Here is a 240,335-nt window from a genome sequence, read left to right on the forward strand (position 1 = left end):
GGGGGCTATGGTCTGTTCACTGAGACCTTTGCTTTAAATATTTCAGAAGTTTACTTCTAGAGCACATGGACGTGGAAGGGAAAGGGCCTCACTTTATACTGCAGGGAAGGCTAGAGACCCAGGCTCCACGTTCTCCTGACAAACAGCAAATTTAAAAAAAATCATTAATGGGATAGAGTAGCAAGGCCATGCTAAATCTGACATATGAAATACAGGTTGATCGGCAGCACTGTGTCAGCGTAGCTATGGCTGAAAGCGTAAAACAAGAACAGACCCAAACTGCATATTAATTTACATGCTTGCATCTGCACATACTGCAGTGTGGGCTCACACAAGGGTAATGATAGTTATCCTGTAGTACAGTTGAATCAGGAAACTGGTATTAGCTGTACTAATGAAATAGCACTTTTGATAATTTAAGCTGCATCTTTACTAATCTTGCCCAGAGAAGCTAAGGGCTTTTGTTCTCAAAGAAATAATACTGTGGTTTTAGAAAAAAAAAGCCTAAGGAAAGGGTGTTGTTAAGAAGAAAAATATTTGGAGTAGAGATACTGCTGATGAAAGGGGGGAACAATTCAGACAAGGGATCAGAGATAGAAAGGAGCAGCGTTCTTACGTTCTTTTAGCAACCTCTTCTGAGGTGTCCAGACCCTCGTTTGGGAAAGCGTTTGTGCTCACTTAGATATCCCTGCTCCTTCATCCTCTATCAAACTGCAGCACAGTACTTCATGGATCTCTCAGGCGTGCTCTCCTGGCTCAGCTTTGATGGGATAAATGGGCCACAGTGTCCAAGGAGGAAACGTGATCCTGCTATGGTTGAATGTGTTTATTGGGGATTGAGAGCACAGAGAGGAGAGCCTGCTTATTCCTAGGGTGACAACTGTCATTATAAACCTTCAACTTGTTATTAAAAACTCTGTAAACAAAGAAAAGGCAGCTAGAATGGATAATCTGAAGTATTTACTAGCACTTTCATTTGAACAAAATCTCATAATTTCTTCCAAGTTGCAAAGAATATTAAAACCTCCTTTGGCATGGCCTTTAGGGTGGTTAATGATGGGAACAAGCATTCCTTTGGGCTACATAAGGAAGAAAAGCGTAAAAAATATCTAGGGCTCCACTGCTGTACCTAACATGCAATTGTTTCCATGAATTAAAAACAGACCCAGAGGGACAGAATTTTTAGCTTTGTTTTCACCAGAGGACAGATTTGATCCAAGGGACAAGGGGTTTGGTGAGGAAGGAGAACACCAGGAACAACAGAAGGTGGGGGAAGAGGCAAGACAGGAGCTCAGGTCTTAAATTTCAGATTGTCCTGGCGGACTGGGCCAAAGCCCCCCTTCAACTCAGCCACCTCGGGGCCCCTGGGATGGTGGGTTTCCTCACATCCTAGAGGAAACTGGTGAGCGAAGTAGCTGGCTCCTGCCCCCGTTGAGTGGCTTTACAGCCCTCTTCATTCAGCCAGGCCTGTTCCACTGCCCCAGCCAGCAGCACGGTGCTGGGGGGCACCAGGGCAGCCCCAGCCCTGAGCTTCAGGCACCTCCCTGGTGATGGGGAGAGGCTGGGACATGGGCATAGTTTGGTGGGGCCCACGGCTGGGCAGGGCAGGGCTGTGGGGAGCTGGAGGCTGGCCCTGCTGCAGTGTCGCTGGGGCAGCGGCTGATGGTCCCTGGGAGCCGACATGGGGGCCTGGGGCCTGGGCAGGTGGGGGCAGCCTAGGGGGCCTGGCAGGGCCAGGCAGGGCTGCGGGTGCCCTCAGGGCCTCGACACTTCTTTCCCTTCATCTTCTCTGGGATTTTAATTTGCTGTTTTTCTTGCAGCTTCTTCACTCCTTTTTTACAGTCCTGACAAGCGCATGATAGGTCGGCTGGTGGTTCCTGCCCGTCCCACCTGGGCCACAGTGGGGCTGGAGGCAGCAGGTCCTGCCCGCGCTTTTTTTCTAGGTCCCTGCTCTGGCCACCCCCAAGGCAGTGCAGGGCAAGCAGACCTTTGGTGCAGGTGCTGCGCAGCCCCCCAAGGCGTTGGAGGTCCCTCAAAAGCAGGGTGTGAGGGTTAGCAGGAGGCAAGACAACATGAAGGGAGGGCAGATGATGGAGGAGGTATTGATTCATGGAGTTGCAGCAGTAGTGGTGTCAGAGCTGTAGCAATATGGAAATGTAATAGGGGCAATATTTGGGGGTAGAGGGGTTATTCTGAAGCACAGATTATTCTTCCAGTTATTTCAAATGCTGTAATAGAAGCAATTACTTTGTACAAACCTTTGCCAGGTCTAAGGTGAAAGAAGAGTAAACACGGAACTGGAGCAACATTGGCTGCAGCCTGGTGCGTGCACTCCCTCCCCGCGCCCCCCCCCCCCCTTCCCCTTATACCTGCCTGTTTAATTTACTGATGTATTTGAACTTGCCACATTTCCCCCTCCTTTCTCTCTGCTGCCCTCTCTCCCTGCAGGGCTCTCCTTCCTCCCTCCTGCCCGGTGCCCCGCGCTGCCTGTGGCAGGGCTGGGATGGGGTGCCAAGGCTCCCCAGCCCCACCGCCCCCGCTCCTGGGGCTGGGGGAAAGCTTGGTAGTCGGCTCTGGAAATTTTACTTTGTGATAATTTTCATGGGAAGGGTGGGTTAATTAGCTCACTAAATACTTTCTTATCTCTGGCAGGCAAAATTAGGGAGTCACCTTTACTGGAAGTATTTCAAAGCAAAAGAACTTCAGTTCTGTTTTCTCCTTGTTTCTCTTTCACACAAAGCCCAGCACTTTAAAGAGATGATTGTTTCGAGCTTTAAAGTAGCTTGTGTTACTTTTTGGTATATCTTGTGGTTGATTGTACCAATTCTGCCTTAGCATTTTGGAACATAACAAAATAATTTCCTTCTTCCTTCCTCTGCTACTGCATGTATTATCAGGAGTGCATAATCATCCTTTTTGTTTCTTTTACCTATTTTACAAAACAAAATGTCTTACCCATGCAACACAAACAATTTAATTTGAACAATTAAAGAACCCACTGCCATAATTTTAAGACTTTTTCGCCAGTAAGCTTTGGGGAAATGATGGCAACCAGAGCCAGCGATGACTTGGTTTATTTTTTCCAAAAAGGGCTGAGCCCTGCTGAGTCAGTAGTGTGCAGGATTTAACAGCTGAAACTGTTAAAAAGACTTTCGAAACAAGCCTTGATGAAAAAGCTTAGAATATTGTTCTCTAAAAAAGGAAAATACTGTTCCCTATAATGGCAGAGCTATTGAGTTTTTATTGCTTCTGAAAATCATTCAGTACTTAGAAATACATATGGCAAGAGTTATATCATTGACTCTGTAACACACATTTAAATTGTAAGTTTTCCTTCATTATTTCATGAAACGTGCTTCTTATTTTTATTATTTTGAATAGGTTCCTCTGTTGGAAAAGTGTAAAGTCATTCTCAAACACAATCGGTAAATACTTTAGTTTTAAGTTCAAATAAACTATGGCTGAACCCCCAAACCCATTACTCTCAAAACCAGCACATAAATTTTGAGGGATAAAAGGAGATCTTTGGTCTTTATCTGACTATAGAATTTAAAATTTTTAACTCTAGTGTCTGAGATTTCCCATTTTCAGGCTTTCTCAAATGTGAAGGAGAATTTTCTCCAAAATCTTATTGTAAAGTGAAGGTTTAAATTCCTCACACCCAAATAATTCCTGAAAGCTGAGCTTTAAAGAAAGCACTAGACCTTGGAACACATTCAAAAGAATTTCAAAAATGCAAAACAAATCTTGTTGGCTTGAAAGAGTTACTTAAAGGAAAAAAACCCTATATCTACATCTGTTCTTCTAAAAAAAAAAAAAAAAAAATTGTGGACCTGGAAATATCCCAGCCTTCTCAGACAACACTGATATTCTTCTCATGCAGCTATTGATCTGGGGGTATTTCAAAGACCAGGGGTTTGTGCGGTGGGCTGCATCAGATCCTTTGAAGTTTCTCCCCTGCTGCATTTCGGTTATAAATTTTAACTTCTCAGTGTGGTATTGCTAACCTCAGAATATTGATTATTCTTTGCTCTGCTATTTTGATGCTTTATACATAAACTTCACCTCAAAATTAGGTTAAAAAGTAGTCTTTCATATAAAGATAGCCTTCTGAAGAGCTCTTTTATTTACTTGTTTGTTTGCTCGAGGGGGGCGGTCTTTAGCCAGAGTTGCCAAGCCCTCTTCTGTTGTAATTAAACGATACATTGGCAGCAAAAGGAAAATATGTAGTGGTTTGTTTATTCAGGAGGAAATGTTTGATTTAATTTAACAGATTATATTCTTGAAAAAGAACAGGACCAAAACCAGATCCTGAGCCAAATTCTGCCTTTAGCTACATCTTGCAATCTTCAGCACTGCCAGAGCCGTGTGAGGGATCAGGTCCTCGAGAAACCACGGAGGCTGTGGTGGGGCTGTGTTACAGCTCTGCAGGACTGGGAGGGGAGTTAATAACCTTCCTCTGACAGCTAGAAAAACTGGCCTTTGGTCTGCTTGTCTGCCAGCTCCAACCTCTGCCCATGCCGAGGGGAGAGGCTGAGGAATGTACTCTCTACATGGCGGGGAGACTCCCCGGGCCCATCACAAACCAGCTGTGAACAACTGCGAACAGGGAGAGCAACTGCATCTGTGGCAACTGAGACATACCAGCTGAAATCACCAGTCTGATAAAATACACCATGGTTTTTGCACAGTCACCTTGAACTGAGTGTGGAAAGTTCATGCATCTCTTCCCCAGTGCAGGCTCCCATAAGCGGTTTGAATTCTGCCCTTGGAGATACCTGCATGAACCAAGGGCCCGAAACAATTGGCCACCAGTTCTCTTGTAATTTAATCTTTGAATCAAGATTTTGTACAAAAAGGGGGCCCATTCTTGCTTGATCTTGGGGTACCTCTGCAACGCAGATGCATGTTATTGAGCTGCACTGCAATGAGGAACACACTACCTTCCTGCTCCCAGGCGGCGTTGCGCTATTCTGCCAAACAAACAAGGACTAGTCTCGGAAAGGGAATAAGGTTAGTAAAGGGTAGTAAAATCTTAAAGATTTTAATTGCACTTAGAGTAATTCTTCCCCTATTTTTAAAGAGACAGAAGAAATGTCCTGTATGTATTGCAATGAAAACATTCCACTCCTACTTACCTTCCTTCTCAACTCCAAGTCTCAGTGAACACAGAAGCAAGGGAGAGGTGGGGGGTGGGCAAGTGTGCAGACCATTACTGCGAACCTTTTTCTCTCTTCCAGAAAAGCCAAACCACAAGAAAAGAATTTAAATTACTGGGAGTCATAGCTGCATCTTTTGGGAAATTGGGAAATTTCAGTCAATTAGGAAATAAAAAGGAGAAGGGAAATAGAAGAATTCCCAGTGTTTGTCATCTACTATGCATTGCCAGCTTTTCCCATTTTTTGGGTGGATTGAGATGAGGAGAAAACATTTAATGTTGTTAGGGCTGGGCATCCTAAAAGGGGAAACTGATAGCAGTGGCCCATACACCAGCAAGTAGTTCTCACCAGCTCACTGACAGGGAGCAACAGCTACTGGTCAGGATGCTTGTATTCAAGCTCTGCAATTCTATCATTTTAAAGGTTTGATCTTTCGAGCATCATCTGCATTCTTTCTTTACAAAAAGCAAAACATTGAACAGTAGCAGAGACCAGAGGAAGAATATAAAACTAGGAAAAATAGAGAGACACTATATAAAATATTTTCCTGGTCTGCAGCCATTTGCAGCTTGGAACTACCTTAGATGGAAAGGGTGATTTGCGTTAAACAGCATTTGATGGCTTTTTCTTCCTTTGTGTCCAATTGTTCCTTGAATTTATAGGAACCTCCTGTCCTGTGACAAGGAGCTTCACAACCTAATGCTATATGGTGCTAAGAAGTATTTTCCATTGTTTTAACTGTTTTGTTTCACACCTCCTGATTTTTTTCTGTTGTAAGAGAAAGTTGTTCTCTGCTTTTATTTTCTGCATCAACCATGATTTTCTCAGCCTCTGATGTAAGTCCCCTGCCCCCTTAACTTCTTTTCCCTGAGGAACAGATGACCTGGAAAATAGAAGCGTATGAAATCCTTGCAGGTATATTTAACAGAACATGCAGTGTCTCCTCGTAAAAGCAAAAGCAACAGCCTTAGTCTGTGCTACAGAGTCTTCTTGCCTGAAGAAACGTCTTTGTGCAGGATAATACTCAAATTTGAGTCCTAAAAGCAAGACCTTGACCTTCTGCCAGTCTAGTTAAACCAGCTTTACAAGCATTATAAATCCTGGGCTGGTACAAAGATTTTGAACAACTACAAATTGTTTTGAATCACAAGCAGCAACAAAACCTTTGTGTTATATTCCCATGACTACTTAGTGACAATTTTAAACTTTGGAGAAATAAAGTATTACTTTCAAGGCTTTTAGATAAAGGATCTATTTCAGGAGACTATTTTGAATATTTGCAGCTTGTCTTTCTCCTCTTTGGCTCTTCTTTCTGTAGTATTAGTTGTACCGTATTTCCTAACAAACTGCAGCTGCCCTTCAGGTTTGGTTTTTGTGGGTTTGTTTTTTTTTTTTTTTTTTTGGGGGGGGGGAGGCTCTATTTTGCAGCTCTATTTAACGATATGCAGGAATTTGAAGGTGTTAGGAGGGTTTGATGCTATTGTGCAATGACTCTACTGCTCCACCTGCAGGCCTGGGGTTTATCTTTAAACGCACTTTGTGCTCGTCCAAAGGCTTTTGCCTTTTAGAGGCGGAGAGGCATGTTCAAACAGCGTTATGTGTCCTGACATCAGTGGAATTGAGGACCTGGCAAGAGATTTTATTTCTATTCGATTTGGGAGTAATTTTACGTTGGAGAAACATTTATCTGGCGCCTATAAACCACACCGCTTGGTTTGACTACAAGCGTTTTCCTACATCGCTTTGCGCTCGCAGGCTATTCTGGTTACATCCGCAAGTGCCCAGGACGATTCTGGAAAACGGCTGGCCGGTGCGTTGCAAGGCAAAGGCAGCCCTCGCTGCCCTGCAACAGGACCTTGGCGTGAGACCCCCCAGTGAAATCCCACTTTATCTCAGGCGTAGCTGAGAAGCTCAAGGACAAGAGGGTGGGACCAGCTGGGAAACACTAAAGAAATCAGCCTGAACACCCACACCTCTTTCTACTCAAATGGCCTTGAAATGTGTTTACAGACAAAAGAGCTGTGAATTGTGCTGTTTGACTGTGCTGGGAATTACTGTAGGAAATCAGTGTAGGAAGCCCGGGTTTGTTTATTACCTTCACAGATCTTAGGAAGTCATTTTGCTTTCTGTTAAAATATTATTGTGCTAAGAAGCTTTTGATAGCAGAGCCTTTCCTATGTAGCATTACATTTACTTTTGCAAAGTATAAGGAAGGAGCACATTGCAAAGCAAAGCCACAAACCCCTCTGACTCTGGAACTGCTTGCAAAACAGGACTGAGGACTGGACAAGGAATCTGATCATGGCCACAGGGGACATAAAACCGTATTTCAGATTCAGAGAGGGCTCTAGCAAGGTGCTCTCATTGCTAGTCTGATCTTCTTCCTTTTTCCTAGGTCAGGAGAGATGCACGCCTGGTTCTGATGACTGTTCATAAGTGTACTTTCTTTGCTGTTTGTTATGCAGTTTGGAATATGGTGTCTAACAGGCAAGAAATCTGGCAGAGTATAAACGCATAACACCCATTTGCCTGCCTTCATGAGCAGTTCTCACCCAGATGATCTCTTAGACCTCCCTTGCTTATGCTGCTAATTAGACTTCTAGTCCTATAGCCGCAGAACCAATGCAGTGTCTGCCAAGAATCAATAAAATGTGAAGCAGCAGGCAGCCAGTACGCAGCCCATTAGATACCAGATGCTCATGCCAGGGTGCTTTCCTCTATCAGCATACCAAGCAACCTGAGAGGAATATCTGAAAAGGAGTCCCTGCCTCTAGGGTCTTGCATATGTGTGCAGTGTCCTTGGGACATGGCTCTCTAGAATTGGATGTGACGTGATTTTTAGCATTGTTACCACGGAAACTAAGCAACCTGGAATGAGCCAGCTCTTGTTATCCCTCAGACCTATGCTGCTCCAGGCACAAGAGATCTCTGCACAGTCTCAGCAAGAAAAAGTGCCCACTGTGGCTATGAGCCCTCTCCCAAACTTCCATCATCTCAGCGTAAATCACTTTTATCCATTAATTTAAACCTCTCTGTTTCCACAGTGTACGTTATCGGTGTTTGTGCACTTACTGCTGTTTGCTCTGAAGTTGTGTTTTGTTTAAATATGGGAATATTTCTATGAACACTTTAGGTTTCCCATGCAGGATTCACAAAGCATTTGCAGGACAGCCTTTGTATGGATTATGAACCTACCTTGGCCTTGTACCTCAGTGTTTAATATTCATGGGGCACCCAAAGCACAGCAGGCCCCACTGATGGTTCATAACACAGCGAAATCTGATGCACCATGGCATGTATGTATCCCATATCATGTGTCCCACATGGTCAGGTTTTCACAAGGCACATCAAAACCTCTGGAAAGTCGCTAAGCCTTCGTGTCCCAGCCATGGCAAAGCTCTCTCCTTTGCTTTCCCAGGTGCTGTGCAGGTTGCAGTGCACAGTTATGATTTGAAACAGGTATTGCACTGTTGCCTTAATCTTCCTATTAACAGTTACCATGTACGGCTCCTTTTTCTCAGCTTGAGAGAAGAGAAACAAGTTTTGCTCTGTGAGGCAGCAGAAGGCTTCACTGTTTGCTGCAGGAGAGGATGGGGTGCTTCAGGATAAGAGCAGAAAGCCTGATTCTGTTAACATGCATCAGACAGGAGAAGAGGTTACAGTGCTTTAGGATCTCATTCAATGAGGACTAGCCCATGGGTCGGAGGTTCACATGACCCTGTGCTCATGTAGCTACATCTGCTTGCTGTGTGTGGCGTTCATTCTCCCTTCTCCCTTGGAGGAAACACCTGAGAGATCTTGAGACACAAGCAATGGCATTTACTGCCCTAACACCATCACAGCATGAAGAGCTGCCGTGCCCATAGCCATCTGCTGGCAGTTCGGAAATGTCACAGCCTACCTGAGCAGTTGGATGGGATGGGGAGGGAAGTGCCCTTCAATTTGTCCCAAAGACTGGAGTGCAGTTACCTGTGCCACGTATCCCACCAAGACTCACTGAGCGATCCTGTGGCACGCAGGGCCCAGCACCAACACAGTGAGCACTGCTGTGCTGAGCACATACATGGTGGAAAATTGCTGGTGCATTCCCAGGGAAGCAGTGAGAAGCTCTTCTGTAGAAGACTGCTGTTTGTGGAGATGCTCCATTTCATGTCAGATAGTATGAACCTGAAGGAAGTAATTTTGAAAGCACATCCATGCTGGCATGTGAGGAAGACTGGAATCTAAACAACATACCTGCCCTCTGGGCGAGCTGTCCCCACATATGCTCCACAATATATTTATGGGGAGGCATAAACAGCAGGAAGGATGGTGAGGGAGAATTCCTCTCTCCAGCACTTTAGGCAAACATGGTTCTGCATGAGATCTGAAAAATTTCTGCTGTTAAAAAAGGGAGAAGGAAAAGAAAGTGAGACAGCCCTTGCAGCTGGTTCCCCTCTACCTTGGCTAATGTTTGCACGGGAGCAGGGAGACATCAGTGGGGCTCAGCGAATCATTAACTGCCCCTGCCAAGATTTGTGGCCTCAAGGTCACAGAGCAATGGTGCACTGGAAGACTACAGGAGTGCGGCAAAACAAGTCTGGTGGTGCTGGGGGCACCAGAGCACTTCGTCCGTGAAAGGCAGAGCTCTGCACACACCCTGCACTCTGCTGCAGCCAGGTTTGCTCCTGGGATTCTTCATCCCTGATGCTGACACAGCACAAGGATGTGAACGTTGGATCTCCTCAAAGTTGTTTCTTTAATTTTTTTAATTATTTTTATTTTTCTCCTTTATTGCAGTTCCAGGGAAAAATTAGCCCTAGATATCTAATTGCAGTTACCACCTGCTAAATTTCTGACATCCCAATCTTAGTCACCTTGTCTTCAAGGTCTTGTTTTCCTGACTGGACAATATGGTCCTTGCTCTGGTTAGTTCCTGTGTCGCTGGGAAGATTAAACCCAGCTCTCAAACCCCCACAAACACCTGGCAGCTCCCTCACTTGCAGTGCGATTAATGAAACCTCTTTTCCTGGATAACAGCAGAAAGTCACCTCCCTTCCTCATGTCCTTGAGCACGTGCAGAGCCTTTATCTGATGTCAATTGTTTCTTGTAGTCCACAAAGCGCAACCAAGGATTGTCCTCTCAGTGTGGGACTCGTATTTTGCCCCTATTTGCCCCTATTTCTCACTTCACGCCCAGGTGAAGATAAAGATCATTTGGGGAGGAGGAACGCAGATGGCCTCCCAAACTGTGTGCCCTCACCAGTGAACAGATAGGTGTCTGCTTCCTCTAAGGACAACCCCTCTCCTACCTCCCTGACTATAAAAGTCAAACTCCATCTATGCCCCCCCTGCAGTGCTGGCATCCTATTTCCAGGACAGAGCTATAGCTTCTGTGCTGCCTGAGGTCTGTGAGCGGGATGAGTCACAGCACTGCAGCACAGCTGCTCTGCAGTGTCCTGTGCTGAGGACCAAACCTGTGCTCAACCTCACGTGAGGTTCATCCCCAGACGTCAGCCCAAGGCCACAGCGCCTTCCTCCTGTCCCTCTTTCCTTATAACATCACCTGGTGCATGGCATCCCTGTGCACTGACATCCAACCACCCACAAAGGTCTCAGCCTTTGTATTTACAAACTTAAAGGTCAGTACATCTCACTTGGCAGGAGCAGGAAAAACACACCAACCTTGCAGGAAGACTGATGTGTTACCGCGTGTAAGTTTACTTTTGTGCAATGTAAGCACAATCCTGAGTTTTCAAGGCTTGCTCTCACCTGCCTTTTTATTGCAAGGAAGATGCACTTGTAAAATGCTGCCGGCATGCAGTGCCCTCATATAATGTAATTAACATTTTGACCACTGGATGTTACTGTTGCTCCAAACATCTGCAGGGGAATGCAGGGCAATGCAATCTTCTGATTTTTTTAGCCTAGAAGCTAGCTAAATCAGACAGTGACCTGTGCATAGGTGGATCACCTATTTATTGCCTGCCCATCAACCAAAGATAAATAGTTAGAAAGTTGTTATTCAGATATAAGGGAATGTCTGCATCCAGCAACATGCAAGCAAATGATTAAACTAATGGTACTGGACTGAGCTTTTAGTAATGAAGAAGCAAGTGATTTTTTAAACCATTAGGCTTGGAAATTTTAGCACATTGGTCAAGACAGTCAAATGTTTTTGTATGTATTGTACTAGTGGTACACGAAGCCCAGAAATAAACCACATTTTTTAGGTATCATCAACCACTTATGCTGCACTCATTAATGCACCTCCCCTAGCACACTTAGTAAGCCTTATGTATAAGCAATCTCTTTTAAAAATTTGTAGGTTTACTATTATTATTCTAATCATATGCAAACATTTTTTAACACTTCCCAGACCTCTAATTATTTTTGCTCTCTACTACATCCTCCCCCTTCCCAGCCTTTCTGTATGGATCCCACACATTTTGTGCACGCAGCTTTCACTGATGGATCCTAAAGCAGTCTTCCTATCAGATGAGCACAGTTGTTACGGTTGAGATGTGCGCAGAGCAATTAATCATTTATTGATTGGCACCTCTGTGGAGTACTTCCTTTGTGCCTACAGTGTTGCAGGAGGTCCCCTTTTCATATTCCCCAAACAAGGAGAAGAGTCTTTTAAATATGCATGATAATTCGTCCATCCATAGGTGGACACCATATGGGTGGACGATATGTCCACCTCTAGGTGGGGACAACCATTACTACACTCTACTGAAGCTGACAGAAATTCAGTACGTGGCTGCACACCAGTTGTCCACAAAGATGGTTCTGTGGTTTTTGGTGTTTCCTTTTGATTCCTCCCATATTGCAGGAAACATCCAGAAACTGTTCCCCCAGGAAGGTGGTGTTTTCTTAAAGTATCATTTTATCTGTAGACCCAGTGACTTGTTTATGCATTACCTTATCATTCCACAGTTTCAGTATCTCCGAGTAGGCATCTTGAAGAACAGGTTTTGCACACTTTTCTGAAATCTCCATGTGATTTCTAAGCCTGTTTGTCATGTCTGAAGATACACCTGTCTTGAAATCAGAGGCGAGAGTCCTGCTTGAGATGTGAAAGGTATGAATGCTCACAGGCAGTACTCAAACAGGGAACTACTCGTGGGGAATTCAGATTGCCTATTTTAGCTGCTTAATGTAAATGATTAATGCTCTAACGTGTCCCATTGAGGTTTAGACAGCACCAAGTTTGATGTCTTGGTCATAAGTAGGTCATCTGGGCTCTTTTAGTCAGTCAGCAGGAAGAAAGAGACACCTCCGAAGGGGTGAGCCAATCGATCTAAGGACAAAACCTGATCCAGAAAGATACGACACTCATTTGTGTGTTGAATGGCAAAGGGAAGGCCTAACATGGAGTTATTAAAAAGGAAAAAAGCTTTCTCTTTGGACTCAATGTTATCGCTTAAAAAGTGGTTATCCAAAATTTTTCTTTAATTCTGAACTACTTTCTTTACCTCATCCTGAGAAATTCTTAGAGATTTGATACTGAAAATAGTTTCTTTATCAAAATTTCCCTCTCTCCATTTTGTAGGCAGCAGTTTCTGCACTGGAAAACTGCTAGTGGGCTGATGGGATATTTTAACATAGAAAATATGGAAGCTTTTTAAGCTGACATGTGAAGGTTTCTTCATATCTGAACATTCTAATCTAACTCTGCTTGCTTGCTACAGCAGAGCAGTCTACACCTTTTGCTGCATGCTTGCCTGTTGTCATGATTTACATGCCAGATTAACATGAGGGATAATAAATTAACAAAGTGCAGCTCCATAGCGCATAATCCTCAGTGCTTTAAATTAAAACTGCCTGCTGTGGGCAGGAGAGTGATCAGAGCAGAACTTTGCCCTGCGGGCACATTTTTCACCACCCCATCTGTTGCCCCAGATACTAGGGATGGAAATGCCCATTTTGCTCATTTTTCTTTTAGGGGATCTTTTTTTTTTATTTTTTCCTTTAAAATTTTTTCCTTATATTTTCTTTCTTGAGACTGTTGCAAATGACATATGAATTACAACATTCAAACCAGGACACAGAAGCAGAATGCATGCTACAAGCCAGAGCAGTATAAAATATTCAAAGAATGAATACATGCATATTTAGGTCAAGTAAAATGAGGATCCCTGCAGTCACTTCCTTTCCATGACTTGAACACATGGTTACTCCTTAGTAATTACTCGCCTGGGATGTCTTCTTCTTTTAGTTCTTTTCAGCTGAAGAGTTGATGGCCTGCCATTTGGTCCCTGGAATCTTCTCCATATGATCAGCCTCCATCCCATGTCACGATATGTCCAATCCTCTTTCCAACAGCTTGAGGAAGCAACCTTAACCTGTTGTAACCTGGCATAAGACATGCAGGATACCCAGAGTGGAACAGATCAAGTTTAAAGGATCAGATTGCCCAATCCCCCTGAATTTAATCAGGAACTGGTTTCTCGATTTCTTTGGAATTCCCCATGAGTTAATCAAAGTGAACTCTTGGCCAGATTAGCTCTGAAAGTTTTGGGGAGGTGAGTCCAAATGCAGGACAGAGCAGCATCTACAACAGCTTTATCTAGAAGAGCTTTGCTTTCCCCTCTCCCTTCCTCCTCGCTTCAGGACCATTATTTCCTGCTATGGGCTGGAAAAGCATCTGTTCTGAGAGAAGATGGAAACATAGGACACAAAGTATTGTGAATTATTTACCTTTTATTAAACTGATCTGATCCTCCATTCTGGCATATGCAGGGCCAATACAGTCTCTTTCAAGAGTACCTAATTGTGCAAAATTCCCTCCAGCCACACTTTTGTCTCTTTTTTCTTCACATAGTCTCTATGTGAGATTGCAGCAGTGACAAGCCTCCTTGCTATACCTGAAACTTGCTCAGAGCAACCAATATATGAGAGTTTGGATGAGAAAAGTTCAAAATCCTCATTTCCCACAGCAATTTACCAACTCATGGAATGAAAACTGCTAGATCAATAAATATACATAGTCAGGTTTGTAAGCTTTGCAGAATTACAGGTCTAACTCAGTGAATGCTTGAAAGCTGAACGATTGGACACTCTCACATTGACCATTTCGTGTAACTTTTCAGATACGTATTGCTGAAATATTTCTGAGCTGTATTACTTTACAGCTAAAAAAATTGCAGTTGCCTCCTACCTCATGTTAAAAAGCCAGCATGGACCAAATGTCTTTCTCGACAGATGTAGAATCCTTGTAGGATCTGAACATCAAATGGTGGTGTCCAGGCTTCAGGTGGTACCAGATGGTGCTGGGAAAGAGCTGTTTGTGGGTGTCTGTTGTTAGATCTTAGCAACATGTGGAATGAGGATGGGGGGAAATGTCCCTAGTTTTCCTGATGTCCCATTCCATCACAAACCACATGTCTACTGCCACATCTAGAAAAGAAGAGCCCTGGGTATTCCGTCACGTCAGGTCCAAATGCTATGACAGTGATTGCTTCAAACACTCCCTTGCGCAGTCTGCTTCATCCACCCCCAGGGCCCTGCCTGCTGTCCCTTGCAGAAGTCCCTGAAGCTCTTCAGGGCACCGTGGCTGACAAACTGCTCACTAAGGTTCAAAAATGTCTCTCGGGCAGATAAGCGATATCAGATTCCTTCTGGCTCAGGAGGGAATCACTGGGCTCCACAACCAGGCAGGTTGTTCCCTTTCCCCAAGGCCGTCGCTGGGAAGCAGTAGGTGGTGGCTCCGCTAGTGAGGAATCCTGTGAAACATCAAAATTAACCTCTGGGTCAGGATTTTCCTGTCTGATTCTGCACACTCTCTAATTCCTCCTTTCTTCAGACCTAACCTAGGCTCCGTCTCATTTACAACATATGACTGCTCACCTCAAAATTGCTGATATTTAAATAATATGATAAGAACTTAAAAATTATTATATTTAATACTCTAATTGGGCCATATGTCCCCTCTCTGTCTCTCAATGTGCCCGCTGTCTTCTCCATTACTATGTCTTACCACCGCACACATTTATGCCAGCACATAGCATAAAATGAATAAAATGAAAGCAACTGCTTTAATTGGAGTTTTTCTGCCTCTTTCCACAGGCGCTGCCCTTTGCATAGAAGAATGGGGAAGGAGAGCTTGCTCTGTGTGCATTTCTGTACAGCGCTGCTGGATCTAGTCCCAGCACTGTTGTGCAGAGCCATTCCTTGGCGTCTCAGCGCAGGGAACTTCCAAGCGGCGAGGGAAGCTGCCAGGCTGCCCATCCACTTCAACCCTACCTGAGATACCTGTCCTCACTCGGCATTAAAGCCACATTAACAGCACGGCCCCTCCACGCAGTCCAGATAAGGTGGCAGACGTGTTTAGTAGTGGGAGCAATAGTAGCAATAACGTATTTTGTGGGGTTGTTTTTGCCAAGGACGGACCAGCTTCTCTAAATGGATTACTTTAATCTACAAGGATAACCCCCTGGGTTTTCAAACTCCCTGCAAAGAAGAGTGAGCAGTATGTTAAAAAGCTCTTCCCGGTAGCTTATCTAAACCTGTCTTCTCCTAATCCTTCAGTTTTAGTCTTGAAATTAAAATGTGCTCTCTTTCTCCTTTTATCATGCAGTCACTCAGCAATTAGCCTGCTGAAGATTTGGGAAAATTTTAATTCACACTAATGAGATACAGTTCTCCTCTGACTGCTATCTGTCCAAGGAGATTAGGAGAGGGTGGAGAAAATGATGTTTCTAAACAGGGATGGAAAAAACAAACCTCCTTGCCAGGGCACTGGGCACATTCCCTTCTGGAACATAGCTGGCTGCATCCAAGGTCGGCTCCTTCACTGATAAAGGCTGTTGTGAAGAAACACAGAAGCAAGGACCTGCTCCTACCTCATGGGAGCTGCTTTTTAGCTGAGGCTTTACCCCGGCCCCTGCCTGTGCTACATCGCTGCTGTGCCGCAATGATGCCTGTGCCCCGGCTCCTGCTGCCACAATTCTGGCCCTGACCCAGCTCCATGGGCTCAGCTTCCCAGCTCGCCCTTGGACATGTCTGGCCACTGCAGACTTGCTAGATGACCACCAGGCTATGTCTGACCCCGATCACTGCCCTGGACCTGATCCTGCCCCGGACTGGCTTCTCAGCATCCTGACTCCTTGTCGGTGAGCGCTCTGCCGTGCTGCCACGGAGCAGCACCAAGGTCCTCACAGCACCCTGACTTGCTTTTGGCTTTCCAGAGAAAGATTTAACTCCATTCATTAATATTCCCTCCATTTAAAAACCCAAGTGAGACTGAATTGGCCTTGTGTGGCCATGTGATGAAGCCATTTCTGCTCAGCTCAGTATTTCCAATGAGTAACAGCAGATTTGTCAATATTTGTCCTGCATCCTCAGTAAAAGTCAGCTTGTTTAAGCTGCGGTCAATATAAGCTATACTGATTCATGCTGGCTGAAAAAATCTGCCCACATTTTCTAAACACTTCAGTCAAGTTAAAATTCCTGTACCTTTAGAACAAGAAGTATCTTGTGTTAATATCTCTGTGTTAATATGTTCCATTATGTGGATCAGAGACTTGGGGAAATGACACTAGCACTTTCCTTCAACGCCATTTATAGCTTTTGACAGCTTCCTGACATTGATAAAGTGTGTTATGAAAAGTAGAGTTAGCAAGCTGAAGACACTGACTGAGTTATGTTTTTATTAAAAGTATTATTCAGCTGTCACGCAATGTCACATGCAAATATCCTCACAAGCTTCTAGTGAAGCAATGTCATATATGCAAACCGTCTCTGTTTCCACTGTTGCCTTCACAGTGGCCTTAAGGACACCACGCCAGTGGAGAGAGAAGGGAATGGGGACCATGAAGCTCAAATCCACCCCTCCTGCTTTGTGGGTGACGCCAGGCAAAGGCACAGCACATATGAATTCCCAAGCTGTATGAAGGCAGTGTTACCTTCCAGATGGATATATCACGTACTAAACAAATATTTAGAGCCACCATTTTCACTCCATTTCTCATCTGAAGCTCTCAGATTGACCTCCTTTATGAAACTCAATTCTGAGCTCAGTTGTGATGTATTATGTGGAGATTACTTGGACGTCTCCCATTGCAGTGTGTACTTCACAAAAAGCAAAGACACCTCTTTGCATACCGGACTCACCACCAAAACTGTGTCTCATGGAGGCACACCCTGACTAGTTCAGGGACTGGCTACGTGTAGCTGTGCAGGCCTTGGACTCACGCTGCACTCCGTATTTATGCTGCTCCTTGGGTAGATTTTACAACCTGCATTCAATTCCTTGCTCTACAGCTACATTACTGAAAATCCCATAGCTAGATGCTGCAGAGCTGACCTGGAGTCATCACAGTGATGTGGCACAGCAGGTCCTTCAGCCTGCCATGACACAGCAGGGTGACGGACAACAAGAGGGACAGCAATAGAGGACCATGATTGACTGGGCCTGCGAAATGGGTTTCCATTTGAATCTGGCACTGTTTTGCTAGTGAAGATAATAGCAATAAGCTTGTAGGAGTGATCTAAAAATGGTAACTAATGGGCTTGGAAAATGAGTTCCAAGCACAAGGCATCAGATCTGTAGTGAGCAGGTCTTGCAGCTCACTTGCAATGTGAGCCATGGTATTTGGTGTTTTTTCTCTAAGTCCCACTGTCTCCCTGTTCTTGATTATGTATGGCATTCACTTTGATTTTTCTTCTTCTTTTCTTTATGGAGTAGAGTTATTGAAGCTGTTTTGACTCTAATGTGCACGTGACCTAGATGAGGACAGCACTGTGTCATTAAAACTTCCCAGGAGGCAGAAAGATGAGTCTGAGGACATGATCACAGTGCTCCCTCAAGCTTCTGGATCGGAAAAGAGAGTGAAAAGAATCAGAATGACATCGAACACCTTTTTTTTTTTTTGAGATTCTATCCTGTCTTCATCAGTGGTAATAAAAAAGGCAGCTATTTAGGAAGAGCACATGAGCCTGGCAACTTGCAGTGCTCACTTCTCCAGCACACGCAAGTACATTAAGGCTGCGAAAGGGTACCTTCTTGCCAATTCCGTTTAGTATTTATAGTCCTATTCTCCATGAAGAAGCAAAGACAAGTTAAATAAAGAAAAGCCATGTAAGAAGCCTTGCGAAAAAGGAAGACTTGGAGCTTTGCCTTTTTTTCTCTTGCACCAGAGCCACATTGGGGTGCCTTCCCAGACCCGGCTGCTGGTCTCGTGGGTTGTTTCTGCTCTCCAGTCTGCTGTCCTCCCCTTTCCTCCTGCTCTGCCCTGGGTGAGGGATCCATATGGTTTGCAGGTTGGGAGGCTGCAAGCAATGCATAATGAGCAGCGAGAAGGGAATTCACTGTCAGCACACCAGGCTGCTGAACTACTGCCCCTGTAAACATTCATGGCACAGCGCCTGGAGGTGCTCGCGGGGGAAACCCATAAACATCACATGGAAAGTACCAGCATTTTCCCCAGCTTTGATAAATGTGCACGTGCACTTTCCAAAGGGTACCCGATGACTGCGAGACAGCGTAACTGCAGAGTGAGGTGGCAGTTGTTACAGAAACGGGTCGCTGGAAGAGCCAAGTGATTAGGCAAGTAAAACCCAAGGAAACCATCCATGTGTAAACTGACTTCCTAATCATCCACATCTCCTCTTATTGTATACACTTGTGTGCAGATACATGGAGTGTGTAAATAGGTGGAGTATTTATCATCAGCCAGTTTGAGATGTTATTTTTTTAATTTTTTTTTTTGGGGGGAGTGTACATCCTCTTTAAAAATGAAAGAAATGACCACTTAGAGACAGAGGAAGCTTTGCTAAAAGGTCTGCCTTTCCCTGGCCTTATTTATTATTTAGTTCTTCAGCTGATATATTTAATACTGCAAGGCACTTGGAGTCTCTAGCTTGAAAGAAATATGCTGCACAAAATCAAGCTTCCTCACAGGAGCAGGAAACATCTTCCAGAGTTAATTGCTTTTTCACAATTAAATAAACCTCTTTATTACTGCTCTGTTCAATAAGCAAAAGGAATGTGCAGCACGTCTTTCATTTCTTCAAGATGCATGTTATATGCGTAGCCCGATTCCCCTCTCAGTTTCTGTTTTGATAGCAGTGAATACTTCACACCAATGAGTTGACTTTGTTATCTCAGTACACACAAGAAGAGAATTAGGCATGTTATTTGTGATATTTTCTCTTAATGCTGAAATTGATTGGAGGCACGCAGCCACATACTGATTTACTTCATAAACCCCAAGGATAAAGCATAGAAGAGCTAGGAGTTTGTCCTAGGCTGTTTTCAGTTGAAAGCAGTAGATAATACATTAAGTGGAAAGCACACTGGAGACACCATTGTGTACTGTCATCACAAGAAAAATAAAAATCCAGAGTTCAGTGTTCAGAGAGAACAGCTGCAAATATTTGTTCTTCACCCAGGTAAGCAGGCACTGGCTCCAGGCTGAACAACAAACCCATTCGCATGCTCCTTCACAGCAAACCAAAAATTGCTCATAAAGCTACTGTGAAGACCTTGATTAAATGATTAATTATCACGGATGTGTTAGGGGGTGAATTGCAGGACATACTGCTTTATAGCTTTTGAACTCACACACTCTTGCATACCCTCAAACTACGGCACCTTAAGATCTGCGTGTGTGTAGGGGGCTGTCATGCATTGGCTTCTCCTGGTTGTGTGGAAGGGGGTACCTACAAAGCCTTTCAGTGGAAGAGAAAGAACAGGCAACTGGCTGTCTTCTGAGACCTCCTTACTGGTGCTGAGGATATTATTATTTATTGTGTTTTGCATGCTCCCAGGGCTTTACAGAACGGATTAAAAGTTTCCCCTTGATAGTAATCCCTTACCGCAGTGCAAAGTGAGTGGCATTAAGTGTAACGTGTCACTGCTCCAAGCCAGGAGCCCAACATACCCAACTGGTAGAGGTTTAAAAGGACAAGGCTGTGACTAAATTTCTGGCTTGCATTGTGGGGTCCTGCCCCTGAAACCTGACCAAGATCGCACAGCTGCTGCCTTTGACTCGGAGGATGCGGGAAATAAGAGTAACTGTGAGTCAGAGTGACCACGTGTGCTCATGGCGGTGTGAGGGAGAAAGAGAGCAGCTGGGACTTGATGCATATGCAAAAGAGGGTGAATAAGTGTGCACATGAAGGGCTGGACGGATGTGTGAACAGCTACATTACAGAGGGAGACATGGAGGTTAAACAAATCCAGATTTTAGCTCCGTCCCTTGCTGTAGGGCATACCAGGAGTTCTGGAAAGAGCTTTACGTTATTTATCTTCTGGCCACTTCCAGTTAGCACTGAGAGGCAGCCACCCTGCAGTGCGATATGTCGACAAGCCTGCAATGACTTTCCTCCAAAACTGCAAAGGAAAGCCACCTTGCTAACAGCACATGAGAAATGCTCAACAGTCTCTGCTGCCACGAAAGGAGCAGAATCTCTACTGAAACCAAGCCTGGCTTTTAATCAGATTCATACCAGAAACTCAGACTGTTTATTTAGTGAAGTATTGGAAATGAAAAATGTGTCATGCAAAAGTACAGTTTCAGGAGAGTAGGGGCATTTTTCAGGCACAGAGGTTTCACAGCTTCTTGTGGTTTTGTCCCAGCCAGCGGCTAAGCACCACTGCTCCCTCACTCCTCGGTTGGGATGGGGGACAGAATCGAAAGAGTAAAAGTGAGAAAACTCACGGGTTGCGATAAAGACAGTTTAATAAGTAAAGCAAAAGCTGTGCACGCAAGCAAAGCAAACCAAGAAATTCATTCCCCACTTCCCATTGGCATGTTCAGCCATCTCCAGGAAAGCAGGGCTCCATCATGGGTAACAGTTACTTGGGAAGACAAACGCCATCACTCTGGACATCCCCCCCCCCGCTTCTTCTTCCCCCAGCTTTATAAGAACGTGAAGCAGGCAGGGGCATGACATCATGCTCCAGGACACAGCTATTCACCCAGTTTGCATTTATTTATCCAGCTGGAGAACTGCTGCTATGGTGAGGACTGAGACTGAAGCTCTCAAAGCATCAACCGGGCACATTTTGAGCTGAAAGAGCGAGCTGAGACATGCAAATTCACATTGGGGGTGTAAACATCTATATGCGGCCCAGCCAGTGCTGTAGGAGGGCAGGGTACTACTCTAAAAGGAGGCATAAGTTCCCCTTTAGGTTACTGGTTAGATAACTGCATGTACACTGCTTGCTATCAGCCAGCGGTGTTGCTTTATCACAGCTTACACACACGCAGCCTCAGCGATTGCATGGGCAAATAAGAACACCCTCATGCTTGTATTTAGCACAGGCACCGATGTATAATTCAGGTGCAAAATGTACAGGCTTTTGCAAATGAAGCAAGTACCAGGATTTTCTTTCTGATGGGACAAAAAGTAAAACTGAAACCTGCTCTGGCCGGGGACAGCAGGTGGTTGACTTTGCAGAGCCACATCTGCGCCTCCGTGCTGCTGCTGAGCAGGGAGGTGGCTGCCCCATTTTTTGAGATCTTCTGGTGAAAGTTTAGGTTCACTGAGCAATCAGATAAACTCTGTGCTGCTTCTAAACAAATAGATATATGAATGGAAGAGAACTGAGAAGACCTGCTTTATCTGTTTTGTTGTGGCTGAAATTGGAAGTACAGCCTGTCTGCTTTGGGGAAATTTCAAGGCAGATTTTGCAAGGAGTTTCAAAATAAGCTTTGTAAGATCAGGTAGGAACTATGTAAAGAGATGTAGTGTAGTTGGCTTCACAACAGCGTGAAGGAAAAAACAACTTACACAGTTCTATCTGATTTGTGCATCTCGTGTGGGAAACATATTCCTAAGTGAGATTGTGATGGAACTGCCTACAGGCTGGGTAACGGCAGCAGGGAGTAGACAGAGTTACTAGTAAAAGATTAATGAGATGAATGAATCTTTAATCTCAGTGTTTATAGTCTAATTTGTTGCTCTTATTTTTACTTTACATTGGCTAGCTCAGTGAGATGCCGTATCAATGAAAACGGCAATATGCCTAGAAGCTTGAAACAAAGATGATCTCTCTTCAAAAGGCTAGATGCTACATTGTTGGGGAACGACAAGGCGTGATGTTTTGTTCGAAAAATAGGGAAGGAAAAAATGTCTACTGAGGGAATGTAAAGGCTGGAGTACTATGGCTTGCATTATGCAAGTGAACAGGCTTTCACAATAGTCTCTTTCTGTTTCTAAAATCCATAAACAATTTGCAGCAGTTTTAGTCAAGTGGGCCCCCACTTTTTTTCTCTTTTGTAACCTTCTCATTGGACTCCTATATATTTCCTCTGGCTCTGGTTCTGCTTTTTGTTGTCTGCTTCTAGCAAATGATTTATAATCTTTGTGTTTTGGTTTACCAATAATAAAGTGGACCTGGTAGTACCTAGTCATCTCACAAGAGTATACTGAAAGTTAACCACAATTTGAAAAGCAATCCTAGATCCTCTGGTTCTTAATTACCATGTAGTAACTGTACAGCACTGCAGCCTTAAAAATAATTTAGTAATGAGTTACTGAAGACATGACCTCATTTTATTCCTAGTATCAATTTTTAGAATGTGAAAATGTTCCATTTAGTCCATTTTCTGGAACAGAGTATTTGTGACTGACTAATTAGCAGCAGTTAGTTGGCATGGATGTAGTTTAGCTAAAGCTTTATCTACAGTATATTTACTACAGCAGTAAAGGTCCTTGCTGTAGATGGTAATGCATTGACAAAGAAAGGACTGAGCTCCCCAATCAATATATTTATGTTTTAACGGAAACAGCTCGGAGGCTTGAGAACACTTTATCACATCATTCCTGGAGCTGTAATTGAGCACACGCTATCAAAGGAAGCTGTGGTACAAAAATAAGTAATGAGAAGTTAGAAACATTGCTTCTCACAAGAGAAAGTAAAGAGTGGGAGTGGGGAAGGGGGGAGAAGGAGAAATACAAAGTATTCCTAGATATACATGGGTTTTAGTACCTTGCAAAGGGAAACAAACCCTTGACATTAACATCAAATTAATAGTTGCATTATATCATTGTCTTTCATGTGATGAACCTTACAGCATTTGTGGATCCGTGTGCACATCCATGCTGTATTTCTTGGATCTCATGCAAAATAAGCCTTGTAACAAGTTTTGGGGTCTTAATTAAAATAAGCACATAGGTACTCTTCCTTCACCAAGAAATGATGGAATAACCAGGAGACAGACAAAATCCAAACCCATGGGATGCTCTAGCTCTCCCTCTAGTGCCTCTGCAGCAGATTTAACACTGGTTTGATTTTTTTTTTAATTATTATTTTTTATTTTTAAACACCCCCCCCCCCCAGTCTATTTATGCCACACTTGCTAGCAGCTGTACAGAGCGGGTGTTAAATGCTGCTACGGACGAGAGACATGAACTCCCAGCTACCAGGCTTTTGCACACACCCAGTCAGATTAGTTACAGGAAACGAGCTTCATGCAGGCGGGTGTCATGAAGTGTTGTCCTTTGATGAGAGGTTTTGGTCCTGTAGGGATTTTGGGATTTGGCCCAGGACAAATAACTGTCTTACAGCTAGATGACCACTGTGAAATGCTCAGGGAAGCTTCACAACGGTGGACCTCCAGCTGAAGACCTCCAGGTTCTTTTGGAGGCATCTTCAACAGCCCTGCCCTAAACCGATCGACACTCAAATAATTAGAACCACAGGGTAATTCTCTGCTAAAGCATTTAACCAACTCAGAGTTTAACTCCAACTTGCAAAAATGACCTTGGACTTGGAGACGCTCAGGCATTTAAAGAGATAGAAAGGCATCCGCAGATATTTTCAGCAACGTGGTGAGGTGGGAGCCTTTGGGATTTTAGACTCCTACTAGGCATCTGCTTATCTATCCCAGTGTGTACACTGAGTACAATCTTGACCTGTAGACACTAAGAGGTGCAGAGGATTTATTTTCCACAAAAGGCTTTTAGCAGGCAATACATGAGTCAAAACTATAGACTGACTTGCTAGTGAGCTGCTACCCAGCCTTGAAGAGGCACTTAGATGTTCAGTGTCTCTTTTGACAGTACAGTTAATTGGGCACAGGCAATTCTGCTTTTAGGTTCTAATGCTGCCTCAGGTGGGACATATTGCATAGGATTTCTGACCCAATTTCTTTGGCTGCCAGGACTTTGATCCAGTAAGTTCTTTCAAGGTATGCCTGGTGCATCAGGCAGTAACACAGAGGGAGGGAGTGTGCTTGCTTGTCTGTTTTCCTTCCCCTCATTTCCCACTGATATTCACCTAGGATATGGCAAATATAGGTTCATTGAGTAGCTACAGTTTTCACTTACCTGTGATACTGTGTCACAGGTTCAGTGTGTACTTGTCTCCCCTTCTGAAGTGGTTTTGAATTTGCACTTTGCAGGAGAGCGCCCAAGCCAGCAGGTTTTGAGGAAGGGGCTACCAGGTGAGCCAGAGAGTGGTGTGAATACTGCTCTGCCATCGAGGCTGTTGTGAGAAGAGGAAAAAAACCCCTCTGTGTTTAGGTATGTCACACTGAATATTTAATAATGTCCTTAGTGAAATGCAGCTGAATGACTAGGCTTTTCTCTCGCTAAAATTTAATGTCAGACCCTTTTGATCCTGTGAACTTTTTTTCATGTGCAGTGGAATTGTTTCCACTAGAGGAACTGAACTTTTTCCTACCCCACGGTGGGGTGCTTCCCGCTGAACTTGGGACAGGTTTATGGGAGATAAGAGCTTAATTCCCCACCTAGATGAGGGAGTTGAACTCAGATTTAGGTTAACAAAATCCTTCTAGGCACTTATAAAGGAGCCAAGCTGACGGTGCTCTTTTACTGCATTTTGAAATAAAACTTTGGACATGTTCCTTAGGAAGGATATCTCCCAGAAGATGACTCAAGGCTGTGAATGAATGGAGGACATTTTTGTGCCAAGTAAAGTACTAGAACTCTGGCAAGGCAAAGGATTCGGGACAGATTTCTTTAGCACTTTCTAGTGCTGAGGTTATGTGACCTACATGATGCAGGTCTAAAATGCTTCGGGACTTGGCTTTCTCAGTAGACACAGCCCACTCCACACACTTACAGTTGTACAGTCTTGTTTGTGTTTGCTGTTAGATTCAGCATAACAGCTACCTTGAATTAGTATAACCTATCATCATCTGATTCAGGTCTGTGTACATGGGAAGGTTATCTGTTTGGAGGTAATTGTATCTGTGACTATGGCAGGAAAGCTAAAGGGCAGCAAGGTTCTTTGAAAAATAATTAGTTGTCTTAAATCTGGATTCTTCAATGACCTTTGCACTATTAATTCTTTGAAACCTTGGCCTTTATTCACTTCTGACTGCCTAGCCTGTTATTTGCAATAAACAGCTGATCTAGGGGGAATATATTTTAAAAATGGGCTCCTGCACTATGTGGCAGGATAATCTGGCCTATCTGTAGAGCAGAGCACTGGGAAGGCTCAAATGCTGAGTGTGAAATGAAACGTGACGTACAGGTATAACATGAGCCGTTTCTGCATTTGCCACTTTACTCATAATCCCATACAATAGATGACACTTGCGTGGAACAGGCCCAGTCCCACTCCGGATACAGTATTTAGCTAGGTAGTCTCAAGTTCGAGTAGGCTTGCCTTCTATACATGTATATGTTTGTTTTTATTTTTATAACTGACTGGAGGAAACAAGAAGTCACAGACACAAAGCTCAGTAGCTCAGTACACCCCTAGTCCCATTATCCTTCACTTTTGTTCTTTTTCATAAAGACAAGATGACCTTCAGGACAGATTCAGTCTTTTCTTCTCAGTTCATGTATTTATGCTCTGCAATCATAACTGGAGCCTGTAGGCAATATTCATACTACTTTTAATAGGCATCAGTTTAAGTAACAGACGCTCATTACAACGATTCCGTCTCCTCGCTAGTCAGGGCTATGTGTAAAAATGGAATACTTCATCGTATTTGGACACAGTGGGCTCTGAGCATCTTTGCATCTAAAATCTTTCTGGACAGGACAGTTGGGGACCTGGTTGGGCTCCGATCCCACAGATCGCACTGTCATCACTTGAGTGGGCCACAGCTGCTGGGGAAATCGAACTTCAGTGTGCCTAAGGGAACTGGGAATGGGGCATTTCTAAACTTAGACGCCTAGTTCAGCAAAATGGGTGTAAAGCCATCTACATTAAAGCTACACCTACATTGAACAGGGCATTCCTCAGCCGGGTGGGTGGTGAGCAAGTCAGCAGTGGTCCATTCCTCTCAGACTCAGGTGGGCTGGTGGGAGTTTCGCTGGCAGAGGGTACTGATCCTTTTCTGAATGGTTAGCTCTTGCTTTTTGGGATGTACTGGAGAAATATCCCTGCCCCTAAAAGAAGCAGTGCGATGCTGACAGCTTTAGTGCTCTGCAGGTTGGTTCCCGACAGGCGTTTCAGTGCTGCCAAGGCTGCTGGTAGTGGAAAGGGGGGCAAATTTTAGTGCTGTTGATATACTTCCGTTGTGATTACGGATCATGTATCACATATTGGTGATTGGTGACAGCCAACACGGCTTCACTAAGGGCAAATTGTGCCTGACAAATGTGGTGGCCTTCTATGATGGGGTTACAGTGTCCATGGATAAGGGAAGGGCAAGTGATGTCATCTACCTGGACTTGTGCAAGGCATTTGACACTGTCCCACATGACATCCTTGTCTCTAAATTGGAGAGACATGGATTCGATGGATGGACCACACAGTGGATAAGGAATTGGCTGGATGGTCGCACTCAAAGAATTGTGGTCAACAACTCGATGCCCAAGTGGAGACCAGTGACGAATGGCGTTCCTCAGGGGTTGGTACTGGGACCAGCACTGTTCAACATCTTTGTCGGCGACATGGACAGTGGGATCAAGTGCACCCTCAGCAAGTTTGCCGACGACACCAAGCAGTGTGGTACCATGGACACGCTGGAGGGAAGGGATGCCATCCAGAGGGACCTTGACAGGCTGGAGAGGTGGGCCCGTGCAAAGCTCATGAAGTTCAACAAGGCCAAGTGCAAGGTCCTACACATGGGTCGGCACAATCCCAAGCACGACTACAGGCTGGGCGAGGAATGGATTGAAAGCAGCCCCGAGGAGAAGGACTTGGGGGTACTGACTGATTGATGAGAAGCTCAACATGAGCCAGTAGTGTGCGCTTGCAGCTCAGAAAGCCAACCGTGTCCTGGGCTGCATCAAAAGAGGTGTGAGCAGCAGATCGAGGGAGGTGATCCTGCCCCTCTACTCTGTTCTCATGAGACCCCACCTGGAGTACTGCGTCCAGCTCTGGGGGCCCCAGTACAGGAGAGACATCGAGCTGTTGGAGAGAGTCCAGAGGAGGGCCACGAAGCTGATCAGAGGGATGGAGCACCTCTCCTATGAGGCCAGGCTGAGAGAGTTGGGATTGTTCAGCCTGGAGAAAAGGCGGCTCCGGGGAGATCTAATTGCGGCCTTCCAGTACCTGAAGGGTCCTACAGGAAAGATGGTGAGGGACTGTTTATCAGGGAGTGTAGTGACAGGACAAGGGGGAATGGGTTTAAGCTGAAGGAGGGTCGATTTAGATTAGATGTTAGAAAGAAATTCTTTACTGTTAAGAGTGGTGAGGCACTGGAACAGGTTGCCCAGAGAGGCTGTGGATGCCCCCTCCCTGGCAGTGTTTAAGACCAGGTTGGATGAGGCTTTGGGCAACGTGGTCTAGTGGAGGATGTCCCTGCCCACAGCAGGGGGGTTGGAACTGGATGATCTTTGAGGTGCCTTCCAACCCAAACCATTCTATGATTCTATGATATCAGCTGCTCAGTGGGAAAGCTTGGGACTTCAAGTGGAGTACTGTAGGAAAAAATCTATTCTTTTTTCCTTTAAAGAAAAAAATGCAGATGTACCTTCTCAAATATCTATTTATGTTTTTAAACAGTCATAAAACATAACCGAAACATGTGGGATGAGCTAGTGGTGAGAATCATATATTTGAGCAAATTAATTTCTGTTCTATGAGATGAAACAAGGTGTAAATATGCAGGGATATATTCTGATCTACTTGCTATTTTTATGGCACCATTTTAACAACCTCCTGCTGCAGCTATGCAAATCCTAGAATATAAGGAAGTGTTCCTTTACCCTAACAAAAGCTCACATTCCTCAGCTGCTTCATACATTGAAAAATACCTGGATTTGCTGCTGCTGCTTGTTATCCAAAGCAAGGACATCCTGAGTTGGCACCTCCTGACTCTCTATTGTGCTCTGCTTTAGCATGTGACCGTGCATGCTGAACGCTGGTGACAATTTGGCTATTCACACAGCCCCATGCCGTGGAGGCCTTGCCGCTTGTTCTGCGCAAACATTGATCTTTTCGAACAAACAAATCCATAGATGTCAAGGCCAGGGATTTGAAAAGGGTGGAGTGAAAGATCTATTTGGTAGTTTAATATTCTTGGCAGTTTTGTAAGGCAGCTTGCTGGGCGAACTACGTAATAAAAACTTCTCTGCACTTATTGATATTTTAATAGAAAGAGTTCAGATTGCAGCTACGGTAGTTGGTGGTGGTTTTCTGTTTGATTGTTAGTCTCTTTAATGCAGCCACAATGCATCGGTTTGCCTGGCGTGAGTGCTAGCGAGTCTCGCAGGGGAATCTCCGAAGCGAAAATAAAATCACAGTTTAATTTCCGTAACGCGGTGCGATTTGTGAGGGTGCATAACAAATAGAGGGGAGAACCGCTGACACCGGCGGCTTCCACAACAGCACAACTGGATCTCTTCAGTTATCGTGCTTACGCAGCCTCCTCCCGCGGGCAGGATTAATTACAGACAGCAGGTTGTCCTTGTCCCTCCTCACCCAGCCAGGCCGAAGTTGCGTTAACAAACACAAAGGCCAGCGCTGCACTAGTTGCTCCCTGCCCGGGGTGCAGCAGCACTGCGCGGAGAGCCAGACGCTGCCCTGCAGTGAAAATTCCAGGACGAGGGCTTGACAGCGGGGAAAACGCTGCGGCTGGAGAATCGGGGGCTGCGGTGGGACCAGCCCCTAGGTCCGGCTTTAGGATTCCTAGCACCGGATTAAAAGCGCTGCGGTCACGTAACGCGAAGACCCGGTGCACGATGAATTCGTTCGGCCGGTTCTGAGCTCTTTAACATTCCAGCACGCAAAACCCGCCGGGTCGCAGCGGCTGTCGAGCCCGGGCCGGCAGGGACCCCGCCCCGCACCCCCCCGCCCCGCCGGGGGCGGGCCGCGCTCCCCTGCCGCCCTCACCTGGGCGGGGCGGGCCGGGCCGCTGACTGACGTGTGGCGGCCCCGCCCCCGCGGGCGTGGGCGGTGCCTTCGCTGCCAACCAGCAGCGGCGGGGGGAGGTGGCGGTTGACGAGCCGAGCGGACTGGAGCTGGGACCGGTGTTGGGGCCGCCATGGAGCCCCCGAGGGATCAAGGTAGGGTGGCGGGGGCTGTCGCTGTGCCGTGTCTTGCATCGCCTCGGGCGGCCCCGCGCGGCCGGTGGCGGTGCCTGGCGCTGCCGTGCGGAGGGAGGACGGCGGTTCCTCTCGCAGCTCTTCCGCCGCCGGCATGCCCGGCCCGGACTCTGCTCTGCCCAGCCCTACCAGCCCGTGGCGGGCCCGGCTTGGCGCACCCCGTGTCCCTCTCTGCATCCCCGGGGCTGGGTTGGGTGTGTGTGGGGAAATCCCCACACGAAGTAACTCCCGTGGCGGGCGTGAGGGGGCCCATTCCGAGAGCTGAGCGCGCCCGGCTGTGGTAGCTCCGCTGGAGCCCGGGGCGGGAGACGGTCCACCCAGCCGGTCGCCAGGCTGCGCCTCCCGTCGCGCCGTCAGCTCAGTAAATGCGGAACCAGGAGGTGAGTGCCGGCGTCGCGGCGGGGCGGACGGCGTCGCCCGGGGCGGCCCCCCGCCTTGCCCGCAGTGGGTGCCGCCACTCCCCGGGGCGGCGGGCACAGGCAGTAAATCCTGGCTTTCCCGCCGGCGTTACGGGGCACAACAAACTTTCTGGTTTCACCCAGCAGTAAAAGTAGAGCGCTTCCATTTTACGAGTGCGTAACTTTTGGTTAACCAGCACTGTTTGTACTCTTTATTCCCTCTAAATTCTCTCCATCCCAGGGCTGCTCAGCAGCTGGCAGCTCCATTTTGGCAGCCGCTCCTCGGCTCCTGAGCGGTAGCAGAGGTGGCACCTTCGGGTGGTCGCCTGCCAGGCTCTGTCGGCTGCGGAAGGCGATGGCACTTCACCAGCGTATGTTTTGCCTGGGGAAGGCTGTTTTTCTAGGTGCTGCGATTGCAATGCTCTCCCTAAAACTTCGTGGTTTATTTAAAACAAAAAAAACCCAACCTTGGAACTGCTGCCCAAGAGAGTAGTTGGTGTCTTGATGAGGGCTGACCTGAATGCAGGCAAAGCAGGATCTCTTGCTATAAAAGCTTCTCCCACAAAGGTGTATTATGTGTATCATACTGATCCATGCATCCGTTGGAGCCTTTTATATGGTGTAGTACTGAACCAGTTGCTTTCTGCTGGTTGAAGTAAGGCAGGCCAGGGTCAGCAAGATACTTTGAGTAAGCTGGTAGGGCTGCTTGGCCCAGCTCAGTGTCTGTGCCCTTGGGCTGATTTCATTCAGCGTTTTCCTGCTGAGCATGCTTGGGATGGTAGAAAGTGTTCACTTGTGTTGGAGGCACTTGAGGTGCTGGGACTGTAACCCCTGACTCTGTGCGGTCAAGCTCTGCTTTGCCTAGTGAGCTGGTTCAGGCACCAACCTTGATCTGTCAGTGCTCTCGGTTGTTTCGAGGCTGCTGTAGTATGCTTGTACAATTAGCAGTGACTTCTGAGTTTCTCAGTATATAGAGAAAAGGATAAGTTATCTTTGCTGGAGCAGAAGATAATCTGGTGAGGGGCCGAACCTCCTCAGGAAGGTTCCTTCAACCATTTTGAAGTCCTGTGTCTATCTGCAATATATATCAATTAACACCCCACCCCCGCAAACAAACAAAAAACCAAACTACCAAACCCTGTTCTTGGGGACTGACAAACAGAACTATTCAGCCAGAAAACAGCACAATTGTCAGTTCGATCAGGATTTTAATTCCAGTTGCAGGAACATTAACACAGATTTTCAGTATTTGTCCTGAAGTTTTTTCTTTGTGTTTGAGCCTATTAAAAGGCAAACACCTTTATTGCAACTGCAGGGTCTTGAACAACTTCTGATGGAGAAGGAGAGTAAAATACTGTGATCTTTTGAAAAGCTTTAGTGACAATGCTCATGCTTTCTAGACGCTTGTTTTGCAGTTGAACTCATTTTTGTATAAATACTGCTTTGTATGAAAAGGGTACCATGCCTCAGGTTGTATATCAGAATAATGTATCTAGTGTGACGAAAGTGACTGTTACAGAGCAAACATGGTGCAACACCTTCCTCTGCCTTCTTTTTGGAGGTGATTAGGCTATTTTCTCTTTTGGGTGAGGTGAAGACCTGCAGGTATAGTGGGAAAATCTGGAATAGCCAACATGCTTGTGCCTGTTCAATTAATGGTTTCTAATACCCTACTAGTTAGCCTTCAAAGACCCATTTCCCATGCAAAGTGGAGTGCTTGCATTGGAAATAGTGCTTGATGATATGGTATTACTCACCACTCACCAAAGCCACCTACTTGGCTAAAATCCAGGCTGCCAGGTCCTGTTCTGGGGCTGGCTTAAACATCCTGGATTGCTTCCTCTAACCAGAAATTAATTTGTTTAAAAGTGTGAGTCAGAGGTTGCACTTTTTGTTGTTATGATGACAGCTTTCTCAGCTAGCGAAAGTTATGAGGTGGGAAGAAAATCTAGATTATAGTTAAGACTCCAGCCAAACTAGACAAGGTTAATACTCCAGGTGTATAACATGTTTAAGTCTTCCCTCTCTTGAGGGGTCAGGTATGGCTGCAGCCCTTAAACAGCCTATCATAAGCAGCATCAGAAACATAGAGCAATTTTTCACTTGGAATGTCCTTGTTTTCAGCAAAGGCATGTTTGGCCTGGCTATATGCCTCTATGTGGTGCTCAGTGTACTCCAACCACTCTGGAGAGCTTGAGCTGCAAGCGCTTGGGGTCTCTTCCTCTGTGATGACAAGCACCAAAGCAGTCTTGTCTGCTCAAGCCAAATGGATTTAATATTCTCCTGAGATGAGGAGTCCCTTGTTCTATTGCTTTGCGTTAAGTTGCTATGAACAAATATCTGGTCTTTCACTGTGTAGACTAATAACTGCAGTTGTGTTTTCACAAAGATTCTGATGCTTTGCCCTCTCCCTCCCCCAAAAAATCGTGTACCTGGTTTTAATTGCAAAAAGAGTCTCTCTGTGGCTTGCTGCTGTTACTGTTAGTGCTGGTACGGTTCACCACTGGAAAAATAAGGATGAAGCTGCCCCAACAGTAGAAGCAATGTGCTGATGTGCCCTGAGCGAGGAGGCCATGCCACTGAGCTATCTTGTGAAGATGTGCAGCATGGCACAAACAGTTATCTAGAAATACTGCATCACTGGTGTTGTGTTTAGAGGCTTCCTCTTATGCTTCAGCAGCTCTTCACTTACATAACCTGGTGTCTTTCAAAGTCTTCTGTCTCTGTGGGACTTAGGAGTCCCAAAACACTATACGTGATTTCTTGAGAGAATATATGAGCCTTCATTTTCTTAGAGCCTTGACTTGCATTTCTGGGGCTGACAAAATGGACTTTAATGTTCATTTTGTGCAGAAAGAACTTGTTGCTGGCAGTAGGACAAGACTTCCCCCATTGTCCTAATGGTCGAAGCTGCACCTTTTTCTGCTGCTTTATTTGTTTTCTTTATCACTATGTACTTGCAGTACTATAGGTAGGAATTATTTTTTTCCTTAATGTGCAATTGTGAAATCAAACACTTGTAAGTAAATAAGAGTGGACAGCTGTTGTCGGAACTGCAAAGGAAGAATGATTTCACTAGAACTGTCTGCAGCAGTGACTTAAGATGAAAAGAGGGAAAAAAATAGCAGAATGGTTACATAGTAGGTCCCTTGGACAGCAGCAAGTCTTCCTTTCTCTTGCATGAAAAACTCGGAGGGGGGAATCTAATTGTTCTGACTCAGGCTGAGGGCCCTGGCTTGACAGGGTGTCGTCATGCAAGTTATTTAATGGCGTTGCTATCTTCCCCCTTCAGCTGGTGCACGAATGAGGTACTGAAATGTAGGGGATCAGTGCACTGTATTGGGGGGATGCTGGAGCAGCTGATGCACAAGCAGCTGCCCATACGTTGGGATGGGGTGCGTGGCCGGAGGCTGGAGCAGCGTCAGCTGTTCCTGCCCTCTCCAACACTTGGGCATTGAAGGGTAACTTGAACTCTTTATTCATGCTTGCATCCGCTTCAGGAAGAGGTGGAGGAAGGAGCCTCTCCAACAGTGGAAAGAGTCTGTTGCTTGTGGTATGTGTGTATTTTATGTCCCTGTTCCCTATAACCAGCGTTGTCACATGCAGTCAAGACAATCCTTCACCCAGCCAGAGTAAAGCCTTTTGGGGTAGGGAAAGCTTAGCTAAGGATCTGCTTCCTTTGATCCTCCAACAAGGCCAAGCTGTAACTGCTCAGGGCTTTTAAAATCCCAATGACATGGAATTGATGCAAGTCCTGTTTGTTCCAGTTTCCCATGCTTCGAAGCCCTGTGAAACAGTCCGTGGGTTCCCCTTTCTCCCACTGCAAACGTCCATCTAAGCAATGGAGACCTCAGAGCCTCGGTCTGACCTTGCTGGCTCAAAGCAAAGCACTGCAACTTGGCTCCGGTTTAGGAACTGCGCTGGCACAGTCTGGGCAGGTGCCTTGCTCTGCTTGATATGGGTGCTTTGTGGGTGAAGTGGGAACAGCTGATTTTTATGGCTGAAGTTGGCTGCCATATGTTAACACCTCTCCTAAAGCTGGCCTGGGCATGAGTGCTATTGAGCTGCTTTCAGCTGTGCCTGGAGACTTCTGAGTGTGCCCCTTCCATCTGCAGGGGCTGGCAATCATGTACTGCACTAGTCTGCCTCGGGAATTTTATTTGTATTCATTATCTTGTACATGCGTTTTTTTTTCCTTGTCTTTTACAGCTGCTAAATACAGTAGCCCTTGACTAACAGCCTCTGCTTTGTGAGCCAGATCTCAGCACGGTCCTGGGAGGAGCTGGGTGGGAGGGAAACAGGTGTTGGGGCTTCTGATGCTTTCTGTCATGCACTGACCCTGCTGGGAAAAGCTGCTTTGGCTGCCCTGAGTGTTATAAATGCTAGGGTGCTCGGTAGGCTTTGTGGTCTTCCTTCACAACTGTTAGCTCTGTTAACAGGAAGGAGTCCAGACAATTTTCATGTGGAGGGAGCCCCTCAGCCAGTACAGAGAAGTCTTGTGTGAAGTCGAGGGACTAGATTTGCCACATAAAATCAGTGAGTTGTTTGTGGGTTGCTGTTTCCTGAGAGTGCTGGACATTGCTGCAGGTAAGGGAGGATATCAGCTGTATCTCTTCAAAAAGTGATGTTTCCATGGCAGCAGATACAGTGCAGGGAATCTTCTTGAAAGCTAATGTTTTCTTGACCAGCTTTCAAAAGAAAAATACCCAAACAATTCCATTCTTTGTTTAATAGGAAAGAACAACAGTGTTGGTTGCTGAACCCTGTGCAGCAGACATCTCATGGGCATGGGGGTTTTAATTTTTTTTTTTTTTAAGAGAAAAACAGGTAGGATGATGATGACCCTGCTGTTGCCTCCACCAGAATCTTTGTAATATCATAGAACACCAGGTTGAAAGGGACCTCAAGGATCATCATCTGGTCCAACCTTTCTTGGCAAAAACTCTGTCTAGACAAAAGCATCAACTAGACAAGATGGTCCAGCACCCTGTTCAGCTGAATCTTGAAAGTGTCCAATGTTGGGGAATCCACCACTTCACTGGGGAGATTATTCCAATGGCTGATTGTTCTCATTGTGAAAAGCTTTCCTCTAGAGTCTAATCGGAATCTCCTCAGGAGTGTCTTGCACCCGTTACCCCTTGTCTTTTCCGTATGCCTCTTGGTAATATGGGCACTTCTGATTTAAGATTTGCTATATGGGGGAAAGGAGGTGTTTACGCTTGTCCTTTTAATATCCTGCAGTGAGTAAGCAGAAAAATGTCAAACAAAGGGTGACTGAAAGGGAAAGTAAGCATTAAGCACTAAATTGCAATGCTCTTGTTCAGCCAAAACTGTCAGTCTGTGTCAGCTTCAATTTAAGACTCCAGAGGGACAGCTTTCTCTCCTGTTAAAGGTAGCAAGCATCTTCAAAGTCCCTCATATTTAGGTGTGTATTAGCCAGAGAGATTGGGAGCCTTCCCTCAGAAACCTTGTATTGGAGGGTAGGCTTTCAATCACAAGCCTTCCTTTTTGAAAAGGGCTGCAGTAACAAACCAGCTACCTGTACCTTTCTAATCTGGATCTTTCCTGAAGGTTCAGTGTCACTCCTGCCATTTCCTCTTGCTCTTCTTCCTACTTCTCCTCTGCCCCTGTTTAAGGGAGCTGAAAGAACACGTAGCTGTGTGTTGGCTTTCACAGTTTGGCAGAGTTACACCATGAGCTAGTGTAACATGTTGAATATAGTTGCCCTGCTATGAAAACACTTATCTCTGGCAGAGGTGTAGACAGCTGTATGGATTTTTCCATATTGCAGCTACAAGTGGTGGTAATCGTCTGCATGAGTCCGTGGCCAGTTGCCCCTGGGGGGGGTGGGCAGTGCAGCGGAGAGTACACTGGCTGCCATCAAATGCTGGTGTGCTGAAAAATGCTCATTGTGCTGTTAGCTGCTACTGAACAGAAAGGGGTGGATTGATGCTATCTAGCGAGAAACCAGCGCTACTATTGTGGTGTGAATGCTGTCACTGAAAGAGGCAGCTTTCCTGTTTTGCAAGCTGACTTCTCTATTGCAGAGTGTGACAGCAGAGCAGTTAAGTGTCCTCGGACTGTAGGAACGTGCTGTGCCACACGGTTCAGAGTGACAGGCTTATGAACTGCCCCTCTCCTGCTTGTGGCCTACCAGCAGCACAATGAAGGTGTGCTATGCTTAAAAACCTCATAGGCAAAGAGGAAGCATGTGCTTTGTGTGTGTCTATATACATATATATAAAATAATGTTAGTGTAATTGAATATATATATAAAAAATAAGGTTAGTGTAAGTGAATTCAAGAATGATTATTAGTTTAGATCTTACTAAAGACAAAGACTATTTATGCAGGTGAAGTCTTAGTAATAATAAAGGTAAAACACGAACTTAGTTTCTGTACCTTTTCCTGGTGTTATTCTCATCCTTCCCCTGGCTTCTGAGGCTGATAGTGTCATTTTGGTGGTGGCAGGGGTATTACAGCAAGTTGTCAGTATTGTGACCCCTTTGCTGGGAGGAATAGGATGTTGATGGCTGCTTTTTCCTCACTGTAAGATCCACTGCGGTCCTTCTGTTATGTTTGCTTTTTACACATTTGCTCTTTCTTTCATTGTTCTGCAAGCTCCATGTTACACAAAAGGCACTTTTATATAATAGATTTGGCTGTATGTTAGATACTACTTCTTTGCTGTCTTTGTTACCTCTAAAGTAGTTTTGTCCAGCTGCAGATCTCTATTGGTGATTGATGACTTTCTAACAGCCATGGGGTCTCCAGCGTCAACCCTGTGCCCTATTACTTACTATACCGTGCCTGTACTGTCACATCCCATGTCTCTACTTTCTGAGATACGCCAAGTAAAACAAAGCTGCAGGCAAATCAAGAAGAGTTCAGACACAACAAGCCTGACAAGTCTCTAGTCCTGAGGCCTTGCAAACACAATTCAAAGCTTATGGCCTGTTACTAGCGATGGCAATATGATGGTGTCATTGGGTAACAGAGACTAGTGAACAGCTGCAGCTTGCTGGGGGTGGCAGGAGAGGCTAGGAGAGGCAGAACAGCAGGTTTTTTCCTGTTTTGCTTTCCCTTCTCTAGCAGCTAGAGGGAAGTGGAGTTTCATCAGAGCCCCCTAAGCCCAGGATATAAATGAGAAGATGTGTTAAGGGAGGCAACCTGGGCCGGAGTTGGTGTTTTCAGTCGGGTGCTTCCTCTGTGTGTATTGCTAGGATCAGAGCCGACACTAGGCAGTGATCTCGGTTCATGAGAAAAACCTCAAAAATATTGAAAAAGAAGCTTTGTAAATAATGCTTCTTACCTGCTCTTTAGCATGGCAAAACTGCGTGTTTCAGCTGTGACCATTGGGGATGTTGCTCATGTCTGTTTTGCTTTGTTTACTTTTTTCTAAAGTACTTTAATTAAACCACTAGCTGGATTCCTAAGATGAACAAAAAGCAATACTACTCATCCCTCTCTCTTTAACTGTTTTCTGCCTAAACGTGTATCACATCATGGCATTAGAAAGTCTTGATAAACTTGATCAGGATAGCAGAATTTAAAAGAACCCCCTCAATGCTTCCACTAGAGTCATCACTGTCTGATGTTCATTGCAGTGCTCTACAGCAGTCTGGTCCCTGGGAACACTCGTATAATAGTGGACATCTGCAGCCTCTGGCCCGAAGGGCTGCCTTTGAAGAAGGCTGTTTCTCTAAGCTTGCATCTTCTGGTCCCCTGTAGGCCCTGCAGAGTAGGCTAGGGTCCTGGTATGTCCTCTGCTTTTCCTCACGCAAGCTCCCAGGAGTGGAGCTGTACAAGGACTTGCCTGTAAGCATCTTTAAAGAAGCTGTCATGTAAGTAGGAACCAGTACTTCGAACCCAAGAGAAGAGTTGGGGGTATGAAATGGGCATAGCTCACACTGGCTGAAGTGCATCTTGCTCTCTAGTTGCTGTGTTCTGTAGAAGACAAATCCCTTCAGCACAGCTCAAAAGTGTTTTCCCTACATCTGAGGAGTCTCGAGAAGCAGACCAAAGGCAGAGCAGAAGCCCCCAAACCAATCACTATTTTTAAGTAACCTGCTGAGTCTTCTGTGCGCTTTGAGTACTGTTTGCAAAGCTTAGTTTTATGCCTGAACATAGGCTTCAGTCCGCATGAGTGGATCACACGCTCCTGCATGCTGTTTCCATAGCACCACTCACATCTGTGCTAGGCAGTTCCTGAAGAGGCTTGCTGAGCAGCTGAGGTGCATTCAGGGGTGAGGAGCATCAGGAGTAGTACCAGCCTACTGCTTGTGGTGGGGAAGGAGCCTTATTTAAATAATGACTTCCCTGTTGCCTGATGTCACTGTCTTGTTAGAAGGAAAACAGGCCTTTTTACTGCAGTGTGCTTTACTTTTACACGTTGCCCAAAGCCTCATCCAACCTGGTCTTAAACACTTCCAGGGATGGGGCCTCCACAGCCTCTCTGGGCAACCTGTTCCAGTACCTTACCACTCTTAACAGTAAAGAATTTCTTTCTAACATCTAATCTAAATCGACCCTCCTTCAGCTTAAACCCATTCCCCCTTGTCCTGTCATTATGCTCCCTCATAAACAGTCCCTCACCATCTTTCCCGTAGGCCCCTTCAGGTACTGGAAGGCTGCTATAAGGTCTCCCCGGAGCCTTCTTTTCTCCAGGCTGAACAATCCCAACTCTCTCAGCCTGGCCTCATAGGAGAGGTGCTCCATCCCTCTGATCAGCTTCGTGGCCCTCCTCTGGACTCTCTCCAACAGCTCGATGTCTCTCCTGTACTGGGGCCCCCAGAGCTGGACGCAGTACTCCAGGTGGGGTCTCACAAGAGCAGAGTAGAGGGGCAGGATCACCTCCCTCGATCTGCTGCTCACACCTCTTTTGATGCAGCCCAGGACACGGTTGGCTTTCTGGGCTGCAAGTGCACACTACTGGCTCATGTTGAGCTTCTCATCAATCAATCAGTCAGTACCCCCAAGTCCTTCTCCTTGGGGCTGCTTTCAATCCATTCCTCGCCCAGCCTGTAGTCGTGCTTGGGATTGTGCTGACCCACGTGCAGGACCTTGCACTTGGCCTTGTTGAACTTCATGAGGTTTGCACGGGCCCACCTCTCCAGCCTGTCAAGGTCCCTCTGGATGGCATCCCTTCCCTCCAGCGTGTCCATGGTACCACACAGCTTGGTGTCGTCGGCAAACTTGCTGAGGGTGCACTTGATCCCACTGTCCATGTCGCCGACAAAGATGTTGAACAGTACCGGTCCCAGTACCGACTCCTGAGGAACGCTACTCGTCACCGTCCTCCACTTGGACATTGAGCCGTTGACCACAACTCTTTGAGTGCGACCATCCAGCCAATTCCTTATCCACTGAGTGGTCCATGCATCGAATCCATGTCTCTCCAGTTTAGAGACAAGGATGTCATGTGGGACAGTGTCAAATGCCTTGCACAAGTCCAGGTAGATGACGTCACTTGCCCTTCCCTTATCCATGGACACTGTAACCCCATCATAGAAGGCCACCACATTTGTCAGGCACCATTTGCCCTTAGTGAATCCGTGTTGGCTGTCACCAGTCACCTCCTTATTTTCCACGTGCCTGAGCGTAGTCTCCAGGAGGATCTGCTCCATAATCTTGCCAGGCATGGAGGTGAGACTGACAGGCCTGTAGTTCTCTGTGTCTTCCTATTTTCCCTTCTTAAAGGTGGGGGTTATGTTCCCCCTCTTCCAGTCGGTGGGAACTTCGCCAGGCTGCCAGGACTTCTCAAATATGATGGCGAGTGGCCTGGCCACTTCATCCGCCAGTTCCCTCAGGACCCACAGATGCAACTCATGGACTTGTGCACCTTCAGGTTCCTTAGATATTCTCAAACCTGATCTTCTCCTACAGTGGGCGGTTCTGCATTCTCCCAGTCCCTGCCTTCTGTGACCTGGGCGGTGTGGCTCAAGGATTTGCCTGTGAAGACTGAGGCAAAGAAGTTGTTGAGTACCTCAGCCTTCTCCATATCCGGGGTAACCAGGTCACCCATTTCATTCTGGAGGGGACCCACATTTTCCCTCATCCTTCTTTTATCACTGACATACCTATAGAAGCTCTTCTTGTTGTCCTTGACATCCCTGGCCAGACTAATTTCTATCAGGGCTTTGGCTTTCCTGACCTGCTCCCTGGCTGCTCGGACAGTTTCTCTGTATTCTTCCCAGGCTACCTGCCCTTGCTTCCACCCTCTGCAGGCTTCCTTTTTTTGTTTGACTTTGTCCAGGAGCTCCTTGTTCATCCACAAGGGCCTCTTGGTGGTTTTGCTTGACTTCCTCTTGGTTGGGATGCATCGCTCCTGAGCTTGGAGGAGGTGACCCTTGAATATTAGCCAGCTGTCCTGGGCCCCTCTTCCTTCCAGGGCTTTGTCCCATGGTATTCTACCAAGCAGATCTCTGAAGAGGCCAAAGTCTGCTCTGCTGAAGTCCAGGGTAGTGAGCTTGGTGCGTGCCCTCCTCGCTGCCCTGAGGATCCTAAATTCCACCATTTTGTGGTCACTGCAGCCAAGGCTGCCCTTGAACTTGACATCCCCTACCAGGCCCTCCTTATTGGTGAGAATAAGGTCCAGCATGGCACCTCTCCTCGTGGGCTCCTCTATCACTTGGAGGAGAAAGTTATCATCGACACATTCCAGGAACTTCCTGGATTGCTTGTGCTCTGCTGTGTTGTCCCTCCAGCAGATGTCGGGGTGGTTGAAGTCCCCCATAAGGACCAGGGCTTGTGAGCGTGAGGCTGCTCCTATCTGCCTATAGAGGGCTTCATCTGCTCAGTCCCCCTGGTCAGGTGGCCTGTAGCAGACCCCTGCTTTTCTTCAAAGGGGATTTGATCTTGAGTAAAAGGATAGACCTGCAGTGAATTCTTATCTTTCATTTCTCCCAGGTTGGCTCTGGTGTCTGCATGGCGGGTATTTGTTTTACCTTCTTGTCCTGTGGGTTGTGACAGCCCTTTGTGTCCACTTGCCTAGGCAGACTCCTCAGGTGCCACACAGCTGTAGTGCCCCGAGTAGGTAGCGTATGGACCCTGGAGCACGTGATGCGTCCTGGATGCACCCGCTTGCTGTATCCAGAGCATTGCCATGTGGTCCGTCACCACCTCTGGAGTCACTTGAAGCAGCAGGGAGCAGAAGTTACTGCAGAGCATCCCAAAGAGATAACTGTCTGGACATCTGAAGAAGGCCAGGTGATGTGTCTGAAATGGCAAGCTGGGGTTGTGCTGCTGCCTGCCAAGCAATTGCTCATCCCTGATCTTCTTACTGAGCAAGACTGAGCACAGCGTGGGTCTGGCTCCCTACTTCTCTGGGGTCTCAGGCCATATTTGGACACCTGCACGTTATCCTCCCTACCAGCTCTTGCTCCAGGGTGCATGGGGACCTCAGCCCCAAGCTTAGGCTGGGGATACACACCCCAAACCTAAGTTAAAGATGGTGGGGGGGGAGGGGGGATATCCTGTGCTGCATAGAGGTTGGCCTTTAATTTATGTAGCTTAACTGCTAAAAACTCTACTGCAGCATCTAGCTGGCTACTACTGTTGCATGATTTAAGTGCCATAATTTGGAAGGAGGGGAAAACTTTAAAGCTTTACTGTTGTTTTCTCCAATAAATGAATACTTAACCTGAAACTCCCTTTAAACCTCCTCATCTGAAGACTGAGGAAGGAATAAGCAGTTGCTGCTACCATTTAAATAACTGCTTCTAGGAATCAGTCTTAAATACTAGCCTTTTTTAAAATGTATTTGCATTTCTTAATGCATTTCTAGCAAATGCTGAGGCACAGCGGTGAGACTTGTCTGTATCTTGTGAACTGCCACTTGAGCTTTGTGTACTGAACTTGATGCTCTGCCAGGACTGCAGATCAGTCTAGATAATGGTCCTTTCTGGGTTCAGTGCCTTGCTTTACTCAGTCTAGCAGAATGAGTGTAGACAATAAGTAGGTAGTAGTAAACTTTGGAAAAGTAAAATGCAGTGGCTGAATGTTTCTTTTTGAATAAGATGTTGATTTCTAGATGCGAACAAGTCCTGCTTTCCTGCCCTTCAAGATAATCTTTAAATACTCAGTCAACTATGTTTTTTCTTTTCTGGAGGAATCTTTGCTATTGTTAGGGTCAGAATTCAGTTTTGGATTGCATTGTCTCCAACAGTTAATTTCTTCAGAGGAGAATGTCTACAAGTGCATCCTTTACTACTCAGTTCCAGCAACCAGTGCTGCCATTCAATATAAATTTGTTTAGTTGTGTTTCACATCAAGGGAGGAAAAAACCAGAAGCTCACTAGGCGTGTAACAACTGCCAGAGAGATGCCGCACACATTGCAGGACACTGCTGCTGTGCACAGCGCCGCACAAACTGTCTGCTGCTTAGGCAGTACAGAGCGCTTCTGTAAAGGAGCAAGAGTTTAATGGCTTTGTTGGAGTATGTGTGGGGGTACTTGTTCAGTATGCTTCCCCATGAATCATGGTTGTGAAGACTTGGTTTTAACAGTCCAGCAGTCCTGCAGGAAAGGCAGTTGGTGCTCTGAGAGCACGGCTGGGACAGTAGGTGAGCCTTTTGCATAATGCACCTCTCTGGATACATTGCCCAGAATACAAGCTTCTGAGCTACAGGTTGTTTACACTGTTAAGTGTGTAATTTGTTCCTGCAAATTGTTCTGGGTTGGGGCAGCCCCTGGTATCAGTACAGGCTGGGGGATGAAGGGATTGAGAGCAGCCCTGAGGAGAAGGACTTTGGGGGGGTACTGGTTGATGAAAAGCTCAGCATGACCCGGCAATGTGCACTCACAGCCCAGAAAGCCAGCCGTATCCTGGGCTGCATCAAAAGCAGCATGATCAGTGGGTCCAGGCAGGTGATGCTGCCCCTCTGCTCTCGTGAGACCCCACCTGGAGTACTGCATCCAGCTCTGGGGGCCTCAGTACAAGAAAGACATGGAGCTGCTGGAGCAAGTCCAGAGGAGGGCCACAAAGCTGATCAGAGGGCTGGAGCACCTCTCCTATGAGGACAGGCTGAGAGCGTTGGGGTTGTTAAGCCTGGAGAAGAGAAGGCTCTAGGGAGACCTTATTGCAGCCTTTCAATACTTAAAGAGGGCTTGTAAGAAAGATGGGGAGAGACTTTTTAATAGGACTTGTTGTGATAGGACAAAGGGTAATGGTTTTAAACTAAAAGAGAGCAGATTCAGACTAGATCTAAGGAAGACATTTTTTACAATGAGGTTGATGAAACACTGGAACAGGTTGCTCAGAGAGGGGGTAGATGCCTCATCCCTGGAAACATTCAAGGTCAGGTTGGATGGGGTTCTGAGCAACCTGATCTAGTTGAAGATGTCCCTGCCCATGGCAGGGGGGGTTGGACTAGATGACCTTCAAAGGTCACTTTCAACCCAAACCATTCTATGATAAATCGCAGACACTGTCTGAATCTTTAATTGGGAAACTTATGCCACCCTTCAGGAGTATTTGGGGCATTCTGCTTTGATACCTTTCTGTGTGGACTGCAGATGAGTGCTGTGGTTGACAAGACCAGCAGAGAGAATTAGTTTCTGCATATTTCTAAACAGTAGCAAGTGAAAACTGTTGCAATTAATGTTCTGAAGCTGAATTATTTTGGTTGGCTTGCATGCTTGTCATTGAGCAGTTTTTTTGGTATGAAAGATTTTTGGAGATTGTATAAGAAGGAAAGCAACTCGAGTGTCAGTGGAATCTGCAGAGCAACCTCTTGAGTGATTCCTGCAGTGGTGAGGGAGTGTTTTTGCAGTAAATGTCAAAAGCGAGATCTCTACTGGAATAAATTTACAGTCATCTTTAATTCTGTTCTAGCACACTGGTATGTGAAGTCTTTAATATGCTTCTGTTTCTTATTTACAATTGGAGAGCAAACTTCACCTTGGTGAATTACAGAAACGTACTTCTGTCCCATTCCCAATGAAAAGTACTTTGCTATTCAAGAAGCATCTTTTGAGACAGTGAAAATATGGAAGAAGGATACAGAAGTCAAAGGTAGACCTCTGTGTGTCATCAAGAGGAGCTGAGAAGACTTTTTAAGCTTTTTCGGAGGGAGAACTGTTAAGTCAAGGACAAAGCAAGCAAAGTTTGGTAGTATGCCTATTCCAAGGCAATGTCATGGAGAGGTCTTGTTTCCCCTTCATGCAAGGTGGTGGCAGCAGCATTTCTGAGGGGTGTGGTGGTTCCTTAATAATAATGCCATGTCACAGCTCCCTAGCTCAAGTGCACACTTGGGGACTGACAGCTAGGAACAAGCAGTATGCAAGTCAGTGCTTGGACTTTCCCCTCTTCAGTATCCTGATCCAGTTTTTATCTGGCAATGCAGAATGAAAAAATGTGGATTACATTATTAATAGCTATTTAAGCTCTGAATTATTCTGAGGGGTTTCTGTGCTGATGGCTGAGCTATGATGTGCCAAACCTGATGTAACAGTAACCTGCTGGGTATCAGCCAGACCAGTCCTTAAGCACAAAGTTTGAAAAGTTTACCAGGCTAATCCATTGAACAGAACTGATCCATTAAACTTGGACTGGAGCATGACCAGTACTTAGAGCGGCTATGAAAATATGTATATGTTTTGTTTGATGTTTACAGTTGTGAAATGGGGTGCGTGATGGGTTAGCTTGTGCAATAGGGAATGATCCTAAACTTAGACTTCGCTTAGCAGTGCAAAGCTTTATTCTTACGGTTTGCAGTGATGTTTGGTTTCGGGTCAAATACTGTGAGAAAGCAACTTGTAGAAACTGCGGTGTAGTTCTGGACCAGCTGCTCACTAAAAGCAGTGGAGATGTGCTTTCTTTAAAAAAACAAAACCCAGAACAATCAAACTCACATAAAACCAAACAAAAAAACCCCTAACAAAACCCCCTTCCCTTCTTTCCTCCCCCCCAACTTTTAGTGCAGATGTTCAATTCCTTCAAGACACATCCTTCAAACCTACTGCATTTCCTCCCTCCCCTGTAGTTGCCATCACGTCAGCTGTACTAGAATCAGGAAAAATGTCTGCCTGACTTTGTGTTCATCTAGATATGTCTTTCCAGTTTTGTCTGCTCTCATAAACCATTTATTTTACTGAAGTATAACTTGCTCTACTTCCTTTGCAGTGAAATACAAGTGAGGAACCTGCAGATCAGCTTATCTGAGCATGCTGATGTTTAGGAAAACTTACCTTTGTGTGGAATGGACCGCGACACAACTAGATGATGCATGGATGGAAATCTTGAGAGATTAGTACTTTTATGAGCTGAACTGGTGTAGGTTGTAAAAAAGCAAATATAGATTGCTTATAGTGTAACCCAGAGGTGAAAAGTGATGTCTTGTGTCTGAAGTCGGATCTGATGAAAGGAGATATGCTCACATTCTTCTAGGACCTGGAAATCCTTGAAAGCTTTATCTCTTTGTGGGGAATCATCTCTGAACAAACTTTCTTGACTCTTATTTACCTTCCTCCACTTTTGGAGTGATTAGTGTTTTATGACTGTCTGTTGATTTGTGTGACAGCAGTATCTCTGTAGGTTAACAGTTTCATTTAATTTACTGGCCTAGTCTGACTTGGAGTAGGAGCAAATGTCTCTTAACAGGATTTGTTCAGCTCAAGCAGCATTAAAAGTCATTCAAGGACACATCAGTCAGGTAAAATCTCAGAGTACTTATTAATATAATGGGAACTTCAGTGGTCGTAATACTTTAAAGGTAGATGCATTATCTGCATTATATTAGAAAAAAAAAAAGCCAATCAGTGCAGTTGGTTTGTTGGTGAATTGCTCCTGGTTCATTGCATGCACAGTTGCAGGATTCTCCCTCTTATCTTTTAAATGAGATTAAGAGCAGTGCAGAAATATTCAAGCCCCGCATCTTGAGTTTGACTAATTTGCAGCCCTGGCAGAATGTGGTTCAAGGTCCCTTTGATAGTGACAGCTGTTGCTCCAAATCAGCATGGGAGCGCTGCAGGAATTGGTGCTGCCTAGCTGGATATGCCGTCTAACAGTCAAATTCTTTCTGGAGTAGGACGCCTCAAGCACTACACGGTCACACGAGTGACTGGTGAAATGCTGGACTGTAAAGGAATAGGTAATGTATCTTGTTTGATGCTGTAGAGAAAATAATGCAGCTTATTCTGTGTTTTCGAATGAGAGATACCCAGTAACAGTGAACTGCTGCATCAGTGTGCAGGAGTACTTTATACCAGCAATCTGTTGGTGTGCCACTAGCACTCCTGTGTTAGGTCTCATTTTGTTAAGTTTACTTGGGCTCACCAAAATCCTGCAGTGGGTAAGAGATGTAGATGAATGATAGGGGCTTGGCTTTGTTCTGTGCTCATCTGCTTGGATAAGCTATGTAACTGGCTTAATGCCTGTTGTCAGCTTTTAAGTACCTCAGGGACAGGCTGGTTCTCTGAAGGGTTTGTGGTAAAAAGCATTACTAGTCTAAAGGTGTGATTTGACCAGTTGGGGAAGGGGGATCAGGAGCATGCTCTTATGATCTGAGAGATGTCTGGGGCATATATGATTGCATATTTATTGTACCAGTGCACTTCTGCTGGCTAGGCAGGGTTTTATAATTTCATGGACATTTCACATTATCTTCTCAGATAAGCCAAGAGCAAAAATGTTAATAGGATTTCTGTGCAGCTTGCTACTTGCAGTTGCTTGTGCTGGAGAAATCATACTTTAAGTGTTACGCAATTACACTTGTTTGACAGCACCAGTCTAAATCTTCAACTTGGTTAGTCAGGGCCTGAGAAGGGAAGAGATGGCAACCCAGTGGTTGCCATCATGTTGCAAAATGCTTGTCTTTGTCATGGATAACTGAACAAGGAGCCAGACTGCAGCTTAATCATGCAACCAGTAACTTGTGTGTGGAAGTTCTGGCAAAAAATGTATGTTTTTACAGCTTTGCAGTTTCGAGAACATGATGTGACTGCAAGGAGCTGTGAGACTCGGAATTAGAAAGGTTTGTGCTTCTCAGGAGGGACCACCTAAAAGTAACTGGTGTGCCAGGAACTTGTGCGTAGCCGCCTCTGGTAAAAACGTGTACAATAAGGGCTAGATCCAGTTGTAAGTTTTCAAATTAATTTCCACATTTTCATATGCATTTATTGGAAGGGCATAATTCTCTCCCAAGTTGCAGTAAGCTTAAAGTTGGGTTTGAGGACAAAAAGGATAAGTTAGAAGCCTGGGTTCTTGTTCACTCTTGTAGCTTACTGAAATGGCTCCAGGCTAGCACTAAGTGCCTTCAATTGACTTCTCATATATTGTTTGTATCTGTTTTAAGCCAGCTGATGCTGTGAGCCTAGAAGAGGACAGGGTAGCCCAATGAGGGGATTATATAGAAAACAAAAAAATTAAAGTATTCAAACAACCTGGCAAAGGGTTGGCTGCCAGGCTTCCATATGAAGGCTGCCACTGAGCAGTGTGTGTATGTGTAACAACAGAAGTCAAAGTGATGCTTCCACTAAGCAGTGGAAAAATCTGCAGTGAGGTTGCCAGGGGTGAAGGTATCTGAACGCTGCCTGCATTTAGAAAGTTGAGTAGGATCTCAGGAGAGCGCAGCCAGCTAGCTGTTTCCTTCATTAGTGTTAGGGATGTTTGGAGTGGAATTATGTCAACAGGAGGAGGCTGTTTTGACAAGGTGGAGCTTTCCATACTTTGTTGTCTTCTGATGGTAAACTTAGCAGTGCTTCTAACAAATTTCACTGTAGTTGGTCTTAGGTGTGCATCTTTTGTAGGAGCCCACCTGCAGATTACTGTGCTCTGACTATTTCTGGGTGACTTGTATGACAGTGCTAAAATTACTATGTCCCAAGCACAGAAGTGACTCTCCTAGTGCTTTTGAAGGGCAAAGCTAACACCTCTAGCTGAAGTGACACATTTGGAAGCTGTTGTGCCAGCTTTTGTCTGGACTGAGGAGCTTTGCGTGGAGAATCTGACAGCAAGCACTAGGGAAAGTTGCTGGAGGAATAAAGGAAGCTACACTGGAGTGGGTGAAGAGTAAATTGAGGAGTCCGAGAAGGGAATTTGAAGACTTAACTTCATCCTAGTTTCCCTGGGCTCTGTTTAATCAATAGGTTAAAGGGTAAGAGGAGGAGTGGTTCCTGCTATAAGGTAGCTTTAGCATAGTGATACTGATAGCTGGTTCAAGCTTTTCCTTGTATACAAGAGTAAACTCATCCTGCTGCAGGGACATACATTTACTTCCCTCCTGGGGAAAAGGGGGTCAGAAAAGTGGATGGCTTTCTGAAACATATTTGCCAAGAGCTTCATCTGTGTTAAATGTCTGGATTCACGTGTCGGACCCAAGAAGTTGCTCAACTGTGATCTAGCTGCAGCTCAGTACTATTTCTCCAGCATTTTTGACAGGTTCAGTTTCTTAACAGGGATCAGAGTCCTGAGAGAATGGCAGCATAACTGAGATAAGCAGCTGAAGTCAAATAACTAAATACGTTCCTCTAAAAATCTACCTGACAGAGTTTTGACTCTGTTCATCTCACTCGAAAGTGTGTCTCTGTATTTGCAGAGTTTGGCCCGACTTCTCCAAAGCTGATGCAATGCCCTACCTGATCACTGGTTCTGGGGTGCCGGCTACTGCAGCCTTTGCCCTGGACTCGTCTCATAGGTCGGAAACGCTTTTCACCTGTTATTGCTGGAGGTGACAAACGTGACTGCTTTGACCACTGTTTGAGACACAAAACTTTGCCATGGGTCGGGGATTTCTGCCTAAGGAAAATCTTACAAGTGCTGGAGTAGATGTCTTCTAAAGGTAGCAGAGAATGTGTGCAGATACAGAGACTTCTGTCTGATACGAATGGGTTAAGAGTCTTACTGTGGTATCAGCTTGTCTAGCGGTAAAATATGCCAGAGCGTGGATCTACTCCCTCACAAGATCTCAGGAAATTAGTCTGAGTTTATAATTGGATTGGGAGGAGGAGAGAACTGCTGCCTTTGCTAAGACATGCATCAGCTGTCTGAAATGCTGTGGGCTGAGACTTTGGTTTAAAAGCAATACTAGCAACCCCTAATCCTTAACTGTAACACTCAGAAGTGTTTGTGTTGCAGAGTGATACATCTTCCTTCTAAGAGGGTTTTGTTTGTTTGGGTTTTTGTTGGAGTTTTTTTATTTTTGTTTTTTTTTTTTTAATATGAGTAAGTGAAGGCAGCATTGAGTCTTAAGAAAGTGCTGGAGAAGATATTTCTATAGAGAGTACCATACTGGACAATGCTGCTGCATCAAGGAGAGCTAGTCTAGAGAAAGCATGTGGGGGAGAGGCTGAAATAATGAGATTAATGTGGCGGTGTTGAGTTGGACCCTGCTAGAAGACAGCAAATGTCTAAACCCTTAAGCCACAGTCTGCTGACCATTACTAACAGGGCTGCAGGAGCCTGTACTCGTACTGTTCAGCAGCTGCGGTAGCTGTGCAGCTTCATTCATGTCATGCACAAATCTTGGGGACTGAAAGAGGTATCTGGTGTTCAAGGGAGGGGAGAGAGCACAATGTGGAAATAGGAGCAGGAACGGACAAATTTAAAGTTTGCTTAGTGTTTGGGCTTCTGTCCTATTGCTTCATGGCATCTTTCTCTCTTAATGCTGTTTTAAGGCCTTGGATCAGGTGCTGAAAGGCTTTACTCATCTGTAAAGTGGTAAGGCTTTGAAGATCAAATTGATGCTACAGAACCTAGATTGGCTTAAGATGCTTAAGTAGCTTTATAGGTCTTAAAATGGCTTATGCCCTATAAAACTCAGTTGGAGTGGGGAGAGGAGCCTGACTGTTGCCGCTTGATTGGGATCTACCAGGGAAAGATGGGGGTGGGGGAAGACCTGGCTGGAAGTCTTTACCCCAGCCGCAGTTACTGGAAAGCCTCCAGTCAGTCTTGCCTGTTAGCAGACTGCAGAAGATGCGAATTCAAACCAGGTATAGGCTGAGCAGGCAGTTGAATCCTAACAATCAACCTTGAAATAAGAGACTGAATCTTTTTGCTATGCCCCCAGAACAGCAAGCGCCTCTTCCCCCTCTTTGGGAACAAACTCTTCCTCTTGTCTTCTCCCATCCTCTTTTGTTTGCTGAATTAAGTGCTGGAGTCATGGTAGGCTTGCCAAAAGTATGGGCTGTGGTGTACATGTTTGGCATCTCTGTGCTTAAACAGGACACAGATGCAGGACATCCAAGATGGTCAAGGTGCCTACGTAGCCAGAGAACTCTAATTTGATTAGGCGCAGGTTATGCGGGTTGGTTGTTTAGGTAGCTTTATTCAAAGTATTGTTTGGATCTTGTCCTAGGGTAGCTTCTGCATTCCTCCAACCCTGAGACATTAGTGATAGCCTTTCCATTTTGAATTTAGTTCTTTGTATGAAACACCACTGAATGCATATCTTAGTTTCTTCAAAGCCCAGAGATGGTATTCAGTCATACTTGAGCTGGGTTTGGCAGTTTTAGGGAAAGAGGGATATAACTTTTTCGTGTATAAACAAACTATTGTTCTGCCAGACCTAATTGTGGGAGAAACAGCTTCTCTGCAAGGCTACCATAACATCTTATCCTTGCTTAGCTACCAACAAGGTAGAAGTGCTTAAATACTATATTGCCTTACTTAAATTGCTGCTAGAGCCTTGGGCTAAGGTGGAAGCTGCAGACCTACGTAGCAGGTGGTATCTGAAGAAAGAACGATGTCTGAGTCTAGGCAGGCAAGTATCTGGTTAACCGTGTTTTCTCAAACTTAACACCTTTTCTAGCTGTGCAGGAAGTTCCCTCCCATATGATTCATGATGTGCACAATCTGTGCTGACTGTTGATTCTAAATAGTTACCTGGGAAAGCTTTAAGCACACTCTCTAACCTTAACAGAGGAGATTGCAACATGATTAATGGTAGGAGTTGTGATGGTAACTCTTTGCTGAGGTTTGCCAAGCCCTCCTGAGCCACTTGATGGCATTCAGTTGAGCTTACCAGTCATTGGTTCGAGTTTCCTTGTCAGAAGTTATCTGCCTTCATGCCAGTGTCTTAAACACCAGCTTCTAAAATGTCATAGATGACTTAAGTACCAACCTCTTAGTTGTCCTGAGTTGTTAAGGGCAAATGAGTACTTGTTCTGGAACAGCAAAATCTTCAGTTTTAATCTCTTGCATAGTGAGCAAAACCCCACTGCTACTTGTCTCTGGAGCAGGTGCATCCTTAGGCTTCATGATCTCTTCAGGTACTAGCTTGCGGCTGATACAGGCAGTAACAACCAAGGTATGCCTGTAACAATTGAGTTTGCTATTGCAGGGCAAAGAACAAGGATACTCAAGCATGCACGATAACTACTGTAAGCCATAACAGAAGTCTAAACTTCAGCTCTAAAATGTATGTCTTGCACGGGGCAGGCAGGGTACAGCTCAACAGTCTCAGTTCCACCTTGAGCCAACTGTAGGTACTCTGAATTACTGTGAAGAGTGAGGAGGAGGAAGGCCATGCAGCGGTATATTTTGGTCATGGGAGGGCCCTTTCAGAAAGGCCTCATAATGAGCCTGTGTTCACAGTGTAGAGAAATCTTGATTCCTGCCCTTGCTTTCCTAGCTATGTTCAGACTAAGAGCTGCTGAACTCGTCAAAAAGCTTCATGCTGCAGAGCAAACCCTTTCTTTTTGGTTCCATGTGGCTGCTGTCTGTCATCCCCATCCTGCTTCATTTCCTTGGGGCCATCACTTTAGTTTGGAAAGTCCCTTGGAGAGAAATTCGTTCCTCCTCCAAATGCACCACACTAACAGCTAGCAGGGTCTATCTTCAGTTTGCTTTTAGGCAGTATGGGGAGAGCGCTGCCTTGCTCTGCCCTGAATCCCTGGGTGTGCTAAGGAGCTACCGGGGAAGAAGTAGATAAACTGACTGTTATGGCTGGCAGGGGAGTATTGGTCTTCCCTGAAGTCGATGAGTTAGGGATAACATGTAGCCTAAAAGTTATCCTACAGCAGGTTTGAAAGGGAGGACTGCAGTCCTTTTTCTTTACAGGTGGATTGGCTTGTACTTCACGGTGAAGACCATCAAACTTCCCTAGGTGATGAAGAAGCAGCTTGTTCAGCAAGACAGCTCCTTCATCACCAGGTAGGATTTGTGGGTGAGAACACAGGAGCATCGCTCCTTGCTCAAACTCCTGCATGTAAGAGAGCAGGAGCCTGGTGTGTTTAAGCGGCTTGTTTGGGAGGTGCTATGGCAACCCAGCTGTATGGCCGCTATAAGCTAGATTAGTCTGAGCAAAGAGGGTAGTTTGAAGTAAGGAGTGCTTGCATGGTCCCTCTCTTGGCAGTGGTTTTAGGACAGTAATATTTCTAAAAACTAGAGAATTGTCTTGGGTGACTTCTGGGCTTGTGCTTGGGCTATGCATAAGCCAGAGCAAAAGCAGAATTCAGCCTCTCATGTGGAGGCTCAGATTTGTAACTCTGCAAACCTTCCCTGTAAGCCAAAGGTATGTTCTAGTGGTAGGCTAGAACAGCGTAATTGTCTCTCTGACTACACTGAAGATGTGTTGGAAAGTTCGGCCCGTACACACTTCTGTCTGTAGTGGTGACACGCCAGGTCAGTGGTCTTAGACTGGAAATCCAGATGTCTCTAGGGTAGTGAAACAACTTTTGCACAATAAAGATGCAGGAAGAGTACCAAATTTTTTTTTTGAATGGATGATATGGGGTAAAACTCACTGCAGGGAGTTTCCGGTAAATGACGAGAATGTAAGTGTTGACTCCAGGAAATGGTATTCCTGATCATTAGCAGGGATGAACAGATCATCAGAAGGGGTTCTTTTTCCTATAATTACTCCTTTCAGTTGTTCTAGCATGCTAGCATTGTCTAGTGTTACACTGAATGATTATCTGGGGTGGGAAAAAGTCCTGGGGGTAACCTCACCTTCACTCTGTCTTTTTGTGTTGGAAGAGCAATGGTAGAAAACACCCAGCTTTTCCAGTATGCCACTTGTCATTTTGCCTGATCCAGTTAGTACAACTACTGCCTGAGCCTTTTGTGCAGAAGGCAGTCCCTGTCTGCTGAGATACATGAGGGAAGGCTGAAAAGCAGAATCGGTAGCTATTTGTATTAGTATGCTTGGTTAATAGAGAGCATATTATACTGTAGCTGTGTTACAGTTCTCTTCTAGCTCTGGATGCTTTAACTAGAATCTGCGACCAAAGCTTTGACTTCTGCAAAGTTCACTTGACAATATTTCTGGCAGATGCTGCAGCCATGTGTCAGAAATGCAGAGGGCCATTATATTTTCTTCTTTTCAGTAGGTTCGGAAAATAGCGGAGACCTGTGTTCCAGGCTCCGGCACTCTCATTGTTACAAGCCTGCAGGTAGTCTGCACCAGAAGCCAATGTAGGTCTGCAGTCTGAAAGAACTGCTCTTTAATTAGCTGGAAGGTCTGTTTCTGCACCCGCTGACTGCAGTGGAAATGGGAAGATAAAACTTCAGAAGTGGTACACTTCTCATATCCTCAGGGAATACATTGCCCAGGCTTGACTTGGGTGTGCTGCAAGGCTCCTTCACTTCTGCGGCTTTGAGCAGAGGCTGGTGTAATGTCTCCGATCAGCTTTGTCTTAAAAGATCACTCTTACGGCAGAGGAAAAGATTAACTTCCATTTGTTTATGCTCCTCTGTGTGCAGGCTGCAGTGAGGAGCCCAGGCGAAGGTGTGGGGTTGGGAGAAAGTCATTGCTCAGCTGTAAAGGTGATCTATACTGCTAGTAAGCTTGTTTTTTCAGTGAAAGAAGCTGACCTTGGAAGAAGAAAAAAAAAAATGTAGTGAAGCACTGCAAAACTGTGCTGAGTGCCTCTTTTAGGTAAGAAGCACTTCTGCTTCCCAGGGCTAAATCTTAAACCCCCAGCATGAAGTCAGATGGCTTATGTAAGTTGATCTTTATGGTATACGTGTCAAAACATAAATACATTTCATCAGGAAGATGCATTCCAGTGTAACCGGTTCCTGGCATAACTGGCTGCTCTAAATGACACTAGCTGAAGCACCAAAGACATAGGGCAGTGCACGTCAATAATCTTTAAAAAAAAAAACAAAACACCCAACAAAACAAATAAAAAAACCCCCGCAAAACCACCTCATACCTAGGTATGTTCAGCCTTTCATAAAAAACCTAGGTGGTGTTTATAGCTTAGCCCTCATAGATGAGTGCTGCTTTCTCCTATTGTGAGCTTGCACTACAGTGTGATACCTGGGCAGCAGAGACTGAGTTTTGGCTACTGGTTATTACGCTGGTGGAAACAGCTGAGGAAATAGTTACGCATGCAGAATTTTCCATTAATCAGAGGAAAAAGTCCTACACAGATGGTATATAGGGTAGATTACGGCTAGTAATCCTTTTGTGTCCTAGAAGATTAAGGCTATCCTGGTGTAGCTGCAGTCAGCTGACCTTTTTTTATTTAAATGATTGAAAATTCTTGATGCAATTCTGCAGAGGACCAACGCTCTTCCAGAAGCCACAAACGGTGCGCTGTGAATGTTTGTTAAAGGAACGGTCTGTTTAAGTCCAGCCCCAGTTATAAATTTACAGGAACTTAACTTTGTGCCATGTAAACAGCAGCAGCTACAAGGTGGCTAAGAAGTCACTTGCTAGAAGGATCTATCATATCTAACAGAGGCATAGAGCGCTGAATTTTCTGAGGAGGTATAGTGAGTGTCATGTGAAGAAACAGAGGGTTTCTGAATTCTCTCTGGGTTGCCCCAGAAAACGAAGATGAAAGCTTCGGTGGAAGAGGACGGCTGCACGCTCTGAATTTTCTGGCATGGATCTGTATGAGGATTACAAATCACCCTTTGATTTCAATGCTGGGGTGAACCGAAACTATCTTTACCTGTCGCCTAGCATAAACCTTTCTCCACCTGGATCACCTACACTGGCAAAGTCTGGTAACTTCCTGCTCTTTCTTTTTCAAAACCTCTGCATGGAAAGCTTAGTGATTAATATCTGTAAAAAGGAACTTCTCAAATTAAGAATCCATAAAATTTGGCTGAAGTGCAGGTGTAAATGAAGGGTAGAAGTTGACCTGCTGTTAACTGGTTATTAGCTTCAGTGTGTCACGTAGGTAATATTTTGTGCTATGAATTTACCAGCTTTACCTTATTCGCTATTTCTTAATTCAGTAAAAAGGCAGTTTGAGGGAAAACAAAGTGAGCAATAAAATTAGGAACAAAAGGGCAACTTCTGCAAGATTGGCATAATTGGCCTAGTTTGACTATTAGCTTTTTTTTGGGGAAGGTAGGAACTGCTTCCTTAGTATGACTTGAGAGCTCTGGATAGTCTAACATTTGCTTTTGCCTTAGTACTGAAAATATCACTGATTAACAGAAATGCCCTCTAAAACCTTTACTCCGTTCCACCTAGCATTTAAAATGCTGTAAATATTACACCTGTGGACACTTAATGTACTTGCACTCCCCTGAGGAAGTGGCTGTTGTGTGATGTGCTGTAGCAGCACTTGTCTAGTGCTTAACCCTACTAGTTTCTAGCTACCAGCTAGAAACAACCTGTTGTACAGAACACCTACAGCCGTGCCTCCCAACACCTCCTAGTCTGGTTTTACCATGTTTCCTTTCCATTCCATGCTGCTGGACATGATCTTCCAGAGTAATTAAAAATGTAGAAAGCTTAGCCCCACTTCAGGTGTGACAAAGCAAAGTTACAAAGGTGTTGACTTTTTATTTTAATGGATTTGTTCTTTAAAATCTTAAAGAAACATGCATCCCTTGGGGAACATCTGTGTGAATTAAAACCCCTCTGTGAACTAGATGTGCTAGGGGCCTCTGGGGAACAGTGGTCAGCTTTCACTTCTGCAATTACTGCATCTCCCACCTCTTCTAAAGGGGGGGAGCAGGGCTGCGTATCTGGCGGTGATACATCACCATAAGCACCAGCCTTTGGGCTTTTTTTTTTTTCGGTCACTTTGAATGCATATATGATTAGTGTTTGGGAGAAGCCCAAGAACTTTCTCTCCTGAGTTGAAGTAGTATGTTTTGCTTTGGCTTTTTCACTGAGATAAATGGGAAGAACTTACATTTGATCTTTCTTATATATTGCGAACTAAATATCCTCTGTAGCACTGTACATTACTCAAATGTTGGAGTGAATTTATTATCTTGTAACAGCTTGTTCTGAACTCTAACAAGCACCTTTTTTCTTTAGCTTTGCCAACTGTATGGTGATTACCAAATACGCTCATTCTGAGTGTCTGACACAGAAGACGTCTGTCTAAAGATAAAGCTTTGTGAAGGTTAATCTTCCCCCACCCCACAGTCTGCTCACTGAAGTGTCCAGCACTTCCTTAAACAGCTAGTGTTTACTGCTGATCTCTGAATTCAGGCCAGAAAGTGGTAGGAACTTTGGGGCATGAACTTGGGTTGAAACCAAACAAGGCAAACCCCAAACCAGAAAACCGAGTGTTAAGTTGAATGACTAATGCTTTGCCTGCACTGGCAGAATAATGGGGGCTTAAGTGCAGTGTCCCTGAATGGTGATCTGTGGAGTCCTAATCAACTAAGTAGTTCATTCATGTCTTTATTTGGTTCATTTAAGTAGATCTAATAAACTGCTGGGATAAGTTGTTAATCTTAGTTTTAAGGTGTCTGTATTTCTAGGTAAGTATTCCCATTTTTTTTTTCCCAACAGAGTTTTTACTCTGTGTAAGAGACTTGAAATGCTCAGCTAAGCTTGGTTGTATCAGTTGGAGTACCAGACAACTGAATTTGAAGTCCCTTGTAACTCTAAAGATGCAAGGGAATTAATGAAAGGTAACAAATTGGGACCCAATGACAGCATTTCTGCTGGTGAACAGAGAAGAGTGCAAGTGAGAAACGCTCTTTTAATCATGGCTGAGCTGAAGTATTTCCATCTATTGGCTGACTGCTGTTTCCTGGTTTCTTGCCCTGCATCCCACAGAAATACCTGAGGTGGGCTGTGCACCTTTCTGTACAAAGCTGGCTCAAAGCCAGGATCTTATTGTCTGCCAACCCTAGCTCATGGGCTGTGCATTTGGGTTGTAGCCACGCTGTTGCGGAGGTCTGTGGGTTGTTATCTGTGTAGACAAGTGCTTCTTGGTCGGGCTGTCTAGCACGGCCTTCTCATAGCACAGATGAACCCGATGTCCTGCAAGTGTTGAAGTGAACTGAGGAATGGGAGCAAAGCAAGCAGAGAGTGAACAGTAACGGGATGAGAGGGGAGTGCCAAAATAAAGACCGATGGAAAGGTGTTTGCATACTTCAAATGGAGCTAAAGGAAAAGTAATAAATGGGAGGGAGGCAGGAGAGGAAGGCATGGTTAGATGTACAAGGTGAGGTATGGAAGACTCTGAGTAGCAGTGATTTCCTGTCTTCCTAAAAGATCCAGGAATGGGAAGGGGAGGGGAGATCATTCCCTTACTTCTTAGCGTTGAGTCTTACATTCAATGTAGGCAACGAGCAACAGAAACTTTCTTCAAACACCAGTTTTCCAAAGCGAAGGTATATTCCCAAAACAGAAGCTGTTGCTGCAGGAGACAATCTGGCATGTTTTCCTAGTGCTGGATTCACTTGGTCTATTTTTGGTGGAGATAATCCGGATGACTCTTCATAACCAGATTGAACAGACTTTCAGCTGGATGTGCTAATGCTCTGGAGCCAGCATGGTCTTTGGGACTTGCAAACTTTCTGAAATGGCTTTTGCAACAGCAAGCTCTGTAGTCCCTGAAGGGGCTGCAGATGGAGAACAAGGTCAGGAGTCAGAGGCCAATGTATGGGGGTCATAGAACATCAGAGGAAAACACAGTTTAAATTGTTTTCCTTCAGTTAGGCTTATGTAATTAATAGCATAAATAGCAATTTGACAAAAAGGGCTGGTATTATTAGCTGCTTGATGTTAAGAAAAGGAAATGTGTTGATGTATAAAAAAAAAAATTACCTGATTGTGAGACATGAGCCATAATCTTGTTTGGTGCTGTAGTACTGTGCTTTGGTTTGGGCATTACACTCGAACTTTTTTTTTCCATGCTAGATTCCTGCCAGAAAATAGTGTATTAGGAGACCAGTAAGAACTAGATTATGTTTGTGTAGAAGACAGATGTAAATCTCTGGGAAAACGTGGTATAGATTTCATAAATGCAGAATGGGGTTTCAGTTGCTTTCTGTATGCTTCCTTCTCAGTGTACTCCATGGTAACTTACCATTTACAAATCTGCCCATGTAGCAGTGTGCTTTCGGAGGACAAGTGGTCTGGACACAAATACAGGCAGAAAACATACTGTTTCGGAAAGAATTTGTACAATTGAGCACTACCTGAGTTCATTAACTTGATCAAGGACAAGGCCTTTTCTTAGGCTTGACAGCTGCTGTAGGAGCGTATTTGATAGAATACCTACAACTAATTACAGACTTGCAGAATCTTTTTTTCCCCTGACTTCTCAGTTGATTGCAATATTGCTATTTGATATCAAGCCTCACAGTGACATCATAGTGGTGGTCTCATTGCACATTAATGAGGTTTCTGATTCCCAGACCAAATGGTGTTGTGCAATGCCATCAGAAACTGCTGAAATGAGGATGAAATTTTATCTGGTTAATTACTATAGTGACTAGTAAGGGAATGTTATTTAATATGTCCTCTACTTGTCTGAATTATATATTTATATACAAATATATACGCATACACACACACTCATCCTCTCTTCTTACAAACAAACAATCCTGGGGGTTTTTCATCTACTTGAAGATTTTTATTTAATTTCTTTTTTTACTATCTATAAAGCTCTTTTTACCTCTTGAATAGAAAATTAGTTTTGGGAATCCACAGCCATTCCAACATGCAGTCTCTCTGCAAACTGGTCTCTCTGCAAATTAGAACAGGATTCCTTAATTCTGGCAAACTATGTTTAAGTGTCAGCTACCAAGATGCAGAATGGGAAATGTTTTGCTGGAAAATCTGTTTGTTACATTAAAAGGTGTTTAAAGGGATCTTACTGCAAGCACTAAGGACTAAGAATAAATGAATCTTTAAAGTGAGTGCATCATAGTAATACAAATAATATTGTTCTCCTTCCTTTCCTTTTAGCTGTGAAGACAAAAGTTGAGGAAGACCACAGGGGTGTTTGGGATTCATATAGAGGAATTTGGTAGAGTTTCGTTTTCTGGATTTGGAAGGGGAGGAGGCAGCAGTGTGAGTGGACGCACATCCTCATCAGTCCCTTCTCAGCACTCCACTGCTTTGTCTGAAGTGACGGCCTTTTATTCCCAACCTCCTTCTGCAGGCTTCTCATTTGTCTTAATGTCAAGGCACAAAACAGTAGCTTACTTCTAGTTTCATGACACCTGCAACTTTGTAGCCACAGTGGTCCCAGTTACTGGGGTCAGAGAGGTTGAGCAGGGTATAGGGGAAGAGTTTCTATTTGCAGTGCAACCCTTTCCTCTGCTGTTGCTGAGCTTGCTTGTTGCCCTGACTGCTCCCACTGTGCAGAGAATGGGCATTTTTTAATCTGATCCAGGGAGCAGGGAGGGAGCCTCTGCAGTGGTCTTGAGTACCTCCAGCGCTTCCAGAGTTTCTGTGCCTCATGAGCGAGAGAGCAGAGAGCCTGTGGACTCCTGGGCAGAAGTTGTGTAGGAACGACTGGTTGGGATGTACCATTCTGTGCCTTGTTTTCTGTCAGAGGGATGTGTTGCTCTCAACATGTTTTCAGTCTGCTATTATAGCAGCAGTTGCGATTATATTGAGCTTTAAAACAACTTGATAGAATGAAACGGCCAGTAAAATGCTTCTGGTTCCCTGTATGCTGTAGTACTCGGGGAGTGTGACTTTGGTGTCCTCTCATTGGTTTTCTTTGTGCACTGGCACAAAAGGGCTGTATATTAACATTAGTTGCTATCTGGCTGACATGTGATGATCTGACTTTTAATGATTTATTCACATCAAGGGCTGCTGAGAAGCGACTCTATACCCGAGGTTGGAGAGGATGCTGCTGCTACAGTTGGTATGGCAGAAACACTCTCAGAAGAAGAACAGGATGAGCTAAGAAAAGAGCTTGCTAAGGTAAATCTCTTGCAAATAGCTCTTAAACTGGTTTTGAGAATGAATATCTGGGATAATGCTGTCTTTGAACGTACAGTTAATGCTTTGTATATTTATTCTGTGAGTGTCTAAAGCCGGGTATGGCACTCCTGTGTATTGCGGGGAGGGAAAGGGAAGGTGTCAAGGAGAAAAGAACATCTAGTTCTAACTATGGTGAATTAAGGTAGAAGTGCTGAGTGCACAGATCATAAACCAAGATGTGTAAATGCCTAATACTTTCTTTCCTCAAGTGAGAAGCTGTCAAAGAGAACATAGTTGGAAGCCAAAACCAAGTACGGTCTCAACTGGTGTGGAATAACTAAAGCTGTTGTTTTCGTGAAGGATGCTTTGTAGTAATATCTGTGTAGACGCTGTTTTGCTAATGTATAACCATGTAACTATTCTTGTCTATCGTTCATACAGCAGAATTTTTTTTTAAGAGCAAGTTAAAGTAGCACTCTTTGAAGGACAGTCAAATATTCAAGCCTGATACGTGCATTGCAAAAGTTGTCAAAGTTGGGCTTTGAGTCCCCAGTCTTTTTTCTTTTGTAGCTCTGTGTGACTTCAGGACTCTAACAAAAGACAGTAACTTAAGCCTAAGGTTGGCAGGTGAAGGTTAGCTGTGAAATAAGCGCATTTAATGCAGTCTTGGTTTTGGTAGTCCAGGGTATTATTTCATGCCAAACCAATCAGCCGAAGATGGTTCGGCAAGGATATGTCATGCTGGACAGGTATCCAAAACATGGAAGGTATTGGTATTTTCTCAAAGGAGCTTAAATGGGTGGGCAGCCTGATACTCTCTAAAGTAGGGTGGTCCAGTCAGGATGAGGAACTAGGGTTGGATGTATGCTTTCAGCTTTGTACATACGGTCTTAGTGCCTCTGTCACATCTATATAGCCCACAGAATGGGGCTATAAAACTGCTTTTACATCTCTGATCATGGTCTGGTCATGCTTCTGTGAGAGGCTTAAGTGACCATCTGTGTAAAGAAGGAAGTATACAAACAATGCAGTTTTCTAGTTGCTGAACAGGTGCTGTGTATTTGTTGCTGTGGTGTTTGGTTTGGTTTGGTTTTTTTAAACTGCTCAGTCTGCCACCACTTCACCCCCGCTCTGGGGACAGCACTCCTGTGGCTGGATCCAGCCTGCAGTTGCTGGCTTATGCCACAAAAGAACCTTTCTGTTCAAGCAAGGAGAGAAAACTTGTGTATGGATCAGACATGCTCTCAGCTTCCTGATACTGTTCATATGTTGGTATCCCTTTTGACGTGGAAGGAGAATGCAGGCTTGGTGATTATCCCAGGTTTGACTAATCTTCAAGCTTCACATACGCTAATGTTGTCTAAAGGTAACGATTTTTAACTGTACAGTCTTTTAGTTACCAACTTCCTTGTGCATATTCCAGTAACAGAGCTAGCTGCAGGTAGATCACTTTCTCACTAACTGGCTCTTGTAGATTCTGTTGGATTTCCCTTTTAGTATTTAGAAACAACTGTGAGGCAATGTTAAAACTGTGTTATCCCTCCCATTACTGATGCCTAGTAGATGTTTTAATAAATATATGGCTGAATGGCTTGTGTATTGCTTGTTAACTTACCTCTCATCAACTCTGCTGCCACAGGTGGAGGAGGAAATCCAGACGCTCTCACAAGTGCTAGCTGCCAAAGAGAAGCATCTAGCAGAAATCAAGAGAAAGCTGGGAATTAACTCATTACAGGAACTAAGGCAGAACATTACCAAAAGCTGGCAAGATGTTACATCAACCACAGCGTACGTACCAGTTCACGATGATTGTCTCAGCTGTTGAAGTGAAAACTATGTAGTTCTTGTCATGTCTAAACCCTCTGTTCTAGTGAAATGAGATGAGTGTAGATAAAACAAAGTTGCACTAAAACCTACCTGGATAAATCATCATAGATTTCTTTCAAGAAGGCTGCTATTAGCCATATCATCTCATGCAAAATAAGAATGGTTGACCATAATATGGGCAATTCTAATACATGTTTTTTCTGACAGACCTGACATACCATTACTGATACCAAGGTGCCCTAATTCCAACAGAATACCCTTCTTTTCCAGCCTGAAAAATTGTTGTAAACTGAACTCATGCAGGAAGAGTGCAATCACAGTTAATGTTCTTGCCAAACACAACTGTTAGCTTAAGATATAGAGTGAACTGCCTTCTGCACTTAATGACTACATGGAATGTAAGAGAATGCACCTCAAACTTTTTATGGTGAAGTTTATTGACAAAATAAGATTTTAGACACTTGACACATAAAATAGACCTCTGTTCTTTTATCAGTGTGTATGCATGGTGGTGTTTTTCTCAGGGTGTTTTGGTTTTGTTTTGGTTGGTTTTTTTTGTTGTTGTTGTTTGTTTTGGGTTTTTTTTTGTGGTTTTTTTTTGTTTGTTTTTTGAAGTCCTACAGTAGCAGATAGCATCTATTCTGGGACTGGGGTAGTAGGTCCATGTTGGTGAACCTGATCTGAAATCTGAGGCGGCAGAGATTCTGTAGCCAGAAGGGACTGCAGTGGCTCAAAACAGTCTCTTAAGTAGCTTGTCCATTTGACTCCAACGTTGAAGTATACCTCTGGGTTTGATACAAATTTACATACACTAAAAGGTTCCTTATGTGTTCTATTAAAATAACTACAGACTTAATTTTGTTTGAACACAGATACAAGAAAACATCAGAAACCCTGTCTCAGGCTGGTCAGAAGGCTTCTGCTGCTTTTTCATCTGTTGGTTCAGTCATAACCAAGAAGTTTGAAGATGTCAGGTAGGTTTCTTTAGTTCTTCCTGAGAAGTTGCATTTTTGATATAAGTAGGTGATCACTGAAATAAATTTATGCTGTTAACATACCTAGCACTTCTAACAGTTAATCTATCAAGAACCCTCAGTATCTGTTTTAGGAGAGCTGAGCAACTTGCTGCAAAATTTGCTTGTATGTCCTCACTGATGCAGAAGAGTTTTTTGGTGTGTATGTTATATATGCAAGAGAAGCAATGTATGCTATTGCTGCCACTGCTACTCTTATTTTTCTGGTAGGATTGCTGGTGGCAGCATCTCTGCCTGCCTCTGCATCATGCACATAGCATTGTCATTTCTGTCCTCTGACTTGCTCAGCTTGTGGAATACTACGTTTAAACAACTAATGTCTTTAACTATTTGGGGTTTGGTTTTTTTTTGGTCTTGTGTGTGGATTCCTTTCAGGTGTGTTTTTATTTCTTTGTAAGCTGTTCTACCTCATAGCAGTGCTTGATTTTATTACATTTTTAATAGACTATTGGTACTTTTAAATTCTTAAATATTTGCATAATTGCCATACAACATATTTTGACTTTGTCAAATGACACAGCCCTTCATGCAAATTAGGTGAGTTTGGCCATTTTCAGCCCTATTGTGAGCTGCATGCAAAACTCTTCCTGGATGCAATCCAATCATATGCTTAGCTTACAATTCTTTGTTTGATTATATATTTTTTACTACTGGAACATACACAACAATTCATCTCTGCTTGTAACTTGTTGTGAATAGTGGATCAATCTTATTTTTCAATTATTGGACAAATAAAAATTCACACATTCTAAGAGAATATTGTGGCATTGGAAAGCAGTGTAATAAAATCAGCCCTCTGTTTTAAAGTGCTGCCATTAACCTCTTGCTTTTTGAAATCTAGTGAGAAAACACTTTGAGGTGCAGCTACTCAGTTACATATTTTTCTTCAGATTTATCAGAACTTCCTTTCTCTCTTTAATGCTTACTCTGGCATTGTGCAGACTACAGGCATTTTCACATTCCTTTAGGTAAGGTGGGCGCAAGAATTATTTCTGAAACTAAGCATGTAGTCAGACTGTCTCCATTAAAATCTTTAAATAATTTTTTCTGTAAAAGGTAATTTCTTTTTTTCCTCCAGTGTTAGTTAATGTAAAACTGAAGCTCTTTTAATGTCAGGGAAGATGTTTCTTCATGTTCACCTGGTAACTATCCCAGAACATGAAATCTTGAGAATACGTAATGATCAATTAGTCTATCTTCCTTGTAAGAAAGGAATCTGTTAAAATGATTCTGCACTTTTTTTTGTAGAGAGACAGAATACGGTTTTGAGGTCAATGGCATGCAGAATTCCTCCTTCTCTTTGTCTGTACATGTTTGTGCCTTGACAGAGTAGAAATTTTCCCTTTTTTGTCTTATTACAATGGTTGTTTAGCATTGTGACTCTAATCAAATCACTAGAGTCTACATGTAAAATAGTTTATGCATTCTCTGTTCATAGTTTATCCTGTGAAACAGTCCTTATCTTTGAGTTGACTACTGCAGACACTTGAGTATTTTAGTTACCTCGTCTGCATTGCCTTTTATCTGCCTAGTCTAAGTGAATACTCAATATTAAGTTTTCAGTGGTTAAAATTCCTGTGTAGCAACTTCAGTCCATTGCCTCTCATCTATGCACACCTCTGAATCTGGCTTCATCTTTTCTGTACTCTCCCACCAAGTAGCTAAAGACAGCAGTAGGATCTCTATAAAGACATAGGGATCTGGCTCCTAGAATACAAACTAGGAGCTATAGCCCCAGGGCAGTGCTTGGGAAGGAGATGGCCAGTGGTACAGGGCACTATCAGAACTTGGGCTCTAAAGTGAGTTCAGTTTGCTCAAGGATAAGGATAGTGGCCTGAAATCCCTCCACTTTAGCATCAGTAAGACAAAGGGAACCTAGAAAATGTTGCTACACCTTTTCTATGTGGAGCTTGGCTGCTCACTTAACAGGGTTCACCTTTCTTCCTTAAGGCTGTAGTATTCCCTACTAGTAATGGACTATTGCATTTGACAAGCACAGACTCATAGGTTCCTTCCGGCCTCAGGAATTTAATAACTCAAAAGAAGAGTGTCCTAATTTAATCAAGTTAGTGGCTAGGTGGGTGTTGAGTACTGTCTATCAGAAACTGGGCCACTGGGAGGGAATGGAACAGGGCTAGAGGAGTCCATGCTGTTGGTGTGCTTCTTGGAGAGAATAATGGCAATGGAAATTCAAGGTATGGTTATAAATTCTGGAGCAGCTAGGTTAAAAAAAAAAAAAAAGAGCGAGAAGAATTAGTGCTGTTCAACATCTTAGTTGCACTTAAACAGGAGATTAAAAACCACTGAGATTTTTGCTTTCATGAGTGCCGAGTTCATGTGGGATTCAACCAGTGAATTCAAGTCCCCGGGTTATGTGACTACTCAGGTGGTGTCTACTTCTAATACTGCACAAGTCTGAACTTTAGAAAGTTTTAGATGCCCAAATTCTTTCCTGGAAATGAGAATTGATGGGCCTGATACTTGAACAAATACTGAATATGCAGGTGCATTTTTATTCTTAAACTCTTATGTGGCTTCTTTGTCATGGCTTTGCTTTTCTTGTACTGTTTTAGCTTAGGGACTTTTCAGCTGTAATGGCATGATTTCTTCTGTGTTGGGCTATTTCCACATGTTCCATGCAGCAGACATCACACGCAGGTCTTCATTCTTGCACTGCAAAGTGATTTTGGAAGGAGCTGTGAACTGGGAAAGTACTGAAATAGAGAGGAAGAGAGAGGACTGGTAGTGCAAAGTCAGTGCATTATCACTTCCTTTTTTTGTTTGTTTCCTCTGCTTTTTGTTAAGCTGAAAATGAACTCTGTTCCTTCTTAGGTTTCTCTTAATACCTTTATTCTCCTTTATAAGAATGCCTTGAACTTTCGATGAACTAGCCATCCTTGTGTACGCAACATCAGTATTATGTGCAGAACAGCAGTAGTACCAAGATGTAGCTCTGGGCAAACGTCCTGAGCAATCATAGAATCATAGAATGGTTTGGGTTGGAAGGGACCTTAAAGATCATCTAGTTCCAACCCCCCTGCTATGGGCAGGGATACCCTCCTCTAGACCACATCGTGACTTTGCACTTAGTTCCTCTTGCACAACATCCGTATTATGGAGCAGAAATCCTTGTGTCTGCCCTGTTCTGAGATTGCAGAAGAACTTCCTTTGCTTGCTTTGGAAATCTGATATGATCGTGGATCATCATTTTTCAGCGTATCAGATGGAAACCTAACTATTAACAAAAGCAAATAACCAGTGCTTATGGACTCGTAAGCCCGTGTTTGCCCCGCAGGGACTCTGGCATACCTCCTTCTGCATTTTCAAAATACGAGGCAATGTAGTAGCTATACAAATAATTGTGTCAAGGATAAGAAAGCTTTTAATGCAATACAAAATACACGGAAGGCTGGAGAGCAACTTACTGTATTTTTTTTTTTTTTTTAAAGCTAGAGGTTTGCTTGTGAGCATTGTAAAAGGGCTTCTCTTCTTCAAACTGCCCAACTTGATGGCCTAGTTCAGTGAGTGCTTTGATGTGGCTTTCTGTCATTTGTGAAAAGAAAACCAAGTTCCCTTATTTGTAAAGCTTTTCAAAGCTTAATAGTGCTTCTTTGCACTACTTGAAGAACAGGTGATTTGATTTTAAAAAAGATCAACTGCCTTTATGTAATCCAGTTCTCTTGCAAACCAGATCATTCTGTGATTAAAACTATATACTATCTTACAGTGACATTTTACAAAATGGATATTGAGTGTATAAGTGTATTGTACAACAGCAAGTAAATCCTTCATGAATGTATGAATAGTTCTTCCATTAAATGATGTCTATGCAATTAAACTAAACTTCCCTAGACAACTGTTGAAAGATCTGCAATATGCCATGGGTTGTTGCTTTTCAGTGCGAGCAGGTCTACAGATTGTAAATATATATGGGGAAAAGAAGGTAACTTTCACCATCTTCAGCCTTAAACTTCTTGCAGGAGGCCATTCTTGCAGTGTGAGGGGAAGTGGCTGAGTGCGGCTGGAGAAAGAGAGCTAGTTAGTATCAGCCTAGTTCTGTGTTAAAACTTGGCACATAGCAAGAACAGAACTGGTAGTAATCCACATCACAGAGCAAGGAATATAAATTACAGTCCAGAAGACAATCTGCTTGTGGAAGCCAAACCATCTGTGAAGGTGAAATGCAGCAGAAATGGGGCTGGGGAAGGGGATGAAACATGGCCACACACTACTGATGTGTGTCAGGGCAACGTCTCACCTTCGCGTACCTGATTCCCAGCACGCTGTACCTACAAACCAACCTTCGGTTGTGCATCTGCCTTAAGGGATCCCAGCCTTAAGGGAACTTTTCACATGTGTATGGTTTTTTTCTACCACTCTATTCTACTGATGAGCTTTCCCAAAAAAATCTCTTAAAACTCGTTCTGCAATGAGCATGGAACCTTTGTCCTTCTGTTTATGTATCTTCCATTGTGCTGAAATACTAATTGGAGTTTTGGAGGTGCATCAAATGTGAGGTTTTTCCCCCTGGTCCCCCAGCAATTGCCTGGAAAATATTCTCTTGAAAGACGTAAAGCCCAGTCAAAATTTGACATTCCAAGTAAGTTTTTCTAACTTATGGTATTTGACAAGAAACATTTAAGACTAAATTGTATCAAGAGTAAACAGGGATTTTTCTAAAATACGGAACTAAATTACATTCCAGATGGTCTCAAAGTTATTTGGGAGCTCCTTAATCTATATCCATTCACCTTCTAGGAGTAGGTGTGTGTTATCACTAAACAAACAGTAACTATATAGCAACACTGCTGGTTACAGAAATCCTCCCTGAATTTCAGAACATGGTTTAGACTAGGATTTTCTCCCTACCCTCAGCATAAACCTGACCTTGAATATAGATTCATGTGACTGCACTTGCTAGATAATCTATATTGACAAGTAGATAATTTGTATTGATGAGTATGGAAATCTTACACTGACTTGAAATGGAAGCCTTCTGAATATAGGAATAATTCTTTCAGTAGGAAGATGAGTTGATTGGTAAGACTCTTGAGTGTTCACTTTCTACTTGATATTGTCAAAACTGTAATTGCAGCATGTGTCTCACTGCTTGAGAAACTTAATGAGCAGACAGACTGTTGCGAATAAGCAGAATGTGTACTAACAAGCATGGCACTTGAATCTTTCTGAAAAGGAAAAAAGTTGTTGCAGCTTTTGCTCTGTGGTGTGTGTGTGCATGGCTAAGCAATTTAAAAAAGCAAACCCAAGCAGTTACTATATAAGACTGTATAAGACTGGCTATTTACCAAAAATTGTATCCAGAAGTCAGCTTTCTAAGCCAATTTCTTCTCAGTCTATCACTGAAACTAACTTCTCGCTTTCTTTTTTCTTAATGCTGGCATTTAGTATACGCTCCATACAACATTCAATTAGCATGCCTATTATGAGGTAATGTATGCATAATCCAGCTGTTGAGTTTATTTATTTTCATGTGTGGAACCATGTCAGATTGAACTTAAGGTTTAAAACAAAACCAAAAAACCCACCCAACTTTGTAGTGGATTTCCTGTACTAACATATAGGATAAAATTCCTTTTATTGTGCTTAATGGTGGTGGTTATCACACATCTGGAATGTGATCAAGTGCACTTCCCTGCTGTTTGGAGAACTATAACAACTTTTTCCTGTCTGTAAGAAATGTAATGCTACTAAATGATTCCAAGTTTAAGAGGCAATAGCTTGGCATCTATTTTAGAATAATGAAAGTGAGTAAAAAAAAAAAAAATACTGTGGTTTCACAAGGTCTCTTGCTGACTTGGAGTGCTTGCCTTTTCTCTCCCCTTGCTTGGCACGGTGTCCCTCCATCTCCTGAGAGTCTGGTTTGAGATATATATATATATATATATGTCACTGTGTGCTTTCCCAAATGAAAGAGTGCTGCTAAGTGTGGGTGACCTACACAAATACCAAGCAAAGGGGGAAGGGAAGCTTAGGACCTCTTTCAAAAAAACCCTCCTGTCTTTCATCTTTATAAAATAATTTTTTTTGAGTCTGCTATGAATCCTTAGTCCTGGTCCACTCAAGGCAAGCATTTTCAATCCTTCATGAAGGCAGAAAAGGTATATGAACTATTGCATAAATTTGCAAATGTCAGTGATAACTAGTTGGGAGCATTAAGTCACTCTTCTTACCCTAATAAATAATGCACTGGCCCTCAGCATTGAAAATCCCAAGCTGTCCTGCTCTTCATCTGCAGAATTTACCATTTGTAGTCACAGCTGTCTCCAGCACTTAAAAGACAAGGAGGAGTCTCCCTTAAATTCAATGTGTTAGTAGAAAATGCCACTGCAAACCATGTTTTGTTAATTGAACACGTAGCCTATTAAATGAAACTAGTTTTCCTATAGCAAGTGAAAAAACTCTGATGGCAAGCTTTCTTCAGCAATAATGTTCTAGGCTAACCAGAAGTGATGACTAAGCTTTTCTGAACAAATCCTTTAAGCCACCTGTTTGAAATCACTGGGAATAATAAGCTAAACCTAAAATACTTGCTAGTTCTCCCTTCCATGTTGTGATGAAAGATCCTGTTGCTGAGCCTGGCAATGCTTAGCTGCCAGAGATACAAATGAGCTGCAACTTGAGTGTGTTGGAATTTTAGGTTTGTAGTACTTGTGGAGATTCAGATCTAAACTATTTTCAGGCTACCTTTAAAACAAGGAAAGAGCCCCAAACAAACAAAACTCATGCTGACAGTGGAAAAAGCAACAGCTTGTTTTCTGATATTTATAGAGTAACCAGATATGGTTTTAATTCTGTGGTTCCTTTTTTATTTTATTAGAAATTCTCCTACGTTCAAATCCTTTGAGGAAAAAGTTGAAAGCTTAAAGGTAAGCATTGCTAAAACACCTTGGTGACTGTGGAGCTGTGGATGTGGAGAAAAGACTAAGTGGACTCTGCGTAGCCAGTGTTTTAGTTATTGGTAAGCTGTTGAAGGTGCTTAGATGACATCTTTTTACTACTGTGGAAATGGTTTCTCTGCCTAATGATTTGAGAACAAACAATGGGCTTCCTGGACCTCTTACAGGAGGATGCCTTTAACTAGAAGGATGAACAGCTACCTAACCTGCACAAACAGCTAGTATAACTTACCTAGTATTATGTATCCAAAATGGCCTAGGCTTTTATTTACATGCCTTTCTAAGGATTAGTGTCCTACACAGGAGTATAGCTTGGGATGTTTCTCTTTGTGTTCCAGCATAAAATAAGTAAAGTCTTGGTACCTTAATTTAAAACTTCCCCACAAAAGCCTCAATTGCCGGAAACAACCATTGATAGCTTCTCCAGGTAAAAAATGACTCCAAAAATAACTAATACATGTAACTGGAACCAGGCTTGACTGTTCTTGTGGGCACGCTGGGTTGGATGAGAAGCATGCAAGCGATAGCACGGGGAACTAGGCATTCTCTTGCAAACTAAGTGGCATTGACACTCCTGCCATGCCAGAGAGTATGTACTGTAGAGGGAAGTGAAAAGGCAAACGCATTACCTGGAGAAAATAAAATAGTTGCTGTGCTCCACTGAAGATCTCAAGAATTGCAGTTGAGACTGAAAGCTGTTCAGCGTTCTTTCTTGAGCAATACAGAAATGAGTTTTAACTGCGAATCTTTTAAAGCCTAAATGGCTCGAAAGGCTGCAGACCTGTATCCATTTTTCATTGAGGGTGTGCCAGCCTTCAGGCTCTTTGGAATCAGGGCTGCTTCATGCTCTGTGTATCTCAACGTCAAAGGGAGACTGCTGCATTTGTTTATCTGTTGCTGGTGATTGTTTTCCGCATGATGCTTAAAGACCTCTCTTTAGAGCATTGTGGAGGTAGCCCAGTCCTGGAAAAGCTCCTCTGCTGAAAAGAGTTATTAAATTTATTCATGCAGAGATACTGGTTTTATACAGTTAACCATGTTTGGCATGCCAAGTAACTGCAATTTTACGTTGAGGTGCTCTCTGTGTTCTAGTCTAAAGTTGGAGGAAGCAAACCTGCTGGAGGAGACTTCGGAGAAGTTCTCAACTCTGCTGCCAATGCCAGTGCCACAGAAACTATTGCAGAACAGACACAGGAGGAGACCCACTGAGATTCCTGCTTCTGTCCTGCTACCCACTGCCAGATGCTGCAAGGAAAAACTAAGCACACTTGTAACATTCTCCGCGCTCTTTCCACCAGATGTGCTTTTATTTAGCACGTAGCTATTTTACCAGATTAACTGATACCAAGCTTGTTTGTGGGTTCAAGATATTTTTGAAACTAAAATACGTTGTTTGGGGTTTTGTGCGGGAAGGGGAATTTTTATGCCTTTCAAGCATTTAAAGGACTTATCTGTAATTTGAAGGCAACCTTTAAAATATAGCAATGAAAAAAAACTCTTTTGAGAAGTTAATTATACTGTACATATACTGTGGATACATAATTTCTTTTGAATCTGTAACTACTGCTCAACTTAATCATTATGAATCTACTGCTGCTGCCAAACCGAAGCTTGTTCCTTCACTCCCTTGTGATTATTTCAGTTCAGTGTTGCCTGCACGGGCCACTGGACTAAGAGGATCACTCCCAGCTAAAGAAAGGACTTGTGCTTCCGCAGGCTTTAAACAAGTTATTCATAGCAGGATGACACATGGGTAGGAGCATACTGTCTTGCAAGTGTGTTCCTCATACAACAGATGCAGATAGGGCAACACGTAACATCTAAAACTTACAGATTTGCCTGTGGATTATCCACCTAGGAAACTTCTGACCATTGCAAATGGAAGCAAGATGTCCAGTAGTGCTGGTTTGGTTCAGTTACAATAGTGTTTTCAGTCTTGTTTTTTGTATGTGATGTTAATGTGGTAAGATACTCTTGATCAGTTGTGAATAGATTCATCTTAATTCACACATGGTGGTGTCACATTTACACTAACACAGCATGGACTGTAAGAATAAGCCTGAGCACGAAAGTGCTTCTTTTCTAGGCATCAAGAGCATTGCTCCCAAATGCTAAGGTTGTTTCCTTTGTAGGCTGACCATCAAAAACATCTGCTACACTGTATTATTTCTTTACTTGTTAAAGGCCTGTACCACTAGCACCCCTATTCCTGTTTAAGACCCCAGAAATCTGTTTCGAGAGGTGTCATACCGCAGCATAGCTCTCTTATGAGATCTGCTCTCCTACATGTTGCTTTATCTGATGTACTCTTCGAACTTCTTGTATTTTATGTTTCTGGCACATGGTGTTGGTATGGTTCAAACTTTTGGCAAGTGTTTTATCACTGTGCTTAGAACTGGAAACAAGTTTTGAAACATTTGTGTGAAATCCATGAAACTTCAACCACCACAGATGTCTGGAGGAAGAAAAAAAAGCTGGTTCCAGACAACCTTGTTAGCATGTCAGATGTAGTATATATGCTTAATTAAATGTGAAAAGCTTAATAAAAACCTGTATGTGAGGAATGTATTGTCCTGTGAATATGGAAGATTATATAAATAAGAAATTTGCATTTCTAATTGAAAAAGTCCTTTAAGGTTGTTTTCAAAGTCGTGCTGATATATACTACTGCACTAGGGAGACTCTGCACAGATGCACTTGGCATTTCTAGAGAAGGCTAAGCCTAGGCTGACTTCTAGTGGCTTACGTAAAATTAAGCTGCCCTGATGACACCCGGAAGTTCAAGAAAGGGGCTGAGATGTACCCTCAGCCTCTGCCAGCTATGCATTAAGAAAGGAATGGAGGATTAAATGACAGTTAGAGTGGATCTCTTCCTCTATAGGGTCAATACCATGTAGGGCAGGTCTTTCTGGAACATGCTCCTTGTTGTATGTGTTCTTTTTTTATTTATCGAACTGCTGAGAACAGAACAGTTAGTCTAGTCCTGAGTTAGGCTCTCTCGGTTAGGAAAGAATTTGATTTTTTTTAAAGCCAAGTGGCTATATGGATGGGTCTGTAACACATTACCTCAGCTTCGCAGCTGCAGCCTCACATAAGCTTCAGCTGCATCTTCCTCTGCCTGCCCCCTCCCCTTGGAGTACAAGTAGCCTTAGGCTGCCTGTTACAATTTAGTTTCCACTTTCAGCGGTGTGCGTATAAACGTCGCAGCCGGCATCTATTGCCAGTTCCCGGAGGCAGGACGCCGCTAGCCTGGGCCTGCCACACCGGCTCCTCAGGCGTTGGGCTCGCTCCTTCCCCTCCCCCGCCTGCCCTGCGGATAGGATGGGCGCTCGCCCCTTGCTCGGGCACACGGCGGGTACGAGCCGCCCCGCCTGTCCGACGCTGCCCGGGGCAGAGTGGGCGGCCGGGCCCGGCCTTCCCTGCGCTGGCCCCATACCTCCTCGGGCTCGCCTCAGCCGCAGACCGGCGAAGGAAAGCAAGCGCCGCAGTCAGCTGGGTCGGCTCCTCCAGCAAGAGCTCCTGGGCCGTGTCTGGCTCCCCGGGGCGGTAGGACGGGCCCCCCTGGGCCGTGCCGGGCCACCCGGGGGCCGCAGGACGAGGCCGTCCCGCCGCCGCCTCCCGCCCACAGAGCGGAGCCCGGCATCCCTCAGCCAAGATGGCGACCGCCCCGCCTCAACCGAGCCCATTGCGCTTGCGCCCGCCGCGTGCCGGTGACCTGGACGTGGCGTGGGGTCAGAGTTCACGCTCCGTACTCCACGCGGACAGTGATGGCGGCGCCGGGCTGGAGTCTTGCGGCCGCCTGGGCAAGGGCTGGGCCGTGGCGGCTGCGGCTGCCGCTGCCGGCGGTGAGGCGGTGCAGTGGTGCCTCGCCGGCGGGAGCGCCGGATGCCGGGACCCTCCCGCAGAAGACGGAAGAGCGGCCGGGCACCGGTACCGCTGCTCCCGGCCCCCGGCAGGTGAGGGGGCGGCGGAGGGGCCGGGCCGGGGCGGTGTCCGGGGGCGGTTCTGGCCTGGCCGCCCCGCAGTGCCTCCTCGCGGGCCCGCTGCTGCTGTGCTCTGCCTCTTGGCCGGTGCAGCGGCGTGCTCCCCCACCGGCTTCGCTTTACTTTCTTGAAATGCTGACTCCGTCCGCAGCCTTCTGCCTGCCTTCCTGGCTGCTTTCGCCTGTTTATGTCTCCTCTCACTACTGCACCCTGTGTAGTAAATATCCTACAGATATGCGGATAGTTCTTACGCTTTTCTTTCCACATACTCCTACAAAAATGCAATATAGAAGGCATACAAGTAGTTTTGGGTGTGTGGAATGCAAGGTACAGCTCTGTGGGCAAAACTGTATTCTGGCTTTTACAGACGGGCAGGGAGGATGTGGAAAATCTGTAATTAAAACAATTTTAGCAGGTCAGATCAAAGACCTGTTTGGCCAGTGCTCTAGAGACTGGTAGTGAAAACATGAAGGCTGATATGAATGAAACACGTGTGGATATGCATGTGTGTGAAAGCGTCAAAAGAAACAGCAGGACAGAGGTTGAAAGAATTAGTGTGTATTAATGTGGAAAGCCACAGTTCTCTGGGAAGCCCTTCTCAGGAGAAAACAGGATCATGATGTTCTTGTCAAGGCCTGCACTCTGATAAGCCTGGAGCACAGATGATTCGTCAAGAGCAGACCCTGCTTCTGAACAACAACAGGAGGGCAGGGGGCTTGTATCATATCTTATGTGCCCTTTGTTTTCCTGTTACTCTACCATGAAAGCAAACACGGAGAGGTAGATAGTGAACAGCAGTCATCTTTTTGTTGAGGCTGCAGTGAGATTCTGGAGCAAAGGACCACCCTGTAAACAGCTGTTGACTCCTGAAGGGTAGAAAATATTTGTCTGAAACCTAGTTCATCATTGCCAAACAGCAAGTATCTCAGAGGTGTGGTGAGGCCGTGATTGCTGGTGTCCTTTGTCCTCGGTGTTGTACCCAAGTGGTGTTGCCCAGACCACTTTGGTTATACGCTTCTTGTGAGTCTGTGGGTATGAGAATGTGAGTGAATGAAACTTGGGAAAGAATGAGTGTGAGTGGTAAAATGAGTGTAGAGATTTTGTGAATAACCGTCACTTTCTCTGTTTGTTGCATTGTTTTTTGTCATGCTGATTTTCCCACAGTATCTGTTGTGACAGTGGCCATTAACAGATGTCTAGGGAAACAAAAGAAGCAGTATGTGTGTACTAATGTATGGCAGAATATCTCTTCCAGTCTGAAAAACCCTGACCTCTGATTTTTCCTCAGGCGGAAGTGATTCCGTGCTGCTCTTTGTCCTTGTCACTCTTCTTTTTCCAACTTTTCCAGTTCTGTTTGACCACATCAGGGGCTGAGATTACTTGGAGTGTGCCCGTTAGGATGTGGAGATTAATGCTGTGAATATCACGGGTCTGGTTTAGTGTTGGGAGTGTAGAGCCAGAGATGCCTCTGTCACTGAATCCAGGACCTGATATCCCAAATTACTGCATCATCTGTAATGTTCTGCTTTCCAGTGAATATCCACACTAGCGAGGCTGGCTGTGCAAAGATCTAAGATCTGCCTACCCCAGGGTGCCAGCTCGGTTGTTGTCCAAGGGGGATGTCCACAGAAGAGTTTAGGAAGGGATTCACTTGATCTAGCTGTAGAAGATACTGAATGCTACTTTGAGGATTTGGGGGGTTTATTTTTTTGTCTGTTTCTTTTTTTCTTTTTCTTTCTGTTGAAGTAAGAAGCTGGGAACATATTCTTTTCTAGCTATAAATAGTTATTAAGCCTTTAAAAGTTCTTGACTAACTCAAATATCACAGCATTCACAACATCATTTCCAAGTCGAATTACATCTATAAATAATGCAGTACAGAAATCAAACAAGGAATGTAAAATGAAGAGCTGGACTACAGCTCTGAATTTCTGTACACTCTGCTGAATTACTTTCTCACTCGAACAAGAGGAAGACCAGTAGCTTGCTTTGCAGTGTCATGGTGATGTTAAAAGCATAAGAATGAGATGAAGTAAGATCGTAACGAGTCTACTTTCATGCTGTTCTTAGCCCAGTTAGCAAAGCGCTTGGTGAGCCCAAGTGTGATTGATGATTAGTCACTGTTTGCTCTTTAGCAGTGTACAGAAGAGGGGGAGCGGGTTTTGGTGAGAATGGGTTAGCAGTGGAAGATGGTGTACTGAAATAAGAGGAAAGTGAAAGGGGGCTGACTTGCAGTGTAATCTGTTGATTCTGCGTAGTTTTCCTGAAATCACCTTTTCACCAATTTTAACTGATTTTTGATTGGTAGGAAGTGTGTTATTTGGTAAATAAACTTTCCACAGCTGGGAGCAACCCTTAGCTGGATAATACTCGTGGGAGGATGTACTGAATGCGGCTGGAAAAACTCAAAGCATTAGAAGACCTTTTGAGAAAATCCTTCTCAGGGGACCAACATGCTCTCCTCAGGAGAGGGTGTGGTGGCTCTAGCTGCAGCCCTTTTCTGGGGTGCCAGGCATCTGCAGGATCTGCTCTTTCAAGCAGGAGGAATGTGGCCTTGCTCATCCCTTACCTGAGCCGCAGCCAGAGGAAAGCATGTGTTCCTTATCTCTGCTGGCAAATAGACAAGTACAAAGCACTGTTGGGCTTCTGCTGTACTTCAGCCCTGTGAGATTAGAGATCTTACTTGCATCCTTAGTGTTTCTTTAGGAGAAAAAATACAGAGTTTTGATGATGTTTCTGCGCTGGTTTCCTGTGTCAGCTGGTTTTCCCTCATTTTCGAAACTGCGTGAATGCTATGATATTTGGTAGGCAGTGGCTTATTTTATACAAATGGCAGGAAACTTGATAAATGAGCATGTTGACATGCGTTCGTCTAAGGTGATTCAAAAAGCATGATGATTTTTTCCTAGGCAGCTTTTTAAGTTTTTTTTGGACACAACAGCAAATGCGTGCTGCTGGCCTTGCTTCATAGTTGCCTGTTGTTATTCTCTGCTATGTCAGTAATTTTTTAGGGGCTTATGTTTTATTTTTTGCCTTCAGTTCACAGTCCTGTTGTTAGTGCTTTGCAAATAGTGAAGCTTATAGAGCAGGCACTTAAATGTTGATTAAAATTGTTAAAAAGTTGGTAACATGGTAAGCAAAATATTCTGAGAAACCCATGTGATATTTAACCTTGTCTACAGCAGGCAGCTTATATCTTGATGCTTTTTCCTTCTGCGTTTTTGTAACTTTCCAATTTTGCATTCTTAGACTCAAGAAAAAAAGACAAGTTTTAAGTTCTGTTCTTCTCTGTGGAATTGCATAAAGAAATCTTTTAGAAGGACAGGAAATGCTTTAAGTGTTACTTTTATTTGCAGATTGAAGCTGCCTGCCCAGGAAAATAGGAAACCTTGCCTTTTAGGAAGGATGTGATGATTTTTGTTGATACGGGCAGAGAAGTGGTTGTTGAGCTACTTTACCAACATTTGAAGCAACTGTAAGAATGACGTAACTAATTAAGAATAAACTGAGTATTTTTATGCAGTGTGAACTACGTCTAAAAATGTTTTGAATCTTAAAATGTTTCAAAATGCAGTCTTTGTTCAGAAGCAGAGCTCTCCAGTGGCGGGTCCCGCTGAGGCGGCTGGGCAGGGATGCTCTGCTCAGGGTTAGGTGAACCTCCGCGCCCGGCACAGCAGAGGGCATTGCTTGTTTCTAGATGTCGCAGGAAAATCACCACGTTTGAGGAATTTCCTATTTAGTTCCTTCAATAATGTATTTTAAGGGAAAACTTTTATTAAGAAATGTAACTGACTTTCTCTAAACTTCAGGTGGAAGGGACTGGCTTGGTATCAGTACATCATCTTAAGTAATTTGTGAAATTAGATTAGAAATTGTTCTTCCAGAAATGTTTATGTTTTTAAATTTGCTTAGTCAGCCAGAGGTTCTTTCCTGAAAATATTCAGAAATTTAAGGAGGGTGTCTGTGTATTTTAAATTTCTTGTCACTATTTTAAAAAACAAAAACTATTTTAATGGGTGATATAAAGAGTTGCCTTATCTATTTATGTTTTAGGGGGGAGATTAAAAACTAAAATACAAAAGTGATAATTTTAAAGGAATGTATTACACTTCTGTTCTGAAAGCTACATGGATATTCTTTATAAAGGATGTGTATCTGTCTTGCTTATGCAGTATCTTGGTAACCTTAGTGTAAAATAATGTGTAACACTGGATGTTTTGAAATCAAGCATTAGAAAAAAAAAAAGCAGAATTATTTTAAATGTTATTATTGATGGGAAATATTTTTCTCAATCTGTCTTCCCAATTAAGTTAACATTTAGAAGAGAGTTTTACTGAAGTTACAATTATTTGAGAACAGAAATACTTACTTAATACAATTTTCACTTGTAATTTTCATAGTGTAGTATTTCTTAGGACACCTATAATCTTTGTGTGGATGGAGTGCGTTTCCAGTGTTAATAAATAACTTCAAAACATTTTTGGTTTGATTACAAATGTAACAGCATTTTGTAAAATCTATATGCCAAGTACAAAGGTTACTCTTTTAGGTGGATTACCTTCTGGCCAGCATTTAAGTACTGGAAATTACTGCACTGTGAACACATCCTGGTGCTGACAGGTTCATGCTCAATAAGGACTATATCGCAGGCTTCTCAGCATCCTCTCAGCTGGATCTGCTCGAAATGCTGGTTTCTATTTTAGTGGGAATGAGCTCATTTGTCCTTGAGCCCTCTGCAAAGGAGCAGCCTTAGCCTGTGAATACTCTGGCTGAGGTACCAAAACTTGGGTTTGTGCCAGCTGTGGGCACAGCTGGATCTGTTGGATAGCTGGCTTTGCATATGACAGAAGTGCTTGTATGACAGGATTTCATAAAACTCACGCCGTGTTGGAGCAACACTCTCTGAAATGAAGTAGACAGAACTGCTAATGTTGTTGGACAGCAGAGGAACGATGCATGCTGCCCCTTTGGAGGACGTAATTATGGTACATTAAAGTTATACATAGTTGTGATAGACAGAGGTGACTCAGGAACACAGATTCCTGTGGGAAGGCCCGGAGAACCTTGCACAGCTCTGGCCTTGGTTGGCATGAGGAAGACCACAGCACTGGAGGGACGGCGGGTTGCAGTTGTCTTCTGGAACTTGCTCCTTCAGATGGCTCTGGGTTGGTGTGTGATCGCTTTGGCGTTGCTGGAGGTCTGTGAGCAGTAGGCATATGTGATATGCCTTGGATGACTGGCTGTCAGAGTGGAATCCCAAAATTCCAACTGTCTTGGGACTGCCAGCATCATGGAGAAAAGCAAGTGCATGCCAGCTGCCTACTCTTGATCGGCTATGCGTGAGATATCTGGAAGAAGGTACATGGAACCATAATGTAAAGGTTAAACAGGAATTGAAATCCTTCCTAGTGGTTATTGTTATCAATGGGATATTTACATACACTGTTGCTGTGGGACATCCCAGTTACTCTCCTACTATGGGTGTTGAAACAGCATCCTGTCCTCCAGGAGCCTGGAAGGGCAGGGAGTTGGTAAATGGAGCAACTGTCAGACTGAAGATAAGGCGGTGCTGCTGTGTGTGACAGCCAATGTCCCATTTCAGCATGGCAGCCCCGTACAGCAACCTAAAATGCGTGGACACAGATGTATAATTACTCAGAGAAATGCTGCAGAGTTCTGTCTAAGCAATCTAGCTGCACAGGCAGATGCTGGGCTCAAAACACCATGGGCTGTTCTTAGAACTGTGTGTGCTCATCTGGTATGGTTTTCTTTTTGATGTAATCCGTGCAGTAGGTTCACTCACTTTCCCTAAGAGACTAGGCGATTTCTGTTCAGAACTACACCGGAGTGTTAGACACTTTGGGTGTTCTGCAAGCTGTGGGGTTCAGTATGCTCACACCAGCAGTGACCTGGTGTTTGTGTGCTCCTGGGGGTGGCTGGCAGCATGCTCGGTGGGTGGGAATGTCACTGAGATAGCTGATCCCAGCTTGTTTAGGAACTGATGCAGCCACAGGGGAGGAGTATGTATGAATTGGAGGTAGCTGGGAGGAACGTGAAAAGCCATGGACATACAGGTTCAGGGCATTGTAGGAATTACCTCTTGGTTCCTGGTTTTTTTTTTTTTATCTCTTTCCATATATCACATAAAGAAGTAAAAAATATTTAGATAACTATAAGTGATCTGAATTTGTTTCCTTTCCTGTCACTGATGAAGAAATCGCAATTAGACTTGGCTCTCCTTTTACTCCATCAATGAACTTTTGTCTGTACTGTTGTCTTCACCTCTTTGTTTTCATCCATTCTTTCTTTCCACCTCTCTGAAAACTTCATGTTTTGTTAATCTTGTATTGATACCATTGCAATGTTCTGTTTTTTTGGTATAAAATAATCCTTGAAAGAAAGATATGGATAAATACTTCATTTTAAATTATATATAGAAGTTATTTAAATTCAAGAAAAATAAGCAGCTTTATTGTGACTGAATTATGTACGATTTTATGTTATGAAATAAATTTAGCTCAACGTTGTTTACTAAATGATCCTTCTGGCTAGTCAAGAGCGTATTTTCAAAGCTGCATTTGAAATTCTTTATGGAAGTCTTGTTTTGCAGTTTCTGCACTGTGTAACCAATCAAAATGTGAAGATAACTGGAAACCCTTCCTTTCACTACAAACGCGAAGAAGTTGGTAGTGAGTCAACCAGTGCAGCAGATTGTACGTTTATAAGATTTGTTTGGTAAGCCTTGGTGGTTTGAGTAGCATTATGGTGTGTTAGCAATATGACTTTGCTGCTTTCTGGTATTTTAAATGGGCAATTGATTGATGAAGAAGTTTCAAAAAAGGGTATAGAAGCAGCTGTAGATGTTTAATTTTCTTGATACAGCTGTGATGCCCGTCCCCTCCCCAGATGTAGTCTATTGTTATATGCTATTCCTCCTGAGCACAGTTGTGTAAAGTCACAGGAGAAAGAAGTACAGTTTTAAGTTTTAGTCATGTGTGTCATTGTATATAATACAAAAAAATTCGGACTCAAACAAAATAGAGTATACTTTTGACTCTTGTGGTAAGGGGCAGGTATAGCTGTAATTGATTAAAAAAAAAAAATCACCTGTCTGGGTTTACTATGATAGCGCAGTATTTGTTGTAGGACATGTGAGGTTAGTCTGTTAATTGGAAAAAAATACATTTGTTTTGTGAACAGTATTGCTACATTTGATTTAGCAGCATTAATAAGACATTGGTAACGTCATTTTACAAAGTATTCTGAATAATTATGCTATTTCATGAATTTGAAGAACAGTTCATGTATTGCATCTTGATGATAATTCTAAGAAATATCCATCTTCAAATATAAAAAAGCTGCAGATAGCCTTAGCAACAATGTAAAGAGATTTCTAGACAACAAAGAAGTTTTGATATTAAAAGTGCAATTTAGGAAAACCTGTTGAATATAATGCACAGTGTACAAATCCTATTCCTGTGATCTTTTTTTTTTTTGAGATCTGCATGATCCTACTTGAAAAATGTAATTATGAGAGACAAAGATTGTTTTCACCATGGTATTTTATTGGTTAAGTGCTACATGTATTTGGTTAATTGTTATTTGCATCTCTTTTAAAAATGTGCTTAGTTCACAATATTACATTGTTCATTATTATGAGGACAATATATATACAAATATATACATACAAGCATATTGCGTATTCTCTACACATCTGAGATACTTTTAATTAGAAGTTATTCTGTATGCAAAAATAAAATTAGGTTTGGAATATGCTATATTCATCAGTCAGCATTGCAATGAGTACCAAAATATGGAGCTTGATGGAAGGATGTTGATGAATATAAACTGATACCAGATAGTGTATGATGAATCTTTCATTGTTTTTAAAATACAAATGTAATCCTTTCCTAATATCCAGTTAAAATATAATTTAAAATACTTTTTAAAAAAGTGTAATTTCAATATGTGAAGTTGGCTTAAAAATTGTCTCTGTAGCCAAGCAAAATCTTCAGTGCTCTTTGCCAAGTATGACAACTATTACCGTTATAACTTCCTATAACCGTGTTTGTTTCCCCTTGGATAATGCTATGGAATGTGAATAGTCCTATTCTTAATAAGAAGTTTAGTCCTTTTCGTATTTTTTCCTTTTGGGATGAGAAACAGTAAATAGGAACTGTAACTTGGACAAAATGAAGATATTCTTCAGTGAAAATCAATTATTCCTGCATTACATGCGTTTCAGAATAGCTTTCTAGACTTTTTTGTGTAGTAGCCCCTTTCTTAATTAGTCACAATTCTTTCTAGGTGGAAGTCAATGAAGCAATACAGCTCTTACAGATTTTCTTTAGGAGTTATGTACCAGTACATTTTATTGCTTCCATAGGATGTTGGAAAAATGGTATCTGTATTGTTGAAGGTAAAATCTGGTAATGACTTTGCTGCATGCAACATGCCAGAAGTCTCAGTGTCCCAGCATGACTTGGGAGCACATTTGAACTGAAGTCTCTGGAGAAGAGCATCTTCTCACCTGTGGAACATCTGAGATAGCGTGATCTACTTTGTAAGGCTTCTATGCAGCTTGGACAAAACAATCTGACAATATTTGAAACCTTAGTTGTAAACCAGAGAACTTAAAGCTGCTCTTGCCAATCCATTTGAAACCAGAAATCTACTTATGTAACTGCAGATTAAACAATTGATTTTTAGGCTGGAAAGGATCACTGTGGCCATCTAGACTGACTTTGACATAAGGCACTCTTGCACTTACCCCAGCAAGCTTGTCTTTCAAATAAATTTGTGGACTTACAAATAAATACCCTCTGCTCTGCTCTCATGAGACCCCACCTGGAGTACTCCATCCAGTTCTGGGGTGCCCAGTACAAGAAAGAGTGGGTCCAGAGGAGGGCCATGAAGATGCTCAGAGGGCTGGAGCACCTCTCCTGTGAAGACAGGCTGAGACAGCTGGGGCTGTTCAGCCTGGAGAAGAGAAGACTCCAGGGACATCTTATTGTGGCCTTTCAATACTTAGAGGGCCATGGAGGCTCTCTCTCCATCTTTCTTACCAGGACCTGTAGTGATGGGAAAAGGGGCAATGGTTTTAAACTGAGAGAGGATAGATTTAGGTTGGACATAAGGAAGAATGATGAGGGTGGTGAGGCACTGGCACAGGTTGCCCAGAGAAGTTGTGGATGCCCCATCCCTGGAAGTGTTTAAGACCAGGTTGGATGGGGCTTTAGGCAACCTGGTCTAGTAGAGGGTGTCCCTGCCTGCAGCAGGGGGGTTGGAACTAGATGATCTTGGAGGTCCCTTCCAGCCCAAAACATTCTGTGGAAAAGGTGTGAATTGTAATACGTGCGTGTAAGAAAGCAACATCAGAGTTTCTATTCCAGTATTACTTTTGGTGTTCTCTACCTTATGAGGGCAGCTTGGATATCCACTTAGTGTAACGATCTAAATGGGATTTCCTAGAGGCTTTTTTCAGTATTATTGTAGTTTACTTAAGACTAAATTGAAAAATAAAGTAAGATATTTTTCATTTTCCAGGGCTTACAGCTCAGCTGGTTTCAAATGGATTGGCAAGAGCAGCTTTAAGTTCTCTGGTTTACAACTAAGGTTTCAAATATTGTCAGATTGTTTTGTCCAAGCTGCATAGAAGCCTTACAAAGTAGATCACGCTATCTCAGATGTTCCACAGGTGAGAAGATGCTCTTCTCCAGAGACTTCAGTTCAAATGTGCTCCCAAGTCATGCTGGGACACTGAGACTTCTGGCATGTTGCATGCAGCAAAGTCATTACCAGATTTTGCCTTCAAGTTAGCAGTGAGTATGGAGATACCTTAGCTTCTGTACCTATGCTCCTTAAAGCCTAATCCTGCAGTATTTAAAGAGAAAATGAGTCAGAGTTTTAACAAAGAGGTCTTTACAAAATACTATTAGACTTGCACAGTAAATCAGTCGCCAAAAATCTTAATATCTATAGTGAAATTTAAATGACACTTTGCCAAAACATTTAGTCACTGCTTCTCACCAAGGGATGCTTAAATGACTAATTTCAGCTTTTTCTTCTAGCCTTTTTGGCTGAAGAGTTTTGTTTGTTTTGCTTCCTAAAATAAAACCATATTTCTTCACTGTGCTGAGGAGAATGTATGGATGTTCCTCTTTTGGTTGAAACAGCAGAAGTTTGCTTCACTTCCCAGTGGTTCTTTGAGGGTGCTTGTAGTTTTAAGCTTGTGATGGGAAATAACTCTGGACAATTAAAACCCTAAGTATGCAAGGTTTTTGAAAGTTAATAAAGATTTAAGAAAGGTAAGGATGAAAATATAGCAGTCAATTTCTCTCATCATCTTCTAGGCAAAAAGAACTGTTTTCCTTTCCTTTTTCAGATAATAAAATCTGAGTTTTTTCCCCTCCAAATTTTAAAGTTTTGGAGGAGAAGCTTTCAGTGCTCACTCTACTCTTCTTGAATATTGGTTTTGTAGTACCATATTGTATTAAAAGATGGTGCTGTTTTCTTCTTCCCTCTCCTGCTTTCTTCAAAACTTACCTTTAAAAAGATGGGTACAGACACTATTTATGTTTATTACCCCATAATTTGGGGTTTGCTGCTGTTGAGGCAAATCATTGGTCAGGTATGGGCAGAAATTAATGAATATGGTATCTGCTGGAATTTTTAGTTATACTGATATTTCTTCTACTGGACTGTAGATACTAAATAATTAATATTAGAATATATTAGAATCCTTATAAATAAAACAATTCCTTTGAAGAATTCACGTCTTAGAACCAGAGAATGGTTTAGGTTGAAAGGGACCCCAAAGACCATCTAATTCCAACCCCCCTGCCTCAAAGACCATCTGGTTCCAACCCCCTCCACTAGACCAGGTTGCCCAAAGCCCCATCCAACCTGGCCATCATAGTGTAAGCTGGTGTGCAAGTGCTGTCTTTACACAAATTGGGCCTTGTAACAATCTTTGCATAGGAAGTGACTCGTGAAGCTTTTTATAAATACCTTCTTGCTTACTAGCAGGGAAGCTTCCAGTTTTCTACTTAACTGCTTTTAGAGCTCTTCTTTGTGACTTTGCAGTCATTAATCTTAGATTTTTCCCCAAATCACTGCTTTTATTTCTGCTTTGAATCACGTATCCTCTTTTTATGCTTTCTCTTTGGACTGTTTTCCTTCAGTAGTTTTATTTAATAACACTAATCTTGCTTTTGTTTCAGCTTTATACAGTGGTTAATCTTCAAAACCCTTTGTTAGCAAGAAGTTTATGTTACTTCTTCACTTTTATCTGTTTGTATGGAATAAAATGGAAAATTCTCTTGTTTATAGGAAACTGAAGAGATCTTCCTTGTCTTTGTGGTTGCCCAATTTGGGTTGTAAGTTGAATCTGTTGGGAAACAGTGCGAACTTTAGTTGTTTGATTTTTTTTTTTTTTTTTAATAGGACAAAACCTCAGGCCATTAATCAGGGAGGAAAAAGAGCTATGTTATGGTGGGAAAAAATGCAGACTGGACAGTGGACTTCAAAAGAACAAATTCTGAGTTTGTGCTGTATTTGGTTATAACGATGTGCTGTAAGTGGGATGATGATGTGCTGTCACTTATGAGCCTTAGTAGGTGAATTTTGTGGCAGTTGTATTTAATTACTTGTATACTAGCTGAAACGTGTGTCCTAGTTTGCAGAGCTGTGTAAGAATAATCTCCCTATTTTCTACTATGTGCATAGTTTCACGTCTGCTTTATCCATAAACATTTTTTTTTTTTTAAGTAACAGCATTTTAATACTTGCCTTGGTACGTATTGCAGAATTAAACATGGGGCTTCAAAAAAAGGCTAAAATAGCCTTGTACATCTTTTTGTTACTGGAGCATCAAGCTGGTGTCTATGGTACGTATTCTCCGTATGTGAATAAAGTGTATTAGCTAGCAATTTGCAAATTGTCCTCTTCAATAGTACTTGAGATGAACGCTGTTTGCAACTAAGAGAGTAACAAGTAATTAGATATTTTTTGCAAATGTCTCCTTATCGAATGGTAGAACGGAGATGGAGAAGAGAAGGTATGTGTCATACTGAAGAGATGATTCCTGTCTTTGCAGTCATTACTGTTCACATGAAAGTCCAGGTGATGCTCTGGAGTCATATTTCATCTTAGGCTTCTGATTTCTCCCAGTACTACAGAATATAAGCAAGTCATGGACTGTATATGACAAGTACAACTATTTATCAGATTTTGTTTCTATTTATTGTTTACATGTCTATTGACTATAAACAAGTAGGTGAACCCCTGGCCTGCAGAGCTTGTGTTGTCTGAGAAAATAGTGTAGGCACAAGCCTGGGAAGGAGTAGGATGCCTAATACTGTAGTTAGTGCTATATATTGAGGTGATTACTGATGGTGTTTTCTGCATCTCAGGATGTATGTAAACTGTGGGACAGTATTTAAAAAAATTGAAGGAAGAAAAAGAACAATTCTGTGTCAGCCTGTCCTTTGAGCAGAGATGTGAGTGGTAGACACCCAAGGTGGGCAACGTGGGGCATTTTGCCCAGTGCAGAGCAACTTTAGAAGAGGAGACAAAAAGTCAGGGACTGCAGGAGGTGTTGAGGGCTCTGCAGGTTTAGTGGGAATGATGTCTTTTAGACAACAGCTGTACAGTGGAATGAGCCTGAAGATGCAAGACTGGGTTGTTTTTTAAGAAATCTACATTAGGCACTTACTAGAGGTTGACAGTATTTTAGAGCAAATAAGTAATAAACGTTAATGTCAGCTCTTAACTTTCAATATTTTTTTCTAAACTTTTCTTTCCTACTAATACAGGAAGCAGAGCTTCTGCTTTGAGAAGGCTCTGAAATCACTGATTACTGCTAGGCACAAAGTCATGAACATGTTCGAAGTTGGAGCTATAGAAGGTGCTTGAACTTGCTTAGTTGAGGGGAGACTGGGAGCTGTACATCTCTGTTTGAGATGAGTTACAGGCATGAGGCCTAAAATTGGAGTGATTATATTCTCAGACCAGAATAAAATATATGGAACTTCTCAATAAAGAGTCATCAACATTAGACCAAATAGTTTAATGGATAAAAAGAAGGTGGCACCCAGAGAAATTATTTTGAGTTGAAATTGCTTGTATGTTTGTATGTTGAAATTTCAGTCACTGTAGTTGTATGTCAGTCCTATCAGTGCTCCTCCTGAGTCCTCACCCTTGTTTCTTGGAAGAACTTAAGTGTGCAGGAAAACCATGGTGGTGAAAACAAAGCTCGATGCTGCTGCTTTGATAAATTTAGGAGAACTCTCGAGCTGGCAATGCTTGTTATGCTGCTTCTGGGTGGAGGCCATTAACTGTTGAATGTGAAGTTTTGTGGTATATTGTCTGAGTTGGTCCTGTTGCCTTTAAGGTGATATTCTTCTGCACAATGGAGTTTTGACTTAGACCTTGTTGCATTTATTTGAGTAAAAAATAGTAAAAGTATGCTACAGAGGAATTTGGTAAATGAACTGTGTGAATCACTATGACCCGTTACCCTAGTAATGCCTACAACAACTTTTAAAAAAATCCTGTGATTTTTTTAAAGCAACAGTGTACAGTTTTAGTAATTACAAGGTATAGGAAATTAAGGTCTAGTGGACTGGTAGATAGCAAATTTTTTTTAGGTTACTAGTTGAAATAAGCGTGTTAATATATATTGGTCAGAGAGTAGCTTAATGTATTGGGTTTTGTTTTAATATTCTTTATAGCAGGGTCCCAGTCTTCTCTCTCTTCTGAGTAAAATAATACGTGTTGAAAGTGATCTCACGAGGTCATCTGTTCAGACGCAAGCATATCAAACTTGGTTCACGTTGCTTAGGGCCTTTTCCAGTCAAGCGTTGAGTATCTCCAAGCTGCTGGGCCTTTAGCTATTGTACTAACCTGTTATTGCAAATCATTTTTCCCATTTTGTTGTTTTGTGTAACTAACATTGGACAGAGAAATCTTCCTAGCTGTGAATGACAGTGCTGAGGAAACCAAATTTGATCATCACAGCGGGTTGCATTCTTTGCTTGCTGCTTGATGTTAATGTGTCATTCACCCCTTAATTGTAGCAGTCAGATTACCAATCTCCCATCTCACTTGTTTCATCCGTATCTCTCGCATTCCAATGTGCATGCTACTTGCCTTTGCAAGCAAACATAAAACATGTAGCTGGAGTTTAAAGACAAACTGCTCAGTGGGTGGGATAGGACCACCCTGCTTGTACAGTCATAGACGTTGCTCCAGAAGTAGTATGTTGCCTTCCTCCGTTGGAGTTACTACTTTCGTTTGGATCTGACTGGGGTTTAAATCTATGACTTTTTCCACTCTCTGGTTAATATATATCATCTTGCAGAGTATTCTGATATTCTGTTTTTTATTGAACTATGTGCACAGAAAATGAAAGGCATACAAATATTTGTGAAAAACTTCAAAACCTAGAAATTAGAAGGAAAAATCAAACAGGTTAGGCATGTAAGAAGGAGGAATTCAAAAAGCCTATATACTTCAGGTACTTGAAAAGAATGTGCCCTTTGTGCTTCTGAATTTTGTAATATTTTCCAATTTTCACAACTTGACGTGTTATGCATTATCTATCACAGCTGCATAGCCAGCACTCCTTGAGAATCGGAAAAGTAGAGTGCTTAATAAAGTATGTTGCTCTGTTGTCTTACTGTCTTACTGTTTTTCTGTAGTGCTACTGTGGGGAATCCAGTTAAGGAGATTTAGAAGTTTTGGAGGAAAGTACTGAAAATGTCATTAAAGCTCTTTAAATGCTTGAGATAAATTTCTGTTTAATGAGATGTCCTTTAGGTGATGCAGAAAACTGGAGAAAATACTGTATTTTAGCTTACTCAATTTTCAGACTGTGCACAAAAGAATGCTTGATGGCAGTAACCAATGGAATCTCTTGAGGATTCTCGTATACATAAATTAGATATTTGTCCTCTTGAGAAGTTCCTTTCCAGGAAGCAGAATGGAGAACATGGCAGACTTGTAGACCTGTGATAGAATTCAGACAGATTCCCAGTGGCTTCTTGGAAAACTGTCTAAAATGAAGAATGGCTGAGGATTTCTTTGTACATTAGCATCTGTATCTCGGTGAGTTGAATCTCTGTTCTGGTAAGGATTGAGCACGTCTGTCAGTGTGTAAAGAGAGCACTTGTGTGTCATGTACAGAGATTATTTCACAGGCAGCTATGCACATGGGAGAATTTTGTATCTGTAGGTTTTTTTCTGCTAGGGACATAAAGGAGAGGAATGTTATTAACTAGAATGGACCATTTTTAGGTGATAAAACCAGGAAATCCATAGGATGTTAATGTAGTGATCTTCATGTGGATATAAACATTTCACAAGCAACAAATTGGGTTTTCTTAGGGTAGAGACCCTACTGTGTGCGCCATCTTATGAAGGCAACAAAAATGATGTGAATGCCATTTAATGAGCGTAATTGCCAAGAGATGAAGGAATTTACTGTGAATTGTATTATTGCTTAAAAAAAAAGCTCAGTGTTACTCAGTATGTTCAATGGCCATTACTAATGTCATCTTTCTAGGCAACTTAGGAAAATCTCCAAAGTTGTCTTGATCCTCTCTACTTGCTCAGACTTTTTCCACATGATCTACATATAAGAAAAGGCAGTTCAGTTGATGGTGATGGATCATCTAGTGTAATGTCTGAATCCACTAGTGTTCATTAAATTAATCCAAACCATAGGTGGACCTCCTCACATCCTGTTGAAATATGAAAACAAAGCTGCTCTCTCCCTGATACCTGAACTTAGCTGTGGAGTATATATATATTAGCCTGCAAACGATAATATTTGCCTTTCTTTGTGGGCTTTTTGGTTTGTGGTTTGTGTGTTGGGAGGTGCTTTTTGGTTTTGGTTTTGTTTTTTCCTAGACCAATTTTCTTATTAGTTTGCCTTGCTATGAAGGATAACTGAAAATATTTCAGGATGAAATGTAGTAGTCGTTATCATCCTGAGTTTATATATTGCTGCCATGTTCTTATCTTTACCCTTGTTTGTAGGAATTCTCACGCTGTCATTTGTTCATCCTGATACTCACTTGGTTCTTTGGTGATCTAGTTTGGAAACCAGACCAACAGAAAACTGTCCTTACAAGAAAGTAAATAGCTTTTGTTTGTTACATTCCTGACATGGGCTTACTCTAGGTTAGGACAAGTCTCAGTGGTGGCATAAGGGGAGAGAAGTTCTGTGTGGGAGGGAGTGGAGTGGGCAGGATGAGGCATGGCAGTGCCAGCTTGGTTGGTTAAACACTTACAGACTTGTGTCCTAAATTAAGAAGACTTAACAGAGTTTTTGGAGGACCCCAGGAAGATTTTTGTCACATGTTCGGTCTCATAGATGGAGCAGGTAAAGTATTTGGAAGGGTGATTATTCTAAAACACCAGTTTCTGAAGAGCCAGCATCTCTGCCAGTTGATGATGCTGTGCTTGTGTCTGTCTCTTCAGTATCGTAGATGCTGTCCTTCTGTATTTACACTATGTGCATGTCTTAATTCCCTGCAGGCATCCCTGCTTGTGATAATGTTAACTCTTACTTGGGAAAGTTGTTTTCCTATGTAGCACTCAGCTGCTCCATCTGAGAGACTGACTGTCTGCTGGAAATCCTGTGCTGTGAGTGTTCGTGCTGTCACTTTCTGAATGATTGGTTTCATTGGTATCATCTTCCTCAGACAAATCGAGTTAGGTTGGGAGTGAAGGATGGAGAAATGGGATAACGCTGGTTAGGGAAGTAGGGAATTGAAAGATCAACTCAATGGACAGAGTCATTTACCATGGAGTTGTGTTGTATTTCACTGCTGTAACTTGGTGTTGAATGCCAAGGTATAACTAAGAAGAGATGTATCATCTTTGAAAACAAATATTTATGAGCATACAGGATGATGGAAAAGTGTTTGTTACTTTACAGGAGCAAGCAATTGAATTCCAAGGCAGTCGGGTGATTCAGCAAACTCCAGTGAGTTCATAGTGAGAAAGTCAGTGGAAGATCACTGAATTTTGCACGTTGTCATACCTCAGTTTCCCTTAAAACACGTTTTGGCATTTCAGTATGAGGATCGATTTATAATCTCCTGCTCAGACACAGTAGTTTTGAGGGGATGTTAATTTTTAAATGTTTACTGTTAGCTTATGGCTTATACATTGATATAAAGTTGCATCTAAATTGCTTCTGCCCCTGCAATTCATATAATAAATCTCATTTAAATACTTCCTCTTATTGCTTCCACTATTTTTCATTTATTCTTGGAGCACTTACAAATGCATCCTGTACAATTAGTTTTCGTGTATTGGAATTTAAACTGCATTGTGAAATTCAAACAATCCTATGTTTGGAACCTTATCAGATATTAGCTTTCCTATATAAAATCCTACTGCTCTGTTTGTGATTTACCATCACCAGCCGCTTTCTTTTTGTGGGGTGCGTGCATGCGTGTGTGTATGTTGCATGTTGTTCAGCCCTTGTCCTTGGGATGCTACATTTAACAGTTCCTGTTTCTGAAGCTGCAAATTTACCAGGTGTCAGATCTCTAGCTTATAATTCCCGAGGCTACGTCACAGCAGAACAACCCACGCTGTTTGTGCCTTCCAGCAGGGCTGGAATTCAAAACTGGCTCTTGTTTTGACTTCCCTAAGAATAAAAGTTTCCGAATGTGCAAGTGGAAAATGATGGCATTATTCTCTGTTCATATGAAATGTAGATGGATTTTCAGGATCCACTTGAAGTAGTGAATGGAAAATTGTGTTGTTGAAGCCAACAGATCTCTCAAACTTTAATTGCTTGATTATTTTGTTCTGTTGGGTTCTTCTGCTGGCTTGAAAATAGTCTCAAATCTTGTGTGAAGTAATTGTTATATCAGTTTATTACTGCTAAACGCAGGGGAAAATTAATAGACTCTCTTCTTTTTGAATCTGTTTATCCTTCTATAAAATGTTTTCCTTAAATTCACTTTCAGATTTCTAGTACATATTGGTTCCAAAATGCCGCTGCCCTTTCATTTGTTACTGGCAAGAAGGCTTTTCTTACTAAATGTATTTCAAAGGCAGTAATCTTAAAAAGTGGTCAAATATAGTATATTGAGGAAAGCATATGTGTGAATAAGTCTCACTATGATATAGCTGGGTATTTTCACCTAGCGTATGATGGGAAGCCTGTGATAGTCAGCTTCTCAGATCACAGAACACAGATGTCTCCATGAGGAAGAGCAGGAGGATTTATGTTCTCCCATTTTCCCAAAGCTCTATGAGAAGGAACTGACATTTTGTTTATTTAGTTACTGAATTAAAATATTTACTTTGATAATGTAGAGAGAAGATGAAAGAACTGGTGGTTTGAATTTTTTTTATGTGTTAGATCAGTCCTGCGCATGCTTTCTACTTTTGCTGCTTTGGCAAAATGGTTTTGCTCTTTAAAATAAAGAGTTAAGTATTATTCATTGTTAAATAGTTGCATGAATAGCTGCAAGTTATTAATTCTGTTTTAGTTTTCACCAAGGAGATAACAAAGAGATAGGAGATAATGCTGGAAAGAACATCTCTCAATATTTGGAATGCATTTTTAAATCAACTTACCCTAGCAGTGTTTTCAGGAGATGCAAATTGTTATGTTTTTGTGTGACTGAATTAATGAAAGTTTTACTTTTAAAGTGTAAAATGTTGGACTTGGAGAAATGTACCAGATGCCTCCTTAGAAGTCTTGCTAAAAATGCACTAGACACATGAAGTCTTTACTTGCAATTTAATAAATAAAGCCTTTTTGTATGTTACAAGTCAAATTTAATTCCACCTTCAGATAGTATGTTTTGTGAAATGTTTTTATTTATTTATTTATCTGTAGGTTCCTTCAGAGAAATCGGAATCCTTTGCATCCATGTTGAGACGCTCGCCTTTAATTCAGATGGGACCTGCCAAAGATAAAATTGCCATTGGTCGAATATTCCATGTTGTAGAAGATGATCTTTATATAGATTTTGGTGGCAAGTTTCACTGTGTGTGCAAGAGACCAGAAGTAGATGGAAAGTAAGTAATAAACTTACAGTAAGCAATTAACACATGTGAATGACATACTCAAATGCTTAGCTGATGGGACTTGACCATCTTCTGGGCTGAGCTTGGATAATTTGTATGAATTTTATGGTTTAAACTATAGAAATTAACATAATAAGCAGATTGAAAATATGATTGCAAAAATATCTGTGTAGCTCAGACATCATTGTCTTGAATGCTGATTCCTTTGCAAGTTTGCATTACTGCTATCTATATTATTTCAACTTATGATGACCAAAGGAAGTTACTGGGTGTTTTCTCACTGAGGAAAGGAGAGATTGTTATCACCCAAGTTGTTAAAACAAGCAATGTTTGTTGAAATACTTGGGAGTTTTGTGAATGTGGAACTTTAATCCCCTGTAAATTGTAAGCTTCCTTGAGCAGGAACTATTTATGATATATATATATATATATATATAAAAAAAAAATATATAAAAAAGAGGTGATGTACTGGGGAGTTTACACATTATTCGTGATAATGCTGTTCTTAATAAATGATCAGTGCTAATGTGATCGAATATTCCATATTGTAGAAGATTTTATACAGATTTTGGTGGCAAGGTTCATTGTGTGCCCTAAACTAGAACTGTGGTGGAACTAGAACAGTTGTGCTGGGAAATGCAGTAGTTAGAGCTAAAAGATAAGGAAGCAATGAATTCTAGTGGAAACAGCATTTATAAGCTTTCTAAACTGTGTTTAGCAACTTATGATTATTTGAAGATATCTTGTGTATTTCATTTGTCTCCAGGTTGCTTTAACACTTAGTTTTTAATATGTAGACAAAATACCGTGTTTTTGAATTCATAACATCAGAATATTTTAGTCCATCTCTCTTCCCTCTTTTTTTTTTCCTTGAGAGAAGAGGAGCATCTTTATTAATCTGCAAGATCGGTGTGTCTAAAACATGAAATTTGATTCCTGTGATAAACAGTTCTGAAATAGTTGATTTTTTTTTTATAAAAGAAGATTTAACAAAAATAATCACATGTTTACGTGAAAGTTTGTGATAACATATTATCAGAGCATTTGTATACTCAACTTCGTTTTTTGACAGGTCTATGATTTTCAAAGCAAATGTGATGGATGGCCCAGGATGATCCAAGTCCTTTGTGCCCATCACCTTTGGCAGCAGGCGAGGATTTTCTTAGTCTTTTGCTGCTTCTGTAGTGGTAAAGCCCTTCTTACCCTTCTAGAGCATTCAGGAGTTTGTCCGTATAGATCAATGGCCTCTTCTGGGCACCTTTTCAGGTCAGGACAGCTTCTTGTCTACCCCAAATAAACCAAAGTCTACTGTCCTGAAGCCCAGATCTCTCTTCTGCCACTTGCCTTTATCACTTTCCTTCAGTGTTTAAGTTCTGTCATTGGTGGTCACTGCAGCTGAGGATGCCATCAGCTACCATATTCTCAGACAGTTCCTTCCTGCCCATAATGTGTCCAGCAGAGGACCAGCCTTAGCTGGGATGTCTGGTACCTCTGGCAAAAAAAATGTCACCAGGGCACTTCCTTTGGATTGCTTGTTGCCCTCTGTGTTTGTTTCTGCTTGAACAGAAATCAGGACATTTGAAGTCCCCTGTGAGGATCATGGCCTGCAATCATGAGGTGGCTTCTTGTTGTTTGAATGAGGCTTCATCCACTCCCTCTTCCTGATCAGACAGCCCAGAACAGACATCCACTGTGGCACTGTCTTTGCTGGTCTCCTCTCTGATTCTGACCCATAGCTCTCAACTGTCTCCTTGCACGGTTCATAGCAAGGCTCCATGCGCTCATGCCCTATCCTTGCTTCCAGTGCTTCCCCCTTTACCTTGTCCCATTTTTAGCTTGCATGCTTTCTCCCAGGTTTAGGGAGCAGACAACTTCATGTGTTGTCTTCAAATCCCTAACTACGATTCATTCACCTTGTGAATGCTGAGCCCACCGCTCACCGTTTCCTTGTGTGGTGTTAATGTCTCATTTTGTCATGGTGCTCTGGAATACTTGGGTGGCAAGACACATTGGGGGAAACTGATGAAATACAACTTAAAAAAGCTCACAGGCAGCCGAGTGTCCTGTCCTCTCCTTTCCTGCTCTCATCTTTCTCCTAATGCTGTATGTCTTTTCTTCTAGTGCACTTTGTGGTTGTACAGGGAGAAATGAGGTCCAAGGAAACTATCGTTGGAACAGATGCTTCAGGGTCAGTTGTCCATTGAATGCTGGGAGCATAAGCTTGGGGCTGAGAGGATCTAGTCCAGTTATATTTCTGACTGCCTGTTTTAATGATAAAACCAAGGAGATCCACATAAGGCTTGTTTATAATTCCCTGACACTGCTATTGAGTGGGAGTGGAAAGAGGGACATTAACAGCCTGGGCATTTTTAATGAAATAAAATTTGGAACAAAAGGCAGTAGTTCACAAAATGATACAGACAGCATTTACAACATTGAGAATATAGTGGCAGTGGAAGTAGTAGGGTTGATACTCTATATATAATGGATTTAGAGCATTCATTTGACATGTAGGTGACTGATTCAAATCCCCTTTCTCTTCAATTCAGTCCTGGAACCTCAATTTGTCTCCAACTTCTTAAGTGTTTCATTGCTATATGGACCTGATCATTTAAATAAAAATATTCATATAAGAAAATAATTTAAATTTTGCCACCTTTTTCCATTTGTGTTTCTGGAATTGGAATTTCTAAAACTTACCTGGATTTACAAAAAAATTGCAGTCACAGGCAAACTTTTGTTCTGTTGTTTAGCTCGTAGCTTGCCATAAGGTGCTGTGACATATAACATAGTTGTACCAGTTCATTTCTAGCTGGGATTTATGACATGAAATTTGCAAAGTACTTGTGAATCAAAAATAAACATGGAAAATGCTATCTTAACTAGCTGCGGATGTCATCAATAGCATTCGGGTACCGCTGAGTTTGAATCTCCCTGCTTATTAAAAAGTAGTGGGAAGACTTATGCCTTTGCTTGTACAATTGCTTTGATCTACTTACATAGTAAAGACAGCAGCTCATTGATTTACAGAATAAAGTTTGCCTTATCAAAACAAATATAATCTTTTCGTCTGCTGGCCTCTTATTAAGCGTGAAGGCTTAGAGTCTTTTGATGGATGCTGACTTCTCTTTGGATGGCAATTGATCACCAGAATAAAGGTCAAACTAGTGCTAGAGTATCTTCTACCAAAGCTTGAAAGTAACTGGGTAGAATTTCCAGTGTGTATTTAGATCTGTACCAGCTGACATTGGTGACTGCAGTAAAACTTTCTAACTGTTATTTCTGTTAATTCACTTGCTGACAAAGGTGACGTTATCACCATATTGTAAGTTCATGTAATCAGTAGAACTGTTTACTCTTTTGTTTGCAAAATGTTTATTGTTTGTGCCAAGGCGAAGAGTGGGCGTTTTAATTTACAGATAACAGATGATTTCTTGAAGGACATCAGGACAGAAGAACCAGATTTAATCTTCAAACATGGAAATTCGTGATACCGTTTTTATGAAGTCAGACTTGAGAGCATGGCTCTTCTAGTACCTGTATTCTGATGCTGATCTTTGAGTTTACTGTATTGTCTTTTCAGGTATTTGGCGACTCCTCCAAAATGTTAGTTTAGTATCTTTAAAGGAAAAAACCTTCTCTCTTGCCATTTATGTAAGGAAGTATGTGCATGAGGACGTGTGCTTTTGATATTTCCCTGGCCATTTGGCTTTTTTCTCATCAGAACTCAACTATTTTCATGATACTGTAATTTTCTTTTTTCTTATATAATGTCCTTTGCTCTTTGAAAATTCTAGAAAAGAAAGTGCTTGCTAGAAAAGAAACAAAAATCCTACAAGACGTTCTTGTCTGTAAAGCTTATTCTCTTAAACGACGTTGTCCTGATCCTAACAGTTGTGATTTCTTGGGATGTCCAAGTGAAGACCCTGTAGTGCTACCACCATGTGGCCATAAGAAAGGATTCCACCCTCAAGACTGTCTTGGGTAAAAGAGCAACTACACAGAAGGTGTCCTTCACTTGGAAAATTTGAAGTAGCTACATAAATACATTTTTTCCATCAGTTCTTCTAAAGTAAACTTCAACCTTAAAAAAAAAAACACAAACAAAACACACCAGAAACAAACACAACACCACAAACTATTAGGTAAAAGAAACCTTAGAACAGTAATGATGCAAAGTTTAAGTTGAATAAACATTTGAAGCCATTTTTTTACCCAGCGAAGCATATGCTTATCCAAGCCACGACCAGCCAGTTCCTCCAGGAGAATGCTGTGGGAAATGGTGTCAAAGGCTTAACAAAAGTCCGAGTAGGCAACATCCACAGCCTTTCCCTCATCCACTAATCGGGTCATCTTGTCATAGAAGGAGATCAAGTTAATTAAGCAGGACCTGCCTTTCACAAACCCATGCTGACTGAGCCTGATCACCTGGTTGTCCTGTACATGCCATGTGATAGCGCTCAAGATGATCTGCTCCATAACCTTCTCAATACACTTTGATTCAAATGCTGTATTAAATTTCTGGTTTATGCCAACAACATATAGCAATTCTGTTAAATATTGAGTTTATACAAATGAGAAAGGGTCTGTAGGAAAGTAAGGGTAAAGTAACTTTTCAGATATAGGAAGAAAGTGATGTATTTTTTTCCTTTCTTTTAACATGCAGAGGAAATTAAGTCCTAAAGAGGAAAGTGTCTGTCTTGGATCTCCAAATGAGCAACAACTTAATCCATGGCAAAAAGGTGCTGTTACAACCTGCTTCTGTCATTATCAGATGGAATTCCTAAGAAGCAGAAAATGTGGGAAGGGGTTGTGCTGACACTGCCTGTTGCATGGTCTGCACCTGTACTGTTAATGACCAATTCCCATCAAAAGCACAATGGCTTTCAGCAATTTTCTAAAATGTAGGATTGCAGGACCAGCTTCCAAAGAGGATTAAACTGCACCTCTCCATGCCAGTGTAATGAAGCTTTATTTTCAAAGACTGCCGTAACCCTCCAGCAACTCCAGTATTATCAGGCTGTAGGATCAGAAAGACACTTCCTTTATGTTTGAGTATGCAGCTGGTGCAGGGATTTCCAGTATATCCTGTGGCGATTTTACTTGACACCTTTTATACAGTGCATATTTGCCAAACTTAAATAGTAGAGAAGGGAAGAAATCATTTGATGCTGGTTGTGATTTGGAACATGACAGCTTAATGAGCATCATAAAACATTACCTAATGCTGTTTCTGTAAATTGTATCAAAATATTTATGCTGTTTGAATGGTTGCCAGGGTGAATTTTATTTGGGAAACATTTTAAATTCTTCTCTTTGTGTTCTATTTTTAAAATATTTTATAGATAAGGGCAGAATGGAATCCAATTAAATTTTTAGACTAGGTAATCTGAATAAGGCCGGCTGTTTTCTAGCACATTCATTTTATTAAGACAGTCTTAAATTTCAGTTAATTGTGATAGGTTAAACTATGTAAATTATCTTGTAAGATTAAAAAAATCAGTTTCTGGGGGAAAAAAAAGGTGCATGGAGAGAGATGCGCTGCAGGGGGGAGGATTTCAATAAGATGCCATTTGGTTTAGTTCCAATTTGTGTATTAAACAAAGTCACTGCATTTTGAGCTGGAGGGTGAGTTTGGTGTTAACTATTTCATTTTTATGCCATATAAATATGCTTCTTGAACAATTAGTGCATCTTTCAACGAGAATGAGCTACCTCACACTTTGCTGGTGTGCAGCGAAGATACTCGCACAAGGGAAGATGTCAATGTGTGGTAAATCCACCCGTTGCTTGCTGAACCTGAGTTTCCCTGACTGGTTGTGTGGTGTATGTAATGGTGCAGGATTACTGTGGAAAAGTTTAGAAAGAAGCTGTTAAAGACATAACCTTTCTAACTCTTTCCTTTAAAACTAAACAAAGACCAGACAGCTGGCAGAAGGCTGACCCAATAGAGGGACCCAGCACCCTGCTCCCTTCCCCAGGGTCTTTGCTCTTTCATTGCCAGAGGAATCACAAGCATCGAATTCACGCTTAACCTGGTGTCTGTGACTGACCGGGAGCAAAGTCTCTGAGTAGCAGCATGGGCTGCCCATAGGATACAGATCTGGTTGCAGTGGAGAGACTCAATGGCGTTTTCCTTAGAGCATGTATTTCTTCCCTGTCCTGTACTGCTGCTGACTGGAGTGGTGTGGTTCTGGCAGCCTGGCTTATCCTACAGCTTTCGGGTCAAACTTTGAATGCTGATGGAACTATTACTGAAGAGAAAAAAAAGGGTAATTAATGTGATATACAAAGGAAACGGTCCTTGTTGCAGTAATACTGATTTTAGTTTTACATGGTTCTTTTTACAGTGGTCTACTTCCTTTCCACTGTCTGTTGCCAGCAAAATAGCATCTATCTGTAATGTGTAATTCTCAAGGGGAAAGAGGGAAATTGCTAACCAGCAGTACAAGTGGTACAATAAACGATGCTTTTACAAGTACAATTCTCATACTCGTGCAGATGCAGAAAACAAAGGTCATATGAAAGGGACTGAAAACCTATAGAAACTTAGTAATTTTTTTTTAAATTATTAATGCATGTTGAAGGTACTGATAAAACGCACACTATGCTGGGTGGGTGTGCAAAATTGCTTTTGATTTTCATGGTGTAGACTTGCTTAGAAAAGGCTCAACGTCTGCTGAGGAGAATTTTTGTACCTCCTGCTTTGGGTGAGGAGAATGAACACGGTAACTATGCTAGCAGCATTTTCTCGTTCTATTTACGTATTCAAATTATTGCTGTTAGGTCATCGGCATTAAAATTGGTGGTTTCCTCCTTTGCTGCTTCCCTTCTTCTGTTGTAGTTTTCATTCCCAGCAGATCAGTCTTTTTCTCACAAGTCTTTCTAGTAGTAACCACACTGTAGAAAAAATCTGATAAGAAGATGGAGAAAATGTGTAACCGGTCTGTTACAGGGAATATTTTGTTTTCCTTCCCTCCATCATCTTTTGCTGCCATTGCCTTGTTCATATGCTTTGTTGTTAACTATTTGTACCCCTTCTGAGCTTGTTCTGTGTTCTTTTTTCCAGTACTGATTGCTAATATATATTTCAAATATAATGTAGTTGCATTTATAATTAATTACAGTTTTATATTATTGTATCTATTCAGTATTATATAAGTTAATAAGCCTTTTTAGCTTACATTTTGTTGATCACCTTTTTACCAATGTTTTCCCGTTGAACCGTTAGAATTTGCAGGTTTGTTGTGTATTTTTAATCATGTTTTAGAGGTGGCCGTATTGCAGCAGTATATATGTTATGTTCCTTCTAATAATGCTTTTGGAAAGTTTTATAAATAATTTTTGCTCATTAATGCAAAATTAAAGTAGAAATTGCATAACTCACTAAAATACTTATTAACATAATCTTATTTAGTCAGCTTGAACACTTACCTGGCCTTTCACACAAAATTTGCTCTATTCGTTTGTCATCAGCTCTGATTCTTTTTTGTTTTGTTTGGAAAGTATTTCTTGCCTATTAAAACAAAAAAGTAAGTAGTGGCATAAATAAGCAACCTGGGAGAATTTGGTAAGTTATATGGCAATGATTTCCTTTGTGCCGATAACTTCAAATGGTTTACATCCATTAGTGCCATGTTGCTGACTAATACGTTTGTAATACTAAATAGCTGTCTGAAATCAAAGCAATCTTCCTACTTCCCTGCTCCTTCCTCACTCTCCTTAGCTTCCAAGTTGTCCTTCCTATCAGGTAAGCACCTATTTATTCGAGGGCAAAATTCCTCTGCGTGTTGAAAGATGAATTTAGACCATATTATTTTTGAATTGTTGAATAATTGTGACCTGGTCAAATTTGCGGAAGTATAAAACAAAATGTGCATGCACACTCTCCTGAATCTCTTCCAGTTTGTATCTTTTATGGAAAACGTAACCAGACAGACGGTCTCCACACTGTGAAAACCAGTCTCTTTGTGTGATTAAAGTTATCAGAATGTCATGTTGAAATTCTCTGAGGACCAAGGTGGTTTGCACTAGTCATCAGCAAACTTGGGTTTTGGCATTCTGGTCAGCCTTTGGTCTCAAACTTTGCCCAAATTCCAGGGAGAAATGTTAAGCAGGACTGATCTTGCTGTCTTGTTCCCACATACCAACATTGCAACTTAAAAAGGAAGCCTTATTGTTTATACTGAAGAGGGCTAAATTCGAGGAGGTGGCATGAACTCCCTTTTCTACAAAGCTTCTGTATAGTGCAATTCGCCATTGCTCCGAGCCCAAACAATGCATGCGGTGCCACTCTGTCTGCTGTCAAACAATTTCAGCTCTTTATTTTTTTTTTTTTAAACAGGCACGCAGAATAGCTGTGTGATTGCAAACTTAATCTGTGTGCTTCAGCAAATAACCTCTAACTTATTTATAGCAGCACGCATTTTGGAAATTATAGCATTTTTATCCCCTATGGACATAGCTTATTATTTGCTTGGTTACTTTACAATTGTGACTGTTTTTGCCACCCACTGTATGTCGTTCTTCAGCGGTTATTTTCAACCACAAATGGAGGTGTTGGCTTTGTGTGGTTCTGTAATACACAAGACTGTGCTTCCAGAGTTCCTGGAGCCCAAAGTCCATCAACATTTTTTTGGACTATGTTGTAAATTTTTCATCCCAGATAGATACTTTAGAGTTCAGTTAATGAATAATACCATGGGACAGGTGTTGGTTATCAACAATTAATCCATATTAATGAGGCACCCTGTGCAGCATTTGGTACAGAGTATACAGCATGGACCTAGGATTACGGCCACAGCAGTGCATGTGAGCCTGCTAATCACTTTCTCATCTTTGTTTTCACTTCTGTCATTAGTTTAAAGTAGCAGAGAGTTAAGGGATTTGATGGCCTTTGGAAGAAAAACCCACAAAACTAGTAGCATTTAATGGTGAAAACTTTGTGCCAGCTCTGTCTTCCCAGGGCATCATGATAAATGGGAGTTGGAATATGCCGAATAAAACATTTTGGGAGAACAAAGCAGTGTATAGGTGGCCTGGAGCTTTTTTGACAGTATCAAAGTCCGCAAATACTCTTTAAGCCACACTTTTTCTCATATGTGGACGTGCACACATACACGGTAGAAAAAAAAGGCTTGGGAAACTTATTACTGCATTGGAAAGCTTGAGTGTTGTCTGTAGAAGATGAGTTAGGTTAACTCACTTCCCCTCTTCCAGGTATTTGCTGTCAAGGACTGTAGAAACTAGAATTATAAACTCATGACTTAGCAGAAGAATTAAATTCTTTCTAGTATTTTGTTTTGAAATTGTTGAGAATAAATTACTTGAATCTCTGTATGCAGCATATTTGGAAATTCTTTCCCCCCACAAACACACTTTGAGAAAGCCTTGCAGTTTGCATACAAGGAGAAGCTCTCTCACTTAAATACTTCTGGTAAAGTATAACTCATTACCTCAGTAGCTAGTCAAGGCTCAAGGAATCTCAGCTGTTCCAGATGTGGAAGATTATGAATTTTAGTGAAAACCCTAGTGGTCCCCAACATGTTTCACTGTCCAGTGACTCTGGGTGACAGCGGATGAGGTAGGGACATGCCAGTTATATAGATGTGTGGTACTTTTCAGGGGTACAGTAAACTGTACTTTACTAAACTGCAGAGCAAGGTGCAGATGTTTCTGGCTTAAAGTCTGGTCAGCTTGACCTGTTCCTGTACCAGAGGTAAGGGCTAGATGAAAAAGCAGTCCAGGTTACCGAAGCAGTATAACTGCTTTATTAGATTGGGCGTAACTGTGCGCTAAACTCTCTTCTTAGCATAATGAGTTGAGCTGCAGTGCTGCACTGATGTGGCCTTTGATTTCAGTTTGGGAGCTAGCGTGGTCTAAACTAGCTCATGGGCTCTGCATGGCAATCCACCAAGAGGTGTAGGCTTGCCCAAAGACAGAAGCTATTTAGTTTCTAGGTTGAGAAACTGAATTAATGATGGTTTGGACCAAATGTGAATTATAAGTCTTCATATACCATAGATCTTACTCAGGAAAATTAATGCTATCATATAACCATGGAGTGGTAATTACTCATCCCTCTGGAATAGTTTCAGTAAGCAAGTCTGAGAGGGAATTAACACAGCTAGGGAAACACTGCAGGTAATATATCAGCCTTGAGCTCTTCAGAAGGCATGAGTCAAGCCTCCCACAAGTCATGATATTAAAGTTGGGTTTATTTTTTGTTTTATTTCTTTTTGGGTTCTTTAGTCTTTGGGTTCACATCACCTTTTTTTTTTTTTTTTTAAATTTGGCAGAATAAGAATTTTTAATTAAACCAACTTTTTTAAAAAGGCAATTGAGCTTCTTGTGTAACAGTAGAACTGCAAGAACCAAGACTTTAAGATGCTAAATATCAGAAAGATATGATAAAATTGTTAATATTAGGAAAGATAGAGATGTTCTGCAGCCTTAGTTCACTGATAATTCTTCTTTGTCTGCTTTATAATATTAAGATTAGTAAAGCTGCAGGCTAGTAACTGGCACTGTACCCCAAGGGTCAAAACTGGGTCCAGTTTTGTTTAACATTTTCATTAATGACCTTAGTGATGGGACAGAGTGTACCCTCAGCAAGTCTGGGTAAGGTACAAAACTCAGAAGAGTCATTGTTTTACAGGGTAGTTGTGCTGCCACCCAGAGGGACCTCGACAGGAACCTCATGAAGTTCAACAAGGAGAATTGCAAAGTCCTTTCCCTGGGGAGATACAGCCCCAGGCACCAGTACTTGCTGGGGCCACCTGTCTGGAAAGCAGCTCAGCAGTAAAGGGCCTGGGGGTTCTGGTGGATATCAAATAGAACATGAGGCAGCAATGTGCCCTTGCAGCAAAGAAGACGAACAGTGCCCTGGGCTGCTTTGGGAGGAGGGTTGCTGGCAGGTGGAGGGTGATGATCCTTCGCCTCTCCTCAGCACTGGTGAGGCCACACCTGGAGTGCTGGGTCCAGTTCTGGGCTCCCCAGTACTGGAGAGACATGCACATACCAGAGGGAATCCAACAAAGGGCCACAAAGATGGTGTTAGAAACTGGAGCATCTCTCCTGTGAGGAAAAGCTGAGTGAGCTGGGACTGTTCAGCCTGGAGGAGAGAAGGCTCAAGGTGGGATCTCATCAATGTATATAAATACCTGAAGAGAGGCTGCAAAGAGGATGGAGCCAGGCTCTTTTCAGTGGTGCCCAGTGGCAGCACCAGAAGCAGTGGGCAAAAACTGAAACACAGGAGGTTCCCCCTGAACATCATAGAATGGTTTGGATTGGAAGGGACCTTTAAAGATCATGTAGTTCCAACCCCCTGCCACAGGCAGGGACATCTTTCACTAGATCAGGTTGCTCAAAGCCTCATCCAACTTGGCCTTGAACACTTCCAGGAATGGGGCATCTGCAGCTTCTTTGGGCAAGTCTCACCACCCTCATTGTAAAAATGTCTTCAGTAAATACTTTTTCACCGTGGGGGTGACTGAACACTGGCACAGGTTACCCAGAGGGGTTGTAGAGTTTCCATCCTTGGAGATATTCAAAAGCCACGTGGAAAAGATCCTGGGGACACAGCTTTGAGCAGGGGTTTGGATCAGGTGGTTTCCAGAGGTGTCTTGCAACCTCTGCTGTTGTGTGATTCTGTGATGATAACTTGATAGAAGATCTGCCTGCCTGACTGAAGGTGGTGGCCATTGACGATTTAGTCACGCAGTTGTGTTTGCATCAACTGTCTGTACAGAGGGATGGTTCATCAGAGGGAGGAGTGGGTGTTGACTGCCACTTGGAATAGGCCCAAAAGACTGATAAAATTAATTCTGTTACTCCTACACACCGAACCCCTGACAGATGCTTTTCTTCCCCTGACGCTTTCTGTAACTCCTTGTCAGCCTATTTAGATACCATTAGTCAACGAGCGCACAAAAGAAGGTAAATTCCTACAAAGCAAGGTAGGCCTTTTAAGGCTGAATGTTTCCGAGCTGTGTAGGGGATTCAGCTGCTTTGCTATTATTAGGCAGCTCAGCAAATGTGAATAAAAAGGAAAAAAAGGTGTTTAGAGATAAAAATAAATAACATTTTATTGCATGTCTGTTATTTAAGAGTAATTTCCTTTCCTTTTCTGCTCGCTAATATGTTAACAAAAACACCACGGTCCTTCCCACCTCTATTTTCACATGTGCTTGTGTGGAACTAGGATGGGAGTAGAAACTGAGTATAATTTCTAACAAATGTTTTGGAGGAAGAAGCAGAGGCAATAGAAGAACTAAAGCAACACTTAGGTTGTATGTAATTGCCCTTCCTGCATAAGGAGCATCTAACCATGCAGCCCCTGCTATTGTATTTGCTTGCCTGATTTTTCTTAATTTTTCAAGATTAAATTTAAAATCCTAGGCAGGTATTGCTGTTGTGCAGGAAGATATGCAGTGTAAGGTAGACTCGTATATTTAAAAAGAAAAAAAGTAAAAAAAAAAAAAAGGTAACTCTTGTGAGAGTATTCAGTAGCTGTTAAAACTTGCCTTAATAAATTTTGGAGTCTGTGGGTGGTCACTGCTGCCATGGCTCTTTCAGCATTTTAGGCATGATAGCAGCCAAGCAGGGATGCAGATGTCTGTTGCTTTGTGAACTTGTTGAACACAGCCATGGTTTATGGACACTAAAATATGAAGTATGATGATAACCAATCATTGAGCTTTTTTTTTTTTTTTAACAAAACCAAAGCTCTTTTTCCTTTTGTGATAGCTGTCAAGAGAGGCAAATTTTCTGTTTTCCTTAGTATTTTGCAACAATTTATTTTTTATCTAAAAACCTCAAAATCCAGCCACCCAGCTTGGTTGAGAAATAATACCAGTCCTCCAAATCCTGAAGGAATTGTTCTGAAAAATACTGGAGCTATATTTTGAATGAACTGCTTTGAGACTTGGCAGGCTCTGATCACATGGAAAAGTGCACATAATGTGGTCACGCTGTGTGAGCACGTACCCACTTAACCGAGAAATTGAGATATGACTCTCAAGGCAGGGAAATAACCATTGGATACAATGAAAAATGCCTATCACTTCCTAGTGTTTGGTGTCGTCGCATTAATAGGGTAAGAGGAAAAGGAGTTAAGCAATTTTTCTTTGATTAATAATTTTATTAGAAGGAATGAAAGATTGCTTGTTTGTGAAACCTCTTGTTCTTTATTTTCATAGTAGTCAGCAGGCTCTTCCAAAGGCAATGACATCTTAGGAACCAGTTTCACAGTTGGTATAAACCTCTATAAAGCATGTCTTTAAAGTGCTGTTAAACAGTGTGTGTTTAACACTTCTGAAATCTGGAAGTAATGGCACGTTAATTTTAAAAATTAAAATATTTAAAATATAATCCTCTACAACATGAAATCCCAATCAGACTTTTTAGGTCTTTTCCATACATCATCAGGAAATGTAAGTAGCATACGAGTTTCATTTATTTGCAATTTGTACTCATAAACTTCAAGTATTCAGGTAGAGATCTTAATCTGAGTGGTAATTATAGGCTGATTGCTAATCTGTTCTCCACTTAGGGAATTCACTATGACTTTATACATTTGAAGTTACCTAAAAGTGCTTTAATCTTTCAGATCGTATAGTGCCTGCTCCCCGTCACTCATCTTTGGGTGCCCGGTGCCAGACTGGTCTGCTTACCACCTAAGGACTAGATTTTGCTCTCTCCGAAGCCTTTCAAGACTGTTCTTGGCAGCTGGCTTGACAGGGCTACTGGAGACGAGACTGAAACGCGCTCGGCTTCCTCCAGACAGAGCTTGGTAAACAAACTGTGATCCTCTGCTTGGCAGGAGGCAGCGCTGCCGCTCCTGCCAGCCTGGGGGGGATGCAGAGCAGCAGTGATGCGTGGCAGCAAATAAAATATCCCTTTCTGGGTCTTTCGGTGACTTGAATCACACCTTGCTGTAATATGAAGGTTTGTGAACTGTTCCTCTGCTTCTGCAAGATGGATTAAGAGCGTGCTAAGCTTTGGCCTGGTGTACACACCAGTGGTGCATTTAGCTAAAACTAAATTGTAGTAAGCCAGTGGAAAGGAATAATTTATGGCTGGAGTAGGTTAGGCTAGGTTTAACTTGCTAAGCAGTGATTTGAGCTTAAAAAAAAAAAAAAGAAAAAAGGAGTTTTGCCGTTATTTAGAATCACTCTTTTGAAAGAATTGGTGGAGCAGAGTTTATTTCTCCATTTTCTTCTTCTCTCATCATAGAGCAAACGTGGAAGGTCCTTCTCTGCTGAGAATTTCCCATTCATTATTAAAAAAAAAGTAATTGTGCTAGTTGTTAATTCTTCCAGCTTTGTTGATCAGCATTTAGATCTATGAGTATTCCTGTGGCAGGATATGTAATAACGCTACTAGTAGTTGAAAGGCGAGGATTTTCCTCCTTTAAAGTGAATGAAAAATGGTCCTTTCAGGATTGTGATTGATCATATCCTTGGTAGGCTTGCAGGCATACTTTGGCGTTCGTACAAACACTTGCCCACTTTACATATGGGGTGTCAGTATACTCCAGTGCGGTCATATGTCTTAGAGCTAGCGTTCAGAGCAGGCAGGCCTGCTTTATTTCAATAAGGCCATACGCAGATATAAAAAGTAGAAATTCTTGTGCCGTTTTAAAATAAAGTATTTGAGAATAAGGTGATGGTCTTCACATATCTTTCAGGTTACTCGCTCACAACTTGTTTGCCAAGAATGAAAGTCATGGCCTCAGACTCCCAAAGTCTTTATGGCTAGCTCACACATAATGAAACTTTCAATTTGTGGGATTTTTTTTTTTTTCTGGCATTAGACATATTGATTTTTTTAATATTTTGGGGCTTTCTTCTGTAGCTTGTTAATAACAACATTCCAGTATTTTGAGCTTAAAAACTAAAATTGAAAGAGCAGTAGAAATAACTAACGCTATCTGGGCTATTAGTGATAAAATAAATGTTGTGTTCCATTCATGGAAATCCAGGGATTTGTTTAATTTAAAATGCAGTTTTCTTCTTCCCCTCTTTTTTTTTTTTAACCAGTTCACAATCTTAAGACATGTTAAACAGTTCTTTCACTCTGACTTTATCATGTATGACTTTATCTGTAGCACAGTCTGCATGAGTCAAAGAGCAGTTGCTAACTCCCGTATTAGCTTCATGCTAATCGTTCCAAAGTCTAAATACCTTTTGCAAACAAAGACTTCACTCCTTAGAATAAAGGAGGCATATTTGGGTTTATACTCTAGTATATGAAGCAGGTGAAGGTAACGGTTTCGACGTTGTGCTAGGGCGCTACTTCTGTTTCTTAAACATTCTTATAAGGATGGTAATGTAAATAATAGAAGTATGGCTTCCACAAAGGGAAAGTTGGTAAATATAATTATTTGAAGAGTAGCAGTAATCTATATGAAGTGGTTTTTTTCTCCGCTAATAAGTAACTAATATACAGGTGCATATGCAATATTATGTGTATGATAATTTTTCCCTGACCCTTTATCTGCACGATCTAAATATTTTGTGTGAAATACAGATGTATAGCTGTGGTTGTCTTTTACTCTTCTCACCTCCTTTAAAAGTCTTTGCAGTGGGGATTTAAAATGACGACCACGTTGTCACCTTTGATGTACCTTTTGAAGGGACGTATGGCTGTTGTAATTCCATATCCCACGCTCAGTTTTTCTTCTTGGTCGAAGTTGCAGCCGTGAATTGGGTCATGGTGGGAGGGAAGGGGTGGGGGGGGCAGGTTACTGTGGTTTTGAAGGAGATAAAATGCGTTATTTCAGACTACCACGCTGTCTCCGCAGCGGTGTCATCGCGCGCGGGCCTCGCCCGAGGTCAGAGGCGAGAAGCGCGCTGCCGTGCCGTGCCGTGGGGTGGTGGGAGCCGCGTGACCAGCGGCTGCAGGCTTCCCGCCGGAGCCGTCCTGCGCAGGGGGATCCGCCGCTGGCTGCCGGGGCGAGCGCGGAGCCATTCTTCCGCCTTCACTTCCTCGGCTCTTTAGCCCCCATTGAGCGGCGAACAGTGGCGGGGGACAAAAGCTGTATACACTGTACAAACAGAGCACCAAAGCGGCAGTACACTGACTCATTCTTCGCTCTGTGTGAGAACTGAGGGGGACTCTATTCACCGCCTTTGTGCCGGTGTCTGTCAACAGCGCTGTTTGAGGCCAGCCCCATTGTGCCGGCCAATGTTTCTTATTGACCCGAGTCTGTGCCCGCAATGTTCCCAGGGTCGAAGTTGCGAGCGAGAGAATGTTTGAAAAGGGGTAATCGTGGGCTAAATGCGTTTTGCTGCGTTGTCGTCTGACCTATTAAATCTAAACTGCGGTCTGCGTTCATGCAAACAGGTAATTATGTAGTCACAGCTGCGGCCATTGACATCTGGTTACCGCCCCGTGGAAAAAGGGGATGGGGCACTCGCCTCTCCCTCCAGGCTCTCAAGCACAGAACTTTAATGATATTAACTGAAAATAGAGGGTGGATTAGCGAGACTGACGGGTCAACAAGGTGGATACTTTATCCATGTAGGCAGAAATAAGTCCGAGCGCAGTTGCTTGGGTATTTCTGCTACCTTATGCATCAGATTTTTCCCATCGCCGTGGGCTTGGCTGGGCTCTACATCCAGTTATTATTTAGTGGTTTTAGATCAGGAGAGCCTGCAAAATACTTTTGTCATCCTGTCTTGCAGAATGTCTGTGCAGAACAGCTCTGCAAACAGCCACCACGTTAACTAATTTATTTTTTTTTTCCTAAACCAAGCAGCTTACAATGGCTCTCATCCCTAGAAGCCGGGTTGCCAGGATTTCCAGATAACAAACCTTCATTATCAGTAGGCCAGCGTTTCAAAACTTTGTGGAAAATGTACAAGGGTAATAAAACATTGCTGGCCATAAATTATTTTAGGGCAACTGCTTTTTCCTTTAATGTACTTTGGAACTGAGGCGTGGTATTTGCATGTAAATTAGTCTGACACATCCTCTCTCTCACCCCCCTCTGCTGGGAGGGAAGAGGTCTCTACATAACATACATAATGATTAAAACAGTGTGCTTTTCTGTCCCGTGCAACTTTCAGTGACAAGGTAGGCAACAACCGCTATGGAAATTAGGAGACAGGGTGACATGGCCCTGGGTGACTTTTGTGGCACATCAAAGCTGGGAGCACACTCCGTGCTGGGCAGCCCTGGCTGCCGGGCAGGAGGGGAGTGCAGCCAGCTGATAAATCCCTGCTTTAAGGGATCTCTTTGCAGGAATGAACGGTTAGCTGCTTCTCCTTGCCTTTGCATCCCAGCGCAGCTCCTTAGGAGCCAATTATTCTGAAGAGCTGTCGCAATGTGGAGTGTAAAGCAACAGGGAGGGTAGGTGCTACGTGTTATGGCAAATATATAATATATTCATATAATCCCTCATAGTTACGGGAGGACTGTAATTGCTAAAAGTGTGAAACTCTCCTGCGAAGGCATGTCTGCTGTTTCAGAGCAGAGGGCTGGCTCTTCACTTGTGGAGCAGGGAGGGAGAAAAGCTGGTCTGCTCAGACTCATGGGAACCCGCTTGTATTGTGGATCTCTCAGATTGTCTTGTGTAGGCATCTGTTATGTAATGAGCTTTTTCTGTTTTTCTGTGGCTTGTTTTTTTTTACTTGATTTCTACCTTTTTCTACTATGCAAGAAGCAAGGGTAAAAAAGCTAAAACCAAAAATATTTCAAGTATGTCCAGAAATGTGTTGGCATTAGCATCTTTTTCAGGCAGAGGACAGTGAGGAAAGACCAGGTCCATCTACCAGCAAAAGACAGTTAAATTACATCTTCACAATTATCTGATGCTGTGGCTCTTCAATTCTTATTGCTGTAGGAAGGAATAAATCTCCTTAGGGACTTTTCTAGTATGCACCAGGTTTATATGGTCTCTTTGCTGCCTGTGTGGCAAGACAAATTTTTCCAAATATGCAGAAAATTGTATTTGTGCATTCCCCACTAGATTTATTAACTTCATAAAAATACTAGATAGTCTTAGGAATTTGTTGTTTCTCACCTAGGTAGCTCTGTCTTCCTAAACAGTTTGCCCATTTCTCTGCTTAAAAAAAGAAAATATTCAAAATAGAGTATTTTCTCTTCAGCACCTATTTTTTCCTACTGTAAAGGGAATACCAAAGAAGAATATTTATCTAAAGGACTCAATTGTCTAGAACAATGGTCTCCTCAACTGTGTTATCTTTAGAGGAGAGAAATTTGAGACTGAAGATTTATCCTATAGAAGTCTGTAAATGCCTTACACTCTTTAAAATACTTTAATTGTATAACTAAGAAAACCTGTTCTGCTCCAAAACTACTATGAAAAGTCAGGAAGAACTTGAAATGAGAATTCCCAGCAGTGATCAAGAAGCTTCCTGGCTAAATTGTTTTCCTCCCTGACTTACCTAATAAGTAAAACTTGAGCAAACTTGGAACTTGAGTACTCCAGTTTTGATGCCATGTGCATCCTGTGATGTCTCAGCTGTAATTCTGAGTGTCTCTTTAGGTAATGCAAAAGGAGTTATAGGAATACATTTTTCAAAGAGGCGAAGATGACTTCTTGTCTTTAGATACGTCACTCGACTTATTGAAATAGGTATTAACCAGTGCAGCATTCTTGTAGGTTTGGAAGGTGGTGCTGTATAATGAAAGGAAGGCTGAAAACTAGATGTAGAAATAATTACATGCTCAGTGGTTTGGAACATTAAGGTAGTAACATCAATGTCAATGAGGGAAACCTTGCATGGTATATGTAGCTTAGTTTCGTGCTTCAGCAAACTAGGCATTATAGGTAAACTTCTTACAGTTCTAGACAAAGCACAAGAGCAGAGAATGTAGACTTCTTGGATATGCACTGAAAACTGCTTACCTGCATGTGCAGTATGTGTATTCAACATCCTGGTCACCAATTTCAGTGTAGACTCCTAAGTTTTCCCAGAATGAAAAATTCATGCTGAATTTGTTGGTCTAATTTATTTTCTTGAAGCAGTGGTAGCTTGCAGAAGTAAAAGGCAAATAAGCATAAAGAATTTCAGTTTAAGTGAATGAGGGATTTTTATTTTCCTTTTTTTTTCCTTTTTCCTTGGAGGTGGTAGTACTTGAAATGCTTACTGTTAAATAGGAAACAAGATGTCTCTGATCAACGCTTAACAGCTTTTCCTTTATCTTTCACAGTAGCAGCATGTGTCACATGAAAAACAGTAAGTTATTATAGCTTTTACGAAGAATTCTGCTTGATTTTTTTTTTTTAAGATTTATGTGTGTAGCGGATTAGGTTTTGATCAAGTTTTAATATATCTCTTTTTCTATTTTACTTTATATGAGTTATCCTATGTGAGACTATTCACAATGCAACAGTATTGTCTATCAATTGGTATCTATGCATTGGAAATGGAAATGAATATTTCTGAAACTGGTATACTTATTGGTAAAGTCAGCCCTAAATATGATGCATATATATGGAATTTATATATGACGCATATGTAGCCATAATCTAAATGGGCATAGTTCATGTACCTGTCTTAGAAGAAAAATGAAGTGTGAGTCAAAAGAGACAAAAGAAAAAGAGTTTCTAGGAGAAATTAGTTGGCTTGTTTCAACAAAGGGCCCCAGGATATCATAACCTATGTGTAAAAACAACAGTACACTTGGCACGTGTTGCCCCTGCAAGTTCAAAAGAACTTTATAGAAACTGAAATAACCATTCTAAAAATATATTCGAGGATGTACCCTTTGAGTACTGGTAATAACATTCCGATAGCACAGTGTGGGACAGCCCTTTTCCAATGCATAGCGTCTGTGGATTACAGCTATAAAGAAAGTACAGCAGTGAAGCATAGGAATGGACAATACCTATAGATGAAGGCTAACCTGTCACCACTGCTCCTTTTAGGATTTGTCTTTGTACAGCCCGTGGGAAAGGATTCGTGTTTCTGTGAACTCGCAATACAACTGAATGTTAACTATTTTCCTTGCAGAGATTTTTTTAAGGTTTTAAAAAAGTGCATTTATTTCAGCAGAAAACTGGAATAGCACAAAACATTTGAAATTATTCTTACTGACTTTTTAAAAAAAAATAATAATTCTTAAGCCCACTAGGTAGCTTGTTTATTTTGGTTGAAAAATGTGCAATATCATCTAATACTGAGAGAACATTATGAGCATGTTCATGTAACATGTAGTTTTCTGGATGCGTCGAAATGAAGAGCTCAGGTGTTGCTTTACAGAAACACAGCTATAGGGAGGATCAGATATTTTAGGTGTTAACATACTGTCTGAAGCAGAGAATTTCACTTCAAAAAAGGAAAACTTGTCTACAGCCAGGATCAGATCAGTAATGGCTTTGGAAGACAGCTCTGTTTTTCCTGCCATGGGGGCTAATGCACAGTGAGAGCAAAGAAGTGGGGTTGGCTTACAAATTACCTCATTTAGACTGTAAAATCCAGATTTATTACCCAAAGTAATCAAAGCCTCCATTACAACTGCTTTGTTATATTCCGTAATGTGAGGGCAATTGGCTAGTGAACGACGTTTTCTGGTTTTGTAACTCTTTAAAAGTTGAAACAGTTTGCTGCTTTTTCCTCTTGGTTTTATGGCATGTAGACATTTCTCATATTCAAGTTAAGATTATTTTTTTCCCCCGTTACTAGAATGAAATTAACTTAGTTCATCTCTCAGTCACGTTGTGACTTATATTGCTTTTCAGCAGGGAAGATTTCCTTGTATAGACAGGATGCAGTGGTTAAACAGGGTTTCGGAACAAGAAAATATAGATTACAATCGATGCAAGTCAGCCTTGACGTGGGCTTCCTTTTGCCCCCTCTGACTATTGTCACAGCTTCCCCACATTCAGTTCGGTGGTGGTTGTTCTTTGCGTGAGATCAGTAGATAGTGTTGATAGATCAACGAATGTTGCCTTTACATTTGATCTCTTGTAAAATAAAAATGCAGTTCTGGATCCTTTGGAATTTCTCATTTCCCTCATGACAGCATTGCTGCTCTGCAGCCTTCAAGAATGAAACAAAAACTATTTGGAGAGTAAGGAATTCTCAACAGCCTATTCTTCATTTTTTTTAAAGGAATTTCTGCTCTTTGATAATTTGAGATCTATCTATTTTTCTTTGAAGGAAAATAGATGTGGCAGTGCACACCAAATTCATGCAGCAGGAATGCTTACTCACTTTTAGAGATGCTGCTAAAAGTCATAGTGCCAACTAGTTGGTTAATTCATCTTCATTTATAGAATCGGTGATGTAAAAAAGTGGAGGGCTTGGAGCCCTCAAAGTATGGGCAAAGTAATGGGAAAGCCGCTCAGGTATTTCTAGATAGAAGATGCGTATGCCTTGGTTGCTTCTGGAGAAGGTAGGTGCAGCAGAGGGTTAACTCTCTGACATGCTGAAGTGTCTTAATTAGAGCTTGGCAAAGAGCCATGGTCAGTAGAAAATATGCCGTGCCTGAGACGGCAGCAATAACTAGTGGTTTGAGCCTCTGGCGAGGTCTCCTGCATTCAGCAGCACTCTCCGCTTGTGCCTACCTGTTGTGGGAAAGCGAGATGCTGCCCAGACCTGAAACAAAGCAGCCGAGCGTTTTCCCATCCAGCTTCACCATTGTAGCCTTAAAAAGAAAGGATGTGGGGATGCGGAGAGGGGGGAGATACCTGTCAATAAAAGTAGCTTTTGCAGCGACTCGCCGCACATCGTGGCCTGCAGTTAAAGGAGGGGCTAGTTAAAACCGTGGAGCAAATCTGGTTTTGCACGCTGTAGGGAATGAGTATGATATTTGCCTTAAAATGGGAAAATGGGAGAATTTGAAGTTTGAGGCTGAGGAGATTTTAAGACATTGATGACCTGTGGTGATGCTTTTCAAATTGGGAGTTACTGCATTTTTTTGAAGAATGATGATGATTTACTTTTAAGAATTATTAATAGATGCTGCTTTCCCAAGGTTATGGCTTATTTACAGTCCTGCTTGGAAAAATATAATACCAAGTTGCCCAATTAATCATATATTGTCACAGGATGGACGATACAGATTAAATGCAAAATAAAACACCAAACCTGTTATTTAAAAATGAAACATTAAAACTACTTATAATTTCACAGCTAGGTTGCTGGATCTTAAAATGAGAAATACAGACATACAGGCTTGTGATAAAACTGAGCTGATAACATTGTGTAGGTAGAGCCACATAGACAGACAGACAGTAGGGTAGGTAGTCCTCAAGCTGGTACATTTGTAAAGTGTGTAGAAAGGCATGTATTTTTACAGTTTTTAAAACCTCATAATTTGTAAGACTGCATCTTGGGGTCTGTGTGAATGTCAAAATGCCATACCTGTATTTAAAGAGATGAAAAATGTGTTATAAGTTTGAGGGAGCTTCCAGAGGTACCAACAGTAGTTAAGCTCTTCTATCTCTCTCTGAATTTCAGTGGTAATTAAAGACCTAAATCTAGTCTGTGAAGGCCTGAAAGCCATCTCCTTTTAGGTACAACAACATGAATAATGCATTGCAGTCTGACTTTACAAAACCACAGTACTAAAAATAGTCTTTACTGGTATTAATATTTAATAATAAGTCACAAGATCGAATCAAAACCATACTTGTATATCTTTAAATTTCCGGGTAGACCCTATTCACTTCAGTGGGACTCTACGTTACATAGTAAATTGCATCAGAGGAGACTTGCAGGTCACAGCAGAGTGGAAGTCCTGCTAATTAGTTAGGCACTGAATGGTCTAATCCACGCCAGTTGCATGCATAACAATAATCTGTTACTTTAAAACCTCACTGGAGCATTTCTTGAGTTTCTAACTCTACCCTTATTGAGTGACGGGAGCTTGGCAATGGTAGTGTTGGCTTTGTGTGTGCCAGGCTGGTGGGTACCATTATGGGCCTGTTCTGCACTGTTTGAGTATGTTTTGGTTATATGGAGAGAAATCTAAAAAATCAGCTGTGAATTACAATCTGCAGTTTGCTCTGATAAAAACCCACTTGGAATAAGGTGGTAATGGCCCTGGAAAGACTTATCTCCCTCTTTCTACTCACAAGTTTGACTTTTTGCCTGGGATCATGCATCACTTCAGAGGAACCCATCAGAACCTTCCAGCAGTGAAAGACCACCCTGCAAAGCCAAAAAAGAACCTGTTTCCATAGCATTCAATCATAGCGCAGGCTGCTTCAGAAGAGAGGGACCTTCTTTATGGAGACTTAAGCTTAGTTCTTACTGCATGAAGAAGGGTTACCTTCTGCTTGCAAAAGGTGATTGCTCTTAATTTATAGTAAGCACAGATAGTAAAGAATTCTGGGTCCTGTGGAAGCCTTCCCAGTATGCGTACCTGATTGGAATATAAGGAATTGAGCTTCTTGGATTTAACCACCTGCATTATGCCTCTGAGACAGCCAGCTCTTCTTGTGTGGGCATTCAGTTGTATGCCATGGATAGCTGAAGTGCCTCTTCCCTGCCTTGTGAAAACGTGGGTTATTCCTTCCAAAGAAACCACACGGGAAAGTGGATGATGTCCTCGAGCATGGAAATGTTTTCTTCTGACCAGACTGGTCTTGGGTACATGCAGCTACTGCCAAGTTAATTTTACTGCAGAAGTTGTGTATTTTTGTTTTCTGCATATTTGGATAGTCAATGATCTGCTCTGCTTTTCAAAACGTTTGTGCAATTATTTTAAATAGAAATAAAAGAGCAAAGTCAATACTCAAATATATTACTGTAGGCAGTTTGCATGCGTGTTTGTTTATTCTAAGGAATGTAATAGGTCTGTGTAAATTTGTATTTAGACACTTGTAAAAATAACAGTTTGACCCATTTATCTGAGAGCAGTTGTTTTATGAAAGAATTACTGAGGATCAGTTCAGATCTACCATGAGAAAATGCATATTGGTATGCATAATGAATATTTACAGTGAAAAATTTCATAGCTCAATTATTTGAAAAATAGGTATATAGAGCATGTGTTTGATACTTTCAAAGTTTAATGTCACTCTCTTTAATAAAACCCTTTTATTCGTGGTTCTCATAAACGAGGAAGAAAGGTTCATATTTGAGCCTTAGCTTGTAAAATATGTAAAGGAATGAGGTTGAATTTAAAAAGTCTTGAAGATAAAAGTATTTGTAAAAATATTTGCTTTTCAGATATACTTCTTGGGGAACTAGATTTGCTCATTTTATTATATTGATTATAGTGAAATTGTGTAGTATTAGAATTACAATTAAGTGGCTGAAAATTATATGTTTGCATATATGCATTTATATGTAAATGTATTCAATTTGGATATTATTCCTTGGATTATGTGTTTTATTTCAAGCTCAGTTGAACAGAGGATGGTGGCAGCCAAACTGTTGCCAGGTAAGAGAATAAGTCACTATTAAACTGTAATGGGTGTTGCACATTTTCACATTTCTTGTTTTGCAGAAGTGTACTCATATGGGTTTGTGAAACTTGATGGTGGGTGAGGAACGCGTCTTACTGCCACCTTTGCCTCCTTTTGACGTGGTATAAAATGGTGCACAGCAGGCTGCAAAAATGAAATAGGGATCAAGGTCCTATGTGCGGTGTGGGTGTTTAGCATGGGGAGACCTTTCTTGGGAAAGAGCCTGTGTAATTTCTGCAATGTACTTTTGTGTTTTATGGTTCCTGTGTATGTTGTGTTTTATTATATGCAATTCAGAGACTAATGGAATAAATATGTCTAGAAGCATAACTGAGCATGGGGCCATTCTGGACCAAACTCGAGTACTTGAAACACTGTCTTGGTATTGTGATTTAAATGTTGTTTAGCTTCAGTGATACTTCACAACGTATAAACTTGGGCAGATCTGGCCCTCACATAGAGCTGTGTGGTTTGTAGTATTATTGTATTTGAGTGACTTCAGTTAATGTTAAGGGGAAATGAATTCATAGGTAAAGATTTCAACACTTGATCTTTGGCTTTGTTGTGTAATTGCACAGTATTTTATATAGCGCTTTTGCTGCAAGTTTTCTCTCCATAAAGAACATTAATTCTTCCCTATCCAGACCATGTGCTGTTTAAAATGAGATATGTAAAGCAAAGACAGCAAAATTAGAAGGGCTGGAGTTTGAAAAGATAAGTAAATCTATCTGCATTTAATCTAATTCACTTTTAAATCTAATAGAATCTCATTCAGCTCATCATAGGTGACTGTAAACTTTTAGAGGTATAATGTAATTTAATGTATGATAGTTGTAATTTTTTTTGGTTTAGGAAATTAATTTCCTTCATTTCATTATGTCTTGCAAAACCCTAGAAGACAAGGAGATGAGTAAGAATCCCTTTGGATTTGTTAAAAATTGTGTAAAATGCATTTAGTTTTCTTCAAAAAAACTAATATTGGAGTCAACAGGTTTTGTGGACAGAAGGGAAACAGTGCATGTCAGAAGCTTGACATCATTAAGTGGTTTTGTGCCGTCTCGGTGGCCTTCTGACAGCAAACTAGGAAGGCAGGAGCTATACAATACATGCAGAACTCATTTTAAAACCATAGGGCATCATTATCAGTGAGTGGTTCGTTGTCTTAATTAAAAGATACGTTGAGTTTGCTTCCATGGGACACTGCCCTGTGTTAGTGGTAGCTACCAGCATTTTTGTTAATGATCAGGGTGTTGGAATACTGAGTGTGCTCATTAAACATGTTGGTGATACCAAGCTGAGAGGGGCTGCTAATCCAATTTCGGATTCCTTTAAACTGCAGTATGGCCTTAGGTTTCAAAATTAAGTTGACAAGTTGGAGAAAGGGACTGAAAAAAAAATTGGCAATGAGAAGGTAGGGTTACAAGGTGTTGGACATATGCAGAGATTGGTTATGTAAATGGGGATCAAATGGTAGGCAGTAATTCTGCAGAGTAAAACCTTGATATGAAGCAAGAAAATCACGCCCCCCCCCCCCAAAAAAAAAAAAAAAGTAATAAGGATTGACTTCTCCAGATAAATAAAAAGGGGTCTTTTTGGTTAATGTTACTATTTTGATCCGTGGTGACTTTTTTCACCCTTCCCATGTGGGTGTTTGTCCTGGTTTCAGCTGAGATGATAGATAGAATTTATTTGCTGAGGCAAAACCATGACAGTGATCCATACAACTCCCTTCTCTCCATCCTCCCTGTCCACCTCCAGTCATCTGAGAAACCGATGAGTCTGTCCTTTTGTCGAGAGGATTTCTTCAGCCTGGTGATGGGACAAATCCTTAGGTGTCATAAAATGTGTTGGAATGGGAAGATGGCATCGGCCTGGCTTCGTTTGGTTGGGGAGAGCCCCAGAGCTGCCATCGTTGTGGCATATCTGTGATATCCTGTGGTCAGGACAGATAGTCACTGGTCCAAAGACACTTTTGCGGCCTTTTGGGCTGCTTTGTGAGCATGGTTTTAATTCACAGAAGCACTGGCACTATGCACTACCTCCTCTCAGGTCAGATGAAAGTCAGTCACAATGTGTTTTCGGTGAATAAAGTATGTTATTGAAGATTTCCCTCAATATAAAAGGATTAGCTGCAGAAAAACTCTTTTCTACAGCTATTCAGTGACAGAAAATGTACATTTTTAATGTAGAATCTCTTGGTTTTGATTAAATTATGTTAAAACAAGTGCTGAGTCAGTTGCATGCATTTTAATAGGTATAAATACATCAAAGGAATAACCATTTGTTCAGTGTGCAACTTTCAGTCACTTCTTAGGTTTTTTTTATTACTTCAAATGAAGGAGGCTGTACTGGCATAAAAAATTTAAACCATTTGAAAGAAAAGTTAAACCAATTAAAGCAAGGTTGCATTCCTGGTGAGAAGAAAGAAAAACTTTTTGCTGAATTACCTTCAGTTTAGATTCAGACTTATTTTTTTTCATCAGTTTTTTTAAACCAATGATTTTTAAAACCTTTTCATGTTTGTTTGAACAACAGAAAGATTCCAGGGCATCTGTGTTTTCCTTTTCAGTGACTAAGTTTTGCTTCCAGGTGAGTGATGAGATTCCTGGTCTTTGAATATTTCGGTGTAAGTATAAGGGTAGCTTTTAAAGACTTTAGTTCCCTCTAATCACATGTGGTGATTTTGGCGGCTAAACCACGACATCACAACTATTTAACTTGTGTCTGGGGATACTTGAAAATAATTGAAGTTTTTAAGGTGTTTTGAATGGATGCAGAACACAGAGTTGAAAGGAAGGACTTCCAGCTGAGGACTCCAGACTCCTGTTGCATCCGCTTCCCTCCAGCCTGCCTGGGAGCTGATCTCCTACCCCCAAAGCCTCTCGTTGTGGTTGCCTGTGGCTTCTGGTGTCAGAAACAAGAATGTAAAAACAGCTATTTTGGGTAAGACAGGAGTACCTCTTGCACTACCCAGTCTCCAGCAGTAGCCAATGCCCGGGGAAGCTTTAAGGACAGGGCAAGAACAGAGCGGTGCTTTTATTCGGCTTCCAGCCGCTTGTGGCTGGAGGGGCTTCCTGAGCAAGAAGTAGTGTCCTCGTGGTCAGTAGCCCTTCACCGATCTCCCCTGTATCATTAACACGCTCCTTGAACTTCTGTCAACTGTTTCAGCTTCTGCAGTAACTTATGACAGTATCACAGCCTGTGTGATAAATGAAGTTATTTTTTCTTAGCTTATCATGTTGGGTTTTTTTAATGCTGACTTATTCCATTTTACCCACTCAGTGCTTTCCATGACTCAAGACACAAATGTATCCCTGTTTGTCACACAAAATTGAAGTTTACCAGGGGTCAGGAACGTGGATGGGGTACCGGTCACACCATTCAACCCTTTCTTTTTGAGGCTGAACAGTCCTAGATGTTATGTCCCCTGTTCTCTGAATACTTGGAAGTTTAACTATATCCTTTTACATGAGAGAGGGGGAATGAAGGGGACACTTTTTAAGGCCATTATTTTGTACAGCAGCATAAGATATTTTCTGTTCAGTTCTCTTTTTTTCTGTAAAGCCAAATAATTTGCTTTTTGACTGCAGCAGAGTCTGAAGCAGATGTTTTCTTTAAAATCATCTCTTTTATCCCCACAGTCTTCTCCCTGAGCGATAAAAAGTAGTTTAGTGTGCATATAAAGTTTGCACATTGAGGGGAAAAATATCCAATGCTTCACATTTATCTGCGTTGAATTTCATTTGTCACTTTATATCCCATTCACGGAACTCTGTGAGGTGCTTGTGCGGCTCTTTGTGACTAGCTTTATTTTTACTAACATAAATAGTTGTAACCTCCTTACTAATTTTGGGGGGGAGACTGTATATAGATTGAAGTATTAGGTTCCTGTGGAACTTGACTGATGATTTTCCTTTACTGAGAAAATTTAACTATTCCTCATTTTATTTCCTGTCTTTCCCATTCATTGATGTGATAATTATCCTTCTTATCCTATGACAACTTAGCATGGTGTTCTGTGTGGGGCGCGGGGTTTTTTATGATCTCCTTGGAAGGGACCTTCTGAAATCTGGAAATTCAGGTAAACTGTTTTGGAGTGATACAGATCTGTAGTTTAGCTCCTTTCAGCCTCGCACCAAACCATCTGATCCCAGTTATATAGTCTCTCGTAGTTTTCCCACTGGAAAGGGAGGCAGGAGCCATCTAAGGACTGCTTCTCCTTCCCTGTAGAAGCTGGAGTGGCTCTTGGCACACCATCTGGACCAGACTCTGCTAGTCTTACAAGGTAACCAGTGCCCTGGGCTAGGGGAAGAGAAAACCGAAATTTGAGGCAAATCTAGCAAGTGGGACATGAGATATGTGGAAACTTAAAAGGACAGAAATGGGATGCTGGCAGTCATTGCTAGTGTTCTTTAAAAGTAACCTTTTTCTTGGCACCTGGGCCATTCTTGTCCACAGTTTGAGCACTGTTGTGTGATACAGGACTGTCTGGGGAAGCTGGAGAAGCAGTTTCTTTGTAGTAGTCCTGTTGACTCCACTGGAAGTTGGACCGTGCTGCACATCAGAGGTTGTTGGACAAGAAAACGACCTCGTTTAACTGCTGGCTGCCATTTTCGGCTAGCCTGTCCAGGAGTCCGTCTTCTAAAGCATCCTGCTCTGCACTAGTGTGTGTGCTGGAGTTTGTCTGTCTCTTATATACTTGCAAGGGTGCAAATATATATCTATAACTTTTAATTTGCTATTGGCTTTTTAACAGAACTTAGTGTACTGGTTATTAGAAACTGTCAGTAAGAGATACCAACTCTCATGGTGGGCTCCGTGTGTGGGATTATTTTGAAGGTAACTGTTAAATTAACACTTGGATCAAGTAGAAGGATTCCAGGATATGGCACAATATAAGCTGTGAGATCAGTAATGTCGTATCAGTGATAATGATGATCACAATTATCATGATGTAGGAAATAAAAATAAATAGCATTCCTAACGAGTATCCAGTCTGAAGTAAATTTACTCAGAAGAAATTAGTATGATTAAAGCAGTGAATTCTTTGCAGTCATAAAGCCCAGGTCATCGCCTTCATATTTTCTGTCTGATTAGTTCTGGGATTATTTCTGGTTCTGTTATGTCTGCTTTCATTTCATTACAGACACAACTTCATCAAATATTAATAGTAAGGGGTGTAGGATAAAACCTTTGCGTCTGGTTCCTTGCTTTTCCTTGCTGCCTTATCAGCAACGGGAGTATTCTGGAAATCATGGTCAACTGCTGCTGCAGAGCCAGCAGATGGAGAACAAGAACGCTTCTCTGTTTTTATGTGAATATGAAATAAGGAGTTGCTATTGTTTGATGGGGGGGGGAATGTAATTAGCCAATCAATACCATGAATAGAAAATCAGGTGTCAGAAGGTTAAATTTTGGAAAGACCTCCCCTCAGATACTGTCCCCCCCGCCCCCGTCAGTTATTTTCCCCCTTAAAATATTAAATGTACTCAAAACTTTCTGGCTGGGCAAATTGACAATTAATGCATGTAACATGCAATTTAGCAGCGTGGCTAGCTTCTACCTGAATAGTTTATTTTAGCTTTGTGCATCCTGCAGCTGATAGAAGGACGTGATCACAGAAGTACTGCTGGTAAGAATGCCTTTGTTTTAACCGGGCTTGAAATTGGCACCTGTCAGGTATATGTTGGCAAATGATTATAGTTATGTGAATAGTGGTACAGCCTCTCTCCGAAGGCAAACACCTGGACTAGCTGGCAATATAGCAAATATACCATTTTATCAATCAATCATTTCCCTAACGGAGTATCTCCTATTCTGATACTCCTCCTTTCTTGATTTGAAAACACAACTTTTTAGTCATTTTGCAGAAGGTTGCTTTGTAGCCAACTTGAATCACAGCAGAAAGCATTAATTATATACCGAACTATGTGACATGTACTGACAAAAGTATCAAATCTTTCCCCAATATTCTTATCAGTAAATCAGGTAACTTTTAGGATAATAAAAAATACATTTTTACAGTGAAAAATTTGATTCATGAGAAAAGCATCTTTTAATTCAGGTAGTAAAGAGGCTGTTAAAAATCCCTGGTTGGAAACAAATGATCAACATACTTACTCAGAATTCTCACTTATGACAAGAAAATTTTTTTATTTAACAGGACTCATCTGTGCTCACTCTTGTTATGAATCCTGAAACTTCTCACACAGAGTTTTAATAAGTATTTTATGGGCTATTCATAGCAATGAGCTGCATGTTTATATACTCAGTGTATCCAGGCTCAGCCTCTCATTGTTTATAAACCTATTCCCTTAAGGTTTTAGTCACTTTGAATATTCGTTAAGTATAATGGAATAATGATCCCAACTGCACTTTGAAGATTAAAAGCAAAGTTTTGCCCACGTCCTTCTGTAGATTAGGGGCAGTGGAGTTTTATCTCCAGTCCCATCTCCTGCACCCATCGCCACGTACACGTGCACATTCCAGCAACGCCGTGAGAGGCATGGCTAACATCTGTCGCATGCAATCCGCTCTTTGTTTCTTTTTCCTTTTCCCAGGGGTAAAGTTTCATACGGAATTTTGTTTTTACAGATTTTAATTCGTATCTCATTTGTGAAGTTTGCTTCCTAGAAGGAGCCCCAGCTGAAGGAATGCAGCTTGTACTTGAAACACAAAGGTGTGCCGTGGGCTGGTTCTCACGTAGGCAGGCACTCTTTTCAGAGCCTGTGTCTTGAAGACTTGAGTTTTGATTTGTGAATAAATAACTCCATGTGCTTCAGCTTCAAAAATACCTTTAAATAATAGAAATCTGCCCACTAGATAGAAGATCTTTTATATATCCGAGCCCTGTGGCTTGGGGCCTCCAAGTCCAAGGGATGAAGATCTTGTAATACAGTGCTGTGTTTTATAAGTCAGTGTGCTGATCAAAGGAGGGGTTTGATGTGCTCCTGGTAACCCGTTTCACCAAGGAACTTCTGGCTGCTGTTTTTCCTCAGGAGTGGCTTGATGCTCTCCTATGGCCCTGACAGTTGGGAAACTGAGTCTTTAGGTGGTTTGATGCAGTCCCAGAAATTAGCAGGAAAATGCTGTTCGCAGGAGAAGGTGGAATTCAAGTGCTCTCCTCAATTCCCACCACGTAGAAGAGGTCTAACCATTTTGTCATCAAAGCACTGGCACCTTTGAGAAACAGTAGGAAAGCAGAGTGTCTGAAAATGACTTCAGGAAAAGGCAGTAACCCTGCTTGCCTAATTTAAGATGTATTTATTTCTGAGGTCAAACGGATATCAATCATGGCACAACATTTTTTCAGTATCTGGTTGTGGATATCACTAAGTATTATTTTGAATTTTATGTGAGACCTGAGTGCAGATGAGACTTTTGTATCTGTAATCAAGTTTTTCTTCACTGAAACCCGTATCAACACTTCCAGTCAGGAAATGCCCCAGTGGTGCAAAACCAGGAAACACACAGGTCAAATCGGCAAAAATTGGATTGAAATCCCTTTGGGCTTGTTCAGTATTTCCTTATGTATGCCAGGATTGAACTGGAGGAAACTTGACGAGTTGTTTAATTGGTGGTGGAAGGATGGGCTGATGGTACCAAAGGAAAATTTTGGATTTTTGCAGTGCACTGGGCTCAAGCCCACAGTGAACTGTAAGCAGAACTGATGAGGCAGTGCTGAGTAATGCTGATTAACTCTTTAAACTGTGTTTTAGTAACTCCTAACAAAAAAAGTGTCCTTTTCTAGTCTCTTGATTTCAGAATTAGCTTTCCATAAACAGTGATCTCATGTGCATTCTTTTTTATTTTAGAAAACTAGGATGCTCTAAGGTGCCACGAGGAGCTCACCGGGATGAGAAGCATGGTGACCAGAGTATTGTCACCACTGCTAAACCACCTCCTTTACTGGTCTGCAGACAGAATACTGCTGTCCTCCAGTCAATTTAGTAATTTGAACCTTTGTGGACAGACCATACCTGGTTGAATCGCTGAGGTTGGTTGGTTTGAATGAATGCCTAATTCAAAGGCATTATTCAGATTTTCCTTCTCTGTTGGGTCTGTTCTTTGTCAGGCTTTTCACTGTGAGTTAATACTATATCTGCATTGCACGTCAGTTAAAATATTTTCAGAAGTTTGCTTTCTTTCTGCCTTCTACCTTGTATTTAAAAATCACACCTTCAAATTAAAGATAGGTTAGATACTCTGCCACATATTTATGCTTCAGTGACTAATTTAGTATGATTAAGTAAGCTTTCTTTCCCTTTTGCTTATATTATTGATGTACTAGTGAAATTAATTTTCTTTATTTTCAAGGAAAAAAAGCTTAATACTTTTGTTAATTACATAAAAGAATTAACTTTGTCAATTACCTGCATTTAATTGGATTTGGAAGTACCTTTAAATATATCTTTCATGCTTCTCTTCCCACACACGAGGTGGGTGCAGGTTTTCTGCCTGCAGTTTGACTAGAGGACATTGGGTTTCATCTCGATCTGGGCTTGAGCAGCTTGTGAGCATGTGAAAAACAGCTCACAGGCAGCTCCTTCTCACCAGGAGCAGGGATGTGCATGCAAGAGTGTTGTGCAGTGTGTATCCAGAGTGACAGTAAAAAAAAAAAAAAAAAGAAAAGGAAACAAAAAAAAAGAAGCCAAAAAAGACTGGCTGCAGCCTGCTGAGCATAAGCAGCTGCTGTTTGCTGTCTTGTGCTGTGAGAGCACCTTTCTGACAGGTTCTCAGGCTCGGCTCCGAGGTCAGCGCGGGATTAGGATGGGAACCCACTTTGCCTCTCCTGACAGCTGCAGTGTTTAGTCACCGTGCGGTGACTTCAGCCCTGTGGCTTCTAAAGAATGTTTAATTAGTTTGCCCGCTATCAAAAATTATCTCAAGCAGAGACACAAACATATGTTGGAATTGGAGAAGACATAGTAGGGGGGGCTGGTGAAGGGTGGCATCCAAAATATTATGAATAATTTTTTATACAGACTGATACACTTTGATTCTGATCTTGTGATTGCATGCTTTAGTATTTTATTTATTAAATTTCAGCTTATTTGAGATTAAAGTCTGCAGAGTGCTGTTTTCACAGACGAAGGTTTAATTTTGATGATTTGAATTGTAATCTAAATGTTGTATCTGGTGTTACCATATTCTGCATGGTCTGTGTTTTGGCATGTGGAAGTAAAATTTAAAGTTTTCATAGGTAGTAATCCCAAACTGAAGAGATGCTTTTGTTCTACATAATTGTGTTTGAGACGTCCCCTGAAATCAACATTTCTTCTCTAATGAAAAAGTATGCTGAAGCGAACAAGTACGCTGCTGTTCTCTCCCGCGCAGTAAGAGGTTGGTGGGAACTTGAGGAGCTTTGGGAAGACACAAGTGCCGTTGTGCGAGGAGAGCCAGCCCGCCTCGCCAGCGCGCTGTGAGCACAAGCCAAGTCGAGCGAGTTTGTTAGAGATAAAAGCGTTGGATCTCTCCTGCTTTCCCCTGGGACCGGCGGTGTCTTGCCGTAGATTGTGACTCCATCGCACCCTGAAATACTTCCAGAAAACCCAATTATTTTCCAAATAGCTTTTAAAACTGGACGAAATGTATCGGCATCCCCTCCCTTGTAAGCTTTCTGTAAGGAAAAAACCCACATTTGAAGTGCAAAAACCTTTTCACTTGCTTAAATGTTGAGCTATGTGGCTTGCGATGGAGTGGGGACGTGGGAGGCGAAATACGGTAGCACTCACCAGGTTTCACGGCTGTGTACGAGATGCGACCTGCAGCCACTGCTTCCACTCGGGCAAACCCCTCGAGATGGGTGCTGCTGGCCAAGGGCATTTTCCCACCAGGAGACTAGGGAGGAGGCTAACGAGAGCTCCTTGCCCTACGCGCTGAGCTGCTGAGCTTTTAGATCGCATTAGACCAGCAGAGATTGCAGAGGGCAGTACAGAAATATACCGGATATACGTTCACAGGAACTCTAAAGATACATGCCCAGCTACCTTGACTGCAGTATATTTTTTTCTTAATCTGTCCTTGTCTCTCTCTTACCTTTTTTCTACCTTTCCTGTATTGACTATTCTTTGTAGGAATGTTTTTTTCCAGTCATTTTAATTGTAACCTCCTCGTGGTATGGATAATCCATATAATGAACTTCAGTCCGTATTTATTTCGTTTAAAATTGTTCTGAATTATCATAATCTGTACTTTTTACCATACGTCCTGAGTAACCTCATGGCCTTGTTTCCATCTTCACCTGCGCTTCCCTCCTGCTGTTTTAAGCTCAATTACTTTTTTAAAAATAAGTTTGCAGGCTTTTCAGGGTAGGAATTGTATCATCTTGCCTGTTTTGTGATAAAATACCTGTTCCTATTTGTGATCTTAGGCTCACATGAAGTGTTGATGACATCTTAGGGGCAACAGTCTGTTAGATGTACATATCCTAGTTTGTATGAATAACCGTCAATGAGATGTGTGTCTGTGTACAAGTTGTCTTATCAAATTACTAAGTTTTCTCGCTGACTTTAGAATCCTCAAGAGGAATGCTGTAAATATTAATGAAACATGTTTTTCAACATCCTACTGCTATAATCAACTATTATTCCCATTTTATGAAAGAAAAAAATTACAGCATGGAAACTGTAAGGTACCCATGAATACAGACTTATTTGGTAGGAGTAGGAAGTAACTGAATTTATTATTTCTGTGCTTTAACCAGGAAACATTATTCTTCCTGGCTGAAATTTGTTGATTCACATCATAATTGAAAAGGGCCCTTCTGATAAATGGCATAAATGTTGCTATGGCTTCCCAGCATCTGTTTTCTGGCAGTCAGACTGTGGAGCAGCTTGGACCTAGTGAAGCGTCTACCTCTGCTTGTGCCAGTTTGCAGAACTGCACTGTAATGGAGGGTGTCAGCAGGATTCTTCTCTTCCTTAATGTTTTTATTCTTATTTTGCTTTGTAAGAATGAATTAGGAAGGTTGGTAGTTTAATGTGTGTAACATATTGCATAAAATATGTAGTTAAATCATCATGCCTCAGCCAGTTGCTAGAGTTAACCATTGACTGATATTTTGCTTAATAAAACAAATATTGCTGAATGCTGAGATAAAAATGCTTTGTTTGGTGCTGAAAACAGACGTTTTGTTATGTTTTGGATAAAGATGTATAGAGAATTGCATGATTTAAAAAAACTATAGATTTTGCTATAATCCCAGTATTTCTTGTCCACAGTCTATTGCAATTCTTTAGTGGGGTTTTTCTGTTCAGGATTTTTTCATAGGAAAAGGTTCTGGTTAAAACCTTAATCGCTTTCATTTAAGAAAAGTAAAAGCTAAATAAGAGCATTGAACTCCTCTGAGATATGTAGAAACACACATACCTAGGGAAAGAAAATGGAAAAAGTCAAATTGTTCTCCCAACCTGTGTACAGATTGGAGTCGTCGCGTGTAGAATATAATGAAAACAACCTGTATGAAGCGGCATAGTAATTATGCTATGAATAGAGGAGCAGCAGCTTAAGACTTATCTTCTCCACAGAGTGTATACTGCTTGTGTACACCATTGTTGGGGATTTGGTTCGTCTCTGCAGTGCATCTGGGAGTGTTTCTTATGTGAAGGTTTTAATATCTAGGACTGCGTTTTCTGCTGACAGTTGTTGTTTCAGAGATAGGCAGAACAGTTTTGTTCTTATTTCTTCCCTCTCCTGTACATCTTCCAGTTCCATACCAACCACTCTTCCTGTTGTGCCTCAGGTGCTGTAGATATGATAGTCCGCTACCTGTCTGATAGGAATCAAATGGAGAGTCTTTAGGAAAGCAGGAGAGTATCTAATGGCAGGGTATCCTAGCCACTGTTTCTCTAAACCCAGCTAAACTAAAAAAAACCCCCAAAACTAAAATGTGCTAAAATTCTCCAGATACTTCACTGGTGTTTTGTGTGAATGATGGAAGTCATCCTTTTCATAGCAGCGGTGTGTGTTGGCTGTTGCATTAGGAGTCTGGTGTTTAGCTCAGAGAATCATAGAATCACAGAATGATTTGGTTTGTAAGGGACCTTCAAAGATCATCTATTTCAACCCCCTGCCCTGGGCAAGGACATCTACTATGCAGTTGCTCAAAGCCCTATCCAGCCTGACTTTGAACACTTCCAGGGATGGGGCATCCACAGCTTTGGGCAACCTGTGCCAGTGTCTCACCACTCTCATCATAAAAATTGTTTTCTTTACGTCCAATCTATATCTACCTTCTTTCAGTTTAAAGCCATTCCACCTTGTGTATCACTACAGGCCCTGGTAAAAAGTCTCTCTTCATCTTTCTTATAAGTCCCCTTTATATATTAGAAGGCTGCAATAAAGTCTTCCCGGAGTCTTCTCTTTTCCAGTCTTAACCCCAACTCTCAGTGTTTCTTCATAGGAGAGGTGCTCCAGCCTTCTGATGTTGTTCATGGCCTTTCTGTACCTGCTCTAACAGGTCCATGTCTGTCTTGCACTGGGGACCCCAGAGTTGGATGCAGTGCTCTGGGTGGGGTCTCATGAGAGCAGAGCAGAGGGGGAGAACCACCTCCCTTGACTTGCTGGCCATCATTGATGTTGCTTTTTAGCTTGTGTAGCTTGCCATTCCTCTTCCGCTCTAAATATTTTGTTTTGGAGATATTTTGAAAGTTTTTGCTTTGTTTCCTCAGCTATTTCAGCGTACATTGGCTTTCAACACAACCTGTGTGTCTGAGAAGAGCGAAATGCCTTTAGCGTTTTGGGAAGAAATCACAAGAATTTCTTCATTTACCAGAGTCTTGGAGAGGTTGCAAGGAAATTCTTGACTAACAGAGCAGTGGAAGATTGGTAGTGAATTAATTTTACCTTTGTATATAGGCTATTAATAAAAATGCAGCATGTCACACACTGATGTATTCCCTTTCATTAGAAGTATTGTGTGAATGGCAGTAAATTGAGTAGGAAGCACTAATTATCAACTGGAGTTTTATGTGTAATTGGGCCCATAATGAGAAGTGTGAGTGGTTTGTTTACCGTGTGCATCAGTTCTGAAACATAAAAACACAGCCAGCAGCACAACGAAGAGCTGTCCTCATAAGTTCACACAATTTGATACCAATGTTAACATTTATTTTGTATTAAAACAGTGCATGGCAGGCATACATCATGGTACCTGTCATTTAAATGTACATTTTATACAATATATATAGTTATATCCTCAGTTTGTGGGGAAGACAAAAGATGCATAGAGGATGTTGAAACCAAAAAAGTCCACCTGAGTTTCTTTGGTTATGGCATGTGCTAGTTCTGCCTGGTCTCTATTCCTCGAGAGATTTTGATGGGGAGGGATTTTCAGTGGAACGAATTGCACCATATTTGACAGCGGTTACTCACGAGTGTGGTTATCTGCTCCCTAATATCTTGTATACAGCTGTTAACGTTTATGTTAGTGCCAGTTTATCTGCAGTAAAGGTATTGAGCAGGATATAGGCAAGTGAATATTAACGTTTCCTATGAAATATGGCATCTTTCAGCAATAGCCCAAGGTATTATGCTGTGGCGTCAGCACTGGGGAGAAACCCATCGCCTCTTGTGGGACTTGACCTGAAGAGACTCCTGTCAGCAGATGAACAGGAGGAGCCAAAGTAGCTGATGTGGTGGGTCACCAAGCAGCCACGGGTTGCTGTAGCAGCAGCGTACAGAGCTCACTTGCTCATAGTGACTTTACAGTAAAGTTGAGGAAGAATGTTTGATGGATGACCAAAGCTGGGACACAAAGTATCTGCCAAGTAGCTTTGTTCACTTTCTTAGTATTAGATCTTTAAACTTTACCAAAAGCCTAGAGAAATTGAGGAAGGGTAATTGGTAATGCTGTGAGATTTCATTTTCTTTATATTTTTCTTGTGCTTGTCTTCTTTAATAATGTGTTTGAATAAAGACATAAGACTTCTTTATCTAACAAACTTTTGGATCAATTTATTTTTTCTTAATAGTGCTGTGTGGAATAATCCAAGAAGGTATAGAGTATTTCTGATGATTTGAAGGTAGATGGTTTCCGTTTTATATTGGGTATTTCTTTCTTATGAGAACTTTTGAAAGGCACAGATTCTAGTAAGTCAGTATGCAAGTATTGCTGTTACTGTATTTTGCCATGGTAGCTGTTAAATTGCATTTATACCGTTGCATAGCTAGTAATTGTATGTGACTAGTTGAGAATAGAAATTGTAGTTTCCAAATGGTTGAGGTTGTTTTTTTCTTTCCCCAGACATTTGTTCAGAAATTAAGCTGGAATGACAGGAAGGTGGTGCATCTCAGTTTAAGTTATAAGAAGTCTGGGGTGTTCTGGAGAACAGGGGGAGACGTGGTGTCGGTACTGCGGAGTGCGCTGTGGGCCTGAAGCAGAGCTACCTGACTGCATGGAAACCTAGCAGTCATGCCAGCCCTGTGCTGGTTCCCACAGAGGCACTGAAGATCCTCTGTGCCTGAAGCAGAGCTTTCTAACCCAGGAGCATCACCTTGGTCTCACTCTGGAAATGAGGTCCGAAGTTAAGAGGTGTCACGGAGGAAGAACCAGTGCTGTACGAAGCTCCTCATTCCATCGTCTGCCTCTAGATTTCCCTCTGCTTCTGGTTCTTGTCCTGTGTTTGGTCCCTTCCTTGTGCCTCATATAATGAAGTCCACTCCAGGGTAGGTCCTGTGTTTCTGAGACGCCTCCATCTATTTTCCAGTTCTGTGCTCTTTTCCCCATTTCTTCCCTGCTTCCAACTCAGAGAGTCGGGTCAGTTCTGCTAGCCCTGTAGTTGCCCGTTCAGCAAGGAAGGGGATCTGAAAGCCCCTTGCGCTAGTAATTACATGCATTTTCTGTATCAGTTTGAGAATATAGCTGATTCAGTGTTTGTTGTCAAGCTGCTGAATATTGATGGAGATTGCTTTTTCCAAAAGTGATATAAGTTGCATACAGTATTTATGCAGTGAAGTATAGGCTGCTGCATATGCCTAGTGAGTCAGAGCAGGGAAACCAGGGCACGTTTCTCTAGTATGTATGTTGTGTATACGTGCACTCCTTTCTCATGCACAAATGTGCTTGAAAAGCAACCAAAGGGCAAAGATCTTTAAAGCTGTTTACAAAATCTAGCTAGTGCTCAGAAGTTGAAGAGTGCTTAAGTTGCCTATCCATGCTTAATTTTCGTTTGTCCAAGTCTTTAATATTGTTTAATGCATAGAATGAATGGTATTTATGTAATGAACAGCTATGCCATGCTTTGAATAGTTTGCAAAGACGACAGAATTCCCTATTTCTTCTTGGCGTTGGTATGATATCATTATATTAATATGCTTCACAGTCACAAATCAATTGTTCAGGATCCTATGAGGAGAGAGGCATATTTATCCCATATTTATTCCAGTTCACAAACGGGCAGCTAAGGATCAGAGATTAAGGATGCAAGTATCTGTTATAAATTCTGGGAATTATGATTACACAGCTTGAGCCGTTCCGTCTTCCATTTCTCCTCTGACTTTGATACCTAGCACTCTTCCTGCAGCTGTATGAACCGAGCAGCTGCCTTTGGAAGCAGTGCCAGTATTAGATACTGGCCTGTGCCTCCAGCGCTTTTCCTTCAGCTGCATAGGCAGGCAGGCAGCTGCTTTTATGTATTAATATGTGGAGTTGGCATTGGTTATTAAGGCAGCTGCTCGACTGTCCTTACAGCTGGAGGAAGGGTGTTTCCTGCTAGGAACAGCTCATAAGAGCGGAGAGACTTCAAAACAAGGAGGGTATGGCCTGCTTTTTCATCTCTGAGCTATATTGCTTCAGGCTGCGAAACTGTTTGATTTCATTAGGAAGTGTAAACAATTAATGGAAGTAATTGAGTACATTGAAGTTACCTACCATTTTTTTTCTTCTGCATTTTATGGGTTTAGACTGGTGACAAAGTTACCGCGTGACTTGATTTTTTTTTTTTTAAAGCAGAAATGTTTTTATTGCTTAATTTTAACCAATTGAGTTGAAGTTTTGTACTGAATTTAAAATCTTGTAACACTATCTCTTTTAATTGTACAATTAGTGTTAGGATCTGTTCACAAAAGTTTTAACATTTTTTGTGTGGTTTTTTATACATACAGAGGTAAAATGGAAAGCAGTGCATGGCCATCCTTGCTTCTAGCACTTGGCCATTTGTTCAGACTACTTCTGTGGAGTTTAAAGACTCAAATGAGTTTGAACCTTGAGCTTTTACTTCTGCCCTTATTTAGAGAAAAAAGAATGAGAGCTTGCATTACGGTTTGTGCAGCCTTTGGCAGTTGAAAGCTCTACTCCGCTGTATTTCATCTGGTCATCAACAGCCAGTGGCAGCTTGGTTTTGGAAGGCCTTGTCCATATGAAACTTCCTCCTGTCAAATTCTCAAGTAACATAAGGCTTAGAAGAAAAGAAGAATGGGGATTAGTGAAAAGCCTGAAAGTGCTGTGTGTGACATAAAGCCATGCCATCATCGGTAAATGACATAAAGCTCACCACTAAGCTACTTCAGACTTTGTGTACGGTGCTGAATGAAGTAGCAAAATTCTGCAGAGAGCACCAAAGTGTTTCTTGAAAGAGGAAAGCAGCAGAGAGAGTGCAAGCAAGGCGATATTTAATATTCTGTTCTGAGTGGGCAAAGCAGGCTTCAATGGCGCAGTACTGTGCACCTCTTGAGTCTCTGGGAAGCTTTCATATAGGTCTAGTGGAATAAAGAAGGTGTTTGAGGAGTAAATAGGAAAGCACAAGAGGATCTTGGTATTGATGGGAGCGTGTTCCTCCATGCGATTGGGAGTCCTGCGCACCATAAGCCGCTCTTGGAGCGTAAACAAACACCTCCTGGAAGAATGTGGTGTGCTTTCCTTTGATGTTGCCGAGAGGTTGTGGAGTAGAAGACACAAAGTCTTCAGACCAAAAGTTAAGATTGCTCTATACTATTTTTAGGTGAGAATTCAAAGAAACATTATTATTGAGCATAATTTTTCCTTTGATATACAAATGAGGTTCTTTTGATGTGGGACGGTTGTTCCCATAGCAAAGCAACTCTTCAGTGCAGTTCATTATTAGCAAGCAATTGTTAAATGTAGACAGCTGTTTATACTACATAGGCAAAACAGATTGTGCTGCTACCTAAGCGAGTTTGCCTCATATACTATGTTTTGTATCTCCTGTTAGTTGTCATGCTGAATTCTGTCGGATTTTGAATGCTTGGAATTAAATTATCTGTCGTCATTTTTCCTTCTGCTGTTTATTTTACTTTCTGTATTACAGAAATGTTTCAGGCATTTCTGGAAGTATGTTTTGCTTCTGGGCAAGACCTTGTGATTTGACAAGGGTATCCTTCATTGGGGAGGTGCCTCACGCTACTTGCTCGATAATCTGTGTAGACTGAGCTAAGATAGTAGGTGTTTGGACACACATAGAGATTTCATAGGTGCTTCTGGTAAGGATCTTCATATGCATTAGCTTCTCTGAGCAATGGTCATCTCCAGACAACTCTCTGTTATTTTCAGTACCCTTAGTGTCTACTGGTTCTTCTCCCAGACCAAAGGCAATTTGAGCACTGACAGCAGAAACTCACGTCCTACAGCCCAGTGAGGCAGGATGGATATTAGTCAGGAAGAAACGGTGATTTCTAGATTTCTTCTTGTTTTATTTCTACAGGACAGAAAAAGAATGATTGGCATTTCACAGTCCCTTGATCCCTGTGCCAGTCATTAGTATTATGATTAGAGAATCAAGCATCATTTTTTGTGTTGCATAATAGACAGTTTGCATGGGGTGGTTTCTGCTAGTGCCAAGAGGAACAGCTAGTAGTAGTGCTGATCTCAGAGGAGGAACAGAAAACTGAAAACTGATCTGGGATTTAGAAAAGTTAGGCTCTTTTTTCTGCTCTATGATATGCTTCCTCTAGCAGTAAAACCAATGATGTTGAATAAAACTTGAATATATACCTAAGGGACTGAATTGTGGATGTTGGAGAAAATTCATTTTCATCTTTAGCTTTCGAAAGCTTATTTTTGCCACCTTAACTTTCTTGTAGCTTTCCTTCATGTCATAAATGCCAGAATTAACAAAGTATTAAAGGAAGTCTTGTATTTCATCATTTCATTTTTAATCATTTCAATATGAAAATAATTAGTGCATGTATTCAAAAGCTATTTCCAGTATAGAAAATGATTCAGTCGTATCTTTTGATCTTTGCTGGAGGAGGAACAAAAAAAAGTTGGCTTGGTTTAGACAATTAGCTTAGACAATTAGCTTAGATATTAGGTAAACAAGTTCAGCTGTTAGGATGGTGAAACTCTGAGAGGGCTTACCTAGGGGCTGTTTAAAAAAACTTTTCCTTCATAGAAGTTTCTTAAAAACAAGTTAAATAAATATTTGTTAGGGGAAACCTCCTTTAGTATAAAAGGTACAACTGGAAGTCTCCTCCCACCTTTAATTTTTCTGATTTTGGTCAAGCATTTAGAAAGTGGCTGGTCATTACAGAAGACTTGCTTTTGAGACACTTTGAGGCAAGTACATTAGAAAATCCAGCTTTCCAATACAGTAGGTGCCAGTAAACACTTTAGAATTCCTGAAATAGGTATTTCTGTGTGCTGCATGTAAAATACCGTCTTTTTTCCAAGATTATATGTTCCCTTATAAGTGACCCCGAAGGATGAGAAATACTCATAAATACAATCTCACAGTAATTTGCTCAACTTCTTTTGTAAATGACCATGAAATAATTAGGAGTGAGATAGGAAGCATTTGACTGAAATACTGATACAGCTATTACCCCCAAATTGATTCTGCCACTGCAGTTTCATTTTGTGCATTTTCTTAGCTCTCATTCCTTTCCATTTGCTTGATTATTGGTGGAAGAAGCTGAGGTGGTCAATTGTATGACTTTATCTCTAAAACGATACACTAGCAGGCTTTGCTAAACTGTAACTTGAGTAAATATATATATTTTCTGGCTCACCAAAAACTTGCACTATTTAACAAGAAATAACTTTGTGATGTGCCTTCTCAACTTCTGGCCCTCTAATTTCCTATTTTTCTCATCTATTCTATGAAAAAAAATGGTTTTTATTGGAGAATGAATGTACTACTAACAGCTTTGTACCTGGGTTGTTTTCCGTTCAAGCTAGAAAATGTTAGGGGAAAAAAAAAAAAAAAGAAAGAAAAACATGTGAACATTCAGTATCACCATCATATGGCAGTATTGGGTATGAGCCTACACACACATTATAATTTAATTAAAATCTGTCATTGCTCGACTGCTTGCGTGTGCGCACATGCACAAACCAGTTGACTCCTGAAAGGGAAAGTCTCTAAGAAGGGATCTTGTTATCGCCGAATGTATCAATTAGTCATTTCATAGAAGTTATTTAGATGCTGAAATCAGGAAGTAAGTGTTGAAAATGCTGAAGAGATACTACCTTGGAGTTATTTTTTTCTGTCACTTAGTATAACACTCTCTAGCAGCTTGAGTTACAGCAGAGTCTCACTCGTGTGTGTTGGAAGATGGCATCTTTAAGACTAATATACTGCTATACTGAAAAATCTAAATATTTTTAGTCTTTTGGGGGATGCAGTTTATTTACCTGTGTTTGATATCAAACTACTAACCTGCATATTACTGCACAACCTGCGCAATTACTGCGCAAAGCAGTTTGCAGTGAAACATTTGTATTGCAACATCCAAGGCATGAATTAAGGATAAACCCTGGGTGTTTGAATATTAAATTCATTAATTTTATTAGTCCTCACTTTCTTTTTATACTTTATCCAAATTTTTACAAGATACAGACATTTTTAGTCCAGTGTTACCTTCGTACTTGTTATGTTTGAACATAAAATGTAGGTTGTAGTCAGAGTGGCGCTTATTCTGCAATATCAAACGACACAAGTGTTATGAATTGTTCTTTTTCCATCGCAAAGATGGATGAGCATGTATTTGACATGCAGACTCTGATGATGGTATTCCAGGAACATTCAATAAATACTTCCCCGATCTCTTCTCCAGTCTGTCCAGCAAAATTGATTTGGTTTCTTAAGCAAAGCTGAAACATTGGAATTACGCCTGGTAAAGCTGGAAGAAAACCACTGAAATAATTATTTGGAGCTAAATCTGTTCTCTATATCATTACATGACAAGAGTGCGAGGAATTTGCTGTTCACTTAGCGAAGAGGAACCCTTGGACTTCCCAGAGCCGCTTCACCATCGCCGCTGCAGCAGCGAGGTTACGGTAGCTGCTGTATTACCATTACCCCAGCTCTGCAGGGGTGACCCTGCCTGCAGGTCCCCACCACCACGCAGAAACGCTGCTGCTCTGTCTCTCGGCCACAAAAATTGCTCTTGGGGCAGAGAATCCAACGCACAGACAAATCTAGGTCCCCTGCCAGGGATTTGCAAATCCCATCTAACAGTAATTGCAGTGTTAGCTGAACTGCAAAATGTCTGTGGTTTCTTTCTGATTTTTACTACAGTTGATGATGCAAAGGCATCGTTCTTGCATTTATTTGCTGTTTTATTGGGTGCTAAGTGTGGCATGTTGCTAAAATCCTATGTTAAATAAATCTGACTTTTTATATATTAAATTTTATGTATATTTATATATGTGTTATTTATATTTTATAAACAGCATGACTTTTCATATATTAAAATGATTCCTATGCAAAAAGTGGTATTTTGAGGTTTAGTTAATTACTCCTATTTTGTCTTGTCATATTATTGGGATGATCTGATTTGATTGAATCTGTTCTGCCCATGGATGAAAGGCTAAACAAATTGACCATGTATTGTAAAAGCAAAGTTAAATCAAGTATTTAAACAGTTCCATTTAAGACTTTTTAATTACAACATGGAATAAATAGTGATATAATTTTCTTGGTGTGTTACTTGTGCGCATCCATCAGTACTGGGGGTGAATAACTTCACCTTAAGCAGCACGCTTCCTTCTAAGTTTCTTCTAATAGTTCACTTAACTTTGTAAGTGTGGTTAATACTGAAATGGGACAGTGTGAGATGTGGCTAAGAGGAGATCTAAAAGGGTTCAAGTCCAACGTGCATAAAGAACTTGGTAGATAGACAAGGTGCTGAAATACTGTCAGCCTCACTGGAGTTAAATTTAAGGTTTCGGTCCATCAGCGTTGTGGTACGGTGGTGGTAACAGTGCTGAAGGTACATCTCCATGGAAGGACGCACGCTGTGTGTCCTGGTTGCAGGTTACATTTCTGCAGGTGATAAACGGCTGAGCAGATTCTGAAGATCAGTCCTGTAACAACGTCAACCTGTTCCTGCCTCCTGGTGCTCAGCCGTGCTCTGGGCTTGTGGGTGTTTTATCACCCACGTAACCTGAGTTTATTCCCATATATAAGAGAAACTGAATTTGACCTGCGTGACTGAATGCCTTTTTTTGCCTTGTATAGTCATTATTGTTATAACTAACACCATCGGCATAATCTTGTAAAATGCATAAGTAAATTCTTTCAGAGTTGATAAAATATTTTAATGGAATTGACACATTAATAGGTAAAATCGTTTAAGTGTAGGGTTTTTTTTCCTTTTCCCTGTGTGAGAAAACTTTCAGAACTATTCTTTCTACCCCAAGAGTATTACGGATTGCTTGGACTGTCAATACTTTCCTTAAATCTTTTGTGGAGTACAATAAACCTCCCTGTCCTTTTTATAGAGTGGTAGAATTTCACCCCCCATTTAAATTGCAGATAATACATTGTTTGGAGAAGTTTGTTTGAAAAGGTAGGTTAAGCTGGAATGAGTCCTCACCTAGGCACTCTGTGTGTGTGTGCATGTACCGGGAACTTGATACTGTGGGAAAGCTGCAAGGCACCTTCTAAGGTGATGGAAAAGAAATACTGTACTACAATTAGTTTTACTCACAAATGAGAATAGGATTTTCTTATCGTGATTAATTGTGTCTTACCAGAAGGTAAGCAATAGCAGGAGCTGAAATTCTCGAACGATAGAAAGAAAGAGAAGACTAACAAGTGAAAGGTACGGAAGCAGTCTTGAGATCTCTCCTACTTTTGCTAATAAGTATAACCATGAGCTCTGACTTCTGAGATAGATGGAAGTGATAAGCAGGTCCCTTGTCAATGACTGAGCTTATTTGAACATTGATTGGGACAAAACCATTCTTTGTTTTACTAGTATTACTGACTCTTTAGTATATTGTTGGCATTTAAACCAAGGGCTGCCTTTACTACAAGACTAGTTTCTAACATTTCGGGTGCCCATTTCATTCCAGGCTTATAAACTGTGAATTTTCCATTGGGTTTCATTTGTTTTAATTAAATCCCTCCACTATGATACACTGGCAAAGCCTGTTGTCTTTTATCCTATTCTCCATCTAACTATCCTATTCTCCTCTTGATGTCAGTTAGCAGCAGAGAGAGGGATGGAGGGGTCCTAAATCGTTTTTATGGGTTGTCCTCTGCTGTGAGCAGAAGCAGGCAGGGTCCACATTGCAGGCTGCTGAGGATAATGCCACTGGCCATCTCACTTGTGCAGCTGCACTTAGAGCTGATGCAGAAGAAAACTGCCTTTTTTTTTCCTTTATTAGTCTTCAAATGGATCCAGTTCCCGCTCAGGTTGGCAGCCAGAAGGCTTGCCCTGTTACAAGGACAGCATCAGGAGTGGGCAGGTGGGGGTGAAGGAGAAAGGCTCAGACTGCCCTTTCAGCAGCTCGGATTTGTGCTGGGTGAGTATGACCAGGCAGTCCCAGCCTCGTAGACTCCAACGTTCCTGCTACATGCAGGGCAGAACGAAAAGAACAACTGCAAACGAGTGCAACCTTCTCCTTCAGCTCTGTTGAGATAATTCACCGCAGCAAAGCTGGTGCATGCACAGCCTCTGCCACGGCACTCTACAGCACAGTTCCTAGGAGTCTGGGGGTGGTAAGTTAGGCAGTCAAGGTTTTCAAGGCAGCTTGGGAAAAGAAGAAGAGAGTAAAAGGTTAAAAATGGAAAACAAAAGGGTGTGTGACCTGGAGAACTGTATGGATGGGTGGTGGTTGGATATGCTGGGCTTCTCTGCAAATATTTCCAAAACCACTCTGTTTGGTTCATGTGTGCTACCACTCTAAGTCTGCAGCAATTCACTTGCAGGATGTATTTAGTTTAGTACTCCTGAACAGCCTCAAAACCTATTAAAATACAAAACTCGTTCTTACTTGTCAGAAACTAAGGGTGAACATATCAAGCATCCAATTACAGTTTGCTATAGAATGATTTCCTGTGTTTATAAAAAGGCATACTGCATTTTATAAGTGTTTTAAATTTTTTGAGTCTTGAAATATCTTTTCAGTGTTTTTAAGAATATAAACATAAATGTTCAGTAGAATATTTTGCAGATAAAAGAAAAATGGGGAGGGGGCTTGAAGTCTGTTCCTGCGATTTTGCAGATAATTTGGGGGAAACCTTTCAGAGCCACAGTGCAAATGAATTCTGATTGAACAAGTGAAGACCCTTGCTGAATTACTTGTATTTTCTTAAGTAGTGAGCCGTTCAGCAGTAGGCCTGGAAGATCAGGACTTGGAGGCACTACAAAGGAACTGCAGTGATGAATTAAGGAGATCGTGATACAGGGTTTGACTATTTCTTGCATATTATCAAGGGTTGGGTGGAGAATGTACAGCGCTGGTAGGCAAGAGAGAGCAAATGAGACTGCATCTTAACAGCTTCCCTTTTTCACTCCAGTAATACAGGATATAGGCCAAGGTGCTTGGTCTTCTAGGAGTTGGTGCCAGCATTAGCTAGGAGCAAATGTTCTCACTGAACACTTGTATCCTGTGACACCAGCTAGAGAAACTTTTGGTGACCTTTTTTTTTAGAAGAAATAAATGCTCATAAGGAGAAAGGGGGTAGCAAAGGAAGTTATATGGGGAGTTTCAGTTTAACTGCCTGTCGTGGTTAAACCAGCACGCTGCCTAAAGTTTAGAGGAAAATATGAAAAGTAGAGTAGAAATGTGTTGCATTCATAAAGAAGAGTTACTGCTCTGAAAAAAGTCCAGATGTTGCTTTCTTGTTTTGTTTTATCTGTTCTTCATTATTTTGGTTCAGGTTTTTTTTTGTTTTAGCCCCAATTCAGCACCCACTTGTGCAGGCATATTGCATAGCTGTATGTGTAATCCCACAGAAATCAGTAAACTTATCCGTCAATGACATGGACCGGAACTCTTAGAGAATGCAAGCACTAGTTTGCAAATATTTCAGGATTTGCTGCCTCTGCACACGTTTGCACAAAACCTAGCACAATCATGCTCTGAAACTGGGTTGAGTATTTGGTAATACCAATGAGGGTAAAAAAAGAAAAATTCTCTAAAAATTGTATGCATTTCTTACATTTGACTGCAGCCGTTTTAATCTTGTTTTCACGAGCATTTACATCAAGTAGTTTCACTGAAAACTGCAAAACGAGAATTAAAATATATTGTCTGTACATACACAGATATTGTATTAAGCAATTACTTTCATTTTCTGGTAATTTTTATTCATGCATAGAACAAGTGAAACATTTTTCTTTCACACAGTACTAAGCTCAAGTAAGTGCTCTAACTTCATTCAAGTATTTAGTTGTGTTTTATCTAAATGAGTCCTAGTTTGGACTTCATTCTTTGCAGTCACCTCTTCTCCAAGGTTGTTGGGATGGAGATATCCAGTTTATTCCGTTTGTTAGGATCTCAACGGCTATCGTGGGATGCGCTAGGAAGGACACCCAGGTGGTTCCATGCAGGAGATGTTGGCACCTGCTCACCTCGAGCCTCTTCAGCTGTGGGCTCGTATCTTGCAGTGCTGTGTTGTAGCCCTTTGCATCCCAAGTTCCAGCAGGACATAGTAGTTTAAGTGCAATGCTGAGCTAGAGCTGACTCTTCCCATTCAGGTAGCATTGGACCTTCTGCAAGTTGGAGCCCAGTGCAGAAATGCATCATCAGTCTTGATTTGTCAGGGTCAAGGCTAAATAAGAGCTAAAAAATTTTTCTTTTCCTTAGCTGACTCTCTGAAAAGCCACTTTCACCCCACCCCTTGGAGCTCCTGATGTCGGGAGTCTAGTGCAGCTGTATCAGATCTCGCACCATAGAGAAGCAGTTTAGATCTGCATGGTTTGGTAATCAAGATCTGCCCAGTAAAGGTGCTTGGACTTCTTCCACACCCAGGGAGCCCTGCTAGACCTGAACTCTGCATGCCTGAGTTCAGCCCTCTCTGCACTGAGTCCCCTAAAGTGGAAGTGCCGGATTGGTGCCTCCAAACCCAGAGTAAAATGCTGTGGACACCTCTCCCCGATGACAGAGCTGTTTCATTCCCTTTCCTGTGGACAGGAGTTGAGGGAGCTCCTGTAACTCAATTTCCTCTCTGGAGAAGGCACACTAAGATAACACTGCATACTGTGAGCAGAAAATATCATATTCTTTGTCTGGTGTGCAACAGGTATGTCAAAACCTGCCTGTTTTGCTCGAGCACGTTCCCAGCAAGATGAGTGTTTGAGAGGGTGATTGAAAGGCTGAGCTCCGTTCCAGATTTACATCTCCTGGCTCCATTTTCACCAAAGGGAAGGTGATGTAATTTCAGACCCTTGGTTAAAGAGTTACACATATTTGAGGAAACAGGTAAGTTGCTGCTAATTGGTTCCCTGGGCCACTTGTTCCCAGTTTTGGAGGTGCTGCTGGTGTTAGAGATGAGGCATGAAGCAGTCCGAGTTAGTGGTCTCTATCAGATGATTAGATTGCACCACACAGGTTGGGAAGGAGAAGCTGCAGAATGGGCAGGAAGAAAAGGAGAATATTGGCATTAGTAAGCATAGCTCCAGAAAAAAAACCTTATAGTTTCTTCTGATTTTTGCATGTAGCCGGGAACTTGAACGTATTTAAATGTCGCTGAGCCAGGACAGTCCCACCACCAGAAAGTACCTTCTAAAGTGGAGAGGAAAAGAGCATTTTTCAATCCATCAGAAAAGAATTGTTGGGTTATTTAAATAGCTGATTAAGTAGGTGTTATAAAAACAAAATATAAATGCTCATCGGGAAGCAATGGTCTTTGCCCTCTCTGTAGAGAGTCTTTCTATAATCACTTCCTTCCATTGGGCTGGTTTTCATTGCATTACAGCTTTAATTTCATGGTAGTGCGAGTTCCTGGTTCACATTCTGTTACACTGCTCTCCAAGTGCTTGACCCAACGTTCAGAAAGGCAGCAGCATGTGTACTTTTTTTGTCTGATTTTTCCCCCTCCTCTTTAAAGTTCCGTTTGTTCATAATCAAAGCCCACGAATGCATCCGTCTTGTAGGATACATTTTACTGTCTGTAGTTCAGCATTTCATGAACAAGATCTATATTGCAGTCATAATAATTTGTGCTAAAGGGAAAAGTAGAGCCAGAATCCTCAGATTATTTGATGAAAAGTAGATATATGTGTTTCACGCCTAAAGAAATCCTTCCTGGTAAAAATAAATTGAGGCTGAAAGTAGTAACGTGAGAGAAACTTAACCCTTTTCACTGGGCTTGGAGAAGTAGTTGATAACCACTGTGGCTGTTTGACTCCCTTGTTCAGATTAAAAAATAAATTAAAGGAAGGAGGAAGGGAATGAAAGAGCATTTCCTTACCAGGCAGTCACACAAGCTATTGTCTGAGAGCTCCCCGCCCCCATCTCTTTCACCCAGGCACACACACACACGCACACAAAAAGCCAGTTTTGTGTCCTTCTGAGCACACAGATGTTCCTCTTGGCATCCCTACAGTATGGATAGGTTTTTTTGCAGGCGCAGAATGTGAGGCTTCTTTGTTGGAGACAAAGTGTTGCCTGTGGTGGGAATTGCTGCAGTGATGGGAAAGTATCGTAATGTATTGTTGGATTACTGTGTTTTTTTCCCCTAGTAGAGACAGTACATTAAAGTAGCTTTGTGGGCAGTGAATTGTTTGAGCCAAGCCTGGCTAATAACACTCTCGCCTTGGCAAGCAGTCGTACAAGGTATGGTTGGCATAGTTTGGATGGTCACGGGGTTTCTCCCAGGCATGTGCAGCAGTTCTGCTGCCTTGAGTAGAAGTCTTACCAGCCGTATTTGGTGAGCTAACAAAAGGGGTCTGACTGTGAAGATAGAACTGTCGTACTTTCGGCTCTTTGGTTTTTAATTGTTTGAAGATCTGATAGGATACGTGCCTTCTTCTAAATCCTTTTTAGGACATCTGTTCTGGGTTTTCTGTATAATGGTTCTAAGAAAACAGCTTAAAATTAGAAACTATTAAGTGTTTGCCTGAGCTTTCATACCAAAAAGGAAACAGCCCTTTCAAATTGTTTGCTGTGCTACAGCCTGTCAGAGAACACGGTGCTTCTGTGGGCACAGCTGATGACGTTGGCAACCTAAAGCTCTGAATCCAGCTCTGCTTTTGTTGACAGTACTGAGCAAGAGAAACGCAGACCTGTCAGCTGGGATCTAGATTAAGTTCCTTTTGTCCATATCATGTTATTTTTTTGTCTCCAGTCCTGAAATACGCACAGATTTTGTCATGACTTCAACTCTTTTGGTTGGAAGTTTTATACCCCAATAATAAATATGTTCTGTTGTCAAAGGCCTGCCTATGTAGATCCAGTTGAAAGATTGCACAGTTTAAGATGGAGAAAATGAGGTATGGCTCCATTTCAAAATGGCTCAAGAAAGAGCTTACAGATGAAAAATTTCTTGAAGAAGCTGCTTCTAGGGAGAATTTGCAGGTGAGACTATAGAGGAGAAAGTTACCTAACTCTGTATAATAACCATTAATTATTTTGTTTCTCAGTTTGTTCCTCTAATGGCAGAAGCTCTGTTCCTTCCTTTTTTCCCCAGCTATTTTTATCTGTCTCTAGTTTCCTCACTGTGGAGAAAGATGTAATGATTTAATTTGCTGTGGAGCTTTCATCTTTCCACATCTAGGAAAAAAACCCCAAACACCACAACCTTATTTGGTATGTTTTCTCAGTTCATGTTTGTGTATTGTGTTTAATGAGAACTTAGCAGTCTTTCTCTATTAACCAGAAGATGATAAAGTGGTTATGAAAGAATGCGTAAGCCAAACAAGTAGATCAGGAAGATGGTTAGTCTCCTTGTACCATGTCACGGCAGTTGTTGCTAGTTCATTTCCAGGGGTACTCCACATACTGGATGTAGTTCTGCTGCTGTGAATGCACCTACCTTTTACTGTTCTTAAATAAGCTTTTTTCATCCCTGAGGCCTATTTCTTGTTTGTCTCTCAAATTTCACTGAATTGCTTAGATTATACTCAATCTAAGCTTTTCCTGCTTCCTTAACTCCCCCTTTTAAAACTATAAGCATGCTCCTGTCTCTGTGTCAGTGTCCCCTGAACAGAATTCCCTTTGGAAACCCTTCCTACCCTTCTGCTGCCTTTGGTTTCAGGAGCCCAGGACATGTTCTGCTGCTGTACCCAGCAGCGCAGTTTCTTTCCTAGCTTTCTCTGGAGGTTCCTCCTTGTCTGCTTCCAACCTGCCACTGCCATTTTTGCCTGCATGTCTCTCTTGATATATCCAACTGTTCATTTCTTCTTTATTGCCCCAAAACTAAATTTTCTGATGTTCCTTCTAAGTTCCTTTTGACAGTTAATTTAGTGATAGTCTATATTTCCTTAACCTCAAGCATTACAGCATTAGGATAACTTTTGTCATTTCTGATATCTTAATAGCGTCCGGTAATACCTTGTTTCATACTATTTGGTGTGCTTTTCTCCTCCCTTCAGTATTTCTAAAAGCTGCCCTTAGCAGTCTGAGCTCACTCCTGACATCGTTGTGTGCAACAGGTGAGTGGTTTGCTGGGTGAGCTGTCTCACTGTTAACTCTTCGCCTAGAGTCACTGTGTTCTTCATGGACATTCTTTATACATTTTCCTCTTCTGTTTCATGTGTTTTGTGAAACACATTTTTTAAAATCTGAAACACACCTTTTGCGAAACTGTCCCTCTCCAGATTCCAGTTAAGATCTCTTTAATATTATTTTTTTTTAGCAGAAAGTGGAACCATCAAATGCTGGGTTTTCTCAAAGGCAGGTGCATGGCATTCTGCAGAGAAGTGAGCCTTCCCCATGCTTCACACTCTTCCTTGCCACTTCTTGAAAATCAAGCTGACAATGTCAAACCGCTTGTGTTTTTAAAGCACCATTCCCCAGTACAATTTTCATGTTGTCTCTGAATAGGCTTTTATTAACTGTGAAAGCCATTCGAATGAATAATGCAAGTGTTAGCTTAGAAAGAAATTTTCCTGACCAAATCTGAAAATGTCCCTCTTACAGGAGCACCATGACCTCTTTTTCGTCAAAAAGTCTGTTCAGTCTGTATTGTTCATTCATAATGTAAGTAGCTGAGATTGTTCTTGGGACATTCAGATTAAATGGACACTAACAAGTAATTGAAACTTAAAGAAGTATAATTTGACATACCTTAAAATGTTGGGTAATGTTTTCTGCTATTTAAATGCAGGCATGTATTCTAGATTGGCATACTCAGTGATGCTTCAGGATGATTTGTGTACAGTGGAAATAGGTTTGTAATCTGTTGTTACGGTGGTGCTTTTTTCCTACAAGATCCTATTTTATCCTCTTTTAGCTTTGTCAGACTTTGACCATACTGTTGATACTGTCAGATATTTTTAGCTAAAATCTGATTGCTTCTTCACGGAATGTCTTGCAGTTATCTGAGAAAGCTGCATATGTTGCATCTTACAGACCAACTGTGATGTAACTATGACTTGACTTTTGCCACAGGTGAACAGTAAGAGTGACTGAGCAAGCCAGAGGGCGGATGTTACAGGCAGTGCTTTTGTGTAGGCACCAACAGCCAAAAGGAAAATTGGGGAAAGACGTGGGAATAGGGATGTTCAGGGAAGAGACTGGTACTTTTCAGCAGTCCTTTGGGAAGGAGCAGTCCTCCCTTGGCCTTGGTTGATAAAGGGGAACCATATGGTACTTCCAGCTCCTCTTGTCTTAGAGCCCCATCCAGTTCTTCCTCCTTTTCTCTCAAGCCCACCAACTCTCACCAACCCAGTATTCTCCACAGACCTCACCCATGTTCTCCAAAGTTGTATTCCTCAACCTGCATCTCTTCCAGATCCCCTTTCACCTCCCAGTCTTTCTCCGAGACCCCTAACCATTAGTGCCCAGCCTTCCCCCATCTTTAGCCCCTTTCCCATCTCTCCTGTTCAGGTATCTGCTTCAGCTGTTCAGCAGCTCTGTTTTCTGTCTGTCTGTATATTCCAGCCCTTACGTTCACATGGTTACCAGCACGCACTGCCACTGGATTAGCCATTCTAGTCTCCCCACCTGTCTTCTGCATGCAGCTCTCCCAAGAGAAGAATAAATCCAATTTATAGCTACGATGCGGTTTAAAGACAAAGGAAGGACATGGACAGTACTTACCATCAGCGCAGATGGGAGCGTCAGAGCAGGGTTAGAAGACGTGTCTGCAAAAACCTGCTGACAGTATGTGAATTACCCTGGATTGCTGAAGTTTTTCCTGTGTGACAGCTTCTCCAAGCTGTACAAAGCTTGACAGTTGAGCACCAAGGCTGGGCAGGTTTTTAAATGCGTTGTCATTGTTCCCATAGCTAGCGTCATTACCCAGACAGTAAGGGGGTGAAACAGTCTGATTTGAATTTTGGTAATAACCATGTCTGGATTATCAAAACCTACTATTTTTCATCTCTTACAAGAGACCTGCCAGAATGACTGGTGCAAGGGGACTGGAATCAGCTGAGTGAGAAAACTCAGAAGCACTGCAAGAAAAAAAAGACAACTGAACTTAGTTGGTACTGGTGAAAGAAAAACCTGTGATGGGGTAAGAAACTGAAAGGAGAATGAAGTTGGCTGGATTCATGGGCTGGGGCTAGGATAAGTGAGGAGGTAGTAAGAGAGGACAAGAAAAAATGTCTAATAGTTCCTCCTAGGGTAGAAAAAGAAAACTGGAAACGCCTGGTCAGAGATCCCAGGGAGACAATGAGAGATCAGAAAGAGAGTAAAATTTGAGACCACATGTATTAAGAGGAACAAGAGAATGGTATTGTGGAAACTGTTTGAAATTTGGAGGGCTGAAGGTTTAGGACTATGTACATGAAAAGTATCTGACTGAGACAAGGTCCCAGCGTGGGAAAGGCAAGGGACAGGAACTGAGATAGAGATCACTTGTGGAAAGATGGATGGAATAATATGTGCTAGAGAATGCTTTACATGAGTTGTTTGGGGTTTTTTCACTTGGGTACCTTTTTCTTTCACCTTTTAAGCAACTTGTCTGGCTTCTGATGGCCATAAGCATGAAGGGCTATGGGTTTTTTTAATGTTTTGTAGTATAATTGGCTAAATTTTTATATATTTAAGTATATAATCTTTATTTTTTAGCATTTTGTAAGTTACAAAGCAATCTTTTAATCAAAATAGATCATTGCATAGTTTAAACAGCAGAAAAAATACAACAATTTGTACTAAAGACTCAGATTTCTTTTATTTGGTTCCTTTAGAGTGATGTTTCCTCTGAAGTTAAAGGATATGTTTTATGTTATGGACTGAGAGAGCAACTGGTATAAATTACTGTATGATGATATAACTATAACTGATACAAGTTCTTAGATGACAGGAGCCACCTATTGCAAGTTTCATTTGTCAAAGCTTACCTCACCATGCCATAGAGAAAAGGTTATAGCACTCATCTTTGATGTGACATGAAGCTGTCGTGGTTTAAACTGTCAGGCAGCTAAAACAACCACACAGCCATTAGCTCACTCCCTCCCCTCAGTGGGACAAGGGAGAGAATTGAAAAGAAAAAAGGTAAAACTCGTGGGTTGAGATAAAGAGAGTTTAATGGAACAGAAGAGGAGGATGATGATGATGATAACAACAATAATGTACAAAACAAATTATGCACAGCACAGTTGCTCACCGCCTGAAGCTGATGCCCAGCTGGTTCCCAAGCTGTGGTGCACCCAGGCCAACTCCCCCCAGTTTATACACTGAGCATGACATCACATGGTATGGAATATCCCTTTGGCCAGTTGGAGTCAGCTGTCCTGGCTGTGCCCACTCACAGCTTCTTGTGCACCCCCCTCCTCCTTGTTGGCAGGGCAGTATGAGAAGCTGAAAAGTCCTTGACTGCTTAGCAATAACTAAAGCATCAGTGTGTTATCAACATTATTCTCATCCTAAATCCAAACCACAACACTAACCAGCTGCTAGGAAGAAAATTGACTCCCAGCCAAACCCAGGACAGAAGTACATTTTAAAAAATAGTTTATTCTGTGAATTCGTTCTCTAAAAAGGGAATGATCTTGTCCCAAAAGTTTTAGTGAATGCAAATTGATTCCTGTGGTGACTAGCAAAAATTACAGCAAGATTTTTTTGGTCTGTTCTAGTGAATATTGGGTACTTTGGGTTTTGTCTGAATTGAAGGCAAGCATGTTACTTTTTAGAATTTTTTCACAACTAAGAAGTTCTACTGAGAGTCTAAATGTCCGTACTGAGTGGAACAGAATTATATTTAAATATTTGGCACCTTTGGCTGTATTTTTTTTTTTGCTGTCGTAGAAACAATTGATTATTGATATCATTATAATAGCAGAGCTTGACCGTGTCTTCACAGTGGTTTGCTCAGGGCTTTTTCATGACACTCATAAAACATTTCTTTGCGTTTTACATTCTTTTAGCTACAGGAATGAAAACTTCCATTCTTCATTCACTTACATCTGTGCCACTTTCAGTCCACTGCCAGTCGTCTCAATAGCCAGCACTGGAGACACAGGGAAGGGTGATAAGGTCCCTGAACTTGGGTCCCACAGAACGAAGATGCCAATATGCTTGACCAATGCGTTAGGTTTTAGGCAGCTCCGTACACATAACCAGAGATAATATTTCACCCCCTAATGATGGAGTGACCCCCAAATTCTGCTCTTCTTTCCAGTCTGTTTGGTAGTTATCTTCCACTGACTGTCAGTACGTGCAGTGATGTTAGTGTGTGTGTTTGCTTCTGTAAGCTCCAGTTGGCCAGGGCTATATTCAAGTGCTGCAGGGTGTTTTTCACATGCGATCTAGCTAATATTGCCAAACTCTTTCTGGTATTCATTTCAAACTTCTGCTTTAGCAGTGGTCAGAGCAAAGTGGGGTTTGGCTTTGGACTTCCTCAGGTGCATGAAGCACCTGTTGGTTTTAACATGCTTGCCATAGGCTCTGCTTAGTGTTGTTCAAAAACACAAGGTGACAATGACTGTTGTTTAAGCTGATGGCTTTGCACAAGCTTACAGCATTCTGCTAAATGCTTCCAAGAATATAAGAGGCTTTTATCTGCTTTTATCTAGCAGAGCATCTAGATCTCTGCTTATATCTAGCAGAGTATAGCCTTTTACCTTGTAAAAGGCTTTGACACAAGGAGCAAAAATATTCTGAAAAATTATTAAGCAGGTGTCACAAACGGTAAATGTTCAGAAGACATGACAGCATGTTTGCTTGCTTAGTACATGGAAGGAGGAAAACAAAATTGAATAGGAAGCAAATACAGCTGAAGTGACAATGGATTGATGAGTCACAAGAAGAAAGATTGCATTTTCTGATGGAATATAACCAGCAACCTTGGAGCATTTTTTGAAGTGTTTGATTGCAGAGAACAGAGATGCTTTGAAAATCCTATTTTGAGCATCCATCCTTTATTTGAATGACTGGGTGCTATGATAATAAATAATGGATGAATAAAATTCATCCAAAAAAGCCAAAAGGGACCCTCAGGTCATCTCTCAGGACTTCACTGTTATCACGAGACATGACATTTCGGCAGGTTATCCTCAACTGAACTAACACATCTGTTTTGACATCTCTTCAGTTGAAGACGTCAATGGCTGAAAAGTCTCAGTGCTTGGAGTTTTTTTTTTCTAGTGGTTCATCAATATTATTGGCAAAATTGTGATTCTCATTTGCATTTGTTGGACTTCACTTTCCCGCCATTGCGTAATTTTCCCAGACAGATTTAAGCACCTTTTAATACCAGTATTTTCTTTCTGTGAAGGTATGGACAGTTCAATCTTTTTAATAACTTAACAGATCAAGATCTTTACATGTTTATTCAGTTTTGTGCATGTTCTCTGTCCTCTCTTTAATAGCCTTTAAAGATAGGCAGCAGAATACTACACACTCTCCTAGTATCTCTCTTACCATCCCATGTTCTGCTCTGTGCAGAATTCACACTACCTTTCTACTGCCACTTCCCATGATCTTGCTCATACATACAAAGCTAGGACTGGGTCTTTTTGCCCCAGCATTGCCTAGGAGCTCATACTGAGAGGGGTGTGTGTTATGACTGCTGTGTCGAGCTGCTGGAAGCAGGATCGCTGTCCCCCCGTCACTAGATGTGCAATATGTCCCTCGCTGGAAAAAGCCACTTTAGCAGCGTGTAGATTACTGCGTAAAACTACCCTGCCTTCAACTTGACAGCAATCTGCTAGTCCGTTTCATTTGTATTTCTTCCGAACAAGAATTTTATGCATACTGGCAATGAGTGAGGTGTGCTTTTCCTGTGCTCCTTCCCTGTAGGGCATCGTAGGGTGCTCTATACAAAAATCATAGAGATCTGTGCCAGGGTAGCTGCTTAAGCTGGCTGTATGGCTTCCCTTGCCTGATAAAGTTGGGACCAACAAGGGCTGGGGCAGCATCTGTGAATGCTTCAAAACATTTTTGAGAAACAAGATGAATTGTTCCGTGCAGAGCTTCGTCCCACCCCAGCTGCACTGCTTTGCTGCTGGTTGGGGTCAGGTAGGGGTGGGCTTGCGTCTGGGGTTGCTTTGTGATTTCCATATTACTGGGGAGGAGCTGCAGGATGGTTTTGGGTGGATTTGAACAGTGATGAGAATGGTGAGAACAAAATCTGGAGAAAAAGTGATGGTCAAATTTACTTCATTACCTTTTTTTTGTTGTTGGGTTTTTTTCCTGAGGTTGATAATGTGATGTCTTCCACATAATAAAAAGAAATGAAACCATTAAGAATCTTAAACTGTTCGGTACTGTACTCTGTTAAGGCACTGAAACAAAACCTCGTGAATAATAGATCTAAAAAACACGCTTTGAAACTCTCACACTACAAAAAATGAAAAACATCAAGGCTTCTCATGGCATTCTCTGAGAGTACCATGGCTCAACTCTAACCCTGTCCTTGGAGTGTTTTATATTAATATATTTTGTACGGGAGATAATCCAGGGATTCCTTTCACTGCAGTTTTTGAAAGCCATCGCTAGAATGTGTTGGGAGACATTAAAAAATAATGATGCAAGAAATGTAAAAAATTCAAATTAAATTCTCTAAATGGCACCCTCAGTATAGGAATTAAAACCCAGGTTTAATAGCTGCCTTCCTACTCCATTCAGAAATGCATATTTGTCAGGAGTGGGACAGAAGGCTCAGAGGAATGAATGATGGGTGAGAGTGGTCATAGCCAGCCCCAGCGAGTTCATTCCGCCTTGCATTGCGCAGGTTATCATTCTAAAAGGAACCAATGGAGACTAAAAACCAGTAATGAAATAGAGGGACTATAAGCTAAAATACTCCATTTGTCTCAAAATAGCAGTCCTGTATTTTTCTAGTATGGAATAGAGGGTATCTGTGAAGGCATTTTTAAAGTGAGGGGGAAATACTAGCCAAGACGTGGTGAGACTCAACCATTTCTGTAATTGCGTTGTTATTTTTGTAGCACTGCTTCCAAGAATAGAAGGTTTGTTGCTTTAAATTTCAAACTAATAACTTGAGTAGTTTTAATAGAAGAAGGACTGCTTGCTAATTTGTGATCACATGCAGTTTTAAATATTGGATAGTTTAACAAAATGCTTTCATGTCTGCACCTATAATTTAGAGTTTGAATAAAATTCTTGGTGCCGTGTAGTAATAAGGATGCTTCCTCTACATGTGAAATTGCACACCTGCAAAATCACTGTCCCATTTTCTTGGTAGCAAATGGTATAATTAGGATCAAAAAAACATTTTTAGTTATAGCCTCCTCATTTTTACATGCTCATTGCTTTCCAAGGTAACTCCCTTTGTAAACCTTTTGCTGTAGCCTGAAATGACTTTTAAGTTAAAAAAAAAAAAAAGAACATTTCCCCCTCAGCATTCTTGAAAGTTAGCAAGAGCTTAACTATGCCATTCCATATCCTCCCCCTCCAGTTTTATTATGTAAAAATATTGGGGTTTTCTGTTTATACATATGTTTTAAGGGGACATAGTAAAATTACTTACTTTTTTAAAATTGCAAGTTTAAAATCTTGACTGAGGAATTTTGGGGGTTTTAGCTGTTTCCATAATTAATCATTAAGATTTTGAGAGATTTAAAGTGTCTGTGCAAAAGTGAAAGGATTAGGATAGGGACCAAATTGCAATAAAAGGGATATAGTCAGTCAGAAGGAAGCTTTCAAGTTGCTTAAGTTTGGAAGTGCTATTTATGTGTGTCCAGCAAAGAGAAGACCCTACCCTATGTAAGTTAAGACACAGTAGTTTGATATTTGTGTGCAAAGATAAAAGGTCCTACTTTTAATGTCATAAGAGGACACAAACTTTCATTTTTGTATTTGCTTTTAAATTAATTGACATTAGCAAGGCTGTACTGTATGCTTTTGCTGTGCTCTTACATACTGTATTATATTGGTGATGTATGCTTGTTCAAATAAGAAAAAGGATTTTCATCTTGCTTCTTTTAAAATTCTTTTCCATGATGGTCCAAAAATTACAAAGAGCACTGAAACAAATATTTGGGTCACCTCCAACTTAACTTAAAGTCATCTCCTGGAAGTGGACGTTTGAGGAAAGGTGCACCTGTACCCAGTGCTTTACCCGCTCCAGAAGAGATGGAGAGAAGCCTCCAAGCACTCATTCAAACTAGAGAAAGCTTTTTGGAACCCATTGACCCTTGGCTGAAGTTGAGGCGAAGGTTTCTGGTGGGTGCTTCAGTGGGTGCTCAACCAACACTGGCCTGAGACAGGGTCGCAGCTGAGCGGCACAGCCGATGGATTCCCATCTCTGAAGCTGGGTGTTAGCCAGGGTTGCTTTCCTCAGCCAAAACTGGCATTCCCAAAGGGTTAAAATTGGTAGCTCTTGTAAATAAATTCTATAGAAGGGGAGAAAACTTTGACTCTACTTGCAAAAAAATTTTCTGAAGTTCTGTAGAATATTCCTATACCTTGACTTATATATGCAACCAAACTATCTTCATTTACTTCAGAGTGAATTTAATCCTCCTACCTGGCAGTAGGAAGTGGTAGGAGGAAAACACGTGCATCCTTGACAAACACAGTGCTTGGGGGTTGGGTGAAGGTTAATGGTTCCTGCTGATGGTCACGAGATAGGATGGTCTTGAATACCAGCGTTGTTACTTAAAAATAAAGCAAGTCCTATTGCAAAATGAAGTAGCTGGTTTCTTTCCTTTTATACTGGTGTCCTGTGTCTCCTAGGACACTGTTCCTGAAAATATTAAAATGCCTGCTTTGTTTCTGGGTCCCGCTTCAAGCTTCTGCTTTAGCCATAGGATAGTTTTATCTGTTCTAAGGATAAATACCTTCGTGGATAGAATATGCTTACTATGCATACAGCAACCTATCATTTCCTCTTGCTCTAAATGCGGTGGATAGACCACCACTGCACGTTGTGTTCATGTTTCTACTTTTTCTGCATCTTCCACTTCTCCTTTATTCTAAAGTGTTTCAGCTATAGGGAACATCTGTCACAAACCCAAATGTTTATGTTCATACAAATTGGCAGTTGTGTCAGCTCCTTAAAGTGATGTTCTTCAAGATCTCTTTGTAAGCAGAGGTGCTGTGACTGGAAAACCTTCTTTAATAATAAAGTACGATTAAAGTATCTGGAATCTGCTTGAATTACTGAAGCAGCGTTGAAGATTGTGGTTCTTTTTATGAAAATACAATTGCTTGGATTTAGCATTACCAATATATGTTAAAGGCATGTCTGGAAATTTGAGCAAAGTTCTCTGCAAACTACAATAAGCAAAGTCTTTGTAATACTAAAATGGGGGAAGTCATGCTTAAGATTATTAATTTATTATTAAGTTAGATGTATTAATCATGAGAAGTACAGTTTCTTCACAGATTTTCCTCATGGCCTTTCCTGGTTCTAAATAGCACTTTTAAAGGTTTGATTAGAAAAAATTAATTTCATCTATTCACTTGCAAAACACTTACCACTGTAGTCTACCAACCAGCACAAAAGGAACTGTTGCATGATGAAAGTAATATTTTGTGTTTCAGTTACAAAGATGGAACTCAATATCTCTGCTACTCCACGCTGTCAAATAGGGAGAGGACTTCTAATTCAATAAACCTTGTTCGGTTCAATCTTCCGTAGAAATATGTTGGACCTTGAACCTGGTTTTCACAAAAGCATCCTCCTTTCCATTACCGGTGAGCTGCTTTTGCTCTATGAGAAAGGAGAGAAGAAAAAGGCAGAGGGATTGCTGGTCTTTAAAATTGGTCACAGAGCCACTAGTTTTAGTATTAAATTTTATTAGGTCAAAAACCTATTCTTCATCTTTTAAAAAGCAGCACAGAATGTTGTAGTTCACAGGTCTGAGTTTAGTGTCACTCAAACTTTAATAGTTTCATGCGGTCTTTATTTTTCAGTGACTTTTTCCTCTTCTGTGGCTCTACTCTGTATAGAGTTTTCTTCACTTCTACACTATTTGCCTACAGCGTTTTCCGTGCTTTCTTGTCACCTGCTTTACCGTTTATCCTGTTTTGTATCTCCCCAAGCCTGTTTCTTTTCTCATTATAAGGTGTCAGCTCCCTCTTTTCTGTTTCCGTAGACCATTTCTTCCTCTCAGATATCCTTCTCTCCCTCTTCTTTTGCCTTGTCTCAAAAATTAATTTCTCTCTCTTTTTTTTCCTTTAAATTTATCCTTTCTCATGCCTCTTCCACTCCTCACACTCATTGATAAATGCAGAGAAATCTGGTAATTTACACCAAAGATAGTGTTAGGGATCAGGATAACTTTATGGTTGGATGCTAAGGCAGCCCATCTAGCCTGCAGCTGTCAGTAAGGTAAAAGTTGGGTTCATGCCACAGAATTTTCTGTAGATTTCTCCCGTATACCCAAATGGCTAAAATTACTAGTCAGCTGGCATCTTCATTAAGGTTCAGCTGTTGGCTGCTGGAAGGAGTGAGGAGCTTGCTTCTTCATTCTGCTTCTTATTTCAAAACATCTTGACTTCTTGGGAGAGCTTTATCTTCTTAAAAAGTGTAACAAATCCTGGAAAATACCGTCCATTTTAAGATCTTATCAACTGTCTTTTAGATTTGTTTTTCCCTTGTCTTATTCCTCTTAAATATTGCACATTTGCTTTCATGAATTACTGTCATCAGTTATGAAACTGTTCTGTTTTGAAATGCAAATATTTTGCCTAGAAAGGGGCAGAATTGATCTTCTCCAGCTATTCAGGTAACAGCCTCACATAAGCTGTTCCCTGCCTTTGGTACCTGTGCTGTACTCTTCACTGCAACAGTGATCACTTGCATTTTGGGCAGATGAAGGACTTCAATTTCATGGTTTTTAGAAAGCATGCGGTATTTCTACTGCGTTGATTCGTGCAGATCATCACAGGATTCATTGGGACGAGCATTGGCAGAAACCTTTCTCGCCGAAGGACCCCATGTAGTGGAGGCATCAAATGATCTTCCTTTGCAGTTTGTAACATAACCAAGTACCTTATCCAGGATTAACCAAGAGCCACAGGAAATTCATATAAGATAGAGTTGACAGAAAGTGGTAAAAATATGCAAGTTCAGTGTCTTTTCTTAAGATGTATAGTTTTCCAAAAGGATCTTGGTTTGATGTGCTAAAGAATGTTGAAACTCAGTTCGGTTTTGCTCCGTGCTAGCCAACAATTGTCAGAGAGTAAAGATGTCTGCCCAGACTGAAGGTGAAAATGAGCAAGGTGGAAATGCGTTCAACCAGACTTCCCTGTTACATTTTCTCCAGTCTGTAACTGGAGAGTGTTTCAAGCTTGCTTTTGCTAAAGGTGGTCAAGCTTTGAGTCATCTTCAGCTTTTTATGCTTTGACTAGGAAAAAAATGGGTATGGCTTGAACTTTCAAAAGAAGAATAATTCTCAGTTTTATTGCTGGACTTTGATCAGTAGCTCTCCAGGTGCGTTATAAAAGATGCTAGTATTTCAAAAATCTTCACTAATTTGGCATGGCCATCTTGACACAAGGTCTGTTTTTAAAACACGTTGAACACTCGCATCTTCTGACTTAAAAGGAAAAAGAAAGAAAAAAACCGTAAAACAATAAAACCCAACCCTCTAGGCGGAATGTTTCATTACAATAGTTGTGGGGTTTCTTTTTAATTATATGTAATAAAAAACTTGCAGATGATACCCACTCTTTGGAGGAGGGGATAAGACAAGAAAAGTTCCCTTGCCTGAGGCCCAGAGTTGGAAATGTAAACCATAGTTAAATGGCATTATACTTTTTTGATAATAGCAATGTCACCAGTGATCTAATGATGACTTGTCCTCCCCTTTAATGATACGTTGTCCTGCAGATAATTGTGTGCATGATAGCAGATGATACAGTAAAATATTTGGATGGAAGACACAAACAGTTTCCTATATAATAAACTGCTTTTCTTGGGATCTGGTGGTGTCTGCTCTTCCATGGCCAGGATTGTATCAAGAGAGGCTGCCTCTGTGGTGTTGCAGAGTACGTCCCAGCAGTTTGAGTGCCGATGCATTACAACAGTGTTGGACTTCCATTGCAGCATGTTGTTTTCCATGGGGCTCCTACTTCGGTCTGCAGACAGGAGAGCAGCCTTAGGAGATACAAGACCGTTGCTTAACAAAACTTACCTTCTTCCACCTCTCCCCTTTTCTTCACAGAAAATATCAGAGAGGAACCCGAGTACGTCTGAGACTGCTGGATCTGGAACTCACAGCTAGGTTCTTGGGTGCAACAACTGATACAACTTTGCTGGAAGCTGATGCAGTGCTTTTAGGGCTCGTCGAAAGCAGGAAAACAAAGCAAAAGGAGTAAATTTCATGTAAATAAATGCACTTTGTGCTCTAGAGCAAATTATATGAGTGAAATGTTTCCTCAGGAAATAAATGAAAAATTTCTGTCTGCTTGGTTATGTAAATAACGAGATCAATAAAAGACAATATGCACATCATACCTGATTCTTGCTCCATTTTTATTCACTCATCTTTCTAACTATTTGCCTTTATATTTAAATGTGAAAGGTTAACTGATCTTCTGCAGGTACTACTAGTTGAATGTTTGCATATTCTTGTACAAAGAATTCCAGAGTTTGTCTTCCCATCCCAAAGGGATGTTGATCTAAGACATTATACTTCCATGGAAGAAGTCCAAAGCTTGCTGTCGTGGTGTTTCATACAGAACAACGTCAAGGGTTCCTGATTTCCAAGTTGTGGTGCAGAATGTTTTACTGCAGATAATGGTCTTAATCTCTTCTATCTCCATCTGTACAAAGAACTAGAGATTATTGTTTGCTTTAATTGGAGCTCTCATTTCCAATGCATGTTAGTAAATTTTCTCTGGTTGTTAATATAAATGAAAAGAAACTATTTCAATGTAGTAGGCCAAGTGTAGGTCTTAGGTTACTGTAAGTATATTTAAGGTAAATATAATGGCTGTTTGAATGCACAAACAAAGAATCATGCTATGGTGTTTCCAACGTCTTTTTTGGAGCATTTGCTATCACAGAGCATTTCTTTTGATTTCTGGTATACCCAAGTCTGAATTCTGCACAGTCATTTGCGATCTGCGTTAGTGCCTAGGAGATGTGCTAAGGGCAAGTGAAATTTGCCATTTATACCACTGAATTACAAAGGAGAGCCCGTTTAATCTTAACATATTTTTCCCAAATGTTGGAATACAATGAGATTTGTTAAGGTGGTATGCCTTGTTTGTCTGCAGTGATTGTCCAGTGACGTGTTTCTCGCTATATGTACTAACTGAGCAAAATGCACACTGGCTTAAGCGTCTGTTACTCAAATCCACAGACACCTTGTCTTTCTGCTGGAGCAGGCCACACGAACAGTGATGGAGCCACTAAAGGATGGTATAGTTCCTTCTGCCTCTCATGACCGAGTATGTTGGTATTTTGCCACCCAAACTCTGCAAGTCTTCATAATGTCCAACAAAATTAATTTAGAACAGGATACAAAAGCTTTAATCTGTTTAGAGGTCTTTTCCAAAAACATTGTAATTTCTCTTGTAAAGGTTGTCTTTTGCTTGAAAGCATATCGAAAGGAAAGCCGAGGTGCCTTTTACCTGGAACCACAGTGGTTTGATTCTTTCTTACTTCTCTGCCCAAAATGAAAACTTGACAAAAGAAACAAAAGAAAACTCCTTTCCTATCTTTGCCCTTTTGTAATACTGAGAAGAGAGGTATAGTGCAGGCATCAGCTGCTACGGGTAGTCTCCAAAATACATCTCATGCATGATCTGTCAAGGAGAATATTTTTAATATAAGGTATTTATTTGCCACAAATACTAGGAGGAATCACATGGAAAATGCATAATCATTCTGAAGGGAACGGGCCTGTTTTAGCAAATCCTTTTATAGTTTTGCAAACTGAAGTTTTGTTTCTGAAATCAGTAAGGATCCAGGCAAGACAGAAGAAACAAGCATGTGAGCTGATTTTGTTGCTTTAATTTGCTCATTCGTCTCAGTGATCTTAATTAGGGGATGAATTTCATTGGGTGTTAGCCTCCAGGTAAAGAGTTATCCTAGCACTGGAGTAGGAAAAGAAGGCCTTTTTAAGAAGCCAGGAGGAATTTAAGATATCAAAGAGAAATCCCATCTGTTGAACATAACTCATCCTAAACACTTGATCAACCTTAAGAGTGTGGTGGGTTGACCCTGCCTGGAGGCCAGGTGCCCTCCAAAGCCACTCTATGATTCTCCTCCTTAACTGGACAGGGGAGAAAAAGTATAATGAAAGGCTCGTGGGTCGAGATAAGGACAGGGAGAGATCACTCACCAATTATGTCATGGGCAAAACAGACTCAACTTAGAAAAAAATTCATCTAATTTATTAACAAGCAAAACAGAGTAGAGCAATGAGAAATAACCAGACTGCTCCCGTGTGGGTCCCCCACGGGGTCACAAGTCCTGCCAGCAAACCTGCTCCGGCGTGGGCTCCTCTCTCCATGGGGCCACAGGTCCTGCCAGGAGTTTGCTCCAACATGGGCTTCCCATGGGGCCACAGCCTCCGTCAGGTGCCTCCACCTGCTCCGGCGTGGGGTCCTCCACAGGCTGCAGGTGGAATCTCAACACCCCCTCATCCTTCCTCCATGGGCTGCAGGGGGACAGCCTGCTTCACCATGGTCTTCACCACGGGCTGCAGGGGAATTTCTGCTCTAGCACCTGGAGCACCTTCTGCCCCTCCTTCTGCACTGACCTCGGTGTCTGCAGAGTTTCTCATGTCTTCTCATTCTGGCTGCAAAAGCTACTGCTAGGTTTTGGGGGTTTTTTCCCTTCTTAAATATGTTATCCCAGAGGTGCTACCACAGTCACTGGTCAGTGGCCTTGGTCAGTGGCGAGTCCCTCTTGGAGCCAGCTGGCATTGGCTTTATCATACATGGGGAAGCTTCTGGCAGCTTCTCACAGAAGCCATCCCTGTAGCCCCCCCCTGCTACCAAAACATGGCCATGCAAATCCAAAACAGGGAGGAAATATATGTGTTAACATTTTGTGGGCAGGTTAAGAGTTATTTCACAGTAGGGTATCCAATAGTGATTTTATCAAATCTTCCTCTCAATAACCTGTAGAGAGGTGGCTTTTAGAGACTGTCGTGGTTGCTATTCAATCCAGCTTAGTGTTTTATTTGGAAACCCACAGGTTCATGTAAATCGACCCAATCTTACAAATCATGTGGTTGAATCTTCAATGGCTTTAGGCTGCTGCTAGCCATTCTGGCCTTTGAAGAGCCAGTCGTTCTCCCAGCTCATCTTTGGTGACCTTCAAGGCAGTTATTTCTTGGCCCTCTAAACTGTTCAGACAGGAGATGTCCCATGGAGGAGCCTCTATTTAGGGTAGCCTATGCCCATCACATGTTGCCTCAATTCTGTACAACTCCCAAATGCAGAATTACAGTGACAGCGCAGGTAATTCTGAAATGGTGTTGTGGTGGGCTGTTGGGGTTGTGTTTCATATTTGTAATACCTCCATACACCAAGAATATGTATAGACCACGTGTCCTTAATGCAATGTGAGGGACCACCAGTGTTGTTCATTACTGAACAGCCATGATGGCACAATTGCATGGCCCTGCATCTATAAGACTATTCTCATTTTTTACTCCAATCTTTCATCAGAGTATCAGGTATTTCTAGTGCTGTCCATACAGAAGAATAACAAATGCAGACACTTTTCTGCTGGTTGCCACCTATTCCCAGGAGTTCCCTCTTTCTTCATGGCTGCATGCCTTTTTCCTCCTTCGCTTTGCATTTTCTTCTGCCAAACACACACATACGTGTGTAGAACTCATTCTTCTTGAACAACGCACAGTGAGGTCTCCTCGTCCACACAGTTCAGATTCCCGAGTAGCCTTATATGTGCCTTGGTTTGGGCAGTTGCATGAATCTGACTTTTTGTTTGGAGGTCATTCTTATTTCATGTATGAGGATAGTTGTTTCTACTAACATAAAGGAAGGGTAAAGCCACCCCACCAGCTCCTGCGGCGCTGTGCCACCACCTGGAATACTCTTATCACTTAGGTATACTATATGTATTACTAATATTAACCAGATGAATGCTATTGGTTCAACATACCAAGACTTCGTAGCTGTAAGTGTTAATCTGTCGTGTTGCTGAGAATCCTGAGGCCGGTATAAGCTGAGTTCTGCGACTATGGTCATCTGACTGCCAAAATCAGGAATTTCTCTATATACCATGCTGTGTTTTCTTCTAAATTTTGTAATTTTGACTTACCAAGAAGCACTGACCAGATGAGCAAAGTTAATTAATAAAATCTTATTAACTTAATGTCATACAATTCATTCTTTGGATTATGCAGCTGAGAAGATGTTTGGTGTTAGCAGATCTCAGTCTGGTTTTGATCTGTTTTTCAGAGGTGGTTTTTTTCCTATAACAGTCTTGATTTTTGAAAGTGTATAAGGTAGGTTTTTTCCTCTGAAAACTTTCAGGTAACAACACAGACCCCACTTCATTAGCAGATATGTGATTCTGCATCCTTGTCTATCAGATACTGCTTTGCATGCTGCCCACATCTCTTAATTGACAAATTCACTTCAAGTAGTTGTAATTGTGCTTTGTAGAGTGCAAAATTTACACTCGGAGATGTGATGCTCAGAGAACAGCATGAAGTGCATCCTCAGCAGGTGGAGGAGGAGGGCTGGCCACCATCTTGGCTTCACCATCCCCGCTCGGTCAGGGGCTCTACATACGTGCTGTCAATAGCGTGCAGGTAGCTGTGGGCAGGTGCAAATCTTCACTTCTACACAAGCAAGAAATGTTTCCATGCATTCTGCTAAAAGGATACTTACTTTTACCAGGCCTGTAACTGAAGTGCCCATGAACCTCACCCTACCCCACTTCCACTTCTTATTCCACCCAAATATTATACCTGGATGTCTGTAGTGCTCTCAGCTTTTACAGATGTGCTTACGAGCAATGTTAGCTCTCATAAAAACTGAATCAGAGCCAGTTGGGGTTTTAGTTGAAGCAATACTTTGGCTTTTGTGTTATTCGGGTCCTGTTATGAAGGCTTTAATAAGTTTTCCTAAAATTCTACCTTCTATTTCATGAACAGAACATTAAAATACCTTATACATACTTGGGAAGCAAAATAGCTTTATCATGAGGTAGATTTGGAAGAAAAATGAAAATATTTAAATGTTCCTTTGATGATTGATGTGCTATAACAGGACTTGGTAAATCCCCCTGGGCTTGTCTGCCCTGTCATATTCCAGGCCTTTAGGTGATGAGATGGGGAAAAAGGAAAACGCTGAAGAAATCAGGCCCGCCTGCTGAGAGAAAATCTTGCCAAAGCTTTGGCACTGAATTAGTTTCTAAAGAAAAGAGTACTTCACATTTTATTTTTCTTTAGGGCATTCTGGAAAGTTTGGTTTCCTCCTCGTTTCTTAATACTCTCCCACTTATAAATCAGTCAAATTATTGTTCAAGCTTTTTTTTTTTTTTTTTTTTTTTTCTCTGACAGCATTATACCCCTACGCTGGGAAAGCTTTTCAAGTCTTCTGTTTGGGCGAGACAGCATTTCTGCTAGATACGAGCATGCACTCTACATGTGTTTTTTAGTAAATTGTGCATTCTGGGGAAGCATTTATCACATATGAAGCCAAATGAGGCTATGACACTGTCATCCGGCCGTAACCCAAAGTAAGTATTATCCCTGGTATGACTGCATTAGACTAACATCACAAAGTTCTTAAATACTCTTACACGTTCTTGTTTCCTTCTGAGTTGTGTCTTTTTCAGTTGGAGTTAAGCAGGCAGAGGTGGTCACTCTGCGTGGCAGCTGTAGGGAGGCCGTCGGCCATTTGTTAACGTTGCAGCCTGGCCGGGTATCGCTGCAGCCGGGAGCTACGCTCCCCAAAAGGGTTAATCGATCCAAGGCACCCTTCGGGGTAGATACTGTGGTCACTCTGCAGCTTTGGGTTAACTTCTGAAAGTGGCAACATATTTAAATTATTTTTAAAATATTGGCATTTCAAATAACAAAAAAGGTTTTTTTTTTTCTCCTGTCTTTAATGAGAAATCAAAGGACCAGCTCTGTGAGATAGCAGTTCCCTTTTGACTGCCTTTCCTTCACATAACAGCAGTTCAGCTGCTTCAATCTTTGCTTGTCTTCTCAGCCTCAAGCCTGGGTTGTGTTTAAGACATCGCACATACAGGAACTTAAGTGTTATTTCATGGTCTCAGTCCAGTAACATGAGGAAGAGAGTTAAGGGCTTAATACTTCTCTTCCCAGGGAGAGGAGTTATCATCTTCTCGTCAGAATGACCAAATAAAATAGAAAAGTAACTGAAGTTGAAGGCCACGATCTAATGTGCCAACTACCAAAAGATACAGAGACATCAGAGAAGAGAATGAATATATGCACAAATGACAATATGGGCATCATGTTGAACATCTTTGAATGGTTGTGATGACTGGGAGAGGTGCCTGTGGACTGGAGGAAAGCAAATGTCACTCCAATCTTCAAAAAGGACCCGAAGGAGGACCCCAGCGGTGCCCAGTGTCAGGACCAGAGGCAGTGGGCACATATTGAAACACAGGACAGGAGGTTCCCTCTGAACATCAGGAAACACATTTTCACTGTGAGGGTGACCAAGCACTGGCACAGGTTGCCCAGAGAGGTTGTGGAGTCGCCATCCTTGGAGATATTTGAAAGCTGACTGGGCATGGTCCTGAGCAGCCTGCTCTGCATCGCCCTGCTTGATCAGGGCAGGGATGGACCAGATGACCTCAGAGGTTCCTTCCTACCTCAACCATCCTGTGATTGTGTGATCTCTTGGCATCTTATTTCTTATGCCACTCTGAACACTGCTTCTTTTCATTTTTCTAAGCGTGTGAAAGCTTAGAGCTTCTTCTATATGCCCTGACATCGAGATGATCTGCTCCTGAGCTAGGAGGGTATTGTCTTCACTTTGGGATCCAATTGCTAAAGGGCTGCAGGGAATTGGGGTTTCCCAGAAGTGACAAAGGTGGAAATTGGTACCTTCTGTGGCTCCTCAAGGCTGGCTTGCTGCTTGTTCAGCATGGCCTTCCCTGCAGTGGAAGGGACACTGGCTACTGTGTGCGGCTACTACCATTTCCTCCTTCCACTGACGGTATCCTTCAGTCCACCCTATTCTGCATGTACGGGCAAACCGAGAACAGATTCACTCAAACTTAGTTTTCTTTAGGTTTAGGCTCCTGTACACTGTGATATGGATGCGCATCGGCTCAGGATTTGGCATCGAGCCACACCAAGTTACAGGGCAGTTTTGTCAATGTGGCTGCAGAAGCTTCTTGCAGCTGGCACAGCTGTTCTTTGAGGATGGTCGTTCAGAGTGGCGATGACCTGTGGACTCCTAAGTTTAAATGTCCTGTCCTGTTAGCCACTGCTAACTCCTGCCCTCACAGCTCCCCGCATCTCCCCATCTGCCACAGCCCTTGCTCAAGCTCCCCAGCTTATTGCAAACTAGCATGGATCTGGCTGTGAAATGGCTTGACGCAGAGAAGGACGTTTAAATAGGCCTGGCGTGGTTTGCTCAGGATCAGGCAAGTGCCGAGCAGGGGTTGGCGTGTGATTTCCTTGTCTCTTGCACTGAGGGCCAGACTTTTCTGTCTGTGATTGAGGGGTTCGCACTCCGATTTGTTTTCCTGTTTGCTCCTAGAATACCACTTCTGCAGCGTTTCTGGTGGCGGGGTCTTCAGCAAGCCTAGAAGGATGGGTTCCCCCAGTGCTCGGGATTTCCCTTTGCTGTGCGAGTAGCCGAGAGGCAAGAGCTGGAGCCGGCGAAGGCAGGCAGCTGCCCGACAGCTTGAGCTGTGAAAGAGCAGCATCGGCTCAAAATCTTTCTGCCGTGCCCTTTGCACCTCGGGCTGCAGCTTCTTTGCACACGCTGGATCACCGGGGAGCTGAAGTTTCATTTACCGACTGAACGACTCTGAAAAAGGTCCCCCCCGTCCCAATTAGCGTTGCCAGTCGTCCGCCTCAATGTCGGGTTAAACTGAGCTGCCCGCTCAAGTGGTGGGCGCGGGGCTGGGCGGGGGGCAGGCAGGGGAGCCGCCAGGCAGGCAGGGGAGCCGGCAGCGCGCGCCGGGGGGGTGCGGGGGCGCCCGCCCCTCTCCAGGGCGCTGGTCCCTTTCAAGCGAGCTGCGGCGCGCCGGGTTCTTGTGTGAAAAACAAGGGGCACAATGCTGGAGTCGTAACCTCCTCACCCCTGACGGCATGGGAAAGTGCACTCCTCAGCTGTTGGGTATAGAAAGGCTGCTGCAGGCATGAGAAATGTTCATAAAAATGCTGTTTAGAGCCTGCCCTTCTACTCTGCACATGTCATCTTGCCTATCAAGCTGCCTAATTGGAAAATTAGGCTGGCCTTAATTTAGAGTCCTGAAAGTTCATGCCAATAATTTCCCAGAGATTTTTTTCTTCCCAATTATTAACAGTTTCAGCACATTGGAAATCTTTATTAAAAAAAAAAAAATACACCCGGGAAGAGCAGAGCTTTCATTTCAGAGAGGTTCTTTGATTTCTGTGTATGAAATTGCATTGTTGTGCATCCTGTGAACAATCATCCAGAGACGAATGTGAGCCCCCATTGTTTTCTGTGCATCGTTCTTTATTTGACTGTACACAGAGAGCTGAGCGTATTTTAATTTACAGCATGTTATGATCTTATTTCGGGGTTTAATGCACCTGCTATTTTCTATCTGCTGAGGCTCTGAAAACAGCAGTGAGCAGAAGCTGCCTTGCAGGTGTAAACGTTCCCCCTCGAGGGTCTTGTGCCTATGGGCACCACTGATCCCAAGTCACCTAAGGAGACCTGAGATGGTGTGTGGGATCAGGCCGGCTGGTTGAATCCTTCCTGACTTTGACCAGGGCTCAACCTTGCAGTTAGCCACATCCAGATAGCTGCGGTTTATGTCTTTGAGATCTCTGTTTCTGACTCTGTTTAGCTGACATGGTGAAGATCTCCTCTCTGTGCCTGGATACTGTCCATCTGAGACCCCCGACGGGGTAAAGGCAGCGGTGACCATGCATGCCAGGCTGTCTTGTTTATCCTCTGCGTCGTAGTTTAACCCAGCAGGCAGCCAAACACCACGCAGCCCCTTGCTTGCTCCCCTCACAGTGAGATGGGGGAAAGAATCAGGGGAAAAAAAAAAAGTAAAAGTTGTGGGTTGACAAAAAAACAGTTTAATAGGACAGCAAAGGAAGAAAAAATAATAACAATGATAAAAGAATGCACAAAACAAGTGATGCACAATGCAATTGCTCACCACCTGCTGACCAACGTGCCCAGCCCATTCCTGAGCAGCGATCATCACCCCCCCCAGCAGACTCCCCCAGTTTATATACTGAGCATGACACCATGCTAGGGCAAGGAAGAAGAATTTCAGTTGACTCCTGCTTGTGCTCTGTGGAAGGGAGCTGTGCTCCATGGCCAGATGGGCAAGGGCTCATGGCATGGCAGAGTGCTTTTGTTGCTCCCTCTGTATGTGCCAGTGGTTGGCTGCATTGGAAGCTGGACAGGCTGACAAACCTTCTCACCGTGTCTCTTGGCAGCAATAGGAGCGGCCGATGTGTACAGTGGGGACTAAAGCATGACTTGATAAACCTGTTAGTCCTCTGGATTTTCATCCTATTGCTGAAACCTGCACACATGAAGCATGGGAGTGGGAGAGATCCATATTTAAGATGATTTTCAAGGTCAGCATTGGATACCTTAAGAGAGATGCAGTGTGCTAAGGCCATGGACACATCCTCCCTGGGTCCTGCTGAGCCATCTGGAAAGGCTGCTGCTCTTGCACGGCTGCTCTGCTACTTCCCACCCCAGAAACTCAGTCCCAGGTGAGTTTCCAACCAGCTTTGACCCTGAGGAGGGCATGTGGCACGAGTTGGGGGCAGTTGCCTTTCCATCTCCAGGAGATGCTCCTGCCCATAGCAGGGGAGGTTGGAACTAGATGATCTTTGAGGTCCCTTCCAACCCAAACCATTCTGTGATTCTATGATTCTGTAAGAGCACTGCTGAGTACTGGGGCAAGAGGATGCCTGTGAGGGAGGTCACCAGGTACAGCTTAGGGGCAGCCCCAGGGTTAGGGTTTGGGAGGTTCAGCCTTTCACTTGGTGAAACAAGCTATGTGGGTGAGTGGGACAAGATGAAGCCTTCCCAAGCCTTCATCTTCCCCTAAAATTGTAACCGCTCACAGGCTGGGGCAGAGATCCAACGCTGATGCAGAAAGAAGGGTTCACCAAATGAATTGCCACCACCAATTATGAGAATGATTTTCCTTGAACTATCCTATCCATCCAAGCTGTGACAGCCCCGACAGCCTTGGCTAGGCTCTGGCAAGGCCGTGGAATTAAATTCTCTGTGAGTTATACCAATGTCAATACAGCTTTGCACATTGCCCTGACTGACCCACAAATCAGAAGGAAAGCAAAGGTTGGATTTTTATGGGTGAAACCCAAACCATTAGGGTAAAAAAAATGCAATGAACAAACTGAAAACAAAGCAAACGAAACTCCTGCTCATCTCAGTCTGTCCACCCTCCCTGCAGGCATATAACGTTGCTCAGGAAGTCTCCCTGCAATAAAGCACCCGTGCATCCCTGAGAGCATCACTGCCATTTCTGCTGGAGAGCAAAGCCAGGCCCTGGTGGGACGCACAGAGCAAGGGGTCCTGTCTTCATGAGAAAGAAGTGCTGTTCTTGTTCCACGTTTATTAAGGGGTTTTGAAAGGACAGGAGGTCTTCCTGGAGTAGGATTGAGTCTCAGGTGCATGAAACTGGCATGGTCCCTTGTGCAGCCCAAAGAGGTGTATAGTATACAGTATGGAGTACAAATGTGCATGGGTACTGGGTGGGGAAAATAGGATGTAAAAGGCATATTTCTTCAATTTACACAGAAAGATAAAAGCGTGATGCTGGTCATCTGCAGCAGTGCCTCTGGCAGCACCTCTCTGCATCTCCCTTCAATGTCATGGTAAGACCCAGAATGCAATCGAGCCCCTGCTGTAAAAGGGCCAATTGCAACATCTCTGACCTTATTTTGGGTTTCTTGTTTGCTGGTAGCAGTCAGGGCACCAGGCTGGAAGAGCTGCGACTAAGCACCTCGATACAAACCACGGTAGCCCCCGTGAGCTCTGAAGATGGGCAGCTGGGGAGGACCTTTTCCTAATTGTTAGCCCCAGCTTACCTGCTATTTATAGAGAAGTGCAGTTGTACGTACATATTACCCTATTTGAGCTCCTTGACACAGGACTTGGCGGCTGGCCCTGGCAGGGATGTGGCCCCTCTACTGCCTTTCCTCTGGGCAGGCCCACACTTCACCAGTGTGAAGTTAACGGGAGTTATCCTCCCTGCCTTCTGCCGCTTACAATGGAAATTAGTTCAACAGGATGAAAGGTTGATGGTGGGAAAGCATGTCAGAAAATACAATGCAGAGAACACAACTCTTGGGAGACAGCCGTTTGTTTTGTTATTTGAAAGGGCTCAGGATTTAGCCAAGGGGGCGTTGTTATAATTTACTTTAAGGGATGCTGACAACTGCATTTGTCAAGTTAGATTATGGTCATACTGTCATAAAGGATCACTCTGTTGTTTTACTGCTAGTGTATATATGCATAAGTACTTTGGGCCTCAATGAGGATAAAAATATAGCTCTGATGTGTGAAAACCCATACTACTGCTAATTTCCACGCTGCTACATGGCCCTTTGGTTGCGATGGGACTATTCAGTGCATATGTTTGAGCACTTGAATGGATTTTAAGTCTCTGTAGATCTGAAATAGCTTGACCTTCTGACAATCACACTGTCTTAATTACTTGTCCTAAATACAGGTGGACTGAATGGGATATGCCCAGACATTTTTCAAATACACGTGAGCTCAGTGCTGAAGAGATTGGGCCGACACGGGCACCTTGATCTATCCATACACTCAGAGGTAGGTACTTGTTTAATAAAGTGACCTTGCACCCTTAAACTTATGTTTTGCTGTTCATTATCATGACTTTCCTCCCAATTTACGCTACTGTGCTTACACAGAGTATTACTGTTTGCCATCTCCCTTTTATTTCCCTCCATTTTTAATTTCGGACTCTAAAAGTCTGAGGATTGATCTACTTTTTTTTTTTTCTTTTGCTCAGAAAAACGCCTGTCCCTATTTATAGTTCTTAATCAAATGTTTCCTTTCTACTAAAAGACCTCCATATTTGAAAAAGCCAAGTGCTCCCAAGAAAGCTGCCAGTACTGCAGCTAGGGGGGATGATGCTTAGCAAGGGTACAGGCGCTTCTGGGATACTGAGCCATATGGGACAACTCTGAACCGTTTCAAGTTCCTGACATGAAATATAGTCTCTCTCAGGCTGTGTACCAGTGAACGTGGGCAGATCCCTGTGTAAAGCAAGTGTGGTTTGAATGTAGATGACAGGGCTTTGCCGCAGTTGTCCACACTGAGGTGCTAGTGAAGAAACGGCTTGGTCCTTCTGAGTTTGGTGTTGTGCTTGTGCCAGATCCCTCGCTGTCTCTTCTCTTCATGGGAAAAGAGGGATGAAGAACTGGATTGATGCATGGGTAGACAACTGCCTGTGCTGGCTTGTTTCCATTACTTTCCAACTAACTCTCTCCCTTCTGCCCCATGTTTGCTATTCTTAATGCTGTGCTCCTGAAAAGCAGCAGTTGAGCTTAAGAGAGTTCAGGCCTTCTACTCTGAAGGAGTATTCCGAAAGAATTGTTTTCTGCATGAGGGTGGGTACATTAAACCACATCTCTCACAGCTGGATAGGCAGAACGAGATGTTGGCGGTGCACTTCTAGTTCACCCAGAGCGGTCTGAGGATGCTCATGCCCAGTACTCACTGCATGGTTACTTGAATGGAGGCCCTTCTGGAGCGCTACCTTTAGCTTTTTAAAAATCAGGTTTAACTGGCAAACCCTGAGTTTATTATATGATGCTACATTTTCAGTATAAGGATACTCCAATTTCGAGTCCGGCCATGCATTTGATTCCTGTGAAACACTTGGCCATGGCTGCAGGCACAGGTAGGCTTAGTCACTGGAGCTTGCTCACTGGCATCCAGCTCTCCCCATCTTCTCAAGTTCACAGTCCCTTCACACTTAAACTAAATGAGACACTGTTGGGCTTTTCCTGGTGCTTTTTGCTCCCAGAAGGACATGTCGTTAGCCATGCGCGTGCTGCGACAGCCGGGGTCTGGCTGGGGCGGTGCAGGGCTTGCCGGGGCCGTGCCGGTGGCACAGCTGTGCTGCCCGCCCCAGGACAGAGCCAATTTTCCCCGGTGCAGGGGCTGGTGGGCACACCTCAAATTAGCCATGTGGCCAGCGTTTAACCGCAACATTACCGATTCGCATCCGAACAGCTGACAGCCTGAATAATTTACTGCATGCAAATGGTGGGACCTGCTGTCTCTGTTAGTGCCGGGATCCGATTGCCACAGCCCATTAATTGTAATTGCTAGTTTGTGCTGACAGGAGCAGGGCCGTCACCCTGTGAGTGATTAGGCAGCTACCAGGGAGACCGTCCCCCTCCTCACCCTCCCCTGCAAGGGAGCTAAGGCTTTTTCCTTTTTTTTTTTTTTCTTTAATTGAACTGCCAGGCCAAACCCAGTGACTCCCATATGCTGTGGCCCCCAAGCAGCACAGGAGAAGCCCCCACCCCAGGGGAACGTGGTTGTTTCGGGGCCTAATTGAGGCCTAAGGGTTTTGTGAGGGCTGCCCCAGAGGTGGACAGGACGCTGTGTGCTGGTGGGAGAAGAGGTTCACCGGCACAAGTCCCGCTGCAGGGGATCAGGGCCACCAGCCCTATCTGGCTTGCAGGGGACCATCCTCCAGGGCCTCCCCTCCTCTCTGCAGTGTGGTGTCTAGCACAACCGTCAGTCCAGTTTTAAATGGCTAAAGCAAAGGAGCATCCATTCCTTCCTTCCTTACCCAGAGAAGCTGTGGGTGCCCCCTCCCTGGAAGTGTTCAAGGCCAGGTTGGATGGGGCTTTGGGCAACGTGGTCTAGTGGAGGGTGTCCCTGCCCGTGGCGGGGGGGGGCAGAGCTAGATGGTCTTTAAGGTCCCTTCTAACCCAAACTATTCTATGATTCTATTACTTCTTCGCCAAGAAGCTTCTTCATGACAGCCCCACTTCTCTTTTCCTTTTCTTTTTTTTTGTTATCTCCAGCCTACCTTTCCCACCCTTAGCTGGGTCATTCCATACAATCGCTCAGACACCCTCTCTGCATTGCTGAGGTACCTTCTCTGCTCCGTAAACCCTTCAGGTTCTTCTACAAAGCAGATTTTTTCCTCAGTCTTCTTCACTGATCAATCAACTGTTTGTGAACATGCTAGCTTTCAGTTTCGGGTGCTTTTGCAATGAGGGGGAAGAGCAGGATTAAGCTCCCGAAACACAAGGGTTATGTTGTATTGAAGTATTTGTAGCTGCTGCTCGGCTATCACAGCTGTCATGCGTGCCCAGGAGGGTGAATTGCCAGCAGACATGGTTGGAGCAAGGGGGAGAGGCAGAAAAGAGGAGAGAAAGCTTTCCTCTCTGCAAAAGCCTGGGAGAGTGGGCTAGAAGGAAAGGCGGGAAGGAGGTGAGAGTGTATGATGGTGGGTACAGGGGACAGGGAATGAGGGAGGAGGAGGAAGAGGCAGCAGAATGACCGGGCAGTGGGGCAAGAGAACGCACAGACCTGGAGCAAGCCCAGGCCTGGGGAAGCTCCTCGTCAGAGCTGGGCACGAAGGAGCAGGGCTGCTCGTTTTGGCTTGCAACGACAAATGATAGTTTTTTCAAGTCGTCGTCTTCTAATTGATGACTGCGTGAAAGTGCAAGCCCACATGAACAACTGTTATTTGAATGGCTGGGGGATGCAGAGAGCTGGGGAAAAAAACCCTCTGGAAATGGTGTAATGAGCCTGTTTGGCATCTCTAAGTATGTGAGCTATTTCAGGTATGTTTGCTAAACTTCTCCATTACTTGCCAGTACATGATATAGCTATGCCTGTGTGCACGTGCATGCTGTATATAAGAGGACATGTATCCTGGTGCAATGATACACAGGTTTCCTTTAAATCTCTCATGTCAGGACCCTATATATAGCAGAATAAAATATAGCATAAATACATATATATATACACACTATAAAATATAGCAGAAGAAAATGAGATGTGCTGATGGTTTGCTGCTCTTGTTGACGCAAACTGTATTTAGTCTTGACCAGCTCTTGGACATTTAGGAAGTGGGAATTATTTTTCTTTTTCCTTTTCTTTATGTACTCTCTAGCACAAATCACAAATAGCACAAGCCTTCTGTTACCCATCTCTCCTCCCTGTCAATCCATGTGCTTAGAATACGCAGCTGGATCCAGGCAAAAATTTTCGAAAATCTCTGCTGGGGGAAGACACATCATCTGATCCCTTCCTTAATTAGAACATAGGCTTGGTTCGTCTATCTTGAAATGGGAAAGGCATTTGTATGTTAAGCAAATACTTAACAAAGCCTTATTTCAACCCTGCACAAATGTATGCAGCTCTCCTGCCCACTGAATTTTCCCAGGAATAGGAGCATTAAGGGTGAGATGCAACTGGTTTGCATCCTTCTGGTGCTGAGAAAAATAAATGATTGAGGGCAGGTGTGATAGAGGTCTATAATATTGTTTTATGGTAGGAACTGATTGTTCTTCCAGTGCAAAGAAGAGGGGCATCCAATAAAGCCAGCAAGAGGCGAGTTCAGAGCAAACAGAGGAAAAAACCTTATCCAGATGATGTGTAGCTAGCTCCTTGCTGCGGGATGCTGGGGAGGCTGAAAGCATGCATGGATTGAAGGGGAGACTCCACAAAAAAGAGGGGAAAGCTGTCAAGGGTTGCTAAATGCACAGAAGCCACTGTTGGCTGAGGCAAATCTGCCAACGGTTGGAAGCTAGACAATGCTGGTCTGGCCTAGGACAGCTGTTCTCGTCTCAGTCATCCACCCCGGAACAGGGGATCTGCTCTCAGATAAGGTGTCTGGGCCACATCCTATGTGCTGTGTCAATCAGCTGAGCTTCATCCATGACATTTATCTAACCCCACCATTCCTCTGGATGGATTTCAAGAGTGCTATATCATAGAATCATAGAATGGTTTGGGTTGGAAGGGACCTTAAAGATCATCTAGTTCCAACCCCCCTGCCATGGGCAGGGACACCCTCCACTAGACCATGTTGCCCAAAGCCTCATCCAACCTGGTCTTAAACACTGCCAGGGAGGGGGCATCCACAACCTCTCTGGGCAACCTGTTCCAGTACCTCACCACTCTAACAGTAAAGAATTTCTTTCTAACATCTAATCTAAATCGACCCTCCTTCAGCTTAAACCCATTACCCCTTGTCCTGTCACTACACTCCCTGATAAACAGTCCCTCACCATCTTTCTTGTAGGCCCCCTTCAGGTACTGGAAGGCTGCTGTAAGGTCTCCCCAGAGCCTTCTTTTCTCCAGGCTGAACAATCCCAACTCTCTCAGCCTGTCCTCACAGGAGAGGTGCTCCATCCCTCCAATCAGCTTCGTGGCCCTCCTCTGGACTCACTCCAACATATCTTCCAAGCATTTATCAATGCCTACCTGTGTTTAACCTAGGAGCAGTGACTGGCCTGAAAAATCACTTTGCTTGAGCTGGTCTGTGAAGGAGAATGGGCATCTTTCTAAAAAAACCAAAAAAACCCCCCAAAACAAACCCAACAGAAAAAAAAAAGAGGTCATAACATATTGAATGTGACATCCTCTTTACCTAGACATCCCACCTCTCTGAGGCCTAGCACACACACCTCTTCTGAGCACTCTTGCCTCAGTCAAAGGTGCTCTGAGGTCTGCAGATATTTCCATGGCTGAGGTGATTATTTTGCCCTCAGGTGGAGGAGGGGCGTTTGTCCCCAAAGCCCTGCTGCTCATGATGCCTGTGGATGCATGGATGGATGGATGCATGCCTCCTCCTCCTCTGGCTCAGATGAGCTGTTTCCCATCGCACATAAACACTGGCCATGGAGCTCCAAACTAGCGTCCACCTTGTACTAGTTTAGGCCTCCTCAGAAAGCACCTTCAAAATTGCACTAGAATAGGCATGAAAAGCTACTTGGGAAAAAAAACCCCAAAACCCAAAACAGCAACAACAACAAAACCAAGCAACTTTTTGAATACAGTTATCAAATGTCATGATTTTTCATTGTTTTGTTCTGGCACAGCTCATTTCTGGATGATAGCTATGCTGTAGATATCTGGGAATCTCACCTGTAATGCTAGAAAAGTCATTCTCCAGAGCCTATTCCAGCTTCATCTTCCATGTCTGTGTTGTGCTGGGACCTGTTGTCCTGGCCAAGGCATGGAAAGGTCCTCAGCAGCTCTGCAGGTGCACAGGCTGCTAAACACAAATGTTTTTACAAGGACAATTTCAGTAAACAAGTTTAATTTGGATATTTTTCTCTATTCGCTTAGGTGACCTTGTGGCACAATCCTCTGAAATTTATCTCTGTGGTGGTGGGATGTCCCATGTGCCTGCCAGCTCTGCAGTACGCCATTTTCTACGTCTCTGCGCTTCACTCCCCCTTTATGCTTGGCTTTTATAAGGAACTATGCAACATAACAGCCTGGGGGACGGGCAGGAAGAAGTGACACTTTGATTGACCATTTTACATAATCTTTAACAATAGAAGGGTTTTAGTGACTTGGTACAGCCTGTACTCAACATAAAACCCAGTCTGTTATCTAGAAGTGCTTAGATGGCAAGATAAGCTGTTAATGCTAGTAGAGGAACATTACTGAATAAGAATACAATGATGATATTTTTTTTCCCACTTCCACTCTTTTTTCCTTATTTAAAATGTTCCCTTGAGCATTACCTGATAGACTTGAGTCTTGCATCAGGTCATTGTTTTGGTTGGACAGGCTGAGATCTTTTCCTCATTTTAGCTGATGAAATGGTTGTATTTTTTTTCCTTCTTTTTTAAGTAACCCAAGATATAAGCTGACCAAGACACGCATGTGTTCCAATCTGATAGAAAGAGGCTTTTACATCCTAAGAAGTAAACCCTTGTTCCAGATTACAGGGATATGTATTATCTACTGATATTAATACTTAAGTAAGAGAAAACTTCATATAATGTAAATTTACTCCTTTTTTTTTTTTTCCTTTATTGAACTAGCAGCTGTTGTATGTCACACCAGGATGTATGCTGATTGGTGTCTAAATAAAGTTTACATTATATATATTGAAGACAAGAATGATAGTAGGACAGTCTATCACCAGAGCTATCTTTTGGGGCTTGTCATGGAGCAATTAGAAAGAAACCAACCTGCAGTCACCCCAGAGGTGCCTGTGTTTGCCAGCTGAGAGGTTGGGAGAGCAGGGAGCAGGGCTCTTAGTTTCCTTGCCTTCAAAGGTGAGGGGAATCGAGTCAGGCTCCGGCATCTGTCCTTTGCACGCGCACCTCAGTTCTCAAGTCTGCTGGTTGTACCATGGGCCTCAGCTCTGCAGAAGGAAGATGTTCTCCAAGACAGTGCTCCTGCTCTGGTATCAATGGAGGGACCAATGCCCTCATGAAACTGTCCCTTCCTAAAGAGCCCCTTCATGGAGTCAGGGATGCTTGTCCACATGCAGAACATCTTAGTGGGTCTGTCACACCACACGTGCATCCCATCCATGTCAGCTCCATCCTGCCCTGCCAGGCGGGAGAGCAATGTAGGGGCTGGAGGGCACCAGAGGGACTTCTGCAGAGGGGGTTAGCCTGGGTGGGAATTTCATTTTTGCAGGGGAGAAGGAGGTCCCTGTGATGTAAGATGATGCGTGGAGAGATATCTAGGTTGGGGAAGGACTGATGAGAACAGGCTGCCCCTCAGGCATAGGAGGTTTGAAGGAATCCTGCCCAAACCTCAATACTACAGAGGGGTGGTGGGGAAGCACCTGGGCTCTCCTAAGTTGTGAAGCGATGAAGTGCAGCTATAGGAGAGGCAACAGTTCTGCAAAAATGGCATTGCAGAGGGTAACAATTCAGCATTGTCACATTGTGGCAGGGAAGGCAAGTTTCCTACTGGGACGTGTAATAGGAGAATAGCTTGGTAGGACCTACAACCTCATCCTTCCACTCTGCTCACACTTGTGTGGCCTCTACTGGGGCACCAGTTCCAGTTTTAGTTTCAAAAGGAGGCAAGTCAGTTGTTGAGGATGCAGAAGAAAACAGTGCTCAGGGGGCTGTGATACATTTCTGAGGAAACATTGAAAAATAAGCATTGTTTGGACTAATGAAAATAGGGAGGGCTTCAACTACGTACACGTTAGCTGCGGGGAGCAGTGTTCTTCATGCCCATGGAAGACAGGAAAAACAGAAGTAGTTTAAACTGCAGTAGGGGAGCATTGCATTAGGCTTCATAAAATGATTTCTATCAGTAAGGAAACTGAAGAAGTTGGATAAATTGCCTGAGGGACTTTGTGCAGCTTTTGTTACTGGAAATCTTTAAGGACAGCTCAGACAAACATCTACTCGGCCGCTCTCCTGCCCTGAGCAGGGGAGTAAGTGAGATGACTTCTTGAACTCTCCCCTCTTCTAGGACCCATTCAGTGGAGGGTGTTAAACATGTGCTCAAATCAGACTGGAGTCATTGGCTTTGCTTGGCTGGGATACAAGCGTTATAAAAAGTGTTAAAATTGATCTATATTCAGGAAAGCATTAAAACATACGAATCATTTCAGACACGTTTATCACCCGGTGGGTTTTGTCTTGCGTAGGAAGGAAAGGGCTGGTAACAGAATGTCTCAATTAACACATTTCAGAACTCCAGTGTGGATGCAGTCATGTAGCTTTCAACATCTCCTCGCTGGCCAAGTTGAAACCAATGCTGCCAAAACTTTCCAACACATCTTTAAAATCCAGCCGAGGACCAACCCAGAGGGGTGTAAGCATGTATTTAAAACGAAGTATTTGCTTAGTTGACTTGCTGCCTGCAAGGGTGCCAGGCAGGGACTTTCATGTCCAGGGTAGGGGCTCACCCAGCGGGCAGACACGCCGTGGCGGACGGGTGCAGGATGCACCGAGCCTTCGCTGGCGGCCCATTGCCCTGCACACAGCTCCGCGGCTGGGACGTGCAGCCCTGGGCAGGGGGGCACAGACTGCCGGTGCCTCTGTCTGCATCATGTCAGCTCTGGTTGGGGCTGCTCTCCCTAAAAAACACAGTGGCCTGGAGTTTCTGCCTGAGAGGATCAGCGTGCCTGGGACGCGTCAGAGCAAGTGACGTGATTTCTGGTCTGAGCGGAGTGCAGCCGGCCTGGCAAAGGGGCAGCCCTTACGGTGATGGAAGGTTTGTCTATCGGCCATCTGTCTGGGGACCACCAGGACGTGCAGGACTTTGTCATCAGCTTTGGTGGGTGCTGAGTGCCGAGAGCAGCTCCTCCCCACCCCAACACCCAGCCCCAGTAAGTCGGGTACCTCCACTTTGTCTGCTGAAGTCATTCATTGCTCCAAGTAAACTCTATTGTGCTTTTCATTCACCTCCAAATTTTTAATTTGTCGAATTTATTAAACACCTCACTGCAGGGGATAAAATTTAATATTGAAAGTAATGCACAGACATTGTTATCCAGGCAAAGTCTAATGAATGATGAAATGTGAATTAATATTTTCTTTTGAAAGATTTTTTTGTGTGAAAGTCTTTCTCTAGGTCCTGCACAGTTGGAAATCTTCTGCTTAGATTTTTGCAGTGTGAAGTTAATGGAAGAATACAAATTACGTAGTTTTATATTTTAAAACATACTTTTATATTTTAAAACACAGTATTTAGAAAACAGAGACTGTGAAATATTTGACCACCTTCATTCAAAAAGGAGATACATTTGATATACATGGAAAATGTTTTCCTCCACCTGTGGAATGAATATGAGCAATTGCTTCTCACAACTCACCCTGGTGCTTTTCGTTTCCCTGTCAGAATATGATTTGTATCAAACAGTTGTTGTGTTTGTGTCCTATCTGATTTACCACTTTTCATACATGCTTTCCATGCTGGAGACTGTCTTCTCTCTTGCTTCATTTAAAACTATCAGCTTTTTTTTCTTACTGTAGCTTGTGTGCCAGAGTTTTATGTGTGCCACTGGTATCTTTGCTGACCTCCTAGGCTCCATAGGATATATTAATTTCCTCTGAGCAATTGCAAAACGTTACCGTTTTTTTCGCAGGATTTTAGCACGACTTGAAATGTGCATGTCCAATCCAAACACAAAGTGTTTCTGTTGAAATACCTGGTGGGTTTGCTTTTGTAAGCTATTTAAGGGGGTGCTAGATGGTAACCTGTGCAGCATCAGGCAGATGCTCCCAATGGCATTGCTCGTAGTGCAGCCTGTTTTCAGTCTAGCGATTGCACTACATTCTTGGAAAACATTTCAATAATGGCCTTCGTCAGCAAGAGACCCCATGTTATGGTAGATAGATGTCACCGCAGCATGCGGGGGGTTTCCGTGCTCACAATGCTTTGCCTTCTGCTGTCTGATCACAGGGGCAGGACCTGACGGAGCATGTCCTTTTGTCTCCGCAAAGACACCAGGGAAGTCCCCGCTCTGTTGTAACGAGTGGCAAAACCTGGGTTAAAATCAACAGGACCAATATTTTTCCCTGCGTGTTTCCTATGATACACGCAGTCAGGGAAAGCGTAGGTTATACTGTAAACGCTGAAGTAGCCTGGTATAAAGAAAGGCTGGCAAGACTCTGGGGATGAGTCAAAACTTAATTCATTTTTAATCCCAGGGCTGGCCGGCAGTTGCTATTCTGTTATCAACCTTTTTTTGCCCCTCAATATTTTGATTCCAAAAAAAGAGACTAAAAACAATAACTGCTTGGTTAGCAGCAGTTTCTTTATAAACAATATAAATAGATGAGTACTGCACTGCCCTACACGGAGAGTTTGAAAAGGGTATTTAGAAGGCTCCTTAAGTTAAATGAAGTATAAGATCTTTATTGGTTTGTGGGCTGTAAGCGCCTGTGGCAATCCAGAGACAAACCGAGACCAACAGAAAAAAAGTACCCTTTGATAAATAACCTTTCCATATTAAATGCACATCAATCTGACATCAACAATTAGCTGTCAGGTGCTTGGCTTTGCTAGCAAAGGCCAATTTTCAGATTAGTGCTAATTGCAGGGCGGGCTGACACATCAACTCAGAGCCCCGGTAGCTAACGGCCCGGGTAGGAGCGGACTTCAATAGTGGGAGCAGGGGAGGGCTGAGGCTGCCTGTCTCCAGCTTGCTGGCAGTTTGACTGTAGACTAAAGTAATGGAGCTGGCAGGGTGGAATCAATTACTGGCCAATGAAGATTTTCCCACAGGTCGAGGCTTGGGAAAAAAAGGACGTTCCTGCTGCCGAGACAGCTGGCATGGACTGTCCACTGGGAAAGGAGCCTGGAGAATGAGAAAAAGAGGGACAGTTCTCAGTGATAAACTGGTGACAGACTATAAATTATGAAAAGGGGATTTGGCAGAGGATTTAGAGCTTGCTACCTCTGCTTTTCCCTCCCCCAGGATTTTAATGCCAGCCATGTTCACTGAGTCATTCAATTATCTTAGAAAATAAGAAGTGTTAAGAGAAAAGGCTCAGAATATATTTTGCTGAGCAGTGTGTGCGCACATGTGAGCTGAGCTTTTAAAAACCTTTAAAGCAGCACTTTCCCCTCCAAGCAAATCTTTGGACTGAGCCCCTTGATGCAAAGCTTACTAATGCTGCTGTGTCTGGTGCTTGCTCGTGAGACAGTTGGATTTCTGCAGTGCTGTTTCAAAGGTCACAAAACATTTTGCCCTTTGGTCAATTTGAAATTTCTTTTCCTGCTCCTTTTCTATAGCAGCTCACTTTGCTCCCAAAGAGAACAGTAGCAATGCAGGAGTGCAGCACCTACCTCTCTGTTTCACTGCGCCTGGGCAGCAAAGTCAGTGATGTACTTGCTCTGAAAAACACTGTCCTTCACTGGCAGAAAGGAATCACCAAAGCATTTGTGGCTGGGAACAACCAGCTCCTTCTGTACTGAAAATAAGATGTTTATGTTCTCAGAAATAAAATATAACAGTTTAAGCATGCACTGAGGTGAAATTTGTATAGAAAAGACTGACAGAGATGCCAAGCTAAAGATGCAGGTCCTATTCTTCCCACTCCTTTTTGAATGTGTTTCCATGTTAGTGCAAGGATTAAATTGTTTCTTTCTGTCTCCTTTTTTGTACTCAGAGGTGTTTAGTTGTTCGAAAAGTCAGGAGGCAATAAGTAAGCACTTGTCATTTTTTGCTGTGTCATATTCTTCCCAATATTGTGATCAGAAAACCAAGAATCTTTGGATCTTATTTTTGCAGCCTTGTTATAACTGAACAATATCTGTAGTGGGACTCTTGTGAGGCTGATGAATTTGTCTGGGGTTTACGTTGGTGTAACTGAAATGATGACAGCGTCTACACCAGCAAACCTGATATTTGATGTGGGTATGTGCCTCTGTGTGTGCCTGTACTGGTGAATCTCTTTCTCCCTCTACACAACCCGAAATAAGACATAATGAAGGCATCCAGTCACCTGACAACTACCAAACAAAAGTTTATACACCTTTATTTTGCAGTGCTTGGTGGCACAGGGCAGTTCACCCAAGAATGGAGTCATGGCGCTGCAGTGACTGTCCCAGCCATTCCGGACCAGGAGCTACGTGGAGCTGTGGGCATGGCAGTTACCACGGGCTTCTTTTTCTTTGTCTTCTGTTTTTTAAGCCAGTATGATTTGCTTGATTCACAGTTTTGAGCTTTTTTTCATGGCCCTGAGGGACAAAAGTCTACTTTTTAATGAAAGCTGAGATTCTCACATAATAAGTTTAGGTTATGTTTGAAAGGCTTTGTGGGAGGTTTGTAAAAATATGACTCTCTGGTTTATATCAAGTTTAAATAGATCTTTCTGAAACTTCTTTCCAATTGTGCATGCCAACAGATGGATGGAAAAGAGCTTGATTGGTACATCAGCTTGCATGGTCTGGAGAAGGATTTCTCTAGGCTGTGCCCAGGAGTTGGGAGAAAGAACAGAAAAATCCAGCAGTCACCTGGACTCAGCCAGAGTCCCTTTCTCCTTCCTACTCCTCGGTGTGGCTGATCCTCCTCTCACCTAACTGCCTTTCTCTTTTCCCCTCTACAGGCACCGAAATAACTCCCACTGCCACCCCTCAACCATGACAGGGGAGACCAGCTCTCCCAGAGGGTTTACTGGTTGCTTCACCATTTTTGTCACCCTTCTTGCTTCAGCTTTGGCATTTGTGCCAGCCCTGCTCTTCCCACCAGAGCGCCCAGGCTTCCTCTGTGCCCCTGCTCAGGCAGCCCTGCTCTGTGGCCACCACCACCACCACCACCATGGACTACAACAGTCCAGCAGGAGCTAAATCCCACCCACCGCTTCTTGTCCTGAGCTCCAGCCTTGGCTGATGGTCTCTTCCGTACTTCAAAGGGGGTGTTTAAGGGTGGAGAGTGAGGGACTGCTGCTAAGGCAGGTAAGAGAAAGGTGATGTTAGTGTCAGATAAGGTGATGCTGAGGGGGAGAAGAATCCTCTCAGACCTACCCTGCCTGCCACAATCTCACGTGGCTCTTCCTTTCCCTCCCTTGCTCTCTAACAGCTGTACCTACCTGCAGACTGGAGCAGATACAAATGTGTACGTGGGAAGTACGCATTGTTCTTGAAAGAAAAGTAATCTAGTGATGTTGTCTTTGCGCAGGATGACAGATATTCTTAAGTCTTCATGAAAGGAAATCTGGATCTGGTCACTGGGGTTAAATAAAAGACACAGTGGCAGTCCTGTTTTAGGAAACCCAGCACGTTGTTTTCATGGCGGGGTTATTAACATAAATAACAAGGGCTACAGTTTTTAGAGGTACCAACTAAGAACAATTCAAACTGCTAAATTTCTAGAGTGGAGCTGATCCAGCTGAATTAAGATCTGTTTCAAAACTGTCTTTAACAGGCAAAAAACCAAAGAAGATGTAAGAATAGACTCAAATCAGAAGATATGTTTCCTAGGAATAATAAAATAAATTGTCTAGCCATGCTGCTTTGAGCCCAACCTAGCCTAAGCCTCATTTGTGGCATGGTGAGACAAGCAGAAGACAGTCTGAGAATGGGCAAGTCCCTTTGCAGGACTATGACAAGGGTCCAAGACACAAGGAATGGCATTTGTAGCCTGAGGTCATGGCTTACACAGACATTTTCATGCATCTGTGTGAAAAAGGCGTTTGAGGGAATCGGGTCAGAAACTACCAGAACTGTTAAGGCTCCATCAGATGCCCAAGGCATGCTGAGCTATTCCTAAAACCTGATGGTATCCTGGTCTCACTGCTGCTTTTTATTTTCTCATATTTCTGGCAAATCTGTTCTCCAAATTGTATTAGATGTTTTTGTTTTCCAAAATAATTTGGAGACTTACCTGACCCTGCTGTAATGTCTGGAGGCTGAGCAATTTCTTCACTGAGAGAGGCAGACTGGGCAGCGCTTCTTATCGACCGCAGCCACAGGAGCCCCCAGTTTGAACTGCAATTTTCTTCCTTCGGTTGGACATTTCCTGGTGGGGTGCTCCATGGGATGAGCAGCCCCAGTCATTGTTTCGGGTTTAGTGTGTCAGGTGGGAATGGTGACTGTGGTACCTACTACAGTAGGTACTGTACTGTAGGTATCAGATGATGTTGGCAATTAAACACCAGCAGGATTGGGCCATGCCATATCTTTATAAACTCATGAACTGCCCTCTTAGGACCTGGAGGTCAAAGGGTTTTTAAGTGTGTCACATAGATGTTGGCCTGGCAGCAAATTGGTTTGATTGAATGAAGCAAAAATGCAGCCTCGGAGGTTTCCCTCTTGGCTGCACTGAGCCCTGCAGGGTACCTGCAGCTCATCGCCAGTGCCTAATGGTAGGGTGACGATGGACTTAGTTAAATTAGGTGACGTCATGGCTGTAGAGCAATGCAGTGAGATAAAAAGAGACAAATTCAGATCTGACTGCCGTCTTGGCTGTGATTTTTCATTATAATTGCTGAAGACTGTCTTCTGTTGGCTGCATCCTGTGGCCATTGCTCGTTAAAGGAATCTCTGTGGCTTTTTCTGCTTGGATTTGACTGTTTTGTGACTCACCTTATAACAGGTTCACCTTCCTCATGTGACAAGTAACATTCAGAATAGGAGAGAGGCTCATTAACAGATGTGAATATGTGGTAGACGTGGCACCAAGATGTCAGGAACAAATCGAGCCATAGGCTGGTGGCTGCAATGAGAAAAAGGTGTCTGAGCAACAGGACAGCCTCTCCCAATCATTTCTGTGATGGAAATGTCTCATTAGACATATTCAAAGTGCACTGGGCGGTGAACAGGTGGGACAGAGCTGATTTTAGTATCAAACAGGCAATGCAGGGCTATTGTACTGACTGTATCATTTATTTTTATATGTAGTTCAATAAAATCCTCAGGGATAGCCTTGCTTCAACATTAGGCCTGGCTTGCAGAAAACTGTCAGAAGTTTTAGTGACTCTTATTCAGCCTTGGAAGAGGCCAAAGAGGCCAAAGGGGAGGTGCAAAGCTCATCCAGTGGGAAAGGGAATTATTTTCATTATCTGAAGTGCTATATCCAGCGTCTTTGTTTGAAAATCCCCCCTCTCCTCAGAATAATTCAGAAGAACTCCAATTGCAGAAGGAAAGCCACCGAGAGTAGGTTTTCTGTGGGAGCTTCTCCATGTCTCAGGCACGGCTCCTAGTAGTAAGAGGGGAATACATGAAGTGATCCAGAAACCCTGTAACAAGAGCTGTGGCAGATACTCGTGCTCCTAGAGGCTTTTCCTGCATCTTTCTCCTGCCTTTCCCAGGAAGACGGATGGGGAAGTGCTTTTGGCTGGTGGAAAGTCAGCCAAGAGAGCTACAAAACCTCCCATCACCTCAGTTTTCCTTCATGCCCCCAAAACCTTCAGCCCGGAATCATCCACGTACCCCCCGATGGCTGTAGCAGCACTTGTGGGGCTCGGGGAAGGCTTGCCAGGCGTCCTAGCAAACACGGCCGCTCACGGGGGACTGGGCAACAATACCATGGCCCAGAGGATATCTCCACCCAGAGACCTGAGCTGATTCCAATCTTGAAACGCTGAGGAAACAATTGAAAGCTTTCAGGCTTAGGTAAAAGGACTGAAAAAGGCTCTGAAAATGTGGAACGGTATGAATTAAGTGTGAGTATCCTGAACAAATCCTGTTTAAATGCTGGCACAAAAGACCTCACCGACAGGAGCCACCCTCGCCATCCCTAGGGATGTTTTCTAGACAAAACCACAACGTAAATAAAAAACAAAACACTCAAACACCCCAAAACTGGTTGCTAGCACCAGTTAGTCTCCACCTCCACAGACAGGCTTGCACATCTGACAACTGTTATCACTTTGGTGTGCTCCAAGCAGGCTTACATGCACTTGCTGAAGCTCCCATGGTGGCGATGGCTGCGGGGTCACCAGCACTGCCACAGCCCGCGACCTGGGACGGGGTCAGCGGTGGTGGAAGCAGCTTCAAGTTTCCCTAGCTCATATACATCCTCTCAGTGACTTTAAGAAACTTGACTTCTGACAGAGGCTTTCCGTGCCCAGAGCCAAAATGTGAGGCATTTTGAAGGACTTACTCAAACCCACTATGACTCATGCAAAAATAAAGCATTTCTGGATATGAAAAGACCATTTATCCCATTTACACACAAACCCATTCCACCCCCCCCTCCACATTGTAAGCTCTTTGGGAAAGGGGACTTGTTATCGCTCTCAATTCAGGGCTTTATGACCATGTGGTATCTGATTTTCTCCCAAAAGGAAATAATGAAAAAGTATCTTTCTCCCTTTTTTTTCTCTGCAGCAATTCAGGCTATAAGAAGATTAAAATTATCAGGATTTTCTACTTCATGTTTTCTTATGTAAATACATAAAATATCATGACTGGAAAGGCTGAAAAGTTGTCCATGAAACACTCCTAGCTGACAGATTAAAGCTTCATATCCTAGCTTGTCTTCTACTAATGTGTTCATCTACTTGGTATAAAAACTATTTCAAAATATTAATAAAATATAGAGTAAATTTGGCTTATCTCTTTTTTTTTTATTCCACTATTTGCCTTTCATTCAGATGAAATCAAAACCTGACTGCCCAGGAAGCTCCTCTGTCCTGTGCTATCCTTCTTTAGCCAAATGTTTCTAGTATTTATTCCTTAAGAGCTCCCACAACCTCCGTTATCTGCAGAAATGAGATCCAAACCTCAGTCTGCTCTACAGGGATGCCAGCATATGGCCTTGCTCGTCAGACTGTATTGGCAGAGCGGGGTATGCCCATCTCCGAACGCTGGATGCCACAAGACGGTGCTGCTGTAAAGCACTCTTGGAAGGACTCTAATCAAGATTTATTTTTGCTCCTCTAAATATCTTTTTAAGTCACCTCTGCTTATTTGTACAGCTTTCCCAGAGTCCTCTTTTCCCAGCTTGTTTATAGTTGGAAGGCCTTCTGCTTATTGCTCATCCTAATCTCTTGCAACTTTACTTAGCAACGCTGAACCTATTGCCCTCTCATCCCCGTCTCCAGTTTACTGCAATTGATTTTGCTTTCTTTATGGATCCTCTCTCTCTTTGTGTGTTTAGCTTTTCTGTCTATTCACAATGTGTTTGCAGTTTCCAGGATCACAAACATGCTTCCAGGGTTAACTCTTACTTTGCAGAAGGATCCCTTTTCCTAAAGCTCCAAAGCCGAAACGCTCTCTAGCTATGCTTCCCGGGCTGCCCCCTCAGTCCCGTGTCTGAGGCAGACATCCTCCAGTTTGCTCCTGGTTAAGGGCAGCGTTCCCTTTCTTTGGCCTGTGAGGAGATACAATGAAATTGGTCCCTGGGAATCAAGTCTTCATTCCTAGCCCTCCCATGACCTAAGGGCTTCATAAGCTGTGGCACTGCTTTTCACCATGAAGCTTTCCTTCTTGCTTCCTCCCTCTGCTCCCTTCAGCCACGGCAGTTTGCCTGAACCCTTTTTTGAACCCATTTTTGTTTTTTCTAGAAGCCCTTTTGAACCACTGAAACATATTTCCACTTTTTCTTTCCACGGACGTAAAGGCTGGCAGTGTTACATTCTTGGCATATGTAAAAACCATCTCCCACATTTCCCTCCCCAGCATCTTTGGAGGTCTATATAGCACCCATCCTTAAATTTCTTGACCACAATGTTTTCCTAATCTCTACGCTTCCTTGGCTTAAAGTATTTGCTTCTGATTTCAACCTTAACAAAAAGCTGTTGCTCCCACATTTGTTTAGTTTTATACAAGTGAGGCAAACACAAGCTCTCCAGCTCCTTATATTGAAATTTCCTCAGTAGTTTTCCCACTTCATCCATTTATGTCACCTGCACAGTATAGGTATTTTAATGAAGACAATAACGCTAGCTCAGCATTTATTTTATATATTCAGGTAACGTGCAGTAAAGCATGTGGCTAGTCTTCATTCTCCATTACAACGTGGAGGGGTCTTTTTGTCTGTCAACTGCTAATTGGGGAGCACTTGCTCTATCGTAATTTTTTTCATTCCTTACAAATATCTAAGGTGCTAACCAGGTTGCTTTTCTGTAGTAGCAGGTAATTTATTTGTCTCCATGGAGATAAAATGTTGGCACTTTTATTCATGCTGTGTCATCATTAAAAATACTAATTATCTCAGAAATCCTGAGATTCTTGCCTGACTCCTCATCCTGCCCAAGCTCCTTATGAAATCCTCTAAACATAAAAATCTAAACACTGATTTTAGATTTTTTTAAAAAAAGAAGAACGTTTACACATATCTGGTGAGGGTTACTTACTAAGAATATCTTGCAGAATAAAATAATGTAGTACGTATTTATATTGCGTCTTTCCTCAGAAAGTGCTTTTGAACCTTTTAAATGACCATAGTAAGTAGGAAAGGACATCATATGTCACAGAAATGTGTAACCCCAGACATAAAAACACTGCACTTCTGAACATCTTATCTTCGTAGCCTTCCTCTTTAATGAACAGAGAGGTAAAATGAGCACATAAAATTAATGTCCTGTCAGTAGCTCACTAGTTTCCAAGGAAGGTGATCTGAGCTGCAGATCTAGCCAAGGAACGTGTATCATTCCTCCAAGTTAAAAAAATTTTAGTTGCATCATGATGCCATCTTTGTGTAGCTGGACAGCACAGACAGCCTGAATTCTACGACTCATATGGTGTCTGTGCAAAGAGAGGAAAATTGTCTATAAAAAGAAGGAAAAAAAAAAGATGCTTCCACAAAGCCTGCCGTGTCATTGGGTAGGTTGATTCCTGTCTGCACTCTGAGATGGAGCTATATCTCAGCCTTATGAAAGGAAAAATAAAATAAAAAAAAATTACAGTCTGGTTTGCAGATTTGGTTGTTTTCTATTAAGTCAGCTCCTGATCTGCATCCTTCTTGCCAGCAGAACTTTCTAACTCGTGCTGCCTACTAGTCTTGACTCAAGCGTGGCTTGGCACTCTCTGAAACCAGGGAGAGTCTCCAGTGACTTCTGGGGACATTGGCTCCATCCTGGATTCCTCACCCTCACCACAGATGCTTTCAGAAACATGCTACAGAGCATCATGACTCTATTTAATTATTTTTTTTCCCTAGAATTAACTCATTTTCTTGTTTTTTTTCCCATGGCTGAAGGAAACCCCAGCTAAAAGTGGCTTGGGGGACAACGTCAAAGGGAACACGCTGTATTTTCTTCTTTCTCTCCTTTGGAGTAAAATATTCTCAGGGGCTTTTGGATGGCCTTCCTTTTCACTCCCATCCCTGAATGAGGTTGTTGGGCAGAGGCAGCTCAGCTCTGTTGTGCTCTGCTCCGCGGTCCCGTGAGTACCCAATGAAGTGACTGATACTGCAGCCTCTCCTTATGTGCACAGACCCTTTGAAGTCACTTCAAAGGGGTTGTTTGCAAAGGGGCTGCAGGTACAAGGCGGTTAAATATGGCCAATACCGTCTCTACTGTTTAATGATTCAAACATTATTTCTTATGAGCAAACAGAGGCATTTTTTTTATATTGTTGACACTGATCCTCTAGCTTAGCAAAGGGCACTCGTGCAACATTTTCTGACTCAATTTATCATCTGCCCTAGGCATTCGTTGCACTTTTCTCATCATTAGGGAAGAAATAAAAGCCATTCGCTAATCCCCAAACCACTTTGTTCCTCTATGGCCCTTCAAAGAGCAGGGCCCCTAAATGGTGATTAAGGACTCTGGAGACCTTTCTCAAGAGAGATTCCTTTCCTTCCCCGTATCAGGCAGAAGGAATCAAATTCTCAAGCTGGGTAATGTTTTTTTAATTAATATCACGGGACCAAAAATAAAATAAAATAAGATAATTATATGGGGCTTTTAACCTTTTTTAATAGGACTTTTATGTTGCCTTTAAATAAAAAACAACTCTCTCTGCTCAGCTTGTGGATTTAGGGTGATGGTGTTAATTTGCAGGCTGAGGCAGAGATGACCGGAGTAAGGAGTCAGGCTAAGTTGTACCTGGCCTCCCGCTGAAGAAGCAAGAAGATCTCCTTGTGCCCTCTTGCTCTTGGCCCTGGGACATTGCACAAACCTGGAGGAACTTCAGCTCCCCGAGCGACATTGGGACAGGAGAGGCTGGGACTTGCAGCCAGCTGGTACGCTGCTTCTCCCGGAGCAGCTGCCCATGCACCGTGCCTCCTCTCCCCAGCTCTGGGTGTTTGCTGACGGACGCAAACCCACAGCACCGGCAGCTGTGGCAAACATTTGGTTTTCTGCCCCCTTGGTGAAAGTTGAATTCTCTCATGTATGTGCAAAATGTGGGGAAAAATACTGGTATCTGTGGTCATCTGCATGGGTGTGAGTCAGGTGCTGGGCAGAAGTTCAGCAGAAAATACCCACCCCAAAAATGGGAAAATTTAAAGACCTCCATTTCTGGTTTATGACACTTCTAATTTTCATCTGTGTGTTCTTTCTTCTTCTCTGGAGCCCTTTCCAGCAGCATGTACCCTATGAATACTGCTTTGAGACATGACCTCTAGTTAGAAGTTTTCTCTCCCTCCTTCCCAGGCTGGATGGTCACATTTGTTATTTTCCTTTGAGCACTGCAAAGCTTTTTTTAGCTCTGATGCTGTTGTCAGAGGCTCGAGGACACAGGTGCATGCGTGGGAGAGCGGAGGCACAGCCACAAGTTGAACGCTCTTTGCTGCTCTGTTAGAGGACTTTCCTCTTTTACCCCCATCCTCAACCAGAGAAAACATGGGGGTTTAGAAGAAGCCCTGTATGACAGAAATGAAATATGTTTCACCTCTTACAGCTGGCTTCAAAAGCTCAGCGCGCTAGAAAACTGTGATGAGTCAGTAATACCCATGAAAAGAAAATAATTGACATGGTTCTTCTTATGGTAGCGTTTCTAGGTCTGCTTTGTTTCAAGGCTCCATTTTAGAAGAATTGTGGGGAAAGCACTTTTCTAAAAGCCTCCTCCTGATATCAGTGAAACTTTGATACTCTTGTTTAAAAAAACCCAACCATTAAGTCACCTCACAGGTAAGGGCAATGGTACTGGAGTTGTAAGGGAGCTGTAGAGCTGCATCGCTTCTATTGGGCAGTGCAGGAGCTGAACGGCTCCGGCCAAAGACTCAGCCCAGTGATGCTGGCCAGTGACTCCCAAAATGCAGCCCACAGACCAGCACTGCTCTGCCCCAGCTTGGCCTGTGCCCCTGCCTGAGGATGTGACATGCGGAATGGGTCTTACGAGAGGCCCCAGTTTTGGTTTAGCCCTCAAGGAATGACCCTGGCATCATCGAGAAGTTGGTGCTGTTGGTGCCCACGGGAAGAGGAGGAGGAGGGCAGTTCTGCGGCAGTAAGTGAGCAGAAAAGCTTTGCTGTTGTCTGTAGTGAGCATCGCAGCGCTTTGCCAAACCTTCTGCAAGGAGGACTGGCTCGTGCTTTTTGTACAAACCACTGGCCAAACTACTAACCTATATTCTCCTCTCAATTCCAGCCCTCTGGTGTAAATCTGGAGTAAGCTGGTGCAAGTTGACAGAGACTCAACAGCACTAACGGAGCAGAATGTTTCCCTTTGGTTCCTCTCGCTCCTGGCGGATTCGTCTGTCATTGGGATGAAGCAGAAACTTATAATTAACGGAGAAGCAGGAAGGGAAAAGCAGAGTTCAAAGCCGCCTGCCAAAAGAAAGCGATCCCAACCGAGTCTCCCATGATTGTGTCTGGGATGACAATCGCAGCCCAGCACTTCCAAGGACAGCTTATTGTTGTGCCGTGCTCCCCGTCCTCGGCCGCCGCTATTGTCCGCCTGCCTTGCCTCACTCTTTGAGCTGTAAGTTGCCAACCCAAAATTAGGACTCTTGAGGGGCTAAAGGTCAACTGGCAGCTTTGCGATCTTTCGGAGGATGTGAGTTACAATGAGATCACAGGGAAGTGTTCAAACGACGAGCAATGCAGTGGCCGAATGGGTTGGCTTAGCAATAAGGAAAGGAAGAAAACTGGGGGGCTGATCCGTTCCTCTGGGTAAATTCCTACACAAGTGCCAGTCTCATTTTGTCTGTATAAAACAAAGCCAGTTTAACCTATTTAAAATGGGGTTAAAAGGGGTCATAAATCTCTACAGGAGTTGAGGATCCGCAGAAAACTCAGGCTGATCTCTTTTACATCTGTTTCAGGTTCTCAGCCTTATCTGCTTCAGCTGCCTTTACTCTTTGTGGTTGCACACAAATGCCATTAAACAAAAGTCCTTTTGCCGGGGCTGAGTGGCAGGTATAGGGTGACTATACTGCGGGTGCAGCGGAGGCGGAGGGGAGGGAGCGGCGGGAGTTATTGCCGCAGACAGCCCCCGAAGCCCGCCTGATTGACATTGTAAATCTATACAGAGGGGTTGTTTGAGGGGAGCCTGTCAGATTGACAGTGTAAATGTGTAACACACACAGCCTGGGAGAGAGGAGCCTGCCGGCGGGTGGGAGAGCGCCGGCGGAGTGTCGGTCACACGGAGATTGAATTACAGCTGCATTAGATCAGAGCTGTGGGAAACGGCACCTCCTAAACACACACACGGCCTCGGCGGGGGCCGGCCGGCCGGCGGGCGGGCAGCTGCGGGGCCGGGCCGAGGGCAGCGCCGGGCGGAGCTGCTGCCGCGCCGGGAGCGCTCCCGCCGCACCCCGCGGGGCCCCGGCTCCGCGGCCCGCCCGGCCCGCTCCTCCGCAGCCGGCGGCTGGAAAGAAGAGAAAAAAAAAAAGAAAAAGAAAAAGGCCGGGATGGGAAAGGCGGGATGGCAGCCCCGCAGCTGGAGGGGTCAGACTCCAAAGGGGATTTTGCTGGCTTTAACCGATACCTTTTAAGATTTGCGGGTTTATAGCGTTTCACTACCGCTGTGGGGAAGAATCTTAAGACCTTACCGGCCCCCTCAGATACCAATCGCCCTCCTAATCCTTTTGATTTGCCATGTACTCCGCTGGCATTTCGCAAACCTGCGGTATTAATGCCTCCGAGCTGAGGGTCAGGGGGGCTGGAAAACAGAAACATTTTAAGCTCTATTAGAAAGGGCAAAAAGTCAGCTGGCTTTGAAATGAACTCGCTCAGCAGGAGCGGTGGAAGCATTTCCAGGAGACAGCGGGAAGGCATTTGTTTTCTTGGCTGGCACCGAAGCGCCAGCTCGCCGTGCCGTGCACAATGCGTGGCCTTCTGTGGGGCCATCGCACCTCGGCGCCCGCCAGCCACCCCTCCTCGCCCGCCGCCACCCCTCCTCGCCCGCCGCCACCCCGCCGCAGGAGGAATCCGCTGCGGCGGCTTTCGCTCTGCCGGGCAAGAAGCAGCCGCCTTGCCTCCCCTTTAATCGCCTCTGTTTGCACATCTCCCCGAGGGCTGGGTGAGCAGGGGTCACAAAAAGACCATAAAGGCTTGCATCCAGAGACCAGATTTTTTTTTTTTAATTGTTATTTTTATTATGCAACCCACTTTTCAGGACAGTATTTTTTATTTGATTTTTCCAGTGTCTCCTGCTTTGCATCATTCCCTTTCTGCCCAACTCTACTTGCAAACATTGGCCAGTCCATTTGTAATTTCTCAACCTCCAGGCTAATTCTCATAAATAAAATGCAAGCCAAAGAGCGAGACAATGCCTGACAGTGGAGCTGGGGCTCCGCAGAGTCCGCAGATCCAGAGGGCAGCTTGCCCCCAGCTACAAGGCAGGATCAGACCTACACTTTGCAGCTCTTGAAGTCTCAGAGAATTACTGCAAGGCTGATCTGTGTAGCCCAGCTGAAAACCAGAGTGGCTGGCAGCAGGCAGAGGCTGTCACCAAGCTCACCCAGTTGTGGGTCCTGAACTGGGAAAGACACAGAGGTACGCTATGATTTGTAGCAAGTGGCGCCGCAATATAAAAACCAGAGCCATTTTTCTCCTGCTCTCCCCAGGGATTTACAGACTGGATTGGAGCCCTACCTTCTCCACTGGTAGGATGCTCCCAGTAAAGGCAGACCCCTGGCGCCTTCATGTTTTGTCACACTGAGCTGCAGATTGAAGCAAGCAGCAAACGTCTTGTGCTCAGTGTGAAGGGCACACAGAGGGCCACCGTGCATCCCCTGCCTGCACCTCAGCCAGAGGGACACCTCCCTGGCTTTGGGTCCTTTCACCTCCTACAGACATCACATCTGATTGCAAAATCAGTCCTTAATTCCTGTCTCTCTGAATGACCCAGGCCCTTAAAGAACCTCCTACCAAAACCATTCAAACTTAGCCGGGTTTGGCTGACCTGTCCTGGATGAATAATGCCCACAGCTATGGTGGCAGAGCTGCTGAGGCGGGTGGGATGGAGGGATGATGAACGCTTTGAACAGCAACTGCTTCAGCTGTCTCAGCTGCAGCCAGACCAACTTCAGGATCCCTGTTCGCAGCAGGATGTCCCTCAGCACCAGGATTTCGAGCTGGCTGGCACTGGGCTTGGCCACTCTACCTTGACTATCCAGGTTGTCTCACCAGCATGATTTTAGCCCATTCTCCCATATGCAGGAGAAAGTTTAGCTGTACGGATATAAGCTGTGTTGTGGCATGTGGCCTCATGAGCCCTGGTCTGTTTATTTACTAGTATAGACATAGTCCAGGTAGAAGTAAGCCTACAGCTTTACAGCAGAGGTTTGCTATTCCCAGTTCACAGACAACCTGTCACACGACAGACTCTCACATTGCTTTGGGTCACAGGAAATTATATCTCAAGACAGCTTGGCCAACTCTGCAAGGAAAGTGTCCCCTGCAGTGCATCTTCTGCTCGGTCCCCTTGCTCACAGGCTAGCCAAGGTCAGGGAAAGAAGCATGAAGATGGACAGATCTTTATGTTGCCTTCTGTAAGAGATGTCTGTGTTTCTCAGCGGAAGGGGAGCTTTGAACCCTGGCTGCTTGCAAGCCGCATCCACACAGGGTTTCTTACTGCTTATCCACAGTTCCTTACAGTCCTGTCTGCTGCATTATTTGGGGGGGGGGGTGTGTGTGTATACATTCAATGTCATGGTTGTTTATAGTTTGTTTACTTTTGGAAAGAGTTTAAGGATTGTTCTAGAAGTTGTTGGTAGACGGTAATCCCCAAATTCATGTGGTTTTGATATTCATACTCTATTACATTTATAAAATGAGAACTTAAAAGATGCATGGGGCAGCGTCCCCCAGTTCTCTGCCTTCAAGCTCTGCAAGCTGCCATGGGCACAGCTGTGCTCTCACTGACGAAATCACTGCCTGATCTTGTCATTTTGCCAGGCCTAACCTTGCTGGAGGAGATCAACCCAACTTTCTGGTGAAGCTGACACAGCCTTGTGGGAGACCAATAGGGTCCAGGTGCCCCACTCGGCCAACAGCCAGGCCTCCTCCAGCTAGCACTAACCACTGGAAGATGTTTCTTCTTGCACACAGATGGTTTTTGTTGAAGTCTCCCAGGTCAGCCTAGGACTCCCAGGAGGGAAGCTATTACTCTTTTGGGTTGATCCCATACATAGGACTAGTAAACCTTGTTCAGTGCTACATTACTCAAAAGCCTTGACTGCAAGGAGGAGAGGAGGTGCTTCTCCAGCTTGTTGACTGATTTGGGGTTTGTCACAGCTCACTTGCCGAATAACTCACTGATTCTGGTCCCTGCTGCTGTCACTCAGGGGTAACCCTGCACCAGCAGGCACCCCTCTGATAGGGCTGCAGGGCAAAGCAGGATTGCTTCTGCCTCCTCACAGATGTAGCTAAGCAGTTTCTTGTCCTGAAAAAAAAGAAATTAATTATTTTGAAGAATCTGCTTGTTGACAGCAGAACATTACAGAACAGATTTTCTTACACAAAGCAGCAAAGACTATGAAAAACCAGATTTTTATACTGTGTAAGTTTTAATGTCGGAAAACTTTTCATGGCTTTATGAGCTGTTTTCATGGCCTTTTATGAGAGGTAACCATCGAATGAGGTAAAAAGTTAGAGCTACGGATGCATTTGAGTCTCAAACATTTTGACAGGTCTTGGCCTATGGGTGAGAAGGTGCTGATGCAGTGTGGCAGGGCAGGAGGCAGCATGGGGTCCATTTGCAGTTCTGCAGAGGATGGCCAAGGCATACAGTGCAAATAACTCACTTTCTTTGAATTTCCAGTGCTGTCAGGGCTGAAACAGTGTAAAATCCACAAACTCTGGGCATCAGGAGCTTTCTGTGGAGCATTTTGCACCAGCAAACAAAAATTCTTCAAAGTAGAGCTCTTTCCAGAACAGGATTTTGGAGAGAGAAGTGCTTAAATTTATTCAGAGTTTGAAATGAATATGCTGTGTCAAAGGCACTGAAATATAAGTTAGTTTTGATATTTTAGTTAATTTACTCTAAAACATTGTTTAAATAAAATTGCTGTTAAATAAATTGTTGTGAATCTTTCCTATATTATCAACTTGCCAACATTTTTGAGAATTCAGTTTGGAGTCTGATTGTTTAGCATGAGGGTCCTCCAAAGGTTACCACATAACTTCAGAAAAGACCCACCAAATAAGAATACCAAGGATAGGATGATGTTGTCTTTCGGACAACTTGAACTTCTCAAAGCTTGATGAGATCCTGGCTATTCATTTACCTGGAGCAGGTAACTTTTCTCCTTGTTTGCTGCATGCTTTCAATATAATTTCTCTTTTCATTTTCATGATACTTTAAGGGTCAGCAATTATGTTTTGTGTTGGGGCTGCTCCAGTTTTCACAAGAGATGCAGCAGTTCAGCTAAGGGAACAACCCAGTCCTGTGACTTCTCTGCAGGAATCTCCTATCTCACATAACCACTGATCCCTTTCTCAGCTGAAAGCAAACCTCCGTGTGAAACACATTGATTCAGTCACCTCAGCACACCCCTTTCTTTTCTTTTTTTTTTTTTTAATAACCTGAATTCCTGCCGGCTCCCAATGCAAATCATTTCAGCCCTGGTTCACAGTGGAGCAGGAAGGCTTTCTGCTGGAAAAGCGTTCGGTTTTGAAAGTGCTCGTAGCGTTGGGGAAGCTCATGGGTTGCAGCCAAGCAGGGCAAGATCACACTTCCAGGAAAGTATGACTAACCCAATTTCCACATTGACTTAGCACACAGAGTGCCCCAGTAAATGTAACACCTCAGAGGTCACAGGGATGGGGTGCCGGGGGTAGAGTTCAGTTAATTTATGGCCGGGCAGTGCAAATCAGACATGGGATTCAGCCCTTTGATGTCAACTCTCTTGTCGGCACCAGCTCGCTGGGTGTGTGAGATTAGCTAGTGTGCATTATAAACTTGCAGAGCAGGATGTTGTTTCCTGGGCAGGCAAAAAGAGATGCTGCAGAAACGAGGCGGTGTGCCCATCAGAGCTGGTGGGCTGCTGACAGAGGAAAGCAGGTCTCGGAGGGGCGGTGGGGAGGAGGTCACTAATGAAACAGCTTATCAAGGTGGACGTCTGCGAATGCATGCTTCTCAGGCTGTTTAACCTGCCTTGGCCTTCAGAGACCATCTACAGAGTAGCTGCAGGTGTGGGCCAGCTCCTCTGTTGCTGGCAGCAGCAGCCATGGCCCATGGTCCTCAACACCCATTGCTCTGGAAGTTGTTCAGGATGTTGTCTGGCCACAGAAGATAAATGCCCCTCTTCTCCTGTCCGCACATGCCACCCAAACAAGGGGTCCTGTGAATGGGTGTGAACATAGGAGCCTGAGGGACCTGAAAGAGAAGTCAGGTACTGTTGCTCTCACCGACTTAAAGCTCCTCTGATCGGTCTGAGACACCTGCTCTCTCCTCTTTCATTGCCCCTTTCCTCCTAACAACCCACCTGGTACTTCCTTCAAAAACAGGTTCCTTGTACGAGAGCTAATAATGAAATGTCTCAGTATTTTCAGATAAAACAAAACTAGCTTTCTTCAAAATATATGGTGTATGCAGAACACAGAGTTGGGCAATGTCTTGGCACTGCCCCTCCTTCTTCAACCTACCCAAGGTCTCCATAGCATCTCCACCAGTGATGAATGAGGACACCTCAGCCGTGTACTAAAAGCTGCCTGGTGTACCACCAAGCACCCATGGGACGTCTCCTTCAGTGACTGCAGTGTGTAACATGGGAGCTACCGCATCACTGTCATGTGCACTTTTCTGTAGATTTAGTTAAAAAACCCAAAGATTTACAGGAGCTTCAAAAGTATTATATGAAAAGCTTCTCTCACTTCTGAATTTTGATTCCTTTCAAAGAAAAGACTAGGAATTTGTGTCTGAAAGCATTCACGTACACCTAAAAGAAACAAACAGCAGCCTTGTTATTTACCATGTCCGAAACCCACTGGAAACTGGAGAGTGTCCCACTAAAAATACCAAAAAAGAAGAAATCTTGTGTAATGGGTGAAGCAAAGGAAGTGCAATCTAGTGATTAAAGCAGGCGCGGGACTGCCAGGAGGTCTTTCTGGCAATAGCATTATTCCTGGCTTTACCACAGGCTTCCTGTGTGACTGGGCAGGCGCTGAAGGGCCTGACAGCGTAAGCACATCTCGGCGCACACCGGGAGCAATGCCCTGGGATTGTGGCCAGGGTGTTTGTGGGGTCAGGACTTTGCTCTTGGAGCACCTCATGAGCTGCTCTCTAAAATCCAAGCCAAGGAGCACGGGGCCATCACATGGCTCAGTCTAGGGCAGGGATCTGGGAAGAGCCACCATGGGAAGGTTGTCCCATGCTGGAGGGGAGACAGGCATTGTCTTGGCCGTGGCATCGCTGCCTCTGCGCAGGCTGGCTGGCCCCACTGGCCTTTGTGCAGCTGGAACAAAGCAGGGGTTTGAGTTATGACTTTCTGAGCCCACATCTGTCCTCCTCTGCACTTGTGGTCCCTCCTCACGTGGTCACGGTGGAGACTACTGGACTTGGGAGACTTTGTAAAGCTGCCCTCATCGAAGCGCACCTTCTTAGGGGAAAGAAGAAAACGGGATGGAAATGCAGAGGATTGTTTGTGGTCTCATCAAAGGGGCTTCGCCTTCTGCTCTCATCACCCTCCGGCTGAGTTTCCCCTCCATGGGCAGGATGAGTGAGGCGGGTGAGGGAGGGACACAGATTCAGAGGCACCGGCCACCCTATTTATACCCATCGCACATTAAAGGTGACCGCCCTGGGGTGTCCGTGTCCCCCCCACCGGCCGCCTCGCCAGGCTCAGATAACAAACACAGCCCAGGCTGCACAGCAGATCTGTCGCGGGGATTATCTGCTCGTTTGAAGTGAAATTTAGCTGGTCTTAATCAGAAATCTAACCGCATCAGGTTCGCATTAGCTTGTGTGGAGGTAGTAGTTTCACACGCTGACATGGTAGCAATTAAGCGAGTCGCTACTGGTTCTTACCCCAGGGTACAACTTTGTTTTGTTCCTTGCAGATCAGTGGGACTGTGCGAGTTTCCACATAGTTTTCTTTCCTGTAGACCCTGGCTATTTCGTGTTGAACCCTCTAGGACCATTTATTAGACCACACAAATGGTAATTATTTCCCAAAGAGGCGGACGGCGTTCCAGACCTCTAGCATGGCCAGTTATAAAAAATGTTATGAATCTGAGCAAGGGATTTCACTAAAGCCAAAGAAGCCTTAAAACTACACAAACACAGGGAATGAAATATTTTTGAACGGCATGAACAGAAGACAAATATTCATTTCAAAATGCATCATTATGCCTTTCTTGGCATGGGAGGTGAGAGCGAGGGAGAGCGCCTCCTGGGTCCCCCTTCATTTCCTCCCTCAGCTCCTTGGCTTGGAGAAAACCACAAACCTCACCTCCTCTTCACGTAAAACCCTCCCAGGGGACCCAATTATAGCCTGGCTACCCCTCACATGAGCCCACCGGGAGAACTCACGTTTATTTTAAGACTGAGGCTGAAGGCCTGACATGTGGGAAGGGGTTGGATGTGTCCCACCCTTGGAAACAGCACTTTGTACAAAAGGAAGAAGTCTGCACGGAAAAAAGTTAACAGCTGATCAAGGTGAACACACGCACAATCAATTATCTGAGCCAAAACTGAGCCCCTTGCCACTATGAGAGCAAATGCTTTTCACAAGATGAGCTGCTTTCAGATGAATTTTCAGCATGTGACAGTTTTTCATCTTGAGGACCACATGCCTCTGTGTGGCAAATATCTTTTCCTAAACAACCCTATGTCTTGTAGATGCTGTAATGAAAGGACTGCTGTCCATTACTTTCCAGAGTTCCCTCCTACAATATTCTGAGGCAGTCATGCAGGAGAGTATCTTATTCCAAACCCATTGTGTTTCTCTTGGCGTTTGCATCAGTCAGGAGTGAATTACTTTCATGTGAATTGAGGGACAAAATTCACATCTATTACCTCAAAAATGTAAAATTCCATAGCCAAAATTTCTTCCACCTTCTAGACCAAACCATAAAAATACAGGAAGAAGAAAAATTAATGAAATAGTAATTTTCTGCCTGGTCAAATGCCATAGATGATCACGTTCCTCCAATGTTATCTTGTTAACGTACAGTAACTTAATCTCATTAAGTGATTTCATAACAGGCTGACATTTATTGATCCCAAATATATAGAGAGTCACTTATTGAAAGAGAAGATGGACCTAAGCTAACGTTGCTGTTGGATGGCTTGGCTAACGCCTCAATGGTATTTGAGTCCCCTGAAAGCTGTTTGAAGAGCTGTCATTGCTCATGCACAGGAGTGGTCCCAGCAAGGCTTCTAGATGGGAACCCACCTACATTGGACACTTAGCACTCCCACAAGCACAGCAAAGCTGAGGGAGTGGAGAGACGCAGGAAGGCCAGTATGAGTTTTCTCTGCTCTGATGTCTACATTTCGGAGGGACTGCAACATACAAATACAAATAACACATGAAGCAAGGAGGCCGGCATTTCTAACAAGCTCAGCTTGGATCTTTGCAGCAATCGCCACAACAGCTGTTAAGTCCGTAGAGCTTTTGAAAGGCAAACATTAACACTGGCAAGCAAAGATGATGGCAAATCCAGATGTAAGCCACCAGCTGAGGAATTTCTTGAGATAGCGAATGGCCTGCCACAGAGACCTGACTCCCGTCACGTTTGTTGGCTCGGCGAGTGTCCCCACTGCCGCTCGTGCCTCCTGCTGCAACTGACAGGTGAGAAGCAGCCCAGAGCCACGTAGCTCTCCTTTGCTGGTACATGTTCTTGACAGGCTGTCTTTGCCACCACTTGGAAGAGGTGTCCATGTCAAGGCTGGATTTCCAGATCAGAGACCAAATTCTGTCTCCATTAACACCCGTGTCATCTGGAGGGGGCTGAGCTCCAGGTTGGGAAGGTCTCAGCTCCAACAGCTACAAGCTATACCTGACTACGAATCGGTCCATGGGTTTCTTATCTAAGCAGGCGTATTTTAGCTAGGCTGCATCAAACTCGTCCTGCTGCCAGCAGCAATGTGGTGGCATGAATGGGGCCTCTGGGAAACCAGCCATAGTCCTTGGTAGACTTGTCCAGATGGTGGCTGGTTCTTCACAGCTGGGGTTAGCCTTTAGTGCCCCCTGCACACCGTTACACCTAGACTCCGTGCTGGGGAGCACTCCTCCTCCTCCAGCTCCATGGGATCCTGCAGGCTGTTTATCTCTGTAATTAATAGGACTGTTTCTGACATTAGCAGGGTAATGGCTATTTTTATAATACTTGTAGCTCTTTAACTGAGAAAGTGTTGCATGTTGCCTTAAGGAAGATGGTGTGTGTGCGCATGTGCCAAAAGATTTCATGGATAACATAGCAGTTATGGATTTTAATGCCCTCCTCCGCAGTTTTGCCAACAGCGTGAAAAGCAACATAGTGCATTTTCCACGTTAGTGCCCCCAAATCCAAACAGACTCCCTGTCTTCCTCTTGGTTTAAGTTTAGATGCTGTGTTTCTTTACAGAGACACAAGTGACAAAGACTCCAATAACCACAATTTCAGTGGCTTTCTAAACTTACCCCATAACAGAGCAGGCGTGTGTATTTTGTAGGGCTTACAGAGTATTAAGACAAAATCAACTGACAGTTCAAAGGAGGCTGGGAACAGAAATTCTTGTTCCATACATTATACTACTCCTGATGGCAGCTACCACTTACGTTTCTTGCTGTTTACTTTTCAAGAGGTCAGCAACCAGTGTCTGCAGGGAGGGTTTGCCTGGGAGTTATAATATTCCAACTGTGTTGTTCCTTTCAGCAGTTCCCGTCTTTTACTGGTCCAAGGTAATAACCTTCTTTCCATATTTTCTTCTTTTATTCACTGCTTTAGAACTACTCTCTTAAATGATGTGGGTATATATATATATATATGTTTCCCAAAAGCCAAAGCCTCCCCTCCCTATTATTTATGAAAAAGTATAACAATGAAGATATCGACTTCCAGTTTTGAGCCACAAGATTGATATTCCTCCAAAGTAAATACTGGCCTTGGCTGTGCCACAGTCAATATTTACCTCGAGTAAAATAAATCTTGCTGACAACCAAAACCTGAAGTCAATATTGGCTTGCTGTAATCCAGCTGGTATAAAGTAATCAGTTTCCTTTATATTACCTGAATGCTTTATGCAAATATTTTCAAGTTAAAGGTGGGCTCTACATTCCTGTAGTTGTAAATGTGGTACTGAAACCATCCCCCTATTTTCAATCATCACCAACCTGAGAACTCTCCAAGAGAGCATATGAAAGCTCTCCTATCTCAGAAACAATCTGCGAGTGACTGATTAACTATCTAATCTGTGTACCTACTCTGAGGCCCATTACTCCGGTGTCTAAGAGTCTTCCAAATCCTTAAGAGAGGCAAAGTTTGCAAAGAAAGGGAATATCTTTTACTAGACCAGGTGATATAGCTGAGAAAGTGGATAAACTGGGCACACAAACCTTAGATCTAAAGATATTGACTCTTCCTAAAAAAACTGCATCTCATTTATTTAGACCATCAGGTCTACAGCAATATCATTGCTACTACTGCCTCTAAGGAGAGAAATAATGTCATCCTCCTAATCCATGGGGAAACATGTTAGTACTCGAAAGAGGCTCTTTTTAAATGGGTTTCCTTTGGTAACCAAGCTTCGGCAACCATGTCATTTATTTGCCTTGCTGTATATCTGTTGATCAGTCATTTGCCACTCAAGAACGCCGAAGCCTGCTGGTCAACACTCACTGCCTTTGACAAATGGCAGACTCAAACTAATGAAGATCCCACAGGTTTTATGCAAAACTAGTGAAGAAAAGGGACCTAGATTAGTCTTCCATTGGCCACACCAGAGGAGTCGATCTGGGCAGTCAGCATGCCCAAGCCTTCGTGCCCGCTGCAGCATAGTCTGCCTCCTGCCCACCTGCCAGCCTGTGGGCGCAGGCAGCAGCCCCATGGAGCAAACTGGCAGGTACCGACATTGGGCTGGTATCAGGATGCAGAGCATCGCTCCATAGGAAACAAGGTTTGATTAATTCTGCTGACCATGGAAAAACACCATTTTTTAAATTTTTGTGTGTAACCAAGTATACTGTACCAGTATGCACACAGAGAGAAAGTTGAAATGAGGTCGTTCACTTAATTTGTAGTTCTAAAAGGGGTGGGCATCTTCAGCAGAGCATTTTGCAATTACTGTGACCAATGCACCCAGAAGCCTCTCTTTTAGCTGGAGCTATGTTGTTCCATTGCAGTGCCTGTTGTAGGCAGCTGTGGCCATGAAGTCTGAGTGAAGCTCCCTCAGGCAGCTAAACCAGTCTCACATAGGCTTTGCATATCAGGACAGAAATCATGAGCCGCTTTCCATATTCAGTGAGAAAACAGGAAAAAGAACAGAGCGCTTTTGAATGACTCACTGATGGGCTGGGTTTTTTTTTTTTTTTTTGTCCTTGCTGGAGCTTTTTCATTTCTAAATATAAATAATGAGTCGCGAGAACTAAAAAAAAATCATTAACTAGACTAAGTCCTGATGAAGTTCTGTAACTGCACTGTAATACAGTGCTCAGAGTTGGTTTGCTAGATTATTTTTCCTTTGGTTCAGGTTACTTGTGCAAAGATGTTGGTGGTCCTAACAAATCCTTAAAAGATATCTGAACACAGCACTCACCACTCCCTGCAGTGCAATTTTGCCTGATTAGCAATCTCTCTGGGAGGTCAGTGGCTGGAACAGTTCGGGAGTTGTATTATAAGAGAAATAAATAATAATGCATTATAATGTTTAAGGCCAGTGGAAGACCACAGGTGCAAAAAGCTGCAGACTCTAGAGACTGTTAGTGCTACATTAAAGCCTAGTTTTGCCCTCGGTAATGCTGTAGTCGTTCCCAAGGAGAATGATGCTTTCCACCAGGAAAAGGAAGACCTAACAGGACACTGCTCAGGACTATTTTCTTGTCAAAGATATAAACCTGGGGCCAAGTCAGAGGTTATTTAATGGAAATAATGAAGTTGATGCACATGTGAATGCCCTCCATATTTCTATAGGGTGCCTTCTTCACTGGCCACCTGTTTCCTGAGTAAAGCAGGCCGTGATGCAGGGTGGACTCTGCAGGTCTTTGCCTCATTAAGCTTCTCCACATTCACGGCGGGTGACCCTGACTCCAAGGCAGACTGTGCTTTCTGACCCACTGGAGCACCAGAAGTGCCTGCTCATCTGCAAAGGGCTGGGTCACCAGCTACTTGATCACATCTCTCCTGAAATTCAAGCTCCTTATCTCATCGAAAGCTAGATTGCAAATATTTTCCCAATTTACCTACCAAAGCAAATGGAGCTACTGCACAGATGTGAAGTATTTGTAAATGGCAAGTGGTTATGAACAGAAAGCAGGATGTGCATGATGGTATGAGGATGTCAACTCTGAAGCCTTGCACAGTGACTCTGTAAAACACTTCTTTCCACGGCAGGAAAATTACCCAGCCTTGCTGTGGGCCAGCTAGCCAGCCTGTACCTTCAGTAATTCAAAATATTTTCCTGTACCCTGAGCTGAAGAGGGTATCAAGAGACAGGTAACCTAGAAAGGGGGCCCAGTCTCTAAGAAGAAACAGCGTTGGGGGGGTGACATAAGTGACGATGTCCAAGTATTAATGTGACGCTCAGAGAGATGCCCTTTAAAGCTGAGCTGACTCACAGGGAAGTGCTTCACTATTTCCAAAACCTAGGACTTGTTTTCCCCACAGAAAGGACAGGAAAACCCCAAACCAAACAGGCTTAAGATACTTCAATTCTCCCTGACCCAAGTAAAAACCAAAAAAAAAAAAGTGTAGAAATATTGGAATTTCCCAGAGGATGGAAATTTTGCTTTTTACCTAGCTGCAATCCCACAACAGCAGGGCAGACTGATAGCCATTACTTTGGGCTTTTCCTTAGGCATTGGTGGAGCTGTATAGGAAAGCACAGGCTATACTTACCTTGCGCCGAGCCTGGCTACGGTTATTGTCAGCAAACCTCTGCTTTTACAAGCTTGTGCCTGGTGAAAGAGAAGCAAATGTAGTCTTAAACCTTCTCCTGTTCCTGGGTGAGTGCTTGGCACTCCCCCTTCAGCGCAATAGGTTAGGACCTGCCTCCTGCCGAGCACGCCTGTGTCTTTGCTGAGCCTGACTGCGATGATAGCGCAGGCGTTAGGCACTCAAGCCAGCTGCCCGCAGTTGAAATGAGGAGAACCCAGCTACGACTCTCCCTTCAGGGGGTCACCGACTGCAGGAGCCCCCTCCCCTTGCCCAGCGAGCTCTCAGCCTCCTGCTTTTTTCCTCAGCCTCTGAAACCAGAGAACGTAGAGGGTCACTCTGGACCAGTGGGACAAGGACTATTAATGCCAGAAGAGCAGGTCTCCAGGGCTTGCTGCATGAGTGACGACGGGTTTCAGCTATGGCTGCTGATGTGACACCAGGGGTTCGTGGGACCCTGGCAGCTCCCACCGGAGGGGCTCCAGCCCCGTGCCTGTGTGGGCTGCATGCTGCCTGCACAATCTGAGGAGGGTCTGGTGTGTTTCGGCATTTGGAAAGCACCAGAGCTATGGGTAGGAGAATTTAATTGGAGGTCTAAATGAAAAAAACCCAGCAAATCAAACGCTGAGTCTAAATCCTGATCCATGCACAGGTACTTGGTGTCACCACGTGACTTGGCCTTGCTGTCTGATGCCTGCACGAATAAGCAAATGCCATGACTCAGGTAATTCTCCCTCTCCCTCCCTCCCTCTCTCTCTGGGTCTCATTTTGTTTTGCAAGCCATGGCATGAGCTAGCTTTAGCCTTGCCATAAAAATCTGACTCACTTCCTAAGGGCAGGCTAAAATAACCTGAGGATTTTAAAAAAAGCTGCTTTTACCTTCTTAGCCACAACAGAAAGACATTGGGGATTTCTGGAGAAAAAATAATAATAAAAAATCAGGTTTGTTAAACACAGATGAGATGTTCTTTCCAGCCCAATTTTCTTTGACTCTACGAGTTGCTTCTTTTCAGAAGAGAAAATCTGTGCCTCTCCCGTGGCTAGCATTTGACAATCAGCACTTCTTCTCTCTTCCCTGAGTGGTAAAGCCGAGGGGGAGGGAGAAAGGCTGAAAGTAAAGCAAAGAATTGTTCAGATTGCCTAGATCCCTCCAGGAAGTGATCTTTCTGCTTTTACTCCAGACACACGCCTCCCAGCTAGCCAGCAGCTCCAACTAATTAGCACACGTGATGGGAATAGGAAACAAAGTCACAAACAATAGTAGCGTGGGAACGCAGTGTAAACTGCAATTACATAGACCCCCCCTCCTCCCCCCTGCCCGCCCCCCACTCTGCCCTTCTCCAAATAAATAAATAAAGGCATAAATAAATAAATAAGTGCATAAATCCAAAAGAGCTGCCGGCAATACAGCAGATAAGCGTGGGAGGCAGCGCAAACCGTGCTGGGCAGGAGGTGAAGAGCTGCGTTTGCAGGCCGAGCAGGAGCCAGCTATTATTTTCATTCCATACTTCAAGTATATCGAGGTTGCTTCGTTTCCTTTTGTTCAGCGTTGGGGCACAACAGAAAAATGTGTTTGGGGAATTTCAGCGCTTGCCAGGTCATGGGGGAGGTCACTCCACTTTTGTTGGGAGAGAGGCAGAAGAAGAAAGAGGGCAATCAAATATCCTCCTTGAGACAGCTTACGAGCACATGTCTCATGCTGTCAGGGGGCTAGGCTCCAGTGTGACACTTCCAGCTTCTTGTCTTCCTGCCAAGCTGAGTATGTTTGGTATAGGTTATATATGTGAGAAGTGGTCACCACTTCCCTGGCCGACCACAGCTTTAAAACATATTATAATGGAGCTATTGTCTGGGATTAAACACATTTGCCGTGGTTTAAGCATTAAGAGCGTGTGACTGTTTGCACTTGCTTTAGAGCACCGACATTAATACTGACCGGGGAGGTGTTCATACAGAGCTCATCGTCGCGGCATCACAGTGCTCAGACAGTTATGTATCAAGAGCCATGTGCTCCTGATTCGGTTTTGTAAGAAGTAAACGCAAGGGGTTTTTATTGCTGCTACAGCAGTATGAATCAAGAGAGGCCTGGGTGCGCATGGGAAGTTACTGCTGTAGCTGTCCTGGCATGCTGCTTTGGTAGCTCCTGTTCCCATATAACTGAGATTATCTGGAATAAATCTTTCAGGTGGGCGCTATTTTGGAATAAAACTACTTCTCCTGGAATAATTTTTCTTCTTTAAAAGCAGATGGAATGAAGGTCACTCTGAGAACAGTGGTTCCGCTCAGGGTGTTGGTCTTGCACTGCTATACTGGTCAGCTCTGCAGGGTCCACAAGTCTTGACTTTCCTGGAACCCGTAAGAATGCTGTGGTTTTTAAGCACTGTGAGCAAGACTGAAACAAGGGATCTCACAGGAAAACACCCTCAGTGCCAGTGCAAGACATAGCTATTTTGTTACTGTGTTTTCGTGGCACTTCAAAATTGGCTTCAATCTCAGAATTAGCTGCTGTATGACCTCTTATTTTGGATTCAGAAATCCCTCAGGTCAGATGCTGATACACATTTAGATTATTTAAGAAATAAAAGTTTCCCTAATAAAAGGTAGGTTCAGTATCTAACTTTGTTCTGGCAAAATCAGCGCGGCACTTCTTTTCCGCTGTTTATTTTTATCCTGGTATTCCATAACGTAATGGAAGAGACAACTGATGATAGGATTTGATTTTGATATCCTCCAATGTCCAAATACTCTGCCTGCCTGGAATAAGGTTTCACATTCAAACCAGTCAAGTTCAGTCTTTATTTTATCTAAAGCAGACAAATCAGGTGACTTTGCCAGGATCTCCATGATGAAACCTCAGCCAAAGTCCTGACTGCCTTGTGGGAATTACACATCCCTGGCACTTTCTCACTCTTGTCACACATGCTAAACATCCCCTCACAGTTCATTTCTCTGGGACTGGGGAGTGTCTTATGTAGTGGGTGTTTCCCCAGGTTTAACTTTTGCTCAGGTGGCTGATTGCTGTGGGACAGCAGGTGTCTAGTAAATGCGGTGGCAGAAAGGTGCGAGGTGAAGACGAGTTATCACAGGAGAGAAAGTAGAGAGACGCTTTTCCAGGAGTCAGTGCTCACCACGTCAGATAGGTAGTAGGCACTGTTTTCATTTAATTTGTCTGTGCAACGGTCGTCAAAGCTTTTCATAGCTGTTGCCTTCAAAAGCAATAAACTATTACTTTGATTTGCTTTATTCCAAGCTGTGCTTACCAACAGCTCAGCTTTCATTTTTATTTTTGCATGATGAAACGTAGTTCTAGGAAACTTGTTAGGAAAAATGGTTTTCGATTTGCCAAAAAGTCATGTTTTCCCCTTGAAAGAAGATACTTTTAAATAACAGTTTGTGTGGTGGAGCCGAAGGTCTGGGAGTACTTTTCTATCCTGTACTTCCTAGCAAGAATTGAATAGCACACACACATTTTTCTCAAAGCTGCATCTTACTGGCAAAGAAAACTCAAAGTAGGTCTCAGACTGTAAAGTCTCTGGAGCAGGGACTTCCTCTCTATACAGTTAACACCGTATAACATGAAGCATGGTTTGAACACTGCTCTTAAAATACTGAAGTTGCAAAATTGCACAGGAAAGGCGGCTAGTCAGGCTGTTCCTTGATGGACTGCGAGGATTTCGACAGCAGGAAACCAGAGCAAGTTTCTGTATGATTATTCCTCAGTCCAATTATGAGAAAAGTACTGTAGGAACAGAAGAAAAGTATTTTGGCAAACTACAGAGGGCTTGGTTGAAGAAAGGTCAGCAAAAAGAAAAGCATGGTTTTACTCTGTGATACCTGGTGCAAACTGTACTACATGATACCGAGGAATGAAAACAGGGATAAATAAACCACCCAGCTATGGTGAAATTGTCACCTTGTCTGTAGGTGACACACGTCTGTGGCTGTTGTCCCCTCTACCATTTGGCAATGCTGAGGCTGTCCCGCCGATAACATGTTACTGAATTTCTTGTGGGGTTTTACTTACAAGGTACACTCTTACACATGTGGACATCAGGTCATTTTCCCGTAATTAAGAGCAAAGGTGGCTGCAAATCAAACCCGAATTTTCTACACAATGCCACCCCAAGTCAGCCCCCTTTTGCATCTATTGTGAAACAGCCATTCATTAACATGACCTGGTGTCATTCCTTCTGCAGGATCTTGGCCTCCTTCAGCGCACAGGACAGACTGTGCTTTGGGAATGGAGGAAGGGATGTCTAGTGGAGGAAGCTGCTGCCTTGACTCAGAGGGAAGCTTACATAGAAAGAGAAAAGAGACTGGATTGATTGGAAAGGAAATCAAGCGATAAAATAGCCAGTCTGCCTGTTCCCACCTCAGACAGAGGGCTGACTGAGTATGAGGTAGCTCTGCCTGCCAGCGGCTTGAATGTACGTTCACAGATTGGCCTTGTACACAGTTACAGCCCAAGTCTGGTTTTGGAGATGAGCTGAAGCCTAATCAGGTAAATGCAAAGTCTACCTGCATTGTTCAGAGCCATGCAGAAGAGATATCTGTCCGCACTGCTGCGGTTAATATGCTGACAGTGCTAGTCTTGCTTATTTATAGCTATACGCTACTTCCAAAATACGGGAGCTCTAACCTATGCTGCAGCAGAAGTGTTGCAGCTGAGGCATTCTGCTTACAGTAAGGACTTTAATGTAAAAATGATCCCTGTCCTTGGCCAGCTTGAAAACAGAAATGTCTTGACAACCTGGACATCACTACAGATGCATGTGAGTGTGAATGTATAATGTTACGTTCTTCTGTTGCAGCAGTTGCTCCAGCACCAAGATGGACAGCATCTGCAGGGCAGAACTTGGGGCCAGCACGCTAAGAGTGCACCCAAGCCTAACTTCTGAACTGAGTAGCTGGACCTCAGAGATGTGCAGGCATGAATTTCAGTGTTCAGCTCCTAAGCAAACACCTTTACAGTCACAATACTGCTAACAGACCATGCAAGAAATCTAAAAAACTCTTCTGTCACTCCCATTCACTTCTTGAAGGGTTCCATTCGATCTGCGATAACTAGTTCTGAGCTGTGTCAGTGGCACCCAACAATCGACACATTCAGCCAGAAGTCAGTAAAGAAAAATACAAGATTTGGAGCAGCAACTTCTTGCTTGCAGAGCTGATGCTGCAGCTTGATATATGCGGGGGTCGGGGGGAGTGAGGGGGGGCGTTGATGTTTTTGCCTGGCTGCAGTGCGAGTGCCAGAGCCACCGGTTGAATTGGGCACAGTAACCATAGTAACGGCGAGTTTCCGGGACTCGGGGTGACAGGTTGACGGGATTACTCTTCAAAGCACTTGCTCCCTTGGGAGAGAAGACCTAAAGGAAGGGGATGGGAGTTAATTTAGCGCACACACTAGAGCAAGGGTCAGCAGTGGCAGGTCTCCGCTGGAGGGAAGCCTGCAGCGGCAATAAACAACTCCCTTTCAGTGGGACTTTGACTAGCACCGAATCGCCGTAGGAGGCATTCAACAAAGAAAAATGGGGGGGTGCATGTAAAAAGTGACACCACTCTCTTCTAAGGGACAGTCATGACAAACTGCTCCTGCATGTTTCAAACCCAAGTCTCCACTTTGCTGTGATGACTTTACCCTGTCCTGCCATTCCCGCTTCCAACACGGGGGTGGCCAGATGCGGCTGCGGAGCCTGCCTCTGGAAACGCCGAGCTGTGCCAGACCTGGAAGCAATGGGGAAGCCGGGGTGGGGGAGGCAACGTGCTGGTTTGTGCGATAGGAAGAGGTGTGGGATGCAGCTGTGGGATGAAATGTTTGGACGGTGGGGAGACTGAGGCTGTAGTAAGAGGTGGGCAGGTAGAGAGCAAGAGGGTGCTTGCGCTGTAGTGTGAAGCAGGGAGAAGGGAGGCATCATGGTGGTGTAGAGGACAGGAGACAAAGCTGCTGTCTTCTAAGGTTCATTGCCTCATTGCTGTGAAGGTATCAATGAGGTCTGAATTAAGCTCTTTTTAGAAGTGCCTTCTTCTTGTGCACTGTCATTTTAATTTTGTTGGACTTTGGTGAGCAAAAGGCTGCTCTCCTATCTGCCCTTCTGGTGAGAGAGGTGCGTGACAGCGCTGTCTCAACGTGTTGGTAATTTCTGGCTAATAAAGCTGCCCTTTGGGCCATGGTTAACAATTAGACTAATGCTGAGGATCAGGCCCTGCCCAGTACCAGAAAACACAAGGGTAATTTAAAGCTGGTTTTGCTGTCTGTTCCTCCTAGTGCTGGATGGGAAGGTCGAAACCACATATGGGCAAACATTTCTTATCTGCCCATGGCAGTTGATAGCCAACTGCAATTGCTTACACTGAGGCCCAGCTACACTCTACCTTCCAGTTCCTGCAAGTTATTCAGAGAAGCCAGTGTCTACACAAGCTCTGAAGGTATCTTTGGAGGTGGCCTGGCCCCAGTGGTTCACAGAGCTAAGGATGGGGGTCAGCTCCAGGATCTGACTGCTGGGAACCGGGGTGGCCAGACCTCTTTACTCACAAGCAACGAATGCTTAATGCCAAGTAATTTCTTTTACAAAGTGTTTTTTCCCCATAGTATGAAGAACATACATACATGCCTGGATGGGAGAAGTCTGATGCGTAGTCTGCAGGCCAAAAAGGCATAAATGTCACTGCACCTTCCACTGACCTGGCTTTTGGTCCAGTAAAAGCAAATGGTGCAGGCAGATATGCCTTACGACAAAAATATAGACGCTAGTAAGATGGATGTAATCTAAGTGCTGACACAAGCTTAATTATAGTACTGCAGAAAGGATAGATTTATGAAAAATGTGGGAAAAGAATATTTCTATCATTTTCTGTTAGCTACTTAGAGGTGGCTGCAGGAGTGTTTCTATCTTCTTAACTGTAGCTCTTTCACTACCTTTAGCCTGGTCCTGGCTTCCATTTCCCTTCCCACCAGAGATGCTTTGCAAAAATATGGGTAACTGCATGAAATGTGGAGCAACTCTGTGCCAGAACTTTTACCTAAACCAGTGGGAGGCTGAAAGCAGCTATTCTGGGGTTTTGAAATGGAGAAACCTGGGTTCCTTGATTCTTCACTGTCACGCTGTGCACATCTTAGTTATCCTCCAGCCCCTTCAATTGCGAAACACAAAAGAATCAACTTGGAAAAGGAGCCTTAGTTGAAAGGCTTCATGTAAATGAAAATTTAATTATTATGAAACCACCTCAAAGCGTATGCCCTCATTTCACCTGTCCCATTTTGCCAGTACCTCAGCCTGAGAAAGCTGGCAAGAATGAAGAGGACTTGTGCTGGGGAACACGGCAATTTGGGGGAATACGGCATCCAGGCTCAGGGCCCTGCTTAGTGCAAAGCAGCATGTACTCACTGCGAGCACGCCAGCCAGAACTCTGCACACATTGCATGCAACGCTGACCCTTCCTGTCATCCCTTCTTCCTTGCCAGCAACTGCATAGCAAAGCGCGTTTGCTTTCAGCTGCTTAAAAACTGTTCTTGCTCCTCCCCACCTCCAAAATACAGGAGGGGAGACGAGGAAAGGATTTGGCCGGCAGATTTGCCATTTAGAGAGGCACAGTCACGAGGGACGCCTTGATTTCCTTTGCACCGCCAACAAAGAGAAACCCCTAAGTTTAAGCCTCCTCAGCTTTGGGGCTTCAGCCGCCCGTTTAACTCATTCTTTCGAAGGAGGGCAAGCTGCTCCCGCTCAGTCTTCCCCTTCTCCTCACGCAGCACGCCCAGGGCCTCCCTGCCGCAGCCTGCCTCGGGGAAGCGCTCCGAAGCCACGCCGGCCTCGGAAAAGGCAGCGAGCCTCCACAGGGTGTAACCAACCCGCAGGGCTCGGGCTACCGGGGACCCCGGCGCGAGTGCTGAAGGCAACCCCGAGGGCGCCCCGGAGCTGCCCTGCTCCTCGCGCCCGCTCCGCACGGCAGCGGCACCGCCTGGTTCCCCGGCCCGGGACGTGCTTCCGCCCCCCGCCCCCCCCCGCCACCGCCGCCGCCGGGGCCCGCACGCGGCGACCGCCGCTGCCGCGCGCCGCCCCGCGCCGGAGTGCCGCCGCCCGCCGCGCCCCGCGCCGCTTTCCCACGGCCGGCGGCGCACGGGCGCACCTCCCCCACCGCCCCGCTCCCAGCCGAGGGGGCGGGGCCCAGCGGCCGGCCGGCGGCAATTGGCTGAGGCCGAGGCGCCGGCGGCCAATGGGGGTGGCGGGGGCCGCGCGTGGCGGTGCTGGGCGGCGGGCGGCGGCGGGCGTGCTCTGCCCGGCTGCCTGCTCGCCCGGCTGCCTGCTCGCCCCGCTGCCGCCTGCCTGCCTGTCCGCCCGCCCGCCCGCCTGCCTGCCTGTCCGCCCTTCTGCCTGCCTGCCTGCCTGCCTGCCTGCCCGCCCGCCTGCCTGCGGCGGGTAAGAGGCGAGGCGTGGGAGCGCCATGGGAGAGACGGGTGTCGGGCGAGGCGCGGGGCGCGCGCTGGGCGCCCTGCTCCCGCGCGCCGCCCGCCGCCTCCCCGACGTCCGCCCGCGCCCCGCCACGGCCGCCATGAAGCGGGCGCACCCCGACTACAGCTCGTCGGACAGCGAGGAGCTGGATGAGGCCGTCGAGGTGGAGAAGGAGAGCGCGGACGAGAATGGGTGAGCGCAGGCAGGGTGGGCGCCGCGAGGCGTCCCGGCGCCCCTTCCCTCCCCTCAGCCCCGCGGAGCCCCGACCCCCCCCAGCTCCCTCCCCCGGGGTGGCGGTGCCTGTGGTGACCGGTGTCCCGCTGCTCTCCGCAGGAACCTGAGCTCTGCCGCGGGCTCCATGTCTCCCTCGACCACCTCGCAGATCCTGGCCAGGAAGAGGCGCCGAGGGGTGAGTGCCCGCCGGCCGGCCGCGGCTCCCCTCAGCCCCGGCTCGCCCGCCCCTGACCCTCCGCTTTCTGCCCTAGATCATTGAGAAGCGCCGCCGCGATCGTATCAACAACAGCCTGTCCGAGCTGAGGAGGCTGGTGCCCAGCGCCTTTGAGAAGCAGGTAGCGCCCAGTGACCCCCCGTACTGCCTCCCCCCCCGTTCCCGGGAGGAAGGGTCGCCCCTCTTCAAACGTTTCTGATTCTGCCTAAAAAGTTTCACGCTTCCCCTTCTCTCTTAGGGATCAGCCAAGCTGGAAAAAGCAGAGATTCTGCAGATGACTGTCGATCATCTGAAAATGCTGCATACGGCAGGAGGGAAAGGTAAAGTTTCATGCCTGACAGTAGGGTCAGCAGAGCAGCCCTGCAGAGAGGCTGCTGTGAGAGGAGTGCGTATCCTAGCACTTGGTGTGCAGTGTGCTGTGGGAGCCCTTGGAGAAAGTGAAGGGAAATTCTCCTACGTTTCATCAGGAATTTGGGACTTCCTTCTACTTGATGAGATTTGTGGCGTTGCTAGCACGTTTTACAGTGCTAGCTCCAGGTTGTTCTAGGGGAGAGTGATTATAAGTTTCTCTAGCAATGTCTCAGCACTGTGAAGTGAATCGGCTTTTGGCAGTTTGGAAAACACAAAGTTTTTGTTGTTGTCAAATGTTTGTTTCTTGAACTTTCTGAAAGTTCAGAACAGAAACTAGAAAAAAAACCAGGATGAAATGAGTAGCAAAGATAATTAGCACATATGGTGAAATGCGTTTTTAAGAAAAAAGTATGTTGCTTGCAGAAGTCCCCTCTGATAATGTAGGACTTATGTTTCTAATGAACTTCACTGTGCTGTGGTTTTGCTTGCACCGGAGAGACAAGAAAAGAACAAAAGTACTTTCCTCCAGTGGCAGTGTGCAATTTCAGTTTAAAAATGGCACTCTGTGACTGGTCTCGGGACTTGCAGCATCACAGCACAGAGATAAAAGAAAAGGTTGTTAGACAAAAAAAGAAAAAGGAGCTTGGCAGCTAATCTATGGTTGGGAGTACTAACCACATCTAAGTGAAATATGCTTATAGGGGAGGGTGGAGTGGGGAGGCTACCTGTAGACAATGACTAGAAAACAGCATCTTAAGACTCCATTCTTTGTTCTTTTCTCTTAGGTTATTTTGATGCTCATGCTTTGGCTATGGACTATCGGAGTCTAGGGTTTCGAGAGTGCCTGGCTGAAGTTGCTCGATACCTTAGTATTATAGAGGGTCTGGATGCCTCCGATCCTCTGCGAGTTCGACTTGTGTCTCATCTCAATAACTACGCCTCTCAACGGGAAGCAGCAAGTAGTGCACACACTGGCATTGGACACATTCCTTGGGGCAGTGCCTTTGGACATCACCCTCACATATCTCACCCGTTGCTGCTGGCTCAAAATGGGCACGGTAATACCAGTACTACAGCATCTTCCACAGAACCACATCACCAGACCAGAATTGCCGCCCCACATGCTGAAACTTCCTCACTCAGAGTGCCCCCAAATGGCAACGTTGGACCGGTGCTCCCCGTGGTCACATCTACTACCAAACTGTCTCCTCCTCTTCTCTCCTCCATGGCATCTCTGTCTGCGTTCCCCTTTTCGTTTGGCTCCTTCCATCTGCTGTCCCCTAACGTGCTGAGCCCGTCTGCACCAACGCAGTCAGCAGCCCTTGGCAAACCATACAGACCCTGGGGGACTGAGATTGGAGCCTTCTAAGAACTAACTCTTTAGTAAGGGTGGGGAAGCCTACAAACCTAGCTGAGCTGGGTTATGCCACGCTTAAAGTTGAAGTTCTTAATAACTGGGACAAAGGTACAGCTTCACCTTAACTAAGTTTGTCTAAAAATTGTCTCTTTGGATTTTTCTTTTTGTTTTCTACATTTTTGTATTAGCGATTTTTTTTTTTTAAATAGTTGCTGAAGTTGTCCAAAAATAAAATTACAATAGTGGTTGTTAACACTTGTGTTAGATCTGTGCTGAGCATTTAAATATTTTTTGTAAACAATTTGTTTCAAATGTTTCATTTTTCCTGAGTACGTCAGACCGCCTTTTTATGAAGAGATATCACCCATTATTGTTAGCAATGGCCTAGTTTAGTTATTAATTTTTCCAAGACCACTCTTCTCAGAATTAACAAGCTGCATTTTTGTTAGTATTTTGACATGGAGATGTGCTAGAAAGAATTACTCTTTTTGTAAACTATATTTGAGTCTTATATTTCTGAACAAAGCGTTGACAAATCAGATGGACCAGCTTGACCAGCTTTATTGAAGAGCCCAATTTCTGTTTCTTCTGCAGTGGTTTGGTATATTTGGTGGTCTTATTCTAGTCCCTAGTGGACGTTTACTTACATCACAGAACCACTGTGCTTTTTCTTCCACCAAAAGGAGCAGTATGTGCTTTAGAGCAAACCCTGGAGTGGGGAGGGTGCAAAAGCCAAATTACACACTATATTGGTGGTGGGTTTAGCTGCTGGGAAAGTGAAGGGAAAAAGAAGTTGTCATCTGCAGTAGTCCTCCAGCTGGAGCCGGACGTATGCATGCTCATTTCATAGGGCCAGATTCTACTTTGAGTTACAGTGGAGTAACTGTTCCGTTACCCCATATTCTTGGGTAACTGAGATCAGACTCCTTCCCTCTATGAGCTTCAAATTTGCACCTGAAAGGAATGATGCTGGTATTTAAATAGCCATTGGAATGGTACGGTGGGAACCCGTTCAGTGCACAGCCTTCTTGCTTAACAGATGTACCCTACCCGGCTGATTTTTTTCCTACTGCGTTTTACCTTTAGGTGCAGTTCAGTGCCACTCCTCATTTTGTAAGGGCTCTGCTGCATTCTTGTGTGCATGAGAGTGTGTGCGTGTACATGTATATTTTGATTGATTTCATGAGAATTTTAATCTAAACAGGTTTATCTAGTGAGTTCCACTGGACGGGGTTTGACTGCTCTTGTATCTGTGTTGTGGCTAAATAAAGGACAAAGAACAAAGTATTTTAAATGACATGTTTGTCTGATATATATCAGCGGAGAATTCTGTGCCTATGGGCATCACGGGCGATGTCAAACAATTGCTACTTAGTCTTGCTGTGGGCATTTGTATTGACTTTTTTTCTCAAATATTATGGCATACTTAGCTACACTAGCTGACTACAGAAGGAACCATGGTGCCTCAGAATAACAGTCAAGGGAAGGAAAATTCAGGATACATTTTACTTGCCTGGCAGCGTCTGAGCAGACGGCAAAGACACCAGGGTTGCCACTAAAGAAGAAGTTAAAGCTGCAGTTTCCCTGAATATTCATTCTTACTGCTTTGTCTTAATGTTAAAAAGTGATAATCTTTACCAATGTGGAATCCTTTCCTGTCTAACTCATGAAAACGTTATCTGTCCTGTAGCTATGTAACAAAGTTTTGTACCTAAGTCTGGTTTAGCTCACGTTCAGTGCATTAGTGTGGGATCTACTCAGGGTCTCCGACTAATGGTATATTTGTTGTGGAGAGGTGTTGCTAGTGTCTTACACTTTTTCTTGAAGTAACAACCTGACAGGCTTACATGTAGATAGAAGGTTTTCTCCAGATGCGGTCTGTCCTACCTGCAAATCTCTACCTGCAGAATATCAACAGCTTCTCCTGGAAGTACCTCACTTCTTTCCTGTGCATTTGAATTTATAGTACGTTTGTGTTGGTAAATGGCACATCCTTGTCTGGATTTAGCTCTGCCAGAATAGCAGAAAGAGCTTGGCCCTGTGGGAGACGAGAGCTTTGTTTAAAGAGGGGGTCTTGGGCCAATTAAGGAGTGGCATTGATGAGAGGCTTTCTCGGAAGAAGGATTGCCGTGAGGCTGGAAAGAGTGGAAGGGCATTCAAGTGCGTAACCTTGTTTTACCTTCTTCCCTAGGCTGAAGGGGACCACTGCTAGAAATGAAACGCAAAACGCTGTGGGAGCTAGAAATACATAGGTGTTATTGAGGAGAGATTACAAAGCAGACTATTTCATGTAGAAACATGAAATAAGAGGCTGTAAAATTCCAAAGCCAGTTTCCTTTTCACAGTGTGTATTGTCTCCTGTTTAATTATGCTCAGCCCTGTCCCTAATAGGTTTTTATACCAAATTAACAACTCCTACCTAGAAGATTGCTATAGTGCATGCAACTATTCTTTAGATCTTTTAATAAATGGCAATGCTTCTCAGCCTTTTAATGGTTATTTCATTGACATTCAAATGACTTTGCCTGCCTCTAAATAGCCGGCTCTTTTGTGTAGAAAGACCCCTATAATTATTTTTGTCCCACTGTCCTACTCTTGAATGGACTTCAGAAGCAGAGAGTGCAATAAAAGTTTAGCTGCTGGTGTTTGTCTCTATGTCCACCGTCCTCTCTTTCCATTACCAATGGCAAAGATAGTAGCAAAAAGAACTAATTTTATTCAACTTTTGCAGTGTCTATGTTAGTTTTTAGAGACTCAAAATCTACAGATTGTTATCATAGAAAGAGATAAATGAATTCTAGGAACACACAAAAACTAGTAATTCGAATGCAAAAAGCATGGCCCAGAAGCTGAAGCACCAGGGTTGGAAGTCCAGAGCTATATTTACTGCTTGTGCTGCTAACCCAGTAAGTCGTGCTTGGCAATCACTTAATCCATATCTGCTTTGTCAGCTGTGAAAAAGGGATAGCAGTGCTTATTCTCCTTTCATCAAGAGGCAGTGGTAGTTGGAAATCCTCTATATGAATGACAAATGTTTTTTCTGAAAAACTACAGTTCTGAGATGTTCTGCTATTTTTCTTTCCTGTAGGATGCTAGGTTTCTAAAGACAAACCAAAAAAGGCAAAATAAGCTTGCTTCTATAGACAACAGGTATCGCCTGAGCCCAAAACATTTACTTGTTTACCCTATTGCAAAAGAGCAATTCAGGAGCACTAGCTTAACCGGAGGGATGGCGGAGAAGAAAGGAAATGCATATGCGACTTGATCCCATGACCCCCCAACTACCTTCAAGTGCTTTAGATGAACTGTGTCTGTCCGGAAATTCTCAGGCTAAAGCTTTGTGTGGGATGTAAGATGATGTGGTATTTCATATAAGCTAATATTATCTTCCTTTATCAAGGAAGCTGGATTTGAGTGCAGAATAAATTGAAGAGGCTGGTAAATACTGCATAAAACCAGATATGAACCTTTGGAAATCCATTCTGTGCTTTGGCATAAAGAAATAGCTTATGAAAATGACAGTTTTTAGCTTTCGGAAAGAAGCTGTCAGTAGTTCTTAAGGCAGTTTCTGTTCAGTGCTCCCGTCTTAACACTAGTAGCATGACAGAGTTTATTAGGATCATGCTGAAAACCCCATGAATCCTCACTATTGCTCTCTTCACTCACACATCAGCATGTGCATCCCCAGGTGACAAGAGCCTTCCTAGACTATTGCATAGTGGTGGGAAGCCTGCCAGGTTTTTTTCTTTCTCCAAGCAACAAACAAGCCCAAGTGAGCACAGATAAACTGAAATCCTTCTTCCTGTTTTATATTGTGTACATATTCACAGGCGCTTCTTGCCAGAAACTCCCAGTTTGGATCGTAGCATACTCTATACGGAGCTGGAAGTCTGCAGTGAATAGTGTGGAGGTCGTGGGCTTTGTGCTGGAAGGCGACAAAAATGATTTACGAAGCCCTTTTCTGAGGCCGTAGATGAAAGGTTGCAGAAATGGGTTGTGGTACTTGCCAGGTGACTCAGTACGCTAAGGCACAGATGTATTAACCAGCCTACCCGGCCTCGTAGAGCAGTGTGTGCTTTGCCTGTAACTGAATGCCTCTCTCTCCACTTGCCCAGATTATAAATAAAAATTAGAACAGTCCCTTTCTTCTGGAGCCAGAAGATGCAGGCATTGACTCATGCTTGCAATATAGTAGCTTGACTGCGGTAATAGATGTTGAAATGCCAATGCCTAGTAAGATACAGATACTTAAAGGTGTCTTTTGGGAGTCTGAAGAGTTCATTTGGTGAAAGCTTTTATTAAGGAAGTGCTTGGCTATTATATGTTGTTCTCTCTTATTCCAGCTAGTCCCACACACTTTTTTCTCCAGCAAATTCTACTAATTATTCATACAGCTTGAAGCAGTGAACCACACTGCCTTGCTTTGACTTGTGCTGTGTGCAGCCTGCCCAAGCCTTCCCAGCAGAGCAAACTTCATAGACAGAGGTTCTCTTCCAGCTGTTTTTCCTTTTTTCTTCAATACATCATGTAACACAGCTGTATAATGCAGGAGGGGCTTATCTAAGTGTTCAAAACAGCTGAGCAGTAGGGGCATTCTGCCCTGCTTGCAGAGCTCTTAACCACATCACATTGCTTGGACCTTTTCAGAGTCTTTTACCAGGCTGCTTTCTTCAGGAGAAGCCTCCTGGGAAGGAAGGGAGGGAGGGGTAGCTGGACCCAGTTCTGCACGTCTTCTGCACTTCTGCTTGTTGGGACAGCCTCCGCACAAGGAGACCTCTGCAGACCACTGCATTGGAAAGGCTTCTTGGAGCTTTCCAGGTGGCTTGTATTTCTTCAAGGTAAGCTGTAAAATCTGGGCACGGACAGTAGTAACAGGTTAAACCTTACGGTATGTGCGTTTCTCTGTTTTGCACTGCTTTCACAGAAGAAAGGATGTTGCAGTAGAAAAGTTGGTGGAACAGCTCTGCGAGAGAATGGCAAGGAGCAGGAAGGAAGGCTGATGTGTGGGATCAGAGGAAAACTGAGGCTGTGAACAGATGAATGAAGACTTGCATTGTTTGCATTGCCTGTTGCAAAGATGCGGAAATAACTGATGTCAGATGACAAAATAAGCTGCATGCAAGTATGTAAAGGATTCAGAGCGGGGATGGTATTCAAAATTTTGCTCTGTAAGTCAGAATCAGATGAGCAACGTGTAAAGACTGAGGCACATAATTTAAAACCAGTGAGGTGCTGAACCAAATGTGTGTGAACGTCTTCATCAAATTTGATGGGCCATCTCACTGGCTAGGGAGGAACCAGGGCTGGACTATTGCCAGCTGTAAGAAGGCATCACAGCATGATTTACTGATCGCATTTGTACAACCTGATCAAGTGAGTGTAAGGAGGTCAATGAATTAAAGCATGGTCTGTGCACGAGAGGGGGCTTGTGACCCAACTTGACAGAGAATTTGATACATCGGGATAACTGATATGAGCTCCTAATGACTGGCAGCTGTTTCCACAAATGGCTCAGCCTTTATCAGCAGCTACCACCTAGCTGGTGCAGCTGCTTAGCTCCTAGATTTTGGTATGGTGGTTATGATGTGTTAGTCATCTATGTAGGTATGAGGTCTCCTTCGCCATCAGGTGAGGAGGGCAAGGTACGTGTTCAGACTAGCAGTGGAAAACTAGCTTTTCTAGTGAAAGGGAGTATGGAGCCCGCTTCTGAGATAAGGAACATCTGGTAGAGAGAACACAGAGTTGCTAACTTGCTTCGCATTACGTATCTGCTATTGATAGTGCAGATGATACCTTGGTAATACTGCTGCTTATTATCACCAAGCCTGTCTTCCTTAACAGAGAGGCCATGTCAGAGGCTGAATTTCAATATCAAGAGATGAAATGAGAATAATTGTTGTCTGTTGTTGTTCAGCGATGGTTATGTAAAAGTTTGTGGGATTGGATAGTGATTAAAAATGTAGCAAGGGGAACTAAAGTGTGTGCTGTAGGAACTCTTTTACATGCTACACAGCAGGTAGATCTATTTTTTACTTCATCAGGAAAACATCGATTTTATTGAACAATGTTCCCTGTATAATGTAGATGCCAAACTGTCTGTAGATTGCTCCTTTGAATTTCTCTGGGATTCATTGCGTCTTCTGTTAAGAGGAAATTATCAACAACAAGAGGAAATCCTGTACTAGTACTGAATAGTCCTTATTTTAAAGGTACTTCCCTTCTTGTGGGAATTGTATATAATCAGAACAACACTCCATAAAACGGACAAATTATTTTAGAAGGAGACGGGTCAGCCTTTTATTTAAAAGGTCTGACGTTATTGTACATAAGAAAATCAATTGTTAGAGTGGATGACATTCTTCCACGAGCTGCCAGTGCTTCCCAAAGGTGGGGCAAAGTTTAAGGCATTGGTAACAGGAAGTTTGGGCTCCTTAGAGACTTTCATGTTTTCTGGAGCACGCAATGACAAAATTACTCTTTTTCTTCCGAAAAATAGCACCAAGGACAATAATGATTAAACTTTACCCTGTTAAGAATTGGAATAGGTGATGTGAATGGTGCACATACCTGCTGGACAAACCTAAATATCCATTAAGTTGGCGTGGGCAGAGTAAGATGTCAGCGGTGTGTTGTAAAGGCCATGCAAGCAGAAAGAGCAGCTCTTTTGAAGAGAAACTCTTCTCTTCCATTAGGTTTCTGAGATCTGGCCCTCTGTACTTCGGTTCCAGCTGCACAGACCTCTTCCACTGCATAAACCAGTATTGGTTGAGCAAGGGGGAGGTGCAGCCCCCACCTGATGCCACGTGGCCGCAACCATGTTCCAAGATTTGGAGCATCAAAGCAAGCAAACACACCAAGAGGTGCAATTGTAGATCTAAAGCTAAATGGTTGTCAGTCCCTCACCTGTTAAATCCGTGCCTGTTTCAAAGGAGGGGGTTGGAATCCCACGTACCCCTCCCGGCCCAACCAGCCATGAAGCTGTGAGAGCCCCGAATGAATCAGATACTCACTGAATTAAGTTAAAGCAAAATCTGTTATGGAGCTTTAAAAATCTTTGAGTTGTTGTTGTTTTAGGCAACGTTTGTCTAATTTTTGTCTCCTCTCTGGGAAGTAAGATGGCTCCCTGCTTCTTCATGGTGCTGACGGAAGTCTGCAGGACTTCTCACACAGCCCCCTCAGGCCTGACCTCATCCTGCCAGTTAACAGACTGAAGCCTCATTTTTCGCCCCTGCAGCACAGCAACATCCCAGGCTGAAAGCACAGCTTCAGTGACAGGGCTGGCTGAGAGCCACAGGGGCCCAAGACTGGGAATTCCCATGGTCTGCCCCCAGGGACAAAGCTGAAGGAGTGACGCATCAGGTTTCCGGGTAGAAAAATCCCTACTTTGCTTTTTTTTTTTTCCCCCAGCATCAATATCCTCATAATGTGCTAGCCAGACAGTCTGACTTTATGCACTTTTTTTTTAGCAAAGAGGGAGCAATTCCTTAGCTTTCCTTTTGATTGCATACTTTCTAATGCAGAAAACAAAACAAAACAAAAAGGTTCAAAATCCCTTCTTATTGCCAGGTTCTCTGCTAGGAAGTGCAGCCCTCCCTCTGTACTATTTTCATTGCCTTGCGTGAGATAGAAACCCAGTCTGTACCAAACAGTTGCTGAGAAAGCTGTGATTCAAGCTTTATATAATGAAATACTTTTTTATACCACAGTCTATTGGGAAACAGCCTGTTCAGCTCAGCTATCTGCATTGCATTAACTTTTATAACCCAAAACTCCCATCAGAAAGGAGATTTTTATGAGATTGTATTTGACACATCCCAGACAAGGTTCTTTTAACAACTATGACTGACTGACTGAAAAAGGCTAGAGAAGACTTTGCCAGGGGCTAGTGCCACCTCAGATTTAATTTTTTGGCGACAGTGTCTGCTCTTCACTTGTTCATACTAGAAGAACTGTTGCAACATTGCAGTTAATCCTATGGGACAGTGAGAGACGGTGAAGATAAATTTGTATATGGCACTTGTATCCATCATCGAGCCCCACTTTGTTCGAAGATTGCAGAAGCTGCAGAATGAAGTGTATTCCAGGGAGCGGGTAGGGCACAGGGAAAACTTGAGACCCCTTTTATGTTGAAGGCTGACTCTAAAGAGGAGGTTTTTATTAATAAAGCCTCCTTTTCTCTATTGCCAGGGCTTTTCAGTCCTAGCGCTACTACGTTTGCTCCCCCAAAGTCAAGTGATATTTACAATGTCCCGTGGAGGTGTAGCACTATGTTCTGGGTAGGAAGTTGGGACTCAGAAAGTTAAAAGTCAAATAGTTGATTGAGTTGCTTGGCTGAGGTGTTTCAAAGTGGGTTGTTTTTTTTTTTCTTTAGGACTTCTGCAGCAGTTCCTGGATTCAAAGCACAGCTGCTCTTGACTTTCTGGAAGCCACAGAGGGTGAGTAGTTCTTCACATCAGACTGACCTACTTCCCATGTCAGAGTTTCAGGCAATGAGGAGCACTGGGAACATTTAGGAAGCCTTTTCCTAGTCTCCTACAGCACTTAAGCAAATGGAAGTGAAAAAGAAAAAAAGAAAAAAAATCTAGTTTCCACAGTACTTTTCAGTACCCTTAACTGTAAGACTGTATTTCACACTCCAAAGTCTCCTAACACATTCAACTATTTCAGCAACAACTAGACCCCTTCACTACTCCCTGATGAAAGAAAATCCAGCCAGTGGTTGTAATGAAACAGACTTCTTTTAGGCAAAATTAATACTCCCCTTAGATGTGTTTTTGTGTGTTTGACTTCACAACTCAGCATTGTATTTTTAACACACTCTTCTGTGTATAATGCACTAGGTCTTAAATAAATTATTTGAAGGCACAGCTTCCCTTACGATGTCTCAGATCATCATGTGTATGGTTCATCAGTAGGGCTGAAGGTCTTGGATTTGCTACTTAGACCCCTTCAACTGAGAGGGATAATTGGTAACACATGTAGGTTATCTTCATATGGACCAGAACTAGACAAGAGTGGGTTTAAGGGGGAGAAAAGCATCCATTTGAGGAGCTCTGTGTGGGGGTGATGGTGGGGGATGCATACCTGAAGGCTCTGTTGAGATGGCACAGATTGCCAGTGTGGCACTGGGTCATGGTGCGGACACGGGGAGGTGCAAGCTGGGATCCCAGTGGAAAATCTTGCAGTGACAAAAATGTCTAGGAGGTGAAAATTGGCAGTTAGAGTGCAGCTTTGGGAGAAGTTAAAGGCATGAAAGAAAACTGGTTGGGACTGTGGAAAGAGGTTAGGGTTGAGGAAGGACTCGTGTGTGAAGGAATCCTCCTCATTTACCAGAAACGTCATGGTGGTTACCAACCCTGCATGACTCATCGGTGACTTGGACATGAGAGGTAGGATCACCATCAGTTGGGCTGGACCTTTATTCCAACTGAATTTGCCTCTATTCATGAAATGAATGCAATTACCTGGATGAGAAGCTGGCAATAAAACATCGCTCCTTTTGCACAAGGTGGCCCGGAACTTGAATTGCCATAGACACAGCTGTGCTCTTACAGTCTTCCCTGGACACAAGCAGTACCATAGTAGACTATTTTTCCACTGACTAATTGCTTGTTTCCCTTCTGTTGCCTCTCTAGTTCTACTGCCTGATAGCAGGAACAATCACAAATAAGCAGCTAGATGCTTCAGCAAAGCATTTGTGCCTCCATATGGCTCAGTTGCTTCAAATGGCCAATCTGTACCTTGGAGTGATGGCAAGAACCTATTCAAGAAGCGAACAAGAGGCCCTTATAACCTTGGGCAAGTGGTCTCCTCATGATGATGTCAGGAAAAAATGTAATTTGCACAGGAGACTTGTTGAGGGGTCCTTCATAAGGAGAGAAAAACTAAATCTCCTTAGAGCAGGTAGGAAAACTTTTCTGGAGGACATACAAAAATATGTCTGTTATGTCTCTTCTTAGGGAGTGTACAGAAGGCAAATTACAGATTAGTGTCTCTGGAACAATTTTGGTTTACACTCTGTCTTTCACAAGACTGTGGGGCAGCAGAGCAATTGCTGTATTCAGTGGCGTGGCCCATGGGAGCAAAGGAGCGCTGTTTGGGGCGGGGGTGTTGGCCGCACAATAGCGATGGAGCTGTTTGGGAAACACTTCCATACAATTTTATGAGAGAGAGAAAATAGGCTTCTATAGAAATAACTTTTACAACTCGGTTGATTTAAAAGAGAATGAGAGTGCAATGAGGGTGCTTTTGTTCCATCAGAGGACTTTATAGTATGTATTGTCTCCTGACGTCTCTGTGGCTTTCTGCAGGTTGGGGCACAGTGGGCTGACTCTCTTTGGTTTTCCTTCCTGTCCCTCTAAAGCCAGCAACTGTGGCTGAGCTCAGTTTAAAACGTAGGGCACAAGGGAAGGAGGATTTCCTTCAAAAAAAAAAACCCAAAACCCCAAAACTGTGCAGAGGCTTAGCATGATGGGTAATAATTAAAAGTTTCACCCTGCTGTCTTCATGGGGATGAGATCCCTGTTGCAGTCCAAGACTTCCTGGGGCTTGAGGGATCAAGTTTTATGTGGTCAAAATTGCAAAATAGTAATTTTCAGTGCCACTGAGCACTGAGAGATCCCTTACAGAAAATAATCTAGTGTCAGAAAATATCTTTCTGCTGTGGAGCTGTACTGGCATCTCTATGGAGCAAGAGCATCACACTCCTGCAAATGCCTATTCCAGTTGAGGGATTGTGGTTATGCTCTGCTGAAATAGTCACTATTAATAGGTTTGAATTAACTGTTATTTAAAAATGAGAAAATAGTAACGGAGAAGCCCAGCCTAAAAAGTGAAATGCAGTGGGCACACTGAACTGTCAGTTTTGCAGGCTCATATATAAGCATATGTAAAAAGTAACCGCAGTTGCGGGCATCACTGCGAATCCTCCCTCTGGCCCCTGAATTTACTCCTATAATCTCAGAGATAACCCAGCCTGCACATCTGTCCTCCTTTCAGCTGGGGTAGAGTTAATTTTCCTCCTAGTAGCTGGTATGGTAGCTTTGTATTTAGGATGAGAATAATGTTGATAACACGCTAATGTTTTAGGTATTCCTAAGCAGTCAAGGACTTCTCAGCTTCTCACAGTGGCCTGCCAACAAGGAGGGGGAGCACAAGAAGTTGGGAGGGGGCATGGCCAGGACAGCTGACCCAAACTGGCCAAAGGGATATTCCATACCATGTGATGTCATGCTCAGTGTATAAACTGGGGGGAGTTGGCTGAGGGGTGCTGCAACTCAGGAACGGGCTGGGCATCAGCTTCGGGTAGTAATTGTGCTGTGCATCACTTGTTTTGTATATTCTATTATTATTCTTATTATTATCTTCCTTTTCTGTCCTATTAAACTGTTTTTATCTCAACTCACAAGTTTTACTTTTTTTTCAATTCTCTCCCCCATCCCACTGTGTGTGTGGGCGAGCGAGCGAACGGCTGTGTGGCTGTTTCAGCTGCATCACATGCAAGGCATCACACAGTGTGACCTTAATGACATGCTCCAAGGTGTCCAGATGAGCAGAGAAGGATCAGTGTTACAATTTTTTTCTTAGCAGATGCGTCATTCTGGATAAATTATTGAAGAAGTGAGATATGATTCAAACGGCATATGCTGCTGGTATCAAAACCGAACCATGTCACTTTGACTCTTAAGAGGCAGTGATACCTTGACTGGAGAGGAAGCCTGATGGCAAAGCACAGCAGTGATGGCCAGAGGATTTGCATCAGCAACGGCTCTCATGTCACCAGAAAGTAAGCCCACGATTTTAGGAGGGAAAGTTTGCCATCTACTTCCCTCTGTTGACTGAGTTACCGAAGAACCTTAAATTTGGGTAAACTGAAGGCGAATCTCGCAGGCAATGAAATGGGGTTGAAAGGCAGTCAACAGGCCAGATTCTTGGCATTGGTGAGCTGGTGGAGCTTTGCTCAAAGTATTGTAATGTCTGAGAATTTGCTTTTAGTTTAAGCAGTCCCCTTTATATAAGAACATACTCTCAAAAAGAAAAGGCATGTTCTATGTGTACATACATTTACAGGTGCTTCATCTTTTTGTGTCTAAAAAATAACACCCCAACCTAAAATTTCTTTGCATCGAACTGTCAGTCATCGCTGCCGCTCGGCATATAAGCAAGGAGGAAAACGAAGCAGAACTACAGTTTTCTTGTTCCAAGGTCGTTTTTAAAACAACAGCTTTGTATTAGTCACCACAGCTACCAAATGCGGGCAGCAGTTCAGGAGAGCTTTCCAAGAGTATTGCTTTCTGTCGCTGAAATGTTGGTAAACTCACACTGGCTGGAAGGCTCTGTTTCCAGTCCTTCATGGAGTGCTATGGAAGTGTAATACGCATTATAGAGAGATACCTTTATTAAACCCTAACAGCTCATTTGCACTGGAGTCAAACTGCATAATATCTATCATCCTGTCCTGCTCTGCCTTGACCACAGAGTATACATTTCCCTCTTCTGGGCAGGGAGAAATGGCAGCAATGACTCATATTTGACACTTATGTCATTTGACATGAAAACCATTTCCACTGGAGACTTGCAAGACCCTGGCTTGCAGTTTCTTTTGTTTTCTCACTACTTCTCTGGCATCCTCCTATGTGACATTGTGTTTGAAAATGCTAAAAGGGATGCTCAGTCGGCATAATATCCACACGATTTATTTTCTGCCGACAGAAGAGTGTTACTCAAAGGGGCTTCAGCTCTGTATAAAGCACCCCTCAATTTTGAACAACTTTATGTTTTCACTGGTTGCTTGAAACACACTGCAAAACAGCGTGTCTGTGCCCAGAAACTGACTTCATTCGTGACAAAGGCACCTTCATGGCCTTGACACAATCCTTCCTAAGGGCATTTGGGTGACTTTGATGTGTCCCTTGAATTGGTTGAAAGTGGAACATAAGCTCTGCTTTATCTTTTCAGAAGTGAGCTGAAGTGCACCATCACCTGCTGGACACTTTGTCACAGCTCACCCTGTGCTGAGATGCTACTGCCTGGGAGAGAGCTTAGAAATATTGTGGATCTCTTTAAGAGAGTAAATCTCTTAAAGCTTTTTGGCAACAAGATGTGATCATCTGCCCATCTGCAGAATATATTGGCTGGCCACCACATGGTAGTTGTCAAAAATAGCCATGGGATTTCCTGAATGTGCCAAGGAATGCTGCAGCTCTTGCTTGGTGGCCTTTGATCAGAGGCACCAGCTCATGATTTGCTTGGCTCTGTTTAGCAGATATATGTTTTAGAACTCTGGATATAGCTGTCACCACCAGCCATCATTTGTTGTTATCTTTACTTCAGGCCTGCTCTGGTACACACAACTACCAGTGTAATTTGCTCAAAGGTCAGTCATTTTTTAACATGGATGAATCAAGTTCTTCACTCATTTGGCTCCTACATGGTGCTGTGCTCACTTGGGGTATCCTGCCAGAATCCTGAATAATCCTAAATGACGTTGGATCACTATTGAGCTCTCCTCCTCCTGGCAGATTCTTCTGGTTCCCTCAGATGCTCTGGGTGTCAGGCCATTGGGAGCATGCCCAAAACCATATATCGTTAAATCAAGTGAGCATAATGGTTCTATCATTTACATCTCTCTCCAAAAGGGTTGATAAAGAAACTTCTCTTTGGGGTGGATTAAAATAGATATAAGTAATCTTTGCAGTCATCTTCACAGATGCCTAACTACAACCCATACAACATGTCCTTGACTTTAGGTTTAGCACCTAACGTGATGGATGTATTAGATAGGATGCACAGGGCTGTGGCCTGACTTTCTACTTTGAGGATAGGTTGGATTGTGACTGGGAGGTACGGTAAAGCAGGGAGCTCCTCTATGCATTTCTTCTTGCCATCAACATGAGACCAGTGTTACCTGCATCCAGCACATGAGGACTTACTTGTAATACACACCACTGCTTAGGTACTTTGTTGAGATGTAGAGTCTGTTATTGTTTGTATGTCTTGTACCAAGCCTACTATTCTGATGGCTTCATTAATAACAAGGATTGATAAACTCATGAGAGCTCTGGCAGGCAGGAAGGTAGCCCAACCAGAAAGTTCATCTCTGTCAGAGAATGGAGAGATGCAGCTCCTGAGCTGCGTCCCACATGGGGTCACAGGTACTTAGCCAGGTAACTTTTTCATTCTTTGCAGGAAGCCAAAGAGAGTATTTTCTTTGCTGATACTGCTTTTTCCAGTTTGCAGTCAGATACAGGTACTGTTTGGATACACATGATGAATGGATGATTGCCAGAGTTTCAGATCAACAGCAATGTACTGTCCATTTTAGGGAAAATTATGCCATGGTATCCAGATAAAGAGAGGATGTTGCCTGAAGGGCCATAGCATGTGCCTGTTCTTATTTATTCAAGTGACTCTAAATGTTTCCTTTTTACAGTGACTCAGCTTTTCAACTAGGAGATTTTGAATGACCTATTTGGAGCCTGGTTCAACATTTACTGACATTGTGGAACAAATTTCTGTTGGTATTAGTGAATACTGAGGTCAGATCCTTTATTAGCCATGCAAAGATCAAATGAACAACCACACCTCTTAAGTGTTATTTTGTCCTTTTCTATGAAGTTAACAGTTAATTTTAAATTGAGGGTTTTTTTAAAGTATGGTCAAAATAAAAAGGTTTAAATCTATAACTAAAAAGATTTTACTTTGAGGATGTATTTATTTGTAGCTGTTACAGCACCATCAGTTTTTCTTTAGAATAATAAAAACGGAGATAATGTTTCAACACTAAAAATTTATTCAGTATTCTCTCAGGGATGAATGCATGAATGATCAAAACCAATTAAATGCTAATGTAATACAAAACACTTGCAGCACTTACTAGTGATGTCCAGTTAAAGAATTCCATATATGTTCAGAATGTCACAGCCATTTCATTATAATCCATTCTCTTTTAGGAATACATGAAAATGGTCCAGGTTTAAGCAAATTAAGTAAATCAGATGGTGATTAATGGGAAAGAAAAGGAAAGAAACTTACCCTTAAGTAATTGTGCAGATCCACATCTGGTTTTTGAGAGGCAAAGTTAATTCTTCACAACGTAAAACACTTCTTCAGTTTGACAAGTATTGGATTCTGTGCAACTCCTCATGTGTGACTTAAACAGGTTTCCACAGGGTAAGTGTTGCACTGTTTCAAGAAGCGCACATGAATTGATGAGGTCCAAACACTCAAAATGATGTGTTACCTTATTATTTATGTCGTTCCATCCCCTCGTGCAAATCCCAAGGAATGACTTGTGTTTGCCATGAAACACTTTTACCAGGACTTGTGAGTATTATTTTATGCTATGAGGGACAAAATATATAAGATGGGGTAAATCAGACATATTTTAGAAACTGTCTGCCTTCTCCTGTGTATATTTTTCTTTACCATGGCCTCTGAGACTTTTTTGGCCAGAAAATATTAGGCAGTTTGTAGTGAGGGGGTGTGTGTATGTGTCGTTTGTAAGACTTCAGCAGCACTTGAGAAGTTTGTGGATTCACGTTCTGTTATGACTGCTGTACCAAATGAAGCCCAGTGCCATGCACAGGCTTACTCAGAGGATGAGTAGCTTGTACAGGTAACTGGGGCAGTTGCCTGGAGGACTTGGGTTATGAGAGAGGCCCACTTAGGTAGGTAGCATGTGAGTCATCCAAAGTGTGGGTGAGAAGGGAAACTTAGAGAAGTTTTAATTTCTGCTTTGAGTTGCTTTGAATTTAATACCATTTATAGGAACAATGTCTGTGCTTCCAGCTACTTTCCAAAGGCAGCTTAAAATCTGTCAGTGATGGTCGGGTAATTGCAGCTACCTGCAAGACATGCAAGACATTTTCACCAGAACCATGTACCTACCTGGCCCACTGTTTGCAGGTGGCCTGTGCTTCATGAGGAAGCTGTTTCTGTGCAGGACTATAGACTATTTCTCCTCTGCATGTAGAATCCTCCTTGCTGGTCCCTTGTCAGAGGGTGTTTTTTTCTGCAGCTTTTTTGATAATTAAGTCAAAATAATTTTATTATTCCATATGGAGTTGTTAATGCTTCATAGACTGTATTACTTCAGTGGCATATCATACCCAGAGCCTATGAAGACACGAAGTTAATGGTTTCTCCAGTAACAGGCTCATTGCTACGCTTGCTATTGAAAGTGCCACATCTGTAATTTCATAGTGGAATTGTTCCTTAGATGTAGATGTAGTAAAATATCTGCATTTACTGACATGGTTACCTCTGTTGATGTGTAGCACCTACCTCATACAATGCAATGAATACCATGAATATTCATAGTATCACTCACACACCCACTTGCTTTTGTCTTCCTAAAGTCTCTTGCTTTGTCAATGCTATTTACCTCCATCTCCTATAATTTTCTCAGAAATAGCTCTCAAGATGGTAAGATTCATGAGTCTTACCTAATACTGACAAAATTGTGGAGTTGTTCCAACACTTGTTTAGGCATTTTGATATTTCAAATTCATGGTCTTTCTCTAAGACCAGCTGCCGAATAAAACTGCAACTGCTCTAGCTACTTGCAGCTGTATTTTCAGCCAGTCCTTGTCTGGCCAAATATAATGGAGATAATTACATATTTCATTTCTCTTTGCTTTCTTTTAAGACCACTGTAAACATAATGGTCATTTGAAGAACAATACTGTCTTCATAGTGATGCAAAGATGCAAAAGCATGTTTTAAGCCTTTTTCTTAGTGAGATAATATGCACTGTGCGAAAAGATTTTCTGTGCTTTCAGTCAACTACAGCATCTACTAAAAGGCTAGTGAAAAGAAAATAAGTCATTGTTAACACCAGAATAATGAATAAATCACTGAGAAGAATAAGGAGAAAGATCTTGTTTTCCCATATTACACAAACCAAGAAAGTTTAAGGTTACGGCTATAGCTATGCTGGGATTCAGTATCAGAGTATTTGTGTTTGATTTCCAGTGCAGAAATCAATATACTTAGAAACATGGTGTGTTTCTTTTTTAACCATTCATTTTTGTTTACACTCCAGATCTGTACATCATCCTATGCTGGGATGTATACAGAGCTCTTTAGCAAGCTGGAATACTTAGCTGATTTCTTGGTTTTGTCCTGCCTTTAAGTCCATTGGAAAATTGTCTGAAATGCAGTGGAAAAAATGGAGAGTTACAGGCTACACCTATGTGCTTTATTCCCCTGGGAAGCAACTATCTTTGATTTAGAAACCTCTTGCTTTTCTCTCTTTTTCTCTCTTTGGAGAATCCATAGAAGGCTACAGATAAAATAGTATCTGACTGCATGGTGGTTCCCCTGTGTTACAGGACAGGGGAAAGCAGGGATCCCTTTCCAGTGTAGGGAATTATTCCCCTGCAAACTAAGTAAAATCTAATTTGTCTCAGAAAGGAGTAAAATGGGAAGATGAAAAAATGTTCCCTATATTTTATTGGTCCAAATAAAAAGAAAGGGATTTTTCCAGTATTAAAACACAGAAAAAATTATCCAGTTTTCCATATAATCTGGGACAGTGCTCCATACTTAAAGTAGTAAGCATTAGCATCTCCGGGTGACCTGTGCTAGCTAGGAGGGTTTCCATGCATGGGTATCCATTTCCAGCGAGTCAGAAGACCCCGCATGGAGAGAGACCTTCTCCTTAGGGGAAGGACTACTCTTTGGCTGGTGACTGCCAGGAACAGGAGCTGGCTTGTGCAGGCCAGGAAGACACATCCGTATGTCCGTTGTGCAATACTGCAGAGCATGTCTGTTAAAACAGACCAAGCCTCAAGAGTTGTGCTGCTTAAACTGGGGAAAAAATAGAATAATTTGGGAACATATAGACAAGCAAACTGTACGTTTGAGGGATGACTCTGTCTTCATGCTGGTGTTTGAGTAGAGGGTGGGTGAGTAGGGTTCAGAGAGTTGGGGAGCTGCTGGTCTGGAGGAATAGAAGAATTTTGTCCAGGAAATTTCCTTTCTTTGAAAACAAATCCAAAGTTTCTTGCCTGCTCCCCCCCACCACCTTTTTTTTTTTTTTTTTTTCCCCTGAAAGAACTGATGAGCTTCTTGAAGATTTAGCAGATAGCAGACACCACTACCAGGTGAAATCAAACACCTGTGGGGCTCACAGACACGGGATGTTACAGATACCAGAAGTTTGCATTGGCCTCAAAAAGTGATTAGACATATTAATAAAAGAAAATGTCCATCAGGGATGTTAAATGTACTATGTAATTCTTGCTCAGGCAGCTTCAGAAGTGCATATTGTTGGAGGCTGGAGAAGCATTGCCATGTGCCTGTACTGTTTTTATACTCATCTTTGAGCATCTGTCACTGCCCACCAGCAGTGGCCGAGTACTGGACCAAATGGGTACTTAGTCTCAGCCAGCATGGCTGCTCTTGCAGGTGAAGGTTCAAAAGATGCAAAATGAATCAAACCTGCAGGACTTGCAGTTAGGTACTTCTTTAATTCAGAGGGAAACAGTTGGAGGAGTCTGGAAAAGCTTGAAAAATCAGTCAATGTGTTGGGGAACCCTGCTCAGAGCTACAGGACAAACCCGCAAGTCTTGCCCGCACCCTTCCCTTCCCATCTGCCTTTGGCAGAGGTCTCGGGGCAGAGGTGCACCGCAGGGAAGTAGTGAATTGACTTTGCAAGTCAGCCTCAGCATCATGGCAGCCAACTGGACTTACCCAATGTCATCTTAGAGGACAGAGGGAATCAAATCCACTTTAATACTCACAACCCCCACCCAAGGACTAACTGGGCTTTAGTAGAAAAAGACAGGAGCAGCCAGTTTGGCTGCAGGAAGAGTGGGGAACCATGACATGGGAAGCCTTGACCAGACGAACCTGCTGCGCTGGAGGAAAAAGAGCCAGAGTTTGGTGAAGGACAAAATGCCAGCTCTGCCTTGACTCCGGGGTCTGCAGAGATCTGTGCAGCCGTGGTGGCTCTGCCTGACCTCCGCACCACCTGAGCCGAGCCAGCAGTGAGCTGGAGCCCATGTAGCTGTGCTACAGCAGCCGAGCGCTCGCACTGACGCGCCCTGGGACTCCCAGCATGGAGATGCTTGGCTGGGGAGATCCTGTTTTCATGCTAGCTGAGCTCAGCCGGCTCTAAGCCCAGGCCAGGGAGCTTAGGGCTGTTTGAATACATCCTTGTACTTGTGCTGCAAGAGCCAGCAGATGCCTTGGGCAATGCAAAGGACTTTATATAGCCAAGACTGCTTGCTACATCTATGAGCATTAAACATGCCTTGGCATGGAGGCCAAATGGTGCAAACAGCCCATGTCTCAGTAAACAATCTGTGTCCAAACAGCGCAGATGTGTGCAGGCTGCCTGGTAGGAACGTGGGACTCCCAAACCCTGCCTGGGACCTGCCGGGTACAGCAGCAGCTTGCACTGGCCAAAAGTGTGCCTGGCAACACTGTAAACTCTGCATGATACAGAGCTCTGGAAAATATTGGAGTTATCAACTTCTTAGTAAAACGATTAGGTAGGGAAAAATGATATTAGGTGGCTTTTTTATTTTTAACTGTCTCCTCCTAGTCCTGCACAGCTATGTAGCTTTGAAAGAAAAAAAAAAAAAAAATCTGTCTTTGGCCTTGATGTGGAGAGACTGAACACCTTGGATAACCACAAAAATAATGGGAAATAATGAGGAAGAATCTTTCTAATTTCAATATTGTAAATTCCAGCTTGGTTTGCTGATGAGCTGTATCAAAGCTATGGAGGTAGCCTCCTCAGAGAACAGAGATGCCTGCCTGCCTTCAAAAGTCATCATGAATCCTTTCAAAGAAAAATACTAACTTTTTAAAAAATAGCCCAAGCATTGAGTATTGCATAAAGCAGGAGGGTAAAAATTAATTGAAAAATACAAAAGTAGTATAATTTCTACAGTCATCTCTAATACGGAGCCAACAGCTGGCCAGGACAGGCGGATAATGCCCCAGGCTGATGACCTGCTGTGAGCTGGGGAGCACCGGGGCACACACCCATGCAGTGGCGTCAGTGCTGGAGAGCATCTTGGATGGCTCCAGAGTGCGGCTCCCAGGACGCCCTGTGACCCTGTGTACAGATCGCCTTCCCACAGGATCCCTCCTGAGGTTCCAGGGATGGGGAGGGAGCTCAAAGCAGAAGCCGCAGCCCCAACTTTGCCCTTGTCCTCCCCCAGCTCTGTGGCTGCTGCCAATTTTCTGCTGTCTCCCAGTGGCAGCCGGCAGTCTCCTCCTTCTGTGCAGTTCCCAGGGGATGTCTTCTTTCCCTACAGCTCTGCTGCAGGCTGTGGCTGCATGGGCAGGCACCCAAGCTGACACACCAGGCTGGGTCAAGTCAGGCTCCCTCCAGCATTGGTAGGGTGTCCTAGGAGCATGGCACAAGGAAAATTGAGCTGGCCCTTCATGGGGACATCTAAAGGTCTAATAGAAACTGTTAATTCAGGCGCAGGCTGTGTTTTGTGAGCAAGCAGCTGTGCTGCTTCCAAACCTGTCCCTGGAGGCAGAAGATGTGCATTTATCCGCTGCTGCTCCCAAGCTAATACCTATGTCAGGAATAATCTGCAATCCACGTAACCAGTTCTTGGTTCATTGAGAGCTGTTCATATGCCACTGCGCACCACCATTTTTTTTCATCATTTGCAAACGTGTAAGTGTAAAACATGGTGCAGGAAGGGATGGCCCAGCTGTTGAGTCTAGTTGCTTCTGCTGTGAGCATCACCCTTTCCTAGCCTGCTTGAAGTCCAGCTGAAAAGCAGTGAGGTTTTCCTGCTTCCATCCGGCATTCAGGAGAGCTGGTTCAGACTTGCTGGGAGTAGAAACCAACTCCTAAACTCCAGACTAGTGGAGCAGATAATTTTAACCTGTTTATTCATATGGCTACCTTATCCTTTAGCTTATATACAATGCTTGCCCAGTGCTGTATTCTTAATGAAATGTAGCAAAAGTAACGAATTTTGCCCAAGGAAAATATACTATATTTTGTGTTGTATATAAACCCAAATCTAGATTTTAGGGCAAATACAGAACATCAGTCTCCATGAAGCAGGATTTCAGGATAGTGCACAGCTTGACAGCCTTTCCAAAATAAAACTTACCCTCTGTAGTTGCCTGTTAGATAATCAGAGCTTGCCCTCTTCTGGTCACAAGCAGTTGTACATGGGGATTTTTAGTGAACTCGGAACCTGTGGAAATTTGTATCTAAAAGACTGCTTGGAAAAATGCATATTTTAAGAGTTAATGTTTTTAAAATGTATTTTATTATGGTGTGTACTTGTTTTTCTGCTGCAACTATAATAGCTAAAAGAAATTTAAGTTGTAGCTCGGCTGTTTCCTTATATCACAGTTGTCTGGGCTTTATCTTGGATATGACTTTCATGTCTCCATCTTCAGGACCTGCCCAGGAGCTTCCTTTTCTGGGACCCATTTGACCAAAGCCAACCTGTTACAGTAGGAAGACATCTTCCAGCAGCTATTTACTGCCACCCAAAAGAAAGGGAGCATGGCATCACATTGTAAACTTGAAGAAAGTGAGTGTTTCCCTAAGTAAATTATCAATTATGGGCATTCCTATGGTCTTTGTTGACATTTGAATAGAAAAAGGAACTTCCATTAATTTCCCCTGAGGAAAAGTTAAAGCTGAGATGCTATCAGAGCATCAGCGTAACACTGAAGTTATGAATGGCTGCAGCATAGGCATTTTATTGTACATTGGAGAACTCCCCAATCTATGGGAAGTCCATAGCATACTCTGGTTTCTGCTGCTCACAGAGCTATGGGTTACATTTACATAGATACTGTAGGCTGGATTTTAGGCTCCTCTGTCTTGTGCCCTAGTTCCAAGTATTGGAGTGGGGATGGAGATAAAGTTCAGTGTTTTTCAAGGGAGACAGCTTCAAGGGTGACCATCCTCTCTCCTCTGCTGGGAGATGAAGTCTACTTTTCAAATGTGAGAGTTGTTTCATGGGTCATCTAACCGCTGATCTGCTGATGGTTTTTGATGCAAACTTTTCTTGCTCTTCCCTACACTTCTGATGTTGCTTTTGTTATGTCCTTGGTCTTTCATCTGAGCTGGCTGCTGTGTATTATCTGTTGCTTTCTAGATATATTTGAAGTTCCAGCAGTGCAGATATTCTCACAGTCATGAGAGTTTCTGATGATGGTGTTGCAATAGTTGTAATTCTGGCTATTCCTTGTTCCACACAAAAATATCAGCCCTTTTTGGTCTTACAGCTATCCTTGGTTGTGCCACTCATGCTACAGTGGAGTTAAACCTGAAAATGTCTGGATTCAGTCTTTGGATTTCACAGCCACCATCTACCTTATCTAAAAGACCTACTGTAAACCGTGCAGCAGCCTAAATGGATATCCTTCAGAAGCAATCCTGGCAATCCCTGGCGTATTTAGAGATGATCCCCATTATTAAGACCGACCACTGCATGGCACTATTGCACCAGCATCACTGCGGCACCAGCCCTGCGGCACGGGAACGATTATCTGAAATTCTGCCATTACCTCCCTCGCAATATCCCTTCTGCCGAGCTCCCTGCGGCTGCCTCCTTCCCCCGCTGAAATACGCTCAGAACGGGGCATGTGCTGCAAGATGGACGTAGGGCCTGCCTCTTCCCGTGCAATCCTTTCTTCTCTCCACCAAAAACCTGACGAGAGGGTTTGATTCCACGTGATGAGATCTGACAACATTTCGATGAGAAAGAAAGTGTTTATGTTGCACTAAATGTAGGTTTTAAGCCACATCCCTTTCTTTCTGGGAGAAAAGTGAGAAGTACTTCTCTTCCCTGTATGGTTTAAAGTGCTGGGAGTAAATCTCTTTCCTACACCGATCACAGTGTCCGTCCCTCTGACAGGACTGCTAAACGGCAGACAGGTAGACAACTCCGTGTGTGTGTGCGTGCGTAGCACGTTGCTGTATATCAGTGACGTGTTGGGGGATTCTGGAGTGAAGGAGCAGACAGGCATTGCTATTTGGCTATAGAAGGGTCAGGAGATCTGTTCCAGTCATTCAAAAAAGCCTGCATGTGAAAAGAAGCATGATAACAAAGGGGAAAAAAAGGCATTGTTTTCAGTCAGTGATGGGTTTAAACCCTGCACCCACGCCTCCTGACTTTGGAAATGTTTTACTTGTGTTGAGCATAAATTTCATGGCTTCAGTGTGACAGGTTTCAATCGTTCCTGTTTGATTACTCAGGCAGTCTCCTTGTGGCAGCCTTGACATAACTGATGGATTAACTAACAGGAAACCGAACCCTACCCTCCCTGCGAGGTGGTCCTGGGACCTGAGGAGGCCACAGGCCAGAAGTGCCTTTCTCAGTGTGCTGCACAGCTCTGCCGGGCTGCTGAGCCATCGAGGGAGCATCTGCGTGGTGCAATGCCAGCGCTCCAGGCTCCCTCCAGTCCTGCGGGAGGTTTCAGGCAGCCTACGGAAAATGCTCTGCATTGCAGCATCAGCTGCTCAAGGCTCATGGCACGTAGCTGGGCATCTACAGTTAATCAAAGAAGTGGCCTAATTTTCTTTTTTTACCTGAAAGTCCTGAGCACTCTGCTTGCTGTTGAATTAAAAAATAAATTGAGATATTTCAAGTAGCCAGAATAGTAATACTTTAAAAATGGAGGTTTTGTATATTTTATTACTTTTCAAGTAATAGATCCTTAATCTGTAACTCCACGAGAGACCCATGACACCAGTACACTTTTGCTAGTACAAGCAAGGAGGAGCTAGGAAGGCAGTACTAAAGAAAAATATAAGGAAATAATATAAGCAAACAGGAGTAATATAAGGAAATGGCCATGCTGCAGCTCTCCAGATTTTTTTTTTTTTTGCTATTATAGATTAAATACGCACCGTATTTGCAAACAAGCTTTCAAAATATAGTTATACCTTAAGAAAATGAACTCCAGACCCACAACAGTTAAAAGATCCAAGTAAACAGGAGCAGAGCATGGACTCTGACATGGGTCTACAGCACTCACAGTCTTGTTCTTCACTTATTTCCCTGGTGCAGTCATGGTATCTGCAGAGAAGCATTTCCCAGGCAATGCCCAGGTCTGTGCTGGGCTGAACATGCGCCAGGGACCATCCCAAGTGGCACTTTGGACATGGACACCTTGTTTGTGGGGGAAGAGAGATTAGCCCCATGGAGGCAAGGCAGGCTGCCCTGCTTGGCCTCAGCACCAGAGGTTCGTCCTTGGCCTGTTCTCTGAGCAAGCACAGCCAGCAGGACAAACAGGAAAAGAGCTTGAAGCACAACCAGAGCTTGTGAAGTCAACGGACAGGGAAAACTCTGTAAGTAAGTGACTTGCCATTGGGAAATGAAACCAAAATCCAGGATCCCTCAAACCAAGATCCTGGACCTTAAGCTGAAATACAAGCTTGACTGAATGATCTTTTTTGCTGAGGCTTAAAGCAAGATGCAAACTTTGAAGACTTAGCAATGCTGAAGTTCATGACATCCGGATTCAAAGTTTGCTATTTGGCTTCTTTGGCAGGTTTACTTCTGGTAATTTTGCCAGAAAGACAAGAAATTTAGACACGGAAACCCAGCTGCCATAACAAGCTGGAGTACTCTCATTCCATGGTACAGAGCTCATTGAACACAAAGCTGAGCTTGCAGCCTTGCGCCTGGATCAGCTTCTGCTGCTTTTTGACTGTGGACCAAGTCTTCCAGGGACATAACTTGGCTCTGAAATAAAATAGGCTGCATGGGTCAGAAACTGACTGTTGCAGATTGGGAGCTTGTGGCCCATCTCTCCCAAAGAGCAAGTAAATGATGCTACTTTCATGACTTTAAATCAGAAAACTAATACTAGAGGTAACTTTCGATCATCTGTCCAGCTCTAAATGAGGTCCAATCCAATTTTATTCTCAGCTCTGCAGCTT

At 43.2% G+C, this 240,335-nt stretch overlaps 2 protein-coding genes and 1 long non-coding RNA gene across 9 annotated transcripts; 2 read left to right on the forward strand and 1 right to left on the reverse strand.

Annotated features, from left to right (window-relative positions):
- Positions 1–29,384: 29,384 nt before the first annotated feature.
- On the forward strand, positions 29,385–158,378 carry TPD52 (tumor protein D52). Of its 7 annotated transcripts, none has more exons than XM_054815292.1 (8): positions 29,385–29,525; positions 59,884–59,999; positions 61,639–61,787; positions 62,699–62,800; positions 63,802–63,828; positions 68,267–68,308; positions 69,699–69,747; positions 70,870–72,341. In XM_054815292.1, the coding sequence occupies exons 1-8, from the start codon at positions 29,504–29,506 to the stop codon at positions 70,984–70,986; spliced, it is 624 nt and encodes a 207-aa protein (XP_054671267.1). In that variant the 5' UTR covers positions 29,385–29,503; the 3' UTR covers positions 70,987–72,341. The 7 variants fall into 7 exon arrangements, with proteins under 7 accessions (XP_054671267.1, XP_054671268.1, XP_054671269.1 ...); XM_054815289.1 differs by lacking the exon at positions 29,385–29,525 and adding an exon at positions 54,517–54,859; XM_054815293.1 differs by lacking the exon at positions 63,802–63,828.
- LOC129202476 (uncharacterized) lies at positions 67,015–73,448 on the reverse strand. Its single transcript, XR_008575712.1, has 3 exons — positions 73,214–73,448; positions 70,407–70,757; positions 67,015–68,736 (listed from the first exon to the last, which is right to left on the reverse strand). It is a non-coding gene; the product is annotated as an uncharacterized LOC129202476 (long non-coding RNA).
- Positions 158,379–213,056: 54,678 nt separating the features above from the next.
- HEY1 (hes related family bHLH transcription factor with YRPW motif 1) lies at positions 213,057–216,730 on the forward strand. The gene is made up of 5 exons (XM_054816073.1): positions 213,057–213,479; positions 213,621–213,696; positions 213,773–213,856; positions 213,974–214,055; positions 214,872–216,730. The coding sequence occupies exons 1-5, from the start codon at positions 213,280–213,282 to the stop codon at positions 215,453–215,455; spliced, it is 1,026 nt and encodes a 341-aa protein (XP_054672048.1). The 5' UTR covers positions 213,057–213,279; the 3' UTR covers positions 215,456–216,730.
- Positions 216,731–240,335: the final 23,605 nt, after the last annotated feature.

Source organism: Grus americana, chromosome 2 (assembly GCF_028858705.1).
Source record: "Grus americana isolate bGruAme1 chromosome 2, bGruAme1.mat, whole genome shotgun sequence".
Taxonomy (NCBI): domain Eukaryota; kingdom Metazoa; phylum Chordata; class Aves; order Gruiformes; family Gruidae; genus Grus; species Grus americana.

Excerpts from the sequence above, each read along its gene's own strand:
- TPD52 (XM_054815295.1), top strand. The coding sequence starts at position 54,736 with ATGGATCTGTATGAGGATTACAAATCACCCTTTGATTTCAATGCTGGG. Across the intron at positions 60,000-61,638 it reads TAAGAAAAGAGCTTGCTAAG|GTGGAGGAGGAAATCCAGAC; the intron begins GTAAATCTCTTG and ends CTGCTGCCACAG. Across the intron at positions 62,801-69,698 it reads AAGAAGTTTGAAGATGTCAG|AAATTCTCCTACGTTCAAAT; the intron begins GTAGGTTTCTTT and ends TTATTTTATTAG.
- HEY1 (XM_054816073.1), top strand. The coding sequence starts at position 213,280 with ATGGGAGAGACGGGTGTCGGGCGAGGCGCGGGGCGCGCGCTGGGCGCC. Across the intron at positions 213,480-213,620 it reads GAGAGCGCGGACGAGAATGG|GAACCTGAGCTCTGCCGCGG; the intron begins GTGAGCGCAGGC and ends TGCTCTCCGCAG. Across the intron at positions 213,857-213,973 it reads CCAGCGCCTTTGAGAAGCAG|GGATCAGCCAAGCTGGAAAA; the intron begins GTAGCGCCCAGT and ends CTTCTCTCTTAG.